The sequence below is a fragment of the Netta rufina genome, assembly GCF_964035555.1.
Source record: "Netta rufina genome assembly, chromosome: 3".
Lineage (NCBI taxonomy): Eukaryota > Metazoa > Chordata > Aves > Anseriformes > Anatidae > Netta > Netta rufina.
Window position 1 is genome coordinate 13,505,848 of NC_140125.1, and position 254,476 is coordinate 13,760,323.

Here is a 254,476-nt window from a genome sequence, read left to right on the forward strand (position 1 = left end):
CCAGCCCCCAGAGCCCCGTCTCTGCCCTACAAACAGCGCTGAGCTGAGGGACCTGGCCGCTCTGCATGCCTCCCCACAGCCCTTCCAGCCTCAGAGAGCTTGAGCTACATGTTTTTAATCCTAAAAGAGGCTTGGCCGACAAGACTGCTCTGTTGGAAGCACCCACAGGCAGCTGGGGTCTCGGCTGCCAGGCAGGGACTGCAGGTGACAGACACCCCCTCCAATCCTAAAGACATCTCACAGCAAGACACAAGCACTCAGAGACCTACCAGCATGTTGCTGCCGCTGTCCTCCTGGTATCAGTGTCTTTCTGGACACGGGATCACTGTAGGGCTGCTGCAGCTCCTGGCCTCGCAGCACTCTTTGTCCCTGCAGATCCACGGGAGGGCTGGAGGGACGATGGCTCAAGGAGGCATTTCCCTGCTCACCAGCACCCACTCTGAGGCCTTCTGTGTTTTTCTGCAAGTTAAATCCCCCGAGGAGGGTGGCAAAATCCAGTCGGTCACTGGATGCTGCTGTGGTGTTGTGGTCTCCCCTCGCCCCCCAGCTGCCACCCCATAGCCACAACTCACCTGGTGCTGGGGACAAGGAAGGCGTGTGACAGACCTCAGCCTGGGGATGGAGGACACAGAGGGACCTCTGGCTGGAAATCCTGCAGGAGATAGGGCTTCTTCTCGCTGGCCACCCTCTTCCAGCACCCGTTTGCTCATCTCAAGGCCAAGGGGGCCGGGGGACACCTCTGCACCCAGCGCGGGGGCTGCTGATGGGTGGTGGGGCGGTGATGGGGAGAACTCCTCCTGTCCTCCAGGGCTGGCTGGTGGGGTCCCTGCCCTTCTCCTGGCAGGATCCAAACCCAGAGCTGCTGCTGGAGGTGAGTCCACCCTGGAGACAGCCTCTGCTTGTGAAGGAAGAGGATCCCTGGGGGAGAAATTGCCAGATCCTAAGTCCGCAGGGACGTGGTCAGGGTGGGAGAGGGCTGGTGTGGGGAATTTCCTTATTTCCAGGGGAGAAATACCCATCAGCTTCGCATGCTGGAGGCTGGTATTTCCCAGGTCAGGTTGAGTTGTGGACAAACCCTCAAAACTGCTTTGGCTTCTCTCAGGTGGCAGCTGCGAGCTGTCCCTCCTCACAGCATCATACGGGGTACTCAGGCTTGGCACCAGGCCCTTCGCAAGGCCACCAGCACCACCCCTTGCTGCTCCATGGCTTTTGTCCTCCTCCTGGCTCTTATTCTCCTCCAAACCAGCTGCACCCAGCCCCTGGTACGTGGTGATACCAACAGTGTCTTGACTTTCCCTTCTACCAGGGGACAGAGCCCGTGAGTGAGCAGCCATGTCGAGGTGAGCAGTGTGTGTTGGTTTAATGGTGGGCTGCAGAAAAGGCTCTGCTCCCTGCAAGGCTCTGAGCAGAGGAGTTTCCAAAGGCACACTTGAAAATCTGACGTCTCCACTCGTGGCAGGACCCTGCTCTGCAGCGGGGCTCCCACACTGATCCTCCTCGCAGGGCCTTGTGCCTGCTGGTGGCTCAGGCCCCGGCACGTGAGATTTTGTTTCCAGGAGTGGGATCTCTGTGCCTCTGAGCCCATCAGGGCTTCCTGCAGGGCCTCTTCCCCGTGGGGACACGTCGTGCAGCACCGCAGTCACACCAGAGCTCTCGGTGCGATCTGTGCTCGCCAAGCCCAGCACCTCCCTGGGGTCTTCAGCCCGTCCAGGCTCAAAAACACCACCTGGTTTGGGAAGCTCTGGAGATAGAGTTCTGGGAATTGAAGCACCGCTGGAGGGAGATCTGCCTTTCTCATCCTGGAAGGTGAAATACTTCCCTTTGAACCGTGCGTCCCTGCAGTTTGGCATGTACCTCTTCAGCAGCACGACACGGACAGCCTGAGCAAAGGTGGCGAAAACGTGCGTCTCCTTCTTCCAGCAGGCATAAACCACGCTGTTCTCCACCAGTGAGGAAACTCCTTCGAAGAGGATCTTGTCCTCATTTTTGTTACAACTTTCCTTAGTGGTAAAGCCCTGGATGTAAATTACGATATGCTTCCTGGAGCCTGCCCAGATGGTCCAGTTGCACCAGAAGTTGATCGGAGAATCGCTGCAATATGCGGGAGGAGAAAACTCCCCGTGGGCATCCCTCAGGACCCTGTGGCAGCTTCTCATAGATGCGTATGCCTTCACCCACGGAAACTCTGCCCCTGCAAGACAAAAAGGGACAACCTCGAGTTGTCCTCCATCCCCACCTCCCAGAGAGTTACTAGCCCTTACTTCCACCCCGGAGAAGGGAAAAAGGAGAGCAGGAGCTTGGGGATGAATGCTCAGACAGCCACAGAGCCCACAGGCAGTGCCGTCCTGAAGGCATCTTCACCCCCTTTCACTTCAAGGCTTCAGCCAAGCAAAAAGCCCTCACAGGCTCAGTAGGATGAGCAATGCTAACATCCCACTACAGCTAACTTAGCCCTCAAAATGGGGAAGGTTTTCCCTCGGGTAGCCAGAAACACAGCATTTTCCAAAAAAATACTACATCCAAGCTAGAAGAGCCACTAGGTTTGCCCTGCAGGAGCAGGGTTCAGATTTGGATTGAGCTCCTGCTATGTGCTTTAATTGCCCCCCAACAGCAACTTGCTACAGCACAGTGCTCCTGCCCAGGGGTCCTGCAGTTTGAAACACAGGTATAAGAGTTAAATCTTACCTGGCTTCGCATCCTGATGCTCCAGGCAGGATCCACATGCCTATGAAAAAAACACTCTTACTGCACACCCAGCTGCCAGCACCCACACTGGTGCAGCCCAAGGCAGGTAGCCAAGAAGCAGCGAGCCCACCCAGAGCCCCCACCACCTCCCTTCTCCCTGCAGCAACAAGCGATGCCTGCTCCCCACCTCCAACATCAGCAGCATTACCCAGTTCATGCTTTCAGGCCATGATCAACACAATAACAGCCCCAAAAGAGGGTCAGGGCATCCCCCCATCACTCACCCCCGGGGCAGCACCAGCACCCCCGCATGGGGGACTCGGCAGCCTCCTGGGTGCTGGTCCCCATGCCAAGGGCACCAGGGCAAGGAGCACCAGGAGGGGCAAAAGCTTCATAGCAGAAGGTTCACACCATTAAAACAAGAACCCCAAAAAACCCTAAAACACTTCTTCCTCCCTAAGACAACCCAGGAGACTTCCCCCAGGCACAGCAAATGCTGCAGCCCCTCTCTGATATATGCACTCGTAGTGCCTGGCCACCCGCCTGACTGCAATTAGCTCGTCAGGGACAAGCCAGCTGTCCCTCGTTAGAGGTCGGCCTCACAGCTTTCCTCCTTCCCTCCGTGTTTTGAGAGCAGGCACCTTCCTTTTGTAGGGTGTTGGAAACCGGAGTCAAGGCACTGATGTTGCTTGTGGTGTGACCTCGAAGCAGAGCCCAGCTTGCTTCGTGTCTCCGCAATAATAATAATAATAAGGGATTAAAGTACTGGGGGGAGAGCACCCTGGTGTAAAACCCTCTCCATTCCATTTTAACCAGCTTTGGCTGGAGTCTGTGATTTCCCAACACTCAGTGAAACAAGGGAAAGTGCCTCAAAACACGAGGCTCCTCTCGCTGTCTGTGCGGAGTGAGGCAGAAAGCAAACAGCCCAGGTGATGATGTGCAAATTACGGGATGCTTCGAGTTCTTTCAGCTGCCGTAGCCTAGCTTGTCATTAGGGGCAACGCAAAGAAGGCAATTAGGCTGTCTGATGTACAGCTTTGACAACATAGCCTTTAAAATGTCAGTCATAATTTAGTACCAGAAAAAAAAAATAAAAAAAAAATCCTTTCTTCTTCTAAGTTGTCACATCTTGGCAGGCTGGTGTAGGCTTTCTCCCACGGTGGTGTGTTTGCATTTACAGCATCCCAAATGTCCCCAGAGCCCTGCTGGGTCCCGCTGCAGCCTCCCCGTACTGGCCTGGGCGTCTTGCACCAGGCTTTAGCCCCTGGGGAGACGTCCTGAAGGGGCTGAACGGGATCGTGGGGCTCCGTTTGTTGTCAATTTGCTGGTACATAAATATTTGGGTAATTTTAGAGGGCTAGGGGTTGTTTTTTTTTGTGTGTGGTAGGCATTTCTGTATGGGCTTCCTCCTGCTTGCAGCTCTCCTACGTACATCTACCCTGCTGTCATTTATAAAGTGGCGTAATCCTGCCGAGTTTAGGAGAAATTGATTTACCTTCTGCCTCCCCCTAGCGATTGCATTTGGGCACGAAGGGAGAGGGAAAGTCAAGCTCGACAGAACTTCTCTAATCCTCTTTATAAAACCAAAGTAAGCAAACGCATTGTGTGCGTTTCTTTCCTGTGATTCCCGTCCCTCTTGCACACCAAAAGTAACAGGAAGAAAAGAGGTAAAGAAGGAAAAGAAGCTGGGGCTTCCCTCAGCTCTCTCCCCAGAAATAACTGGAAGGTCTGGAGAAAAAGAAAAAGAAAAACAAAACAAACAAACAAACAAAAAGTGAGGTGGATGGGCGCTAAAAGCCCAGCTCTGAGGGTCAGTGGAGCGATGCTGATGGGAGAAATGTCAACGCTGCCCACAGGGTCCAGCTGTGAAGACAAAGATGAAGGCAAAAACAAAGATGAAAGAAGAAGAAAAGAAGAATAAAAAAGGAGGAATAGGGAAGAGAAAAAAAGGACAAATAATAATAAGAAGGAAAGGAGGGGGAGGAAGAAGAAGGAAGAAAAGGATGAGAAGGATGGAAAGAAGGAGAAGAAAAAGAGAAAAAAGGAGAAGAAAGAAGATAGAAAAGGAGAAGAAATGAGAAGGAAAAGGGGGAGAAAAATAGGAAAAGAAAGAAGAAGGAAAAGGAGGAGAAGTCTAGGGAAGAAAGGGAGGAAAGAATATGGAAAATAAGAGAGAAAAGAAGACGGCAGAGCAGTGACTGCTGTGCCCATGCCGGGGCTGTGCCCGACGGGGCCCCTCCAGCCCTCTGGGCTCTCCCGATGCCGTGCCAGGACCGGGTCCCACAAGGCAGGGCATGGGGCAGCCACGGGGCAGCCCCGGGTCAAAGCCACCAGAGCCCTTGGGTTTTCCTGAAGGAAAAGGTTGAGGTTTCCTGAAGGAGCCACCGCTGGCTCATGGGGATATTGGGGAGCTGCCCACGTGGGAGCAGGTCGCGGTGGTGTGCTGCTTCTGCCCGGGCTCATTTCAAAGGAGCTGAAAATAAATGAAGCCAGCCCAGTAGATGAGAGGAATACATATTTGCAGAAATGTTTTTCAGCAAAATATTTTTAAAATTTAGAAATGTGTGCATCTTATATGCATGACGCACGTGGCGCTGCTTCCTTCTCACCCGGGTGATTTTTTAGTTGCTTAACCCAGCATCGCTCGGTGTTGCCTGCTGGTGCATTCTTGAAAACAAAAGGATGTATCCAGCTGCCAGCAGCTCACAAGACTGGTTCTCCACCAGATTTATACATACACAAGCTCGCAGTGATACACAGGGCATCAGACTCCGAGGGAAATCCCAAAAGCTGGAGACAACAGAGCGCTGCATGGTGCGGGTGCCAAAAATCACAAGGAGCCCCGCTGGGAGCCGCCGCGGAGGCTGCCCGGCACAAAGGGGCCGGAGGGAGGAAGCACACTGCTGCCTCGATAAGGGACCCCCTGCCACGGCCGTGACCAAAAAAAGCAACAACAAAAAAAAGTCAGAATTGGGGAGGATTGACGGGGAGCGGGAGGTGGCCCTGAGGTGGCTGGCAGAGGAGCTGGAGATGCTGAAGGTGAGGGCACCCGGGGCTGGGAGGCGCAGAAGCAAGGCAGCCGTCCCTTGCCTCCCCAGCAGGTCGCCAGCCACCTCCCCCAGTTTTGGCTAAAAAATAAGCAACAACAACAGTCTGAAACAGGGAAGAAATGAAAAAGGTGATGGGTGTCTTGAGAGCAGTGCTATCCCTGTGCTCCTGCCCTGCGAGCGCTAATTGCGCCGCCCGGGAGCAGCCGGTGGTTGTTTTTCTGCTGGTAATTGCTCGTGGGGGCCACGTCCTCCCCAGGCAGCCCCAGAGGTTTTGCTCGCAGCCGTTTGCCCCGGGGAGAAGCAGAAACACCGCAGGAGATGTTGGCAACGACCGAAGTGCGCCCCGTTTCCTCTTCTGCAACCGCGTTTCGAGAGCTGGTAACGAAAACCAGCATCGGCCGCCCCGCTGCGGGTGCGGGGAATTTGCCGGTAAGACACAGCCTTGCATTTCTGCATCGGTGTCACCCACCCGGGAAAGACCCAGCACCCCGGGGGATTTCCCCAGCCTGGCAAAAAAAAATAGCTACATCGATCCCTCTGCCCTAAAACAGCCCGATCTGCACCCAGAAAGGCGGTGGTGTGATGCTGGTGCATCGCGGAGCAAATCGGTCCGTCGGCTCCCACCCAAAACTTTTAGGGTGGCTGCCGCAAGGTGCAGGTGGTGAGAAGCACAATTTTGGGGCAGCTGTCTCTCCTCCCCGTATACAAGCACCAGGCAGCGCTGTGTGTGCAGCCATAGGGTGACCCAAAACCTCTCCCCTTGTCCGCCGTGTCGGGTCAGTATGGGAAAGAAGTGGGCCAAAAATCCCAACCTCGCCATGTCCAGTTGATTCTAAAAAAATATAAATACATAAAAAGCTGAAACATAAAACTCCCTTTCCCAAAAAAAAGATAAAGAAAAAAGAAAAATAGGAGCCATAAACAGGTATCGGGGGCTCTGCGCGTGGGTTTGCTCCAGTTTCCAGGTGCTGCCAGAGCTGAAAAGGAAGAAATGGGTGATCTGAGGGGGACGTCGGAGCCAGGAAGTGGTTTAAGAACAAGCATGATGGTGAGGATTGAGAACGTCACCCCTTTTTCCTTTAATGTCTCTAGCTGCGTGTGACGCTGGAGGAAACCATCATTCCCCATACAGGGCTTGTGCTCCCTGCCCTGTCGGAAGGTTTTGACATCAAGAAGGGAAGGGAAGCCTTAAAACTCAAGCAACAAAAGACTAGCCAGGCCAACTGGAAAACCAGGACCAACCCTAGCTCTCGAAGGCTGCAGGAGATGCTGCCCTGTCCTCTGTACACCTGCACGTCAGCTCCTCGACAGCCTGGGCAAAGGTCATGGACCTTCAAAGCTTTGGGGAAAAAAAATAAAAAGACAACTCTCAGCTAAAACCCTAAAATTTACTAGCGTGCTAGCACCATTGGCTGGAAGGGAGGGGTTTAGGGATTGTTGTTTATTGAAATATCACTGGGACTTGATGTCAGCCCACAGGCTCGTAGGAAATTGCAGTGAGTGGGAGATGTTGAACCCTCTCCTCTTTAGGAGGCTGAGTTTGCAGGATCCGGCCATCAGGGAAGGCTCAGCAGGGTCGTGGCCGACCTTCAATGCTGGTGTGGGCAGTGCGAGATGTCCGGGGTCACCAAATCCTCCAGGGTTACGGGGGTAAAGAGCAAAGGGCTTGGGATCTGCCGCTCTCACTGCAACCTCCTGCCCTTTCTGGCTTCTTAATAATGACATCTCTTCCTGCTGGAAAGCAGGGAGCCAGGCCAAGGAGCAGCACCAGAAGGAAGTTGGGAGAGTCAAAGCATCACTGATGTAGACTCAATTTATCAGATTAACAGACGTGGGGGCGATGAGCACGTCCACCACCGAGTGACCCCAGCCTCCTCCCTTTCTCCACCATGTTCGTCTTGGTCACCCGCAGAACCAGATTGGCTCTTGCCTGAAAAGCTCGAGTTTTTAGGACCAGCATTTGGGGGAGTTTCATCAAAATGAAGACAACAAAGTCTGGGTAAATCACACTGCCTACGTGCGATGGCTTGTTGTGAAAATGATGGAAATAATTATCTTCTGTGCGGTTGTTACAGCGTTGGTGTTCCTGCACGTTAGCTACGCTGCCGGTAATTGCCAGGAATTTTGTATATTAAGAGAGCAAAGATTTTGGGGCTGGCTCCTGACAAAACTACTGAAGGTGAACAAAGGAACCAGCAGCAGGCCGGCCCCCGGGTCCATCTGGTCATGCTCACAGATGACCAAGGAAAAGCAAGGACAAGACAAGCACATAAGGTGCTCCCCCACGAGCCCAGGCAAATTTTAATATCCAAAAGACCCAAGACGAGGAGCTGCACAGATCCATCCAGGTGTAAAACCCCACTGTGTGTTGTGTCCCTGACTGCTACCAGTTCCTTGGAAGACCCCCTTCTTGCTTTTCCAGGCAATTTTTCCAGGCCCCCCTCGGTCATTTCTTCCCAAATCCATCACAGCTGCTCCTAAGACAGAGCCTGTTCAATGTGATCTATTTTGGAAACTTTTGCTGATTCTTCCTTATTTTTTTTTAGAGGAGAAAGCCCAAATCATGTGCAGTATTGAAGATATAAATAACTTGTTGATTTGAGGTGTCACGTAGATGTACCCTACCCCTTTCCTCGTCACCTTCAATGTGTGATTGGCTTTGTCCTCTACCCACAGCAGCCTCAAGATCTCGCTACGGAGCACAGCCAGGTTTCGTGACCTTTTCCCCTGCTGTGTCACCATCCACACATCCTCCTTCAAATCTACCTCCCACGTCCCTCTGCCTCCTGCAGACCTCCTCAACTGCCCACGTCACCACGCTCAGAACTGCATCTCACGACCAAGCTCACCCTCTTCTCCAGACCACTACAAGTATGCCAGAATCCCTTAAGTCCCCTAAGATACTGCCCCGCATTCACCCGCCTCGGTCTGAAGAAGGTAAGTGAGGACAGCCCAAACACCAGGGCTAATTTCTGTAACAGAACATTTGGCTTTTCTCAAAAATTTATTTATTTATTTATTTTCCTCCATGTGTGCCTGAGTGTTCAGGAACAAAAGCTGTTCATCGATTTTTTACATGTATTTACATAGCACCAGCACCCTGGCTCCGAGTTTCAGAGGTTATCCTTTTTCCCCAAAAAAAATGTCAGCCCAGAAGGACGCGATGCAGCTGGTAAGAGCACTGGGATCTTTGACTCTTCATCCTGTTCTTTAAACACCAGACTGTTTTCCCTCCAAAGATGTGTTTATAAAGATTTTCAAATCTTAACATGAACAAAAATTCCCCGGAGTCCAGGCTGGCGTCGCAACACGCTATATATCATTATAAAAGACAAATTCCAGACACTGGGATATTCAGAGCAGACCAGAAATAAAAGGGAAGAAACAAAGGGGGAATTTGAAGCAGAGTAGGTGGAAGGGATTTTTAATACACTGTGTAAGAGGTACTCGTGCATTCAAGCAAACACTAAAGCTGAGCCCTTAAAGGATAACTCTACCAGGTTAGGCTAGCAGGCACTTTGGGAAGGCTGTAAAAAGGATGGGATATAAAGGACGGGATATAAAGATCTTCTCTAGCAAACCTCCCACCTGGCAAACAGCTTCAGGACTCCCTGAGCAGAAAGCCACACTAGCACAGCAGCCTCTGTCCCTGCCTGACCTCTTCTCTACTTTTGCCCTCAGAAACCCACATCTCAGGTGTGTCCTGCCCCGTTTGGGATGAGGCACAACATCACGGCGCTGATTCCAACCAGGGCTTCCTCAGCAGCTTCCTCTGCTTCTCGGTGCAGGAGGCACGGGGACAGGGAGGGTTGTCCAAGAAAAAATTAACAGGGAGTTTATTTCATCAAGTGCCCTTATTCTTTGGAGGCATGGAAGGCAAAGGGCTGAATCATAAAGGTGGGGAATGAGGAACTCTTCTAGTTATTAACTACCATTAAAAATTTCAGTGCAAAACTCACCTGTGTAATTAGGCCAGTATTAATTACCCCAAGTGAATGATTCAGATCTCTATGTTAAACACTGGCTACGTACAACAAACACCCTAAAAGAGGGGAAATCCAAACCCGACCACCTGAGAACAAGCAAAAATAAACCAGGGGAAAGGCTGTTAGCTTTGTAACCTCCCAAGGGAAAGCAGAGCCAGGAGGCCCACGCTATCTCCCACCCTAAAACATGCACAGATTGGGGAAAAAGCACACATGCACGTGAGAGGACCCTCACGTGCCCCTTGCAGGCGGTTCCAGCAGGATAAAAAAGCAGGATGAAGGATCAGACATCATCCCGGAGCTACGACGCTGGGTCTGTGCCAGTTCTTCCTCTCGAGACGCGAGCACGTGTTTCACTTCTTCAGCGGGGAAATTTTCTAGCAGGCAGCTGCAGCTGCAATCCGCAGCATTGCTCAGGCAACGCTCAAGAGCTAGGCCTGGAAAATATGACAAAGAACGCAGTTTTGGTACAGCAAACAGTAGGAAATCAGTTCCAAAGGCAGAATGAAGATGAATGTTTTGAAAGTGTTTGAGACGCCTCAACTAGAGGTCCAAAGACAGTAACTCCTTAACACCCCTCTCGGGGCTCTCGCTTTCTGGCAGATCTGAAACCGGTTTTCTCACACTTAAAAAAAGATATTCTTTCACTTGTAGCTAAGGTGGTTTCTTTTGCTCCCCTGTGAAGAACAAAGAGCAGAATAAATGGATAATCAGCATCAGATAAGGACTGCCGGCCTACCACATGAAGGTAAAAGCTCGGTTCAATGCACCGCAATCACAGAACTGTAGGGTTGGAAGGGACCTCGAAAGATCATTGGGTCCAACCCCCTGCCAAAGCAGGTTCCTCAGAGCAGGCTGCCCAGGTAGGTGTCCAGACAGGCCTTGAATATCTCCAGAGGAGACTCCACAACCTCCCTGGGCAGCCTGCCCCAGTGCTCTGTCTCCCTCACCGTGAAGAAATTCTTTCACAGGTTGGTGCGGAGCTTCCTGGGCTCCATTTTGTGGCCGCTGCCCCTTGTCCTGTCCCCACAAACCACTGAAAAGAGGTTGGCCAAATCCCTCTGTCTCCCACACCTCAGGTATTTATAAACATTGATAAGATCCATTTTTTTTAACATGTAACAGGGAAAAGGGAAGGTTTTGTTACTGAAATACCACACAGACATTGGGTTCGAATTATATCACCTATGGCCGTAAGAGAGCAAGAAACAAGTTCCTACTGCTCAAGTCAACCCTTCAAGCTTTCAGGCATCGCTGACTGGATTTGATCAGGAAGGGGGTTGGAAATCACATCCACTCCGAATTGCGAGGGAGGGAGGAGACAGCTGAGTAATGATCTCATTCTTGGAGTGCCAGATACCGAGTTTCCATGCAGCACCTAATTACGTCGCAGAGCACTTTGCCAGAGCATGCAGAGAAGTTTTAAAAAAAAAAAGAATGAGACGAATTCCTGGAACACAGCTTTGTTGCTGGTCACCAGCCGCTGTGGTGCAGAGCAAGGCAGGGTTAAAGCCCTCCGAGCCACCAGAGTTTGTGTTTTTGCGTGCCCACAGCACTTCAAGCATGTGCTGTTGGACCCATCGGGACCTGGCAGACCACCCCAGCCTTGGTTTGGCCAAACACAGCTTTCCCTAGCGCGTGAACAAGTTGGAACAACCCAGGTTAAGTTTCTGCAGAGCTGGTGACAGCTCTAACAAGAGCAGATCCTCAGACCCATCGCGATGAGGAACCTGCATGGAAGGGCACCAGCAAACCAAGATCACGCAGCTCCTCGCTCCTGAAACTCATCCAATTTCGAGATATTTTAAAGCTTTGCTTATGTGTGACCTCTGTGATAGCAATATTCATCATTATCCTCATCTAAACATCATTAATATTTTTACCAAGCAACCAGGATTGTATCAAAGCCATGTAAGGAGGGATTTCAGAAAAATAATTCACTGGCCTCCCTGACATTTGTTTGCAGTGGTCAGCAGCGAGTAAGGTGATGAATATTTTTATTTTTTCCACTCAGGTCTCTTGGGCAACCGCCAGATCTACTTCTAAAGCAGAAGCCTGTTTCCTCGCATACCAGAAGGACTGAAGGGAAACAAAAGCAGACCAACTCCTTTGTTTTCACATCTTCAAAAACATTCCCTCACACTTCACACTGTGCATAACAATGAGCCCATCTTAGCAACAGGCTATTTGTTCCTTCAGCTTCGCTTGCTATTTTCTACCCCGTTTCTTACCTGCAAGTTTTTGCAATATCTCCACTCTGGCTTTTCGCCTTCTCCCCCCAGTCATTTGTATGCCTGAATACAGAACAATAGTAAATGCAAACACAGTGATGCAGATTTTAGATAAAGAAGAAAGAGGCAAAAGTACACAAACATGTTTTTATTTTCTTCAGTAGTATTATTGAAGTGTAGTATTTCAAGCTGCAGTGCAATTTTGGTCTAAAAGTGGGTATTTTCATCTCACCTCTATGCACAAGGTGAGTTTTCAGTTTTGTTTTCTGTAAAAAGTTCATATACGTTGGCCTCCCTACTTGGCTGAGTAGTTATATACACTGACAATAAACTCCACACCTTCTCAACTATATCACAACAGCTCACAATTTAGTGTTATGGGACGCCAGGGGGAGAAAGGCAAAAAATATTATGGAACCTTTAAGAAACTGAGTGACCCTGCAACTAAGAAAACAGGAAAGAAGTGACTTGAATAATGACATTTTATTCTTGAAGTTTTAACTCAGATTTATTGCTCCGATAGAAGGCTTGCATTCTTAGCAAGAAGTCACAGGTTTTATGGAAGGGTTTCAAATGCTCATCATATGTGTATTATATATGCCATACCAGCCAGAATGTGTGCATGGTGTCCCCCAAAAAGAAAAGGTTCAGATCTTCACAATATAGTTGTCATTTCTGAAGCGAGCATGGGCAGAAGTATCAGTGGTGGTAGGAATGGAGAAGGAATCAAAGATAACACATTTCAGCCACAAGAGGAAACACGTAAATGAATGAATCATGTACAACCCCCTCACACAGCAAAAAACAGCATTCTGTCAAGATTTAGCCTGAGGGATAGCAAAGGGACACAAAAATAAGCTGCAACAAATACCAAACCGCAGTGCTTGGCTTTAAAGGCTAACTTCAAAATCAGAAAGTTTACAGCTTGGTTTGCAACACCGCACTTCTTGCCTCATTTACTCCACTGTTTGGAACTGTTTGAATTAGGCTATGATAGAAGCCAGTGATTTTAAAATAGCAATTCCCAGAGAACATTGTTCAAATTCTTTCTTCCATCCTAGGGGTCTGTCACTGGACATGAATCCACAGAATCACCAAGCACTGAGACTGCTCAGCTGGAGGAAGTCAGAATCCATCCACTAGAGGAAAAAACTCTGGTGAATCCAGTGAATTTCTTCTGTAGCTTAGTAAACCCTGGGGTTTTCAAAGACAAACTAAAATAGGCCTGTAAGTGTTTTGAAAGGGCTGCAGCAAACTCCCTGAGGTGCCCCATAGCCACCCCTCAGCAGAGTCATCACTACTTTGAGAAGACTGGGCCACTACAAACACGATACTGCTGTGATTAGACTTTTAACAAAGACCTGGTTTGAGCACAACAAAAGAAAAAAGAAAAAAAAAAGACTTGCTCAGTACTTCATCACACTTGGAAATTTTGCTTAAGTGTCTTAGTTGATGGCACATGGTTTATAATGCAATGTGCAGCGACAGGAAAACAAGACATCAAAGTGTTCTTGAAAGGTTAAAGTCAGAGAGCATCTCTCTGCAACCCTGTCTTCATCTGCGCTCCCTTCCTGAGAACACTACTAGCAGATGTCTCTTTTTGCACAGCACGGGGCTTGTTGGCCAACACGGCTTCCAGAGCTGAGCTTGTTTCCCTAAGTTAGCACTCCCACTCCTGTTCTCACCTCCATCCAGCAACCAACTGGGCAACGGCTTTAAAAAGTTTTGGGAAGAGTTTGAAGAGAATGTAGAGAATGGTGCTTTGTGCTCATGCCGACTGGCATTCTTTTCAGGTCTTCTCCACGCAGGGTCTGTGAAAGGGATGCATTAAGCAGCTCTCCCTGCCCCATTTGCTTACTAAGTTGGTTTTGTGATTATTCTGTGAAAAGGAAACAGTTCGGCATAGGCATGAACTCATTAGGATTGGTGCCCTCAGGCAAACGCAGTTACACTGGAAATCTTATGCACATGAGACATAATGAGCTGGAAGGGAAGAGGCCAGGTCTCAGGGAGTAAACTGTTTACTGCAAGCTAGGTCAGCACAACAGCAGCACGAGGTAAGAGCTGGAGCGCTCATTACCATGAAAAATAAGTAAAGAAATAAATAAAATTACCTGCTTGAATCTATGGTGACAGATCTTTGCTGAATTGCATTCCTAACGCAACAGCTCTATTAAGTTCTGTTCTGCATCCCTCCGGTGGTCTTCAGCCAAAACTCTTTCCAAGTTTGGCTTTCGGCACTTCTAACCGTACACTGGAAAAGAGAAAGGATTTTCAAGAATTCTCTTATCAATCCAGTCAAGTGCAACATTTCACTCAAGATTGCATAAAAATAAAAAAATAAAAACATAATGGGGGTGCAGGGTGGAATCCAAGTATAAGGGCAAACATTCTCCCCAAGGTCCAAAGACCTGCAGAAAACTTATTTGAAAAAAAAAAAAAAAAAAAAAAAAGAAAAAGGGACTCGTACCTCTAGAAGATAAACACTGCAGTTTGTGTATTAATTACAGCTCGCTCACCTTCCTCATCCAGAGGCCTGTTACAACCTCCTCCTGGCTGCATTGGGAAGTAAAGGCCTGAGCCTTCGCACAAACAAGCTGCTGGATTCTAGTGGCTCATCCTGATGCAACATCAGTTAATCACAGGAGCAATTCATTTCCCCTGCTGTGTTCCGGTAGGAGACTTCATCCACATTTAACCATCTCTAAAAACCTCTCATTTCAGTTTTCAAATACCGCTATTCCAGTTATTATCATCGCAATCAAATTTCCTTGCACCTTTATATTAAGACTTTCCTCCTAAGCTAAATAAAGATAAAAAAAGATACATATCCCTATCTCTACACTTCCCAGATCTCTTCTCACTAACACCTATGACTCGTTTGGAGTTACGATGTAATACTCCACCAGAAATCATCAGTTCTTACTATTTTCTCAACTTTAAGTTACTTCATAGGAAACCAGTACATATTTAAGAAAATTAATCCCAGCTCACTTTTCTTTTTGAAGTATGCTCCAAAACCTGGAGCATACTTCAAACACTCCTCCCCCCCAGATAAAATCCAGCATCCCAACACTCTGCTTTTCAGTAACTTTCCATCTTCCATTCCCAGGTGTCCCTGAATTTGTCCCTGAATCCCCCCCTTCCAGTGATACACCCTAGCAGACACCCCCTTTTCTTTTTGGTTGCAGCCCATTTCCTTACCTTTGTTCTTACTCCATTTACCCTGGACTCCAGTTCTTTGTCAGGACAATTCCTTCCCCCATGGGAGCAGACTGGCAGCCCAAGAGGGTTGTGCAGGCATCGGCTTCTCCACGCCCAGGGTAAACACGGGCAGTGAGCCCGGTTCCCTCCCCACTGCTTTTATTTACCTATTTGCTCACTGGGTCCACCTGCTCGGCCTTCTCCTCCCCTCCCTTTTCCCTTCCCGTGTCACTCAGAAGGCAGGCAGACGCTTTCTCTCAGTGCTTCCCTTGGCAAGTATTGCTCAGCCTGGTTTTTCTTCTTCTCAGCTGTCCCCTGTGCAAGAGGGCTTTTTCATTCATCTCACGGTTACGGAACAGTATGAAGTAAACACTGTTGACACCCCACAAATCCCACCCATTTTGCTAACAAGTTAGTATCACAGGTACACTCCACCCCATCTTACTCATAGCATCCAACTCTGGAGCTCTTATCCTGTCCCTTACTTTACACAACCTGCTCTTCGATTTTTCCCTGGAATTCATCCCCACATTTGTTGCTTACCCTCTTCTTTCTCTCTACAACTACTGCCCTCCTTTTCTTCTCTCCAGTCCACGAAGACTCTTAACATCCTGACTTGCATTCTCCATCACCTGAGTAACTTCTCTTTCCCTTGGCCCAAAATCCTGACAAAAATCACACTGGTATTTAGAAAGAAACTGAACTTACACATACTTAGCACGGGTAGGAAGAGTAGGAATTAACACATGCACAGTAAAATCTGCAGCTTTCAGAAAGGTGCAATTCCTCAAGAGTGACAAGGAACTGGGGCCAAACCTCATGGCACAATACCAGAGCACGGTCCGTCTGTCTGTCCCGAGGTTGGCAGTGAGTACCTACAGAAGGGAGAGGTGCAAGACCAGAAAAACTTACCCCTCAACCAGGCAACAGGAAAATCCCACATCAAGATACAGGAAGGAGCAGGAAAACACGTCAAGAAACCTGAAGAGCTACAGTTAGAGTTATTTTGAACAGAAACTACACTGTAAGCCATCCAAGGTACTCCTTGGCTCCTTTCACTGGAGGAATAGCATTGCCATAAGGGCATCGATGATTTTTTTTACGTAACATTTTTCCTAGGGCATCTGATTTTTCCTTACCCTTGCAAGAGCTGCCATCCCTTTCAGCATCCAACAAATCCATTGGTAAGTGCAGCAACATTTTCTTGATAACACCCAAGTGTTAAAGCTGCTGAATTAAGCCTCTTAACTCCCAAAACGTGTTACTGAATGCCGCAGAGTGTGATTGCACTAGGCCAACACTGCATCTCAAATGAAGCACCACAAGAAATATTTAAATCACATTTTATTTTTCAAATTCAAAAATAACAATTAGCTTTATTTAACATGTTACACATCTCACAGGTTTAAAATATCATGCTCTATTTAAATATCTGAGTGACAACACTATACAAATAAAATGTTACACAAAATATATTTAAGAAAATGTTTTGGTCTTCCATCTGAACAATAAATAGACAGGCACTTCTACATATACAAAGGAAGCAATCACTATTTAGAATAGCTCTTATAAGCAAGATGTGGAAATACAGAAGAAAATCTGAGCTTTGAGAACATGTTTAACTCTAGATGAGACATCATGCAACTTCAAAGTTTGTTTCAAAATCCAAACCTCTCAGGAACCGCACAATCCTAGACTCGCTACTGCTTTACAGGAGATCCAGACCGTGCTCTCACAAGCAATGTGCAATTTCAGTTATTTTTATCAAATCAGCTACCCGATCACTTTTAGTGCCAAAACAGAAATCAAGGACTGACCAGCGTAGCTTTTCACATAAATACCGTGAGTTACAAGTCAGCTTTACCTTACGGGTAAAGCTCAGGGTGGGCAGCAGCTGCGTTGTACCTACTGCCCAGCCCCAAACAAAATCTGTTCTGCCTTTCCCTTATATGTTCAGCTCTTTTATGGGGTGTTTGGAACCACAATACGCTCTTGCCATGTTAAAAAAAAAAGACAAAACACCAAAAAAACACATCTAATAAAAGGGTAAATCCTTCAGACACAGGCACACTTTGCACAAAAGGAGAAAATACTGCTTGGGGTGCATAAAGACTGAAAACTGTAAGTTAAAAAATTAAGTCTCGTGTTTCATACTTAAAGCAAAAACTACATTCCTCCAATTTGTGAGTTGTTAATTTACAGTGGTTTCCACACAGCCCCGCACAAACGCTACTCAAGAAAAAAAAATTGTCTTCCACCATCACAATTAATGAAAGATGCTCCATAGTATGCAATCACTGCTTCCAATACAGGTACCGATCACTGACAGCAAGCCACATCTTTCAAGTCCTTTTTAAAATTTAGATAGATACTGAGACATAATGACCACCAGGACAGTGGAAAAAATCAGGACCAAGTCTTGGTGCCATCCCCTCCAATTTTAGTATTACTGTCACTTTCAAAAGTATAGGAAGGAATTTCCAGAGAAAATTTTAAAAGAACTGTTAAACAGAGCTTCAATGGTTCACCAAGAAAGTCAGACCCAAACTTGGAAAGTTATTTGTATTTAAGACACTTTTGCACATTACTTTAGCAATTTAAGTGTGGATCTTGCAAGCGTGTCCAGATCTTAATCATTTCTTGAGGTTTTCTACTATGCACTAACATTAAGTTTGTGTAGGAACATATGTTATTTCTGTATTTCTCTTCAATGTCAAATGTTTTGAAACCTTTGTGTTTTTCTGGAGCCAGCCCAAGCTTCTGAAGGCACATTCCAGTATAAACGTCATCAATAGGATAGAGGAGTACCTGGTCGGACGCATTATTCAGTCTTAATGCCAGATCACCAGAGTACAGAAACCCACCGCCTCCTGCATATGGAGGATACGAACCTTCATAAACACTTTCTGGGATGTAGTACTTCAATTTCTTTTCCCTGTGAGGTCCAGCATCTTTGATCACATCACCTATGAACAAGTCTTTGGCTTTGTCCTTTGATAAGCTCTTCAAGTAATCCAGGATCTGATGGGTATTCACAAAAACATCGTCATCGCCCTTAAAAATAAATTGGACATCTGCGCAGCTGCTGCTGACCCACTTGAGAAACAGCACCTCTTTCAGAGTTAAATTGAAGAAAGTGTCTCTGTAGTTCCAGAGCAGAATGTCTTGGTGGGTTTCACTCTCAAATTTTATCATGTCTGAAAGGTCAGGAAAGTTATCCTCTGGTGGGGTCTGCCCAAGGAGGAAGACCCTTTTGACTGTTATATCTCCTGATTCTATTTCCTTGCCCCAGGATTCCCTAATTGCTTGCCTTCTATCAAAGTGTGGTATAAGTGACTTAATAGCCAGCAGCAGGAAAGGTTTATGTTTGCACTTGTTTGGTTGATCCATTAGTAATGAGTAATTTCTACATCTCAAATAAAGCAGGAAGTCTTTGAATCTGTCTGGCAAGTTTGCAAAGTCACTAACCTCTGAAGTCACCCACGGGTCAGGATCACAGGAACTGAGAACGCTCGCGTTAGAAATTAAGTTCTCTTCCACAGTCATATTGGAAAGCAAAGTCAGGATCGGGTTGTACAGCAGTTCGAGTTTCTGTTGCTGCTTGTTCCAATAAGCTTTGTGAGGAGTGTATTTCCTCCAGAATTTGCTGCGCGGTATAATAACACGGCCTTTGGCATTCTTCTCTTGGCTGCCGCTTTTGGAGACTTCCACAATGACATAGATAAAAATGTTTACCATCATCAGAATTCCCAGCAGCTTTAATCTTCTGCGTCCAACACTCATTTCTCATATCTGGAAAGAGAAACAACAGATTTCTAGCTTTCTTACTAACAAGTTCCTGATTTCATAAAAACGCAAGCCACTTTCAGAAGAAGAACAAGCGAGGTGGCAGCCCGAAAACAGAGGTCACCTACACACAACAGAAGCAAAACCAAAACCAAAACCTCATCTACCTCTAATACAAGCACACCTGCAGCTAGTCAGGGTTTGGGGTTGCATAGGACAACAAAATGCTGGTAGGAATGTAAAGCTTCCAGTTCCCACTTTAGGAATTTTACATGGCATTTTACAGTGTCTAGATTAGCAAGCACACTTTGATCCTCATTAAAGTCTCCTTGAATTTTTTGACTGTACAGTAATTAGAATTTGAGCCCTCAGCTTGGCAAAGGCAGGCAGAGAAGCTTTTTTTTTTTTTTTTGCAAGCAAGGTGAGCTTAAGGGTACGCAATGAATTGCAGTACAATAAGGTCAGTTATTTTTAAAATAAGCTCCAAGCTTTTATACTCGTATTTTTATACCTTCCAACTACAGAATAGGCAGAGCTGAATTTTATAGCAGACAGTTTGTTTCTAGCTATTTCACTTGGCTGTTCCTTGGGAGAGTGGCCGACAGAACTGACCGGCTGCATTGCTGCTATTCACTTCTCTGCAGGCAAAAGATAAGATGAATTTTGACTTTTTTCTTCAACTGGAAAAGCAAGTGAATGGCAGCAGGAAATGAAGTGCAGTTATTTCTAGGAAAGAAAATCAACTGAAGAGAAATTAAAAAAGCAGAGGTTTCTGATATATGTAAGACCAGGAATAATAGCAAGTATTGTCGCAAAAGCTATATGGAAATCCATCTCCATTTCTTACTGAGACCGCAAATGGATCAACCCCTCTCTCTTCCACATTGTCAGAACGAAAGGTGTACTGCGAAGCAACCATGTTCCTCTGCAGTAACACTCATCCAGCTGTTTACCAGCCCAGAGGGCTACAGAGCCAATGTACAAACTACACAAAAACTCAACAAACCATTCTAAATTAGGACGTCAGACTAGAAAGTAACTCGGGATGAATAAGAGTCGGATTACATTTCAGATACATACGGAACCGTTGAAGCAGTTTTCATTTGCCTGAAGTACAATTACAGCCAGACCAAAAAAAAAAATAAAGAACACAAGTCCAGTTATAAATGCTAGCTAAGAAGGCAGAGCACTAGCAGTCAGGAAGGTATACTTGATTAACAGTGCAAAGTGTGCTTCTCTTCACCTTTTACATATTTCCACATCACCAGAGACCTAGGCTATGGTGACCCTTGGTCTCTCCTGGTTTTAAGTCTTCTACTCCTCAGCAATCCAAGTACAACTTTTAGTTAGACAGCAGCAGGTAAATCAGTGATCCTTTTTTCTTTCACCACTGAATTGTCACTAAATCCAAAGGGAGAGTAGTACTGAATACTAAAAAAAAAAAAAAAAAAAAAACCTCCTAGAAAGCAAGAACTGTCCAGAGCAAAATTCCTATTCTTCCTTCATTTGATTTCCTGTAGCATCTGCATATTGATCTTCAGATATGCTCTTGGGGGCTAACATTAACTACCTTCTTTAACGTCCTGCTCTCAGCCAGTTGTGAAGCCTGCAGTTCAAAGCTTAATTTTCTTCCATACCTCGAAGACACAAACAAATGATGGCACTGACCATAAACACGAGCCAAACAGCTGAACAGTCAGAAAGCAGTGGCAGCCTCCACTAAAACCAGAGACCATCATCTACTATATATCTCCTCTTCTCATTCAGTACACACGCATACTGGAGAAGCAGCTGCCTGCATTTTGTACCACTCCATGCAGCTCAGTGTCCCTATCAGTGCTCATTTACCTTGTCCTTAGGTGTTTCTATAGCACCCTCACTAGAAAAAAAGTGACGCGGTACTTTACCTGTGATCCCTGTACTCCAGGGACACCAGGGTGAGAAGCTCCCCCAGAAATAGCAAACACACACAGGACTGTCAAGAGCTCAGTCAGAGCCTGATTTTCCAGAATATGTAGCGCTGTGCAGCTGATCTGGTCACAGCCCCGGCTACTAAGTTCCACGCGTTCGACACTTTTGCAATTCATCTTCTGGATGCTTGAGCTGAGAGTGTTCAGAACACCACTTGCAGAGTATTTCAGCGATGTAATAAAACCTTTCACATCAACGTCTTTGGAGTAAGCATTCAGATTATGTAACTACAAGATCTTCTTTCACTTTCCTTCTTTCACTTGTAGCCCTGCAGCAAACAGAACGTGGATCCTACACAGAAAAATCTCCATTAGACAGACTTGGTTGTATGCTTCATCAGAAAAAACACCAGTCTAGCAAGATCAGCGTGGCTCCATCAAATAACACACTGTAAGTGCTGCCAGTCCCACGTATCAGCGCACTTCCAGTATCAGTCTCATTTTGTAAAAGTTATCAAATAATGCTGATTAATATTTCTGAGAAGACAGGTAACATTCGGTATCAATACAAGAAAGACTTAAGTTACGTAAGACTTGATCTCAACAATTTTGCGTAACAGCATTCTCTTCTGTAATTAAAAACTGTCTACACAAGGCTTTTATCAATGCATTAAAGTAATATACATACTATGAACACTAAGCCAAGAATAAAGGCTACCCACAAAAAAGGGACTAGAAGTGCTTTGTTAAAAAGGTGATCTTCTAAAGAAAGAAAAACAACACCAAAGAGGGGTTGTGTTAGACACTTGCTCATAGTGTCAGATTGACTTCTCAAATTGAAAGCAACAAAATGAACAGAAATCAGAACAACTATTTCTATAAAGATGGAATCTCAAAGTCCATCCTTTTTATCCAAAGTCCGCTAGTACTCACTTCCATCATGACATCTCAAGACATAAGTGATAAGGAACGCCCAGTAGACAATTTCTAGGGAACGGCATTTATCACAAAGTTTTATTACAATCCTCATCATAATGGGAGAGGTTATTTTTTATTGTATTGCTGTCGGTCCTTTTTATTTTTCAGCCCATGTCTCAAGGCAGTTCTCTGTTCCTCATCTGCTTTGCTGATGCTGCAGTGGCTGCCTGAAGCGGCAGTGCAGGGGAGGTGGTGTGCTCTGGGCAGCCTGCTAAGGAGCAGCATCGTGGAGCACAGGACAGCGCCCATTTCCGACTTCTGGCTTCGCGGCAGCCATCTGGACAGATCACAAGATATTTTCCTATTCCAGTAATAGCTTCTATCACCATTTGTATTACAAAATTTCCAGCTGCCTTTCCTTTGACTGATGAGAATGGGAGATCTGTTAGGGAAGCCAAAAAACTAGAAGGGATTCAGTTCATACTTAAATCCATCCAACAAAACTGATGTAAGAACTCATTGAAGAACCAAGAAGAGCAGTACAAAGCAACACTACTTGAAAAATTCCTGCTGCTTTTTGTTTTAAAAAATAGGAAACACTACGGCACATAGCTCACTAACAAAAAAAGTAAAATGAGCACATACATCAGTAAAGCAAATCACAGTACAGAACCTCAGGAACAAAAACCCTACAAAACCTTGTCCCACCTTTGGCTAGGAAGGTGAAAGCCACCTACTTTCAAGGGTGATCTGAAACGTGGGTTTTCACTGTCCGCTTCCCACTTCTCAGCTACAGCGATCTGCAGACAGCTGTAGCAATCAGCTCAAGTTTGTACAACTCCCCACATTTCTGCTTATGCAACTTCCAGCAGCACAGCTGTGTGTCACTGCCACTGCACACAAAGTCCATTTGTTCACCGCCCTTAGAAAGCAACCATGTGACAAGAAAAAGAGGTTAACATTAACCATACTTGGGATGAACCAAGGGCCCGCTACAAAGACAGTATTTGGGGAGATTTATTCTGCATAAATGGGGGGGGGAGGATTTGCCTTCTTCAGCTCTACTCCACTGCAGTCAAGCTAACGTACCGAGAGAAGGAAATTTGCAGAGCCAAAGGGGAGCACTGGGATCAAGAGGTGGATGAAAAAGTGGAAGCTGGGAAGAAAGCAGCACCACTGTGGGCCAGGCAGTGATCCACACACCCAGGAATTACACAAGATGCTCTTTCCTGGAGGCAAGCATTCTGACAAACGGGGTCACCATACCCCGTGACAAAAGGGCTAAGTCTGGAGGAAGCCACACTTCAGGTCAAAACAGGACTATCAAAGTGCACGCTACGGCCCCATGTGATTCATCAGTTTGACAGTCTCGCACTGGACTTCAGATCCTACCGATGAGTTCTGATCAGCCCTCGCACAGCACCCTGTAATGACCTCATGCAGTTAGCATGTGGAACACATGACAAAGATAGTTTTAAACCCCGATAGCAAGACATTGCTACGCACAAAAACAAGCCAAGACCTCTGCTGAGGTTTAGCTGTAGGAAACAAACAAAAAAAAAGGTATGAGGAAAAGAGGCTGGTGTTGCCAAAACAATCATCTCTAGGATAGAGACAATGAAGCCCAATGGGCTCAGAGGGTGCACTAACTGGTCCTAACTAACACACACCTGGGTGCAACCCCGTATCATCCAAATTCTGAAGACTTGGAACTCGCTTCCACATCCAGATGTTGTCCTACTTCAAGGCAGGACAGGAAGGTGCTCCGTTGGGAATGCCATCATAACCAAGGACATGGCCACATGAAACCAAGCAGCCAAGGGGAACATTTTGACAGCTGACCCTAACAAATTTACCAGTGAAGCAAGCAACTATAAAAAGTTTTCATCAGAAGTCAGACCAAGTGTGTACCTAACTTGGTTCATTCTGCATACACTCAACAAAACACCCAATGACTGTTAAAAATAACATGTAAGTAGCTAATCCTCTGGTAGCTGAGATACCATACATCAGTTCCAGGAACACCACTTTCAGAATGAATAGAACTTTCTTTTATTACAAGTTTCTTAGTAGCAACCCTTATATTGAAGAGCCGGATGTTCAAACACAAAATACTGACCCTGTTTGTTGATCATTACTGATGCTTAAGTTGCTGAGCAGCGCAGCCTCCGAAGACGTCCCACTGCTGTACACTGAAGCTTCCTTGGCAGCTCTCTACAGACTGCATTGTCAGTCTCTGTACAGAAATGAGCACCCACCCCAAGCTCCCCCTTGCAATGATGTTAAGAGCATAATTGCACCAGGACATAGAAGAACAGGCATTCAGAAGGGAGCTACAGGAGTGAAAGCAATCCCATGCACCTTAATATCGACGGAAATGTGAAAGTCGTCTTCTTGTTCTGAAGAAGCAAAGCCCACAATAAATTATGCAAGTGGACAGACTGCTGGTGACTTCAATTTTAACCCCTAGAAGTATTACTGTTATTATTGAAAGCGGGCTCCATTATCTCTTTCAAATAAAGAGCTAAGTTTCATTAAACACACCATAATGCCAAACAACACTGCGCAGCAAGCAGCTCCAAGTCAGCAGGTAGGTTCACACAGCACAACCTTGAACCACGCAAGGACATTGGCTTGCTTTCAAGAGGCAACATAGTCTGTTGTGCAGTGATCTGCACTCAGCTCCACGACACAGCACAGGAATACCCACAAACTCTTCCAGCAAGATGAAGAAATTGCAGTGTTCCTGTTTATTACATGAGAAAGGAAAAGTTCTGGGGAGCGTAAGACACCAGCCATTTTCAATTGAACATTGTAGTTCCATTTAAAAAAAATGTAGTAGTTTTTCTAGACATATTGAACATCAATTTGACTCCAAGACCAGTTGTCTGCTATTAAAACATTCTTCCTTGATGCTTTTACTTACAAGTGGTATTTATTGATCTCAAGTCTTGACACGAACGCTCAACAGCCACAGAAGCAAGCTGTGACTATCAGCGAGCCATCTCGACAGCAGTGTATCACCCAGGTTTGCAGCTCAGCAAACCACCCAAAGCAGAACCACCTTAAATCAGCTTGAATATTTAGCACAGACAATTAACAACTCCCCCAGGAAAGGAAGCCCAGAACAGCAAGATACGGACTACCTCCGGCAGTGTCAACACCTTCCCACACTGCACAACATTCCTGCATTGGCAACGAGCTCCTAGATGAAATCAAACCTCGGCTCGCTCATGTTGACTCCAGAGAGAAAACCGATGAGCGTAACCTGCCTGCCTCTACCCTCACCTCTCGCAGCAGTGCCAGGCTGTGGATCCAGGCGCAGCTGAAACAACCAGACCACCTGAGGCCTCCTTCAGGTGGAGGCTCCCTCCTCCTCTGTGTCTCCAAGAGCTCAGGCCCAATCCCTCCCTTGCAGCAGCTCCACCAGGCCCCTCGGTAGATGAGTTCACAGCACTAACCCTGCAGAAAACGAAGTGAGAGAAATAGCAGGTGTGCTTGCTAACTAAAACGGCTCACAGGAAGGTTTGATAAGCATCAGAGCAACTCAGTATGCTTTCACTGTAGAGGAAAAAAAAAAAGGGAGCAGAGAGATTCCCCCTCCTCTTTGGCAGGGATGACTGACAACACACCAGTAATGCCTTGGTCCTAGATCTGTAATCCTTGCCATCCTTTAACGAGAGGCTAGCTAGCATCGTACCAGCAACACTACGTGCCCTGGTGCAAGCAGCCGTATAATGCCAGTCTTTGAGCAGATCATGCAGAGACAGGGTAAAACATCTAATTTTTTCTTCTTTGAGTCTGACAGAAGCCATGACCTTTACCTGTAAATACCTGTATTATCTACCGAGGGCTGGAGTTTCGCTGTATTTCCTAAGTGGGCTGAGTAACTTGCATGCAGTATTTGACTGCCATACCCAAGCATTAAAAGTCCATTTGCTTACCGAGGCTGACAAAAGAGATTAATCCTTGCTACCTGCAGGCACTACACCTACTGCTCTACCGGTTCAGCATCAGGCTGTAAGGAATTTGTTAAAACAAAGCTGAAATTCAATTATCTAAAACCCCTCCATCTTTCTGAAAGCTCTTTGCAGAGATGAGCTGTAACTGGGGCTATGCAGACTTAGATCTCAACATGTGGCTTCATTTTGAAGCCTTATAGCCTTTGTAGTAGGTGTGCACACAGTAACTCCTCGTAGTGCTAGCAACAGTGCACCCAATAGCAGCACTGCTGCTCTGAAGATAATGATAATAAAACACTCCATTTAATTAAACACATCACAAGCTATGCACAGTCTCTCTACCCACTTGGGAGAGGCATCTGTCCCTTAATACCTCGGTTCTACTCAGCGAGCCAAAAGCAGTCTTGGAGAGACCAACAACAGCCTGAGAACATACAGAAGAGGTTAAGATCCCTGAACTGTTACACAAGAAATCTGCGCTCCGTCCAACTTTAAGAACTTGAACACTATTTGTTTTTCTAACTACACACAATCGTATCACTTTTTCCTCTCAGAACTTCACACAGGCACACATTTACACAATGGTAATTAAGAACATCTTAAGAACTGGCATGTATTCAACAGATACCGGTATTCTGCTTCTGGAGAAGCACGCTGCAGGGGCTACTGCTGAGTAACGCTCCATGTTTTGTGTTCTTCCAACGCCACAGTCAGTCTGAAGCAACGTTCCAGCTTGGGGAAGTGTGCTGGGTCTGGCTGGGATGGGCTGCTGCAAGGCAAGTTAACTCCAGCCCAGACAGACCCAGCAGAAGTTACCAAAACACCACGTTACACGCGAAAAGAAATTCAGAGCAGTTGGTTTTACTTTCATCAATTGCAACACACTTTGAACCGTCTTTCAGCACGTTATTTAGTTTTTCGAGAAGGTCAGTCCTCCCACATTTCAGCACCAAGAGTCACCAGCACAACATGGGTATGGAATTTCACAATCCACGTAACTAAAAAGGCCACGGAAGGATGTGCCTGTAATTTCCCTAAACACAGCTCAAGGCATGAAGAACTGTAAATAGTCTGAGTAAAAGCCAATCTAACTTCACATACTGCTTCCATTCTGCTCCCCGCTAGTTATCTTCAGCACAGTTCCAACATTTTCCTCGAAAAGAAAGAAAGGACACAACGCACTAGGACAGTGAGGCATTTCTCTAGTAACACTCACCTGGTTTGCTGCAGCAAGGTACTTGAGTACTTTTTGAGCCAGGAACTGCATGCGAACCACATTTAATTGATGTTAGCGAAGCTAATCTCACTTTTTCCACTCACTCTTTGAACCCATTTATATCTTCAACCTTTGTGAACTTTACTGGCAATTAATTCCTCAGTTCTTCATACAGCAAGAACTTGGAATGACTTGATTTTGAATTACCAGACAAACGGGGACTCTGTGCAAGTATAATAGAGAGAATTTTTTCCACTATTCCCCCTGTCCGCTCTATAGCTGGCACGGCAAACATAAATTTTCATCTGCCTTCAGTTTCTTCTTTGCCAAGGTGAAAAGTTCTAGTCGTCTTCTTTCTACCAATCTTTTGCACTGCTGTGTATCCTTGTCATTCTTCCTCCCTGCTTCTGCTAAGTCATTTTGGATATGACAACAAAGAAAGCATTTACTAATTGAAGCTCACAAGTAAGAGACTTCACAAACACTTTTTAGAGCCATATCAATGGTGCTTAGTAAAGGCTCAAGCCAGATATTATAGGCAGCCTTGCTAAACACCGTAAGGGAAGAGAATTACTTGAAAAAACAGCCACAAAATTAAAAAAAATAATAACTTTCCCACACACATCAGAGCACATTCTCACTAGCTTAGGAAGCTTTTTCATTTATGGCAGGTAGGGTGATGCTGAATTGATGAAAGACTTCAGATTTTGTTCTTTTTGCTTTCCAGGAAAGACATCATTGTCTTGTGATCTACATGAAGTTACATCATCTCAATTCAGTTTCTAGCACCCACAAGTTATTGGTATTTATTATTTATTTTGGCTGTCAGGTAAAAAGTTGAAGTGGACCTGAAGCCTTAATATTAATAACCATACCCTATGATATGAGGGAATGACACATGCTGTGCACAGAATCAGTTTAATCAGCCTTGTGCTACACTTCAGATAATGTTAGTAAGGGAACTCCCTTCCTAGAAGGACTCTCCTTCCCTCTTTTCTGAGACAGACTGATGAAAACAAGGAGTGAAGTCTTCATGAACACAGAAATTCATCTGAAACTGCCAGGATTGTTAGGTGCTTGCCTGTTTTCTAATGAGGCACGCATTTTTGTGCTCCTCTGCTGCTCAGCTCACTCTCTGCCACAAAAGTGCTGCCTCCTTGTTAATCACTGCTTTCCACAGTGCTAACCCCCACGCTGCCAGCTCACAAAAGAACTTGACAGTAACTATGACAATAAACTTGGACCCCCTCCAGCCCAACCACAGGGTTATCTTACCAGTTGCAAACTTAACTGGCACACTACCTTTTCAAGTCCGAAACTGGTTTAGAAGAATTCAAGCTTCAGTTCCCTCATCCTTCGTTAAAAAAAAAAAATAAATAAATAATAATAATCTCCAAACCTCAAGCTTCAGAGCTACCCTAGGCATAGGGACAAAGCTCTCCACTGTCCCCCCTCTTCTGATATTGCTTTTAAATAAGACCTCTTATCTTCACAAATAGTTTTCAACAAGTTCTAAATTGCACGTCCTACAAAGAAACCTTCTCCTGCAGCAGCAGCAGCACTGGAGGCTTCAGGAAATAACTCCACTGTTCATTCTCAATTCATTTGGCAGGTTACGTTTGCAATCACAGGGGAAAAAAGCTTGGATCTATCTTCTAAAAATAAGCTGAACAAACATATGTCTGCAAACAGATGGGTGAAAATCCCTCATTTCCAACTGACTTGCTAAAAAATGGGAAGAGAAATAAACTGTTGCAACTTCCCCACACAAAGATCTCACTCCATGTGGCAAGCATTTAATCCTGTATCCTACAGATATGCTTTTTTATTTTTTCCTTTAGTGGTTGATAAACTTAAGGAAGACAAACCAGTCTTGTACTATTCAGTCCAATGGTGATTTAACAAGCTTGGAAAGAAGCCTTTAGGATACTGTAATGTTGCACCCACAAGGCCCGTTTTTTCAGGCATCCAAGCTAGGCCCACATACTTTTTGCAACAATTCAAACTTCAAATTCAAACCATCAGCCAAGGAAAAACTACAGCAAAAAGCAAGTATCTTTCTGAGCTCTGACTGACTTTACTGGGCACTAATACCACATTCTGTACCTGAACAGCTACCTTCCCCTTTGTTCTTATAGCAGCTACTGGATTATGAAGGTGACATTCCAAGAAGTCTCTCTGCATTATGTCTTGTATTACATTTCCTGCGGTGGATCAAATGCAGCAATAAAGGAATAGCCTCAAACAGTACGTAAAGTGGAAATTAACACCACCCTTAAATTTACAACTTCATAATTAAGATTATTTTATAAAATATATGAAGGTTATTATACAACTTGCGGATAAATACAAGAGAATCTAACTTTAAAGTCATGATTTATAGAATTTTAAAAGCACCAGTACATAAAACACATGGCATTTTCTCTAAATACCACCTAGAATTGTTAATCACAGCCCAGTTTTGTGACCCTCAGCTTGTTTACAGAATTGATCATATAATTTGAACTACAGATTAGACAGAAGCTTTTTTCCCCACACAGGCTGATAGTGCCTACAATCTAGCACTGTGTACATACACCGAAAATGGCTTTATTACCTTAGCCTTGCCATTTTGTTCATTTCAAGTATTCCACGCAGCTACTTGCCAAAAATGTGCGATGACGAGAGCAGGAAGGCACGAGGATGATAAAGTCATCACGTGCCCCATGAGCTACTGTTCTGAAAGGAAAGAACAACGCAAGACTCCACTTGCAGCCCCTCAAACCTCATCCAAGTCACAACCACAAGCAAGCAGGGAGAGCGTGTCCCAACAAAGCACCTCTACCCCACAAGCCAGACGGGACCACGTTCCATCATCAGGTCTCACCCAGACAACAAACCACCCGAGCGAAGACTCAGTCTGCATGAGATAAGAGCGCCGGCATGCACGCTCTGTCTGTCACTGAATCGGGTCGTCATTGAAGCCAAGTCCCCCAGCAGCAGCAGAGACAGACCCTGCAGCTGCCTCAGGGGATCTATGAGCACTACCAATACTGACGTGTCTCAGACTACCACTTCCTAAATTCAGCAGGTTTCTTCTCCGCCAGGTCTCACTTCTCGAAGCCATCATCAGATAACACAGCATTTAAAGACCTAGCGTAACAGCTTTGAGCGAAGACAAAACTCAAGAAGTTAACTTGTCAGTAGTTGCTACCAAAAGGTGGGGAAATCCCTACTACACTACAATTTGTAAAAGCGTACTGAGAATCCCAAACTCCCTACCATCCGACTCAACTGCTGTCCCAAGACTACCGGTGTCAGCTTCTGACTGTGGTAAAAAGACTGAACTGTTTTTTCATTACTGCTAAAGTCCTGTTACCAAAACCGCAAAGTTTGAAGGACTAAGTTATACTGTAAGCATGTTTTCTGTCACCATTCTGAGTAGCTCCAGCTGCTTCTTTCTAGCACCACAAGCAGGTCAGAAGTTACCAGGTGGTCAGCTTTCAGGTACACCACTCAAACAGCACCTAAAACAGAAGTTAACTTCATATTCCTGCTTAGAAGTATTGCAGCAACATCCACAAACTCTGGATCAAGTTTTCTTTGTAAGGTAGTTCAGGACTACAATGAAAACATTTAAAATTTCTTGAAGGACAGTTTTTGTGAAATTCCTGTCTGACAGAATCCTTACAGGGATCCCTACACCACAACATCTCCACTACATCACTCTGAACACGTCCAACCCTGTATCAAAACCACCAGTCACAATACATTTAACTGTGAAGGGATCTACTTCTTACTCCTTTTTAAATTAGAAAGTCTATTACCAATAAAATCACTCAGAGAAGCCCCAACCAGTCAATATTTGAGAATATTACAGACATCCCTTCAAAAAAAAAAAAAGTCTGGTTTTAGTTTAAAGATGATATTTAAAGATCATGTACCTGCTGAATTCAGTGCAAGTTAAAATTGCGTTTAATGCAATCAAAATTAAATCCTTGAATCAGCTGAATGATCGATTCATACTAGAATTGATTCCAATGTCCCTGTAGGAGATGAAGGTACATGCAAGGAAAACCTTCTGCTCATATTTAAAAATCTTCCGTAAACTCAGGCTTAGCTTATATTCCACTTTTTCTATTGGTATAAACTATTAGTTTGGGCATACAACAGGGATTAAAAAAAGCAGTAAATCTCCACAGGTATACCACAGCTACATAAGGCAATTAAACCTACAGCTGTGTCTCTAAATCAGCGCACTGGTGCATCGTGCCAGCGTTACCATTCCATACTAGCATATACAGCCACACTAAATACCTGCGCAGGTTTTCTTAACCATGCATCCAAAGTACAGCGACAAAAAAAGGGGGGAGGGAGTTGCTGTTCAGGAGTAAAAACAGTGGGGTTTTTATTAATTGACGTTTCACACTGCCAGCCCTGGGGAAGGTCTCAATTTACTATGAAAATACTCAAGCTTAATACCTCAGTATTTGAGGGCCCACAGCAGGGAGAGCGACCTGTTTTTCCCAGGCCGGTACACAAAAATCACATGCCGTTCTAAGGTCAGCTCAAGCTTTAGAGTTATGCCGTCGTGACGTTTGTTAGGAATAACCCAGAGCTGTCTGCTTCTGATTTATGAACTTCAGTTTTTAAAATACCTTTGAGTATTTTCATCTTGGATGAACAGTAAATCTTACAAAATCCAGAGAAGAGGTTAAATTGGATGGCAACAGAAGTACTCCTCAGAAGAAAATTATCATTTATCACTTCAATTTCAAGTGGGGTATAGTTCCATGGCAGTTTAAAGCAGTGTCAGTCAAGGCCGACGTATTTCTGTTATTTATTCCTTCCACTATAAACTGCATGGTTCCATCCCACCTTTGCACAGAACTGTCTGGGGTAAGCCAGTTCCAGGAGCTGAAAAGGCCAACGAAGAACTTAGCAATAAAGCAGCAATTGCTTTTCAGCCAGGCCCACTCGCCACCGTGCCACATGCAGTAACAGCACAGGAGAAGAGGGAAGACCCTCCCAGCCCACAGCCAATCCTATTTTTTATCTACATAAGCTTTCAGGGAACAGCATGTTGCTGCTGCTGTCTGCAGACCTTCACCAGCCAGGCAAGCACCAGCCCTGGCCCACCAGAAGCCACCAGCCTTTGGGCTGGCTCAGCCACACCAGGGCCCGACAGGGCTTGAGTCTCTGGCACTTTTTGTAACGCCATCAGTTGGTTCGCTCTTCAGCTAGCACAGCCACCACTGCTTGTCCTGTGGTCTGGTACCTGTTACAGGGATAACTCAACTTGAGCAGCATCTTCCCATAATGACTGGAAAGCTATGGAAGGGGATAACGAGCCACCTTCCTCCCACAGTCAGCACAGGGATTGCTGCTGGTCCTGGTACGAGAGAACAAAGGGGTAACGCAGTGCAAACCTGACTGCTGCTTTCAGTGAACAATTGAAAATAAAGTCTGTTGGACTAGCTGTTTTACTTCATACTTTTATGCTGTATTAGTAAAAATAAATAAATAAATATGTATTTCATCTACCCGTTGAAGAGGCAAATAACCATAATATCCACAAACAAGCCAATTCATCTCGTCAATCTCCACGAGCTCTATCTTACAACCAGTAATTAGTGCTGCCTTAACCATATTCCAACAACCTTCACATCCGCATACACAGCGTTCGCTATTTAATCAACTAACAAACCCATCCCTTAAGCGCTGTATTTCAGGTCATCGAAAACCTTACTCCTACATTATCTTCTTGCCAGTGTTAGACTGTCAGACAGAAGCCACACTAATAAAAAAAGCAAGAAAGCTATAAATGGCTATGTCATTTTCAGCTACTGCCCCCAGACCATTTCACTTCTCCTTAAGAGAAAGAGACTGTTTCAATTCACTTTCCACAAGTTGCTGCGTTTGGGGCCAGCAGCTGGGTGAGGAGACAGGCAGCCGTAACAATAAGCTCCCCAGCCACCTCAGGTCACGTACCCCAGCCAAAGCAAACACTACGCAGTTCCTCAATCCAGTGTCAGTTCAAACCGAATTCATAATGCAAATATAATGGTCAGAATTTCTGGATCTGCCTCTCAATTTACTGTACTGAACTAAATTAATGTTAAAGAATGCAAATACATGGAAGGTTTTTTTCTTTGCCTTTCTTTGGTTTAGGATTGAAGTGTAAATACCAGAAACACAAAAAAAGGTTTTCATCTTTCTGATTCATTCAACATTGAAAAAAAAAAAAAAAGAAAAAAAAAACAGTGGAGTTGTGAAGTGGGGAAGTTTTCCTCCTTCACACTTGTAAAAGGAGAAATACTAATCTCACTCTAGCGTATCAAGTTTAAGGAAAAGGGAACAAAGTTTTCCCACACTTTTAGGCAGCTGAGGATGCATACAATACCTCGAGGCTTCTGCAAAAAGGCCTTTAAGCGGGTTAAGCAATTAACTCCTGTTCTTTTAATTCCCACTGATACCAGTAGCAGGTAAGCACCTAACCTGATTAGAGGCTTCTAAATCCAAGCAGGAATTTGTTCTGTACCTGGTGCCTGCATACCAATACGAAACTATCCACTGCAGTTGAGAGCAGTTTGAGTAATCAACTTCAAGCTGTTTTGTAAGCCTTATTTTTACTCAAAAGCAAATCAACAGTTGGCATTAATGTTCTCTATCCCAAGGACAGCCTTCCATAACCACTCTAACATTTAAATGTATGCCTAAAAAAAAAAATCATCACCCAAGTAAGGTGAAACACCACTAAATCCGTGGGACAATCTGACATTCAGCAAGCTGCACTCCTTAAACCAGATCAAGAAATCCCAGCCTTTCCCAGATCTGCATAGCTCCCTGTATTACATTACGCATAACCCCGAAGACAAGCAAACAGAAAGGTTATTTCTCAACCCCACCGGTTCCTCAATTCAGTTCACCACACAGCTGCACAAACAGCTATGCCAGCACAACAACAGGAGCGCTGCTCTTGCCGCCGCTATGCCTCCCAAAAACCATCGGCTGCCTCAGAGGCCTCACCTCCACCCGCAGCCAGGCCGGTCTCACGGCTTTCCTCCCCCAGAGGGGGAAAGCTCATTCTCCCTGCGGCTGCGAGGCCGCCGAGCTGGCCCAGAGCAGCTGAAGAAGGATGCCATCAGCAGGAAACCCGGCAGACTCGGGCTGAGTGGCAGCCTGGGGCAGGAAGCCTTGGTGGGGTGTGTAGCTTTCAACTGCTCATGCACGTTTCCTACAAACCTGCACATCCTCTGGTGCTTCGTCACCAACGAGAGCTCATCTTCCATGGAAATAGATTGAAGTGAGTCATCCGCCCCAAAAAATGCAGATTTCTTGCTCGTTTGATTTAGATAGCTGGCTTGTGATTTGTGTCATTTGTCAGTCTGCTCGCAGAATAACCCTTCTGTGAGCTTAACATGAAGCAGCTGTTAGATTTCAGAAGTTATTTACAAAGATGAACAAAACTAGCTCAAAGTTTATGTTTTTCAGCACTTGCTATTGTGTCTGAAACAACGAAACTCTCTTAACCAACTGCTGATGAAATCAGTTCATCAATTCTCCCTTTAAAAATCTCAGCACCACACCCATCACACACTGGGATTCGTTTCTTTACTTAAATGCTAACTGCCTCTCCTGAAACACCAATTCAATGACTCTCTCAGTTAATCGCAAGGCACTGTAATGGTCCAGTCTTTTCCTTCTGTTTTACATGACCTGCAGACTTGCTGAGGACTGCATACTCAGCTTTTACACCCAAAAGCGCCCAGTGAAATCAGTGAAAAAGAAATGCAGGATCAAGCTCAGCGTGCCTGTCAGTTCTTCCTGTGTTAAAAGAAAAACGTGCTGCTGTCTGACCAGATCCGAGGTATCTGTTCTTCAGCTTTCACTTAGCAACGTGCTTGCTTTGTGCTAAAGTCATGGGAAGAGCCTGTGTTTTACTATTGCAACTTCATCTTCTCTAGGTTATTTTTGCTGTCTTTAAGCCCATAGGAATTGCACAAGACAACTGTAAAGTTGCGGCGGACCGATAAAAACATCTAAAGATACACTCACGAGGTCACACCATTACATAACAGGCAGATTAAATTACTAATTTTTAACTGCACTCACAGCAACAAATTCTTCTGTCTGAAGCGCTTGTCTGAATATAGCCTACGACAGTAGAAACAAATACTAATCCCGTGCTCTCTCATGCTCAAAACCATAATGACCACACCTTCTTCCTAAATTAACTGTTAACACTGTTAACTGAAATGTTATTTTAGAAACAACTACTAGCAATTAAAATCAGATACATACCTGAAAAAAATGTTAAAGTTGCAATCTGAAAAGCACCTGGGTATCTACTTGCTTCAAAATTAGTTACGCACTTCTACTATACAGCAAAAGAAAATGTGATAAATATACATACTAGGAAAAGATCTTCAACCAGCAACACAGAAGAGAAACAGTTCCAAGCTTTTGGAAGCTGATCAACTCTAGCAGCCTTCCAGAAATACGAAAAGGGAACTTGTTAAAAGCTTCATTTTATTCAAATACTTGTTTTTCCCCTCCCCATACTCCGTGCTTGCTACGAAGACACAGTGATAAAACTAAATAAAAGAGATTATTAAAACCTCGTTGCCACAATGAGCATATTCCTGAATTTTTGGGATTTTTTTTTTTGGCCTATTCTTGGCAAGTTTTAGAAGTATACACTTCAAAAAGCTTTAAGTGTATGACAAGTCTAGAAGAAGCCTACCAGGCTCTACCATTTAGAGCACAAACACTTCATCTGAATAAAAAAGATAAGAAACAAATGTGATTTTTCCAGCAGGAGACACGGCCAAATCCAGTGAAATACCGACCTGGAATGTCATTCCTTGATGCACTTCAACAGAGCTGCTCACGCGCTTTCTACCAAACCCCAGAAGCGTGTCAGCGAGCCCCACTACAAAACCAGCTGCACCAGGTGGCAGTAAAATGATAATTATTGAGGATCTAGGCCTTGGCAGTCAGAGTAGAGGAGCCTTTAAGTCAGGGCAATCCAGCCGTTTTCCCCCCATACACAGCGTAACTTACTCATGCAAAGAATGACATCTATTTGTCAGCATGGAATACAAAAACACCTTATCTGCTTCTCATTTTTCAAAGCCTTTTAGAGGAATCACTCCTTTGATACCAATGCACTGACTCCCTCGGCAGCATCCTCATTATCCCGAAGCATTTTTAAAAAAAATTAGGAGGAGCCTGCAGGTAATAATAACCAAATTTTTGATTACCAGCGACATCCAGTTCATTAGGAACGATGTCTAGGGAGACTGGTGAGCTGTACCTATTACCAGACGGGGCACAAGAGGGTTAGCTAGCACTCCCAGTCACCAAATGCATGACCTTCAAAACAAGTTCCTTCAGCAGTGTTACCTTGCGGCTGTACCTCCTTTTCCTCCATTTTCTTCTTCTATTTATAGTACACGGGGACCAGAAACAAAAATCCAAGCAAAACCAGTTTTCACATGATAAAATTACTCAAAACAAGTTCTAACTATTGATCGCTTTATGCAATGTTTGTTGCCTCCTTCCATCAGAAGGACAGCATTGCAACATTGCAGGGAGAAAAGCACATGTTCGGAGAGAGCAGCTAAATCTGGATTTCCATTAAGCAAAGAGATTTTGATTCCAACCAGTGCTGCTATATTATCAAGTATTAAAAGATATAGAGGGGATATTTTGTTACTTCACAAAGAGTCTGTTCTCTTTTCAAGTTGCACACTGCCCCCATTTAAACAACTGAAAATGATACCTGGGAAAGCTGAACTGGAAAAGCTGATGCTCCGTTTCGTTCCCTCTGCGCACCCGGCAATAATTCAGCGCTAATTCAGCTCCTCCGGGGGTTTCAACAGGCATTAGGCTGGGTCACTGAGGTGACGAGGCGGCTGGTCCCATGCGCCAGCCCCTGGGTTTGTCACCTCAACGAAGCAGCGACCGAACCGACGGCACCACGCACCTGCGTGTCATCTCCCCCCGCCCCACCCCACCCGCACACACCCCTCCGTGACAGCATCCAAACCTGACGCAAAAGCAGAACTGCAGGAACACGAAACCGTTTTAAGCAACTCCAAGAGAGAAGTAAAACCGAGCCTGTCCCTCGTTAGGACAGGAGGAATAATTAACCAGAAATTTCCTCAAAGGAGAGCACTATAATCATGCTTCCTCTAAAACTTTCAGACTATATATTTGCATGTAATTTTATGCATGCATTCTTCCGCATCCCGAGTAAACTATTCTGTGCCAGAAGTTAAAAAAAAAAAAAAAAAAAAAAAAAAAGATAGTTGAATCATGTAAACTCTTGATTTGCGTAGTTAAACTAAACAGGACTGTTTAATAATCAACTCTTGACAGCACAGAGCATTTGGGGAGGTCAGACTAAAGGGTTACTCAAGTAACTTTCACCACAAATTTTTGCAGGATGACTAACGAATTGTGAGCTGCAGTTTGGCCACAATCGCAGTGAGTAACCTGAAGTCCCCTCCTGACAGGGTACAGTATGTCTCCTTAAGTTTCAAAGAACCGAAAAGCATCATCACATGAAGCAACAACATACATTTTTCGCAGCCAACTCGAGCTAAAAACCCGGCATTTACCCTCTTTTCCCTATCCAGAGGGGTTGACCCCAAGCCCAAACGTTAGCGCTTCGAAATCCGCCACCTCCTCAGCACCGGGGCCGCGGCCAAAACGAAGCTTAATGATTAACCTCCTGGGGCACAGCCTGCCGCCGAGGTGTCCCCTACCCCTAAGAGGAGCTGCTGTGACCCCTCGTCCTCTCCTCCAAGCCCGGCAGGGACTGCAGCAGCAGCCGGCACTGCGGTAACTCAACGCCTCGGTTGTTTTTTTGTTGTTTTTTTCTTTCACCTCAAGGTTTCTTGCTGCGGGAGCTCCGGGCTTCAGCATCTCCTCTCCTAGACCGAAAGGAAGAGAAAAAGGCAAAGGGACGAGGCACGGCCGGTGCCCGGAGCCCGCCGCGCTGCTCCGACCTCCCCCATGCCAGGAGGCTGCGCGGCCGCCTCCTCGCCGGGCTGCTGCAACATGTGCCCCTGTGCGCCCCGGGGGGGTGGCGAAGAGGAGAGGAGAGGAGCCGCCGTGGCCGCGTGCTTTAACCCCACCCTCAGCGCCTGCCACCTCCCCCAAGGAAAAAAAAAATTTAAAAAAAAAGGTAAAATTAAAAAAAATTCCTAAATAAATACACACGGCTCCACCCGCCCTCCCCTCCACACACACACACACCGTCAGCCTCCACACAAACAAGCACGGGGGCGGGGAGGTGAACGCCAAATATATATATATATATATATATATATATATATATATATATTTTTTTTTTTTTTTAATTTTGTTTTCTCGCCCCCCTCGCACCCACCTCGCCCGGCTGCTGCCGCGGGGCTCCGCCGGGGCTGCGCCTGCCGCCACCTCCACCATTGCTTCCCCCGGCTCCCCCGCAGGCTGGGCTCCCGCCGCCGGCTCGAGAGGGGCCGGGAACGGGAGAAAAAAGAGGTGAAAAAACAACAACAACAAAAAAAAAAAAAGCCCCGAAAAGCGAATTTTAAAGGGGGGGGGGGAGGCGCTTGGGGGCTCTGAGGCAGAGCCGCGCGCGTTCCCGCCCGTCCGCGGCGCGCGCCGCGCACCAACCGCCGCCGCGCGAGCCCCCTCACGCGCCGAGGGGCGTGGCCAAGCGCCAAAGGCCCCGCCCCTCCCCTCACTAAGCCCCGCCCTCCCAGGCCGGCGCCGCAGCGGATTGGTCGGGGAGGGCGAGGGGCGCGCCGTGGGGCTGGGTGGGGCGCGTGGGGGGGGGGCGCTGAGCCCACTCCTCTCCCTCTCCCCCCTCCCTCCCCTCCCGCCCTGGTTGGTTTTGTGGTTGGCGGAGCTCAGCGCCCGCCGCTGCTGTGCGGGCGGGTAGAGGGAGGAGGGTTGGCGGCGCCCCCTCGTTGGGTCCTTCCCGAGCCTCCCCGCTACCGCTCTGCCGCTCGCCCCGACTGCCCCTCGGCTTGCAGGGGGCTCGGCAGCCCCCTTCAGGGAAGATCCATCCCCTCACGGAGTCCAGCACAGCTGCCCAGTGCCGCCGCCATGGCGCCCGCCCGCCTCGTTCTCCACCCCCCCCGACGCCATGATCCCCCTCGACGCCTTTCTGATAAACAATTATAATAATAAAAAAGAAACGAGACGGGAAAATCAATGTCCCCCGGTGCCCCCAAACCATAAAGACATCAGCCCTGTAAGCACAGGAGGGAGGTGCCGCCAGCTCCCCCCACCACAGGTTGGTGCCCACCCCAGGCACCATTTTGAGGTGAACGCGTTTCTGCCTCACAAAGGCAGGTTTCACTTCCCCCCCTCCTTCATACAGCAATAAAAACCCCTTTTCTGAGGTAGAAACCTACTCTTCTGAGGTAGAAGCCTACTCTGAAGAATTTCTCTGAGCGGCCACCTCTACAGTCAAGGGCTGCTGATTCTGGCTACAAAACATCGTTGTGACAATATTTATTCCTTCCTTCTTTTTTCCACACAGCATCAAGCAGAAAACAACAACCCTGAACCTCACTGGAAAGTGCTGTCACACATCACATTTTGCAATATGTTTCTCCTTTTTTTTTTTTAAACAAGAAGGCAGTTGGCTCAGTTTTAGGTGATGGTCCACAAAGCTTCTGTCAGATTTCAGGTGGAGGAAGAAAGGGGCCGATTTAGGTTATCAGTGCTTGCTTCAGTAATGAAGGTTCTGAGTGTTTCAAATTTTGGAAATTTGCCCTGTAGAGCTGATACTAATCATGCATGACTCACTCACTCATTAGTAACCCTCTTTTTCTGTTGTTGTTGCTTGCTTACTTGCAAAGTTGATGAGACTACAAATCCTAGCCGAGCAGCCCTATTTAAACAGGCTAGAGAAATCTCTGAGCCCCAGGATGCTCACTGAAATAAAACATTAAAATGAAGGCTGTTACAACAAGGAGCACAGTCTTCAGTCTTGTCATGGCCAGATCAACAGCAACTAGCAGACCGACTTACAGTTCCCTGGGACTGTGATCCTCTCATCTTTTTGTCCTATACAGGAAGAAAATGAACACATGCCATTTTTGTTGCTCTGTTAAGCACCTGCATTGTCAAACCAGTTGAAGGAGAGACCCAACCAAAGCAAGCAGTCATTTAAAAATTGCCTTCATTGCAAAGCAGGAATCTCCACAAAATTACACATTCATGCTCTTCCATTTTACAGCGCTCTTTTTCACCAAAACTGGGTAGCTGATGTGCACAGCCATAGACACAACTGGCTTGGTAAGCAACATGAGTATCCACAGCACATACCCAGCTCCCCATACGCCATGTCATGAAGCGTTGGAGGCCATAAAAGACCTGCAGCAAGTTTCCTGAAGCAGTCCTAAGGCTACTCCAAAATCTTATTCAGGAGTAAGAAAGGGCCGTTCCCGTCCATGACACATTCAGAGGGACAATGCATATTTCATTCCTCTTCAAATATGTATATATGTACTTCATGTTTCACTAAAATTGTCCTGACTATCAAAGTAGAAAGATTACAGAAGAGGGATGAATTACCCTAAACTGGCAAGCATTTTTGTTCATTAACTAATACAAGGCTTGAAAGGAGAATTAAGTGTCTGGCAGCTAGGCTCCACTGTAAAGGAGATTTCATAACACTATACTTCAAGATCAATTAAAAAAAAAAAAAAAAAGGAAAACAAAAGTGAAATAGAAGTGTGCTGTCTGGGGGAAAGACACTTCTCCCTCCTCCCGGTCCCACACCCACAGCCGTGCCTGCTCCTCTGCAATCGTGCCGACTCAACTGGTCATGGGGCTGCGTTGTGAAACCTTAAGGAGGAGGAAGGGTGTTTTAATCCAAGCGCATTCCCTGATTCAATTCACATCACCACTGAGCAAAGTGCATCGTCAGACTGCTGCCTAAATGCCATATCTCTGCTGTGCTTGGGGCAGCTGTACCCTAAAAACTTCGGTGGGGAGTAAGGCAGGAGCTTGATTCACAGCTCCACTCCCCTGAGTGTAGGTAGTTTGACCTTCCCTGTAACTGCACATCATGTAGGGCAAAGCATTAAATTTGGGGAGGTTTCTTACCTGTTGCTGGCAATTAACCAGTCCCACCAGGAGTAAGAGCAAGTGCAATGCCGGGCTGCAGGGCTCCAACCTAAATCTCCTCTGCCAGTCATCAGGTTTAATGAAGTCTCCTTATCACAAAACAATCCCTCTGAGCAATTCTCCCCTACATCCTCCCTTCAGGCTTCACCCCCCTGCCCCAAGTGCTCTTGCTGGGGCCAGGACACGTCCCCGTATGTCCCTCACCCCACTGGAGTGTAAGGCAAGGTGAGCACTATGGCTACCGCACGCTGGTGCCATCAGAAGACACAAATCCACCTGATGCCCTGCCATCCCGTGTCATGACCCGATACAAACTCAGACATGAATTAATGGGAACCAGTTCCTAACAGCACCGAGACACGCTGTTCCCAGGCTCACTGTTGTTGTTGCTTTAAACAAACCATAGGCAGCTTGGCAGGGCCTGCCGGGGAAGAGGATTTTATATCCAGTTGTTGAGACGGGTAGCGGAGTGGCAGCGTGATGAGTAACCTTATAAAATACACTTTTTAAAGCATTGGTGATGGAGTAGACACTAATGACACCCGCCAGTGTAACTGTTGGGGAGCACGGTCCCCGGGCCACCTCCAGCATTCATGGTAGGATGGAGCAAGACGTGATGGACTGCTTGAAACACAATCCCAGCACAATCTCTCCTGGATGGCTGCTTGTGCCTGGGTGAAAATAAGGAAGCCCTGAAAAAAAATTGATATTAAAATAGTTCTGAGGTTTACTTCATGAGAAAGGAAGCAGAATTTTCATGTTTCAGGTCTGTAAAGTTGAGGTTTCTTACAAGCACCGTAGTAAATTGCTGTGTTTTGTTTCTCCTGAGGAAGAGAGCAAATGCTTTTGATTGCAGGTGTTGTGAGAGGCATGCACATGCTTCAGTCCGAAATTGGCATAGCTTTTTGCCTACATATCAAAAATCTCACCTTCACACACCATCACAATGCAAATTATTAGATATGGTGAATCGCAGAGCATCAAACTGTTCTCACGGGGTGGCTACCAGTGAAGTTGTACGTCCAGGGCACTGGTGTTGGCTCACTCGGTGACACGAATCCTTACTGCCGGAGTTCTTCCACAAGACATGTGAGATGCACAACAACCAGAAAATAAGTCTTTTAAAAGGATTCAACTCTCACTTTTGATCAAATTCAAAATATTTTCTGTTTTTGTTCTGTTCTGTTTTGTTTTCCAGGCTATTTATTCATCGCTTTGAGAGCAGTTGGGTGCACTGTAGTAAAAAGTTATCTTTTGGTGCTACTGTCTTTACAGCTGAGCTATGTACATTGGCTTTTCTCTAGTATTTGCTTGTTAATTAATAACTGGTTCATTGCCAGGAGCAAAAGAGAAGTAGGAATGAGTCCCAGCTTATAAAATCTTTAAGGTTATCTTGCTCTTCCTGTTTTGCAACAGCAAAGTAAGAGCAAGAAACATCAGATGCAGCCAAGCTGCAAGCGAGCACGGCTGCGAGTGCTGCGATGTGGGGCTGAGGCCCTCAAGCTGTTCCCTCGAGGTACCTGCAGCCGCTCTTGTGAACATGGTCCCTGCCTCCTCCCAGGACCTGTTTCATCAGAAACACTTACTAGTCCTTCCCACAGTTATGGATGTGTTGTCCCAGACCCCCTGCACCACATCCCATAATGTTAATGACTTCTGTTAGCACCACCGCCCTGGCTTCATAGCCAAAAACACTGCTAGCCGCAGGCAGGCATGTGCTGAAACACTTTGCAATGTCCCTCTTGGAAATACCTCGTGCTCTGGGTTCAAATGCTCCTGTAAGGCCAGTGTGGCTGGCATTAATGTTCTGTGATGGACCAAAGCCTGCCCATGACAGGAATCTATCTGATTTCTGTGGACTGAGTGGAGCAGCTAGAGAAATCCATCTGGAAAGCGTGGGACAAACCTCAGTGTGCCTCTGTGACCAAGAGGGTTAAAGACACAAGATAAGAGGTTAAGATTTCAATAACAACAGGAGCCTGAGGATCACTCCCTTGCATGCATGCGCTTCAGTGGCAGTCCTGATTTTCAAATGCTGGAGATAAGAAGGAAATACAAATGCAAAGGCAACATGTAATTGGAGCTGGAGCATCTCAGCTCTTCCAGGAACCAGCCTGTTTTCCCACTCAGATGGCTCGAGCCTGGAATTCAGCCAAGCAAAAAGCCTCTCCCAGGGCAGGCAAAGTTTACCAGCACGGTTTGTCAGCGACACAAACACAACTTTTCAGTGGTCTCCTCACACTGCAGTTTTCCCCCTCTTCCCCTACCAAGCCTCTCGTGCAAAACAGCACAGCAAGAGCAAGCCCCGCAGAGCTGTTTTGCTCCCGTTCCCTTTGCTTTCATGCCTCGGTGAGATGAGGGCGACGAGGATAGCATATTCAGCTCGGGCAAAACCGCTCGAGTTGAAGGGATCTGCACATCCATCTGTGTTTCCTGGAGCACCATGGTGTTTATTTATTTATTTATTTATTATTTTTCTGGAGCATTGCAGCTTGCTCTTGCAGGCAAACTGGGCAGGATAGCAGTGGTGGAAGGGAACTTGTCCCTGCTGCATTGTGTACTGCCACTTGTGAGCCATGGGCAGAGCTGTGTCATGCTCTCATTGATTCACGTTTGCCAAGAATAATTACTCCCTGAGCTGCTGGATTAAAGTGAATGCTCCAGAAGGGCATACCTGCCTTTTCTAGACAAAGGCTGCAGTAACCTATAGTGTTTTCCTCCCTTTCCTTGCAGATCAGAGGCACAGCAGTGCAGGCAATGGGATGGAGAAGAATCCACTTGAAATTCAGCTTCTGTATGAGCAGAAACTGGGCAATAATTATTTTGCAAACAGAAACAAAAACACACCCGCTATGCACATAACATCTTTTTTTTCAGTCCTGGAAGAGTTAACATCTTATGTCTCTCCTTGCCTCAGTTCAGAGGCATCCCACAGGGTTTTGCAGCAAGACCCAAGGAGCTGCAAAACCGAAATCTGCCAGGCAGCAGAGGCTGCAGCCAAGTCTCTTCAAAGGTGAGAAAACAGTTTACACTTAGGAAAAAAAAAAAATGTACTGGGCCAGCTTCAGCTGAACCTCTTCCATTTTGCTTTTTTTCTAATTTTTTTTTTTGAGGATGTAGTTTTAAGCACCAGCAAAATGCCAGCCATGGGACAACAGCCAGTCCTCACATGCAAGTATGATTTTTAAAGGATCTTGACTTCAGGCGTCTCCTCGATGAGGCCGTGCTGTTTGATTTCCCTCGGACTCTTGTAGCTTGGGGAACACGACTCCGATTAAAGCCAGTCTTCTCGCTGGAAGGATGCTGACATCCACGCTGGCTGTTGTCCGGGCAGCAGGAAGGCATGTCAGCAAGCAGGGGAAGCTGAGCCACCGCCGCTGCGTGCAGGAGGTTTTGCAAGACACTCCCAAAGGTTTGGCAAAGAGCTTGCAGCCACAATGGGAGCGACGTTCTGCTCAGCCCACGGGCGTGCAGGGCACAGCGGGTGTTTCACCACCGGCCTTGGGGCTGGCACATCCCCAGCGAGACAAACTGGGCTGCTCTGAAGCTCCTTGGAGGCACTCATTGGGCTTGATCCCAAGGGAAATGCTGCAGGCTCACTGCAGCAAGTACCCCCGAGGTGCAGGATGAGACCCCCAGCACCCCTCAGAGGGGCTCCCCGCACCCACAGCAGGACAAGGCGAGAGCACACGAGGAGCAGGGGTGTCTGGCTGTGTCAGACCAAGTCCCCTCGCCACCTTTGGTGAGGATGGGTCATAGAAATACCACAAAAATGTGAAAATGCTTTTCTTCTGTAGCAATATGTACACACACCAGAATTATATCAAAGAAGGAGGCCAGAAAGCTCTTACCTTGTTGTTGTAGGGCCTGCAGATAAACTTCAGAAATAAATAGTAATAAAAGAGGGAAAGGGAAATGGAATAACCCACATAGCTCATTTTAATAGCCAGCCTCATAGCTACAGGTTACTAAAAAATGAGCTGGAAGGGAGATATGCTTAGGGACTGAGACCAGCAACATAATCAGAGTAAATAATGGTTTTTCGTCATGCTGCTCCGTGGAGAAATCCCTCTGCCACAGCTGTGTATAAATAAACAAAACTTCAGAAACCAGCACACAGCACAGGCGAGATCTGGCCTCGTAAATTAGGAAACCACTGCCCCACGAACGAAATCACTGCAGGTTTTTGCGCTTGATCCTGCATGCATTTAACCTTCCCCATGTAAATAGTCCTCCGAAGTTAATGGAGTTGTGCTAATTTGCAATGGCTGGGGATTAAGCCAGCGGGTTTAAGCATTTCTGCCAGCTCAGATTGCAGCACGCTGGGGTAACCGGGCTGCGGGACACCTTGGAGATGTTCCTGCTTGGGCAAAAACCCACCCGTGGCCATCACATGGCTTGTCTGCGGGCAGAGAAATCCCACTCCAGCCCCGCAGAGGAGGGTGCAGACATTTTGTCAGCTGCCACGATGTAAAGCTCGTTTCTTGCATTTTCTCATTTCTCATTTTCTCGCAGGGGACGCGCCAATCTCGTCCAGAGACCATTTCATTACCATCATGCTGCTCGCGAGCATCTTCATTTAAATCGCATTATAGATGCGCCGAGGCACAATGATCTACCCGCAGCCTAAACAGAGTGAAAAAAACATCCTTGGGCTGCAAGAGGCCAGAACACGCACTAATTGAAATGTATAAACTTACATAACTTTATTTATAAAAAGGAGCCCAATTGTCAAAGGCCCTCAGAGAGCTGGAGCATGGGAATGTTTGTTCTCCCCGCAAAGAAAAATTAATTATGTAAGTTTATAAATTCCAGTTGCTTTGCTCGCTCCGTCTCCTGATGTGCCCAAGGACTACTTGAAAGGAATTTATGGTTCCCAGCCGCTGCTCCTCGATGGTGTTTTTTATCTTTGTACTCATGCACACCGCTGCCCTGCAGGATCTTGCGGCGGGGGGAGTGAGCTGTGCACACCGTGCTCCTCGGCTCTAAAAAAAAAAAGCAGATTGGCAGGATTGGCAGAAACAAATTTATTTTAGGGAATGTCGGGCTTTCCACGTCACCGTGTGCTTTGGGGAGGGCGGTGGGGTGGCTGCTGTGTTTGGGGGTGCAGGCAGAGGCCTGAGGTGGCTGCAGTCAGACCCATGCCATCACAGCTTTGCTTAATTTCTTCTTTTGCTGCCAGGGACACAGATGCTGTGAAGACCCTCTGAAGACCCTCACGCACGGCTGTCTGTGCTGTGGGGCAGCCAGCAACCCAGCACGGGGACAAACACCCCCCACCGAGCACCTCGACCCAGCAGGGGAAACACTTTTATCACAGAGGACCTCGCTTATCGCATGCTCTGCGTGGTTCAATTTGCAAGGCAGGAAGAGTGCCACTCATTACTAAAATGCATTATTTTGTATAATTTCCTGGTAATGCTGGGATTGGCCAGAGCTGCCAGCTGGCTGGAAAGCATAGGAAATATGGCAGGGAAATTACATAGCATCAAACCCGAATGAGGAATGCTTCCTCCGGGGCTCTGCTTGGATGCACTGTGGCTTTGGGTTTTATGCTGTGATTGCTGCTTTTCCCCCATCCTTATTTTCAAAACTTCACTCCTCAAGGATCCAAGATGCTCACCAGTACCACAAAATGCCATTTGTTCAATGACCTTTATGTATTCTCCAGTACCATCTCATTGTGACAGCAGGTGGCTGAGTGCTGGAGTTCCACCATGGCTGGCCACTAAGTGAACTAAAGCTCCAAGTCACCTGTGCTCTGAAGAGGTTAGAAACCAGAAACTCTTTGGAGAAACACCTGGTATCAATGTACTCTGGCTGTGTGACAGCACAGCACTGTGGTGGTTTTGCCCTCAGAGGCAGCCCCAGTCATGCCCTGATTGCTCTGATAAAGCTAATGGCCACCTGCAACATGCCCCGGGGGCAAAAGCCCCAGGCAGGCACTCCTGACGTGCTTTTGAACCTGTTTTCCTGCAATTTCTTGCATTTCAGCCTTGCTACCTCTGAAAGCAAGGAGGAAGGGTGAGGAATGTGGGGTTCTGACCCTGGGGAAAGCCTCCTCCAGGACTTGGTCTCTGCAGAGGATGAGGGCATGAGCTGGCTTTCCCCCTGTTTGCGGATCACCCTTCAGCACCCACAAATCCCAACCCTTTCCTTTGAGCAGCCAGTTGTCATTTGCGGCTCAGTTCCTCAATTCTCATTTCTTAATGGGTTTCCCCCCCCCTCAGGCTGCCAACACAGCGAGGAAGTTGCATGGGCTCCTTCAACCCCGTTATGTCTTGGGGGGCACCAGCCTTTTCTACCCATTTTGTGCAGGGACAACAAGCTCAGGCAACACCCCAAATTAACCCAATCCAAGCAGGAGCGGCGTGGTGACCTTCAGGAGCTTTATTTTGGTACAGAGAAGGGAGAAAATGTTGATGAAGATGGCTGCTTGTGCTCCCAGGGAGCCCAGGCCAGGACCTGCCAGAGGACAAGGACAGCGCTGACACAAAATGCCCAAGTCTGCATGGGGCAAAGGCCATGGTTCAAATTAAAAGCAGTCTTTCTTTTAAGTTTACAGACTGGTTTAAGAAATTTAAGTGAAAATCACTTGATTTTGCCTTCTTTCTGCCTAGCTGAAGGAATGCCCCCCGCATGCTGAGGTACAGCAGCGGTGAAATGGGGCCGGGAGGCCTGTGAGCCATTCCCAAAGGCTCCCTCTGTATCCTCCCCACCTTCTCCTACAACCCAGCTTATTCTTTTCATTTGAAAACCCTGCTTGGCCACCGTGGGCTCAAAGTGGGGATGAACCACGGCATGAAGTCCCGTGCCACATCTCTACCTCCCAACACAACAAGGAGGAAGGCCGTGGGTTGCAGTCTGGCCTTCCCCGCTTCCCCGGCCGGGCTGTCGCCTGCAATGCTGCCTTCTTAAAAAGGCACTCTCTGTACCCAGCACTGCCTGAGTAAACTTCTTGTAAATACTTGGAATAAATGAATAAACTGTTCAAATTCCCCAGAACAGCAAGGAAACATTTCCACGATCGACACGGAGCAAGCGTGAGTCATCACGTAAAGCTTCTCGGAGACTTACACGTCCAAAAACATCCAGTAAACAATTCGGGAAATCTACTAAGATGGTAAGTGATTTATTTTATTAATAGATAACAAAGAATATAGGAGATGGTGTACAGAAAAGTAAATCTATCAAAATATCAACCAGTTTATCAAGATAAAGCACGACGAAAGGTCATGGACTGCAGCGGCAGCCTTCATAAGAAATACAATAAAAACACAAATGTAAATTGTGGTGTTTGCACTTGTGAAAAGATCTGTAAGAAGGAGAAAGAAAAATAGAGAAATGGTGAATAAAAAAAAATGAGACAAAAATACCCCAAACAATGGGAAAGGAAATCCACGTGAATGTAATGCGTCTGCTGTTTCACATGGCCCAAAGCTTTATGAAACGCAGTGGTTGCTTGGCTTGGATTTGGAAAAATGCGCCGTGCTTAAATTATTTTTTTTCAAATATAGATATACCTAGAAAAACACTCTATGAATTAAGCAATTCTGGGAATACGTGGACCAGGAAAGAAAAAAATTGCACCGAGAGGGATCTTTTTGCAAACAGAGCGAACACAAGCCTTGCCAATCGCCTAACGCATGATTTAAGGCGACAGCATGGGCAGGCATTTTAGGGAGCCCCAGCTCATAAACCAGCGGCAACTTGGAGGGATTCCCAGAAAACAAGAAGTCACTGAATGAATAAATTGCAGGGCGTTTCGGCGACGCATAAGGCGACCTCAGCTGAAGGTTGCGACAACGTGGGGCTGCCGTTCGTGAGTTTTCGGCCACGGTTGGGATGAGATGCACCTCTGGAGCCACATGCATGGTGCTGGAGCTGCAGCCTCAGCCCCATCCCACTCTGGCTTGCCACTGGTTAAATCCACCACGATTTTGGGGAACCACCGGCTGGGTGAGGAGGAAAGTGCTGGCAGAAGTGGGACTGGAGGAAGCTGGTGAAAACCCTCGCAACATCCCGGCTCACCCAGGCGGTGCCGCAGCTCCCGTGCCTTCCTGGATGCTCCCCGCCCTGTCTCAGCCCCATCTGTATTTGTCAGCCTGAATATCCGGGCTCTGATCGAAACCAAGCCTGCCCCAGCCCAGGGCCATGTGGAAGTCCCACTTGTTCCTGGTTTCCAGTCGCTAGTAAACCAGGAAGGATGAAAATTTGGCAGATTGCATGGCTGGGGAAAGCCAACCTGAACTGATTTCATGGCCAAAAGAGAGAGTGAAGCGGAAGATTTCCTGGTTAAATTCATCCAGAGCTTTGTCTGGTTGGAGACCTCTATCCCCGGCCATTGAGCAAGCCGTGGCAGGGCCGGGACAGTGGTCACAGGGCAGGAAACAGGAGTGGTGGCTTAGGGCACGCTGCCACCTGGCCGCTCCCCTGCAGGGAGGAAGAAGAGGAAGAGCTGCCCAGCCACGAATTTGGGTGATTGTGGTTTACACCTGGACAAGTAATGCCCATGAATCCCAACAAAAAAACAAGGCGACTTGGCTCCTTCACTCAAGGATGCGAGCACAGCGACATTTGAGGTGTCTTCTCCTCCACCAAGTCCAGCCGAAAGTGGCCCATAGGTTCAAAACCCCACAGCGTGGAGCAGGTGGATGGACACGCACCTAACCCATGCCGGCAGGAAGGCACGGTCCTGCTCAACATGGAAATCTGTTCTCCTCACCCAGCCTAGGGATGCACAGCATCCTCTTTCCCTGCCCATGTCAAACCTCATGAAGCAGAAATGATTTTGCTGCCCAGTGACACTCCTGTGCCCTTACGAAGGGCTAGGCAGAGCGTGGTTCCCAAAATATTAGGCTGCTTTTTTTTTTTTTTTTTCAGCTTTGCGTGATAGTTCGCAAAGACACACCAAGAAAATCAGGAGGATTAGATGTTTAGGGGAAGGAGGACTGGGAAGAGAGAAGCAGCAACCACAACCAACACACTCCTTTTTAACGTCTCACCTCTACTAGGAAAGTACCCAATTATTTCTTAAATGACCCGACTTTATTATTTTTTGCCTCAGCCTCCTTGTCTGGTTAGCCATTTCACATATTTATTATTCTGTGCATGAAATAATACTTCCTGACATCTGTTCCCAGTTTGTTTCTCTTTAATTTCCATTTATAGCACATTTTCCTATCCTCTGACCATGTTAAAATAAAACAATAAGTATGTTTGACATGGTGCAAGTTACTCAAGATCACGATCCTTCCCTGACCTTGATTTTTTTTTATTTTTTTTACTTCTTTTCACATGCACTAAAACGCAGAAGAACATTTAAATGAACTTTGCTGAAGAGGCAAGTGGCAAGCTGACGGCATCAGCAAGCACTCAGCACTTCACAGCCCTGCTGGCAGCTGGTTACCAGTGGGCTGGGGATGGGGCTCGGTGCTCCCAGCCCCTTCCACTCTGCCAAGGATCAGCTGCGGCTAAATTTGGAGAGCGAGGAGCTGGGGCTGTGTGGTCCCTTTGCAAAACAGAGGAGAGAACCAGGTGGCCCTAAGAGTCAGTGGGATGAGCATGGGAAAGGAGATGTTAATGCCACGAGACAAACTGGCCTGGTTGATGCTTTACCTTCTGACCAGGCAGACGGGAAAAGGGGACGCCTTCTTGCCCTGAAGAGAGAGAGCCCGCTTCCAGAAACAACCTGGCAACTCCACAAGCAACAAACCCACAAGAAGCAGTGCGGAGTCCTTCAGTAATTGCACAAGAGTATTTGATGTCGTCATCTCTGTCTTGGTACAAGCAGTCAACATCATTTTAGCTCGGAAGGTTGCTTATAAAGCTAAGATGAAATGGAAAGAATCAGCGTAGCCGCCAACCAAATGTATAAGCGTGCCTTCCTGCTAGGAACAAAAGCAGCAAGCCAGTGCCGTGCTCCAGCTGCTCCATCACCATTTTACGGACTCTCAGGCAATTCTCCCGTAGGAACCATCATGTTCCAGGCAGCTCCTCCACGTCATCCTGCACTGATAAGCTGGTAGTTACGGTAATTAATCCCATTGTGGCAAAGTGGACAAGATCACAGCCCTGAACTGAAACCTTTGAGACTGAAAACATTTCAGCTCACTCCTCCCTGGCTGGAAAAGAGGTCACTGGATCAGGCTTTTGGAAAACCAGTGTCACCTCCTGCCACCCAAGAGATGTTCCCAGGATTGTCCCCGGCTCTCTGTGGCACAGGGCAGGTGTGTGTCAATGGGTCAGCAAGGTAGGCCACCTCATGCACTTGGGAGCAGTTTAATCCTCAGCAGCACAGAGGCTCCTGATTACTTAAATGTGCGTTTGCACCTCCCTTTCCTGAACTCTCTGGTTCATCTGCTCTCCTGGGCTTTGAGTTCCACCTGGCAGAGTTTGGGTGGGCATATTTGTCCTACAGTGCCCATGGTTTGGAAGGATAAACTTGAGCTCCCCCACATCTGCCTGTTCCTTCTGCTCACTTCTCCCCTGCCACAACCATCCTATTTACCTTTGCTGTCCATCCACCTGGTATTTACAGCACCCGGAAGACTCAGAAAATGATTGAGGGAGAAAAAAATAAGGAAAAGCTGCTGAAAACTCAAGGGCTTGATTATGCAAAGTTTTATGCAAACAACACTACTGCTGCCTTGGAGAACAGGCCTGGAGGAAGGGTCAGAGAAGTCTCCACAGCATAACTTAGCCCATGCTTGGTTTTGAATGTGTTGTATGGTTATAACTAGGACTTACATATTTTATTTGTATAAACAGGCATTATGAAAAAGTACCAAGGTCGTTTGACTTCTGAGTTGCAATTCTCTTTATTTGCTGTAAGAGTCAAGTGGTCTGAGTCAAGGCAGTCATGCTCTCCTCTATTTCCGAGAGTTTCTTCAGCATCTGGCTCACCTTGGCCTCATCGAACTCCAGGCAGAGAAACTCGGATTCCTACGAAACAAAATTGAAAGAACAGCAGTTGACAACGACGATCGTTTTTCAGGCATACAAAGGAGGAGAGATATCACCAGGAAACCAGAACGCGTTACGTCCCCTGGATCTCCTTTTTGCCTGGTACCACGTCAGTACCTGCAGCACGCCCAGGGATTTGCCACCAATCACCCACCTACCAAGCCTGTACACGCTGGCAAGCCAGCCAGCTGCTGCCAAAGAGGACACACAAAGGGCCAAGAAAATAAATAATATGTGTTATAAAAGTTCTAATCATACAGGACTTATTAATAAACACCAATGTGAACCAGCCTCCTGAGGTCTCCAGTCCCATAGTCTTACCCACTGGCGTGTCTATGGTCACAAAGTACTTCCTATGGGGATTCTGGCTGACAAAAAGGGCATCCCCAGGTCTCATATGGTTTTGAGCACACTGAACTCTGTCAGTTTTTCAAAATATGTCTTTTCCTATAATTATCACCTGCCAAAAATACTGCAACCTCATCCTTTACATTCACAGCATAAATAGCTCATACGCAAGGACAAAGTCATTGGAGAAATGCAAATGAAAACCATCAGTTTTTTCCCACTGAATTTCTTGCTAACCAAATTTTACAAGTGTTTTTCCCCAGACATGGGGAATAGTTTTACCTTTTACCTTCTGTTACCCTCACAGGGATTCTTGGGTCGTTCCGGTTTTTGTAAGAATCAGACCAGAAAGTGATGTGTAAACCAAAAGGTGGACGGAGGAACCAAAGGGGATTATTTTGTGTACGATAACCACAAAAGGCACTGCCAGAAGAAGGCGAACAGGAAAGAAATGAGATGACAGATGTTAATGATTATGAAGTCAAGCACGTGGCAGTCCATAAAAAGGCTGTGCCAGGGTTTCTGCCCTGACGTGAGTCACAGGGGGAACTACCGCAGTTCAATGTAGAAATCAAAACATCGATTTAAACTTTGAAACTGGAGGCACAAAGCTGCACACTTACCCCCACATTCCACGTACTTTAAGAAAGGAAACCTGGCAAAATAAAAGCATCATGCACTTTAAACTTTAGTCACCAAATGCTGCTGTTCAGGCACTGGAAAGTCACTTCACAGAGCTACACTGGGTAAGTCTGTCTTCATGAAACGTTTGTCTTCTCTGCCAACTACCAACAGACCAAAGTGCAGAGACCCCATTATATATTTAGTATATACTTGTATTTTACCAAGTACTTCTGATTAGTGAAGGTTTCATAGAATTAGGAGAACTTGCTTTATGCCACTTCGTTCAATCAGAATTCAGAAACAGTCACATGTCTGAGTAGGCATCAGGCAGAATATACAAAGGACTGCTAGGAAAGACCTTTGACTGAGTAAGCTCATAAAGAGCATGCTGTTGGAAACTACCACAGCAGGTTGTTGTTGGTTTTTTTTTTTATTATTTTTAATTATTAGCCTCTATAAAGTAGTCAGAAAACAGCAGTAGGCATTCAGGATCAACAGCAACACAGATAGGAAGCCCAGGACTTGGATGTTTTTCTTGTCCTTGACAATGGTTATCAACACATCTTATGGAAAGTATCTTGGCATTACAGCCCGCATGTAAAATACCCTGAATACTTCTACAAGGCATAATTACAGCCGGTCAGCGTGCACAAAAGAATGTCTGGTGAGGCATTAGATGGCTTAACTCCATTTGGCAGTGGGCTTTCCTGTAGATTCCTCTCTGATTAAGAGTTATTAAAAACATTGGTTGCATCTGCCTGAGGAAGATGTGTTTGCAAGCTTAGGAGATTGCAAAAGAATGCCTAAACAAACCCCAGAAACATCTCCATATACATTCCTTTATTAGGAAGCACTGGAAAAGGCAAATCTCAAGCAGGCAGCCAGTTAACAACCTGAGCCTTTCAGAACCACGGTGCTGAAACCAGACAACGTACCCTTGCTGGAGTGAGTCGTTCCCCCTGAAATGAATAGACCAGGGCAGCGTCAGCCCAACCGCACAGCTTTTGGTGCAAAGGCAGCAGATCGGGACTGCAGAGCCGATGCCTCTTCAGCTTCCTCTGCAAAATCTCCCCAGCTTTAACATCCTTGTTTTCAGACAGGAAAACAATTTTGAGCTCGCTTTCACAGAAGAGCTACTGCAGAAGCAGAAGCTTTTCTTGCCAGCCTAAAACACTCTGAGCATCAGTAACACGTTACGAGTCTTGTTTCATAGACAACATCTGAAAACAGCTCTTCTCTCCACAACCTGACTTCGTCTTTCCCAACACATGTGCCACAGCCACGGGATAATTTCTGTCTTGACCTTTCTGGCAACGACTGGCGGCGCCACGCTTCGCAGCCCCGGGTCATAGTCCTCAACAGGATGAACTCCAGGGCCAAACTCCTGCTGGCATCTGTGGCTTTCTGGCTACAACTGTGCACCCCAAGTCACGCGTGCTGCTGGTCATGATCGGATTTCCCCAGGGCAAGGTCTGACTATGCAGCTTTTAAGATCTGCAGAAGATGATTTTACAGCTTAATCACAAGGTGAATGTGAGCAAACAGGAGAGGACCGAAGCTCCCAGCTCTGGTGGGGGTGTTTTTGGCCTAAGGTAGTCTTTTTCCTCTTCAGGTTTTGTCAGTGAAAAGGATTGTAAATTGAGCAGAAGGACACTCTTGCCAAAACTTTCCTTTGTGGATGGGACAATAGTTGAGTAATTACCACGTTCTCACGTGGGCCAACCTGGAACACGAAGGAGGGGGTGATAAATCAGGTTGCTCAGAGCTGGGTTTTAGTTTCACGTAATGCTCAGCTAGTTTATATCCTCCACAAAGTTCCAAAGATAAAGAAAAAAGAGGAATAAAAAAGGAAGACTGAGCTCTGAAATCCAAAACTGATCACTCCCTGTAGCTGTTTTCTAAGAGCAGGACATATCTGGTATCCTCAGCAAGAAACAAGGCATCCTTTTGGATATTTCTTAGTGCTATAAATTTTTTTCAGCCCATTCGGATGCCTCGCAATTAAGCAAAACCAAACCAGAACGAGTCATTCATTAAAAACAAACCCAGAAGCTAACAAACAGGAACATCACCAGACTACCAAACACTCGCTGACTGCTTATCCGAAGCCACCAAGCACGCGATGACAGCGCCGTGAGCCCCTCCGCTGGAGGGGGACCTGCTGTGGTCGATGCTTCATACTTGAAGCATGAAGTGGCGGTGCCTGGAAGCTCTGCACACTCGTCTGCAGGACAGAAACCTGGACTTTGCTGAGCCCTTCCTGGAGGTGGATGAGGTCTTTAGGGACGGAGTGTGTCCGTGCATGAGTAGGGCTGTCAGAGCACATGTGTGTGCAATGGAAACAGCACAAACAGCCCTGTTTCAGGCTGGAAAGCCAGGCTCAAAGCACACAGAGAACCGCACTGCCCTTCCACCTCCAAACTGAGCCTCTCGGAAAGCAGTGGGACCGGGCAGCCACTTCCCACACCCGTCTTGGTTTTCTCCGCACACGCTTTCCCATCCTCCTCCCATTTCCCTCCCAAGCCCGGGCTACAAAAAGGAGCTGCAAAACAAACATCCAAGAAATACACACTCCCCCCAGCCATGAATCAGTTCTTCCATCTTCCAAGTATGCTTGTTTTTTGTTGTTTTTTTGGTTTTATTTCCCCCCCAATAACAACAGGGAGCTGAAAAAATATTTATACGAGAGACTGTCTTTATAAACATCAGTGCTCTTGCTATCTACTAGAAAAATACTAGGAGAAGGACAGCTTTCTCTATCTCAGGAACTACAGTTTAAAAAAAAAGTGGTTTTAGAAAACCAATTCTCACACATCCAAAACTTAAAATAGTTTTCAGTTGTTCTCTATAGCATGGCTTTGACCAGCTACTTTAAAAGGTTCCCAGTGACCTCGACACTTCTGGTGTTTTAAGTTCTGGCAAGAGATTTGCTTTGGATGCTGAGACATCTCGACTGCTGCTTGTCCCACGTAGCGGGGGAATGTCCCAGTGAGGAAGCAGCAGTGAGGAAGTCGAGCACAAGGAGTCTCAAGGGAGACGCTGGCCCTGGTGCAATCGGCGGGGCACAGATGGTGCCACGCTTCACACTCGCTGGCCCAAGGACAGGGAAGGTTGCTGCTCACCAATATTTGCTGACCCAGGTGGAAAGAGCTTGGACAAAGCCCTGACAGAGGTGAGGAGAGCCCCCTGCCAAGCTGTAGGGGCCAGAAAATTGCTCAGTAACCGAACAAAGACTCCAAGATGGTGATGGCAGCCGTAACAACCCAAACCCAAGCAGGTTCAGGGGACCAGGGACCATGTTCCTCTGCTGACGGCTGCCAGGAGAGCAACTTCATGGTTAGTGCAAGGGGAGAAGGAGCCAGCTCCATGGAGCTCTCTATGGCCTTCAGGGAACCAAGAGAGAGAGAGAAATGCAGGGTTTGTTTGGTTAGCTTCTATTTCACATTAAAAAGCCTAATTTTCAGACAAAGTGCTGCGTGCCCATCCTCCCCACCACGAATTTCAGACACGATGATTTCATTTCATATTTTGCATAAGACTAGAATTTTTAGATGTGGCTGCCCTCTGTGTAAGTAAAAACCAAACCAGTAGTGTCACCAGGATCCGAACTTGCCTTCAAACATTTCAAACATCCAGGTACCTCCTGTTGTGATTAAAAGCCCGCATTCATTTTTGGCCTTCCTAATTTTCTTTTGCCTGCAACGGCATTAAGTGGTTTTAGAAAGGACTAGCTGATAAAACAGTTTTACATTCAAGTAATGCGTTCCCTTGCTAGCAAGGAAATGTTATTTTTATTAACAGTTTGTGATACTGTGATAAGCAAAGTGCTTCACTTAAGGAGGCTTTTTCTTAATTAAAAGAACCGTCTAAGCCAGAATTCCAATATCATTTATTATCCAAAGTGGTAGAATTCAGAAGTGTTGCCTTATTTTGGGCTGCAGCCCAACCATTCTATGATAGGTGATTAAAACTGAAAATAATTTATTTCTCCACTTAATCAGATGTGCAAAGGACCGAATCAAAGAAATTTCTGACACAATGTTTCCTATAGAAATTAATCTTTCTGCTTTCTAAAGACCTCTTCAATCCTCAAGGCTAAGCAACTGATAACAAATTCTTTTACATGTCCCTTTTCCTTCCAGATCACTGAATATTCTGCAGCCGAGCAAATCTCCTGCCTCTTCTGTTCACCAGGAAAAATACCAAGTATACCTTACGTAAGTAATTAAGTGGATCGCTGGTAAATAAAGATGCTGAAGCCATGACCGTCAGACTTCAATATAACTTTGCTGCAACAGAGAATGACAACCTGCCTTCAGAGGCTTTCACACTTCGTTACATAAGGCATAAGAAATGCGAGGATATGTAAAGCCACATACATTATAAGCTACCCAACCATTTTCCATCAAACAGAATTATCTCTGTACGCCCAGCTAAAAAAAAAAAATACCTTGAGATTTATTCCTAGTGCACCAAAGCATCCCTGGGCTTTGCTTCCAGCAACACACAGCAGGATTGGGGTTAAATCAGAGATGTTTTAACACCAGATGAATATCACGCAATTTACAGTACAAGCAAATTAGGCTGCAAACAGAAAAGCCAGCTGGGGGTACATAAAACAAAACGTTTTGTGGAGCACTGAGGAACTGGTCAGTGCGTGTGATGTGGGAGCGAGCAGGGCAGCGGGCGTGCGAGGAGCACAGCACACTTGCCTCTTCCAGCAACAGCCACGGGCAGAAACTAAACTTATGTGGCTTCCAAGGCAAGAGTTACATGGCAAAGACAAAATACTGCTCTCAGAGTAAATCTACAGCCTATCAATTTTATTTTTGTCATTTCACAAACAAGTATTAAAATGCTGCTTATCTGAAGTAAGAGGAAATGCACGCACGTGCTAAAGATATAACCTGCCTCAGCAGCGGGTGTTAGGATGAGAAGAAATCTATTGATCTATTAAAAATGTCAACTCTCCTGCTTCCTCAAAATTTGCTAATTATATTGAAACATTTTTCATAAAACACCGCAGATATTACCCTGTAAGTAACATCCCAAATTGTAAGTATATCATGATTTCAGTAGGAAAATAAATGCATAAATATTGGACAACCACCTAATAAGCTAACTCCTTATACCCCGCTGCCCTTCCAGATGAAACTGAAGGACTGCACACTCAGCATGAGCTTGCACATACATTAAAAACATAAATTTTCTGAACACCTCGCCGCAGCGTTACTGGCTAAGAAAGCATCCCTCCCTCCTCCTGCTCGGGGCTGATGGCTCACAGAAAGCCGTAATGCCTTTTGGGGACAAGCCAGGCTTTCCAAAGGGTCAGAAACGATGCTCCCTGCGGGTGTGCTTGGCACGCAGAGAGGACAAGAGATCCCTAAGAGCATTTTATAGAGAGGTTTTGTTGGCTTCAGTTAATCAGCACTTCTCCCGTGAGCTGCGGAGCCTCACAGCCCAGATGGGAGCAGCTTAAAGCTAGGAGTGATGATGATACAGCCCAGTTCTCCCTTCCTATAACCAAAATGGCACATTCCTGGTTACCCCATTCCTATTTCTTAATCACTAATGAACTGTAGGTGGAAAGAAAGTATCTGGAAATGGCCAGTGAGCAAACCAAAAGAATGTGCAGAGAGGTAGCACTGACCTGAAAGCAGTAATTGCACCTAAAACCCAACAGGTGAGGAAATTACAGGACGGTCCAAGTCTCTGAGACCTCCTTTAAGCATCACTCAGCATGCCCCTGCTGGGCCAGCTCCCCTGCCACCACCAGACAGCATTAATTTGTGATTGCCATCGTGGAATTGCTTCTCTGACATGGACAGAAATAGCAAGATACAACCCCCGTGGTTCAGATGGACCCATTTTAAGGAAGAAATGCAGATCTCAAAATAAAATAAAATAAAATGACTTGTCCCAGCACTACTGGGAAGCCCTCAAGTTCTGGATTCAATTTGTTTTTTTATGTTTTGTTTTAGACGCTGTACTGTCCCACCATCCCTATTCCATGAAGACACCTGTGGAGCTGCTGCCTGAGTGCCGAAACACAAACCAAGCTACACCTGACCCTCCTGCAGGCTTTTGGGGAGCCACATCCCTCCCCACACGGCTCCAGATTTGCTTCCCTGAGGAGTGGTTGCTGATGCCAACCCCAGCAGGAGTGGGGGAAGAGGGAGACAAAAATGACCTGCATAATTCACGCTAAAAAAAAAAACACATAAAAGATAATGAGTTACCATGACAATGTTCTGGAAAGCATAAAGAGATGACCCCAAGAGAAGAAAAATATTGGATTTGAGCTTATTTTTCCTTCTGTAAGAATCAGAGTGACAGGCGTGTTGAGCTGGGTGATTCATCCTAAGAAGAAATGTATCGTCAGATGTTTATGAGAGTGGTTTACTCTCACTGCTTAGATTCTCACGTTAGGAACACTTAACAAATAATAACAAAAAAATCAACAAAAACTGGGCTGCTAGAACACAAGGTAGCCTGATCAAGTTGAAATTGCATCGAATCTGCTAAAAGACTGCATCAATCGTGATCCCACTGCAAACTTTGGAAGTGACTTTTAGATTCATTAATGTTCTGCAAGGCACGCTGGGGCTAATGACAGCAAGTTCAGCTAATTCCAGAGAAATTGGAATGGATGGCAATCCATTGATTTCATATAACCATGCTTCAGACAATGCTAAATTCATTACTTTTAATTAAATTTAGCTGCTTTTGCAACAAACGTATAGTCATGGCCTTTGAAAACACTAGGGTAAAGAGCAATTCATTTCCATAATACTGCATAAAATAAAGCAGAAATATTTGTTACTGAAAGGGCATTCTAATTCCTCTGTATTATTTTGGTATTACGTGAACCAGGAATCTCTTAAGCTAATGATTATTACATCAACACAGAAAAAAAGAGTCTACCCTCCTGCAGATCTTTCCTTAATTCTTTTAATGTAACATCAAGCCTGTAATAGCACAGATTAATCAGAAAGGATTGCAGAAATTGAAATAATCTCAGGAGCATAAGATTAGTTCTCTGATACTGCACAGCAAATGTAATGTCATTGCTTTTATGTTATCAACCTACTGGAAACATTCCGTTTGGTATTTTAAACTTTAAATGAAAGACGATTATTTATGGATGCGGAGACACACAGCCCTTAACCCGCTTGTGCTTGTGCCTTTTGGAAGCAGAGCTTTCCTATCAGAAAACACCAGGAAAGAAGAAAAGTTAACAGTGCAAGTAAATAGAAGGAAGCACACACTGAAGTTCTTCCATATTTCACATCATAAAGTTATTTTTTTAAAAAGAGATTAATACTTTTATGCAAGGTATATATACTTCATAAATGGCTATACTGTTTTCAAATGGCTGATACTGTGTCCTAGTCTATACTGTATTTTATCTGTAAGCCTTCTAACTTCCTCTTTTTTTCCTTTTTTCTTAAAAAAAAAAAAAAACACAAAGCACACTTTGCATGGTGCCTGCTTTCTTTTCTGAATGGTTTGAACCTCCTGTAATCCCCACATCCCACTCACAGAGCAGCATCCTGTCCTTGGTGCCCTCCCTACATGAACTCTTCCAAGGGCTACCCAATGCAAGCTTCCACCTAAAAATACCGTGCCACAGTGCATAAATGCAGAGTTTGACAATGAACGAACTGTGTCTAGCACAGTTAATTATCCTGCATTTGTCATCAGTGATCTTGTGTTTTGCCTCATTACTAAAGGAGGGCTCAGACCCAGCCACTGCCTTCTAGATGTTGCTAGGACACTGCTCGTTCATTATTGATGGAGATGAGCTGAAGCACCCCGTGGTTTTGGAGAAAACACCACGAATGCCTTTCGTAAGAGAGCAGCACCGCCGCCTCGACACGTTCAGATGGCCTGAGTGCTGAGCCAGTTCACACGGACACTGGCTGGGGGGAAAAAAGGAAAGGACACAGAAATCACTGTCCTGCTGGTGCTAATATAACTTGGAAAAAACAAACAAACAAACAAACATATCCATTTATGCTGACAAAATGCAAATTTATTTCTCATTTGTAGATGACTATTTGCAAGATTATACCTGCAACTTTTTCTGCGGGCATATCTGATCACTAGTTACTTGCTAAGCTTGCCTACCTGGTTCCTCTGTTACCCTTTTACAACACGTTCAAGTAGTTGAGAAAATGACTGCGTGGATTGCCTTTCCAAACCTGCTGAGGTCACTGGTTGTCACAGGAGAGGAACAGGATGGAAAAACCCTTCGGCAGTCCCTGGCTGACCAGCACAACACACCTGAACGTACACAGTGCACAAACCATTCGGGCCTCCTCTCTGCTTACAGTTCAAGTAACTAACTATAAAACTGTGAATTTGTGAAAACAGGGAATTCCCAGTCATTTCTTCAACTCCGTAGTCAACCTTCATAAATTTGATTAAAACACATGAAAAATAACTGCTTGAAGACAGCCTGGTCTATTCTCCTGAGTCCCAGCTGCTGATGTTGAGAAACAACACCGAGGTTGCAAAATCCATCGTCCCCATGCCAGGAAAGCCATAGCCCTGCTCCTCCTTCATGCACTGAGCAGAAACTCTGCTCTCTATGAACAATTCAACAGCGGGCTTGGTGTGCTGCTGCTGGGGTGTTCCACATGTACGAGTCATTTCACCCTGGCAACCTTTTTGTGAGCCTGGAAGCTGCATCAGTTTCATTTCAGCAGATGGTCTTTAAGGTCCTTTCCGATCCAAACCATTCGATGACTCTGTGATTTCTATGAAATACTGACCTTATCAGCTGGTCAAAGCTGAAGGCTGCTAAGCACAGGGCTAGGAAATGCCAGCTAGAGGCACTGCCATCGTGTTGCCTTCTCGAGACAGGAATGGAGTCATAGCAAGAGAACAAAAAGCGTTAAGCTCTAACTCCTGGTGCAGAAATGAAAAGTGAGACATTTCTGTATCTAAACCACACTACGAACACCATTTGGACAGAGAAAACACACCAAGACCACTCTCGTTTTGCTGAATCCCAGCATCTTTGAAAGTAAAGCTGAACTCAAGAGCTCTTTTAAACCCTGCAACAGTGAGCACAGGATGGTTAATCTTTAACAGGGCATTTTTCTCCTGCAGCTTGGCTGGCATGACATAAATAAGTGTAACAGCACGCAACACAAATCACTGCACCTTAGTCCACTGACACTTCCTTGGTAATGTTGGTATACAACCCTGGGAGGGTCCCTGGCCAAGTTATTATGCAGAAGAAAATGTTAACGAAGAGTCAAAATCACCAGCTGAGAACCACATTTCCCTTCTAAATCTTCTTTGCACAAATTTTGTTCCCACTAGGCAAGTTTAAAAGACCTCTGAAGAGAAGACTTGCAGAGTACTTAGGGAGAATTTATTTAGGGGTTTTGGTCAATATTTGGAAGTCACTGGTCTAATCCCCCTTTGGGAGATGGTACATGAAAGCTTTATGGGGAATTCCATTAATTCTGTAACAAACGTGGTTGCCAGTCCTTAATCATCTGAAAAGCATAAATTAGGCTGCAAACTGTTCTAGTTTTACATTATTTTTACTCCTTTAGAAAAGAGCTTTTTGGGATCCTATGCAATCTAGCGTCTGTCATAGGATGAAATCTTAGGGAAAACAGAGAGTGAATTTTTATGCTTAACATTGGTATTTATTTTTCTCCACATGAATACCCTAGAGCAAGCTTATGGGTACCTGAAAGCACTTAGGAGATTTTAAAAGAAAAATCAATATAGTAACACCTGTACATTTCACCAAACTGTACAGAGAAGTGTTAAAGACAGCACTAAAAATAAAGCCTTATTAAATTCCCTTTGTATCACCGCTGCATTTGAATCAATACATGTATTTAAAAACTACAGAAACGCTCTATTTTTGGCAGAGTATCAGGTTCTTGTCTTACTTCTCAGTCACATTTCCCTCCAGCTCATCCCAGCTCCGGTAGTCCTTCCACTGCTGGTGCTCACAAGGGTACCAAAGAACAGAGAGCTCCATCGTCATTTATTTGAGCTCTGCTGTGTCAGCTCTTTTCCAACGATGACTCTCCTGGAAGCACTGCTGCAAGGTTATGTACTTTCCTTGGAAAGTCCCAGGTAGGGGAACTTCGGGGTTAAATGACCTTCCTCACTTACGGTCATTGCCCTTTCGTGCTGAGCTGTATTTTCATAGTTCTATCTTGTTCGACAGCTGTGCGTGTTTTCTCGTACTGTATTTTTGTTGTTTGGCTATTATGCCTGCTCACAGAACTGAAATAGCCACCCACAGTTTTCTCTGTACATGGTTAGGCTCCAAATACCTCTCTAAGCCTTAGTCTTGTCTCACTTAATTGTAGCTGAAGAGTATGGCATTAGTTTCAGGAAGAGAGAGTCCTACTCAAAGGATCTCTCACTTTCACCTTAAATCCAGCTTCTCCAGTTCTCAGAGCTGGAAGTCACACTCCTTATGTTTTAACCTCACTATTATCCGATACAGGAGTCATTCAGCATCACAACAGACTTTCCTTTTCAGAATCAAATTTCAGCTGCTTTGTGGTGTTATCTACCCTTTCCTTAAGCATATCACAAAGTATGGTGTTGGAACATCAAACCCTTTGTGACTCTGGGGAGTATTTTTGTTATGGGGTATTGCCACGACGGGAGTTTCCAAACTGTGCACTTATCTAACTCTTATTTACACAAGGAAATTTCTGTACTTTTAGCTCTTTATTTAGTGTCAATTTAGCATCAACCCCGTTCCTCTCAGTTACTGCAATATTCATTGGCAGGAACATAGGAATGAACTGTGGGGTTAAGGGTAACTTTTATAACAACTACATGCACACAATTTATGTAATCTGCATTTAAAAATAATCAGATAATCAAAGAACACAGTCAAAACCTGAGCAATGAATAGCTGACCTTTAAAGGATCGTGTGACTTTGGATCCAGGCATATTCTGCATAGTTAATTACTTGGTTAGCATCCCCCAAACCTGATCTCTCTTGCTCTCTCTGAGCTTTTTACTGTTTATCTGTTATATAAAGGCCTCAAGTGCCCATTAACGTCCTGCCTAAAAGTATTACACTGAATATAAAAGCTGAGTGGAAATTAATACCCTACGACAGCTCAAGCGGCCGTATTTTCCATGACACCAGGAGATGCTGGCTCCCTTTGATGTCAATGGCTACAAGACCTTGGCTTTTCAGCTCCCATTTGTCTTCAGCAGATGACAGCTGGGTTCAGTCAAAGAAGAGACAGGAGAGTAAAATGACTCTGAAACAACATTTTGGAATCAGGCGTATTTAAAACCTTTCCTGATCCTTTCTGAACCACGCAGGCTTGCACTGAGGCCTACAAGGCAGCAGGTGAGAGAAGCACAGAGCACGTTGCTGAAATACCTGTAAATGCACAACGGTGTTGATTTTGGTTGTTGCAAGTCTCACAAGTGGTTAATAAAGGCCGTGCAAAGCCTTTGTTTTCTGAACAGCAAGAAGCAATGCCCTCCACAAGTCCCACCTACAGCTCTGTGCCCGTACCTGCGCCCTGAGATCAGCGTGACCCGGCTCAAACAAACCCACCCGTGTCCACAAAATGGTGCTTTTCAGAAAGACAGCGATTCTTTCAAGGACATCTCTTTATCCGCATCCATCCTGGCTGTGTTTATAGCAACGTGGGCATTAATTTCCTCCAGGGTACTTTACCACCTAGAGGGGGAAGAGCACGGAGAGCAGCAACACAGAGACTCGCAGACGCACGCAGCAGCTCCACAGCCTCACAAAAACACAGAGCCTCTGCCAGGGGCACGCTGGTGAGTCACGAGAATCCCAAATTGCACACGAATGTGCCACTAAATGGAGAGTTAAAAGTAACTTTAATTAGGGCAGCAGGGCTCGCGTGGAAACACAAAACCAGAGGCTTGAAAATAGGCTTGCAGTTCAGTTAGGTTTTCTGCGAGTTTTTTTTAGAAATATTCATCAGGACAATAAGTTTGGGCCAAAAAGGCTCCCCCCTCCCCCATTTTTAGGAAATTTATCTACACCCTTTCCAGTGATCTGTAAATAGAATTTATGGGGACAAGGACTTCTCGGTTACATTGCCACTGCAAGCATGAAATCCCAGTGGGACCAAAATAACTATATTTGCTTCTTTTTAGTAATTTGAATATATAACTTATAAGGGGGAAAGAAGCCAACGTTTAACAAGAATCGGCTTATTTCCTTTCTGAAAGCCAAGTTTTTCTCCTTATTTCTTTCAGAATGCAAACTGTTCTGTTCTGATTCACCAGGAGAAACCCCCTGTGAAAAGGAGGGCAGCCAGGTATTCACAGCCCAAGCTGGTTTGCAGCCCCTCCAACACCACCACTGCTCCAGAGCACTGGGACAGGCATTGCACTCGGATTTATCACCACAACAGCAGCTTCTGCTGAGCGTGGTGCAGAGCCCACTAAAGATAGTGGGGATCTCTGCACTGACCTTGGGATCAAATGCACCGAAATACCAGCATTATGTGCAGGCAAGGAGATACCGAAAGAATATAGCTGGAAAAAAAAAAAAAAAAAAGCTTTTCTTTGCTTTTTTCTTTTACACACAGAAGATGTGCTTGCTAATATTTGCTGCGTGACACGTAACTCCCTGCTTTCCCTGTGTAAGAGGAAAAGCAAAGGCTCACAATGAGAGCCGAGGCTGTAGATCCAAAGAGCTCAGCGTGGGAGGACACTTGTGCCTGTGCAGAATCCCACTGAAGTCAAGCGGCCCCAGGCTCTGCCCACGCAGCTCCCTTTGCCACAGCTAATATTACAACTGTGTTTTATTAAAGCTGCCATTTCCAAATCCATCTCTAGAAGTGAATACAGGCAGGGCTAAAATACGAAACCTGCCTTGCAGTCGATGCACGGCACACGGCTGCATCTGCCTGAAAGTTTAACCAGAACAGATCAGGGCACCGGTCCTTAACATGTTCACAGAAACAACCTTGCCATGAAGGCTGTTTTAATGCATAGCACTTCAGAGCCTTCTTGACAGACATCATGTCGAACCAGAGCTTTTTTTAGAAACAGAAAAGATGCAAAGGAAAGTTATCTAATTTTGGTTGACCTCTCATTCTCAACTCAAGGACAAGTAGTACTGAAGTAGAAGTCATTTCCATAACTGAATTGCAGAGCAGTTATTTAACAATTAATGTGTGATCCACTCAGCATATGGGAACCAAATATAAAAATAAGCATGTGAGAATTGGAGATTCTTCTGCACAAAAAAAGGCTACAGCTCCTCCATGACAGATATTTAATTGGCTACTTCTTTCTTTCTTCCTTTCCGGTGACCAAGGGAAGGAGAGGGCTATGAAATATAAAAGAACTTAACCAGTTCTCCAGAAGAAAATGGAGATGAAGTGAATGACTCATTGAGCTTTCTGTGCCTTTGAAGCAGAGCAGAATTCTCTCTTTTCCTTTTCTTTTCTTTTTTTTTTTTTTCTTTTTAATCCACAGCAGCCACCTCACTTTTTCAGTCTGCACGCACAGTTTGGACACCAGCACTTAGCAGAGGGGGCTCTGCCTTACACATCTCTCACTGGCAGAAAATCCATCACGCTGCAGCCTCGTGCTCCTGCGTCAACAAAGCCCCCGATCTGTAAGCGGTCCTCCTGGGCAGGTGTAAGGTCAGGGGACTTTGCTTTAGGACTGCAAGGAATAGGATGTGCCTCACATCCTCCCCATTTCTGTGAGAGCAATAAGACAAAATTCGAAGTCATCCCTTCCGTAAGGAAGCAGGAAGAGGAGGAGGACGTGCAACACCAAGCCTGGTGCCTGTTTTTAGACAGCTGCACAGAAGCGGATATATAACAGAATTTGTGAGTGGGCCCATGTCCTTAAATGTGTTTCCTTCTTTCAAACTTTGAAACATTAAAACCTTTATAGTCCTTACAAGCCTGTGGGCTTGTGCTGATAGCTGGTCTTTCTGCTTTAGTCCTGACCAAAAGACACTAACAGAGGCAGGGATTCTGCAGACCATCAGTGCACCATAGCAACAAAAATGCTTATCCCTGGTTTAAGTATCTTGCCTTTTTATTGTATTTCGCAGTCCCTGTTTACTGCCCTATTCAAGGGCTGGGTGGTAGTAAAGACCATATGGCAAGATCTGGATGGTGTTGGGGGGCAAAAAGGGCAAAAATGGTCACAAGAACAGGGAACATCTGCCTTGCATCCCCGCCACAGGATTTTCACGTTGCTCTTCTCCCTAGTCTATGCCTATTACATCTTCCTGTGTCTGTTACATCTTTTGTCAAGGTTAGGAGACATGAGCCAGCACAGCTTTTGCAGCAGCAGTAAATAATTAAATTTCCAGCTTTATTTCCTCCCAGCCCTTTTGCCTGCTATCACGGGGCTCCCTTTTATCTGTGCCGCTGCTGAATGCTGAGCAGGGATGCTGGCTGGCCCTTCAACGCTCACACCCTGGCTGTCCCATCCTTTGCAAGCTCACACACGGCCTGGAGAGGCTTACAAAACCCAAATGCCTCCTTCTCAGGGGCACCACTGCCTTCCCTCTGGAGATTTAAGAACTTATCTCAGCGGTATTAATTAGCGAAGCTGGGTTCGGCTTGTGTTAGCTGTTGTTTGCGTGCACCACAAAAACCATAGTGATTAATTTCCCGGAGCCTGCCAAACCGTTTTCGGGAAGAAGGCAGGAGTGTGTACCAGCACTGCTGCAGACGAAGAGAGAGGTGCATTGGCAGGGCTGCGCGGTGAACGCTGGAACGAGCCTGCCTGCATTATGCTTGACGCAAAGCCAAAAACAGTGCTTCATTTTCAGGACTAAATTTGCTCATAAATATGACAAACGGCTGAAAAGCTCTAAGAGAGTATGTATGTAGTGGCACATCGGGCTTCTTGCATTAATTCTGCTCTACTGTAGGCTTGGTAATGTGCCACTGGCCACCATAGAAATGCGCCGTAATTTTCGTGGATAAAAAGATTTCCCTGAGATCAAGCATGCTGGGAAGCAGCTTTACATTTGGAACTGCCTTCATCCCCGCAGGTCCAATTAACAGTTTTTGAAAGAAAACTTTGCTACAGTGGTATTTTCTAAAATATCAGCCTTAGGAAAAGGATGTCCTTGCTATAATGAGCTGCTAACATAAACAGGAGACCAAAATGGCATTTTTTCCCTTCTTCGATTGATTCCCCGATAAACAAGCTCTTGATCAGAACTCAGCAATCCCATTTAATGGGCCTGTGCTATTCTGTATGCACCTGCTTAACAAAGGGCTGCAATTACGCGCTGATAAAATACCTTAGCTTGATATTACAGACCTCAGCTCCTCACTTCAAACGGCTGTGGTGGCGGCAATCATTTTTTGTTTGGTTTTGTTGCTGTTGAGGCAGCACAACGGGGGCAGGAGGACACGGGGCACCACAAGCATCTGCTGTGCTGTGTCCCACAGGTAACCTGTCCGTGCTCTTGGGATTGGCAGGGGACAGGCAACAGAAGAGAAGTTCACCACCAGACCCCAGAAGAGAAGTTAACAACTAGAGCCAGCTCTGATGCTTGGAAGAGTTAGGGGGCACCACTAAATCCTAAATCCTGCATGGGATAAACCAAAAACTAGCTTCCACTATGACTTTTAACCCAGCCCATCAGTCACACAAAGAATGGAACAAGCGGGTCTTTGGAGCATATCAACCCAGGACAATGCATCTCTGCCAAAAAAGACATCCCAGGGATGCTCTCCAACAGAAACTCTTCTGACAGGCAGTCAAATGGTGTGCTACTGTGAAAGGTTTGATACCGATTTTAGCACGCTACCAAATTTTGAACAATAAAAAGGTTACAGACAACCTTACACTTGACTTTTTCTTTTGTAACCTCTTTGGGTTATCACATACATTGCAAAAGATGGATGGAAGCATGGACAAGCTGTTCAATGGTTTTCTTTGAATTTCTCTTGGGCCGGTATACTGATTCAGCAACCTCGGTATGTAGAAAACATTGCCTCACCGGATCTGAGGAAACTCTAATACAGCAGTTTTGGGTATCATTTAGAAAACAACAACTCCCCAGACAAAAACAAACAAACAAAAAAAGAAAACAAACAAACAACAACAACAACAAAAAAACACGGTTCAGAGATAGGTGAACTCTTTGGGAGGAGTAATAGCAAAGCGTCTAAAAAAGCTGACAAAGGTCTGCCTAACCTTCCTTGCCTCTGCCAAGGAGCACTGTCCTTCACTGGACTGGGGCTTCTGCATCCCTGACTTTTATGAATTTCACTGTGACATCAGGCAGTCCTGGGCAACTTTTTGTCAGTACTGACCTTACAAAAGACTTGAACACTGCTGATGTTGAAATCAGACAAACCTGGGAGATGCCCACAGAGACAACACCTGACAGCGACCACCACTCACCCTCCACTTCACCAAGCACATTGGACGCCAAATTTCTCCTGAATACAGCTCCAATATATCCTCCCTTGTCATGGCTTACTGCCTCTTCTGGACTCAGATGGCTAGTCCGTATTTTGGGGTGTCTTAAGAGCAAAAGCTGACAAAGACTAAGAAACGTGTGTGTGTGTGCATACACACTTTGTGTATATATGCCCACAGATTTTTGTCCGTATGGACACCGAGTTTTGTTCAGGTAGATGTGGTAGGGCATCAAATACCAAGAAGACATTTCCTTGCCATCAGTTCCAAGTTTCTATACAACACTATCTGCAAAACTAAACAAAACAAAACAAACAAACGAACAAAAAAACACAAACAGCTCTCTTCTGTTTCAGTCACATAACAACCCCCACGTCAAAGGTGCTGGTTGCGACGCGATAACCTTTCCTCTGCATCAATCCACTTAACATAGAAGAGAGAAAATCATGAGAGGAATGGCGACATGCCACTTTCCAGAGCACACTTCCCTCCCTACCGCCCACACTTCAGTTATTGCATTGTCTAGTCCTGTCCAAGGAGGCTATTTTGCCTAAGACTTGCCAGTGGAGAACATAATGTGTTAGAAAACAGCTCCTGGACTTCAAGAGGACAGAGCTGAAGCATGTCCTGAGATCAGGCTACAGGCAAAAAAAAACTTCTAAAATAAAAGTATCACCTTAATTTACAAGCTGGGCCCTAGTTACAAGACATTCTTGTCTGATCTTGACTGATCTGCAGTCAGTGTGGACACAGGGCAAATAAAGATGATCGTATTTAGAGGCTGGGAGAGCAGAAGGGGTTTAAATAGCACCTAAAAGCACCATCACCTCTGCTCCAGTTACAGCACCAGGAAATGAGTGCCCATGACAGGACGAGAAGCTGAGGGCTGGCTACACTTCTTCTATTTTAATCACAACACCAACACACCGATAGACTCAGGGACTCCAAAAGGACATGTACAGAGTAAACAGAAAAGAGGAATATTTCAGCAGAGCACAAGCCCCATCTCCTCCTAAATCCCACGTCCTGTCGCAGCGTCCACCACCCCGCACCAAATCCGAGCTCCCAGAGGCAGCGTCCATCCACTTGCTCCAGCCGAGGAGCTGAGTCCTGACATAATGTTTAAAAGGCACATCATGGGGATGCATAATTTGGAAGGAGGGGTTAGGAGCTTGCATGTGTTCACTCAGGGCACATATTGCCTCATGGTATGGAAAGCAGGGCCTGGGAGATGTGTTCACACCGCTCATTGAGGCCTGCTCTGCTAGCAGGAGACCCAGCGGTGAATCTTGAGCAACTTCATGGATGCATCTGGAGTTCAGGCAGGGCAAGGCCCTGCTGGGCTTCCCCTTGAGGGAAAAACAAAGCAGGGATGAGAACGAGCCTGCCTGCTCAGAGCTTAAGAAAAGCAGCGAGGGATTTCCCTTACTCAAAACCTCTCCTGCATATTAACAAAGCAAACTGCGCTCCTTCCTCCCTCGATGGTTCTCCAGGGCTGCTGCTGAAGAGCACATGAGGTGAAATCTCCAATACCTCTCCAAGAAAGCCAAAGTCTTCCTGACAAGGCACTAATTGTGGCGTGCCCACTACAGAAGAGCCTGAAATCCACGGAGCTGTACATGCAGTGCAGTTTATCACCTCCCGTAGAGGAGCTGGGAAGGAGGCAGTAGGGTCACTGCCCATCTCTTTTTCATGGGACTGGATAAAAAAAGCTCATTTTCCATCTGGGCCAGTCCTTCAGTCCAACTCCTTTTTTATTACTTGTTTTTGGTTGCCTGGGACAGTGTGTCTTAAAACGGCTATTAATAGGAAATTATAGGCAAATACAACATCTCTGCTTATCCCTACAGTAAGTGATGAATTCTTCGTGAGCAAAATGACGTGGACTTTTAAAAATTGTGGGGAAGTATTTTTAACTGTTGCTAAACTTATGGTGAGTCATTAATGACCTGGGGACCAGAAGACTGTACTTTCTGAAGTTGCTTATTATTCACGAAAACAATTAGTCAAAATTAAAAACGAAGCCCTAGAGCTTCCAGGAACTGGATACTGTTCCTTGAATCATTCATGAACAGGATGAAGACAATAAAGGCCATCTGGACCAACCCCTCACCCTTCGTAATGGGCATAATAACTGGAGACATTTTCATCAGCACAGGACAATAAAAATGTAGATTCCCTTCAGAAGCTTTGGATGCAGGGGAGGGAGGGAAGGAAACACTGAAAACCAATTCCTATTCACTGACCTGACTGAGTTAAAGCCCAAGCTACATGATTTAAACAAAACAAAACAAAACAAAACAAACAAACAAAACAAACAAACAAAAAACGAAATAACAAACCAATGAAACAAGCAAGAAAACAAGAGGAGACTTCAGTATCTAAAAATAATAGCCTGAGAAGAATGCTTACACTGGAAAACCAAGGAAATAAGTTCTAATAAAAAGACCTAGTGTTTAAAACCCAGATTAGACTTTTTCCAGACAACACATTTAAAAGCTAGTGTATTACAAGAAATAGAACTGAGGCCATTTCTTGTCATTAAATAATAAAACAAGATACTTCTCTCCATCTCTAACCCTTTTATCTGACTATAATGAGGAGCCAGCACTTGATGTTCTGATCTCTACAGGCTCACCCACTAAAATACAACTACTGCAGGAGGAAAAAGACCCTGGTACCTAGGTCTTAAGTGCCAGGAGCACTCTCTGAAGATTTTCTGTCTCGGAATAACTGCCTCCAAAACAACAAATGGACATTGCTTGCTGAGATTTACTGCTATTAGGTGAAATGACCAGAAAAACATCTCTTTTTTTTTTTTTTTTTTTTTTTTTTTTCAGGTAAAAGCTCTAATCGCTCTCCTCATTATTTTCAGCTACAAAGGGTAAAACAGAGTTTGGTGTTTCAGTTTAGGGAAAAACAAAACAAAAAAAAAACACAAAACACTACTATGTGTTTGGAGTTTCCTTTACATCATCACCCCCTCATTCCCTCGCTGACCTGAGACGTTCTGCTGCAGACGCAGACGTGCACCATCAGCTGCCAGCTCCAAAACAGAGCCAGCAACAAGCACAGTGTCTCATGCAGCTCTGAATTTACTTATGAAAAGAAACATTTTGGTTCATTTCTCAAAGGAGGGTTGGGGAATCTGGTCTGTGGAGCCTACAGTGTACTTTTCCTTAAACATACATCTTGAGCTTAGTCTGTGATCTACTTTTTCCTTCAGTCACAGATTCTCTTCCTGATATTGCTTGTCTTTTATGCCTCAGTGCAGGCATTTTGGGACTCTTCACTGCCAGCAGGAAACACAATTTCAAGCCATACAAGTGGGAAAAGAAGCATCCTCTACAGAGCTGAGTTTCACATCTCTTCTTTGGAAAAGACAGCATCAGTGAAAAAAAAACCATTTTCACATGGTACATTCAATTGATATTTGAAACACCAACCTTGATAGCTTCTTTACATTGAGGTCATGACTGCACAATTGCTGACATTTTCTAACAGCAAGCAACAGCTCTAATGCCAGTGTTAAAAGCGCAGAAACATTATAAATATATAATGAAGCATTAGAAGAGCTGCTTGCTGTTCCTTCTGTTGACTTAAACATCACACTTCATTTTGCAATCTAGAATTGAGTGTAAGTAAGTAGCTGGCTGAAGATTAAATCTAACATTTCGGGTCACAAAAACAGCTTGGAAAGAGGTGAAATGAAGGAAAAGAGCAGTTACTGGCTTCAGCCTTCATTTTGCTGCTCTGCCTCACTTCATTTGTTCCCACACCCCAGTCTGTTCCTGACACCCCTGCTCAAGTGGCTGATCTGCTTAAACCTATGGATTTGTGTTTCTTTCCCATTCCTCCTCCCGTGGTTTCAGCAGGCCCATTGTTCTTACCCAAACCCAGGCCTGCAGTCCACAGGCTCTCTCCCTCCATCTCAAACCCTTCCTGGGCCACACATAAGGAGAGCAGCTTCCCTTTTCCACAGAGGTGCAATATCTTTGCCCGTCTCTACCTCACGTTGTCGATACCCCAAACTTCCTTCCAATAGGTTTTCGGATTCGTGCATCATCCACCTACACAGAAGTTGTAAGCAAAATGACAAGTGGTATTCATTGTTTACAACGCCCTTTACTCAGGACAGCCTTTGGAACATGTTTTGAACTGGATCAGGTTTGAGACTTCTTCCCATTTCCTCCCCAGAAAAGTCTCCAGGGGGTTGTTCTCCCACCCAGCTCTCAGCTGTGCAAAGCTTGCTCTGAAATCCTCATAAAACAAGGAAGGCATCTGTACTATTATATCACAACACAGCCTTTGCTCCTACCACGATGACTATGTGATCACAGCAAAGAGAGCTGAGAGAAAAGCCTAATGGAAAAGAGTCACATTTATAGTGGTGGGAAAAAGAAAAGAAAAAGAAAAGAAAAAAAAAAGAAAAAAAAAAAAAAAGAGTTGTTTCTTCCTCTTAATCCTCCCTTGTTGTTTTCCATTAGCAGTTTGATAGAGAAGAGTAACATTTTTGGCACGCCTAATGCAATGGATTTTATCCCAGAATCCTTTAAGCATTTGCAATGGATGAGAGAAAGCTAACTACAAAAACTGATCTCACACTCTCACTTTGGAGCCACCTGCATGTGAAACCTCCCAAGTGCCCAACAGCTCCAGCAAAATGCTTTGGGCTGCACAACTCCAAGAAGATGATCCTACACTACAGGCACCATCCCAACAGCCTACACCCAATGGGATCATGGCACTTCTATTCCTAATTCTGCTGTTTATCATTTTGGTCCTTTATCCATGGATTGAGCAGCTCTAGGTGCATAACAGGAGGCTGACACCTCCCACATGCAAAATTGGGGCATTTAAAAGAAGAGGTGTTTAAAAAGTGGTCCTCCAGCTAGCAGCAGATCTGTTGCTTAGTATTTATACCCAAACATCTTGGAAAAGGCACCTTTTCAGCCACACATGCTAACGTTAATGATTAATGTGCTTCTATACGGAGACAAGAAGAGGAGCAGGTGTAGCAAAAAGATAACAGTAGTAGGAAAAGGGCTGTTAGGGAGCTAAAGAGTAAAGGTCAACCAACGGAGAAATAAGGATCCATCCTGATAGCTAGAATCATAAGTGTTGGAAAAGACCTCCAAGATCTTCTGGTCCAACCAACACCCTACCGATGTCACCCACCAAACCATGTCCCTAGCAAATTTATTGTCTCACAATGAAGGAAGGACAACAGTCTTTGCTGCAAATATGGAAACGTTTCCTGTTGGGAGAGAAGAGAGCCTCACAAAGCCTTTACCACTCCCGTTACGCAACTAACATCAGGCCCTACAGACAGAACTACATAATACACATGAAAGACTTGTGGCTGAGGAAGTCAAAATTAGGGTGTATTTTCTCCCTCTTCCTTTTTGTGAGCAAGCAGACATGACAGGGCAGCTAAATGAGCCATCTGAGACTTAATTTCCATGAAGCACAACTTAGGATGGAAAAGAGAAAATCAAAGCAGCCTTTAAACGAAGTTACCCATCTCGGAAATACTCCTCAATACCATAGTCTGATTTTGAAAGTTTGTCATGTGAGTGGCTTAAAAAAAACAGAAATGTGACCAGAACTTTCAGCAGTTTTGCTCCTCACGTGGGACTCACATGACTCCTCACTCCTCCTCACATGGCTCCTCACGACTCCTGGCTGGGAAGAGGAGGGCTCCTTCCTGATGACCCGCTCCGAGGAAGGGCTATGGTGTTCACAAGCACAAGGACAGAGAAAATGAGGGTCATCCTCATCTGCTTCTTTGAAGATTCCTCTCGATTAACACAAAATAGCCTTAAAATTGCACTGACGGGTGCCTGCAGCTCTTTGGAAGAGCACAGACAAGAAGCACGGATATAGCACCCCAGTAATAGGACGAGAGCAGTAAGGCATGGGCGTATTTTGACTGGGCAATAAAGGACTGGTTTTATCACCAGAAATTGATATCCTGCACTATTCATATGGACTGAAGAAGACAGTAAATGCCCCTAACTTGATAACGTGAACACAGCAATCCTTTGGGAACTACCACAACAAGGAAATTCACACAAAACTTTGGCTTTAATGCCTGAGCCAGTCCGGTTATTTGGGAGATGCCAGTTCACAGGGCAAGCGCCCACCTTTAGAGTTTCAAATCCACAAATTTAGTAATCCACTAGCAGTCTGTCATCTTCCATTTAATTTCTAATGCCCTTACTGTTCTGGTCATGGATTATCCAGCTTTTGCTTTAAAAATGGTGTGCGCAGCATTAGACCCGTATTACATAAAGCCATAATACATGCAGCGTGAGAACAGTTTGGCTAAGAGCGCAAACCTGTTACATAAGCTTCAGAGGAAACTGGATTGTAAATGGATTTCGTCTTGATCAATCTGTCCTGAACTATAATCTAGCTCCCAAAAACGTTGCTGCACTTCCCTCCATGTAAGAGAAAATCGTGAATATGTTTGAGACTAGCTGGTGAGAAAATAGAAATGTTGTTTGCCATGAATGCTTACATTGGTGATGAATGAATGTTAGCATAAATGTTTTTGTGACTCTTCTTTTTCTCCCTGAGTGAGCTTCACATTAATTTTATATGTATTTACCATCCATTAATGATGACACCTATAAAACCAGATTGATTTCGATTACAAAAACCTCACAAAATCCAGAAGAGGCAGGGAAGAATCACACAAATTGATGGCCTCATCAGATGACAAAGACTGGGACCTGTTCCTAAGTCCTGGTTAGTGAGGGGTCACTGCAAGCTGACAATGGCAGCTGATGGACAAATTAAGGTGTGGATTAATTTTCATAGCTGCTAAACAGGCTTTGTGCATGAAAATGTGGCAATAGGTGAAGGGATGTGAAAGACCCACGGTTAAGGGCAAGGAATCTTTCTGATCCTTAGATATATGGACGAAAAATTGCATCTGGGAATTGCCAGCTTCAGAAAATGAAGTCCTGGCAGCAAGCAATCCCACCCCTCCTCCCAGCCAAATCAAGGAAAAAGCAAAGAACAGCTTTCTGAAGCTCTTTGCACCAGGGGAAGGCAATCACCCATGAAAAGGAAAAACAACAGGCAAAACTGAAAAAACAGGGCTGGCTCCCTATCTGCAAACCCAAACATTGTTCCAGGAGCCTCCAGAAGCCTGAAGAAATTTTAAGTCCCTTTCACTCATATTTGATTTTTGTTTCTTTTTAGGCATGCCTAGCAGGGGCATCAGACTTTGTGAAGGAAGCTTCTGGTCTTACAAAGAGATTTCTCCTGTTTTTCAGTTTTTACGGTGCATGCTTTAGAAATTAGACCTTTAACCTGAGCGGAGTTTCCAAATGAATTAAAAGCAGAAAAAAAATAATATAAAGTCCAAACCTGAGATTACAAACTTCTACTATTACTTTCAGCAATCTTGATTAATGTGAGACTTGTATATTCTCTGTAGAGTAAGCAAGTGCCAGTGCAATGTCTTACGGTGTGAAGTGCCTTGTTCGAACAGACCTTACTCCCATTTGAAGGTTTCATTACCAACAATTTTTTGAAGCTATGAAAGCTTATTTTTCCTCAAGCCTTGAAGTACCTGCAAGGACTTTTTTCTTTTTTTTTTTTTTTTTTTCCCCTCAAAAAGCAGTACACTTACTACTTGTACATCTCAGAAATTATTCTAGCAGGTTAAAGGCTGATGGAGCATGGCACTCAATATCCTAATCAATGCAGCACTCAATGAGCTAGTTTTCAAGATCTTGCCAGTCATCTCACCTCTGAACCATTATGGCTGAGAATCTCAGTTAAATGGGTTAAGTGCATAAGGGAAGAGAAGAGAAACCCATAGTTTAATTTGATGACAGCACTTGGGCTGCAACTTGGGCTTGGTCCCTTCTTGACCACAGCTGAGTACTTCGTTCTTCTGTACATACGACATTAGCGTAGCATCACCTGGAGGCTTCAGCATTTCTTTCATATATCCCTGTTTATTGGCACCTGTCTAAATGCTTGTTCTTAAAATTTAGGAAATTGAGGTCTCTGGAATCTGCTAATGAAAGGTTTATTACATTTAATTGATGGTGACTTTGCATCTGGATTGGGTTTATTGCTATTTTAAACACATACCTACTGCATTATTAGGAAATTATATAAACCGATCAATATTCCGTAACATAAAAAGCAAAGTTATTTTGGGTAATCAGTGAAAAAAAGGCACAATGCATCTCCCCAACCTTTTCAGTTTTGCTCCCTTGGTGCATAACACCTTTGCTTTGGTAGCTTCCCTCAGTATCTACGTCCTGCATCTTGTCACAACTATGATCCTCAAAAAAGCACAGGCAGAATAATTAAACACAAATTTCAAGTTACAAAACAAAGTTGATCACATTAGCTGGTAAAACAATCCATATTCCTGTCTGAGCAAGCTTCAAAACACCTCTGTTAACTCGTGCCTCAGATAAGCTCTAAAAATAGCTTGCCCTTAAGAGAGTTTTGACCAAAACAAATAACCCAGTTTAATAAGCATCACTCCCCTCATTATCCTCAAAGCGTTCTGCCTGCCGAAGGAATTAGGAACAAAAATAGCAGTTTTATCTCTCTCAAAGCCACCGAACTTACAGGGTCCTAACAGAGTTTCAGCTTGGAGGAGTGCACCCACCAGCCTGAGCTATTTGGCTTTAGAAAAGAAAACCAGGAAATGGTTAGTGAGCTCCTCTAGCACCTTTAAGGGTAGGATGTATTACAGTCAACAGAAGAGAGAACAATTCCACAAGTTCAACCTCAGCTCCTGTTTATGGATTTTCAAGTGTTTACACTTTCCTCAAAGCACAGGACTACAGACATCACCCGTGAAGCTAGCAACTGAACTTGGTGAATAACCTCCAGAACAAACCCAAAATTGCAAGTACTGTAAATAACAGATGGCTGTGAAAAATACAGAACGAACACATGAGAAGACCGTACCTTTCAATGAGACTTTTCATTAAAACATCCACACTTAACTACCTGTGTTTCTCCCAAGTATTGTTAAATGTCCGTATAAAGTTCCATGTTTCAAAAATCTTCTCTGCCACTATCAGGATATTTACTGGTAACAAAACCTGATGTTTTATTCATGCCAAATATACCACCGAAACATTTGTTGCACATGTTTTTTTCCTACAGAGCTGGTGTCATTGTCAGACCTGAGCATCTTATAGATATCCCACCCCCAAAATCCTGGATATCAACCTCAATTCAGAGATAAGCAGAGTACTGTGTCCATCTGCCATGCTATTTTAAAATATCATGTTTATTGACAAAACTTCAAATCCAAGTGCCTGGACTTGCTTACTTTGGCCCCAAAAACTACTGCTTGTACTGGATGACATGCGAACAAGAAAGACTCTTTTTGTGTAGCTGTAGTTAAAGAACAGCCCTCACTAAATCCCTGTGCGCACCCCTGGAAAGGTGCTTGCTAGTACTTTTCCATACTTGGTATATTTATCGCTTTGAAAGATATGCAAACCTCGTGCATTTCTACCTAATACACTGTCAGAAATAGAAATTATTAACAGCAGATTGTTAACAGGATTTCTGGCAGTATTTATAAACTATCTCTGCAAGTGAGGGATGAGTCTTCCAACTCCTCCAGAAAGACACAATATCTGAAGATAGAGAATTATAGAAAGAGAAGAAATGCTTTTAATTAAAATGATGCAAAACGAAGTGCAAGTGGTTACATGCATATGGTTAAAGTACTCACAGGAGCACTGGGAAGCCAGCTGGACAAACACTGTCAGTGTCTCCCTCCTTAAAGACAGAAGACACCCCCAGGAAACAAAAAACATGGTTAGAAAATCAAAGAAAGGTCCCAAAACATACTCAAAACCCCTCCTAGAAAACAAAGCCTATTGCTCCATGACACATATCTAATCAAAGCGGGCATGTGTGGGTGCTTGCTGCCAGTGGGGTCTGGCTGGGGAACGGCAGCCCTCGTGCAGGGGACTCGAGCCAGCCCCGTGCTGCACTGGGAGGTCATTGTGCAAGCTGTCCAGGGCTTGGAAAAAAATATCACGAGCTAAAAATAACCCATAATCTTTATTTTTAATGCTCGCCACTAGCTTCAGTGGTGCAAACTTTCCTAAACAGTTTGCGGATGCATTTTTGAAGCAGATAATGAAATTCTGGGACGTTCTGATTTTTCCTTCTCAACACTAGTGTGAAAACCTAAACATACACAAACCACTGGATATGGCGTGAGAGAGTATATCTGACCTCAAGTTGTTTTTTTGCTGTTTATAATGCACAGAAACAACCCCCACCCTGGGACAGTGATGGAAACAGCTTTCTAAGGGTCTGTGAGTGTTAACAGGCAGTGCAAGAAAACGGGTGGGAGACTTAAGCCCAGCAGAACCAGAGGGAAGAGCATCACTGAATGACACGCTGCAATCTTGTCAAGGATGACATCTAAATGAAAAGGCAATGCCTGGTGCCCAGGTGAGTTTGCAATTCTCTGCATCTCACCAGAAACTGCTCGTAAATCAAAGGGCTGCGTGACTTCAAAGCAGAACACCTAATTGCTAATAGAACCCCTGCCACGCCATTTTTGAGATAATGGCATGAAAAACAATGTTTTAGGATTTAGGATTGGTTAGGTGGTATCTGATTAGGATTGGGGTGCTATTTGGTGTTGTCATCTCCACCTGAAGAAATGGGAAGGACAACTCCACCCGCACATAACCAGGAGCTGAGCAAATCTCCTTGCACCTCCCTGCAACCCAAGCCAGGGAGTCTCAGAAAACCTCATCGCAGCAGACAGACATTAATTGTTCAAGAAGAAGGAAAGCCTTGGCAAAACAAGCCCTCTCTCTGGGCAAACACACCCCGTCCCAAACCATTTTCCAAGAAGCAATTTGTAAAGCAGAACAGGCACTCTGAGAGTTAACTCAGCGAGCGGTTGCTGGAAATAGCCCTGACCAGATACCAGCCTAGTCCTGAATGCGAAATGTTGAAAACCAAGTGTCCACAACTGCTGCCCAGCTGGCAGGAGTGGATTGCTCGCAACGCTTGAGCCCTCTGCACTTCACCAGACAAAAACGTCTTTCTTGGGAGATGTGACTTCACAATCGGGCGCTGTAACAAGGACTTCGATTCAATGCCAAGAGAACAATAGAAGACCCAATCCTTCCCACGTGAGCGAGCTGAATGCTTTATTTATTCAGGTCACCGTAAGGCAAACTAAGTTTTAGAGATCGAGCCTGCGTTTTTCATGTATCAAGGCCAAAAAGGACTAAATTTAAATACCACAAATAAAGGAGACACTGTTCCAGTCCTTCAGCAGATCCTCCTCACCGCTACGCCTCCTTCACGAGGCACCTGGCAAGCCAACGTGAGAGCAGCTGAGCTTCGGAGCAAAAACACCTCCTTCCCTGCTGTAAGGAACCGAGAGGAGAGAGTGCCATCTGACCCACCACTGCACAAATGCTGCAACAAAAGGGGAAAACTCTTATTTTCCCTCCCAGGCTTTGCGCACGCATGCACACCCATGTCTTCTGAAATGAATGCCTACCAGTGACCCTGCCAAACCCAGCGTAACCACATGTAAAAAAACACATTACAAAAAAAAAAAAAAAAAAAGAAAAGAAAAGCCATTTTGCAGAGTTGATTTATAAATGCTTTACTCTGGGCATTCAACTAACATTACTCAACTGCAAAAGCAATGATAAATTACTGCATGTGCAACAGTAGGCAGAATATCAAATGACAGAAATAACGCTGTCTCCTTCATTGCTTGTTGTTTTTCTTCCGTTTTCATTTAAAATGCACTTTGGAGATAAGCACAAAAAGATTCCTTTTCCCAGGTCAGATGCAATGAACTTGTCCTGAAAGAATTTAACCTTACTTGCTTGTGATTCCCCAGAAACACTACAAAAAACACAAAGCTTTCTGCACGGTGGGGAGAGCAGAAACAAAAAATGAAGCTTTAAAAGCCAACCACCGGGGATGCCACCAGCGAACTGTAATTGTCCCCCTGTCCCAGTGCCAGACGTGAAGAATTTGCTTTGCTCATCCTCACATGGCTCTGCTGTTCAGCTATCGCCCATTACCTCACCACCTTTTTCTGTTTGGGGTTTTTCTTTGGCTATGCAAATACCCGCACAGCACGACAACGCAGATAATTGGATTTTTTTTGGAAGGCAAAGTTAAATTCAAGGCTACAGCTTCTCTCTGAACACCTGGGTAGAGGGCTGAAAACAAAGCTGTGGCGGTGGGAGCTGGACGTCAGCACAGGTTTTCCTGGCAGCAATCTTCCCAGCATGGTTGGCAGCACTGAAATGCGAAAATGTGAAAAGTCTTTAAAAACTGGTATCGTTTGCAGGGCAGCATTTGACAAAGCAGCTCCTTAAACTGAAAGCCCCAATACGAAACCTAGCAAGACTTGTTCCCTTACCAACATATTAGCTGCTACGTGGTTTGCATATTTTGCATGCATTTTTGTATATTTTGGATTACAAATCACCCCATGATCAAGTGCATGACACACATTCTCTGATTTGCTATTAAGGTAAAATATACTTCTGTAAAGTTACCGAGTTCTGATAGCCTTGACTAAAATCTTCCTCTTTTTGACTGACACATCTCCGAACAAAACCAAAATTAAAGAGACCTAATTGTTTTTGCAGAAGCACTCACATCTCTGGTAGCAGGTTTAGAAAACTACTTGCAGACGCACAGAAACATTTTGTTGGCAACAGCAGATCAATTTTTGTGTGAAGGTTTTGTTTCGTATGGACCATTAGAGGAACAAATTCTTCAGCCAACTCTTATTTTTTTTTTTTTTTTATAAACAGAAAAGCATCTTATCTTTCCATTATTTCTCTTGCTATAAATGTGCAACCTTCATCATAAAATTGGGCTCATCTTGAATTTCCATCTTGTTTTAAAAACTGTCTGAGCAATCAAATATAAAAGCCAAACCAAAGGAAAGAAACAGGACTCCTCCAACACCACAGGGTAACAACCAGCAAACTCTCAGCTTTTAAGGATGATGTTACAAACACAGCTACTACAATACCAGTGAGATGACACAAGACAAAAAAACACCTCACTAAAAATTCCTTTCATAGCACACACTTCCTTTCAACCCCCTTCTTACCGCAAGTTAAAGAAAAGACTATATATAAACCTACCAGAAAGGAGCAGGAAAATGCTGCCACTTGAAGCCCAAGTGTGTACGTGTTTGGGGAGAGTCAGGGTTGAGCAGAAGCAAGATAGGAAAAGATGACAAACGGTCATCGTCTCCAAGGACAGACAGCAAAGGTATGTGTCAGTATCACAAAAACTTCTCTTTACTGCATCCTTTGAACTTGGAAGGTGGCTTTCTGAGATGCCAGGTGAAGAACCAGCAGTATTTTACAAATATTTGGAGAATGAATGCCTCTGAGGAGTATTCACGTCATGTTCCAGTTGCTGAGGCGCTTACGGTAAGCAACCAGACTTTGTCAGGCTACATTTTCCCCCTGAATCCACCCTGAGTCATGCCCTGGAGAAGCCTCTCCCTCCACTGATGACACAAGGAACCTACTGAGACGAAACTCAACCCACACAGGTCAGAAGCAATTTTGGTTGCCAAAGACCACGTAGGAAATGAATCGTCCCAGCTGTCACCTTGCACTTTATGGAGGAATTTGATAAGATTATTTTTTTTGAGGTTGTTTTCTTCACTGTTCCGATCACATGGCCCATTAGGCCTTGGTCCATCAGGCCAAGGGTATCTCTGTCACCCAGGACACAAGTCCCATGAACCCATTCCCATTATGAACAACCTATAAGGAACATCCAGAAGGTCTGCAAGTGTATCAGGATCCATAAAAGCAAGAAAAAAAAAATTGTCCTTCAGGTGGGAGGAAAAAAACTAAAAGCCAAGCATTTCCATTGATTTCACTGTAACCCGTGTTTTTAGACAGTATCACAAGCCTTTGGGTAACAGAAAAAGAGGTGTAATGTGACTAGGGAAAAGGAGCATTGCCAAGTCAGAACTGAAGTCTTCTTGAAGCAAACGTATTGGGGTAACACTTCTAAAATTCCTGCTACAACACCTCTGCACAACTGATACTGCCAGATTTCACCTACGTCTCCTCAGCGAATTACAACCCATTGGCAAAAATGGACCTGCAACCCATCAGCTAGAGCTATCACCCTACTCTTTTAGAAAAAGCAAGGGCAGTCTTAAAGATAGAGCTTTGGGTGAACAAAAAAAAACAAACACAAGGGCTTTGCTCCAGGAAGCTTGACCCAGGTAGGCATGGCAAGCTCTGGCAGAGCTCAATGGGAAGGTGACTCAGAAAAGCTGCCAACATCTAGATACTGCTCTGCGTGAGGCTATTTCGCCATGATGTCAGCAGCTATTTTGTCATTTGAAATGCTTAGTTCTTCATATTGTAATCAGTACAGTGATTTCACTGAATCCAACACAACAGAGGGCTGAACTCTACAGGTCTTTCTCCAACGGCACTGGAGAAAAGTGTTTTGGATGACGGCACACTGTATCTTCCATGTGTTGCTCTATTCAGGCCGTTCTTTGTATTTCTGGCAGCTGGTTTATTATTATTTTTATATCACTCTTAAGTTATAAATCTGATTATTGCTAATATTATTTAGCTTCACTCTTTTAAGCTCCTCATAAGGCCACAGCAAAACAGGGTCCTTTCTGATGAAATTCAGTAGAATTACCTTCATCAAACCCATGGTGACATGCCTGTGGCCTTCTTTTTGAAGGAAAAAAAAAAACACAACTATTTTGAATCTTAAATCCTGAGATTAGAAACAAGTAACCTCCCTCAAAATCAATAAAAGATCCTTTTTACTTTAGATACTGAGGATTAGCCTTTGTCATGCCAACATGACGAGCTATTTAGATACTGCAGAATCTTATTTTCTGTGTTTTGATGTTTATATTCTTAGAGTTCTCCCAGAAGAAAGCTATCCCACTCAACAGATTTTCTTTTGTGGTTTGGTGGTTTTATCTTTTTTTTTTTTTTAATCCCAACTTCCTGGTATGCAGTTAGTTTTTAGAGCTTCTTGCCACTTGGTCCTTATGTGACCCATGAAACAGAAGGGAAAAAAAAAAGAAAGAACAGAACTATGGTATGCTTCTGCAGTTCAGGTTTTCATTAACTCATTTGTTGAGTTTACCAAACTTAATAACCCCCAAAATAAATTCTTAGCTTATTTTACTTGTTGAAAACAAATTACGCTTCAGGCCAGGAAGAACTAGTAATTACAGAACTGCTGGTTTAGAGAGAGGATGAGCCATCCGAATCACGTACCTGCTGAATCAGGACCATCATGGCCAGCTTGTAAACAATACCAGTTGGAGCAAGTTTCCAGCAGAGCCTCCTTGAGTTACGCAAGATAGCCAGACAGAGGTCTTTTCCCCCTTTCCAGCAAACCCTGAAGAAATACAACGCAGCTCTCCCTCCTCCAGCCCCCAGAGCCTCGTACAAGCAGTTGTATGCAATGCATTTTTCTGTGTTTCAGGAATTTCTGTTTTGTTTTTTAGAACCAAACCACTAAGAATTGCTTCCTGAATGACTGAGAAACTCATGAAGATGGGACAATACTGTGTACTTTTTACTGTCTTTTCCAACCTTAATGATTCAATGATTTTGTATTTCTACTTTCAGAGTAGAAGTACAAAAGTGTTCCTTATCAGTAACCATTTGAAAATAATTTCTAAAAGGCAGGATCCCTTTCTATTTCAGTGAGCAATGGTTTTACACAGACAGATTCCTATGCCTGTTAAAAGTCGTCCTCCTTCAAGCTAAAGCAGGAAAAATATAACAAGCACTGATAAGCACTAAGCAAATCATTAAAGATGGATTTCTTCTAAGATAAATAGCATGACAACGCAGTGGGAATTATACACTTCTGTTGTTTAATCATCTTGGAATTGATGCAATCTAACACTTAAAAAAAAAATTATTTGACAAGTACGTGCAGGCAGTGTGACAGGGTTTGAGATCACCATGGTACCTGACTGCAAGGCTGCTGCAATGACAATGACAGCAATCCAGAGAGCTGGAGGTGTTTCGAACAAGACAGGCTCTGAAGAGGTTTCCTTTTAAATTCCAGTTTCCTTGGCTGGAAAAAGAAAGGGGAGGCAAGTGCCTGAAGGATTGTCTTCCTTTGCAAGAGGAGAGATCTTGCCACTGGGGGAAAGAAATATAGTTATTTCCATTATTTCAATTAGCACTCAGAAAACCTCATAAAGTTGGGTTCATAGTCTATGGGAACGAGACAATTGCAGGGTGATGCAACTTACACCAGTAATTTGCCACTCTAAGAACGGCATGTACTTTCCCCTTCCCACTCCCTCGTGTGCTTTTTGTTTTGCTTTGCTTTTTAAAAACATTCCCTGACCTCCAAATTATTAGAAAGGGAGAGCATCGCACACAGGTTTAAACCACCTGCAACAGAAAAAATCAAATACGCTAGAGGAAAAAAAAAATCTTTGCAGATTCACAGAAACACCACACGACAGTATCTTTGTAAGGTTAGGACTGGAGCTGGCTGTTCGCAAGCATGCCATATGGGACTAAATTCCCTCTCTCTTCCACATCTAAAAAGAAATGAAGGATTTCCATTTCCTTGTACACCTATGAGGAGGGAGACAAACAAAAAGAGAGGAGAGCTTTTTAACAGGGAAGAGGTGCTACGACAAATCTCCCTGCAAAATGTAATTATCATAAGCAACTGCTGAGAGCCACATTGCCTCCATCTCCATCACCAAAACGGAAACAACCCAACCAGACCCCATCCTATGCCACAAACTACTCCCCACATCAAAGTTACTAACTGCATCTGATGGTTTTGATACGAAACAAATACAAACAAACAAAGGTGAACGCTGATAGCTTTGGCATTCACGCGTGTCAAACACACCTCTGCCTTTATTTCTAGTGGCTTGGATTTCCATTGAAATTGCTAGATTTCCCTAGCCTTGCAGGAAGGTCAGAAGAAATGCTCCCTGGTTATCTCTGGCTATTTCCTCGTCCACCCTGCAAATCTGCCTGGGTGCCAGCAGCTGATAACTTGTTCCTGGCAAACCCACGTGCAGCGAGTCACAGCCTTGAGTGTGACCAGTGACCGATCATTTCCATGCAGGTTTCCAGAAAACCAGAAAAGTTCTCATGCCAATGAGCAGGTATGGTTCTGAGGGGGTGAGTTACAAAAGCAACCAGCACATCATAGTGCCATGTTCTCAGGTCAGAGTGAAAAATTCAGAGGTGAGAAGGTAGACAAAACAAAATGAAGGGCAGGAAAATCCAGAAGGGCCTGTTACAGCCAGGCTTTTATGCAAATAGAGGACTGCACTTGAAACAAAATAGTCTGAATTTATTACAGGGGCATTCCATTAATTTTGCAAAGCGTAACATTTTCCTCCCATGAGCACACAGATCTAACCCTGCCGTGCAGCACTTGCTGCGCATGAAGGCAGCATTTTGGCAATGTAGCACCCCTAATTGTAGAAGACGTACCTTTTCTGTTTGGGTTATTAAGCTATCACTTCAATATCCAAATACACGTCCTCCACGGACCTGAGAAGTCCTCCTGCTTATCCAGAAGTACAGATTGTATCGGTGATGTGCTTCGCTTTGATCCAGAAAGGCCAAATCTTCTCCTCACCACCCAACTTTCCACTTGGTTTGCCTCATTAGCACCAGCCAAGTCTAAAGTCTCAACAGCAAGCTTGAGAGGGAAAGATGTGCTTGAGCAGGGGAGAAAGAAACGACAGACAAACCATGTCTTCATACTATTAAGTGTAAGAGATTTGAACATTTTTGGTTTCAGCACAAAAAGTCGTGTTCCGTCCGCTCTGCTGACCCAACCCTTGTCTCTGTCAAAAATATCATCAAGTGTCAACAGGATGCTGAGCAGGCGCTTCACATGAACAATGCTCGTACTGTGAATTATGTTAACCACCGGGGAAAGGAAAAAATAAAATCTATTTCAGTGTGCAACATACAGAGCTAGTCTTCTCCAAGTAAATGGGCCCGTTTGTTCATATGTTGATCTTCAGTCCTCAGAATTTATCTTCCAATAAGTCATTTTTATTAACTAGAATTAGAGGGCAAAAGAGGAAGACTTTTGTACAGGCTATAAACAGATGACAGATGAAGTACAGAGGGAGAAAAAAAAAAAGATATTATGATGCATCGGTTAGCTAACATTTAATGAGATGCCCAAAGACTTCATCCAACGAATGCACAATTGATTCTCTTGGTAAACCTATTAAAAACCCCTTAATGGCATCCTGTTTGAAGCTGAGATTGCCACATGATCCATTAGTCCGAGGGGAGAAAAAACATCATAAAGAAAAAACCAGCATCCTCACATGCTTTACGGCCACATGTCAGAGCCTCAGCGTGCAGCACCATTTGTACATGTTGGAGTACAATTTTAACAGTGTTTTGCATACCTTTGTGGAAGCAATTTTACTACAGCTTGCTTGCAGTGCAAACATGCTCACTTATATGCTGCCCTCTGCCCAATCCCAGCACTATTGCTCATCAAACCTCTGGAGTAACAAGCCTGGGTTCTGCTCGTGTCTTCCTCAACGCTGATTCTCAGTATAAGCATCACTATAAACAAAATTATACGGCTCAGATATGTAAACGTACCCAATAAAGCTCATTGTTTAGAGTATACTGGAGTATGTGGGTGCCAAGAAATTCCTATAGGCTCCAGCCTTGTTTTTAAAGCTCTCCTTTGGTAGTGCACTTCACTCCACTAAATCAGCAGAAAAAAAAAAAACACAGACAAGAGGTTTCATGCAGTTTCAAAGGAAGACTTCATATACTGCTTTAAAATAAGTAATAACAAGAAAATGCACACACACAGCAAGAACACGCTGCTTCCCTTGGCCTCTGCAATAATGCAGAGACCCCACAAGTGGAGACAGCTTGCACGCTCACGCCTTCTTCGGGAGAGTCCCCATCCTGCCAGGTGGAGCACGGGCAGCTTTGACCTGGGACCTGCTGGGCTCTGCAACTCTGACAAAGCAAAAGATAATAAAAAAAGTATCTTTCAGAAAAGCAGCAGTGTGTCCTTGCAGCTAATCCTGCGTGCCACACCTTGACCAACCTTCAGCAGCTGTTCCAAACACAGCTACCTTTCTATCCTACTGAAAACAACACACACCTCCTTGTACAAACACAGTCCGAGGCCAATTGTCTTATAACATGCTTCCAGCCTCGCTTCCCAGCCTGGCAAAATACTCATTTCAGCCAAGAAAAAAAGTGGCAGCACCTACCCCACGTGGACTGTAGCTGGGCAGCCTCTGGTTTCAGCAAGCACTGGTATATTACAGGCACCTCACTGAACTACTGTAATTTAGACTTCTCTCTGTGTTTACCTACTCCTCTGTTTAAGCTGTAGATTTACTTCACCGACGAGACAGGACCCAATATAATCACGATTACATTTCACTGTATATAAAGTGTCATTGCTCAGCCCTTCCTCATTTGGGAAAAAAAAATGATGTTAGGGAAAGGATGAAGCACTCACAAAGAGCACAAGTCTCTAAGGCAAACCACTCGAGATAAAAGTGGCATTTTACTTGTGCTCTAACAACAGGGAAGGAAGAGCAAAGCACTAAAAGCCAGGTTTTTGACAGGGATGCATTAACGTGCTCCTCTAGACCTCCATCCCGGATGTTTGGCTGAAAGAAACCCAGGAATATTTTCTCCAGTGGCTCATGAATATCACAAATGTTCTGCCTTTATTTGCATGGCACCATTAAGTAAACTTGTTTGCCCAGAGGTTCTTGTGTACATACAAGAAATCCAAGCGAGGATTTTCTGCATGCACCCTTAAGAAAACCCTCTTTTTTAAAGAGGGTCAACTATATTCGAGGAACGCAAGCACTGCAAACCAAAATTTTTAAAATACAGAAGATGCTGGAACTGGAGTTGCCAGGCAACCTCAGATAACCTCCTGCCCTTCTGCATACACAACGCAGGCTGTCACTGTGGGATCCAACCCTATTTTTTTCCACCAAACCACAGCGTTCGGCGATGAATCGGGGCTGTGTGGCGAGGCAGGCTCTGATCTGCGGCACGGCCAGGCTCGTTCAGTGCAGGAGCTGGAAGGTGCACAGCAGAGCTGATGGGAAACTGCAGCAGGAGAAAAAAGGGTCTTGTGCTACCCATCTCTGGCTATGCTATCCAGGCTGAGGGGCCTGCAAACTGAGGCTGAGCGTTTCTCATTTCTCAAACAGGGCGCCAAAATTAGTGGAAATCCTTCTATTTATGTTTTCTGCATCTCTGAAATGGGAACTGTAACACCATCCTAACTGGTAAGTATTTATGAGGGTTTTATGACAGTCAGATGGTTTGTATAACCTCCGCAGTAATAAATATTAAAATAAACCATGAAGAAATTTGCATTCAAAGCACACTGGAAAAGAATGCTCAATAAATAAGTGGGAATGAATGAAGACGACAAACTGCTTAACAGCACCCTTTCAACAAGCCCCTTATTATTCCGGGCAGTGAATGAAACAGAGACCGTGGGGGAGAGAAAACAAACACACAGCCAGAGCCAAGCCAAGGGAGTAAAAGGAGTGTGCAGAGGAACCACATCCAAGCCGGGCACACCAGATAGGGAAGGCAGTGAGATGACAAAGGACGAGCCCTGCTGACAGCTCCCTGCCTGAAGGACAAAGCCCGACGGTGCAGCACACGGGGGGCTGCTGGAAAGCACATCCCCTTCAGATGGGAGACACCAGTCATGCTGACCGGGAGCACCGTAAGCACTGGAAGTCGCACCCAAGCCCGTGGTTGAGAGCTGAATTCTTTGGCCCAGTTTGCATGTAAGCAGCACTCAGCCTCTGTCCTGCAGCTCTGCGTGCTGCCCTGAGAGCGAGGTGTGGGTTGGGATCTCCCCGGGGTGCTAGGAGAGCTGGTGGAGAGCTCTGCACATTGCTCTGCAAGCACATGGTTGCAAGAAATGCACAAAAAAGGGAAAAACCTGTGGTCACATCCTGGTTCTAGGGCACAGCATCACGCTTCTGCTCTCAAGCCGGTGTGGACGGCAGCCACTCATGCAGCAAAAGCTACCACCAAAAAACATCTAACTCACCTTTAGCTGAAAAAGCCCTCTTCCAAAACTGCCTGGCTAACAGAAGTGGTGCCCAAAGCCTCCTCTCTCCCCACTGGAGACAGCAGCTTTAGGTCCTTGCAAGTGATCTGTTTGTCCGCCGTGGTTCAGAGCCTTGCTCTTAGCTGGGGGAATTGTCTTCCTCCTGTTTACTCTTCCCTGGCGTCCCCTAAACTCGATTCAACGTGTTTGCAGAGGAAAGTGTTACGACCCAAAGCAGCTAGGTCACAAACAATATTCAGATAATTATGGCATTTCGGAGCTCTTGGATCACTGCTTATCAGCGCCAGACCTGTCACAGGTTGTGTCTGGCATGCTTAAACTTGTAAATGCCTCTGCTCTGAAACTCAATGCTTGTTTAATGCAGCTTTTAAAAAGTCACATGTTTAAAGAGGTTTTATTTGTCCTTTCACTTACATCTCGCATTCATCTTACCCTGAGAGTTGCAATTTAACCCAGGCAGGTCGCTGTCACCCAGCAGCCAGCACTGCTCCAGCTGACAGAGTTCGATGACATCCACTCGAGTACTTTTCCCCCAGTGTAAAGGGAGGAGCTGCCTCTCTCCTCTGGTCCTGTTTCCTAGAAAACAAGGGCTGAGCCAGCAGCTTGCCCAGCTGCTCCGAGCTGAACAAAGCAGCAAGTTTGTTTTTTGTTTTTTTTTTTACCCACACTGTTCATCCAGAGGGTTGCTGTCAAGCCACCATTTAATCATGATTCATTTCAGAGCCTAGGTGGGATCTACCTCGCCAAACTTCAGGCCCACAGACCTGAAGACCACAGCGAGAAGAAAAAAAAAAAAAGGCATTTTAGTACACATGGACGTCTACTGGATTCAATCATTATCTTTTCTCCTATTGTGGAAAGAGACAATAAGAGAAACGATACCAGAAGACGCTGGTGCCAGTGCCTGTATCCCAAGTAAGAGACAGCACATGAACCAACAGATCTTCTTCAAGTCCTCACAGCAGCAGATACCACAAAAGCCAGTTCTGCCAAGTGTCACGTTTGTTCTCATTATATAATCAAGATATTTGTAGGCAGACACAGGTTCCAGTGTAATTAAGTTTGATCAGGCTCGAGCTTTTCCCAGGCAGTCGTACTTGATAGCAGCCTCTAAGCACCGCGCTGATATTTATTGGGAAACGCAAGCGCTCCATTTCCATAAAAGCAGGCAGCTTAAAGTTAGCTGTAGATAATTCAAAATGACTGCTTAGAGCAGAAATGTAATTTTCTGAAAGGGGTTATTGGTTTGAAAATGATGCGTTGCACTCATGATCTGTCATGCCTCATTACTTCAGACCAAATAAGTCGGGCTGGCATAACTCGATCCATTAGAGGCTCCTCAATGCTGACTTCTTTTAAGATGCTGCCTTCCAGGCTGAACCCTTAAAAAAAAAAGTCATTATCAAACTAATTTTCTCAAGTCCCGTGGCATATTTACAGGTTAAATGGGAAGATTATTATTTTTTTTTAATAATAGCACTTAAAGCACAGCTCCACTTTTGAGAGTGATTCAATAGAAATGGAATCAATTTGACTCGAAGTTTACTGCCTGTAAGCATTCAAATATCACTTCACAGGCTGAAAGAAACAGTTATTAGAGCAGCCCTGCATATTCAATGAAGGTTCAGAAGCTGTCAGAGGATTTATTTTAATTCCAGCAGTAATTTGCCAGTATCTCATTTGGTTAGGCCAGCGCAAACTAAATGGAGGGAGAGAGGATCACTGCTTTGCATTGGTGGAGCCAAGCCATGTCTGAACGCGAGGAAACTTTGCTCTTTCCATTTGGATCTGCCCATCTAACTCCACCTATTGTTTAGCTACTTAAATTACAATGCCACGATCTTCAGTAACTTTCCCTTGGTGCAGTTTATTGCAATTAAATTGTCAGGAATGTGACCACTGATACGAGAAGGACGAGAATTCAGATCCTTTGGTTGAGCACGGTCAGGGTAAAAAAGCAATTCTGTCACTAAAAGGAGGTTTTAGACAATCATTGTGGCTTAAGAGAACTTTTTACTTTTAAAAGTGGGACTATATATCCAGCATTTATTAACCAAATTAAGCAAATGACATTTAAATTATGCTTTCATTGTCTTATTAACATATTAATGAATACACATCAGTGAGTTGAACTAAAAATATATCCAAGATTTGCATGTCTGATTATCTTTGTGGAGTTTTGCAACTCACAATTTGAAAGGAGGGCAGAAAAAAAGTTGTGTCAACGTCTCTGCAAAATTACAGCTTACAGAGCCTTCCTAATCAAAGGGTTCTTTAGTATCTTTTATAAGTTAAAATGAGCATCTCTTTCTGATTGAAGAGGACTTGTTCTTGGAATTATGCTCAAAGCAGTCATTTCCAGAACTTTTGAAGCAGTAAAGAAGAATATTTTAACCCAAAGCAGCCCCAGTGAGCTCCTCCCAACCGTTTTCTTTCAGGGAAGTGCAGGCAGACTCGTGCTTTAGCACGCTGCCCCAGTAGTATTCTCGAAACAAGCAAAAAAGGAGAAAAAAATGAACAGAGGCACACAAGGGAACACGGAAAGCTATTTTGATGATGAAATTGTTGGGAGCAACCAGCTTGTAACCACTGTATGAAAAAAATATATGTTTGTTAAAGCTGTGACTGCTGAGTTAAGAGTTGCACAGCTATTTAGCTCTACTCCTTGCTGCTTCTACGCTTTAGGATTATGGCACAACTCAGCACACTCTGTGGATCAGCTCACCATACTTCCCCCCAGCACTGGAGGAAATAACTGGAGAATATAATTGGACAGTAATAAATAGGATTGAAATACTTAATGACCATTGTGAATGTAATGAAGTGAGAAATATCCTAGAAACAAAGTAAACTAATGCTGTTATCTGAAATATCACAATTCCATTGCTATTGCAATCCCACCAGGTTTCCACCTCTAGGTACCATTTCAGATCATTTCCAACTCCGACACCTTTTCCACATTTCTTCAGATCAAATCTGTAATACCAAACACGCCCGTTGGCCATGTCTCTCATTTTCTATAAGACACCTGCATTCTTTGAAGAAAGGCTGGCACTACTGGAAGGTGTCCTTTGTGGTCAAAGCAAGCTGATGTACTTTTCATGTTCAAGAGAATGCTAGCAAGTATTTAAAATAGTTGATCCTTTGAACACATGAGTTTAAAAGAACTTTTTTTTAAAAGATGGCAGAGTTCTCAATTTCTTCTGCTCAGTTGTGCTCTTACCGTGACCTCTCAGCAAATTGATGCTCACTAAAAATAGTTTTAGGGAAAAAATAAAAGAACGGGGAGGGGACAAAATATTTTAATTTGAGCTGGACTCACTCAACTGTTTCACTTTCAACTCTGTAAATGCGTAACTAGTGGGGTAACACAATGGTGAGAACAGGTAACAAGGTCAAGGAATACCAAGTCCATGACACTGCAAGAAAAAACTAACTCAAAAGTACCTGAGGTTGGCATGTGTTTTCCAGTGGTAGCTCTCTTTACTTGCTTCCTTTTGGTCAGTGTTATTAGCAAGGTGAAGCAGAAGCCAGAGTACTCAGGTACACAAAGACAAATCCATTTAATACGCACACAGAAATGAGGTAAGTGAATTTGCAAATGCAGACAAAGTACTGGAGCTTCTTCAGTGCAGACTCCCACCAGTCATCTGCTAAAAAACCTGACCTATACAACGTGGAAGTCGGTGTCTGCAAAAAGAGCCTTGCTTCCTGCAGCTTGAATCCACTCCCTTGGGAAGGGGCAAAAGCCTCTCCCAAAGTTCATTTTTTATTTTTTCCTGGCATCTAGGATAACCTAGGCATCGCCGTTAGCATTATGCACAGATAGCAGTAACAACATCTGCAGAAGAAATGAGAATTTGCTTTTATAGAGACACGGCACTAATTTTCCAGGCATTTCACGTGTTGATTAACTACATTTTTGTATGGGGAGCCCCCAATACTGCAGCATCAATGCTCAGTTACTGATTGGCAAGGACAGCTTCGTATACCAACAATTTCCAGCAGCTGCAACTCAAATCCTTCAGTTAGCAATTTTATAATGGGAATGATAAGGAAAAAAAAAAAAAAAAAGAAAATAGCAGTGATGTTTATCTTTTTTTTTTCTCCTCCATTTCTAACTAGGACAAGACAGATGACTAGAGGCACTAAAGGGACAGAAAGCCACAGCTTGTGAGAAATTAGAAGATAAATATCTCCTCAACAAAAAGATTGTGCTGTGAGAACTGCCTACGAATCGCATTCTCCTGCCGCCCATGCCTTATGCTGCCTCGTTTATTAATAGAAGGCCTCGCCACGTGGCGATTCAAATTGTGAGTAAAGGTGAAAAAGCAAAGCTGCTGGCAGATAACATACAAGCTGCTCAGAAGAAATGACACAGGCTCTCTCTTCCCTCAAAAAACTAAAGCATTCAGAGAAGCTCAGCAAGTTTAATTGTACAGTTCGGAGTGATTTTGCTTTGCTGTTGTGCACTTCTTTCTTTTTGTTGGATTAATTCTTGCACAGCCAAAGCTGGACTCCAGGTTTTTTTTTTAAAGAGTGTACGTGCATGTGTATAAACAGAATAAAAATAATTCAAAGGATTAAGCAGCAAAGCAGGGTATGAATTACAAGTATTTCACCCCAATTACGTGCCAGCTTTCCAATTTTCTATCTTCCGATACTTTCTCCTGCAGCAGCTCTTCCTAATTAAAGTAAATGAAGAACTTGTTCTTATTTACATCTCCGTACACTAACGTTCAGGGATCTCAAGAGAGACCATGACAAACCTGGAAGGATCTCCAAAGAGCTTTTCAGCAGCAATGTGGCATACTGTCAAGAGTGGGAAAGCTGGCCAACTGGCAAAAACAACAATTTTAAATGTACTTGGCCAGGCTAGGCCTGTAAAAACAAGACGCTTTGTCAGCCAATGCAATGGGCACTTACGTTCATAACAACTCCTTTTTTTGCTGAGTTTTCTAAGAACAAATCACTTGGTGATGTTGACATCCGAGTGCTCTGAAGAGTGCAGATGGCCAGCAACACTGAACACAACACGCTAAGACACAAAGAAGCCTGTTGCTTTGCCGTATAAGGGCCATCCAGGAAAAAAAAAAATCCAGCCCCCTTTCTTTATTTCCTTTTCTTTTTTTTTATTTTTTTATTTTCTGGTGTGTGTCAAGGAAAACTTTTGACTTTGATTAAGAACAAGCTAGTGGAGATCACAAATTTTGGTCCTTCGACCATGTTTCCCTTCAAAAAAGAAGCTGCATCACAGGACATGTTCACCCCAAAACTGCTTGTTCTACAAAACCCAAAGGTGGTTTTTTTTTGTTGTTCAACCCAAAGCTGCTTGTTCTATAAAAGGTGGGCAGTGCCAAACCTAATTACTGACCTCCACATAGCCACCCCTGGTTCCTCTTAAAACAGCAAATGATCTCTCTGGACCACAACAGGTGATGGACACCATTTTTGCACTGTAAGCTGCTTTTTAGTAAGCCAAGAATCAATGGCACTGGCCAAGCATTGGTCATGCAGCCACGTGGTGCCAGTCTGCATGCTGCATTTTGTGCTTTAACTTGTGTATTTGCAATCAGTCTCTGTTCATCTCTGTGTTCTGTAGCGAAGGAAGGGGTATTGCAGGGACAGAGGAGACGCCTGCTATTACTTACATGACAGCAGTGGTCCAAGATTCGTGCTTAAGCTGCTCTGCCAACCTGCCTCAAACCAAACAAGACATTTGGTGATGGGGGGATGCAATTTATGGTCTCTGAATTAATGCAAAGCACTGAGGAAACACCAAGGAAGCTCACAGCCATCCACTGTGCTCATTACTGACACAGGAACCCTTGTTGTGTGCATGAAGTACAAAAGCAACAGAAACACTAGCTCAAACTTTCATGTGAGGTTCAGAGAACAGAGAAGGAACCAAAACGCATACAGAGACTGAATTAAAGAGCACTAAACCTTCTGTTTCAACCCAAAGACTCAGGAAGGTTGTAGCATAGGTTCCAACTGCATGTCTGACTCCAGTGACTTTATCCAATTTCACAGTTACGTTATTTTGGCAATCACAGACTCCAAAACACTAGTTGGCAGCGTTTTCTAGAAGTCCACAGCCCTGCCTTCTGCTCAGAGCAGGACTTTCATAACCGTATGACCCCATGAGCCTTGGTTGAGTCCTGAAGATCTCAAAGCATCCAATGCCATAAGGTAACCTACACTAGCCCTGCAGGAACAGCAAATAAAAGGTTGCAAGGTCACAGCAATGCTTTTGGTACAGAGCAAAATTGAGAGTCAAGGGCTGTAAGATGAGGGCACGGTGCCAAAGGAGGGAGACCTACCTGGTCTGGCAGAACCTAGCTGGCAGACAGACAGGGTGAGGATTTTCAGAAAAGCCATGAGCAGATGGGGAGAGAACAGGGAGGATGAAAGCAAGGCAAGTCCTTCTCACTAAACATAAACATTTAGCACCAATTCCACAAGAAGGTGTAGCTGAGTGATAAAATGAGTTTGCTGAAAACATTTTTCAACAGCCACGTCTACTGAATCCAGCTGCCCCCTTCCCAGACTCATCATACTTCGTATTCCAAGGTAAAGCACTTCAAGGTTGAAAGGCAATAAATATGCGTCATTACTGTAACACCTATCTTCATACAGGTAACCTTCAATTAATCCAGAATATCCTAAACTTGGCTGCTGTCAACAATATTTATGTCTCACTTAAATGGTTTTATTTAAGTCCCTCAGCAAATCCAGTTCCAGAGTAAGAACAGCTGACGAGCAATGTATGTGAGTGGGCACACGTGTATACACAGCACAAATAAATAAGGATCAAAACTGTAAGCACCACTAATTGTAAAATATATCAAGAGTTACTCGATGTTAGGAACATTGCTTGCTTCACATAGGATGAACAGATGAGGTACACCCCAAAATACAGTCAAATATATACAGTATAAAAGCCGGACAGCTATTTAACTACTACCTCAATTTCATTCTTATTTCTCATTCACCAAATTTCACTTTGCTTTCAGGAGAAGGTGACAAAAATCGGACTGATGAAGCAAAGGACCACAGAGGGTACCCCGCAGAGGATTAAGAAATAACCGAGTTCAGTAAGCCAACTGTGCTCCAGTTTTCTCCGTGCCAGGTGACCCATTGCCCTTTATGGTTTTTATTTGCTTTTTGCCGTACGGCGTTATGTAACTGTTCCCTCCAGCCCCTGCATTCCCAAGGTGAACAACAGCTCGAGTGATTACATTCGTCCTGGTCGCAAAGGTGTTGTGTTTTTGTTGTTGTTTTTTTTTTTTTTTTTTTTTTTTTTCCACCAACTTCTACTTACCGGATTTCGTGGTTTTTAATCATATAAAAATATCGAGCCCGGTGCGGTTCAAGTGATCGATTCAGACTCTGCACTTCCCCACTTCTGGCAGGAACAAGGCTCCAATAACATTAACCACTACAGAGATTAAAACAGGCTAAGACTGGAAAGGAGAAATGGTTTGGTGGCTGCTCTTCCTTCCCCTCTTTGTGGGCCACACACACTGCCCTTGTTTCGCAGCGAGGGTATCTAGAGCTGCGTTTTTATCTCAGCACGCATCTCTTCTGGTGTCCTACAAAAGGCGATCTGTCTTCTCAGAACACATCCTACACAGAAAGGACTGCAAGTCCACCACCTGAAGTTATTTCCAGCAGCAGCTACAAAGCAGCCTGACCTGGAGTGCTTCCACCTCGTGTCCAGGGACAAAAAGCCAGCGCAGACACCATCCCTCCTTCCCCACAGCATGGGTTTACTCATGACTTCTTCCTAATCTGATCTTGCTTCAGCAGAAAAAGCTATTGCTGGAGATAAGCGCAGCCTGAGCAAACCAAGTCTTTCACAGACTCTTGCTTAAAAAAACATGCTTAACGCCAGCAGATCCTCAGCGGCATTCAGTCTGTAATCCTGGCAAGGTAATGAGATTTGGAGAAGCTAAATCCTAAGATTTTTATTACACTGTGAAAGCATGTTCAACTTTAATATTGGTGAATGTGTATGAATTCAGCTTACCACTTGTTTATAGCACAGTTGATGCAAATTTTCATCTCAACTTCTACAGAATACACGCAAGTAGCAAGTCAGAAACAGCTCTGCTGTCCCAAAAATGTTGTTTGGGACCTACCTCATTCTTTTCCCAAACAGCACAAGAAGTCTTCATAGTCATACAAACTAAAAGTTGATCAAATTTCAGTTTCAGAGCATAATTTTTCACCTTCAAAAATCTACCAGCATTTCATCTCCCACATAACAGCAATAGATAATGACAACTGTCTATGGTCATTTGAATTCTCTACTTCTCTGAATTATTAAGGTTTGGACCCAGCCATTAGCAGAGAGCAGAGTTGATATACCTCAGATAAATCCTGAGTCAGTTATTTTTTCAGCATCTGCTAAGTTCTCGCACTGGCAAAGGATTAGTTCATCTGAGTCCTTTAATCAGAAAGCATTTATCTCATTGGTGAGAACGGGAAATGACATTGAAAATATTAATAGATTTCCTATTTAAGAAAATCTGTTATTAATGTTGGCCTGTTCTTTTAAAACACGCTTGTTTTATAATGGGAAACTTCATACTTCAGAGAAACGGTATGGGATCAGAGACTGCTCTTTGCCCTTCAGTTTGCAAGAAATTGTTCCAATTTCATAGCATGCTGTGGTTGTACAGTCATACTCACCAGCAGTATTCATGCATACCATTAGCTAAGTTTCATGACACCTCGGTCAGATAGATACAACTGTTTTAAAATCAGGAAAGAGAAGAGATATACAATGCTTTGGGGGAAAAAAAAATGTAAATCTTCATGTTGTCGTTGATACAAGATATTGATGGAAAAAACCTCTAATCCGTAATCCTGATGCTATTTCCTCAAGTCTTTCTGGGAAGAATCCTGCAGCATAATACCAAGCTTGATGTCAAAGTAGCACAGAAAATGCTATTTGCTTATAAAATGTGCTTGACTTCCTAGAAAACTCCAGTAACAGTAATACTATGTGGACCACCAGTAATTCCAGCACTGAAAAGAAAGAAATGTGAGAATACCCACTCTGTGAATAAGTCCAACTGTAAAAGCCAAGCGCAATAATCACGCTAATCTATCACTTGGTCACTCTCAGATATGAAACTGCAAAATATATACTGTTGCAAGGAAGTCAAATTTAATTCTTTCGTCCAGCCCTTTAAAGCTCAGAAAGGAGAGAATGGAAAAATCATGACCTCCTTAAAAATCTGTCTCTCAGAGTCTTCACGCTGACCAGGTCTATTGCTTGTGACAATACAGCACTCCAATGCACTGTTTGCTTGCAGCATTTCTGCCCTCAGCTGTGCTGTCTTCAGCATTACCTAAAGCTTTCTGTCTCTTTTGAGAATCAGAAAACATTCACGCTGCTCTCCGGTTTTCTGTATAGCATATGACTGTCAGAGAGGCATCAGCAGAGCAGCTCCAGCATTTCTGGTCCAAGCAGTCTGCTTCAGTGCCAGTCTGCTTAGCCAGAGGGCCTAAATGACAGGTATATGCGATGAGTGACAATTGCTGGGTAAAATATTCCTATTGCTATTGATTTCCAATTGTACATGGCCAACAACAAGGACTGCCAACAAATCAGAGCAGAATACCAGTGGGAAGAAAACAGTCCCAAGGGCACATCTAACACGACAAAGTCCGTAAAACAGATTTAAATACACCTTAATACCAAGCCAAAGTGAAAAACCAAACCTTTTTTTTTTTTTTTTTTTCTCCTATCAATGACAAGGTCAGATATAAATCTGTGACTTGAAAGGGAGCAACTGAAACTGAAATCACTGTAGGAACCTGATGTGGTGCGGCAGCCAAGGTGCAATGTACGGAGCAGCACTAATCCAGCAGGGCAGGAAGGATGCGAGAAGGGCAGCTCTACTGCTCACCTCCCCATCTCTCCCAGCAGATTTGTGTCCGGTTGAAATTTCATACAGAAACGCTCAGAGGGAGAACAGGATCGAAAGGACGTAAAGAAGGGGGCAGGGAGCTACAGAAGTGTTGTTTTTTTTAATAAAAAAAAAAATAGTCATCAGAGATAGGTACAGAGATACAGATGGCTAAAACCATTTTGCAAAAATCAGATGGGCTGTGATGGAAAGAAATGACTGGCAGTGATGGGTACCAAATATCACGAAGTGATAAAGGAAAATGCAGGCTAAAGTGCAACTATTTAAGGATTTCTTTTAGTCGGATTGTTAAAGAAAAGGAGCTTTCAAAGTAGAGCATTCATCACAGCGAGCACATTCATCTCCTTTTAACCAGGACATATACAGAATATATAACCAATATAAAGGAGACTTTAAATGTCACTCTAAAATCTTCACCAAAGAAGGCTTCAAACTGCAAGCTACACATCAAAAAAAACTCCCCAAATTTTGGAGCACCGGTATTACTGAATGTTTCTCACCAGATGTGTCTTTAAGTGCACTAACGGTTCAGTTTTCTTCTAAAGAATGGTAAAAGTTAATTCATATGAGCTACAAACTGAAAAAATCTCTGTTCCACCAGAAAACATACACAAGATTTGACATCCTTAATGTAAACTTAGTCTATTTATGAACCAGTCACTTAAAACTGCCCCTTTCTAGCCATATTAGGTCTTACATATACATTCTTTCTTTCCATTGCAGAAGAGTTGACTGATTAAAGTTCAGAGGTGGCAAGTAGAAAGCAAGGTTACTTATTGAAGCAGGAGGAGCAGACGCTCCCCAGAGTGTCAGTCCAAACAGAGGCACCAAGAAGAATTAGAGTGACTTTAAAGTCTGGAAAGGTATATTTTATACCGAACACTTCTTTGCTTCTGTTGAAACATATGAAATATTAATGCCAATTCACTACACATCAATGCACTTGTATACTCCCCTGTTATCAAGTGTCCAAATGAAAACTGTCTATTCAGAATACTGTTCTCCTGAATTATCAGCCAGCTTTCTTCTACAAATCCAAGAGATCTTCAAATTTTATTTATGACTGACAGTTTTTACCTTTCAGAAAAGACGTTCTCTCTGTCAAGTTTCAGAAAGGCAGCAGCGTATGTATTTTTGATGTGCTACGAAACTTGGTATTTAGAACAGATATGCTAACGATCAGGAGTATGTAAAAAGGCTATAAAACGTGACAAAGAGTTTCAAATCTGGGGGCTGGATCCAGCATGCAAGAACAACCTGTTCACCCTATAGTAGTGGTCTCCACCTCCATCCTCCCAGGAGTCCCAGGCACACATGGGAAGAGGCTGAGAGCTGGATGAACCGACCTCGCAAACCACTTGCTGCTATTTTCAGTCCTGAGGGTCCCCCAACTGCCCTGTCTCAGCCCATCATGCGACAGTGCAGCCTGCTGAAAGGTCTTCATCAGAAAATCTGTTTAACCCTAAGCTAAAGGTTATGCAAAACAACAGCTCCTTAAAAAAAAATTAAAATAAAGAAATGACTCACATGGTGATAACCCTAATTATTCCACGGTTATTTCTGTAAGTACCAGTCTCTAATACCCTTATTTGCACCAAATGTCAGGCTTACTGACAGCTCGCTACTGCCCTGTCTTCAGCCAAGGAGGTAAAAGTTACATCCATTGGTTGTTCAAAAAAACACATTCACACAACTGCTTTTCCTGGTACGTTTGAAATACGAAACCACACTGCTAAAATAGTTCTTTCTGGTTTTGTCATAGGGCTTTTTGTTACGAGAAACAACAAGGTCTCAGAAGCATCTATTCTTGCTTCATCTTCACATCCCCTTTCTCTGCACAGAGTGGAAGAATTACAAATGTACTTGCTGTTTGATGTTAGTGTAATAAGGCATTACTGGGGGAAACAGTCTCAAAACACGAGTCACTACCTACATAATTCATTTAAGAAATACAACCGTGGTTCTGAGTTTAGGTGGTATCTTTTTGTTTTGGTTTGGTTCTTTGTTTTTAAATATACATGGGTATTTTTCACACTTGCTCACTAATGTACTCACATAACCTTTTTGTCCCCCCTTTTTGATTTGTTACTAATGGAATATAATTGTTTCTCAAGATGCTGAGCAGAAAACTCCACTTTTCTTGAGGCTGGGAAAAAACTAAAAATGTACACCTTTACTGTGTTGTTGGTCACTGCAGAGACACATTGGGGGAAGGTGGAGGTGGATCATCACTTAAGAAGGGTAAGCTTTCAAAGACAGAGGAAAGAGAACTAAAAAAGTACTTTCGACTACATATACCACCTCAGCAGGATCCCAGTTTACTTGTGCTTTCATTCTGGCCTCGGTAGAGCCACACAGTTCCAGTTAAGTCATTGAGTCTGCATGGGGATACTGCACATGCCTGATACAGGTACTGCTTTGCTATAAGCTATCAAAATATTACAGAATCAAAGGAAACTTAATCAGTGTTAACTATTAATATCAAAACCCCACATTATGCTCATAGTATGGCATGCAGTACCTACAGTTATGAGATTAATTATTATGATTTGCTAACACATTGAAGAGAAAGAATATACCAAAATTTGAACATGGGAAGCCATGCCTTTAGTTGCATGGTCACACTGAATTTAAAAAGAAATGCAGGGTTCAGCACTGATAGAGCGCTCTCTCTTTCAGGCATTTAAGACCAGACTGCATAATGCAACCAGTAATAAAGATTTACTTGTAAGATAAAAATAGGTACTATATAAAATAAAGGGGAGTTTTTCCCCCCATTTGTCCTAAAATGCAAAGAACGCTTGATCACTTATGATGTGAACTTTTTTTTCTCTGCTCTTTTTCAGTTTCTACTTTGCAGATATTACCCAATTTTGTTATTTGATTAGTTAAAAAAAAAAAGAAAACAAAACAAAAAAAAAAAACCTTGCAATGCATGGAATAAAAATATAATTTTAAAATAATTGCTAGTATGGCTAATTTTATGTGAGATTTCAATGTTTTCAGATTTTCCAAGCTTGAAGTACAGAGCTGTCAGCACACACATAAGCAAAAATTGCATTAATCACACAGAATATATCTCTGCGTCCAAGGAGGGACCACAAGTTCAAGTACATTAAGGTTAAAAAAAAAAGTACTGATTTGATTTGGATGCAGTAAATTCAGCAATGTGAAATGTCTCAACGCATACTTATCTAAATCAGGTTTACATAATTTACAAAATAAAGCTTACCTGACCATTTTTTCCCAGTTCCATTTCTACTATTGCAACTGGAGTGTTTATCTGATCAATGTGTCTTGACTGTGACTTCAGATCCACTCTCCAGTTCATGTTTTTCAAGACGTTATCCCAACGGCTTTGATTTACCAGGCTCTCGTGGATCTTTACTCGGTGGTTCTTCCAAAATTTTGCGAGGACTGCAGCTTGATCAGTTGTGATGCCACCTTGCTTTTTGGTTTGGGCAGTGAGAAAAGCCTCCAGCTGATTCAAATCCATGTCTGCTGAAGCAATTGACTGCAGGGAAAAATGGAAGAGAAAAAGGGAAAAGCTTGCTCAAAAGTACTGTTTAAAACTCTAAGCTGAACAGTCCACCAAAAGGTTGTATCTTTAAGGTTTTGCAAATATCAGATTTTAGAGGGATAGTGCAAACAAAACTCAGTTATGGAAATAACCTGACAATTTCTAATACAACTCATTTTGACTACACTACTTATCTCACACTTCTGCCCCAGGACAGCTATGGTAATGCATCTCTAACAGTAGGGATGAAGCTGGGAATGCCTTTGGGAATGCAGCACAGGATAGCAAGGAAGCTTTTCACTGTCAGCTTGGCCCTTTTCCCCATTATGTCCCAGACATACCAACTGGTTTGTACTGGGTAGCTGGGTCAGGCATCCAGTACGATACTGCTGTCCTGATGGTCTGTCGTACAGGAAAGCAATTGTAAAAATGTAATTGTATCAACTGTAACTGTAAAAATCTCAAGGTGTTAAAAAATGCAGCTGCAGCTTCTTCTGAAGCATCGGTGGACTCTGCCACAGTAAATGCCGTGTGTTTTGCAAAGGGTCTGCAAGGGGTGAAGCAACAGAAACGATTCTTCCAAAACCCATTTTATTTAATAGACATCCACGTTTTCCACTGATCTTTCCAAAACCGGTAATCCTACAGCCTTAAATTTGCATCGCCTAACTGGGAACGTTCACTAAATGCATCTGAAGGGAGGAGAAGACAGGATGTGAAGGGAGGAAACTGTCACTAAGTTTCCCCGTTGTAATTTCAAGCAGATGCTTCTGTTTCATCCTCACCCAAAATGGATGCGACTCATCCATGCCACCTCCAAGAACATGGGAATGCAGAGAGCAGCAAGGCGATATAAGGCTAAAATCCTTGGGATTTGTACCCATTTTCCTTGACACTGTATTCCTACTACTGCACACCACACGTTACCAGTGCCAAACATAGAAGAAACAAAGCCCTCAGGTCTGAAATGTCCCCTGGTTTAACACCTTCACCACTTTCCGAGACAAAACGTAATACATCTGTGCCTTTTAAAACCGCTGCTCAAGAGGAGGCCTAGCGCTCATCCGCAAATGGCGCTGAGGGAAGCGGCCATCTTGCTCCCAAAGCCTCGGACTCCCTGCAGATCAATGCGAGATCTGCTGCTTCTCCCCACTGATGGTCTACATTTGTCAGCAAAGTGCAAAGCACACAGACTTAGTCACATGAAGAGTGGCCTGAAATACAACAGCAAATTAAAAAAAAACCCACACAAGAACTAGTCCTGGACAAAGAGTTTGCAGGTCGTGCAAGTGACGGAGAACAGAGGCAGGAGATTTCCTGCGTCAAAGCAAGTGAGGCCAACAACCACCTCCACAAATACACCACATCCTTCTTAACCTGAGTTTTTTCTAGAGAAAATATAAACTAAAACCAGAAAGAACTGCCCCCACCCTCCAAAAAACAACATGCAGCTTGTGATCTACAACAGAATCCAGCCTTTTATCATCCGGCGCTAAGAGCTCTCTCCTGAAACTTTTGTACTATTTTGTTTAGGAGGGGAGATCTGCCTTCCCTAAGTCTCATGATGGATTGGCTGCCATCTGTTACATGATTAAGAAAATAAATGGCAATCCATACTAGAAGTAACTGCTCTGCTGTATCAGGATTCCAGCTTAATCGGAGCTCTGGTAATTTATTTTAAGACGTGAGATGTCTAGGGTACCACTGTCTTTTTCAATTCATGGTATCTGTGCATTGATTGCTTTTCATCATGAAGATATTTACCTGGAGGCACATTCAACTCTAATTATCTTGTAAGTGAAAAAAAGCACTTTTACTTTCTGTTTTAAAAGAACTGTTTATTTAGACTCACATTCCTTTCATACACACAGGTCTTTCATGAAGAGGACCATCTTCCACAGCAGCCATATCAGTGAATTTGTGTGAGGACCTGTTCATGTGTTCTCCGACACCTACCACCTTTCACCATTTTGTGCAGGTTTACGTGAATGGAAGAAGAAACAGGGTGACCTACCAACCCCAAGCCCCATCACCTTGTGTACACAGAGTCAAGACCAAGATGAGATTTGGAGTTTCCCCTCAGTTTAGCTGTGCAAAAAATCGTTTCCTGTTTTATTCTTACACCGAAGCCAAGGACATAAAGTGCGTCCTCTGCACTTTATAAGAAGCAAAAGGTGTAATAAATTAAATGTGATTCCAGTGAAGATTCACATGTGGATCAAATAACCAGGTAACCCTTTTCTATTATTGATTTTTATAAGTTTCAAATGTTTCACATATGTAATTGGTGGTTTGGTTTTTAATCTCATCCCCTTCACAACTCTTTTTGTAAGACACAACAAGATTTCTGGCAATAATTTGCTAAGCTCATAGAAAACAAAGGTCCTTATTGTGCTTGACACATGATATAAATCTGACTTTGAAGTGTAGCTGAAAGAGGAAGCTTACAACCAAACTTGCAATTTTAAGCATGAAGAAGATAACAAATATTACTAGGGCTTCTACAGGACAATTAAGCTCGCCTGTTTGGCAAAGATCATCAGACCAGTGGTTAAGATTCTCTATGAGTTACACTTAAAACCTGTGTGAGTTCATGCAGCACAAGCACCTGATATAGCTTGCTAACAAAAGGCTATCACACAAAACAGAGGAAGGAAAACCATGTGTCACAATTAGCAACCATTTACATCTCTTTCTCTTGCAGATAAGGGTGCACATTAAGATGCAATACGCATCACTTAATATTGTGGATGTACATAACTAGAAACCAGAAGGCAACAACCATACTGAATTTTGGTGGAACAAACATTATATAGCATGTGTTTTAAAAAACACACTGATATAGTCCATCATTCATACTAGAATCTCTCTTAGCTTGTAAATAAGAATACTATCTTAAAGTTACTTTAAAAATATAAGTGAAAATAATACAAATTTTAACAGGAAGAGAATGCAAACCATCAACTTTGTGCATATAACCGCACAAAGATATTACTGAAGACATTTTCTTTGAAATTCACAAGAAAACCCATCAGCGATAAAGGTCTTCAAGCAACTAAACAACAGCAACTCATTGTAATATTCTTCATCCGAGCTTGGAAACATTTAATTCTGGCACAGGAAGCCAGATAGAAGTTAAAAAGAATGAAAGAACAGTTAAGGGCTTCACTGATCTTCCATCTCTTTTCTTGTACAGACACTTGTACAATTTAAACAAGCACAGTTGTCCTCCTATGAGTGCTCATATGAACGTTGGCTGTTCATTCTGAATTCTGGACTTCAAGCTCAAGGAAATGTCTTAATTTAAGTTGGCTAAAAATTATAGTTCTAGTTATATTCTGGACAGCATTACAATTTTTTTCCATTATTTTTAACAACGCTCCTGTGTAATAACACTCAGAATGAGAAATTACAGTGATTATTATTGCTATTTCTAAGGATTAATTGAAAAGTTAAAAAAATGAGTGGTTCTTCTATGTTTATAACTAACAGCAGATAAAATGCATCTGATTATAGGCCTCCTTCTCATGCTTTTTAAAAACTGGGAGCTTAGGATGAGTGTTGAGCACCACCATGACAGTGAGCAGCTGTAGTCCAGCTCCCACTGCAGCAACAAGATCCCACTGCCAGAATAAACAACAGATACACCTTGGTACCATTACTGAAAACTCCTCAGGACTCAGAGGTGTTGAAATCTGCTCTATCCACCCACTCCCACAGCTGAATCACTTTCAGCATTTATTCAAGAGGTATACAGACAGACCTTGAAGCGCAGGATCCACTGCAACACCGTGAGTCACTCCCTACCATCAGTGAGACATGTTAGGGTATTTCTAAGCTTTCAGATCTTGAGCTAAGTATGTGGTACGTGGAGATCCTGCCTTCTTCTCCACCTAGTCTCTTCTACACTGCTCCATAAGCATACTTTTGCAATTTAACATTGTGGCCCACTTTTTTTCTTTACAGACTATCCCAATCACATATCAAGAAGCGTTGTGTTAGAAGCGTGACACCAAGGGTAGATTTGTATTGGCTATCACAGATGATTTATTACTTCAAGACAAATCTTCAGCTATCAAAGATTCCATTTACATTACTACAACTACTCATTCAAGTGACTAAGGCACCATGAAGTCTATTTTAAAAACTAGAGCCTGTAAGAGACCTTTTTTAGACATCAAAAGCTTCCTCACATTATATGCTCTGAGATTTGTAAAAACATGCACTTTTTCCTGGGAAGCACGGCTTATGCACATCAGACAATGAGCAACCCATGACAGCTTTACTTTCCAGAGACTGGGTAGGTGTTTTTAAGCAACAAAAAACAGATGTGGTCACAGACTTTTGCTTGTATTCATCTTCAGTTGATACCCATTATCTCTTTGAATATAATTCAGCCTATAAAAACATGACTTCAAATACTATTTCCTTAATGGAACAATATTTGGTAATCTGGGGAGTTTTGTATTTGCTTAATTAGATCCATTAGACATGTGCTTTGGTACACAGAAAAGGAAAACAGACTTAAAATCATTCTCTCTTCTGAGAAATAGAGCCTGACAAGCATGCAATACTAGTGAGAATCAACAATTGGCAAAATCCACTGGGAAAAAGAACACACTTCATTTCCAGAAATAAAACATGACTTGTCAACGGTAATGCAAGAGCTCCAGGAACTGGCCATGACGGTGTACAGGCATTTTCTCATCCGTCCAAGGGAGTTAGGCAGCTTCTAGGGCCAACGATAGCTTCAGGCAGGAGGTTAAGTACGTACTAACCAGCAGCTCTCCCAAGTGCTGCTGATGTATCCAGTCCTGTAATAAAACGGCTATTCCCACAGACGTTCCCCAGAAATTAATGCAGTAGACTTTCCCACGTTTCTTAAGATGATAGAGGTTTTGGACTAGTTGGTAGGCTGTCCCTCACAAACACTGCGTGTCAGAGTCTGTGAGCTCTCCTGAGAACTGGAATTAAGACAAAATTAGATGCAACAGCCTGCATTGGAAACGGCGACCCATCTTTTGAAAAAAAAAAAAAAAAATAACAGAACTAGAGGTCTGTCCACCTCACCAAACTCATCATTCAGAAATCACAAGTGACTCTAACAATCCATTTAATCAAAGTACAAAGATTTTAATTAAAATCTTTAAGTCTTCATCCATGGGATTTCTTTCATTCAAGTTCCATACTGCACCCAGTATTACTTCAGTTTGCTTTGTATTGAGCTGTAATACAGTCAAAGTGAATATTAAACCATTTGCTTACAGAAAAGAACTGACAATCATCAGGAGCATAATGTATTTTGTTTGTACACCCACTGTTTAATTTTTTCCTAGCGGGTAACAGAACTTGTGCAACATCTCCTTCTTATTCTAACCCATAAAGCCTTTTGATTCATTGCCCAGGAGACACTAACCAAGTCAATGGATATCCAGTGGACATGTAAGTATTTTTAAGGTTGGGTTTCCCTGACTTTTATTTAGCTGTCTTGTTGGTTGGCACTCACAACACAGTAACAAGAAAATTATTAAAGTGATACTGCAGATGGGGAAAACAAGCATGTGCTTGCGATGAAGTGTCAGGCCAAGTACATCCTTCCTGCATTTCTAATCTTATTTAGCTTATTTCACACAGACTTATCAAGTGTGCACATGGAAGATAAAACCGTTCTGAATGGATCATTTGCATGCTCCCCCAGTTTCTTCTCCAAGGTTCCCACCAAGCAGAAACCCCCAAACCCAATATCTTATTTTTTGCATACAAATTCACAAACCCCAATGTTCTCTGGTAAAATTCCTTTCTCATTTGAACACGAAACTCAGTAACAATTGGATAGCATATACATAGCTATTTTTGCCTTCGCTTACAGCTAATGCCAAAGAGACCTCAGTACTGGTTTTTAAAACCTTCTGAAGTTACCACAACATTTTTTCCCCATCCTGTCCCTACCATTAGTCTGTACATCTGCTAGAACTTATTTGCAGGAGGTGTCTTTTTTTTTTTTTTTTTTTTTTTTTTTGTGGTATGAAGGTTCGTTTGATGACAAAAGGAGGATGAAACGTTGATTAAAAAAAGGCAGTCACCACACGAAGTGCAACCTGAGCCATGCTCCTGTGGTCAGAGAGAACTTCCTGCAAACCTACAGCGCTGGGCTCAAAACAGCATCCCACCCCAACCCAAAAATCATCTCTGGCAGAAGGGAAACTGAAAATCATAGGGATTGCTCGGTCTGCGCCTACTTAAAGATTCTGCCTGTGCTTACAGAACAAGAATAAAAATGAAAAAATACAACAAAACAAGCCCACCCACTAATAACATTAGTCTTATCTAGATCTCTAAATAATGCCTGCATACTCAGATTATGAACGGATTATAAAAGCTTGGATTTTAAGCAGTAAGCATAAAGAAGAAGCACCACCCCCTTCCTGAGTAATAGTTTCCAAATTACTTGCATTATTTAAAATAGAAAGAGGAAGAAATGTGTAAGAGAAAAAAAGGCAACGGAAATCACTTCTCAGAGAGCAGACAAGCACTGGACAGGTTGAAGAGAGGTAACAGGGAACTGAAAAAATAAGGAAATGTTCTACTAATAGCAGATACACATACATCTACTAGGGTCATAAAGGACAATAAAGAATATGAATCAACTGTCCATCTTGGCCTTTACTCAATTGAATTACAGTAAGCAAAAAAAAAAAAAAAAAAAAAAGTATTTTTAAATGAACTTTGCTACCATTTTTCTCCCGACTTGAGTCAAATTCTTTGCTATGGTTTGGAAAGCATTTTGCCACATGGGGCGGAGGCAGAGAAATGTCACATTTCCAGTAGTTCTTCAACACAAACTAGCCATGCTATGGACAAGTTTGACAGGTTCAGCCTTTTTCAAACAAATATGCATACACATGTGCTCCCTGAGCTATGCTTCAGCAAGGCCAAGTTGCCTTCTTTAAGAATGTATAAACCTCTGCAGGTTACATTATTCAGCACAAAACAGTCCATTCTTCAGTCCTCCTAAAAGAGCAATATTCAGAAACAAGAATGTTCAACAAATGGAAGCCATTCGATGCAGTATTGCTAAAGGAAGAGAGGGAAATAAAAGAGAAACCCAGATAGGGCAGAATAAATACCAGATGGTAAATACAAAGAAATTAATGGGCAAGAGCAAAAGGCGGAAAATAGACGGACGGACAGATAGAGAGACAGCCCCAGAGTTGGTGGCATGACCAATTCTGAAGACACCACGTGATGGACATTTTTTCTCCTCCTTTTTCCTCTTAAAATAAATGAGAACTGTGTTTATCAGGTTTCTACAATCATTCTGGGAAAATTACTTGCTGTCGTGGACTATTGCTTCATGTTTAATCTCATTTCACTTAGGAGGGTTAAAAATAGAAGTTGGATCAGCTCATATTTTGAGGGCAAACGGAAAAAAAAAAGCCATAGCCTTGCCCTGCACGCAGTAATGGGGCAGGCATTAGCAGAGCTTATCGCAGTACTTTGCAGGCAGTGTTCTCGTAAGTAAAATCAGGGTCTGGGAACGAACAGCTGGAAAGCCTGTCCCTGCCTTAGCTCCTAACCCCGCAGACACATCTCATAGCAGCAAAGCGACGAGCGCGTAGAGGAGACGAGTTCACAGACTGCACAGTTTCCAGGGAAGCAGGCAAGAGTGCTTTGCCATCTGGTCACTCGTCAGGTATTTTGACACCTCGTGTTACGTGCTGACAGGCCCGACAGGTGAGAGGTGAGCTTCCAGTCCCCGGAGAGCAGGCGGCAGGTCTTCCTCTTGGCACGTACAACATGCTCGTTCCTCCTGTCAGCTCAGAGAAATGCAAAACACGTTCCCCAAAACCAGGAGCAGCCTTTGTAGTAGTTAACAGCTGAACCTTTATGAGGGCAAGGGGGCAGCAGGTCAACCTGTGCATTGTAAGAGTCACAACTTTTCTGTACGGGTCCCACTCCCCCTGTGGTGCTGGAAAACACCACCGGAGCCTGGGAGCAAAGCGCAGGCTGGGACGCTCAGCAGAAACCTTTCCTTGCTTTCCCATAAAGATTTAAATACCATTTGCTGTAACAAAAATGCTCCTAGAACTAAATCTCATAAATGTTTTGGAAAAAAAGAAAAAAAAGTTCAAGACTAAATACTCATCTTAAAGCGTTTTCCAGTGGAATCGCATTAAATCTTTATGACTGTAACTACCCCAGAGGGAGTTCTCCACTTCAATCACATTAGGATCAAGTCATCTATCAGTAGAGCAAGCCAAGTAATCAGGTTTTCCAGCAAATCTGTAGGAACAACTCTCCTCTTCTTTGCCTCCACAGCCCGCTTGCGTTGCTCTCACGAGCTGGACACGCACGGCTGCAGTTTGCTAGGCTCGCAGACACACAGCCTGTCAAAACTTGGTGCGTAACAAAATCCAGCTTTAGGCTTCACCATCACAGGCCTCAGTGACAAAAACTTCAGCCCTAAAATGCCCCAAGGCAGCGCCATCTCTGCCATCAAAAAGCATCAGTTCACTTTTCCCATGGCTTTTCTAGCCCCATCTGACCAAAAGCCATACCCGTGTTTGATAAGCCCCTTGCCGTTTGACCACATGGGCTAGACAATTTCTCTAGCACTCACTTCCCGTTACAAGACTGATAAAAGATTTAAATGATGTGTAATGAAATGAAACGAATAATGAGCAATGAGCAACCACCACCCTCCTAGCTGCAGCCAGATCCCTCACTGTCCCTTGGTCACGCAGGAGACTCGATGCCAGGGTCACACACAGAGGCACGCATGTGGTCGCTTGTCAGGAGCCAGCAGGCACATCCAGTGACCGATGGGGGAAGAGCCTTTCTGCACCAGCTGCACGTGCCTTCTGGCTCCATACAGCTCTCAAGAGGGTTGAAAGGCAATATAACAACCCCTCGTCTCTAGGGCCCACCAGGAGAGCAAACCACAGACGTGCACTGCAAACGCTGGGGGTGCAGATGCGAAAGCAGGTGGTGTAAAAGAGGGGGGGAGATCTCAAACAACAGGGTCTAACCTCAAAGCCCAAGGATTACGGGCTCGCACATCACAGAAACCCAAAACTCAAAAACTTGAGCAAGTCCCCAACAAGAATCAGAGCTGCAGCTTGTAACCTCCATTGGAGGTCCTGCTGGGCGAAGAGCTCAACGTGAGCCGTCAACGTGGGCTTGCAGCCCAGAAAGCCAACCACATCTTGGGCTGGGCAAGGGAGGGGATTGTCCTAAATGTCCTGTTTCTTCTTCTGTAGAAAAAGGGGGTCGTACATGTTTTGTATGCTTAAAAAAGGTTTAATAAAAAACACAGAAGAAATCCTAACTGCTACAGATTTGTAAATATTTGTACCATCTTCGATAATGTAAAACCAAAGGGTATTTATATAACCAGCATGGTAGAACAGCTGATCAATTACACTCCAACCAGAACTGGCAAAAGGAGCATGAATGAATCACGCATCAGACGCGACAGTCTTGAGTCAACCAAGTCACATGCGAACGTCAGACAGCAAAAAAGTGCCTGCTGCTCCCTTAAGATGCCTGCGTGCATCTTAAGAAGATGTTTCTCCATCCTGACATGATGGTTTTTAGAGAACTGCAGAGCAGGAAAAGAAAAGACTACCCACCGGGATGAGGTAGGAATCGCTTGGCAGAGATCCAGACACATCCCGACATGAAAAAAATCTCACCTTATTTGGAAAAATAGAGAATTTCACTCAAACTATATTTGTATTGCAATTTTCACTGTTAGAAGAGAGAGAAAAAAAAAAACAATCGTTCCAGAATATATTACCATACCAAATGAGAGAACTACAGAAACGTTTCTTAAAACAACGAAAAAGAAACCCCAATTTTAAGTCCAAAAAAAAAAGTGTTTGGCCAGGCTGGGTATAATTTCACATTTGCTCTACGCAGTGTGTTTTATGATTCCTTTCACCAAGATTCGGCTGCAGTCTGTTTTTATTTACGTGAAGTCACACATCAAACAGCGTTGTTAACAGGTAAATGTGGAAGATGCCAAAGAAGGAGGAGGAAAAAAACATGTTCCGAGATCACTGTCACCTTTCCAAGCGAAACACGCTGTCCTGAAGCAGAGCTGGTAAACAGACACTGAACTCCACGGGGAGCTGAGGAGGAGGGAGGAACAGATTTGCTGTACAGCTGCAGAAGTACCCAATTTTCTAAGAGATCGAGTACTCCTAATCAAATCTTGGGCCGTCAGCTCTACGCAGGTGCTGGTGCACTGCAAACAAAGCGAAGGGCAAATCTCACTTCGTGCAAAGGGTCCGGTTTGAAAGCATTGGCTGTCTAAATGTGTAAGATGATTTGCTTTCCTTTTACGTAACTACTGGTAATCAAACAACGTGATAGAAAGCCTGCTGTCCTTAACCTTCAGGTGTTCTGAATGCGTAACAAAAGTGCCTCAGAACGCGAAACCAGTTTGGTTTTCCCAATAATGAATACTCCTAATCCTGTGCCACGGAGGTCTTGCAACTTCCAGACAGATCAGGCTTAGTCCACGTATTTATTAAATGCATTTTAGAAGTTACTGCGTAGAAGTGTCCATCATTATGGATAAATACAAAATAAAAAAAGCACAATATTAAAGGTTTTTTCCTTTGAGGACATCACTCACTTCATCTTGCCCTAAAGACACAGCACCTCTAGGGATGAATTTGAGAGCCTCCTCAGTAAGCTGTAAGCAATCCTTCTACCCAAGGAGAGCCCCCAGGGAGCTGTGCAGGTTGCTCAAGATGGAGCTCAAGTCCTTGGAGGGTCTCACCTGGCAACTTCTGCCCCATGGGGCTCAATGGCTAAAAACAAAAGACATCACATAACAATCATGGTTCCTGGTATTATTATTTTTTTATATAAACTATTGCAAATACCAACATCCTCTGAGCACACTGAAGAGTTCAAGGCTCCACCACACTCAGTCACCACACTGGGAAAAAAACTCCAAGTACAAGTTGTAAAATGGAGTAATTCCAGCAAGTCCCACAGAACTTTCACCACGATTTGAGTTACTGATATTGAAAGATTTTTTATTTTTTTAAGTTGATCTAAGCAATTGGGTACTGCACTTAACACAGTAGAAAAACTCTTACACATCACACCCATACCATGGTGACTACACATTACCAGGAATGGAAAACTTCAACTGCTTAGCAAGTAAAGAGATGATGTAAGTGTCGCCTGAATTTCTTTTAATACTGTGAACTTCTGTGGCTCAAGTCAATGCCACAGTATGGTGCTGGCTATCCAACTCAGGAACAGCTCTTTCTGCTGCTCTCTGCTTGTTCTGAACTTCCTGTGAAACATGGACGTGCATATGTTAGCAGAGATGATGGTCACTCCAAGATCAAATAGTCTCTTTCTCTAGTAAGATCAATCATTACTCACGGTTGAAAAGTATGTATATATGAAAAAAAGAAGTCTTTTCTGCTCAGCTGTGCTGCATCTTGACACTGGCAAGGTTGGAAGAAGAATTTTTCCTCCACTGCCAACTTTAGGGCACTCCTGGAGCAAGAAAATATTTATTCTCCTTCACAACAGTAGTAATAAGCACTATTTTAAAAGTATCTGATCACAAAGAATACAATTTCAGTGCAGTCTTGGGTAGAATAAAAAAGAAGGGTTTATTACTAGAAACATATCGTACTTAAAGTGGAAAGAAAGGTTAAAACTGGACTAAAAAGAGAAAATTTGAACAGTTGAACTGTGTTGGCCCAAACCTCCATCAAACCCAGGATCCTTTCTGATGCTGGGCATCTCGGAAGGAGTGTAAGGAAATGATAAGCAAGGACAATTTCCCTGGTAAGCACTCCCAGCTTCCACATATTCACAGCCTGTGGACTTTGTGAGCTACACATCATACCCAATGCTCTTGACAGAAAGCAGCTTTCCCCTCTTGATCCCACTGCTGATGGGGAGGACGCTGCTGCTTGCTCCCCGCCTGCAGCTAAGCTTTAGGCTCCAGGCAAGAAGCCAGCAGTTCCTGAAGCTTCAAAGTCAGAATGCAAAACAAATAATGCTCCTAGGTGAAGTTCTCATCACTCTGTCCAAGGTGAAATTAATGTAAATGACAAAAACAACCAAATCACTAGCTTGCTCTGGATGGTCTTCTAGTTTCTCAGTCTTTCATAGAAAACAGAGCAGGCAAGACTCACATGTAAGCACAGCCTTCACTTTTCCTTTTAGTTCTTCTTCAGGCATCAAACAGAAGGAAAATGAGAGACAACTCAAGTTCCCACCTCTTCACAGGCCGCATTTAAAGCGGAAAGACAATTAATACTAGTCCAGGAAACCACCAGAACTGAGGCAGAAGGTGGCAGTGACTTCATCATCCTCTTCAGCATTTCCCCCAAGACTTTTGGGAATAGGAAATGGAGAATGAGTGTTACTGAAATAAAGGCACGAAACCACAGCTGAAGCCTAATGGGGTCTTTTCCCCTTTTCGCATATACTCCACATGGCACGTGTTAGACAAATACTAATTAGGAATAGTGGAAGCATTTAATTTGTAGCAATGAACTTGAGAAATCAAGAGCTAACTCCACAGTTTTCAGTCAGACTAGACTCTTCTGAAGGTCAATGGAAAGACTGCAACAACCAGATGGGACTCATGAATTCCAGCACAACCAAAATACTTTATTCCCTGTGCACGTGTATGGGCCCAAGCAAGTGCACACGTGTACATATTACCACGATAAACTCACCTGTGGGGTTTCTTTCTTTCTTTTTTTTTTTTTCTTTTTTTTTTTTTTTTAAGGAAAACTGTTATTGATGACCAAACTACTACTTACTTGCAAAAATCCTACAGATATGACAAAAACTACATATTTGGATGGGAAAAGGGAAATGAACGGGACACAAAACATGCTAACCACCAGAGAACCCAGCTTTCTCACCAGTATGCTGCTCTGGAAGCCAATTGGCAGTCACCAGATTTTCAGCAGGGCATTATTAAGCTAAAACATAACGCACCGTCATCATAAGCATCAAGAGCTGGCACCTACCTGTCTGCTCTAAACATGAGACTGTGGCCACCACCTCCACAGCCGGGACAGAGCACGTGGATCTCTAGAGATAAAATCAGAAAGTACCCACACCAGAACCGAGGAAAAACCGAAAGAGGCTTGCTTCTAATTTGAGCAATACAGAGCTTACCACATCAATGACGCAAGTTTGCCTACTTCTTTTAATTTACCACTTGTCTATAGATAAGGAGATAAATAAACGATGTGATGCAAAAGGTCAAGTAAACCTTTAAACATAAAGTAAGCCCTTTTTAATTAAATGGCACGGTTACAGTATATCAGCACTTTACAGCCTCAAATGAAATGAGTCTATGACCGCTCTCATTAGAAAGTGATCTTTCATCTCTGTCTCACACCTGAGTTAGAGAAAATACTCCTGATTAAATAAACTGTATTAGAGCCCTTCTGTTTCTGCCTGCCTTCAGGAGGTGTGCTTGTTAATGCCCAGCAGCAGGAGTGCTAAAATGTTTGCAGTTTGCAGGTGCAGATGAGAATCCTCGCTCAGGCCACGTTGTTCAAAGGACAGCCCAATTGGTAGGAAACTGCTCACGCTGCAAGAATCCCTCACCTTCATATCCCGTAGCTCCCAGCAAAAACACTGCCTCCTGAACACCTCTTCAGTAATTAAAATAGTAACGAAAACAGAATACGAAAGGCTTGAACTTCATACAAACACTGAGCTCTGCAATTGGAGAAACTGAAAAAAGAATAAGAAATAAAGAAATGCAGAGTGATGAAAGCGTATTGTTCTTATTAACATACAAGCAATAAACCGCTGCTCGAGGCAGTGAAGCACGGAGCCTACAGCTACTTGAAATGTCCTTCAGCCACGTACAATCCTGCAGCTGCCTCTCCAGCCCATTCTCTTGAAGAACTTTTCCCCTCCGGTGAGTGTTATTCCAGAGCTGCCAGCCCCACCAGCCCCTACTCGAACTGACCTCATATACACGTACCGAGATCTAACATAATTAAGCATGGAAGCACTTTTACCATGAACGTTTTGAACGTTTTTATCACTACAATATAGCAGACGGTTTTTCAAGTGAACACGCAATTTTCTACCCTCCTAAGATGATGTTGAAATAAGACCAAAAAAAGGAACAATAACTGTAGGCATGTAAAGGAACAGAAAATGCACGCCCTGACACCAGACCCCACAGAGGTGGCAGCTGGGCAACGTAATAGCCGTGTTTCACTGGATTAAAAAACAACTGGGGTTGTTGTTCAGCTGTCCCAGGCAAACATCAATTTAGATAATGATCATTTTTCTCGTGCACGTCCCATTTTAACCCAGCAGACATGCCCACCCTCCCGCATAAAACTCTGCACAGAGTTATTGTTAGCATATCTCTGCCTAGCCCAATAAAATTACTCAAAATTAGCACATTGGTGGAAATGAGAGGTTTCACACCATGTAGGATGCAGATTTGGGCAGAAAGCATCTGATATGGACACAGTACTTGCTGATACCCTCTTACAGGCTAACTTGTTGACTTTTACCCATATTGAGAAGAATGAACCTATCTAACTGGCACTCATTTTCAGTGAATAGACACAGGAATAACTCCAGGCATCAGAGAGCAAGTAATCTTTCCTGGTAACTCTTCCCAAATGATTTCACCTCAGCCTTTGGATTGAGGCCGCTCTGCCTCTGAGAAGCTTGGGCTTCCAAGGCAATCGTGAAGCGTTCAATAAGGAGCCCAGGACAAACCCACACACGTGAAGAATCACAAGGTAGCTGAGAGAAGGAAGAACAGCAGCTCTGTCCCCATGCCAGAAAATGCAAGAAGTTTGGGTTTTCCCCCATCAATGGCTGTCAGCAGAAACACTGAAGAAAAGGCCTCTACCCTCCCCTGAAGGAGACACGAAGGCCTCCATCCTCCTCCAGCTTTCTGCTCGGACTTCTCCCATAAAGGCAGACTGCTTTCACCAAGATCAATCATCTCTTCCCTCCCAAGCAGCAGCATTAACACTTTGGGACCCCTTCTCCAGGTGACAACAGCAGTTTGGTCAGGACAGGACCACAGTTGGGTGACAGCCTTTAGGGACACGGTGCACCAAAGGCAGCAACCAGCCCTCAAAGCACCCACAGCTCCCTGGTGCTCGTCCCCAGAGTTTTGTGCTCTGAGCAATTTCATCTGCTGGTGGCACTGAGGTTTTCCCCCCTAAGTCTTTAGATCGGATTTTGATCAAAAGGTTTCTTCCCTGACAGGCAGCCTCCAAAGGCACAATGACTGATAGCCACCAGCAGCAACGGGGCATCTTACAGGCTTCTGGATGGGAATTAAATAAGCTGTGAAGGCAAGCAGAGCCAAACGACAACAGTACCATCAGTTTCCTGGCTTAAACAGCAGGGAAATAAAATACCACTGTTGATAGAACAGCTGGTAGGAATAGCAGTGTGATTTCTAGTGGAAATGATAGGAAGATGGCTAAGAAATGCTATCCTGTGTGATGTTTTGGGTGCATTTCCCGTGCTGGATATCAAATGCTCAGTTCTCCCACAGTACTTATGTACATCCTGATTAATATTTTACCAGCGACATACTGCTGTATTCATTACAGATGGTAACACCCTCACTATTTGCAAAAAATAAATCAAATATAATATTTATACGCCGCGTGATGAATTTTCGTTGTCATTTAGCCAACGTACAGCTTGTTCTGAAGCAGAAGTGAGCCGGGACGCTTCCAGCACATTCGGTAAATTCAAGAGCCTGTCGCCACCAAAAGGAAAAAAGTGGAATTACTCTAGATGTAAACTACTATTTTTTTTTTTTTAAACCACAGGAACTAACTCAGCAAATAAATTTACATGAGGAGGAGACAAATTTAGTATTTTGATCAGGACAAAGAAGTCTTTGAAACCCAAAAATGCTTGGGGCGAGAATTTGCAGGAGCAGGTCTCCCCCCATTCCTCAAAGCTTTGTAAATGTATGGGATTGGGGCTGGGAAATATGCAAGCAGAAAGTAGAAAGTAATTGACATGATACAGTTCTCCAGGGTCAGCCTTCCCAGAGCTTTGTTCTACTTTCTAGGAAATTCCACAAGAAATGAGATGTAAAAAAAAGTAAAGGTCAATAGAGATAAATTTAATAAAGAAACGTTGTTTCTCTATAAAATAAGTCTGGGACCTTAGAAAGAGGCCAGATTATTCAAGCACATTCTGCAGAAAAACACACACAGATCTACGGGGAGGAAATGGAACAGCCAGAAGAAGTGGACTGTCAAGACAAATTTTATAAATAAAATAAAGCAAAGTAAAATAAAATAAAACATAAGACTACACAAAGACCAGGAAAAAATAAGTCCTATTGCTGCAGTACATGGGATACACTTTTGTGGACTCTATTCATTTGCACACATTTCACAGGTGCCCTGCTTTTCATGTGCTTGAGAAGTTACCATGCTTTGTATACACAGAACGCAGGAGGGTACAGTGAAGTCCTTCACTTTATTTATATAAACTCTAACAGAAATAAGTGGCTGATTTATGCACGGACTGATTCAGAGTAATGATTTATGATTACTACTTAGAGGACACAAAGTACTACAGCAGTTAAATAGTCACAAGGCCAATGAATCTCTCTGCTTCTAACAATGAACTGACAGCTTGAGTATACGTCAGGAAAAAAACAAAAACAAGCGAGGGGAGTGAAGTACTGTTTATCCCATCCAGATTAGGTGCTTACAATCCCTACAGAGACAACAGAAGACAATAAAACACATCTTATCTTTTCCATATTGACCACATAAGAACCTGGGCTCTTAAACAAGATATCTGAAAACAAACAGCACGGCTACTGCCCAGCACAATATATTTGGTGTGATTAGGTGTTATTATCAATGGAGACACAAAAAGTTACGTCTTGTTCTAAATTTCAGGTGCAGATCACTGCTACACATGGGAATTGTCTGCACGAGCAAGTTCTCTGACTCTCTGCTCCTGTTCTGCTGTTTGTTCCCCCTGCCTTATCCAAAGAAAGAAGAGAAAGATATACATTAAAAAAAAAAAAAAGGAAAAAACACAAGTATTGATGTTAATACTTTAATCACGCACGTTTTTCACAATAAATTAGATATAAGGATTGGAATAGATTTACTCAGCCATTGACAAGGAAGGGACAACACATCTTCAGGCAGAGCTTGCTCCTCCAGGTACTGGGGAGACACTAGCATTCAAGACGTGTGTCCTAAGAGTAAGATGTTACACATATAGGAACACTTCTCAAGTCCACACAATTTGAGAAGCTGACACGACACACACACTTAAATTCATAGAGACACTAAAAGTATTCCAGGCAATTCCCTGAAGAATGCAAGTACAGGTTTTGTGGTTCTCGGCTGCTGAAGATTTAGTTCAGCAACTTGTAGGGCCAAGGCAACTTGACCCTCAAGTCTCCCCCTGCCACGTTGTTCAAACAACAGGGAACGTCTCACTCTGTATTTATTCTCTGTGTGATGGCTTCAGATGAGACAGTCAACACCACAGGCAGAGATTTGTAAGCTAGCTCTGAGAACTGAAAAGGAAGCATCACAAATAATACCTAGGACAACGGGCAGACAAAAGCTCAAACCTTGGTACTTCCAAAGCATAACTTCTACCTCGCCACACTGACAGAAGCATGAGAGATACGGCCCTCTAAACAACCTAAAAGCCAAGGGATTTTTTCAGGATCTCTGTGGTTCAGCATCCTGAAGTATCCACAGGACTTTGATGTTACTTCCTTTAAGTGCCCCACTAGATATAACGACACCAAAATCCATGCATACTCATCCTGAAGTTGTGCCTGAACAAAGCATTGCTTATTGCTTAGCTTAAAGCTTCAACTTTGAAGTGCACCAATCTGTACAAAATCTGACTATTTCCCAGGAATTTCACCCGTAAGGAGATGAGCAGAGTTCTGGGCATAAAGGCAAGCAGACAAACACCTGATAACAGCGAGATGCTACCTTGAATTGGAAGGTTTGACCTCAAAGACCACAGGTGTTACCAGTTCTGGTTCTTAAAGCAGCACCTGGGGAACATGAAATCCTTCCCCCAGCAGACTGCCAGGCTCCTGACCTGTATGCTGGTGTTACAACAATGAAAAAACATCTCACAATTTTTTTAATCATGTTTTCTGGGGCCTGAATTAACATCATGTAAAGAACAACTCAACTGTGCTTGAATAAGACCTGGCTTTGAAAGGGAAAATATGAACACCCACAGACACAACCAGAAAGTCTTAAGTCCTGCAAGAATCAGAGTTTCGGATTCAGGTGGCAATATTCATGTCAGCATTTTCAGGGTATCAGCTGAATTTGATCATTAAAGAAACTATGGACTCTACATAAAAGCAGAAAGTAAGTGCTAGCATCCTCATCAAATTCCAAATCTATCAACTATGTTTGCAAAGTTTCTCTAGCTATTTCCTCTGAATGTGGCACTGGTTTTTCTTCTGGCCTCAAATACATCATTTTGGCTGAGCAGCTGTCACACTCCAGTCATGGCTAAGGAGCTACATGTTTCTGTAAAAACAGTGCATGCACAGAGTTTGGAGAACATTCCTATGAAGTTAGCATTTATCTGAAGTTACTACATTATAGAACTGCATTGAAATGAGTAGAAAAAAATACTACTTGTATTTGCTGGTCATCTGTCACAGGTAATCAAAAGCACCTCAAGAAAACACCTAACAATCTATGAAGAACAGGTGGGTCAAAAATAAGAAGGGTCACATCTGAAAATAGCCACCAGAACAGAGGACAGCGAGTAACAGTAAAATCTGGCTTACACAGATTTAGAGGAAACCAATTTCAAAAATAAACCATATGAGTGAATCAGAAATTCTAATCTAGAAAATCCAGAGAAAAAGGTTGAAATATTAGCCAAAATACACAGTATGGAAAGAAAAAACATACAAAGTATTCACCTATTTTTTTAAAGAACACGGTAAAGCAGAAAGTTCAGTTCATGGCTTTCTGTTTTGTCTCCCGCTGGTCCTGTGGCTGCCGAGTAGGACTCGAAACATCCTGGCTTTAAGCCAAGGAATCAGGACATGACACTTCCGAGGCATGAGTAATGCCAGTCACCATCACCCCCTAAGAGGGAACAGAGTACAGACGGTGGGTCTGAGGAACTCCAGTTTGCTGCCCACTGTACAAACTGACATTGATTTTGTTTTTCTTCAGTGAACTGACGAAAGAACTCACCTCACACCCTGCTTCCCCTCACTCGCTACTCCTGGCTATGCAGACCAAGCTGCTTCCTTCATTCACCTCTGACACTCAACTGATCTTTTCATGAGACAATTCAGACTCAGGAGCTACAGTCTTTCTCTTCCTCTTTTTGAGTTATTCAGCAACCTGACAGAGAAGTCCAGAAAGCACTGCAGTTGTCAGAAGAGGCAATGGATATGGCCAAAAGGGGATAAGAAAACCACCTTTTGAATCATAGAATGGTTTGGGGTGGATTTTGGCAACAACACACTGCTCAATTGGCATAGTGCATCTCGCAGGATAGCGGGCAGATCTGACTGCTGTGGCTACCAAGGCAAATGTCTTCAGGTGTGAACAACAGTAAAGAAATTACAAATCAAAGTGGTACGTTTCACATACACGGTTCCTTACCTTGTGGACAAACAGGGGGTGCTGCTGCTAACGGTGCTATGAGCACAGTGCAATTATGAAAGATTAAGCTGGAGCTGATGACTGCTGCCCTGTGGTCAGGAATTAGAGCAGCACCTGCTGTGCTAACGTGTGTTAGTGCTAAGATACCACCCCCTGATACAAAGTTAGGGATGGAGAAACAACAAAAAGATGTTTTACAGTTGTTTATCTTTTGAGCAGAAAACATGCTTTTGACCTTGTAAGAAATAAAAATATAGAGCGAAATAAAAATATAAAGAGAAATAAAAATATAGAGAGAAATAAAGCCGGTATCTTCTATTTTTTTTTGACATCTTCCTGCCATACAAAATGATCCAAGGTAATTCCAAGTATTTCTTAGAGAGCTGTAACTTAACATATAGGGTTGTTAAGGAGAGATGAATGATCTTTAGTAAAAGAAGGAGCATAAGGTAACAGCAGGTACTGATAGAGGACAAAGCAGATGCTGCAGCTTTATTTAAGATGCCAAGGAAGCTTTTAGAAAGAAAACCCGCACAATATAAGAAGCTGGCTGCTACATAGTGGGATGCGGGCGTTACACACCCAAAACCAGACCCAATCTCCCGCTCCTCCTCACGGGAACCCCCCGACCAGCCCCGTGCCGAGCCGTGGGGACCCCCCGAGCCCCCAGCCCCCGGGGGTACCTGCAGGAGGCCGCCCATCTTGGCTCGCAGGGCCGCGAACTCCTCGGGGGCCGCCTCGGGGTAGAGCTGCCCGCGGAGCAGCTCGGCCGTCAGCGCCGCGTTGCCGTGGTAGGCGGCCTGCGCGATGCCGCTGAGCAGGGCACCCAGTGCTTTACAGCCCTCCGAGCCCGCTCCCAGTGCCTGGCACTGGTGGGACTGGTGCGACTGGGGCTGCTCGGCCATGTTGGAGGGGCGGCCCCAGCGCCTCGGCCCGCCCCGCCGCCGGCTCTCGGCTGGCGCCTGGCGGCCGGGGCTCCGGGTGGTGGCCGCTGCTGGCAGCTCGGGGTGGGAAGCTGAGGCTCTCACCTTCCTGGCAGGGTGAAAGCGAGCTCTGTGGGTGAGGAGGAGCTCGTGGTTTCGTCAGGAGGAGCTCAGGGTGTCGGGGTTGGAGCCGGCACGGAGCCGTGCCCGAGGTAGCAAAGTGGTGGGTGATGTTCCTCCTCACGGGTGGGTGAGGGATCGTGTGCTCCAGCCATCCCATAGTAAGCATCAAGCACCAACCAAATCCGCACCTCGAAACGCAGCAGCTCTACAAGAACTTTATTTATCACAAATGTTTAGGCACACGCTGCCAGGCAATCGTACATTTGACTGACCAACACAAGTAGTGACGCACACCAGCATGGATCCTTCACTGTCATCCCTTCGCTATTACACATTCACAAACGTAACTATAACATTCGCTATTATCACCACTATTTTTCCACGCCCTGACAATGCAATGTTTCAAAGTTATCCATGAATTAAAAAAAAAAAAAAACATCCCCCAGAAGACACAACCTTAGAGGAATGACCCGATGCAGTGCAATAAATCTCTGCATCTTGAACTGTACTTCTGTTAAAATGTTCCATTTTTACTAAATATTCAGGTATTTTAAGGAAACTTCCATACAATGTGCTTTGTATCCCTTTGTTGTAAGACACAAGGTAAACCACAAAATGTGGGGACAGTTCAGGAAGAGGTACTAATAAAAATCAAGTGTTTTCGCTGTGCACCACTCTATACAAGTTCAAATATAAAAAATATTAAAACGCTTTGTATGTACAGGCATATACAGTCAGTAAAGAGCCTACATGCTCTCAAAGGAGATGCCTATAGCAAATGGTCTTCTGTTAATACAGCGGCATCATATAGCACCTGATTTCAAATATTTAAGCCCTTCATTGTTGTACTTTTATGACATACAAGAAATATCACGTGTTGCTCTAAAATATAAAATATAAATTATGATTGATACAGTCTGTTCTGCTCCATACTTTATTCTGTATCTTTCTGAAAGCACGGAACTGGCAAAGAACGCAGACCAGGTGCCTGTATCTGAGTGGGATTGCTGTATACCTCTTGAAGCTGGAGGAACAGGAAAAGTCACCAGGATGTGCATCTATTATTTTCTTTCAGTTTCTCTGTTGATTTGGAGAACTGTTAACACGCTCACTTTCTCCAGTGGAGCTGGAAACACAGGAGATGCCATTTGTTCCAATCACTAGAAATTAGTACTGTAGTAAGAGGAATGTATCTCCGTTTTTAATTTGGCTACAGACTCGTCAATGCACAGCTAACCATTCCCAGACTCAAAACACTCTTCTGGTGAGAATATTTGCTCCTATTTAAAAATAAAGTAAATATGAGCAGAGGGGAAGGGGCAGGGGGAAGTAATAACCCTTCAATGGCCTGTCTGTATCACGATGGAAAATGAGATAATGTTTCCTCTTACTCCGCCTTAAATTTCTAGAGATTCTGCTCCTCGATGATATTCTGTCTCCTGCTGCAAGCTGAAATGTGTCATTAAGTCCTAATAAGCAACGATGCTTTATTGACTGAGGTTGAGGTACAAATTTGCTCTTAAAATTGCTTTTTCTTCTCATATCTGTTCAGTTCATTGCACGAAGATGGCAAAACAGCTGGAGAAGTGTCTACTTCTGACTTCAAAACCAGTATGAAAGTATTCAAAATGCACATGGCAGCAACCAGTGACCTGTGTCTTTAAGAATATTTTTTATTTGATTTTGTAAACAACCTTAATTTTAAACAAATTAAAAATACATTGAAAATTCTCTATTTATATACACAGTACATGTTCAAACTTCACTTCATTGTGTTACCATGGTTTAAGCAGAAAAACAGGTTTCTATCCAAAGCCCAGTTGAATTACAACCATCCTCTGCAGTACAGCAAACCATCGTGCCCAGACACGGTCCTTTCAGCAATACTTCATTTGTTATTTATCACCTGAACCGTTTTTCGGCCGTAGTGGTAATAGCTGTACGCAGATGTTACCGTCGTGAACGCTGTGATGCACCTTTGGGAGAAAGAGTTCCTGTAAGTCGGGTGAGTCCGCGTTATGACAGTAAATGTTAACACTTGTTTTAAAGAAGGGAAGAGACAATGATCTGCTTCAGTTTGTAGCCTGCAGAATTTTTACCAGCATGGGAAGTGACTGATGTGAAAAACCATCGCTTGGCTGCACAAAAGGGGAGCATGCAGATAATAGGAAATACTTGAACTTCTTATTTCAACAAGCACCAAAGCTAAAGCTCAAGTTTTGGATTCGGCCTCTTTTTTTCCCTTCCCGGGCATTAGGAATTTCTAAATGAGCAGTGCTCCTCTCTGTCAAAGGCTGGCACTGTTCACTTGTGAGTCACTGTTACAGTCCTGCCCCTCGCTGCCACTGCCAGGCTCGCTGACATCACTGTTGGAGCATTCCTACAGCATCCTGGTAAGTTACACCTCACATTTCTTCATTACTCACTGTACAGGAACTCTCTCAAGAGTCCCAGAGAAATAGCACGGAAAGCGTCTTTCACAGAGGCAGTTTTGGGTTCGGCTTTCCAACGGGATGAAAAACACACTTGACTGTTAAGATAAAGGTTCCTAGCTCCTTAAAAGCTTTGAGGCTGTTTTTCTGTTTTGTTTGCTTTTTAAAAAAGGCAAGTAATGCTGGATCTTTCACTACTTTAAACCAAGTTACGAAGTAACGCAGCCATCTGCAGTTCTGCCTCTTTGTTCCAGACTCTTGCCTAAGAGCTGAGGATAAATAATGCCACAATTAATTGTTCAGGTCTGCAATGACAGTGACGGGAAAGGCCATTATTTAAAGAAGTACACTCCCGGTGGCCTGTTTTCATTTCATCTCTCCCTTTTCTCCCCTTCCTCTCTATAGCCCAGGAGGAATCATTGACTTCTTCAGGTACTTTATTTAAAGAGGCTTCAGAAACCAAGATTTCAGGATAGCAGGTAGAGCATAAAATAGAAGAAAATATCTCCTGTCTGTTTTTACTGTTATCAAGATTGTTTCTCTAGGGACGCTAATGGCACGAACATACACAGAACACATACAGCTTTTCTTCTCACTCTTCTTTTATACTAATCTGAACATACACTTTGCCTATGTACACCGTGTCTACTCTCAGGACTTGTTTCTTAGCTGTTATTCCTAGATCTTACCTAGTCTCAGAATAAGTGCCAATAAATATATAGCTGCTGTGTCAGTTAAGAATAAACGTGCAAAAATTCAGCCATAGGGGGTCTATGACATCATTTGGGCACAGTTTTTTTGTTCCACACAATTAGATTAACCTCAATTACCAGTTTCGTAAGGAGTACGTTAAATTATCTGGAAAAAGAACGAAGAGACGAGTTACCATAATGTCTGCAGGTAGATGCTGTCCACATAATCGAAAACAGGAGCTGCTAAAGACGCTGCCACCAGAAGTAGCTGAACAGCTGTATTCATCTGATAAAAGCAAAATTAGAAATGTGACCAAAATGAAGAGCACTCTCCAAGGAATACCACTATACACTTTTAATACTTGTTTAAGTCAAAGTCTATATACTACTACTTAAAAAGTACCAGAAAAAAATATTTTAAAACTTCTTTTAACAAACTATCTTACACATTTGAAGTTGCCTCCAAATTAGTTGGCACCACACTGAAACTGCACTCAGCAGCAGCAGGAAACAGCTCTCTCCCTCCAAACTACAGCTCGCCACAGCTACGGAGAAATTTATCTTTTCTAATGAGTTATTACTCTTACCTTGCTAATGAATGTTGGTTTTAGTTGGGCTGTAGCATAACAGGGATTAAAATACCTGCTGAGTGTTCTCTGTTAGGAGAGAAAAGGGGAAAAAAGGCAATTCTAGCAGATTCAGTTTGATACACCTCTTAAGCTATCAACCCATGTTTTGAGCAACCATCAAGAGGGAAAAATCTATTGGTTACAACTTGTTAATGCTTACTCATTTTATATACACGTAAAGTATGTTAAAATAAGATTCAATCACAGTAAAAAATGATTACATGCTCATAGAATTTTGTTTAACGCTACAAACTTACTGGTGGAGAGAGAGTTTTGTATCGCACGTAAAAAACAGCAGCGATGAGTGCTACATCCCTCAGAATGATCATGGAAGTCAGTGAAACTGAAAAACCAAGCCAACAGGATCTAGTGAAAAATCACGTCCACGACTAAGAACAAAATGAAACAAAAAAAGCACAACACATGAAGCAAGAAGAAATAGCCACCTTCAACTTCTAAACAACTTCTAGGTACGACTGAAGATTTTTAATGTGACTTCTGAAAGGGTCTCATGTGAAGTCTTAAATCAATCCGTCCTGAGAAATCTTTTGATATACCTGCTGATTACTATTGCTTTGAAGAAATTACACTTGAAAACAGCAGCAATGCTTTTTGATGTGTAGATCTGGGCGGGGGGCAGAGGTGTGTTTTTTGTTCAAGTATGTAACAGCAGCAAATAACAAAGTACAACTAACTGGCAAAACTAAAGTTTTGAGCAATACAGAGTTTTCCTTCCAGAAACAGAAGAAATATTATCACACATAGGATTAACTTCTGTACCTAACACAGCATTGGCAAGTAATGGTATTTTCTCACCTGGGATAAGATTTGCACAAGTTAGGCTTACGTAGAGCACGCTGATGAGAATTTTATCTGCCAGAGGATCAAGAGCACTTCCCAAGGCTGATTTCTGATTAGCCCAATTTCGTGCAATAAATCCATCCAACTAGGAAAAACACAATTCAATATTTTTGTATTAAAGAGCTAAGAATACAACAGCTTTTATGTGCTTCTGTTACAGAAAGATTTCCTGAATGGCATGACACAGGACAGCTAGTTTAAGTTTGATGAGATATGACACCTGTTAGCTGATACTTGTATCACTTTTTTTTCCCCCCCATGTTGCATTCCAGATTCTGGAAGCCTTCAAAGATATTCAGTTCTCATTATTTCAAAGAAAAATGAAGAAGATGTTTTAAAGTGCACATCTCAACAGACCTCTGGGTGCATGAGCACTGGCTGGACAGTTCCCACATGGGGATGGGAAGGAACCCACCCGGCTAACCCCACTGCTCCACCAGCACCAAGGTACAGGAGCTCACCACAGTGTCACAAAGGACACGTACAGCATTTCTAGAAAACGATGAGCATAAAAACGTGTCTGTTCCTATAATTTACTCATTCCTATTCTATTCTCTCAATTCCAACGTACGTCGATGGGGTCACCACATCCCAGGCTATCCCCAAAGCATTTCCAAACCAATGCAAACGTACCAAATCCGTTACGCCAGCCAAAACGAAGACACCGAGTGCAACGTTGAAATTTTCTTCAACGATCAAATAGCCCAAGACCGGCGCCAGACCCATCCTCGCCATTGACAGTATGTTTGGGATCGTCCATGGGTTTTCATACTGCAAAGCAAGCAAGGAGAAACTTCAGGCCAGGAAGGCAGATTCTCGTTTAGCACGTAATGACAGCAGTCAAGGTAAACAGGGGGCTGAGGCGGGGAAGCCCTGCAGATGTTGGCAGTGAGCTGCCATTTGGGCAGGGCGCAAAGCACCTGAGCGGTAAACATTAACCAAGGCTTTGGTTTGGCAAATAGGGCACCACGAGAGAAGACACAACTGAGAGAAAACCTCCCCTGACAGATTTCCTTGACAGGTTCCCCTGACAGAAAGACCCTACCCAACAGCAGATTCCCTGACAGAAGATTTCCCTGACAGAAAGACCCCTCCCCAACGTAAGATTCCCTGACAGAAATACTCCCCCTGACAGAAAGACCTCCCTGACAGAAGATTTCTCTGAGATTTTCCTGACAGAAAGAGCCCCTCTGACAGAAGATTTCCCTGACAGAAAGACCCCACCCCAACATACGATTCCCCTGACAGAAATACTCTGACAGAAGATCCCCTGACAGAAAGACCCCCTCCAACAGATTTCCCTGACAGAAATACTCCCCCTGACAGAAGATCCTCTGACAGAAAGACCTCCCTTGACAGGTTTCCCTGACAGAAAGACCCCCCAGCAGAAGAGTCCCATGACAAAAATACTCTCCCTGACAGAAAGACCACCCTGACAGAAGATCCCCTGACAGAAAGACCCCTCCCCAACATAAGATTCCCCTGACAGAAATACTCCCCCTGACAGAAGAGTTCCCTGACAGATTTCCTTGAGATTTCCCTGACAGAAAGACCCCCTCTGACAGAAGATTCCCCTAACAGAAACACTCCCCGACAGAAGACCCCCGACAGATTTCCCTGACAGAAAGACCCCCTTGACAGAAGATTCCCATGACAGAAATACTCCCCTTGAGAGAAGATCCCCCCCTGACAGAAAGACCTCCCCTGACAGATTTCCTTGACAGGTTTCCCTGACAGAAAGACCCCCCCGACAGAAGACTCCCCTGACAGAAACACTCTGACAGAAGATTTCCCTGACAGAAACACTCCCCGACAGAAGATCCCGACAGAACGACCCCCCCGACAGATTCCCCTGACAGAACGACCCCGCTGCCACTCCCCCCCCCCCCCACGCACCAGCTCAGCGCAGCGCCCCGCCGCGCTCCTCTCCCGGCACGGCTCCTGCGGCGCGGGGCCCCCGCTGCCGGCCCTGGGGTGGCCGAGGCGGCTCCAGAGGGCGGCGGCGGCGGCGGGGAAGGGCGGCGGGGGGAGAGGCGGCGGCGGCGGCGGCCGCTGGCGATGGCGGAGGAGCCGCGGGGGCTGCCCCAGGCCGCCCCCCCCCATGAGGCAGAACCCGCCGCCGGCACCACCATGGCGCCGCCCCCCAGCCCCGGGCGGGCTCCCTAAAGCCCTGGCCCCTCCGCCGCCACCTCCACCACCGGTGCCACCGCCGCCGCCGCCGTCTCCCGGTCGCCTCCTCCCCGCGGTGCGGAGGAGCCCCCAGAGCCCCCTGCCGAGCCAAGCGGCGGCCAGCATGGTGCGAGGCGCCCGCTACCCGCGCTGCGGCCCTGCCCGCCCGACCCAGCGGCCTCCCGCCGCCGCCATGGGCCCGGGGACAGGGGGCGGGCGGGCGGGCGGCGCCGTGCGGCCGCGCACCGGGACGACGAGGAGGAGGAGGAGGAGGAGGAGGAGGAGGAGGAGGAGGAGGAGGAGGAGGAGGAGAAAAGGGGAGGAAGGCCGGGGTTTGGCGGCGTTTTGCGGCCGCCCCCGCCGCTTTACGGCAAGCAGGGAGCCGCCCTACCTGAGGGAGGGAGGGGGCGGCCATGAGGGGCGAGCCCCGCTGCAGCCCCCCGGGGTTTTTGGGGGGGTTATGGGGAGAGGTGCTCGGTGCGGGCTCGGAGGGCTCTCAGCCGGGTTTGCTTTGGCTCGAAGGTAATGAAGGAGAGTTTGCTTTGTTAGCTCTTGTGAGGTGCTTGGCCCTGCCACCCTTCCCTACATAGAAGGGTTTTAACTCGTTGCTGAGCTCGGTTCAGCACCAATTGAGGCAGGACCCCCTGTGCTCACCCACTTTGATTACCTATAACGCTCAAGGAACTCGTAAAAGAACTGAAAACCCTAAACCAGCAACCTGTCACAGTAAGCTGCTAACCTCTTTTTGCCCCCAGGGTGAAAGGCAGTTGAGAAATGCAGTTTACTTGATCTGTGACCTCGATAACGCCCAGCTTCTGGCACACTAAGGGGGAGGCACCCCTCAGTGGAAAAGGGGAGTGAAGGTAGATAATGGGGAACTAGACCTGTGAACACCTTCCAGATGTGGAGATGACATGAAATGGCCACGCTGCCATGCAGAGGGACCCCAGCAGGCTGGAGCTGGGCTGGCAGAATACTGATGAAGCTGAGCAAAGAAATAAAGTCCTGCACCTGGGAGGGAACAAGCCCAGGCAGCAGTACAGGCTGGGGCTGACCACCTGGAAGCACCTCAGCAGAGAAGGATCCAAGGGGATACCAAGCTCACCCTGAGCCAACAAAGCAGCAAGGGCTGGGTTAAGCAGGGGGACTGGAGCAGGGAGAGGTAAAAATCTTCCTTACATCGAGGTGTGGGCTCCCTTGTCTGAGAGGGATGGACAGGAGAGAGTCCCTGGAAAGATGATGAAAGGACTGGAGCTTATGTGATAATACGGGGACAGAGGACTGGGACTGCTGAGCCTGGAAAAGAAGGTTATGGGGGAGAATCTGAGCGCGTATCAATAGCAGATTGAGGGAACAAAGAAGAGGGAGTCAAACTTCTCAATAGTGCTGAAAGACAGGACAAGTGGAACTTCAGAGAACAAGGCTAGGTAAGGCAGAACCCTGCCTCTGAAATCCCCATTTGGTGTTTTGTCTCTCATGCCCCCCTGCCCTAGGTTGTTTTGTACAAAATTTAAGAAAAGTCACTTACTGGAAAAGGTGAAATTGTGAAGACTACTTTCTTATACATCTTTATGTATTTAAACATCTTAGAAATAGGAGGGGAGAAAACAGAAGCATCAGCAACACATTGTTTGAGCTGTGGGTAAGCATTAAAAAAAAAATTAAGAATCTGCCCTTTTATTGGAGTAGACCATAATCCTGATTTCATAATTGTACAGAGCACTTCGTGGAACAGAGTTAAACACATACAACATGTAACATGAATGCGTTATGAAATAACTTTTAATACCCACACCCCTGTTCACTGTTACTATATCTCTTGAATAAATAACTCAATAAATTTTAACAAATTTATCAATGTATAAGTTTAATGAAAAAATAAAAATTCAATTCCTGTTTTTACACATTAAATACTGTAAGGAGACCTTAAATTAGACTTGCACTGCAAATAAAATCTCAAAGACCAATAAATACAGACTTACAAATCAGAAAACCAAATCAGTTTCAATAAGGTATCACCTTTTACTGTTATAAAGCTGCACTGGCTCAACATGATGGTTCCCAAATTTTGGGAAACTTTTCTACATATTAAATTCCTCAGACGACCTACAGTGCTAAAAACACAACTGACATTGTTCTCTCATGAAAGATTGCTTTTTTAAAACCTGTGGGTAGAACATCACTAAGTTTAGAAGCAACATTTGTTACTGTGATCATCTGGGCTAGCAGACCTACACCTACAGGGTGAGTCCGGCAGCAGTATCACACCACAGTTTGTCCCACAACAGCTTCAGGCAAGCCTGCTGGCATTACCAGTTCGCAAACAAGAATCTTGCACCTGAGGTAAGCAACGCTGCATCAGCTTCTGTGGCAGGCTGCAATTCAGGATGCTTTATTGCTGTGTCCACCAGCCCATTCCAGATACTTTGGTTGTGTCTCAAAGTTCAGAGACCCAGTGTCTCTCTTCACATAGTCTGAAGCTGATAAACTCTCAAGCCTTTTTTCAAAAGATAACCCTGATCATTTAGGGATTGAATAAAGCTTTCAAAATCAAATACCTGGAGGAAAAAGACAAAGAAATATCAGACTGAAAGTATTACATTTTATCTGGTACAAAGCAACATCAACAATTTAAAAGAATTGCAGTATTTACACATTACTTAGTGAACTATGCAGAGTAATGTATGTATTTATCCAAGTTCTGAAACAAACGGAAAATACAAGTACAATTTCTACAGTTCTCATTGATTTCGAAGTATTTATTCCATATCTAGAACACTGAATGGACAAAAAAATATTGTAGGAAGGCAAAATTAGAATTAATTCAATTAGCTACAAGTAACTAGTTGCTAAATGAATGTTCTTTTGAGAGGAGTGGGCAATAACGCATCCTGAGGGCAGTAACATTCTGTCAGACGGGAATCACACCAAATATCCTATGTACAGCCCACATGTGGACAAGTTTGGAACTGAAGTCATCTTCCCCAGCAGACCAGGGTAGGTTGACCACGTAAGAGAAGAACAGCATTACTGGCCACAGTAAGTTCCATACAAAGAAATTCCTGGTCGCTACTTCTCACTTTAACACTCCAATTTCAAAACTTCTACATTGGCATTTAAAGCTTTTGACCATGAAACAAGAAGTAGAAATAACTATCAATATTTTTGTTTAGCTGAAGCCTCCCTCACAAGTACAGCATATAAACCTGTTACAGGATAAATACGTCTCTGGCCACATGTCCTATATGATGTTCCTACCAAGTTACAGCATTCGGATGCTTGAAGCAGAACCAAAAACCCAGAGGGCGCATCTGGGCCAGTGAAGGCCAAGCAGAAACCTCACTGCTCACAAATAGAACAGACACCACAACGGCCTAAATAAATAAATACACAATAAATAATTTTGGCTGCTCTTTTTGAAGAGATGCTTGATTTCCATACTTACTCGTATCTGTAGCTCCTTAGCAACCTGCCGAAGCTGTTGCAATTCAAAGAGGTTGTTGTAAGTTCTTTCCGCAATGCTGTTGAGGGCAGAAATAAATCTCTTTGCTTGGGACCGATTGCTCATCCCAGACCCGTGCTGGGAACGTTCAAAGTCCAGTTTCCCAAACTCATCCGAGTAGGTTCCCAGCATGCTAAAATAAACATATGAATGGGAAGTAAGAATAAAAATGCATGAAGTTCCTTCCTGAAACATAACTGCTTGAGATGCTTTTATTCCTAGGGGATGACTTCCTATCTAGGGAACGTAGATTAAGCATCTGCCCAAATCACTTTTAAACTTAAGTTGTTCAACAGCAACAATAGGCAGTGAGCACAGGAGACAAAAATTTCTGGCAGCACCTCATCTCTAAGTTACTGTGCACTGATATTCCTGACTGCTTTGGTGACACAGCTCAGAAGTTGAAGTGATAGCATTCAACTTTGGGCTGCTGTCGATTTTTAAACAAGTGTTAACAACTCTGAATGTTAATACCATAGGCCTAAATTTGGTAAAGTCTTCTCTTCACCGTGTTTGCCTGTCAGTATTAAAAAAAAAAGTCTTCGAATAACACCAAGATGCTTTATTTTTAAAGCACCATGTATTACCTGTATTTCATTATTTCTATTACATCTTCAGCATCTTCCTTGGTACATTTCTCCCTTAATTCCAGCCTTGATCGTGCCTTAAAACAAAAACAACACAGAAAGGTATATTTAAGGTACTAAACCTGATGTGAGGAAAGGCTACAGCCCTGCCCCATGCACACAATGATACAACAAGCACAAGATTTGGAAGCACAGAGATGAAGCCTGAGCCTACAGGATTAAGATGACAAGCCCTCTACTTTTTACAGCATTTCAACGTCACGTCCTTCAAACACACATTATCACCAGGTTAGAGTTCATTTGCTTTTTAATAGCGCATTCCTGGGAAGCAGCATAATATGCCTTAATAACATTGTGTTAGTGTTATGGAAAGCAGGAACACTCTGAGTTCAAGATGGGCAGCAGCTTGTCCCTGCCTGCACCTACTTGCTCTCCTTTTAGGAGAGCATGATAGGTTTTATTTCTACCCCCTTAAGGGTGCTCTACCTCTTAAGAGGCTTTAAACAACAGTAGCTCTTAAGCATTTGTAAGTCTCTTATATCTTAAAAAAAAAAGCTGTGAGAAAATACGGGATATCAGTATCACTTTAGGAATAATCTTTTTGCTTTCAACCCTTAAGTACCACAGCTTGAGTTTACCTCAGTAAGTCGAATCAGTGACTCCAGCTGCCTCGTGGTGATTGGCGTGCTGTCTGCTCCTTGGTTCTGCTTCCGAAGCTCAAGGTAGAATTCCTGGAGGACCTGAGCAGCTTCTGGAGACAGCTTTGGGTGAACGTACTGCCGAGCGTATCCGACGTACTTCCTCAGCAGCTGATGTGGAATGGCATCGAAGTTTTCTCCTGGTGAGATCTAACCCAATTACAAACAGAAGTCTTAGATTTTTGGATTTTCTGTCAGAATCCTATAACATACAAGTTTTAACATAAAAATTTCATCATCTAGGCTTTATCTGATGAAATCTTCATGAAGCTCTGAACATGGTGCCACATGTGAGCTGTGTTCTTTTAAAGTCCCTACACCGTGTTAAGACAATGCCATTTCAGAACAAGGAGCAGCAGCTATTAATTTCCACTTGTTAGTGTCAAAGGTCACCTAGATATGTCAAGAATTCTCTCAGAAAGGGAAAATACAATTTCCCAATTGTTACAGTATACACCTCTATAGAAGTATAAGCCTTCACATTTCCCAGAGTGCAAGGGTTTAGCTCCCAGAGGGGTTTATTTCTCGGAGACCTGGCATTTAGCAATATCAGCCCTGAAACTAACCACTGAAATTTAGTAATAAAATATCAGTTCTTCCCAAATTCCTCAATCTATCTCAGTCTGCAGATGTCCAAGTACTTGTCCAAGCACTTACACTGCTTTACTGAGATTCAGTATTTCACAGCATGTAATGTAAAATTATTACACCCAATCTAGTTCTGTAGCTCCTTACTGAAATCTAATACAGCAAATTCGATTTCACACAGAATACCTTCCCTCTACCCCAAATAAGAACAAACAGAAGGAAAAAAGCAACTCAGCTGTTAAACTCTTTCCATGTGAATTGGCACAATTTTGGCAACTCCAGCATGGCAGATAATGGCAGCTACAATAAATAAATAGCTACTTGCAGAAACTGGTGGCTGGGGCCTTAATACTTCTTGAATTCAGAGCCAGTTGTGATGAGAAGAATGGGAGTAGGAGACGGAAGACAGCAGGTTGAGGTTGCCAGGTCCCACTGTAAGGAGCGTCACAGAAACAGGCACTGCAACCGTCACAGGACAAGTCCTACCTTAAGCCTTTCAAGCAGTGGCCGATCGGAAACAACTTCAAGAACAGAGCGATCCTGCAGGCTGGCACGACTCACAACGGCGCTGCTGCACGCTGCCTGCTTTCCAGCTCGGATAGCCATCACGTGCTCGGACAGCAAGTGATCGTGATCTTCATTTGGGGTGTCCAGCAAAATGAAAACCAAATCAAATCTTGACAGCAAAGCACTCCCCATTCTAAAGTAAAGACAAGAAAACCACACAATCCTTGTATTAATGTTGAAAAACAACAGCAACCCTGCTCTGCTTCAAAAATATTTAGAGAATTGTGTCCTTTTCATTCAGGACAAAGCAAAACAGCAATTTCTCTACTAAAACAACACGAAAACTTATTACAACAAGCTTGTGTTCAAGCTCCAGGAAACTAGAGGTCAATTAAACCCAACTGCAAGACTGCCTGAAGCACCTGCTCCCGAATTTGGATTATATAAGCAGCATTTCAAAAAGTGCTCACTTTAAGTTCTCAGACACCGTTTTGGCTTTGTTATAATGCCCTCCAACGGGGTTTGCTGCAGCAATGATAGATGTCCTGGCTGGCAAGCTGCAAACAATGCCAGCTTTGGCAAGGCTGATACTTTGCTGTTCCATGGCTTCCAGCAGAGCCTGGTGTTGGCTTCCCATCTTATCAAACTCATCTATTCCACAAATACCTGGAAACAAAACAGGACAAAGGCTTATTAGGAAACACGTTAACTAAGGGACAAGTGGATGCCACAATCCAGTGCAACATCAGAACTCCACTCAGAGTCTGGGTACTGCAGGAGATCTTGGTCCAAGCCTCCATTTCAGCAAGGTCTGTTTCCATTCCAAGCTGCTGCAGCTGAATCATTACAAAGCTGGCTTGGCATGCAGAGACAGTGTCTTGGCTACTCATTAAGATGCCAAAACAAGCAGTTTGTAAAAGCAGAAATAAATGGCCAACTTCATAAGCAAGCTATTTTTCAAAAACAGTAAGACTCCAGTAGCTGCCCTTAAGTCAGAGATTTCTCACGAAGGAAATCCTAGTTCTTCACCACGTGAAATGACACTGGTATGCAGATTGCAGAACTGAAGTTTTATACACATCCTAAGCCCTAAGAAATCAGGAACCACTTCTGGAGAAGTCACTGGAGAAGCTCAGAACTTCCCAGATTGGGAAAGCCACTACCATACTTCAGATTTACATCTTTAATGCAAGCACTGTAGTTAACAACCTCTGACCCAGCAACACCTCCCACCACCATATTTGTTCATATGAAACCTACAGCATTACAAGTATTACCTTGATCTCCGAGCACTAAAGCACCAGCTTCCAAGGCAAAATCTCCCGAAGCACCATCTCTAGACAGTGTGACAGTCAGGCCAGAGCTGGTGGAAGTATTACCACAAACATACACACCTCGAGGAGCAACGTTACACACTGCCTGGAATAAAGAAAAAACACTTTTTTTCTCATAAGCCTTACTCTAGAGAAACAGTACAAAGCAAAACCAAATCTGTTTCTTTCCATTTAACATAGCCCAACTGTAAAGCTGTAACTCCTTGCAACCCAAAGGACACGTTTCTGCACAATTTTTGTCGCAATATTTGTACTTAACCACACCTACTGTGTTATCAGAACTACTTGGACTTGGGGCTCAACACCTGCACCCAAAGTGTGTGGAAATGCTTGGGAACATCCAATCCATCACAGAATTGCAGATACAGTTTCTGTATTTTCAGGCTCCAGGGCTTATTTAGGCTAACATCTTATCTGGCTGGCCAACAGAAGCTGCTTCGGGGGGGGGAAGCATCGTTTGTTCCACAACTACAGGTTGAAGGAGAGGCCTCGTCTCTGCCATGCCCCTAGTATCCAGAAAACAGCTTGAGCTTTGAAAGGACTGGCAAAAGACAGGCATGTTGCGGTTAAGTTTGTTTAGAAAGCAGTTATCATAAGAGATTTTTACTGGGAAAATTAACTTTGTTTACTTGTTTTATTCAGAAGATAACACCCAAAGCATATTTGCTCAGTACCAGGTAAGTGACAGGCACTGACAACTGAATTAAAAAACAAACAGAAGACAAGAACAAAACCAACAAAACCCACCACAAACTGGTTCCTACACAGCTCTGTTTTTGTCCTTGTGTGTTTTTTTTCCTGTGGCAGTGATGATAGAAAGGAGGTTTGTCTCAGGGTCTTGTCTGAGGAATATGCTAATGGCATTACTTAGTATTATGCAGGGGAAAAAAGCCACAAAGTCATTTATTATATACCAGATATCCCAATTCAGTGAAAAAAAAAATGATTTATCAGGACGCTTGCACATACAGCTGTCACTTTGGTCAAATTACTTCAAGGCACATCTTAACACGACACATTCATGTTTAAAAAAATCCGAGTCTCTTTAATGAGATAGAGAATACTGCAAGTCTAGGAAAACTCTGCCCCCCTTTTGCTTCACAGTAACCACAGGCAAAGACGTGGAACTTTAAAACCATTCAGTTTAAGATACATTCTGCTGTTAACTGGCTTTGCAGTCATGCAAAAAAAATGCCCACCAGGACTGAGATGCAAACGTAGGAACAGGTCCCTTCCCTGAAGAGCAGAAATCTGGGCCAGCCACACAGAAATAGGTTAAGAGGAGGGAAATAAGCCTCACGGGAAATGAATAGCATGGTGGTTCTAAAAATGCCCTTGTTTTATACGACAGTGGGATAGCTACATGAATAAAGCAAGACACCTCATCAAGAAGAGAAGTTGGTGAAAGGAGCTAACAAGAGCAGGACAGCAACAACACAAAGTACTTTAAAGTCTACAGGCTTGACCAAGTATCTCTGCTTTGAAAATGTTTTAACAGGACGATTCTCTGGAAAGAATGGACTGCAGGGAAGCCATTTGGGTGCTATACGCTACACCTGAGGCATGCTGTATGAAGAGACATCTCCAGCCACGCCAAGAAACCTTTTGGTCTTCGTGCAGCTACCCTACAATGCTCACAAGAAGGTAGCAAGGAGTTACTGAAAAATACAATCATACAGTAGTAAGAAATCAACTCATACTTGCAACATTTGACTTTTTCCTAATCCTGGATCTCCAACCACCAGAACATGCGGATCTCCTCGAACTGGGATTCTGTTCTTGTCATCAACAAACTTCTGACATCCTCCAAACAATGCCAGGGCCAAGCCTGCCTTTACAATCTGTGGCAGTACACACCAACATAGTCAGTATTCGGTCATTGTGATCAGTACTGACAGGTCCCCAGAACTGCTTGTAGTAACCCCTCTCTTCTGGATGGCTGAGCTTAAATCCCAGAAGAAAGTTGCAAAAGTATAAGGCTGCCACCTCCCTGTTAGTTCACGCACTAGAACACCACTGAAAAGTCACCCATAAATACAGCCCCTGCCCCTTCCCTCCACCCCCGAGAAACTTTACAAATCCTGTAGAAGTTTACTGTGGCATAAACATTTCAGCCTGAAGTTGCAAAGCAGAGCTGGCAAACTGCTTACCTCATGGCCATAGATGGCAGGACAAAGGGAGCTGAAAAACAAAGCATACTGTGACATACAGAACAGAGATCTCACGTTACTACTAAATAATCACTCGTTCTCTCTCTCGTCCCAGAACACTTTTCTAAGTCCAACGTTTTTGCTTAGTTGTTGAATTCTTAGAATCAGTTTAAATGTAAAAACAGTACCATATTTCTCAAAATTTTTAGATAACCAGATATACTTGAAGCAACATGAAAAGCCTTTTGAGTTTGCACAACTGCAAAGGACCGTTTTCCCAGCGGTCACTGCACTGTTGTGATTTTTATCAAATAACTACCTACAAGCCTCCTTCTAAAGATTCTGCAGTTTTGTGTTCTTTGATTCCACTGGCAGGACCTGAGGGACAGCCCAGCTAGAGAAGCACTTCTCCATCTGAACTGAGGGTCTTTCACACCCAGTAACCACTGCCACACAACTTACTTCACAATGAGCCTGAAGAGGTTTTGTTCAGCTTGGATTTCTTGAACAGCATAGAGGTCCTTAAGCGAAAACTCCATGAATGATCTCTGAAAAGTCTCATCATCAAAGTTCTTTATTTTTTGTCCTTTAGTGTTGCTGACAGAATTCGCCTCAATGTACAACAGGAACACACACTTGTCATTCTTATTTTTAGAAGCTGTTAGAAAGATTGATAGACAATGAGGAAGAAGTTTTGCATTTTTAATGCTGATGTTATTTACAAACGGCACAGGGCAATTCAGAAATATTTAGCAGACATATCTACAGCCTCTGTTTTGCATATTTAAGTAGCTGGACACCTGCTTTTTTTTTTTTTTTTTTTTTTTTTCCAGAGAATGGTAACTGAGCAGTGAACGCAGGCTCACAGTAAATCCCAACTGCAGTTCCCTGCAGAATGTTCATTCTATTACAGCTATGCACAACATGCTTCTTCATTTTTGGGGAAAACAACAATTCTAAGATTTCTCTAGGGATATCTATACTGAAAAAGGTAATATGCCTTCACAGTTGTATGATGGCTTTTCTGTAACTTGAAGGAGGCATTGAAGCAAAAAGATTAAACAAATGATGAGCCTCGATGAGACTTCAGGAAATAAGGATGCCCCCCTGCCATGTGAGCAGTTCAGAGAAGGCTTCACTATCAGCTGACCCACCATAAAACACCACATGTCAGGACTGGAACTTGAAGACTATAGTTAAATATAGACCAGTGGGTTGCAAAAGGCAAACTCCCTCTATCAGTGGACATTTGAGACAGCGCTCCCCTTGAGCAGTGAGGCAGATTGCCTTTTCAAAATGACACCTTGGTACGAAACTTTGGGAACTTCTTAAATACACTTAACGCTTTTACAACTTTGAGAGCTCAAATGAAAGAGGACGGCTGTTCATCCTGTTGGGAAATCACTAGAAAAAAAAATAAAAACCACAAAAAAGTATTCTGAGATGTGTCTTTTACCTTCCTCAGTGCTCGACACCTTGACTATCCCTGTAATTGTGACCACATCTCCTGGCACGCAGCTGTCCACCAGGTCTTGAACCAGTTCACATTCAATTGTGCGAGGGATTCGGCCTGCTTCTCGCTGATCATCTGACATGAGCTCCTGCACCCTGCAATACAGGTGGTAAGCACTCATTTCACGCGTTACGTTACGTGGTAACACCACACGTTACCGATTCTGGCATAGAGAGAATGGCATACACTGAGAAGGGAGGCACCAGAAATGTCCTGATCAACACTGAAACAGCGGTGCTGAACTTGAGAAACAGGCTTTTTCAACTCAGACTTGAGCAAAAGGGCATATAACATACCTACAACCCCAAAAGACAGTTACAACGTACTCCTGAAATACTAATTGATGTGGACTTCAGATTTTCTAGCACTGGTGTGTTCATGTAGAAATATGTACGGTATGTGAAATAAGATGGACTTTATTTACAAAGTTAGGAGGTCAGACATGATAGCTCCAATGCTTAATTGGCATTTTAACCCTAGAAAATGCCACGAAGTTCCTCAGACCACAGCAAGAACAGCAGCACGCTCTGTGTAGTTGCAAAAGGCCAGCAGCTAACAAGTTCTTTAAAAGGTTCAGATTTTGATTCTGCACAGAGTCCTGAAAATTTTCCTAGAAGCTTAGCATAAAGCTTCTCTTAAGCTGTGATGAACAGCACCCTCTACAGCTACTCACAAGAATGTCAGTATTGTTTTTAATGAGTTCTAAATCACTTACTAAGCAAAGTTCTTCAAAAAATACACTTGGATGACATTTGGCGTTATAAGACTTGACACTGAGCACATGAGCTTACAGAATCTGAACACAACCAGAGGAAAGCAGTAAGAGTTCTGTTTCTGCTCAGGTAAGCTTAGTGCTTACCTGCAGTAAGCTAACAGGATGAGCAAAACACAGAGCAAATTCTCCTGAATGTGTATTATGGGACAAGAGCAGCATGGTCACAGTACAGCAGAAGCAAGGAAACAAAAAGAAACATTCAGTTCATTCAAGTCAAGTGTCACAGCTGACGAATAATTTAACAGGGCTTTCCTAACTGACTTTCAGTTCATTAAAAGGAATTATTAAATATTAGATGTAACTAAAAATAATGTAGAAAGTCTACAAAGAGCACAGATGTAATATTTCTCAAAGAACTCACATTAGGAGGAATTCCCAAGAAACTATCACATTGTTCAGGGTTCATATACAAAGTACACTATTTCTCTGATAAAACAACTGCTTTGTAACAATCTTTGAAGAGTGCTTACTGCAAAAAGAGTAAGGAGATTAAAATGACACAATGTAACATAAAATGAGCTATCCTGTTGCTTTTTGACTACTGTGTTTGTTAACACAGAGGAGGGAAGAGATGCTTACTTCACAGACTGCCAGTCCACTGTTGTGGTTAAAGGAGAGCTTCTGTCAGGCGTGAATGACCGGCCACGGCACTCAGGTACAAGGCACTGTAAAAAAATTAATTCTAATTCATTCTTAGTCGTTGTTTTTTTTTTTTAATAGCAGTTTTAAGCTACCTTTTTATTTTTCAAAAAAAAAAAAAAGCAAGACAACAATATTGATTATCACAATTTAAGGAAAAAAAAATCATTAAAGTAATGCTACAGACTAACACATAATTAACAAAGAGCTATCAAGCACAGACAGCTGATCCTTGCCTCAGTTGTTAGAGCAAACACAGGTAATTTGTACGATCCCCTGATTCATGGGAGTTTCTCCAAACTGCTTTTGTTTCAGTAGTATACACTTTTTTCAAGGTTATGCACTAATTCATAGCTGGATGGTAAGTTTTTCCGGTTTTATTTTTAAATGTGTCACATTTTTAGGCTAGCTTTAAATATTAGAACTAATTCCCCTTTCACCACTCTTCTCATCCTTCAGCGCCCACTGGCATTGCCATTTTTCAAATCCCCACAGAAATGCAAGAGGGAGAAAGTATGAGCTTGGGCAATTTTAACTTACCTTTGTCGGAAGCGTGTATTTTCCATCAGGCAGAGGAACACTCTGAACATCTCCACACGTGCCACATACGAAGGCGAGCTTCGTGCACAGTGGCTTGATGTTGCTGACACGCACAACGGTACCCCGCAAGGCGATGTACTTCCCATAGCAGTTGGCCCGGACGTTTTTCAGCTGAGTTAGTGGGTCGTAGTTGTACACCCTACACAGAAGTTAGCATTTGAATCCCTACCAGCACTTTGAATCCCTGCCAGCTGTACATTTTGTTTGTACAGTGACACCTGGAAACAACCAAGACTACCAAAATCACAGAAAATACTTAATAATAATCATGTATAACTGCCTTTGAATTATTCCCAGTTAAGAGCAGGGTTTAGACTTGTGAAAAAAGAATCAAAGATTCATGTCTGTGTTCCAAAAGATGCCTTTTTCATCTACAGGTTTTCCGAAACACAGTTCAGTACCTAATTAAAAGGGTGCAGTTTTATAGCAACAAAGCTTAAGAATATATCATAGTCTGTCAAACTCCCCAATTAATTTGACCTGCTGTGTTAAAACCTGCTGGAACCAGCAGAGAAAAAATAAATCAAACTCAAATAGAGCTAATACCCCCAGTCTGCCTCAGAATCCCGAGGTCTGAGACTATTTTCTGAAGAGGAAAGTGTTTCATTAGGAAAGCAATGGAAGTCACATTTTCACAGTGATAACAGCAATTAAGATTCTTGGATGTATATGCTTTTTCAAAAATTAGTGTAATTTCAGTTCCTTCATTTCAAGTTAAAGGTTAAATAATTAGAAACATTCTGGAAGCTTCCTATCAGTAACCCTTTAATAGATGTAAGCTAAAATGAAAGAACAAATCTTCCTCTACCACTGTCAAAATACAGGGAATAATAAATATTGCCCACTGTAGTTTAGGTATACACCAAATCAACTCCTTTTTGAAGGCAAGCCTTTTACTACCAAAAGGCTAGATTCTTTTGAATCCTTTCCTAATTTCTCTAGTAAACAGCAGAAATATAACTATACCGCTGTTTTTAATGAACACGTGTTTCACAGAATAGTTGCTCTACTTGTAAATTACTTCTGTGTATAAACTGTTTCTTCAGCTTATAAGCAGGCTTCTTTTTGCCTTTGCTTTCACCAGGACAGCTTAGCTTCTGTCATTGCAAAGATAAAAAGGTAGACTGTTCTTCTGGAAATATCTTCACAGGGTCAAGTCTCTCTATTAAATAAGCCTTTAGCACCATGCATGGACATTGACGATCACTACAGAAGAGGCAAAAGTCTCTTCCTGAAAACAAAACACTCACCACCTATTACCTGGCATGAATGAGAGGCACATTTATTACAGCTTCTCCCTCAAGCGGCAATCCTTCCTGCACCTGCAGCTCCGCAGCATGCCTTTCAAGGTCCTTTGTTAGCACCTAGACAGAAGAGGAAGGCAGGCACAAACTTCATATTCCATGCAACACGGGTTCAACCGGCTACCATTTGGTTACTGTCAGACCCACTGAAGTCTGAAGAGCTCTCTGCTGTCCAGCAGCCCCCACTAAACAACGATTCCCTGCTTCTGAACAGCTCTAAAATTCATTTTAAAAGGAATTTAAGATTGTATTTATTGAATTATAAAGTGAGTGTTTACAATAGTCTTCAATCCTGGTCAATGCATGGAGTCTTGTTTGACAAGAACAAAAGCACCTGAGAATTTGCCTTTCAACAAGCAGTGAAATACTCCTTTAGGAGACATTGAAAAGAGCCAAAAATTCTTCCACCAGCTCACCACTCACCCATCAGGCACGGCTCTTCCGTGTGAGGTCAGATAAATAGCACAAGTAACTCACAGCCCATTGATAAAAACAGGAATTAGAAGTCACTGACATAACTGTTAGAACTACCTTTAGTTTTAGCCAACTGCTTTGACTATGACTAAGCAAAATACACTAAAACCAACGAATTTTCAAAACAGGATTTTGTAGACCATACAGAAATGGCGTAGAGAGGGAAGTTATTGAGTTTTGATTGAACAAAAGATTTCTGTAAGACAGAAAAAAATATAGAAATTTGTTTTTATATTGTAATTGCCTTAAAATCCCAAAGATTCTTTTCATTATGAGGGGCGTGCTCACAGATTAGAACTTCACATTTACCTGGTGAATTGCTAGACCCATACACTGCAATGTTTTCTGAGGCATATCCCGTAACTCAGCAGATACGTTTGGTATTGATTTAGTTAACTCTTTATCTTCTATCAGGTCCTTATAATCCACTAGGATACTTCCTTTTCTTTCTATTTCATCCTGCAAAACATTTAAAATTATCATATACACTTCAAAATATAAACACAATACATCCAAATCATGCCATAAACGTTTCACATCTGTGATGTAGATTATCTTTGATAGAGAAAATAAAATTATCTGACATCACTACATCAACAATGTATATAAACAGACATATTTTACCTTATCATAAAGGTCAATGCGTTGCATGAAAAATTTTTCAAAGGCTTGAGTCTTCAGGACAAAAGGAGACTTGTCAGCATAAGCTAATCAGAAACATGCTATGTTAATGATTGACAGAAAGAATTATTTCAATTTCACAAAATACATAAAAATGCAATTTTTGTTCTGTTCTCTTTCTGTATTCCAGAACTGAGGAAGATGACTGATCTCTACAGTCCCACAGTAACATCCTGTTACAAGGTATGTTATAAAAGAGCTGTCTCTAGGATGACCGAGGTCAACCACACAGGGGCAGGAAAAGCTCCACAGAGACACAGATTCCAGCCTTTGACAGACTGCACGCTAGAATATACCTAACTGAGCAACTTAAGAAAGATCCTATTTTACACTACTTAAGATTTCTTTCCAGTGTTTGAAGTCCAGAGATTACAGCGTGCTACAAGACTAAAACCTGTGTCACATGAATGTGACACAAATGTTTTCTCTTCCACTTATCCCCTCTACTTATAACCCACTCTAGAGAAAACAGAATAGGATATTTGCTATACATAATTTTGGTCTAAAAATACCTTCAGAAAAGTAAAGCTTCCAGCCCTTATATGGAATAAACTGGTCCAATGTTGACTGAACTAGTCGAGATGTTACTGAAAGAGATGGAAATTGGGATTAGAGCAATGTGGACACTAAAACTTGGCAAATTTTATTGTCAGTGATTCTTTAAAGCAGCAGAAGGCAAGCAGTGCCATTGCCCAGCACACAAGCGGGCCACAAGAGGTTGCCCAGAAAACAGGGAGGAGCCAGCTCACCAGCTTGGGGCATTCTCTTGCACTCTGCCTTTTGTCCTCCTCGTCCTCGCCATCCTCCTCGCCATCCTCCTCTCCACCCACCTCTCCATCCGCCTCGCCACCCCTGGAAGCCTCTCCCCCGGGCAGCCCCCCTTCCCCTGACATCCGCACTCATTTTTCTGTAGGGGCATCAGCTCGGGGCAGTAGCAATGGGCAGAAAATTTACGAATTATTGCTACTGGGGACGAGAGCCTGGGGGGAGATCCTCCAAGCCTTGGGGTCCCCCTCCAAAACACAGGGGGACCCCCTCAAGCCTTGGGGTCCCTCCACAGGCCTTAACGCCCCACTTATAGGACCTGGGGTCCCCCTTCCAAGCCTTGGGGCACCCTCCCAAGCCCTGAGGAACCTACTCAAGATTTGGGCCCCCCGTTAGAGGCCTTGGGGCCTCCTCCAGGCCTTAAGACCCCACTTATAGGATTTGTGGTCCCCCTCCCAGCCCCGGGATCCCCCTTCCAAGCCTCTGGGTCCCCCCCCAAGCCCTGAGGGACCTGCTCAAGGTTTGAAGTCCCCACTCCAGACCTTCGGGTCCCCCTTGTCAGATTGGGGATCCCCCTCCCAGCCCCGGAGGCCCCCTTCCGAGCCCTGAGGGACCTGCTCAAGGTTTGAGGTCCCCGCTCTAGCCCTTGCGACCCCCGTTCGAGGCCCTGGGGCCCCCCCCCAAGGCCTTGGGGTCCCACTTGCAGGACTTGGCACCCCCCTCCCAGCCCGGGGTCCCCTTTTCAAGTCTTAGGGTTCCCCTCCGAGCCCCAGGAGGATCCTGGGGAACACTTTAAGCCCCGGGGGGTCCCTCCCGCGGCCTGTCCCCCTCAGCCCTCACAGAGCAACCCCCCGCCGCCTCCGCTCCCCTCAGGAACCCGCCCGCTTTGGCGCCCAACCGCCACTTCCGGCCGTGCCGCCAATCCCCGCGGAGCGCGCGGCGGCCCCGCCCCCTCGCCGCCGCGTTGCCATGGAGCCGTGAGGGCAAGCGGCGGCGCGCATGCGCTCTGGCGCGGCGGAAGGCGGCTCGGAGGGGCGCTTCCGGTGCGGGCAGCGGGCGGGAGGAGGAGGAGGCGGAGGCGGTGATGGCGGCGGGGCCCGGGCCGCGCATCTGTGAGGGGGAGTGCGCCGTGCTGAAGCGCGGGGACGTCTTCAAGGCGGTGGCCGTGCTGCGGAGGAGGTGAGGGGCCTGAGGCGGGCTGGGCGAGGCTTAAATTCCCGTCAGGAGAGAAATAAAAGTGATTTCAGTAAATATCGCTGATAAAACCCTTTTTTGCCTAACGTGTATAACCCAGCTTTATGTGTTTGTAGGTTATATGTGTATAACCCTAGATTTTATATGTTTTGATTTTATTCCTTGCCACGTTGAGGCTTCATCGCGTCAAAATCACGCTGTGTAAATTATGTTCTATACGCTTAGGCTTTACCGGTCCTTTTCAGGTGTCTCTTGAACTGAAAACATATAATTATGAAAAATATGCTTGGTTTAAGTTCTCTGTTCCCTTTCCATCCATTATCAGTGTAACGTAATTTTATAGTTATTACCACTTGGCATTGATCTTCTTGTGCTTGTCCTGGTTTCCTCAAGCACCCAGGTAAAAGCAGCACGTGTGAAGTTCCTTATTCTGTTGTGGGTTTTAAGGTCCTGTCACGCGGTCTCTTGGACGTGGTCAAAATGCTGCTTTTAATGCTATCAACTCTTTTCTCGTTTCAGGAAAATTATTTTTGAGAAGCAGTGGTTCTACCTGGACAATGCCATCGGACACGTTTACGGGACTACGTTTGAAGTAACGAGTGGAGGAAACCTGCAGCCAAGGCAAGAGGTGGAAGAAACTACCACAGGTATTACGGAGCCTTGGTTGATGCTTGGAAGAACGAGCACTAATTATGTTTTCTCCAATAAGACCAAAGATGATGGAAAAGCTTTCTGTTAATCGTTTGTTAACATATCTTACTTATATTCTGTGTCACAAGTGCATGGGTTTGCCGTGATCCGCTGTTCCACTAGTCCTGTAACAAATCAACTTTTTAATATGGGAGAAAACTGGAACCTTGATTTGGGTGAATATCTATATATAAATATGCTGAGGTGTATTTTACGTATTACATTTAATGGATTGCTTACACGATACATTGCAAGACCACAAAGCATGTGGGATTAATGCTGAGTCTGCTTTCTGTGAAACTAAAATCATTTGTTTCTCCGACTTAAAAGTATTTAGAGCTAGATTTTACAAATCTATATCCTTTTCCTTTAGACACAAAAGAAGCAGGTACAGATAATCGTAACATAGTTGACGATGGAAAGTCTCAAAAACTGACTCATGATGACATAAAGGCTTTGAAGGACAAGGGTATTAAAGGACAGGTAAAAATAAGGTTTTGGTGTCATTTCTGTGCTACCTTGATGGTTATATTTTAGTTTACGGAACAGGCTATTCTTTTAATGGTGCAGAAACTTCAGTGCTTTTTCTTTGTTCTTCTGCTCAAGTCATGTTTTCCCTAAAGATCTGTTTTTACAAAACGCGAGGGCTGTTTTCAGAGAAAACTTCATGTAAGGTTGGCAACTTTGTCGATAGAGAGGCAAGAATGACTTTGTGCTGTATCACAAGTCATAACAGACATAAAAGGAGTATTAGTCATTAAGGAAACCTAATATACGTAATCACCTTTTAATTTGGTTTCTTCATAAGATTCAAAATGTTATTTCTGTATTGCAGACGTGTTCAAATTTCACAATAATGAAACTGCTAAAGGTGTAGTGAAGGATCGTGGAACCCTTAACTAATAACACTGCGTAACAAGCACGCTAACAGTGTGCTTCTAGGTGCTACCTACCAGTGATGCGCGTCTTTTATCTGCACCTTAAAAGCTAAGAATATTCCCAAGAGAGCAGTCCCAGTAGAAAAGGCATTGGTTTTTACCCCACACTTAACTGGCAAAAAGTGAGGCCTTGTAACATGTTAAGAAACCCCTGCAGTAAGTGCTGTTCTGCACACATTATCAGTCGGAATTCTCTCTCATCTTTGGTTTACCCTTCTTAGTAAAGATAAGAAATTGCTCATGCTTACATCAAGTTCATCTCTTTGCATCTTGCTGTGTGCTGCTGCTGTTCGAAGCAGCTGTTCTGCTTTTGCCTGCTTAATAATGGATGGGTCCGGGGAGTCTAGAATGGTATTTCCTCTGTTTACGTGGTTGTGCTGCTCTTGGCAATCTCTCTTTGATAAGAATGTACTAATCAGTCTGATAGCTTGGACATTTTCTGTCAGTTCTCATTATCTGTGGCAAAAGATCACTCTTCTCTTTGTCCTCAGCATGTCTGTGCCATTCGTCTGCCATACTGTTAATTAAGGTTATTAAAATAGCCTGCTTTGGTAATTAACGGGAGCTGAACATTCATTTCATGTGATATTATCACTGTGAATGTCTGGTCACATTTGAATTCGTGTTTGTGAATGGCATGTGTTTGTGATGCAGGCTGAGTTGCAAGGTGGTTTGAATTAAAGCAGCCTCAGTGTTAGTGGGGTTTCATTGCCCATCACATTCCCAAATTCTTCCCAGGTCCTGAGGGATAGGTGTACAGTGTGAGGCTGCAGGCATCAACTCGTAGTTATTCCTGGGGTATTGCAGAGTGCCACGTCTTCCCTTTGGCTTCTTGTGCTTGCCCTACAGAAATATTCTCCAGTTTCCTCACTAAATTTTACTGGAAATAAGTAGACACTGCATTTAACTCTTCTAAGAATAAGGCAAAGAAGGAATGACGTGCTGATCCACACCATTAATAATACATCCTAAATGCCTGAAGGACTTTAAGAGATGATGGCTTGAAAAAGAGCAAGTGAGAAGTACTGGCACCAGTCTATTTGGAGCAAGTTTTTAAGGTGCAATGGGAGGTGCAACATCCACGTGCAGCTTTTGTTCTTGTATCGCAGGCATGTGGACAAAAGAATGATAGATTTTATCTTACTTTATTCTCTTGGAGGTCTTAATGCTCACTCCAGCTGGAACCTGAAAGCGTGAGGAACAGGAATTATATTGGCAAAGGGAGGAGATTAGAACAAGGAGATTGGGAAAATAAGACAAGAATTTTGGGAAAACTGGAAGCCAGAGCTTCATTTCTGGCCATACAAGGCTGCCCTCTCTCCAGAGTTAGTTCTGGCACTCAGCAGAGTCCTTCCCCCAGTATGCCCTGTTTTCAGGATCAGCGTTTTCATTTTTGCCACTTTTACACTAGCATCATGTAGTTACACTTCTGTCTCTAAGTGTTCTGTGTGGTTCGATTCCTGCACGTAGTCAGGGCAGTGCCTCCCTTTCTGTGTTGATTAGAAGAATTGTACCCTGCCATTAATGTCAGTAGAACTTAATGATACACATGCCTACACTGCAATAAAATATTTTCTGTGTTTGTTTAAAGCAATACTATATGTGAAATGAATAAGAAATACATACCAGCCGTAGTAAATATAAACTGTCTTTTCTAAGGAAATTGTTCAGCAGTTAATAGAGAACAGTACAACATTCCGAGACAAAACAGAATTTGCTCAAGATAAATACATAAAGAAGAAGAAAAAAAAGTAAGTGAATTTTAAAATCTGGAAAATATTTAGTACTTTAATTTGTTGACTCAAAGTAAGACTATTACTGCGTGTTTCTTACAGATACGAGGCAGTTATTACAATCGTAAAACCATCCACTCGCATTCTTTCAACAATGTATTACGCAAGGGAACCTGGAAAAATTAAGTAAGTTTTCATTTTGTTTCTCTTCTCAAGCGATGAAAATATTTTAATATTTTTAAAAACATTTGTATTATACCAGAGTATATAATACCACTTAATTAATTATTATTATTAACATATAAGACCACTTAATAACACCTATTTTCATTAATGGGAAAAACAGTTAATGAAAACACTATAAATTAATGAAAAATAATGTGATAGAGAAAATTAATCAATATTCTCCTGTAGTGAAGAAGAAAAAAACGTTGCATGCAGTGTTAGTTTCTTCCATTTCCCTTCCACCACCATTTTGCTTATTACCTCTGTTGAGTAATTAGCCACTTTGGCAGCACTTTACACTTTCAGAGGGCTCTTATCTCCTGTTGGTCAGTGGCATATTGTCTCTGTTTTCTGGCTTAGCAGTCAAAAAAAAAAAGCACCCTACCCAAAACAGGGATTTTAATATTTAACATTTAAAGAATCAAATCTTCTTCATTCAGAAACCTCTAGAATTTAAAAACACGTGGATAGCATTAGAGGAGAGCGGGCGAAGATCTACTTGCATTTATTTTTTACCTACCTGAATTACATAACTTGTTCCAGACATTAAGATGGACAGAATTATGGCTTTTTAAGTAGGAAAAGTTGACCTAAAATGTTCAGACTAAAATAAAGAGCAATTTTTCCAAGACTTCTCAAACCTTTTTTCTTCTTTCCCCAACCTCCTGCATTTGACTTCATTTATCTGTTAGGAATAGCTGTAAGTTCCTTGGCCATCACTGAGGCTCTTCAGTGTAGGTGTTCTGCAGTAAGTGTAGGTTTTGGTCTGGGATTGCAGGCAGTGTGTACTGCTGCAGAATAGTTGAAGATCATAGACTCATGGAGTTGGGTTGGAAGGGACCTTAAAAATCATACTGCCCTGCCCTGGGCAGGGACAGCTCCCACCAAGCCAGGCTACCCAAAGCCTCATCCAGCCTGGCCTTGAACGCCTCCAAGGATGGGGCACCCCAGCTTCTCCAGGCAGCCTGTGCCAAATGCTTTACACAAGTGCAAGTAGATGACATCTGTTGCTCTTCACTTATCCACCAGCGCTGTAACTCTGTTAAGACTGTTTTTCTAACTCTAAGAGAACTGAGTTGCTATTTCTTAAAGCTTTTTTTTTTGTTGTTTTCTAGCCATTTGCGTTACGACACACTAGCCCAGATGCTGACTTTAGGAAACATCCGTGCTGGCAACAAAATGATTGTAATGGAAACATGTGCGGGCCTTGTGCTGGGCGCTGTGATGGAGAGAATGGGAGGTGAGTCATACAGCAGCTTTAGCAACATACAAAATGAGGGCTTATGTGAAACTTAAGAAATACATTTGATCTTGATACTTTTAAAAGGCACTACTATATAATCATTTCTCAGTTTTCAAAATCTGCTTGGACTGTCTCCAGCATTCAAACACCTAATTTTATTTCCATTGGAGGGAGTTGTGTTTTGCGTATTTCAGGTGCATTTACTATTTGCTATTTTTAAAAATATGAAATTTGGAGTCTGCTGTATGTAGATCTATTTTAGTGTCTGTCTTGAGTTAGCATAAAGATGTTCAGAAAAGGCTACAAGGAGCTTGTATGCAGATTGTTCTCAAGGACTTGGGAAGAGAGGAAAGAATGGCAGAACAGGGGAGTGGTAACACTGGAATCCAGACAGCCCACAGCACTGCAAGTGTTGTCACTCATCTAGCTCACTGTGCTAGACATTTAGCACCAGCATAACGTGTATTTTAAAAGCAATATATGACATTTTCTTCTAGGAGAAGTTTGACTTGCATTTATTTCTCAAACTCAGTTAACTAGTTTCATCTTAAATCATTCAAAGATACTAGACAGAGGTGACAGTTATATTCCAGAAGCCTGGAAAGGTAGGAAGTGTGATGTAGTGTTGTGCACCCAGATGTCTGTTGGCTGAAAAGCACGCAGGCAGTTATACTATAAATTGTTTTCATTTCAGGAAATTTTGTGCATAGGATTAATTTCTGAAGTAAATTAACTAAGTTGTAATTACATTACAACTACTGAAAAGTTCTTGTTGCAATGTTTACTGTTTAAATTAGCTTTTACTTTTTAACAAAACCACTCAATAGTTATAAGAAAGAAATACTACAGAAAACTTGTCTTTTTAATTCTAAACTAAATCAGTTTCTCTAATGATTTGTCACTGCTCACATATTCTGTGAGGATTCTAAATATGTTTAATACACGCGCAGTCTTTGACTTATCTTGTCCTTTAAATTTGCAGTAACTGTTGTCCTTCCAATAAACATTTCCACCTTGAGATGTGTATAAATTTGATGGTTAGATCAATATAAGACAATTTGCTTACCTGTTTTTAAATGTGTGGTCATTGATCCCAGAAGTTCTGACTCTCTAGTAATGATGTTTTTGATCCTTTGGCTTTCATAGGCTATGGATCCATTATTCAGATGTATCCAGGAGGGGGACCTGTTAGAGCTGCCACCAGTTGTTTTGGATTTCCAAAACATTTTTTCAATAATCTTCATGAATTTCCTCTCAGCAAAGTGGACAGTCTTCTCTCTGGGACATTTTCTACAGAGATGCTACCTTCAGAATTTGAAGATAATGCACTAGTGGAAGAAGAAAGCAATGGATTGATTGATGAGAAGCAGGCTTCTATACAGGAAACAGAAGAGGAATCTATTACTGCCACAGCTATGGAGATCAACCAGACAGAAGAGCAAGAAACAATGGACATTAATGCTGAAGATGTAGAATTTAAAGATAACAAAGAAAAAGATAATAAAGAAAATGTAAGAATGTTTACTATGGCTATTTGAGTTTTACAATGTTCATATAATTTGTCTGATTTCAGACATGCTGAAACATTAGCTTACTGAGGTGTTAAAATAGACTTTTGAAAGTTGCCTTACGTTGAGCTATCTAAGGTGCACGAAACGAAAATTCAGCCCATGATGTAGCAAGTACCATTTTAAAGTGCAAAATATTTGTTTCATTGTTCAAAGGTTCGGGAAAAACAAAGAAAACAGTGGGAGAGAAGGAAAAAGCTAATAGAAGCTGCTGCTCTCTTGAGAGAGAAGAACGCGGATGGGTAAGTGTTTGTAGTTGGAAAGGTGTTCTGGGTGAAAACACCTACAGAAAATAATTGCCTTTGAAATGAATAAAAGCTTAGTTTTAAAAATACCCTATTTTTTTCTTAGTATTTAGTAGCTAGCAGTCAACCGAGATGTGGCTTGGGTCTTGTTTGGGTCTTACTGGTTGAGATTTTTTTCTGTCTTTTAATGGATTTGAGTTTTCCTCAAAACTCAATTCGGTGTTGTGCTTGGGTACATTTTAATACACATTTACTTGTTGTGTGTAAATGCTTGCATATGTATTTTTTGTTTTTATTATGAAAAGTTTTAACTAGTGCTCTATGTATTTTATTGTGTCATCTAGTATGGGTAGATGGTAGAATTAAGGTTTTCTGTGGAGGTGCAGAGACAAGTCACTCTGTGTTCTCTAAAGAAATACAATTGTAAAGGACATTTGCAAGAAGTACTGCGCGTCAGGTGGCCAGCAGCAGCACCCTGATGATGCCTGCACATGGCCATTAAACTGCCTGCATGGTGGCAGTGTTCTGTTGTGTTTTTACCACTCTACCCTGCACTTACCATAATAATTAATCTCTGTGCGGACTGACAAGGCAAAAATTAATATTTGATGCTACCTGATTCTTCCTGCAGTGTAGAATAGTATATTCAGCTGTTGATTTTGAGTTCAAGGACACCTAATGAGTCTTTTGTCTCTTGCTCATTTGTTTTCAATCACTGGCATATTTCTTCTTTGTCCTTTGTAAAGAATGAACACTGTAACAAAATACATACTTGAAGTGAGTGCTTCCTCTAGGAAGTCTTCAGCATGAGGGGGGGAAAAGAGAAGCTTACGGATGCCTGCAGGCAGTGTCCCAGATGGCTCAGTCAGGAGCACCTTTCTTTAGTCATCTGCCATTTATAGGCCACCATTTGTTTAGGTCAGCAGCCACAGGGTACGTGCTGCAAAGGCAGGAGAAATTGGCACAGAATAAAGAAGTGCTTCAAACTCACCGCTTGGGTGGCAGGTGAGTAAAAGCAGGCCAGGAAGCCAGGATTCTGTTTTGTGTTGCAAGAAAGGGGAAAAGGATAGGTAAAAGCTGTTTAAAATCATAGGCAGGGAGAAAGATTAACACATTGTCAGAGTAAAGAGAATGGTAGTCAGGTGAAGATGAACACCAGCTTTAGGATTGTTTCTTGAGGCCCTGACTTCAATAATATTTACTACTCAAGGCTGAAGATACACTTGATAAAATTTATATTTCTTCTCTGCTGTCCTTGTACTAGACTATTTGTTCAACTCCACCGATGACAGATGAAGTCTGTTGTAGGTCTTTGAAGGGGAAAAAGGAAGACATTCATTATGGGTGTTATTTCAGTTTAATTTTAAAGGAGTAGGCAGTGATGGACCGTTACGTTTTTCTGATACTATGAAAGTGGAAATTGGTTTACAGACACTCCACGTGTTCAGAATTAGACCACACACCTTCTCTGTACCCTTCCCTGTCCTTTCTCCACCTCCTCCTTCCCCCCATCTCTCACTCATTATATTAATTTTGAGACTGGCCAGACTACCTGCTGACAGCAATATGTGCTGCCATATGAGACCATAATTTGATTTTTTCACATTCTCCCTCATCTCTCACTTACCTGCCTCTTGTCTGGCAGAGTTCCTTTCAGTGTCAGCGCAGTACTCTAACCCTTCTGGAATATGGTTTGGAGTCTTTTTTCTTTATAGTTCCCTCAGATAATTACTGAGCACAAATTTTTTGAAATTTGGATTTAAGGAAAACCTGTAGCCTGAAAAAGCTCTGTCCAGCAGAAAGTCAAAATGTAAACAAGTGTAAACATAATTGTCTCACTTTGTTTTTTAAAAAAAATTGAACATCAACTTTTCCTAGGCAAGTTTGACAGTGTATTCAATGCTGAGAGCAGCTGTTGATTGACAGGTCTTATATACATGTATATAAACACACACTCCAGTTTCATTAAGCTATTCTTTCTGCACAATTACAAATTACTAACTACTTGAATCCTAACGATTTCCTGACCACCTGAACCTTTCTAGTTTTGCAGTGATTTTTTTCATTAAAATTCTGGGTATCTGTACGGAATCTCAAGCACCTATAAATACAAGTTAGGCTATGATATTAAAACTACGATAAAGAATACAATACAAAGGCTTTAAGTTGGCAAGGACAAATTCTTTTTAAACAGTGTTTAGTCATGCCCATTAAGGAATCATTTTCTCTTGAATAATAACATCATAAAAAACACATTTTAATAAGATGACCCAGGTTAAAGAAACATGACTGAGGTTACTTTCTAAGGAACAACTCGCAATCACAAAACTTAACTTCTGTTTTGACAGTGGTCTCAGTAGAAAAAGGAGCATTCAAGTTTTGGGGGTTATAAGAATTATTGTGAAGTTCAAAACAGCTCAACTGAGTGCTTCTGCAGTGTATTTAATATGACATTTTAGAAAACAAGCTTTTTAATCCTCTTAATTATGCAAGCAGGAAATCATGATTTGTTTTTATATTTGGGGAGTAGTTAGAGCCATGAAAACATGCTGATTAGCAACATTTGAGCTGTAATTGATGCTCAGAGCTAAGTAGGAGAAAATGTCACTTGATGAATAGTTTTCGAAGCAGAAGACTAATGTGCGTGAAATTTCTCTTACAGCTTAATTGTAGCCAGCAAGTTTCATCCCACTCCTTTATTACTTTCTTTATTGGAGTTTGTTGCTCCTTCAAGGCCTTTTGTTGTCTACTGCCAGTATAAAGAGGTAAATCCAGTACGTTACTCCAACTGTTATTACTTTAAGTCTGAGACTGTTTTGCTGTATAACCTATCATCTTTTTTCTTAAGCCCTTATTAGAGTGTTACACAAAACTGAGAGAAAGAGGCGGTGTTATTAACCTAAAATTGTCTGAAACCTGGCTACGAAACTACCAGGTAAGGATTACAGTAAGTGGCTGTCAAAACTGCATGAATTCAGGGAAGCAAAACAACCTAATGAAAATGTTTTTTTGGATTGACTGAAATTATGTACAAGCTCATGCATTTGTTTACCTGAGAGTAGTGAGAAAATGCTGTGGAGAATTTTAATGTGTAAATCTATTGTAGTATACAAGAGATGTAGCAAAATATGACAACTGCTTATTAATTTCCAGCTGGTTTGATAGCTTAAAAGATTTCTGTAGTGTAGGAATAGTGATGGCTTTCAAAGTCAGTGGCTTCACACAACACAGTTCCTGGAACTGGAGTAACCAGAAGTTTCAGGTCTAGGAACAACTCCCTTGTCAATTCAACAAACTTTGATTGAGATGTTTATAATGTGGAGTTCCCTTCAAAGTAGGAACATAAAGATTGTAGTGGCGGAACTGGAAATTACTTTATTAGCGAATGCTGGTATGTTAGACCACTTGTGGTATCTTGCAAAGTACGTGAGATCTGAACACATGAATGAGACTTTCAGGTGCCTCATGCCTTGAATTTGTAATTCTCCTGGAAACACTATGACAAAGTAGTCAGCAATACAGTAGCCTGTATTCCTAGGTGTTTCTGTAACTGGCTTCTGATATACAGATACTTTGCCCTTCCAAACAAACGCACTTTTCAAATGTCTGTGTGTTACAGAGGCTGGGAAAAAACCCTTCATCTAATACTGTAAGCTTAAATTACACAATTTGATGTGCACGTATAAGCATGACGCTTCACAGATGTTTATTTTTGGTTTTGTTTTGTTCTGTCTTAAAGGTCTTACCAGATCGAAGCCATCCAAAACTGACAATGAGCGGAGGTGGAGGGTACCTTCTGTCTGGTATAACTGTTGTGCTGGATAAGGGCAAATCTGATTCCAGTCATTTAGAAGCACTGAAGATGGAAGAGCCATCATCTAAAAGATGCAAAGTTCAAGACCTTCAGTGTTAACATTTGAAGAATTGATTTGTTTTTTAGATCTCAGGAGATACATGGTTAGTAAAATAACAAATACACTTTCTGTGCTCTTGACAGCATAGGAACAGTACCTGTCATACATCTGTCAGCAAAAAGCAGAATTGTGCAGTAGGGAGAATCGCCTCTCTCTTTACCAGTTTACATGATCAGAATGAAAAGAAAAACCCATGGAAGCAAACCTGTGTCCAACACCACACCAAAAGCACTCTAACTTCGAAAAGACCTTCTGCTGATCAGGATGAGAAGTTGACATGGAGATAGGACAAAGCATCGGTGAAAGCACTCTTTTTGTTTGTAGCCAAAAGTGGATGTGATTAAAAACGTTTTGTCCGAATCAGCCCTAAATAATTTAGCTTCCATTTTCCCAGAACAGCACCAGGGTAAATGTTCTACATAGTGATCTCCTCGTTCTTTGGATACTGAAACCTGCAATGTTCAGTAGTCTAAGAAAGTGGAATAAATGGCAAAAATCATACGTTTTTCTTTCCAAAGGAAAAATAGAAAGAGAATACCAGAACTTTACAGCATGACTCCATGTGTCCTGAAATAAATATGGGAGAAAGTGTATGTTCATAAATTAAATACCAAATATTTAAACAGTGTCTCTGTTAGTATTGTCTGTCATTTTCCTGAGAGGAGTTATGTTTTTAAGATACGACAGTTTTGAAAACTGCTCTATGTATATTTATTTTACCATTCTGTTCTTCCATGATGTGTAGCTTTTTTATTTTTTTAACTTTGCATTTAACATTTAATTAAACTACAGGATGTATTTCCTAATGAGATTTCTTTTTCTTAATTTCCCCTCCTTTAGGAAATCAGGTGGAGGCTTTAGGAGAAGAATACCCTTGCAGGTTGCATTCTGTTAAACCCCTAGGTGGGAGCCAGCAGGACTGGGCTTCCTGTCTTGAACCTTATTCCTCGATCAAAATCTGGAGCTTTGAGTTGAAGTGCTTAGACTTCATGAAGCTATGATATTCTACATATTAATAAGAATAATGCTCTTTTAGGGCACTGATGTGCAGAAATAGATCTGAAACCTGTGTTTTGCCCCTCTTACCTTTCACTACAATTTAAATATTGTAAATCATGCATAAGGAATAGAAATCTCATGCATGGCTTTTACTAGTGGAGTTTTTTAAAAAATGCTGAATTTCTCAACTTCTTTCAAGAATTAATAGATTAGTGGAAAGGTGTGGGAGCAGTTTTCCATTACTTTGTGTAATGGAAATTTGTGTAATTACTTCTGCATGTGCATACTGAAGGTAAACGGACTTTCAATGCAAAACAGCCATTATGTGAAGAAATTCTGAGACAACCTAGCATAGAGCAGTGCCTAGAAGCCTGAAAGCCAGTCAAAGGCAAGAAAAATATGAAATCAGCATAAACCAGGAGGTAAATAGTAAAAAAAAAAAATAAAAAAAAAAATAAAATCATCTTTTGGTACAGTTCTCTTACCTGTAAGGCAGACCTAGGTACTTTTCTGCCACTTCCATGGAGCTGGTCGGTACTCAGATGTCATATTTATAGAACCACAGTACTTAGACAGTAAAAAGGTTAAGCAACCAACGTATGTTTTAAATACTTGTTATCATGTATAACGTGATAAAAATAATAAGCTGAGGAAAGTTCTGTTGGATGTTTTATTTGTATAATAAAAAAAGTTTTGAAAAGCAAACAGTATTTTTTTTCAGGTGTTACAATACTTTAGATCAAAGCCCAGCTGACTGCATTTGATGTTAACAGCAGCACTCTTTAAATATTGAATGCTGTCCCACGTTTTTTAAATGTCATAATGCTTGCAGTAATGAAAAATACTAAGAAAGGAAGTGTCAAACAACTCATGTAAAACATTTCATATTACTGAAGCTTCAAATTGATTAAACATGGCCCCATATATGCCATGGGGAAGAGCAAATCTTGATCTAATAAGTCCCAGTAAGTTACAATGCCATCCTAAAAACTATTGAAAATAAATAATGTAATGAAGAACATTTCTAAGAGAAAAGACAATGTACAGGAAGGAAGGTAAAGCTTGCATACCTATAGATAAGTCTCCACACAGCACAGCTCAGGAACATCGTAGTTGCTAGAGACTTGAGGCAGAACATTGAAAAGCTTTCATCTCCAGAGGTATAGAAAATAACAAACCACTACACTTTAAGGTTAGTCAACGCTGTGTAGATAAAGAACAGGTAAGGATTGTGGCTGATGTGTAGATAAAGAATAGATTGAGGCAGTGGCTATTAAACCAAAGAGGGCTTCCTGAAGGCAAACCACAGAGTTCTCCAGCAGCTATCCGCTTAGCAAGATAGAGACTGGGGTTTGGACAGTCTGCCAAGGCTGACCTCTGTTATTCTTAGGCTTATTTGCTGTACAAACAGCCATCAGTGAGGTGGCATGGTGTGTTGCTGCTGTGGTGCATGTACTCAGTTGTGGTTACATTCCCCTTAGCTCAACTAGGTGGTTGTTGTTTTTTAAATACACAAAAACCACCACGAACTTGCCTACAGCTTAAAAATGGGCCACTTCCACAAGAAAAATGCAGCTGTAGTCTCTGGAAATGAGGGTATTCTGTTTACCTGCCTGCATTTCTGGCTCCTGAAGTACTCACCAAAGCTTGAACTCTGCACAGTGATGATGATAAAGGAGATCCAGGTGTTGTTTACACCTCAGAGGACCCTCAGCCTTCCTCTAATAGTTGACAGTGTCTGGCCTCAAAAAAATAATAATCGTAATAAAATCACAACTGAAATTCTCAAGCCAAAGCTTCTATAACACACTAAGGATGTTTGGCAGGGCAAGAACCTGGTTTGGTAAAGGTATTGCTGTGCAAGATTTGGGAGCTGTTTTTATCTCCATCTTTACTCACAGAACAAAACATACAACTGCTTTCTCCTAATGAATTTACTGAAAATGTAAGCAAATGAAAAGAAGTAGCTACCAAGCTTTCCATCGCTGTGCTTTACTAGAACTACACAACCAGATTCACCAGATTCAATTCAGATTTCCAAAGGGTCCATGCGCCAGGAGCCAGAAGACATTATTTTCAGAAGCCAAAACCACTTAGTTCGGCTTCATTTGATTTGGAACAAAATTACGCACCTTATATACCACTACTTGTTTAAAGCTGTACCATTGAGCTTCAAAGCCAACAGCGTACAGTATTCCTTTCAAAAATGCAAATTAATGTAAATGGTATTGGAGTCCTGCTTAAAAAAAATGATCTAGTGTCACTCATCAGAGTCCTGAGGAGGCAATGCAAATGTGGAGCTAAAAATGGAACAGGCGCAAGCAGCCAGAAGAGCTACTTGGCTCTCGGTGCTTGTGGTGTCAGCCCCACAGAGGAACGGGAGCAGAACAGAGAAAGATGACAGCTAAAAGGGCTGGCACAAAGCTCTTGGAATCCATTGAACAATACCTGGGCTTAACACAGCCTCTTTCAGGGCATAGGTTTTTAAGCAAAACATTGCTGATTCATGAATGCGTATTTCCATAAGATGAGCCTTTAAAAAAAATAATCGTTGTTAGGATTACATACTTGAACAATTTTAGAAAGCTTTCCATGCTACAACTAAAGCTATTTGCTTCTGGTTATTCAGATACTCCCAGACATGCCTTCTCTTGCACCACCTCAAAAAAAACCTACCATGTTGGAATAATTATTGTATGGTATTATAAATTTTTCAAGCGAATCTCGGACTTTGAAAACAAGCAAGTATTCCTGCAGCTGGGGCACGTTCTAACCTTCCTTACTGTTGCTAGATAAGCCCAGTGAAATCACAGTCCTACTGAAGTCAAAATTCTGTCCACTTCTGTGAGCCAGGGTTTGGTCTTTGTATACTTCAACCAAACACAATGAAACACTGGAGTGCTCTCACCAAAATCCCTAGGCATTATACATGCTCTGACAGCTCATGGATCAGCATCTCACTGAATATTTTCACTTCATACTGCCTTACAGTTAAATTGAGAGTATATTTGTGTTTTAATGAACAGGTGGATTAAATGTGTTAAGCTGGGATGAGAGATGCCGCACATAATGTGGCTCAGCTGAATTCTTGGTATAGCACCTCCTGTGTTGGTGCTACACAAGCAGCTGATACAAAGACACTGTCACAGCAGAAAGACTGCAGAAAAAAAAAACACATTTGGAGAAGTTGAATTAAATTGAACCCCAGATATTTGGAGTAATTGAAACTAATCATGGGATTGTTTCTTTTTACTGCTTCATAATGTCACAAGATTACCAACTGGTTCCTTCCACAGGCCGCTTATTATTCTCCATAAGGCATCGTACTGTTTATTACACAGAACCCATCCTGCCCTCAGCTCACTAGCTGCTGAGAAACTTGCTTTTTGCAAAATTAGCACTGCTCTAATGTAGCACAGAGGCTCGGCAACATTGTCACCACTACCTGCTTTTGTCTGCACTAGACAAAAAGAATGGCAGCAAAGCACATTCACTGGGCGATTAAATTTATGGAACTACTTCATCTGAATGAATGGCAAAAAACAGTTGACTACATAATGCAAGGATTCCAGAGCACCATGTACTTTCCAAATTAACAATCAGCTATTTGGTGTTGCAACCTCCTTGCTTCTTTAATGATTAATTTCCAGAACTAAGTAATTCACAGCGCATTTCTGAGTTACTAAAGCAAATTAACCATTAATATCTTTCTTACCTTTTATGCTCCTCCTAAGTGGCAGGTAAAAGGCACAGACAGGCTCCTTGCAACTTTAAAAAAAATAATGGTGAACGAGTCAACATATTGTGCACAAACCACTCATCTGATACAGCTTACTTTGAAATAACCCAATCATTCAAATAAGCAAGGAGAAAGTTTGCTCCAAGATCAATGTTTTTTATTATTTCAAACTCAGACATATATTTCTGAAGAACACTAACACAATTATTTTCACAAGCATATTAAAAATATCTGCCTCGCATGAAAGGTTATAATATTAAAATTCATGCTATTCAGATTTCAATAGCATAATAGCAAATTAAAGACATTTTCAGCTGTATAAATCACTACACTATAGTGGACAGTAAATAGTATTTCCTGTTTTTAGGGCAAACAACAATCCAGTGGCCGTGAATTTACCACAAAATACAGGTATTGTGAGTGAAGCTACACCTAGCTTTGAAACACCAAAGCAGATCATCTTCAGCCTCTTCTGTTGTCATTCAACGTCTCCGCTATTTTCTGCATCTCCAAATCCATAGCGGCCAGGTTTTCCAGTTCTTTTTCCTGTGAAAACATAAAGGGCATTTTACACTTCAATTAATTCAGGGACATCTGCTACTTTTTGGTCCCTGGGCAGCTTCTGGGGTGGGGAAGTGAACAGCAGTGAAACGCATACTTCAGAGGTTTGTGCAACATCCTGCTTTTATCAGAATTAGCGTTAGAGAAAGGATCAAAATACTCATTCTGAGAGCTGGACAGCTTGATCTTTTTAGCTATAGAACAGCATTAGCTCGTAGTGACTTCCTGCTGTCTCACAGTTGCTGCTCCTAGCAGCATGAATTCGTTTCTGCCCAGGTGAAGGTCCCTTAGGAGACCACAACCTTTTGCTCACAGCGCTTCTGGCTCATGACGCACAGCAAGCGCAGTGTGCAGTCAAAGGAACTCTTCCAGGCTGCCAGATGCTAAGGGAAAAAGTTACGCGGTCAATGCTTGTTTATTATGCTAACTCACGAACGCTGTTACACCTCTAGATAAATTCCAATCAAACCTCCACCACTCCCGGTCCAGCTTAGCTTTGTGCAGCAGAAACAGTAAGATATAAGACAATCACCTAGTTGATGGCTGCAGACTCAGTTTTCCTGAACACTGAAGCAGAACAGGGGGTCCAACAAGAAAAGGATCCTCGTACAGGGGGACTGCATGCACAAATCAAGCATGTGAGTGCTAGCCCGGTTCTGCTCTAAAATGAGGGCATCAAGTTACTGGGTAGCTGAATCTCTTCCAATGCACAACTTACTTTCCACGTGCATGATTTAACAACCCATCAGACCAGCTGGTGCTTGCTAATTATTACCTCTCTGCTCCCGCTGGAATGAGCATCTTTGGTTTATTAATCTGTAACACCCTAGAGGGAGAGGTAAAGCCCAAAGAGAAAGAATTTCCTCCATCTCCCTGTCCTGCAGCAGGATGCACCTCCTCTTCAGTTTATAAACCATGCCCTGGGGTAGGCTCCACTAAATTCATTCAAAGACAGCAAAATTTTTAAATCATTGTAGATCTGTCTTTTAACATGATTTAATTGTCATTTTTTTTGTTTTGTTTTTTGTTTTTTTGTTTTTTCAGTCACAGTTTACCAGCTGTCTCAGGAATGGATTCAGAAATGTGCACATAAAATTTATTTCCCCTGGCTCTTCAGAGGAACACCTGTACACATACCTCCTCTTCTGTCAGAGGCCTCTGGCTCAGAGCTCCTTTGTCATTCCTGACTGTGTGACGTTTTTTCATGTCTTCGCCAGAGCTGTACAACTCTGGGAACTCAGCTGATTTCTTCCTGTAGTTCAGGAGCTGTGCAAGTTGATCCATCTTGTTGTATTGCCTTTTCGTATCGTATCTGTTCATTTTGCCAAGGTTCCTCTTCTCGGAGCGTCCGTGGTTCAGAGAGCTTAGAAGCTGCCTTTTGTCCCACCAGTCATAGTCAGTGTAATCAGGGAAAAGGTTCTTCTCGTTCAGGGCGGGCCTGCTCTCCTCTTTGCTCTCCAGCAGCCGCTCTCCTGCGCTGTTCCTTTTCTCAAAGTGCCGGCTCTTCCACCACAGCAGTGGGTATAAGGAGCTGTAGGATGCTGCGGTTCTCTTGTTCTCTGCAGGGAGACGGCTTCTGTACTCTTCCCCCTCGCTGTATCTTCCTTCCTCCACATTCTCCTCTTCATTTTCCAGCTGATCACTGCTGTAATGCCTCTTTTCTACTTCCTCCTCCTCTTCCTCCTCCTCACTGTTGCCAGGGTAGCGCTGCTGCTCTCCGCTGTCCTCAGTGCTGTAGTGTGTTCTGGCCTGCCCTCTGCGCTCCTGAGCGTACGCCTTCTGGAGCTCTTCATCTTCGTTGTCCCACAAGCGGTACCTTCCTCCAGCACGATGCTGCCTCTCCTTGCTGCCACCGCTGTGATACCTGTCTGGCTCTTCCTCACTGTCACCTCCACGATACGTCCTGCCCTCAGAATGGTGTCTCCTTGCCTCATGAGATCCGTCATGGTGCCTCTTCTCCTCGTGCCATTTCTCCTCGCTTTCTTCGCCGTGGTGACGCCTCTTACTTTCTTCTTCACTGCTCTCTTCACTCTGCTGCCACCTCTCTCTGTACTCTGCGCTTCCCTGGCCTGCATGCCTCTTCTCCTCTACCTCTTCAGACCCGTGCCTCCCACGGTAACCACTCTTCTCCTCATGCTGCTGCTCAGGTTCTTCACGGTGGTGTTTCTGATGGTGGTTCCTTTTGTCCCAGAGAAGGGCCTCCTCTGCATTCGATTCCTCAGCTAGTTCCTCTTTCTCACCACCGTGGCCTCTCTTCTCTTCGGAGGAGTCATCCATTCCGTGCTTCCCGTGGGAATGTTTTGGTTTGTAAGGTTGCTTTTCCTCCTCTGCTTCTTCACTCTCATCGGATTCTTCACGCTCTTGCTGACGGGAGAAATCACGTACCTTAGACTCATGGTGATATTTTTCACTTCTTTCTTCCTCTGCCTCTCCCTCTTCACCTTCGTGAATTCTTTTGTAAGGGCTCTGCATTCCCTCCTCTGAATGCAAGTGGCCCATGGGGCGCTGGTCATTCCCCTCGGGGAACTCCTCTGTGCCCATGCCTGCAGAGTTGGCCTTCTTGTTGACAACAGCACGGTTTACCTCTCCGTCATGATGCTTGCTCTCTTTGCTTTCTTCTTCACTGTGGTAGCTGTTCTCCTCCTCTCTTCTGATTTCCTGATAGTGTTTCTTTTCTTCTGTATGAAGTCTCTCTTCATTAACGGGTATGTGGTGTCCCTCCTCCTCTTCCTTGCTCTTACCTTCCTCGGGAAGGGTTTTCCCTTCATCACTTCCTTTCATGTGCTTTCTAGAGTCATCTTCTACCTGACTTTGTTCCTTCTCCACACTCCCAGCAAGATGTTTTTCCATCTCTTCTGGGTCTTTCAAATGCCTTGCTTCAAGTTGTTTGTCTTCACTTCTCTCTCTGTCAATTTTACCACCTACAAACACAAAAGCAGCCTAATGAAGTAATCTCACTCTCCATTGATGTGATGTCATCTTAAATATGTAACTGGCTTCCAGAACTGATATAGACACAACTAATTTTTTCACTTCTGCTTTCCAAATTCGTTATTTTCATAAATTTTGTATGTTTGCCTGGAAAAGCATTAAGTATCATTTAATTAGGTATTTTCTAAATTCCATTAAAGTGTCCAGAAACATCTTTCCTCTTTGGCTTTTTTTGTTTAGTCGTGATAGCATTTTTAGCACTGATTAAATTAACTTTTATTCCCATTAAAACTCAATGGGATCTGGAATTGTGTTAAGTTTTTTGAATGTCTGCCCTTAGCCACAATATAAGTTCACTGACAGAAAGGACAGCCACCTATTTCAAGCTACTCAGGAATATTTGAGGAATTGTAAAATTATGCTTTTAGCAAATATAAAACTTTCTAAGTTGATTGCACAAAAATGAAAGAAACCTGTTAGTTTGCAATAGTTACATTTAATCCAATCATGTAGCTTCCACTATTTTCAAAATCCTAAATGAAAGGCTGACTGACCACATCGGTAACGGTACATTTCTGTGAAGGTATTTCTGCTTCACTTGTGCCTGACTAACAGCAGAAATAGGTCACAAATCCTAGAATTTTTCAAACAGCTTCACAGATTTAAAAATAGCTTGCTCATTCTGAAAAGCTTCTCGTTATCTGATATTCTTGGAGAAGAGCTGCCTAATGGCTAAAATATGATTCTTACTCTCTCCAGCCAGCAAGTGGATTTTTGTTTACCAGATGATGACAAATAGACAGGTTGATCTGAAACTAACACCATCATGAACAAAGCTTGATGCCCGATGGCATTTAGCATCAACTAGGAATTTTGGGCTGTGTTAGATGCCAATAGATGTATTCCTAAAGCTTGAAAACCACCTCCTTCTGATGACTGCGTAAGGGCCACACGTTATTTCCTCTATAAACAAGCAGCAGACAGATGGGTTTCATTATTGCTTCTTGCTGGCAGGTAAGCTGAAGAGCCTTTTTATTGTTCTGTAATCAAATAAATATATACCGGGCAGAAAAGAAATATGTGCATTTTGCCATTTGGCACCATGTCAGACTTAACCACACTTCACTACAGACTGAAATCGAGCATGCAAACAGCCTTGTACCTCAACGTCAAGGCAGCTGTAGGCATGAGCTCATCAGAAATGAGGACTCCCAGAGGGAGTTTTCAGCATGCGTTTCCAGACCTCTGGAATCAGCACGACAAACTTGTTTCTGGGCTGCTTACAGACTGAGTGAGAGTCCCTCTCCTGAACCGGGCACAGATTCTGCTGCCACTGGATGCAGGAGCCTTGCTGATGTAAGAGGAGGTGAGCTGAAGCCTGTTTGGACATGCTGGGATGCATTCAGCACCTGCTCCAAACCTGGCCGTGTTTGTTGACCTCCCAGGTTAGATGGGAGCTTGTCTGCATCTCTCAGACTCTGCAGGTGGCTGAAGCGGAGAGCCACACGTTAGCCAAGAACCCCTGAATCGCTGGCAGTTTTAAGGTAGGACTGCTTGCTCTTTGAACCAGACAGACTAAACTGAAAGAAATAGGAATTCTGACACTGAAATTAGGAGGCACTAGACTGACATGGGCTGAAGTAACAGTTTACTAGCTCCGACCCAAGAGAGAATCTATCTGAAAGTTGATTTTCTCAAAGTTACCAACAAAAGGGCCTAATGGTGAAACCTGTACTTTTTGAGAATATTTCTAACTCGCTCATGTCACTCCAGGCTAGTCTTAGAAATAAAAATGAATCACTCAATGGCCGTTGCAGGATCAGCTTCAAGACTCAGGGAGGGAAAATAACGAATCTATCCTGAAAATGGGAATATATGTTTATAAAATTAAGAGCTGTATCTACCAAATGGCTTTCACAATAAGGTTGTACTTACTCTTTTTGAGGATTTCTTTACATTCAGGATTGATTGGTGGTGCATTTAGCTTAGAGAGAGCATTGGACAGAACTTCCACTATGCACCGTGTTACCTAGAAGAAACAAAATTGGAAAAAAAAAAATCTCATGGTAAAAATGGAAATCCTGCTTCTGGCCCAGTCAACTCAGAGTTAGAGTTCATGGCTAGCAGTTACGGGTTCTGGGCAACCCCCAGCTCTAGCAGAACTGTGCATTTGGGTAAGAGGTGCTCAGCTCCTCACTCCCATAGCAGTAAGAGAACAGTCATTGACTCTTTTTGTTCTCCTCTTTTGTTTGCACAGGTAACGGGCTCCTTTCATATGTTTTTAAATATTAAACATCCTATTCAGTACAAAGGAGAATCAAACAACATGTGGCAACCCAAAAAAAATTACCACCACCACAATACACCCAAAATATGAGGAACATCCTGTACCACCTGCCCAACCGAGGATCAAGCAAAGGTATTGCTTGGTCTGTGAATAAGCCAAAAAATGCCTCTATAAGTAAGTGACTTGCTCCACAAAGTACTTCAGGAGCTTACTCTAGGAATTTCAAGTATTCTTTCACGTGTGTGTGCTTTAAACCACTGCTTCTTTTAGTATTTAGCGTTCAACCAGAAGCAGAGGATGTCGTTTTAGGGAAGTGGTACAACCACCTCTAATCCTAACCGCTCACCAAAAGAGCTCACCTACACAAGTAGAAGTACTACACTGGAAAAAAAAAAAAAAAAATCACATATTTAGCAACTGCAGATGTTCCCCACTAGTTCAGTTTTCCTCAAATTTGCCTCCTCTCTTTCTACAGTCTGATTATATGTACTATCCCGTAGTATTTCAGATCATTTTTCAGGCAGCTGCAAAACGCAGAGTTTCTGACACAAGAAGCCAGCTTCCATTTTCATCAAATGCACTGATGTGCATGTAGTTGTCTTCTGACAGCTAAGGGGACTCTGTGTTCCACATCACTGATGATCTCTTAGGAGTTTACCCTTAGGAAAATAAAAAAAGCATTATCTTGGGAGTTTAAAAACACAACAGGAGCCAGAACACTGGAGAGCATGTGACTGATATTGTCTGAGATTTGCTTTGACGTATAGCTACTCACCATTTCCTCCATATGGTCTTTTTCCACTGGAACTGTGCTGACACCTGGAAGAAAAATAAATTATTGCAGACTCATTAATCCTAGCAGCCCCATAAACATCACTGACAAGACCTCAGTCAAATTTGTCTGATGAGGCTGCTTGAGTTTGGGGTTGGTAGGATAAGAAAACCAGGTGCATTTTGCATTATATCTTTTCCTCCTCAGAACGGAAAAGCACTGAAAAGCTTCAACCCAGCTCAAGAGACATGTTGACATTTCCAGCACAAAAATAATACACACCAAAAAAAGAACAGAAAGCAACACTCAAATTCTAAGAATGGAACTTGACAGCGATCTGGGTCTTGTAGGTACATGTAGATGTACCTGTTTGGCGGTGAAAGAAGAAGAAACAAACAAGGTCTGTTTTCACTCCGAGAACTCTTTCACCTCCCACAAGAGGCTCAAGTGCCCCACGACCACTTCCCCAGCAGGAGACCACTTCAGAGGTGAAAACCAACTACTGTCCTGACCCCACAGAGAAATCCTGTCTCACCTGGAGAGGAGGGAGCTGCTGGAGGGAGGACGGAGCCAGAAGGGATAGGGATTTTCCATTCTCAAAGAGGTCCAATATCAGCCCAAGAAATGAGCAAAAAGTCAAATCACAGTGGAAAAAACAATTCTAGAAGAAAGTGGTACAACTCCTCTCTATCATGAGGATACCTCGTGGCACCAGCTCTACTGCTGGTCCAAGGTCTTTGCTTTTGGAAAGAATCTGCTGCACATGAAACCTTCATGATGCTTTATTTTTGCCATCACTGCTGCATTGTGTCCCCAGCTGGTTAAGGAACTCAGCTTCTGAGCATTAATACACCTCCTCAATTCTCACCCACCCCGAAATTTGCAGAAGTGAAGTCTGCCAGTCACACAGGAACACATCAAAGCAAGGGTTATTGTACCGCTGCTTCACAGCCTTACTACTCTGAACAGAGTCACCATGCATAAATGTAGAGTTTGTGGGCAGTTCTGAAGTTCTTACAGAGGTCAGGATAGTCTTAAATTCAAAGGTCGCCTTCTCTACAATACGGCTTGGGTGGGACAGCACGAGATCTTCTGTAGCAGATGAACACAAAGATTATGGAGACCATGGAAGCCAATTTGCCTTACAGCATCAGGAAAACTGATACTGTCCCCTGGAAGTTTCCTGCAAAGCAGTGGAGTGCATAACCTTAGACTACGGAAAGCAACAAAACCTCTCTTCTTTTCCATCCGCAGAGGAAGCAGACATCTCCTTGAGCACTGGCTCCATGTGTAGTATCTGAACACTAATAACTCTCTTGATATTCCCACTGCCTTCTATTTTTGCTCCCTCAAACACAAACGTAGGAGTGTGCTCCTCCAGCGCTCTACTCTCTTCTGCGTAGACAAGTGCAGAGCAGGGAACCCGCAGCAGGGCAGCACAGAAAGGATTCCCCTAAAATAGCACTAGGTGCCTACCAAGCCGCCTCCCCAGAACGCCTGGTGGTGCATGAGGGGGATGGTGCTATGCAGAGCCAACACTCTCCCACCATTAGCAGCAATCAGTGCTGAACGCGACAGGCTTTGGGTTACTTTATTTACTAACCTAGTTATGCAAATAACTACCACGCTACGCAGTGCTGACGCCGTTGCAGTCCAACCTGCCTGCAACTGAGCACGAAGAGTAAGGATGTACGCGCGTGCGGGGGCAGGAGACTGGCAGCAAAGCCCCTTCTACTAAAACAAAAAAGAAAAAGGTGTCATACACTAAAAAGACGTTCTCCCAATCCCGTAAGGGCTAGAAACGCTGCTCTTATGGCAAGCAGAGGGGATGACCTGCTGCACTGCCTCTCCCTGACACAGCTCATCCTGTCATCCAGCCCATGAGACATCAGGACAGGCACAAGGACAAACACCTGACTGTGTCCTTTGGAGCAGTCGTGCATCCAGCGAGGTGCATCCAGTTGGCATGGCAAAGCTGAACACACAACCTTCTGAGCGTCTTTCACTATTCGAGATGCCACCTTCAGGTTGCCTCTCCAGTGCTGCCTCAGTGGTGTGGGAGTACAAAGCCAGGCTGTGCTGACTGCCTTCGCCCTCTCATTCCAAAGCTCTCGTCTCTCCAAGAGAGAGACAGACAGATTTACACGTAGATTTAACAAGCACTTGCTTAGTGGTCGTTAATGATGAGAGCTGATATGCACAGACAAAGAGGAAGCATCTGGCTATCATAACATCAGAAGAAACAGACAATATTGGACATATGTCAACTTAGCCTGCCGGAGGAACAAATTGAGTATCCAATCTATCCCAGAGCCTGGAATAACGCACTGAGGCGGTTGCTGTGCCAGAGCTGAGATGGGAAGCCCGTGGCGAGCCAGCATCCTCACCTTACGCCTGCGCCAGCTGGCAAGAGCTCCCTCAGAGCCTCCTGCCAGCTGCTGCTGGCCGGCCAGCACCTCTTGGTGTCCTGCAGCTCTGCCATCCCCTCCATGTGCTCAGGGTGATCTGCAGGGCAAAGCCATCACCCCAACACAGCCGGCGGCAGAGCACCCACCCGCAGAGCTGGTGGGCAAGCAGGGATGCAGCAGATGGTACCACTGCAGGGTTTCACAGCAGAAATAGTCAGGGCATATGCCCAGAAGGAAAACCTTGCCCTGTCCCTACTGAAGAACCAGACCACAGACCCACAAAGGAAAAGACAACCCTGGGTGTGCTATTCCCTCGGGACCCAAATCTGCCCAGGCGGTTCAAGTCAGCCCATTTCATTTTATTCACTACAGAGAATAAGAAACGAAGACTTTGTACAACTTTAAAATAGCAACACAGGACAAATTCATGTGGCTTTTGCTTGCATCTCCAAGACTGGGACAGACCTTTTGGTGGTCCCTGTTTAGATCCTCCAGGTAAAAATTTTTCATTAATGCCAATGACCCAGTGTAGTGTCCCTGGTCCTCCAAATTTCAGCTAAAACCTTTCCTAGGGAAAATCATAAACTCTGGCATATTGATTTGAAGAAGGAGCACCAGAAAGTTCCCCAAGTTATCATTTCACTGATTCCCAGCTCCAAACTCCTTAGTTCATTGATCCTGGATGACATTTGACTGGGCAAGACAGCCAAAAGGGACATAAAGAAGTATCTCTCCACCCTGATGCCATAAAACATGAAAAAATATTAGGTAAGAAGTTCCCATTGGGACTGTGGATTAAGTCTGGCAAGCTTCTGTGATCTGGGATCTCTTGCCATCTCCCTCTCTCCCCTGAGATTATTTATTACTATAAAGACCCTTGAGGGTCTGCTGTGACTTGGACGTGTTTTTGCACAAGTCCCAACAGGCTTTCCACCCTAAGACTACAATACACATACAGCTGAACTATTCAATGCAAAATTACGCCGACTTTCACCAAATGATGAATTATGCATAGAAGGCTATAAAGCCAAGCGATTGCCTCATCCTACTGCCTCCAATTTTAATTTCTCAGTTTAGTTTTAATACTTCTGCTGTACACCAACATCAAAATTGCTAATTAAAGCTGGAGACCTGCTCCTTTAAAATCCTCTCCCAGTACAGCACCTAGCCGGGAGAAACCTAGCGATACCGTGTGAATAAAAGTCTGTGGAAGGAAACAGCCTGGGTGTACCGGGGGAGAACAAAAAACAAACGGAGACCAGCCGTGTCCTCACAGCGTGAGAAGGAAAAGGTTCGTTTCTCCACAGTAGTGACTACAAGGGCTCTGTGGGGGATCCCTGACGGTGCTGAGGAGAATGGGGACAGGTGAACGCTCGGTGACGGGGAGCACCCTGCGTGCTTTCCCCTCTTCGGTGCTACCACCCAAGCCTTCCTCACACCCAAAGGGGAAAGTTTCCTCTTTGGGGACCCGTGACATTTGCTGTTTCGCCTCACTAGCCCCCTGCCTCAGGGGTGCTGGCCCAAGGGGTGCCCCCTGAGCCACGGCCAGCCTGCCGTGACGCAAGATGGACGTCACACCGCCACGGATGGCGTCACCCCAGAAGGGAGGAAGGGGAGCGGGGGTGGAATGGCCAAGAAAGCACCGTTATTCTCCCCAGAATAACGCCGGAATAAAAATAATAAAAATAATAAAAATTTAATAAAATATATTTAAAAACATTTTTAAAAAATAAAGAAAAATTGGGATAAAAATTAACGAGCCACCCGACCGGCGGCGGGGCTCTCGACCCGCCTCGCCCTCGCCTCACGGCGGGTCCCTGAGGGCGCCCAACGGCCCCACCCGCCGCCCTCCCCTCAGGCGCCGGCCGCGCCCGCGCTCCCCCCCGCCTCATCCCCGCTCACCTGCCAGGGCGGCGGCCCCCAGGAGGCCGAGCAGCGCCAGCGGCCCCATGGCTCCGCTCCCCTCCGCTCCGCTCCCCTCGGCTGGGCTTGGAGCGGCGGCTCCGCCGCTATTTAAAGGGGGGAGCGGGGGCGGAGGAGACGGGCGGGGGGCCCCGCCGGGAGCCTGCGTCACTGCGAGCCCCCGGGGCCGGCGGGGGAGGCGCCGCCGTTGCTGCCATCGCTGCTGCCCGTTGTCCTCCTCCCCACAGAGGGGCTGAGGGAGCCCCACAGGCAGCCCTCGGGGCCCCCAGTCCGGGGAAAAGAGCAATCTTCCTTGCCTCCCTGCTCAGAGGATGCAGCATCATGCCTAAGGCTTTCCCCTGTACTACTAGGATGCTGAACCTACAAGGCAGCAGGGTAGCGAGGAGGTGCAGTCATCTCCCCCCCCAACACCACCCATGTCCATAATTCAGCCCTGATCAAAGCCTTTTCGGGTGCTGCGGCGTCCTTTTTGTCCCTCCAAGTCGCTGCTCAGCGAGCCCGGAGCCGGAGAATTACTGGAAAGTGATCCCCGTGCTCCCGTCGTCTGAACTTGGCAGTGTTCCTCAAGAGTTTTTGCTGGGGAAATCACTGCTCCTAGCATCCATCTCCCTCACGCTGCTTCTGGTGGTGCTCCGGGGACCACGATCAAACCTACCGAAATGAAGTTTTACATCGTTTTCTCAAACAGCCCCAAAGTGTCCCGATCAGTCCTCGATGGGCTGGGGGGTGTAAATGACAAGCTGTGAGGAGTTCTCCGCAGAGCAAGTCTCAACACTCCCCGCTGCTCCTTGAGAGCCAGACAAAGGCATTATAAGACCAGGATTTGTTTTGTTTTTCCTTCCATTAACTCTTAGAGGGCCACCTCCGATTTATTTGTACTCTTTATTGCTCTTTTTTGCCTGTACTCAGTGTTAAGCAGGTGGCCCTCTAATTGCCAGCAATCATGGAAGACAAAGAATCTACACATGAAAATGGCAGGTCCCTCTATAAATGATTTATTATCTCGTATATTAGCAATGCCAGGCTGCTATAAGTGTATCTTTCAAGGACACAGAGCACCAGTGAACTCGTATGCAGCTTCATCTATGCACAAAGGAAGCCAAGAAATGGCTGCATTTTAAGCTTGTTTCAAAAGACAGCCTTCAGCTCTGGGAGGTAGTGCCAGATACCTCCTTCACCTTGCATTCCCATCACAATTTCTGCAAAATAACAGAACCTGGCCACCCTGAAAAGCAAAATAACGCTGCAATACCTTCCATGCTTCCTCATCCTCACCCTACTTCGTGCTGTTCCTGTACAACCATCAGATGACCCATATCAACAGGCAGATACTTCTTTGGACATCACTAGCCTTGACTAGGAAGCTGTGAGCTCAATTCAGAGGACTGTGAAGAGTTTCACCAGCTCCAAGGCTCCCATCATGTCCCCACTTCCCTGAGGATTCACCTCAACCTCCTCATCTGCTCATGACAAAGAATTTCAGGTGAAATATTTGCCATTTAAGCATTCTCCGCTTCCCCAGGCACATAAATAGTACTTATTGTGGACATGACGATCAAAACGGGCAAGCAATACACAGGCACTGAATAAAAATAGCCAGCTATTTTAGTACCTACAAGGTATTCACAATAAGTACCTGTTTCACGCAAGTCCTGTTGATAGTACAACAACCACTACAGAAACCTTCTTGCTGCAAAAGAGGCGTTTGAGATTAAAAAATCCTGCACCCCTGGCTCACGTGGCTTCTAATCCATCCCTGGTGCTGCAGCCACAATCACTGGAGCTTCACGGCTGTTTTCTCTATGCTGGTAGGTTTATTTATATTTGGACTCGCAGGATTTCTCTGAAACACTCCCTCACCTCAGCACTGCGTGGGCTGATCCTGAAGAAGTAACAAGTCCTATATTTGCGGTTGATAAGAAAAGACGTTAAAGCACTGCTGGGTCATGTTCTGCCATCAGTTACCCCAGGATCTACAGGGGGCAAATGTCAGTGCCTTCAGATTTGATTGGAGTTGAGGTTACAGGGAAATCACAGAAGATGATTGCAACAGGAGCACAGAGACTATAGGACAGAGTCCATCTAATTCCATCTCCTGTGCCCAGGGGTAGGATTTCAAAACACCATCCCACAAACATTTCTGCTAGTGCTGGACAACCACTGAGAATCCAAGCACCTTGCCCACAGTTAATTAACTCAGCTCGTATTTTCAAAATAAGGTCACCTCACGTGGACTTTTAAAGTCAGGTATCGGCTGGCATAAGCTTCCCCTCAGATCAGAGAAGAAAAAGTGACTACATTAAGTCAGGATTACAGCCAGCATATTTCACTCGATCAGTTGTGAATGGCACACCCCAACCTCCCTTCTCAGATGTGTCAGAACTTTCACTGCAATGATATACATGCCTCATAACGTTGTGACAATCCATCGCTCCATGAATAAACAATATTTATCCTGCTGGATTCTCTCAAATACAAATGCTTTAAAAATACATATTTTGGCTCATCCTAGAAGCTAGAACTTCGAAAGATGACAAGCGAATTTCCATGTCTGAGCTCCTTCTAAACGTAGAGGAGACTGCTTGGGGAATATGGGGATTGTTCTCCTCTAATTAGATGTGCTAGTGGGATTATCTTCATTCTCGGATGCCAATTAGTTTTCATGGAATGAAAATCCTGCAACCCGTTTCATGAACAAACTCATCTCTTTCATTCAGAGCGTACTAAGGGGATGGATCTGGTAAACAACACCAATCAAATCTGAAAAAGCCAGCGCCTCGAGGGACTTCAGCCATTCAGCTTCATTAATGGCAGTGAAAATCCTTTCAGAGGGCCACGTTTATGCAATGCCAATTGCAACGTAATTGGTAATGCTGAGCCTTCGCTGCCATTACGCATTACCATGTATGTATTTACCCATAACTGTTAGAGAGGCTTAGAGCTGGTGTAACATGTAGTTGAAACATGCCCCAGGAATTCAATTACCACCTTAGCTCTACGGCAAAGCAGGATCAGGTGCTCATCTCCCTGTTTGTACAGTAACAGGCTTCAGAGGAGATAAAATCCATCAGGCACATCCACCAGAGGGGGAACAGGCCAGTGCTCTGCTAGATCTCATCTGCACTCCGTCCAGAGAGGGGGCCTGGCAAGGCAGAAAGGATGACACTTCAGGGCTGCATATGCCTGTATACATACAAAAAAAATCTTTGCACGCCTCCAGCCACAGCCTCTGTGAGAGGTGGCAGACAGGCCCACACTCAGATCTCCTCCTTCCTACTGAGCAAAGACTATTTAGGCACTACGGCGATGCTGATGAATGGAGCTTGCTTGTCGAGCTGCTGGAGGATTGCTCCATCGCCCCAAACCTGACAGCACTCAAAAATTCACCCTCATAGCAGAACTGAGCCTCCAGGATGTAAATTACCAGAACGCACTAATGCATATATGAAAGCACGTAAGTCTATATTTACACACTGACCAGCTTCCAATTTAAATCTAAAATGCACATCTTCTACCACCCCATGTTCACCATAGGGTGAACATTCCCAACACTGCATGTGGCTTTAGTGCATGGATTTTGCCAAAGGTATCAAGGAGACACCCAGAAAATTGGGTTCTAGCTGAGAGACAGATGAGCTGTGAAGAGACCTGGTGTGATACAGATGTGTAATGTCTTTAGCGTCACCAGCTATATATTTTTCCCTTTTTATATTTATACAGTACCTCAACACAGTGGTTTTCTTTTTCATGCCATGTGCTCTTAAGCAGTACTGAAACAACTGCAGGAAATATCCACCAGGCTTTCGTCTCAAAGACTTTCTGCAAAGAAAATCTAAAGAACCTACAATTTAGTTCTGCTTTTAAACCAAGAGAACCTTAAACATTCAGGGTAACTCTTCTTGAATTTTAGCCTCTGAAAAGGGGTTTAAAACATGCCTATTATACATCACAGACGTTAAGGGATATTAAAATACATGCACAGACACTGCCTTGGTCTTGAAACGACACAGGTTTCTTGCCCTCCTACAAGAGGAAGGCTGAGTTTGCCTAATAGCAGCGCACCGCTGGGATTTTGAGTCACCGGTCTCTTTGTTTTATCCACGGTGCCACTTCTCACCTTGGTACAGATTCTTGATTTGCTGTCAGTGAGTGATGTAGTGGAGTGCCAGTCAAAACCTGCCACTCCAGATTAACTGATCATCAAGCTAAAATGCAGCTTTGAATCCACCGCAGCTCAAAAAGGCCTTAAATGATTACTCATGGCTTTATGAATTTGGCTGTGACTAAAGCTCCTCCAAGCCCCAGCTGTAATGAAATTGCCTTGTGACAACAGGAGCAACAACTGCAGCTCCAGCCACCTCCTCCCCTGCAAGGAGGGAGGTAACAGGAACCCAAAACCATCCCCACTGGCAAAGAGCCCCATATAGTGAGCAAGAGCACCCCTGAAAGCTGCCAGCACATCTCCCCAGCCTGCCTTTTGGATGTTTGGCATCGCTGCAGGACCCAAGCTTCCAGGCAGCTGATACCCAGAGAGCAGAGCCTTTGGGGCACCTCACTCTCCGGCCTGGGCATGCTGGAGCTTCACACCCCCCAAAAAAAACACCCCTATACAACCCTGCCAAAAAAAATCCACATTTTTTTTTAGGTATCCAATTAACCACGCTCGTAACCTCCTCGGTGAAGAAGTTTGGGGTCTGTGCAGCTCCTGTAAAACAGGCTGGAAATTTCTTTCTGCGACCCAAGTGCTGACTTAAGCCCTTGTATTTCGAGTGCTGCTCGTCATTAAGGAAAAATGACTTTTACAGTTGCCTTTGCACTGCAAATAATCTCATTTAGGCAATGAAACGGCCCCATTCAGTGTTTCTGCCTGCATTTTGTCAACTGCATATGTTCCATTTAATATTTACAGACTGGGGCACTAGTCTGGCTTACATACTAATTCTTTTTTTTTTTTTTTCTTCTTTTAATATTTATAGCTCTTAGACTCTCAGCGAGGGTTCTGTTTGGTAAGAATAATATTGTTCTGTGGTTGATAGCGCCATGGAAATTTCACAGAGGCAAATTTCAATTTTGTAAGATAAAAATATATAGATACCTGCAACAGACTGTTATGATTCCAAAAGAAACTTTTCATTGCTGACCGTGTATGTATTGGAAAAAAAATATCTTATTATGCCTTTACATGTAGCTCCAGACCAAAGGCACAGTGCTGAAACATGCAGTTTGTGACAACAACACACACACATAGCAAAAGGAGCTGCCAAAGAAATGTTCTATCACCTCTTCTTTTTCAATCACCACTGGTACAGAAACCCAGCTGCAAAAAGACCCTAGGAAAGAGGGAGCAAAGCCCACAAAATCCAAGAGGAGTCTTCGCTAAGATCTCTTCCCACTGGAAAATCCTTTTCTTCTTTGCACGCCGTGATTTTAAGTCTTTTAGGCTCTCTGTGTGAAACGCTGTGTGCTTATAAAAAAAGGCTTAAGAGGCTTAAGCTTAAAGGCAGTCTTGGGAGCTGAAAGTACCTGGCAGATACACTGTCAGTGTAAATTTTTCTAGTTCCAGTGACTTCAGAGACTGCCTTCAAATGACACCAGCTGAGAGCCAGGACCAGAGAGCACATCCCTGGCCTATCATTTTAGGCTTTGCTGTAGATGCACGAGTTTTCAGGCACTCCCTCCTGGGTAAGAAGATAACTACCTGTATTTGTGATGTAAGGACAATTTCCCAGAGGACACCAAATGATAGTTATAATTCCTCTGCAAAATACCACACCGACGAGGCAGGGCTTACTGGGGATGTGTCGTTCCTACACAGGGCTTCCCGCTCACTGGACACCACCACACCTTCTGCTCACCAGTTTTTTTCTTGTCTCCTCCATTACGACTCCAGGGACTTGAGATAATTCGCTCCGACAGTGAGGCAGGGGAAGTGGAGGAACTGCATTTCAGCACTGACCTGACATTTCACAAAGCACTGAAGACGGCAGCACGGCAGCTGGGAGAGCAATTCCTGCACCTCTGGAAAAGCAGCCCCCATAATCTGTAAAGTCAGTGGGAGCGAGCTGCTAGGAGCGAGGATGATTAGCAGGAAAAAGCCAAACATAGAGTAGCTCTGCAAGCCACACAGCAATCATTCCTCCTCACGGGAGGAGTGCTCCAGGCTCTGCTCCCAAAAAACACAGGCTTCCAAACGCAACCTAAACCTTCCCACCACCCCTGCTATAACCCAAACCCACCTTCTTAAGGATAATAAAACATTTCGCACAGCAGAGCTGCTGTTCTGCAAGGGACAGAATTAACAACGCAGGAATTCACTGATTTTGTGCTCTCTCCCCCTAGGGCTCCCAGATTGCTCTTACATCCCACCCACCGGCTCCAGTGCCCCGTGCCAACCTCTCATGGTACAGCCTGGAGCCATGCAAGGGCTGGCAGGCCAACAGGACATGTGCTGGGTGACTGGCTGGCAGGATGGACAGGGCTGATTTAGCTTTATTTTCCTCGGGAAGGCATTAATTTGGGTCTCTTTTCTCCCCACCTGCCAACACCACAAACTTAGGTCCTTCTCCTCAAGCACAGATGGGCGTTAAACTCCTGGCTTTGCCACCTCGGTACAAAGAAGCCGGGTGGCACCAGCACGCCAGCTCCAAGCACAGACATCGACCCCATGGCCTGACACCAGGGCTGCCACTTTGTTCTTCCCCCAAAAGGGAGATGATGTCTCCTGCTGTCTCACCTTCATGCTGCCAGGGATGGAGAGCCAACACAGATCCTGCCAGGGGATACGGAGAGAAAAAGCTTTTTTCAAGATTAAATGTCCTAGCAAGGTGGAAACCAGCAGCTGCCAAGAGCCATCCCGTTACCCAGGGGGAGGAACGTGGGAACCTGCCACCACGTCCTTCTCCACACCCAGCAGAGGTGACCTTGACCAGCTGGTGGCCTGGCTCCCACGTGAAGGGGGTGCTGCCAGCTCTCCTGCACCTTTGCTGCCACTTGTCTTGGGCTTTATCTGGTTCTCAGGTATTTCTCTTGAAAAAAATCCTGCATGGAACATTCTCCTTGGCACCACTGCTGCTGGGCTTGGTCCCAATATCACAGCCTCCAGTGATGCCCCAAAGCTTACCCAGCCCTTCTGCTGGCAGCTGGTGCTGGCCACGCTCAGACAAGAAGCCCTCGGGGGTGACTCACCCCAGCCTCTCCACGTGAAGGTGGAGCAGAAGGCATTTTAAACACGCTGGGGGCAAAAATAAAGTGCTGGCACCAGCCCCAATGAAAGGCCCAACATTCATTTGTAACCCTGGAGGGCGAAGGGGTGATACAAGCAGAGTAAGCAGGAAAAAGTGACCCTGAAAGAGACCTCTGCTACCCTGGACATGGGGAAGAGCAAGTCATAGCTCGCAGTCTCACCGGCTCGCACACAAGGCACATTGAGCATGCAAAGTGTCATCCTCTGGCTTTGGGAAGAGCCAGTTCCCATATGCCTCTTCCTCCGAGCAGACCCACACCAGGCGGGCATCTCAGGAGGGATATTTCAGCTGAAATGGGTCAGGCGTGGCAAATTTGCAAGCTCTAGAAATCAGGAGGACACCTCAGTTCAAAGCTGGGAGTGCCAGGAGCTGCCCAGCCAGCACGATGGTCCCATCCAGGCCGAGCTGCCCTGAGGACACCCCAAGACCACCCAAACACACAGGAAATTGGCCCGAAACAGCCAATTCCTCCACACTCAGGGCCTCAGCACTTCCATCACCCCCAGCCCAAACAGGGCAGCCGCGTGGCAGATCCTTATCACAACGTGCTATGCCCTGCAGGGCCTTACAAGCAGGGCTGGCTCGGCCTAATCGCATTAACAGCATCGCTTCTGCTCAGAGGACACGGCTGGCGAGGGCGCCTGCTGCCCCTGACTGTTCTCCAGCACAGAGCTGGATTTTTCAGCCTGATCTCTGGGAAGACTCCCTGCCTTCAGGATAGCTCTGAGCAGCAGTCTAAGCTCACACACCCCCAGAGAGTTCACCCTACAGGAAGATCCTCCTGGTGGGCCCCCCTTTGCAGAAGAGGTGCTGTTCACATGTCTTAAAGGCTGGGAGACTGCAAGCACCGCCAGCGCTGCAGCCTCTAAAGACCAGGGCCCCCAAGAGCCCATCCGGCTTGGTAGAGGCTTGGAGAAGCCACCCTCCCCGAAACGTTTGGAGTATTTTAAAAACTGGCACCTGGGGTACTTTTCTAGCACTGGTTTTAAAGTTCAGGAGTACCCGTGTGCAAACTGCTTTTTTGTCTTTGCTTTTTTACAAAACACGCTGGTGTTGTTACCGCTCCGCAGGTGTAAAATTGGTTTTTCCTCATTCCAGATGATTTTTCTCAATAATTCACACCCAGCAAGTTTACTCCTGAATGCCAGGCAGCCAGCATTAACAGTCAGGCAGTCAAAAACCCAGACGAGAGCCTCTCCCGTATACACACTTCTCATCGCTCCACACGGTACTTGCCTCTCACTACTCAACCTCCCGTTGCAACTCAACCTCTAATTGCTGTCTTTTTAGGGGAAATGTTGCTGGGCAAAGACGTGGGTGGAAATCCCATCCTCTTCCTCCTCCTTTGAAGCTCTCAGGTATCCAGAACAAGCTGCTGGGAATGCAGAGCAAACAGATTTGTGAAGGTCTCAGAGAAAACGGGTTACAGGGCACAGCACTGAAAGCAACCCTACCGCATCCCCACCTCAGTGCTTCTACTCACAGTCATTCCAGTTTCACTGGCTGGATTTAGCTGCTGATTCCAGCATCCATTTAGCAGCATCCCCTGCCTGTGCAGCACATCTCACCCAGAAATGGAGTCATTAGAGATAACGCTGGGTAGGGTTACCTGCCCTGAGGTTGGCTGCTGTCTCCCATTACGAGAACCAACCTCCTACTGCCCGTAAAACTTGGTCCAGCTGGAGCTGAGGTGAGATTTTCCATGCCAGGTGTTCGTTCGTTACGAGACTTTCCCTTCCAATTCACAGAACCTGCAAACAAATAGGCCTTTCACAAAAGCAATTTGAATAAAGGTTTGACCTTTCAGCCATGAGTTTTCTGGCTTCGGCTCGCTCCAGCTACTGTCTTAATCACATCTTTCTCATTTCATGCTCTGCACGCTATGTGCCAGTTTCTACTTTTAAGGAAGAAATGCTGGCAGCTGGCGTTGGCTAATCGATGTGTGGGGGAAAATAGTCATTAGGGAAAACCTACAGAACCGGGTATTTTTAAAACTGAACTTTGGTGTTGTGGGAAAACACATGCCCCACGCAGCGTCACCTACACTCAATAATGAAATAGATCCATCCCTGTAAGACGCATGCTGCCCGTTGTACGCCGATTTTAGAAACCATATGTCCCGAAATACCCACGCATACCAAAACACCTTAAACTTCTGGGGAAAGATCCTCTGATGGTGTAAACGGCCCCGGCTCCATTCACCGGCGGGGAGCTCCCTCGTTGATGCCCACTGAGGATGTGCTCCAGCGCCTGCCTGATGTCTCCTTGGCTGCTGCTGGGCTCCAGGATCGGGCAGGTCGCTGGTGTGAATCAGTGCCTCCCACAAGAAGCTGTGTGGGAGGGAAAATAAAAATTGTCAGAGTAGGCATCAGCGAGGCCATCGATACTGAGCATCCTGGAGGAGCTCCAGTGAAAAAAAAAGCAGGGAATGACTTCACAGCAGGAGGATTCGTCAAGGATGACAAAATAATTTGGATCAGGTGTTTATATAAGGCTGGTTGTGGGAACAGAGAGGCAACGGTCACTGGCTGCCGGGCTCGGACCAAAGATGAGTCCCAAGGTGGCTGCTGCGCAGGGGCAGGGGGAGCCGTGCCTGCAGCAGCGTGAGTCACCCCAGCGAGGGATGCTGGCCCCGTTCAGCCAGTAAAAACCCAAGCCAAGGCACAAGCACCCCTAAGGAGAGCCTGGGTGGGCTTTGGGTGGATCTTTATTTCAATTGCACATCTCACCTGAAGTTCCTGGGGGATTTTGCTCACGCACGACCTTGAAGGGTGCTGTGGATTGTCAGTGTTGTCACCTTCGCGAGTTCAGGCAGGGTCACTGCAGAACAGGAGGAGAGGAATGGGATTTGCACACGTGCGAGCTTTGTAACAGGCATCAAGGATTCCCGCCCTCCCACCTGCGCCAACTGCCAGAGCTGCAGCAGCGCGATTTAGGGAAAACCACGAAAATCCCCTCCTGCAGTTTGCCAGGAGGGCAGGGGGTGCTGACAGCACATTTGCTCTCGAGCAGGGGAAAATCAGCAACTCGGAGGGATGTTTCCTATTGCAAAAAACAGGGCAACTTGCAAGCAGTCCTGCCCAGAGCACGCACACAGCACAGACAACTGAGGGGGGAGTTTCAAGGAGAATATAACCTCAGGTGATTTTTTTTTATATATTTTTTTTGCCTGTGAGCTGTACCTTCAGTGCTTACGGTTAAGTCTGCTTTTGAAAGCCGAACCCAAGCAGCCCAGCTGCCTGCTGAGCTAATGGTAGTGGAGCACGTCTGAGCACAAAGAGGTCCAGCATCAACTGGTTCCTCGCCTGAAGGGGAAGCGGTTATTTCCTGCTGTAAATAATGCAGCAGAGGGAAAAAAGAAAGAGAAAACAATGGGGTAGGTCACAGAAACAAAGCGCACGGAGAGAAACCAACGGGGGCCACGGCACAGGTGACAACTTGTGCTTCACCAGGAGCCAAACCTAAGGGTGCTTCAAAACTGAGCCAAGTGCGAGCCAGGCAGAGGGGAAAGCAGCCTTCAAATGAAGTGACCCATTTCCCAGAGGTTGTTTCACAGCTTGGGAAGAGCTGCACAAAACATGGGATGTTTTGGTGAGGGTCAGCAAAAGCTGGACAGGATCACTGGGACCAGACAGGTCTAAGGGCAGTAACATCTGCATGGGAGCTCTCATCTTTTTCTAAATATGCGGATGGGGCAGGAGGAGGGTTAGATCATTTCAAAAGCATTGAGTTCTTGGATAAATACCGTGGGTTGATCCGTCTTTGACCCCAGAAGGGATGAAAAATACCCAGAGCCAAAGGCCCTTCTGTATGTAACTGCTACACCTGTCTGAACTTAAAAGAACTTCCACTTGTCTTCTAGGAAGGAGCCCCAAGCAATCACCTGGGATGCCAATCACCTTGGACACAGGAACCAGTCTTGTACTCCAGAGAAGAAACCAGATACAGTTAAGAAAAAAAAAATCCTCCCCTCCAGCAAGACCTGCATCAAATTTATCCCCTCCCAAGATGTTTATTCCTATGGGCTCCGCCTTTGCCCTTTCTTCCATCTCAGCGGGAGACCTGCCTCTATTTTTGGCAGCCTTACTGCCATCAGCTGCATGCCGTACCTGGCAGCGAGCGCTGCAGAGAGCTGCGGGTGCTCCTGGCTGGGAGAAGCACAAATTTGCCAAAAGGCTGCGTGTTTCAGCAGCACAGAGCTCACCACATCTCGGAGATGCCAGCTTTGTGGCTGTGAGTCACCATCCCAACACCTCAGCTGCATCCAGCCTGCTCTGCCTACGTCGCTCTTTAAAGCCAGGGAGTTTCATGCTCTCCTCTGCTGGTTCTCTACCTCCACGCTCTTCCAGCAACCGCCTGCTCTGCTTCGTCATCTTCTTTCCTAAAGGGATGAAGAGAAACACATCCTAGGATTCTTGCTGCACCAGAAGTTTCTGATAAGGGAGCTGGGAAGCTGAAGGCAGTGACTGAGCAGCCCCAAGAGCCGGGGGGAGCTGAAGCAGAAGCTCAACCCCTCTGGGGATGCCTCGTCCCCCTCTGGCACCCAGTGCCTAGGGAAGCAGCTCAGTGCCCCCATGGTGGGACCCCAGACGAACTCCCTGCACAGACACCCACCTCCCAAACTGAGATCGCCTCATTTTGTGGTTATTTAAATCCATCAGCAGCCAATAGCTCCTCCAGAAGAACTCTCCATATCCCTTGAACATTTCAGAGACCTCATTCAAAAAGCGGCAGCTCGTTTTTGTCCAGGCCCCAAGGGGAGCATCCCTCACAGCCCCAGAGAGTGGGGTCCAGATGGGTTCCTCGTATTTTTTATGACTGGGGAAGGCCACGTCTGGCTCGGGGCCTGACCCAGGGTCAGCTTTTCTCTGTTCCATCAAAACTGTTTTTTTTTTTTTTTTTTTTTGCAATATACCTGCTGGGCAGCAGCAGGGCTCTCCTAAATCACAGGAGCTTTGCATTTTGCTCTGAGCTTTCTCAGCAAAAACTGCGTGGGTTTGGACATATTTTTTTTTATTTCTTATTTTTAAAATTCTGAACAAGAAACCAGGTGGCTTCAGAGCTAATCCCAAACAGACCAATTCATCACCGAACCCAATCCAGCTACCGAAGGTGTTCAGACGCAGAAGGCTGACTTGAACTCCTCCAGCTCTCCTTCTGGGAGATGCTGGATCCCCTCACACGCCAGATCCTCTTCTTGATTCATTTTTTCCCCTAGCTCTAATAACCTGAGCAGCTGGGGGAGCAGCTCGAGGCCTGTTCCCATGTTTTGTGTGCCCCCTACCACACGTACAAGTAGGGCACCCCTTCCATAAAAGCGGCACCAGTTCCTTTGCCCAAACGTTGCCACTTTCTGCACAATCCTTCTTTTCACTCTGTGCTTTCTTGAACATGTCCACAGTGAAGAACGGGTGGCACTGCAAAAAAACACCCCTCAGTGGACAAGCCAGAGGGTGGAAAAGAAGCACAAAAGCTTGTCTTCCTGGCAGATGGAGGAAAGCAGCAAAGCAGCAGCTGAGCCAGGAGATGGGAGGCCTCAGAGAGAGACCTGAAGTGGCTGTGCGTGGGTTTGCTGCTCTGTTGCTGACTGACATCAGGCTCTTCGGGCTCGCAGAGACCTGCTTCGTTTTAAAGCGAAACCTCCTCCAGGGATCTCATTAGCACCATCACGGAAGACAGAAAGGAACTGGAGGCTGGTGGAGGGGTGATGCTGGGGAGGGAAACAGGCCAGAAGCACGGCCCAGCTGCATTCAGACAGGCAGGGGAAGGAGCCTGGCAGCACGGAGCCCTCGCCACCCTGTGCTGGGGCTGCCTCCTTCCCCTCCAGCAGGGCTGCTGCCCAAAAGCTCAGCCCGAGGCACCCACTCACCTGCTTCCTCCTGCTAAATCCCTCCTCCTCCTCCTCTCTTTGCTCTCACTCTTCCCAGGGCGTGCTCTCCTCCTCTTCCTCCTCTCTTCCACCACTGGCTGGACATCGTTTGTGCGAAGCAGCAGCTCTGGCCATGGTTTGTACTGCACCTACATAGGGCAAAGACAACAAGGGACCTGGGGCTGTGTCTGCAGCTGTAGGAGACCCGCCGGGGTTGTTACACAGCTCTGCAATGGCAAGGACGGGTGTGACAAGGATCCCTGTCCCGACAGCCCACCTTCCCTGCAAGGAGGGGTGAAGTACCCTGTGAAACAGCAGCTTCATGGATCCAGAACAGCGATCGTAGCACAGCTGTGCCAGAAGATCCCCTTCTAATCCACCTGAGAAAAGTCACAAAAGCAACACACGCAGAAAAAAAACAAATAACCCATAAAAACAAGAGGAAAAATTAAATCCAGCGAAGTTAATTCCATTCGACACCTTAGTTATAACTGCAAATCAGCTCAAGAAATTGAAACGTAGACTTAAGTTAAGCCCCCTCTGCTATTACTTAGCAGCTCTGATATTTATTATCACAGTCTCTTCCAGGCAGCCCCATAAATGCCCGTCAGGACCGTGCTTCTCTCAAGTGAATCCTGCTCAGAGCACCTGGCAAAGGGGAGAAAGGGGAGGGATGCATTCAGCTCCCCACGTCTTGAAGGCACTGAGATGTTTATCGAGGCAATGAGTAATGCCAACTGCTTGGCTTTCGGCAGGCTCAGAAATACATGCAGCAGGTTCCAGCACAGGTTGGTAAAAAATTAATTAGCAGCGAGTCAGAAAAGAAGCAATGGGTGTTATTCTCTGAGCAGCAGTCTTATTTAACTTAATAAAAGGGATTGAACTGTAAGATCCCAGTGAAACACCTCCTCGCGTTGTTTCTCCAGAAATGGAGACATCGGCTGCACAGAATTAATGACCAGGTATTCTAAACTGAGATGTGTTTAGGCTCCTAACGCCACAATTAGGTGTCTAGCAAGACTGTCAGACTCCCCTAAACATTTATCTTGCATCATTACCATTAAAAATCAATGGGATTTTGCAGCCTGCTTTCCCTAGCAAATTCAGCTCTGCTTCTTTAAGCACCTAAAACCAAAAAAAGTCATAAAACACAGTAATTTTATTCCAGATTTTAATGAAAACCTAACAATAATGGTCTTGAGAAGACAAAATTTTTACAGTTCTTTGCTCTGCAAGCTCTCCAAACAAGCTGAGAAGCAAAGCAAAAGCTACATCAAGGCAGCAGGCTTGGGCACCCCAACAAAGACTACTATAAAACTATCTTCTCCCATGTAAGTCTCTTTTGGAGCCTGAGACATCCTTCAAGAACAGAGCATTTACATGAATAACTGCAGATGGTGAAGCGTGGCTTTAATCACTGGTAACCAGTCCCCAGAGGCAGCAGAAACTCTGCTTGCTCCTGACCGACCGCTTCAAAGGGCTCCCACGTGCTGAGCAGAGGGGGCTGTGTGCCAGCAGCACCCTCCAGCAAGGGAGCCCAGACCCACACCCTTCACGTGGTTCTTCTCCTTGGGATTCATCCCCGTTTCCACGAGCACAAAGCAAAGAATGAGGCCTGCCAAATCCGTAGCGATGCATCACGCCCGGAGCTCTGTAAACTCCCCTGATGGCGCTGATGAAAACCAACTGCTGGGAATTAGTCCTTCAAGTCACCTCTTCGTGCAGGGCAAGCCACGGAGTCACCGCAAGCCCAGCTGGGAAACCAGCACGCTGGGCCAGCTCTTGCTGCAGCCAGAGATGATCTTGCCAACTAAAATCAGAGCAAGCAAGCTCTGGGTATGAGCAGCAGCAGAAAGCGTTGGAAGCAGCAAATCTCTGCTGCAACCAAGGAGTGCTGGCTGAGCCCTAAAGGACAGGAACCTCCCCTGTGGTTCAGACATCATACAGAACGTTTGCCCTCATCCATCAGCCACCAGGAAAGGAATCTCAAGGTCTAAAAAGATAACAGAGTGCTCTCGAGCACTGCACAGTGGTTTCCCCTCTGTGAAAGCTCGAGGGTCACACCCCGTGGCAGCAGAAAGCAGCAGGGGCTCGTGGGCAGGGAGAGAGCCCTACAGGAACAGCCGAGTGACCCACGGACTTGGGCGTGCTGAGGTGTGATTGCTGCTTCTCCTGGATACTCTGCATCTCGCAGCAGGCAGACACCAGCACAGCTGGCATCGCTTCTGCAGCTTCCTTACGAACACGTCTGCAGAGCCCCTGCTTACGGATCTATTTCGGGTTGCTCTTAAACCAGCTCATACAGATAGGGGGAAAAAAAAGCCACTCTGCTCAGCTGGTGCATCTGAAGTGTTAGAAAAATCTCTAAGGCGATAAAGCTTTGCTTTTTTTTTATCCCCTCCTGTAAAAAAATAACCTAACCTACTCTGTAGCTGTATTTCCTCTTTTTCAGTTACACTTAGCAGCACGTGGACGTCCTTCCACGCCTGTGCAGGGGCTGAATTTCAGCTGGGCTGCTGTTCAGCTGGGGCAGGGAGATTAGTTTAGAAGTTTAGGCCAGTTTAGAAGCCTGGTAGGTAGAAATGCTCCTGTCTGATCCTCCAGATGCAGATGCTACCCCCCTTCTCAGTAAAAAGCCAAGCTCTGGTGACAAACAAAGCAGCATCTTGATCACTTCTCATGCAGCACGTCGGGGCTGTGTTCTGTCCGGGTCTGTTTCAGGAGGAGCTGCAGGACATCGTCTGAGAGTCCAGGTGTTCTCTTAGTATCCTCCAACACGGCTTCTCCCTCAGCTGGCTTCGAAAAACAAGCCGTAGTGGGGTAGTTTGGAAAGATCTTACATCCGTCTCTGTTCAGGACCACCTGGGCCATCTGCAGGCACCGCAGTGCGTATTTGCTCCCGCCCCGGTCTGCGAGCTCCGAAACCTTCTGTGATAGGCATCGCGACGCAGCCTCACAGGTGGGATCAGCTCTGCCTGGCCCGTTTTTGCAATACGTTTCGTAGAAGCCATCGAGAGATTTCCTGATGCTTGCATCTTCTGTATTTTCATGTTCATACGTACTTGAGAGAGAAGCATCGTTCAGTTCGGTGTGCTCACACAGCCCAGCTTCTGGATAACATCTCACATTTCCCTTCTCAGAGCCTCCAGCAGGAACTGCAGAGGGTGGATTGCTTTCTCCTGCAAGCACAAGATCAATGAAACTCATTAGTCACCAGGTCATCCCTGTAGCAAAATCTTTTTTTGTCCCCCCTCACTGCAGTCTGGCAAACAAGCTCCGTGCAGGAGCGAGCGCTGCTTTAAGCGCGCTGTTCTGCCAGCGAGGCTCGCAGCACAGATTCACAGAGATTAATCTTGTATTTGGGCATCTCACAGGTGTCCCAGTTTTGTCCCTCTGCAGTGACTGAATCTACTCCACGGTACACGCCTCCAGGCTCCTCTCACTCACACTTCCAAAAAGAGGTGGAAATTGCTATCTGCTGCTGCCGGAGCCAGCAGCCGACCTACACTTAAAGCCCAGTTTGCAGCTGAAACAGTTCTGCCCGTTTCTCTTTCCTTCCTCCACCAGTCGGTCCACTCCTTCCCTTTCCGCAGTCCTCAATTTCATTGCTGCAGCACAACGTGCAGGCTTGTCCCCTGGTTTTTTAGCCAGACCGAAAGCCTCCGAGTCGGCATCGTTAAGGCGAGTGCACGGGGTTTGGGGAGGGGGCCTGCAAGAGGGAACCTCGTGCTGCCCCATAGAGCCCCACTTTCACTGCCCAGCTGCACTGCACCACTCCCCCCACATCCTGCAGGGATTTTTACAGGAAATCTTCATCTAAGAGCCAAGGACTTGCTCAGCCTTTCTCCTTTGCTCTGATTCTGTTTTGCTCCAGTGTAATGAAGGGGGCCCAATTAACGCACCAGCAGCACCAAGACACTTGACAAAGGCACAAGCAGGGTGAGCAGCAGGCCACAGACATCTTCTCCTACAAAAAGGAGGTACAAAAAGGGACCTGGAATCAGGCTCTGGTACCCAGGGAGCCCCTCTGACTGCAACCTCATCTCCCAGCCCGCCTCGCCAGCCCGTGTGCCAAGCACCTGAGTCACCGGCAGGAAAATTTTCCAGGGCTCAGCCAGAGGTTGCAGAGCTGTCACCTGCAAGTTGCATAAGCAGGACGCGGAGCATTGGCAGGCAGCTCGGCCTCTCCTCGTTCTGTAAAACACGAGGAACCTTCTTGCCAACTAGCAAGAAGGCACCCAATTATATTACGAGGTGAGTTTTCTTTCATTTACTGGTTTAAGTTTACATGTGTCTATTTTTCCCATCAAAGCCTTCTTAAAGCGAGACGAGAAGGCTTCGAAGCAGAGCTCCCAGAACTAACCCCATCAAGCTGCAGGGTCCAGAAAGAGCTTCTCACCTGGGACACACGTACAGCACAGGAGCATGTCATGATGCCCGTTCTTGAGGGTACCCTCAACCCTACAGGAAAGCCAGGATTCCCCGATAACACACAGCAGGGTTGCTTCAAAGCTTGCACCTCCCTGGCCAGCTCTCAGCAGGAAAAATGTCCTTCACAGACCATTTATCCTTCCATGGAGAGCTTTACAGCACAGCTGTCACGCGCCTCTGTGTTGGCTTGACCCAACACGTGCAGAAATTAATGGAGTTTCACCACCAGAGAACCTGGCCCCAATTATTTTTAGCAGTTTTTACTCATTTCTATTACCAAGCAGGTATTAAAAAAAATGAAAAAAAAAATGAAAACCCCAAACAAGTAATTACTCATGTCTTGATTTCACTCTCACATGATGGATAATCATCACTAGGGCCGTGTATTGTTCCATTTGCGCCCCCACTCCCCGCTAATTGAAGACCAGCATTTGCAGCTTATTAGCACGAGACCTGGGGGCCAATAACGGGATATTCTTTGTGTTTATAAAGCTGCTGATGAAATTTTAACGCCTCCATCTGGCACACGCGCATAACCCTGCCGCCCGAAGCACACAGCCAGATCCTGGTTTGGACCTGGGCCACTTCCACTGGTGTGACAGCCTCCTGGGGACCCTGAGCGTGTGGGTTCCCCTCCTGCCCCGTGCACAAAGGCCCGTCCTATTCTGAGGTCTGGGGGATTTATTGTGTAGCTGTGAGTACGAGAGCTAAACCAGAGTGTGTGGCAGCAGCAGTGTGATGAAAAGGGCAATTACAGCACTCGTTTCAGGGTCGGGATTGTTTGCTCCAGAGCTCTGGGATGACTCAGCCCTGGCACAGCTGCTCACAAAATGTAGCTCAAGCCCACCAAAGCCCATATCGACCCACCAAAGTGAACTCCAAGCCCATATCGACCCCAGAAGCGCCCTGGTGCTCTCAGGGGTTATATGGGACCAGAGCAGCCATGTCCAACAAAAGCAGCAAGCCTCATCTCCAAATGGAGAGGATTGTTGTGCTGCTGGGGCTGAGGTTTGGTTTGTTTTCCTCCAGAAGTTCAAAAGCCCTTGACCCCTTCCAGCAGTGTGATCAGCCACGTGCTGGGGCTAAGCTGGAACAAGGGCTGAACATCTCTGCCTGGCCTCTGCTGTGCCACCCTAAAAAAGTGCCAAGAAAACTAGGGTACTGGGAGGCACGGATCATTTCTTTGAACAGAACTAAATTAATGACACAAATCACCCTTGGGTTCACAGTGGTGACTGAGGTTCAACCAGACGTTGATGAGATGATGCCAGAGCAAATCCCTGCATTGTAAGGTCTGTGACAGGATTGTAAAGCAGAGTTAGGGATTATTTAGGTGCTCAGCTATGAGACGGTACTGAGAAAACACGTCTGGTTTCTTCTAGAGCCACCCTGTCTACTCTGAAGGCCAGAAGAGATGATCAACATTGGGTTGTTTGAACAAACCTCCATGAACAACAATTACTACAGAAAGGGGCAACGCAACAATGGAAAGGAAAAACACAGGAGAGGAGAGGGTTGGAGGAGAGACAAACTCCTTCTGTGGGTGGCACCGACCCAGAAGTCACCAATACTTGTCCAAGTCTCCCTGGGAGCAGACAGGGCTGAGCACCCTCCCTCCTGGCTCATCACCGTGGCAAGCTAATCGATGCTCCCAAAGAGGGAGACAGAAGACTTTGCAGCCCTCCTGTGGCAGTCCCCAAATCAGCTATTTCTTGCCCAGGATGCCCCACTTGCCCTGGTCGTTGTCCCTTTGCATGCTCCTTCTCCTCACGTGAGTCTTCTCCCCACCGAGACCTGCTGCAGCTCCAGCTGATGCAGTCCCTGCGTCCACGGGCAGGGATGAGTCACACGAGAGGGACACGAGTTGCCAGTTGCTTTGGTTGATTGTATCCATTAAAAAACAAACCAAAAAAAAAAAAAAAACATTCCACCCTGCTCTGGGAAGAAAGAAGAAACTTTGGGGAGGATGTAGCAGGAGCTCATTATTCCCCAGCCTCACACAACACCCTGGCTCGTTGGTTATCACACGCCAGAGTTGGTTATCACACATGCACTGCGAAGCCAGACATCTTGGGATCACACCTTACCTGCATCAACAAAAGCTCCATCGATTACAACAGCTAAACACCCATACGTGAGCTGACTGCATCCCTTTATGTGAACTGGAATCTATCCGCACCGTATTTTGTATCATTTCCATTACTGACATTTAAACTGGAAGAGCATCTGGAAGAAGAAAAATTACTACCAAGCCTAGGTCCTTGCTATTAGGTGCCGTACAAACACCTACCACCTGCCAGATCCTAAGCCTTTTGTGTACAGCGCTGAATAATGATGGTGGGGTTTACAGTTTCTCTGCCTTGCAGAAAACAGCTGTTTTCTACTTGCTTCCTTGCTTGGGAAGCCTTCCAGCACTTAAAGCCAAGGCGAAATGGAATTTTCGATGACATTATAATTCAAAAAGGCTGTTTTAAGCCGAGAAAATGTGCTCCTTGTGGGTATTTAAGTTGTGAACTGAAAGTGAAAACAAGAATATAATAAGCCCTGCTACCTTGCTGCCTCCCCGATGACACAAAGCAGCCTTCTCACGCCACAACAGGCAGCAGGCTATAGCTCAGAAGGCAATTACCTTTGAGACTCTGCTTTACCCAAGCAGCGATTTTGCTCGTCCACCAGCCCAGGGGAGAGGCACACGGTGTTGAGGAGCTGCCCAGGAGCTGCACAAACGCTGAGCAGACCTGGAGGAGGTGAGCGTGGGAGGGTAGGCGATGGGCAGCACGAAGGGAAAGCAGAGGCTGGAGGAATTTGGGGTACGGAGTAAAGGCAGCGATGGAGGAACGGCAGCAGATACAGCCCGGTACTGAGTCAGGCTCCCTGCCTTTTTCTCCTACCTGCTTGTGGAGTGAAAAGTTGGAGGGGTTGGAATTCGCGTGGGGTAAGACGTAAGCAGCTATTCTGGGGAAGCATCAACCTTTCTGCCCAGCTCCCCTAGGAACCTTACATTCAAGAAAAACAAAAAGCCTGGCAAATAGTAAAGCGCTTTTGAAACGCAATAAGCAGACGTAGCTCATCCCCCTAGACACTCTGCCAAATGTCACACTTGGTATTAAGCTCTGCCCTGCTCCGAGAGCTCGCGGGTTGATGCCTGTTGCGCTGTGCTCTGAAGGCAGCTGGAAAAACCCAGGTAAATGAAGTCTTCTGGAGGATGTGCTAGTTAAACACGCTGGATTTAATAAACACGGAGCTGGTCAGCTACAATACAAATGGCTGCAAATTAACAGCCCTTATTTTCTGAAGGCCAAGAGATGGGCACTGCTGTCATCTCACCAACCTGTTCCTAAGCAACCAAGCCCCACGGTGCAGGGCAGTGGGCACAGGCAGAAGCCATGGCAGCACCACAAATACCTCCATGTACGGCTGTGCCCTGCTAAGATCCTCGTGTGTTTATCCTCAGCTAGGCCCCAGAGCACCAGGCATCGGATGCAGCTGCCTGCGAAGAGGCTGCTTGATGTGTAAGAGCACACAGGAACACGTCTCAGTGCAACAACCACAGGTCTCACCGAAGAAATGGGCAGCAGCATGGCTGGGGTGTCTCAGCTTTTCTTTTCACGCGGCAAGCTCCTGCCTCGGAGCTCATCACCATTCTACAAATAGAAATCGCAAAGTTAAGAGCTTTTCATGTGAGATACTTAGAGGGGTTTAATTTCCATGATTCTGTAGCTAGTAAAAAAACAAAACAAGAAGCCTGAAACATCCTACTTGCCTCAAAGTGCAATGAAGAACAGCTTCGTAAGGTTAAAGACTACTCCTAACAGCCACCTTCTCTGGAACAGAAACAGTAAGAAGCACATTTATGTAGCTGAAAAAATTAACTGTCAATTAAAGTCATTATCCAGCAGATGAGGGCTTTGAGGGGCTTCATTTGAACTGCAGCTCTCTGCTGCTTTCCTATTACGTACACAGTCTCGGGAAATGACAGCCCGACTCACCTTGTCTACGGAACACTAATGGCACCGATTTCCAAGAAGAAACTCTGACAAGGCGTCTTAAGCTAATTGCTTAGTTTCCAATTAGGCGTTTCAAAGCGTGCTCGCAGGCAGACACAGCAGTGCCGTGCTAGCCAGCCTCTCCTGAACCACAGCAAAGCATCCCAACAGGCTTAGGGTCTTTGTCAGAGAAGATGCAATAGGAGCATCCCCAAACCAAACCTCCGCCTGCTCTGGAGGCAGAAAACTTTTATTACAAATATACTTTCCTTTAAAAAAATAAAAAATTAAAAATCAGCAACCTGCAGTGTCATTCTTTTCTACGTAAAAGGCCATAATTTAACCTCAGACCACATTTTCCTTTAAGCTCATTCTGCTTCAGAATAAAAGAACATGTGTGGTGCTTGAAACCAGTGAGAAAAATTCTGCTTGTCTGATTTTCATTGCTTAAGATTTGAAAAGAATTTTATGAAGGAAAACTGGCGTTTGAGCTTTATGGTTCCTGAAGGAGCTTTCTCACTTACTCACATCACACAGCTAAAGCGAATGGAGTTGTTTCCCTTCGTATTTATTTTTTTTCCTGCCTAAAGATTATAAATTCTGGTCTCGTCTCTTCTCTTTTTCCAGCTGACTCTAGAAGCCCTTCATGAACTGTTCGCTTTCTGACATAAGAATTTTTCAAAAAACCCTAATTAACTGAGAGGGAAGGGATTTTTATTCAGCCCCTGGGTTTAGTTACCAGCTAGCCAACTCCAGAATCAGGAGAGAGATTTGCTGTGCCCACCCACCTCCTTGGCTGAGAGGTGAGCAAGTCCCTGGGGAACCTGAGTCATCCGAGGAGATGTCTCACAGAGACAAAAAAAGGACGCATCAAAGACAACATTTTTCACAGTTCCAAGGTAAAAGATGAGGAAAATAATAAAGGGAAGATAGTGCACTTACATGTACTCTCTAGATGTTGCCATGCAGAACTGATGAAGCTGAGAGCTTAGATTAAAAGAGAAGTTGAATATTTATCTGGATGATCATAGGCAAGTCCAGCAAAAAAAAATTCTGGCAGAATTATTAAATCCCATTCTTTGGGGCTTTAGCAAATCCTCTGCTAGAGGCAAGAATGGGGCCCAACGGGCAGCATATTGTATATTGCAGACTCCCATTTTGGAGGATGGGGATGAAATGAAGAGAGGAAAACTACCTCTAATCCTGAAATATTCAGCAATGGCCACTGCCAATGACAGGAAGCAACTCCAGAGTACAAGTCTGACTGAGTAATGCAGTATCACTGCAGCTCTAAGAATTAAAAACAAAACCCAAAGCAATATCCCTCCCTGATATATTAAATTCTTCGTCTTTCATTCACAGTCACACGTTCTCAGCACTCGAGAGGAGCCAACAACGCTCAGCTGATGCCGTTGGCAAGAAGAGGAACAAGCAGACGGCTCTCGCTGGCGATCAATAGCTCAAGTTTCAACATCACTGGAAATAAAAATCTACCCTCTGCATCTCATTGCCAAGTGATATGCGTGACAGTTTGCCTAGAAAAAAAAAAAAAAAAAAAAAAAAAAAAAAACGAGAATACAATACTGTTCACACAGATAAAATAGAAGAGGGAGAACCTATCACTATGGTGTGTCTTCAGTGAGAAGGACAGAAGAGAAGACCGCATCGTTATAAAAATTCAGCAAGTTTGCCTTATTTACAAACCGTGTGAACTTGGAAAAGGAGACAGGGGTGGAAATTGTTCTGGGTACAGTGCCTTCCTGTGTCATTCTAACACTTCGAAGTCCAGTTCATTACAACGCTAGCACCCACAACCACACACATCATTCACATTGCAGAGATTCACACGTTTCAGCTCTGCTTCCAACCTGCTACACACAGCTCTGGACATAAGCTACTCGAGAATCCATTTTTTATATCCAAAAACGCAGTTTTTAGACCAAAACAATACCGCAGAGCAAGATATTTTCAATCGTTGCTCTTAAAATGTGGTTAAAATTATCCTATTTGTGCATATTTTTGAGAGTAAGAGATGGATTATCATATAATGCTACCATTACCCATCTTCACGGGAGGCCTTAGACCTGGAGGCCTGAATCCTGACACAGAAATGATGCCCAGGTACCACAGGGCACCTGAGAAATTGGTGCTGTGGGAAACAGAAAGACCTTTAAGGAACAGTGGCAATTGAAAACTGAGTCAAATAAGGCAGATGAAGGCAAAGCCCAACTTGAATGTAAGAGTATCCCCCCAACCTTTTTTTTAACCGTTTGTTCAGCTTTCTGCCAACTTATTTCGGTTCAGATCCCAAATCCATGGATTGATTGTCAGAAGTGCTGAGCACACAGATGATACAAATGTAAAAGAAACCAGAGAGACCTCGGCTGTTTTGAACACGGTTATGCCATCTCAACTTCAACACTACTAACTACAGCAGCAGACCACCGTACAGCAGAAAAACAGCCTTTGGGCTCTCAGATTTGAAGTCCTCACCTTTAGTCTTTGCCTAAGGCCAAACGAGTTCATGTGGGCATAGCAAAAGAGTTGTTTACAGACGGACTTATTCTCTCTAGGTGTGAAAGAAATAGAGTAATTCTCTCTAGGTGTGAAAGAAACAGACTGCATGTGCAGTCTGCCTCTCCTCAGGTCAAAGTTCTCTGCCTCCTGTCAGGACTGATTTTCACTAAGAACAGAGGAACATGGCAGAGGTGTAGGTTTCCTGAAGCTACTTACAGTAAGATGAGTTTTAAAACCATGTTTCTTCTCTTTGTTATGGTCCTGAAAATACGGTGTAAGTCAGGCAAAGCCCTTCTTTTAAAAGCAAACGTAGAAAAAAAGCACAAAGAAATCATCTTAAAAAGCAGGCAAATTGCACATACAAAGTCAAAGGAATCTACTCAAATTTTGGTGAAGGTTTGAATGTAGAGGGAGGCATTTTCCCAGCCTCTCCACAGGCCTGATGTAGCTGTGTGCATGGAGAAGGCTATGTACAGACGAAGCGAGCCCCAGAGCACCTTGGCAATGAAAGAGCAGAGCTACAGCTCTGTCCTCTCCCCAGCCCGGCCAGGTGGGATGTGGAACCACACAGCTCAGGGCTGGTTTTTCTTCCCTTGCCAGAGAAAGTTTGTGCATCACATATTGATCAAAAATTATTCAAAAAAAAAAAAAAAAAGACCACTCGAAAACAAGAACAGAAGGTTTTGTCAGTATGGAAGCAAGATAACCATCTCCATCTATGAGCTTTCCACAGGCTAATAAATGAAACATCCTCATATCGAAGAAAGCAGAGAATCAGATAGATCAAGCAGTCATCAAGGAAATTTTCAAGAGACAGAAAATGCAATTTCAGAGTACAATGAAAAGCAAGCAAGATATACAAGTTTAATAACTTGGAGGTATTTGTTCATCACTAGTCTGGGGCATTTTGGCTCGCCAGTTTGAAAGTACACTGAATAAACATTGGAGCCATCTAGTTCTCCTGCAATATTACAGGAAAGCAAGTAATGAGCAAAGAGACTGTTGGCCTGGAATGATGGGCACATTTACAGACCATTCACAAATGCTGGAGGCTTAAGAACCACAAGGGCTTCTTCTTAATTATCTGCATGGCGCTTGGGGAATCACTGAAAAGCTCTTCCATCAGCAGCAGCTCGATAGAAAATGAGGTTTTGAACAGAAGCGTTTTGCCATTTAATCAGTCGGCTTTCTGCAGGAATTGCTGTGCTGCTGCAAAGCCGAGCACCTGAAACCCGAAATTGGAAGTGGTTATCACATAAGAAATACATCAGGAGTGAATCTTCGGGCCCTTAATGAGCTGCCCTCACCTGTCAGACCTCACCTCTCAGGCAGTGTCGTAGCTGTGGGCATCCACGAGGCTCTGAATGGGTTGAAAAAACAGAGGGACAGTGCACAAGGGAGAAAGTCTTTAAAAACAGTATGACTTTAAAAAGGAAGAAAGGGAAAGAAGTCACTTAACAAAAAACTACAGCAGTTAACTCAACTATTTTCTTACCAGCCAGCCATGAGGAAGGCTTGGCATTTCCCTGCTCCAACTCAGCTTTGCCCTCTAAGACCAAACCATAAAAGCTTTCCATGGCTTCAGGTACGTTTGCATCCCTTTAGCTGGCTCCCCAGCCTAGCAGACCTGCTTTTTAAGTGAATTCCTTAGCCGGGAGCACTCACCTCTCCCAATTCTGCCCCAAACCAAGTATTTCACCTCCATTACTCCCGGACACAATTCTATGTAAACTACGAAAGTCAGAGAGACCCCAGGTCTTGTTTAAAAAGAAAGAAAAAGGGGGGAAACCCACATTTCCCACAGTACAGGGAGCACCGAGGCAAGAGCCTGATGCTGTGTGTTACCACTTGCTTGAACAGCTCCTCAGTAACACCTTCAACTACTGACGAACTGTGGTTACTGATAGTTACTGCAACCACACGCTGATTTTTTTCCACCATGCTTACAACACCGATGTGTAAGCAACACAAAGGGTGTCCAGGCACGTTAACATCTTGCGTTACTGCATGTAGTTAAAAAATATTGACACAATTACCTGTGAACAAGAAATTAATTCCTGCAAAACAACATGAATAAAAGGACAGATAAGCCAAAGCAAGGCAGGATAATTCATTTTATCCTTTAATAAAGATAACATTTTTCACTCACCTCGGACCATGGGCTTGCTTAGCTGAAAATAGCTACTTTATTCAAAAGAATCATACAAGTAACAAGGTAGGAAAAAAAATGAACTATGACCGTGTTTGCTTAGAATTTCTTCTCCGAACATGGGCTCAAAGGATTGCAGAAACAGACAAGATAAAGGGAAACACCAGGGAGTTCAGAATTTGTGGTGTATTGGTCCAAATCTCCAAATTGCCTGTTTTGTCATTTCAAATGTCACTTTAAACCAACCTTACTGGGGCATTCGGTAATTCCTAATGCTCTTCTGTCATCTAAATGAGGACTCGAGTCTCCACATGCAACAATTCCTCCCTCCGAAAGTGTATCAGAGGGGAGAAAAGATAAAAAAAAAAAAAAATAGAATTGATTAAAATAAACATGAGTAAAGCTGAACAAACAGGCAATCAACACATAAAAGCAGCTCTCCTGAGTGTTTTTGAGTCCAGGCAACCAGCGGCTGCAGTGCAGGTGTTAAATGCATAAAGATGCTGTTCCTAAAGACAACGCGCAGAGTAAGAACAACCCTGAGATCTGGGCATACGACCAGCTTTCTGCACCAGGAATCCCAAAACAGATTGTCCTTGGATAAGTGATAGAGATTGGTTTAGAAAGAACAAATTCCTTCAATATGATGGTCTTGCTCTAAGTTGTTCTCTTTTTTTTTGTTTAAATGAATATTTCTATCAAATGATAAAATTGAATATGTATGACACGTATGATATAAAGCAGATCCTTAACAGTGAAGGTAGATTCATTTTTTTTTAATAAAATTGCAAGTTTATCAGTTTTTTTTTGTTGTTGTTGTTTTTTTAATCTAGGCTGGAACTGTTTTCTGACAGTTGTGTTCTAATGTAAGCTAAAGGCTCCCGGTTCTTACTGGAGATTTGTTGGTGGGGTGGGATTTAACAGTCCAGATAAAAACTAAAAGAAAATCACAGATCTGTATGGTCAGATAAATTTTTACCCCCAACATTTATGATCAGCTTAAGAATCGTGTTTTAAATGCCCCAAATAAAGCATAATTCAAACAGATTGGGTTCTGTAATTGCAGTAAATACATCTGTTTTATTTATAAACAAAGCAGGGAATTCTGAGACAAAAGCTTTCAGCAAACATTTTCAACTCAAGTTTTGAAACTGGTCTTCAAAGGCTACCTAATGCTTGTTTTAGAGCAAGTGTGGGCAACTGGAGGAGACTAAGGATGTAACCAACAAATTTGCATTCTGCTACCTTGACAACCTGCTCCCTTAAACTCATTTTCTCAGTGATTTTCTCATAAGCCATCCCCATAGCCTGGGTGCCCCCATGCAGGAGGGCATTTCCACAGTGTATGGATGCTTCCATCCCTTAAAGGAGGTGTAGCTACAAGGAGGAAGCATGCCAGAAGATGCTCATATCCAAAAATGACTTGGATGTGGACCTTATTAATGTACAAACAAGGTGAGCAGGTGCATTTCCCATTAACAGAACTAAATAAGGAACAACTGTCAGAAAATAAAATTGATTTCTACAGGGTCCTCAGCTCCAAAGTTTTAGAAACTGTAAGATCATAGCCCTAACAACCCTTTTCTTCTTCTCTACAAACCTACTTTCCCCTTGCACATGGTTCCAGTTCCTCTTGGTCACATTCACTGCTGAAGGTTAATTGGGTCTTTTAAAACACCAGCAGGTACATCTAAAGCTTCCTGTAGCTGGAACAACGTTTAATGTGTTCAAGGCCTGGAAAAGGCTGGAGTCCTTGAGTGGGCAATTGAATCAGGATATGATGAAGGTCACTGAGAATTAAAATAAAACAAGTACCTGTCTGTCTGCACAAAGGCTCTGGTGTGCCCTCAGTGCCCCCCTCGCAGGAACTGATGCTCATTCTTTGCAATAAAAAAGAAGTCAGCCTGCTGTCACACAGACCTGAAAGAATCCAGAGGTGGAGATAAATAATGGTACGTTTCAGTGACAGCAGCACCTGTGACCGAATGCCAACACAAAGGCCCAAACAGAGCACAAAAAGGTAACGGTGAAGCCATCCTGACCAAGGCACACAGGGTTAACCATGGGGTGTGATCCTGGTCTTTTTTAAGCACAACTGCAACATCGCAGCCACGCAATACAGGGTGAGTTTAAAAGGTCTTGGTGCATGCTTCAAGGAGACTTTTGGGGCAGAAAGCAGGCTCACCACAACATCCATTCGTGCCCTCCATGGCATCTGTGACCCGGGGAGGAAGCCGGCTCTGCTGCTCTGAACCACGAGGGAAGCGGTGCTCTCCCTCCAGGTCCACCAGCAGCCACCCTGCACAAGTCATTTCAGCAAGGAGAGGGGGGATTTACCCCCCAGTAAACCACAGGGAGGTCCTGAGCCCTACCGATGGGCTTTGCAAAACACACTGTGGAGTGAGAAGGGTGTTGAAGGGCAGGGAATAGCCAAACCACAAGAAAACGCAAGAGAAATTAAATATCACTTATTTCTCCTCTCAAAGAGAAAGCCTTGCCCAGCTCAATGCACTTCCCCTTACAGGACTTCCCGTCCTGTCCCAGACCATGCATTCAAATAAAACTGGAAATGCATGCAAATAACAGCAGTCCGTGTGTTTCGACAGAAGCCCTGAGCTTTCTAAACGTAATTTACATGAAGGGAGACAAAAGGATTTTGTACTCTTTAGCCAAAAAACAGCCCAAGGTAAAAAAGGTGATTGAAAAGAAATCACATCCTGGCTGCAGGTAAATTATATTACAGACAGCTCGCTGGCCAACAGGAACGCTTTGGACCGTGATACACAGCAAAACAAATTTAATTACCCCTAACAATCAGAGAACCTGTAAGTTTACCTAAAAAAATAGGAGTTGAGCTTTTAATTGTTTTTCGCTGCAGACACAAACAAAAGAGGCTGATTAACTTACTGGGCTCAGGAGGTAATTATTTTGCAGCAGATGCATCTGTAAGAGCAATCCTGTGACAGCTCCAGATTTAATCTGCCTTTGTTTTATGAAGGCCATCTGCACAAATTATTTTTTCGCCTAGATTTCAGGTTTTGAGATGAACTCTGCTCAGCCAGAATGCAAAACTCAATTACAGCCCCGTATCAGGATCTTGTGATGCTGGAGGGGGAGGCTGCAGACCGAGCTGAATGGAAGCTCCCAAGCTGAAAACAATTTAATTTCCTTTAAAAGAAAAAAAAAAAGACCACATTCACCTTTTTTTTTAAATATTACAAAGATTAAAGAACAGATGAGCAGATTACTGAGCAAATATGAAAGAATATTTTTAAAGTTTTGGGTTTTAATTTTAACTGGAAACAAGCTAAGAGGTATTTCATTAAAATGCTGTCTCCCAGCTATTGTGCTGTTTCATTCTGCAATGTTACCCAAAGAGCAGAGCAGCCAGGTAGCAATATGCTGCTGTAAACCCACAGACTTGGAAAAAGCGCTTAGCAAGACGCCAGCATCTGCACAGCAACTTTTCCAAGGCTGCTTCCCAAGACCCCTGCAGGCTGCGGCACCGATACCCAACTCTCCACGTGCTCTGGGGCAGCAGGGGAGAGGAGGAGAGTGCAGTGTCATCGTGCAACGAGTGTGAATCAGAGGCACCAGCAGAACAGACCGCAGGCTGAAGAGCTGCAGCCGAGAAGGTGAGGAGAGGCAGAGGCCAGCATAAAATCAGGGCACAGCTCAAGGTGTTGGAGCTGCAAATTGGAGCCTCCAGAGCAGCGCCCCAAACGCCCTCCTGGGATCACCTGCCTCACCACGAGCTACTTAGCTGCAATCCAAGAAGCTGGCTCGCTGTCGTGCTCACGCTGTCTGGCAGAGCCTTTTCTTCCCCTTGGTTTTGCCACCACTCTGACCTTGACTGTGCCGAGATGTTCCTCCTCTCGGTGCATTCTTTGTGCTGCATTTCACCTAGGGCAAGGCTGGGAGGCAGGCAGCCTGCCAGCCCTCACCAGCACCCGTTTTACCATGGACCTCTGGAGTGGCTCAGGGTTGTCTGCCTGGCTTTGACACTGCTCCCCCCCCAGCCAAGACGCTTGCCGTACTCAACCCAAGATTTGACTACAAAGGAAAAAAGCAGAATTGCAAGCAGAGTCTCCATAAAAGCAGAGAAATCTCCGAGGCAAGGCTCCAGCTCTCCCCCAAGCACCTATACCCACACCTCCCTGCCTGGAGCATCGATAGAAAATCTCAGCAGGTTTGACTTATCCAAATTCATCCACAGAACGACTACATCATCCACATCAAGTCTTCTCCAATGGGTACTGGGATATAGGATTTGGGGAGGCATCCACAGACTAAGACACTGTGCAAAATGAAGCCACCAGCATTTGCTTCCACGCTCTCCTGTGCGTGCACGGCATGGCCCCCAGCCCCCAGAGTGCTCTTTGCATCAAGGTGCAGCTAACGTACGACAGATGGTTTACTGCATCTCCTTTGTCTTAGGGTGTTGTGGGTTTTTTTTGCCTTTAAGCAGGACTTAACGTGCACCAATGCCCATTTGGGACAGCGATATTTTTCACAGATTACACTGAGCTTCAGGGAATAATTCACATGAACGTTAGTGAAACCAGAGATGTTCCTGCAAACGCTCCCAGAGGGCAACAAAGATAGTTTTGTGCAAAGTATTATAAAAAAGGACAAAGTAAGGATTTAAATCAACATAGTCATACAGATGATGCCGTAACTGATGCAGAACTGAAGATATCAACCTCTTCTCTAATTTGTTAACAGCAGCAAGAAGAGGCAGAGACCATTATACTCACGTTTTACTGAGTTATTGGCAAACAGCTGTGGTTCTAGATACCATTTAAGGTCCATGAAGAGTTTGGCTCCTGCCTAATGAGTTATTTTCTGCAATAGCACACAGTAATGGTAACAACATACCCAGCAGGACCGAACAGCACCCAGATCCACAGTTATAGTCCAACCTTGAGAAGCAGCAGAAACCAAGGGTGCTCCTCAGCACACCATCTCCTTTCCCATTTTGGTTCCTTGCACTGTCACAGCCTTACTCCCGGAGCCGAGGCTTGCTGAAAGCAGAGGCAAACCCAAAATGCCCTTCCAGGTGCGTTTCTCCAGAACAACCAGACTCCAAGTAACGTGTTCTAGACAGGTGAGCATCTGGAATATTGTGTTAATGCATTCAGAATCCCAACCACACACACACTTTATGATCCCTACAGCAATTACTCTCACAGCATTTCTGAAAGGCACAGAGAGAAAGCCTGGCAGGTAACACACCTTTGGCAAGCTGTCCAAGTAGAGTTCCTGCACTGCTCACCCAAGTTCAAGTGCTTGTCTGGTCCCTGAAGATGATGGGCTCTGCTTTCTGCTCCGGTGCTTGCTCTTTTATCACAGGTGGAAACAATACCGGAGCTAATGCACAGGGAGTGTAACTCTAAAGCAAGAGCCATCAGGGACACTATTGTGTCCAGAAGTGAAATCCAAAGGAACACGTTTGCTCCTCCGAGAGGAGCACAACCAACCTGTTTTCAAGTTATCATCAAACAGCACCTTACAGAAGGAAAACCCCAGACGCATTACCCAATATAAGAGCTTTCAGAGCAGGCGTGAAGCTCGCTTACTGTCTCATGCAATAGTCAAGGGAGAGAAGCAGATTCCTGCAGCAAGCCAGCACCTTGCTGGCTGAGAAAAGCTAGGGAGGTCTATTTGAGAGGTGAAGGGAGGGCCCAGCTACTGCCTGGCAGGGTTTCAAGGAGCTTGAAAGATTCAGACTAAATCTGCTCACGGAGGCTGCTGAACCAAAGCAAGCTTCTTGTCTTCTCTCAGATTTGCCCAGCCCACGGCCTTGGGACCACTCCGGTCTTCCTAATATCTACTCCAAGACCACAGAAGGATTGAGATGAACGGGATCTTAAAGCACATGGAATTATAATATTTATAAGGAGGCCAAATTTCCCCCTAGCTCCAAGCAGTTCAGCTCTGTAACACTATGTTCTTTTCTGTGGCTCGGCTCTAAGGAGAATTTGTGTCTAAATCTGACCAGTGCATTCATTTAGTACCACTTTGGAAAGGCAAATTCTGGTTTTAGTGCACAGCTGAGACGAGATGAACTGGCAGCAAGGGCTCCTGATAGATCCTTTGAGAAGGATTTCTTTCTAAAACCATCTTGTTCATAAGAAATAGCCAGACTGGTTTGCCTTTTTGTTGTTTTTTGTGTACAATGAAGAGGGGGAAAACCATTGCTATGACCCCAGAAAGGCCAGATTGCAACACTACAACACAAATGCAGCCAGACACTGGCACAGTGGGTTGGTTCTATGCTACAGGGAGGACAATTTTGGCAAACTAAGAACATAATGAAGTGAGTTACTAGTTCGAAGTATTAAAGCCATCCATGTGATGGATTAAAGGTGGACTATTGCCTATATACCATAGGATTTTCTATCATCTCAGTCTATGACCAACTCTTCAGTGTGGTGGACAGAGAGAGAGCAGTTGACTAATCCATGATCAGTCAGGAAGGTTCATCTAGAAAGGTTTCACTGCCAGGTATTGTTAATGTGGAGAAGTCATCAAGAATTTAAGCAACTGAGTATTTCATTTGTGTGGGAAGAGCAGAGGCAAAAACAGCATTTTGTTTCTGTGTGAAGAAGCACATTTGCCAACAACGCGTGTTTGCCCTCTTTCCCCACGTGGCTTAACTCATCCGTGTGGGTACGAACTTCCCAGCTGTTAATTACAGAGCAGGGTGCTTCCATTCTGAATGTGAGATCCAACTTGCAGCCTCATTTTTGCTTTCATCCTCTGCGAAAGAACGATTCCTCCTTTTTAAGAGGAAAAAGAAAATGAAGAGTCAGAGCGGCCTGTTCAGAGCTAATAGCAAAGTAGGATAGCACAAAACCAGGTTCCTTTATATTCTGCTGGGCTGAGGAGTACCAATATTTCCTCACACTCAACCTAACTCAGGAATGAAACCCACTGGCGCAAACTCGGTGACTCAGCCACTCGAGCCAACCTCACTCCTGGAATGCTGCCACCGGCTCTGCGGATGATTCACACCCTCGCACATGCTATTAGACAAGTGCCTCATATAAAATAATAATTAGCCCCAATAACAAGCATCCTACCACACAGCACTGGTGCAGCCCAAACTGGATTTTCACGAACTATTTTATTTCGCATCTTCTGCTGCTTTCATTACGTTTTAATTAAAGCTGCATCAGGAGAAAAATTAACCTCGGAATAACCTCATTAGACATCCGGAGGAAAAGCAATGTAGAGCAACGTGAAATTCAGCAGGGACTGCAGATGGTGGATTTGTAAATCAGGCTGTGCTTCAATTCAGCACTTGAGCAGAAAGCTCACCTCTTCAAGAAATTACAACTGAACGAGAGGATGCCATGAAGTGGACCCCACTTGTGCCACACCATGACCAGGAGTGCAGATGACAGATTTCTCTGCAGTCTTTATGCAAAACATTTTTTTTAATTGCAAAACTCAGAACAAGTTAATACCATGGAGAGCACAAAAAGTCTTGGGGCTAGGCACTGGGTCAATGCATTATGGCCTGCTTCTCTACTCCAACAGTCCCTTTCCTTCAGCTTCCCTCCTGCTTCTGGGCAGGTTATCCCAGGAATTAATGGCACTGCTGAAGGCAAGAGTTGTACCCATTAAAACACTAGCATCAGCTTTGCCATCTGCACAATCAGAATCTCTCTTCCTCCTTTCTAAAGGGACAAGGAAGAAGTTATTTGCCAGGCAAGATCAGATCACAAATGTTTCTAGTTCAGGATGGCCCCTCCACATGTGCTGCGTGCTGGGTGGCAGCAGGGCGATGTGGTGATGGGGATACGTGCGTGGGACCTGGCACCTCCAGCCAGGCAGCGATTAGAACAGGCTGTGAAACGCCACGCTACGTATTCGATATCTCAGCAATGTGTGTGTCAGCAAGAACTATTTGACTTCGATCATTCTTATTACCCAAATCAGCGTATAACCCCCTTTTCTTAACATTAGCAAGCTCTGAGCCTCGATGATTTCCCGTAGCACTGAGTTTTGTCATCTAATCACCTGCCGGGTAAGAAAGTGCTGAAGATTGATTTTACTGTCTTTCCTTTTCCTCATCTTCTAAGCATGCAGATACTTCTCTAGATCATTACTATTCTCCGGACTTATTTTTTTCTTCCATACAAGTTTCGCGTAATTCTTTGAGATAGATTTATACATACCGAATGGATCACTAGGTCACTGCCAGAGCCTTGATTCATCTAGAAGATGTTAGTGTACCTGTTTTCCTGTACTTACTCTTTTCTGGTTCCTTTTGTCTTGTCTTTTTGAATTAAAGCCAAAAACTTTTCCTCTCAGGTATCAGCAGGCTGTTGTCCAAAGGTAGGACCTCCTATTTTCGTGGCAAACCCAGCTAACTTTTGGAATAAGATGATCTGTATAACGCAGGGAACGCTATTTTCCTAACAGTCAACCTGGAAAAATGAAACCTCCACTTACCTCTGCCCACCAACGAACACCAGAGCACAGCTACAAGTCCTTCAACGTGCTGAAAAGAACAGCGAGCAGCACATAGCACAAAATATTGTCGTTTGCTTGCCAGTGCTTATTACGGCAGTAAATAACCAGCTGCCTGCTACTCTTCACATATAACCTCAGTGTGGAGGCTCACTGTAAACACAGAAGCACTGCTCAGCCTGACAGCCTTCCATCTGTCTGCGGAGGAGATTTTATAGACGGATATATGTGCATGCGTAAGCTCACCGAGGAACTTAGCTACTGTGAAAATCCCCAGCAAGTGACACCACGGAAGGGGGCTGTGATGAAATGAAGGAAGCAATGGAGGCAGGAGGGCTCCAGGATAAAAATTCATGGCCTGTAACCCACACTGATGCTGAATCACAGGGCTACGCTGGTTTGTTTTAAAAAAAAAAAAATATTGTGGATGATGAAAGTGTGCTATATTTTGTACTCACAGTCTGCTCCTAAAGGGTTCTGAGTCACTATTTGGTGTGCTTTTATGCTGCAGTCTCGTCAGCTGCACACCAATGAGCTCAGTTAAGCAAAACAGAGAAACAGGCAAAAAAAAAAAAAAAAGAAAGCCTGGATTAAGTCACACACAACAAGTTTAAATCCAGTGCCAGACTGCCCACTTATGCCATTTATTTTTGTGATAGGTGCCTGAGCTGTGAGGCTTTAGGAGTATTCAGTTGGACCTGACCCACGTGGCGCAAGCTGCAGTAGACGCAAGGAGCCATTAAGAGCTGCACAAGAATTCAAGGGCAGAGACTAAACTACATGGAAGAGAGCAGGAAACAACTCTGCAGCAATCCCCAAAAACCTCTAGCTCATTTTTCTAGCATCCAGTCACACCGTATGCCTGAGAAAAGGTATGAATGATGGAGATGGGTGCAGCGAAAGTCTCCCATTGAAAAGGAGAAAGCCAGGCTGGGCAAAAAAAAAAAAAAACAAAGTAAAAACCTTGCTAATACAGTAACGAGGAGACAGCCTTCATTACTGTACAAGCTCAGTGCCCAGGCCATGCAGGTATTTCACGTAGGCTCATAACTTATCTCACCGACATTCAGACGAGCTCAAGAGACATCCGTGTTTGAGCACGTGGTGCTCTGGCACACGTTGCTTACATAAGCTGTCCCTGTAAATTGGAAATGAAAGAACATCCCTGATTATTTATTTATGCAGCTCCGGGAGGCTGTTTGCTATCTCAGCAGTAACCCTGACGGGTTACATAAAAGCAGGGGCAGAGCAGGAGGAACTCGTGCACAAACATGCTCAAACACGGGGCACAATGCAAACCACTGCCTTTCCACGGGGTGCAGTGGAAGGCAAAGCTTCTTAGCAGGAGCAGCGAGGCCGGGTGCAGGGTAGGTGAGAGGCAAAGGGAGACATCCCCCAAAGAGGCACACACTAGAGAAAATCAGAAATGAAAGGAACTGCCAGCAAAGCAGCAAGTTTAAGAGAACAAAAATGGAAACAGCTTTTTAAAAAGACTTGGGGAGTCCCATTTGTTATCTAAGCATATGACTGGAGTATTAAATCTCCCTCTAAAGCACAAATGCTGCTCACAGCTGGACCACAGGTGATGCGTCCCGAAGCATCTGAGAGTGTGCGCTGCATGAAGCTCAGAGACAACTGGAAGCCCTGCAGCATCCTTACCGGGGGCACAGCTGCATTTCAGGCTGATGCAGCTGCACTGCGCCCCCAAATGCCCAAACTAACCTGTGCCAGGCACACGAGAGGAATAAGCCTGCTGGCTGGGGATGGCTCCTGTTGTTTTCCAAGGCCATTTGCTCTTTCTGAGTGTTCTGTCCCAACCAGACACATCCTTCATGATTTAAATTGGGATTTTAAGCCGTTCTCGCAGAACTCGGCCACCCACACACGGAGCGATGCAGCTGACAAGCTGAGAGACCCAAGCACGCTCTGCAGACAGCAGGGAATGGTAACGCCGGCTTTACATAACGAGGTTATTGCAGCCACTTCGTCTTCTGCCATTTGCTGGCTGCTCAGCGCCGACACACACGTCTTGGGGCACTTCTGCAGGATCTGCACTGCAACAAGATCGTAACGCCGAGCTGCACAGAGCAGCTTTATTGTAAAATAAAGGATACAACATCTTAGGAGACCCACAAAAAAGACTAATGAAGATGAAAAGACCCCATGAAGTGTCACGGAAACAGGAACAGTCACACTCCCATAGAACTTCGTCCAGTTATTTCACTGGCCTGAGGATTCAAGGCATGCATTTTCATTTTTCTTCAATGAAAAGAAAAAAAACAAAACAGATTTGGTGGAAAGGTTTCGGTTGTACAGCAGCTCTTGTGCTCCAAAGTGATGGGAAACTTTCACATGTACACCAGCACGTTTCGTGGCTGCTGTCATTGTACTATGGCATCTCCTGCTGCTCCCACATACTTGGTTTTATTATTCTTGTTTAGATGTATACCAGCACGAAAAGCCCTGCCCAACTTTTACTGGGACAGAGATGTCCCAAGATGAGAGGCAGGGTGCTTGCTGGATCCAAACAACGTGCCAACACTAATCAGCTTCTGTGAAAAAGCAATGTGCTGCAATAAAATGGTGTTCCAAGGTGACAGGGAAAGAGGAAGTGCTGGCCAGCACCCACCAGTGCGTGAAATATTCCCTCCATCACTCCCATTGCTTCCCAGGCCTTCCCAACCAACAGGAACATCAGGATTGTTCCTAGAGCTTCTCGGCTTTGAAATAACAAAAAAGAATTAATCAAACCTAGAGACAGATTAAACAGCAAAACCCCTTTTCCATAGGATCTACCTCTCCTTCAACCTCACAGACACTTGAATCTCCTATTTCCCTTTCCTTTTCTATACTTTTTTTCACCTCATATCCCTTCTATTGACACTTCGGCATCCCTGCACAGAGCCACAATATTGCTGAAGGGATGGAGTCAGGCTAGGATGCAGATGAGGCTCTCTGCTAGAGGGCTTTCCATCCTAACCACAGGAAGAAATGGTTCTCCTTGCCTGTGCAAAGCTCCTCGCCTGAGTGAGCAGCAGGTGGTAAAAACAGTCCCTGGGCAAAATCAAGCAGATGAGGCAAAGCAAGGAATTTCTCTTGTAAAATTCAAGGGAATCTGATAAAAAGAGGAATTCCTTGCTCGTTTCAGATGGGAGCTCAGTGTAGGGAGGGCGGCCATCCCAAGCGGACCTTCATCTTACAGGGGACCATTAACTTCAGTCAATGCTTTTCTCCTTCCAGCAGCATCAGTCCGCTGCCAACATCTGACAGCCAGTTGCTCCAGGACAGATCCACCTCCACTGATGACTCCAAGGAACAGATCTAATGATTTTGGAAAAGCTGAGTAGAACTGCAAAAAAAACAAGTCTTCAACACAGAAAAATCTCTGTACTACACACTCAGCTAAAAACCTATTTACAGCACCCATTAAGGAGGAACCCAAAACAAGGATGAGCTTTTTGGCCACGTCAGCACTATATTCTAGAGCTTTGCATAGCCAGGAGCATCTGGCTGCCATCCCAGCCTGTTATCACCCTGGATCTTTGTCAATAAGAAATCTTCTGGTCTTCTTTTATTTGGAAGTTCTTCTGTGCCCCCACAATATCCAATGGCAGCACGGTGGTTACAAGTGACAGCTGCAAGGCCCAGGCTTTATACAGCCTAAACTTTGCTCACTCTTCTGTAAAAACCACACTTGGATGGTTTCTGCTCCTGACCTACAATTTTCCATCTCAAAGGAGTCCGCATTTGCACTTCAGAGGGTAGAAAATGAGTCATAAAGAACTGAACAAAGTCTCGTTCCCTGTCATTTGCGTCCAGGATTTAATTCCTTTTTTTTAAAGAGCTAAGGCTCAGTGAGCAGCCTGGGAAGATGAAATCGCATTGGCATACGTACGTACAAAATTGCCTCACAGCCACCTGAGTAACAATTGCCACAATGAAATTACTGCAGCTGGAATTGGATTAGGTCACAGCAACGGACAAACACAGATAGCTGCAACGAGAGAAATCAAAGCCCGGGATTGCAATGACAGTTTAGATCAAGATAAGGGAGAAAAGGCCCACAGGGAGTATTACACCACTGCCACGGAGCGAGGCGAGATGAAAAGAAGAGCCCCCAGTCCCCGAGGTGTGCAGACAGCTCTGTGTGCCTCTATCTGGCACTGACAGCACAGCTGGAGCTGCAGCAGGTCAGCCAGGTCCCCTCTCACACCACAGAACCAGTAAAAAATTAATGAGACCTAATATATGTCACACACACACGTATATATATACATATATATCTTCACATATGCCCTGCATGGCCTCTTTATGAATCAGATCATCCATAGTTAACAGCCAGGCTGCTGTCAGTGCAAGGGAAATCATCCATAGTCACTCGCCTCCAGTAGATGGAGCTTTAAGAAAGGCTACAAACACATTATAATCATGAAATGAGCTATGTTGTGACCTGAAAGCAGGTACAGCCCTCACGCAGCCTCCTTTCTGAAAGGCACACCACTAATGGCCTGCTGTCGTGGCATTTGATACAGATACAGGTTGCCCTCCTCCCTCGATATTCACTAAATCCCTGCGCTTGCTTCCGAAGCAGGAGCACATTTAATTTCCTGAACCTGGCTCGTAGGCCTGCCTGACCTTTGTAAATCACTAAAACACCATCTTCACATTTTCCTTTTGCCATTTCGAAGCCTAAGCCGGACCCTAGAGCCTCACAACCAGGAAAAACCAGAAAAGCACCTCGGAAAACACAAGGACTACAAGCACAGCAAACACCAAAGGCAGGTGCTGAGCAAACATCTCATTGAAACCTGTGCCAGCAGGGCTTTGGAAGCAAAGCCAATAAAAGCCATGAAGTTTCCCAAAATAAATACCCAGCAATAACACTTGACTTAGGATCAAGCTGAAGACGCAGCACACGGCAGAGGGGAAGGGGATGACATTTAGGGTTTCTTATCTTTAATTATAGGTGGACAGAGTAAATATTTCCATGCTGTTTTGATGACAGCAGGTTGATGGCAATGCGCACACGATGGAGGAATGCGGGGGGAAAACCACCGTGGTTTAGCACTGAATAGATACAGGAGTGAAAGCACAAAGGCACGGGATGTTACAAGGGAAGGAAAGAAGAGAGCAAAGCATGTGAGCAGACTGCAGTGAGCGAAAAGACCAGGAAAAGAGCAAAAAGACAACTCTGACCTACCTGCAGAGCTCCTGGACTTGTACTACAGCCAGTAAGAGACCTTTCAAGAGAAAGGTCTGTTTTTCAGATCACTGTAGTAACTCAGGCACAGCTCAGTGCCCTGCAAGGAAAGCCTTTCCTTCCTCTAACACGGCTCTCAAAGCAGGGAGGCAGTAAAACCACCAAGCAAAACGATGCACAAAGAACTAGGAGCAAGGACTCCAGCACCTTGATAGGCTGCTCTGAGCCATGTCACAGACATCACCCTGTGCACAGTTCTTGCCCCATGTCCCTAGAAGATCAAAGAAAAGCTGGAAAGGACACAGTAAGGGACAGACCAAAGATAGCTCAAGTCACAGGGTGGCTTTTCAGTGACATAAAAATCTGCTACACTGGGCTTCTTTAGCCTGGAAAGAATTCTACAGAGAAAGTGTAGGATGTCTGTAAGGCCACAAATGGTTTGGACAAGGAATCAGCAGCCATCAGTCACTGGTTCTGAACCTGTAGGAAGATTCAGGGGAGCCAAGGGAGTCAAAGACACACCGCCAGTGCTCCCCCACAGCCCCACTCCCACATGGTGAAGTGGTGTCCACAAAAAGTCAGACAAATTCCTTGAAGGCCCATTCATCAGGAGCTACTGACACAGTGATGTGTCTGTGGCTCCTAGATCAGGAGTCCTGGCGATCTACAGGCTTGCAGGGATGGGATCCCTTCTGCCTGCACTGCTACCTGCTGCTGAAGACAAGGAACAGCTCAAGGCATCTCCACTCTGACCACTCTCATACAATCGTGTCCAGTATTTTATGTCTTCAAGATGCTGCCTGTTCCATTGTGCATCAGCTCGAACTGACCAACCCGCTTAAATCCAAGGTTGACTTGTGTGAGGCCTGTTCAATCAGGCGGACACCTCACGTCTTCTCAGCAAGAGGGTTCAGAACTTGCACATGAGGATTTGGAAGCATTTAAGAGCAATTTCCACTAAGTGAATGGTGTCTGAAAAAAAGTACAATAACCCCACACACTTCTGCACACAGGAAAACAAAAGCATCACTAAACAAATATTTTAGTAACGTAAGGGATGCCGAAATGTGCATTCAGTACCTAAGCCTTGCCTTGTACAAACATTTGGCAGCTCAGCATCGGGGCTCTAAATCACGCAGTGCACCACAACCACCCCACATCATCTTTGTGACACGTGCTCTTTACATTTAAAATTGGAAAATAACCCGGAGTTACAGGCTACTTCAGAAACACAGCTTGTTCTCGATGGTGAATGGGACTAACGTACAACCTGACTCACGCCTTGCTGGTTCTGTTGGAGTACTTACTGTTCTCTGCACTTGTTTCACCTTCTCTGGCCAAACAAGCACCAAATGAACTTCCTTCAAAAGTTTAAGAGAACAATTCTCTGTACCTGGCTCGGGGAGGTGCACAGCCGGGCTGTTCTGTTATCCCAGAGGAAGGACAGAGCCTCCCCTGTGCTCTGCAGCACACATTTTAATGAAGTAAATACTAATGGTTTAGCAAAACCAGCTGATTTTCACAGAACATAGATGCAACCTGAGACACTGAAATCTGCAAGGCAAGTCACGTGCCCCAGTTTTTCTTCCCTTACTTATAAGGACAGTGCTTTAACTCTCCTTAAAATAGGATTAGTTTTCTTCTCCAGTCTGTGCGGAATAAAGCACCAGCTTTGTCCCATCCAGGATTTATTTTTGGCTGGATGCTTTATATAACAAGCCTGAAAAATTCATTTACAAAAGATGCAGAGACCTTCAGAGCGGTGCTGAGCACTTCGTTTTGTGTCATGCAGTTCCCCTGAATTCCTTTCATGTCACGTAGCATGAATTCTACTTTGCAGCTTCGTTAAATGCTCAGCAGAACCGTGCCACAGAGTTAACCCTTCAAAGCTCACTCAAGCTCCAGTTATCATACCTGTGGGCATGGCCACGACTTCAGAGGAGCTGGATAAATTCACATCAGCTGAGCACCTGCCCCCCAGGATCACCAGGTCTATGTAAAATTTAGGATCTGGAACTTCTCACCATTGTTTTCTATTGAAAAGCATGGATTTTTAAGAAAAAAATAAGATTTTGTTTATATTTGAGTGTACGTGGTTAGAAATCATAAATAAACAAGTACGTATTCTTGCTTGAACACGGGTGCTTCTTTGCTTTTGCTAAGCTAAACAAATCACCTACCTCGACAAATAAGTTGATGCTGACACCAGTATCAGGGATGAAAGAAGAGTGAGCTGCTAAAAACAGAACCTTTGGGAAGGCAAAGAAATGACAGCTGCATGCAAAAACCAGCATAACCACCAAGCTTTAAAGACTCCTCATTCTCCTAACAGACTCAGATCCTGGTATGGCTCTAATTGTAATAGACAGATGTAGGAAGGCTATTCCCAGACAAAAATATTTCACCTACTGGCAAAATAAGCCACATAATGCCAAGAATCATGCACTAAACAGTGAGCAACCAACACTCCTACCTTGGGAAAGGGTTAGCATCTTTTCTCAGGTGCAGGCAACTACCACAGGACTGAGCTCGCTACATGGCATACATCTGCACCAGGGGAAAACAAAACAAAAAGTCTTCAGCCCATCAGCTCCAAGCAGGCAAGGTTGGCAGCTCCGTAAATGAGTCACAGTGCTCACTAGAGGGCAGCAGGAAACAAAGCATAACCGGTGAAAATCCAGGAATTCTCAAAACAAGGGCCACAAGCTTCAGCCAGTCAAAAGCACAGGTCATCTACCTAGAAAAACACAATTATTTCTGAAGGTGCTGGGGCTCCCAGTTCAATTGGAAGCGCATTTGCAAGTGGAAAAACGTTATCTTCCTGCAGTCCAGGATGACTTTTCATACTAGCACAAACCCCCTTTGTACAGCACCCTCAGCTTCATCTTCACATCAAGCCAAAAAGCGAGATACTCTTTGGGCAGCTTCTATCTCATGGGTAAAGGGAAACTGGCAGAAGTTTCTCTATCTACGGCAGCCAGGAGTACAAGAAAAAGCCTTTTTTAATCACAGCTGTGGCTCCTTCTGAAAGTGATTCAGAAGATCACATATGTTTGGGATATAAAGAGCTAACACTGACCCCTTAAAATGAGACCTTATATAAAAGTCTTCAGTCTTCTGGCTGTCCTCAGCAAGGGCAGACAAAAAACCGTTCTGGAAATTCTGCTACTTTTGGAAATTACAGCCAAGCTGTCATTTCTATACCAAACAATGAATGAATACACCGAGTTCTGGGCTGAACTCTATCTCCAAGCACCCGTCAAGTGCCAGCCCTGAAAGGTTGCTGCTGACATGAAAAGTACAGCCTGCTCCTTTCATTTTCAGCTTCTACGTCAGCACTTGTGCACAACTCCCCTACAGAAAAAGCAGAAACCATGCCAGGCTTCTTCAGTAAACACAACCCAGCTCTGCGGAAGAGATTAAGCAACTCTTGACAGACAGGTAGACACAGTAAACAGAGGAGAGCATTTAAGGACACATCAGAACACATGCACTGACATTAATGTGACTCCTCGGTTGCTAATAAAAGACACCACCACTCACTGCAAAGCTAAACATGTAAATTCGGTGGGTATGCGCAGTGTTTTTTTCACAGAACTCACAATTGCCTACAGAGCTGAGAGCTGTGTTAGTCTGGAAACCTCTGCTTTGATTAACACGTGGTTGACTAAAAAATAAAACAGTCCAAAACCCATGATTGCTTTTATGTTTTAAACTGGGGTATCATCTTGATCAGGTCTGCTCGCCTCAGGATTTTAGCACAGTAGCAGCAGCAGTGCCACGGCTCAGACTCACCCGTTTCACCCAAGCCTTTCTGGATCCAGGCCATGGAGAAATGCTCCTCAGTTCCACGCTGTTTCCCCCATGCCCTCACCAGTAGTTAAGCACAGCCTGTGTTTGAAGGAAGCCTTGGAAAAACATCCATCAAAAGGAACATACAGCCCGGCTCCCCACAGGGGAAAAGCAATTAATACCCTAACATTACTTTTTCCAGAAGCCACCGCTCTGGAAAGGCTGTAACCCCACATGAAAGGCAGGGCACACTGCTGACTGCTCCGTCTTGCCATATTCCTGTGCTGCTGCCAGCAGGAGCAGCTGTCCCCCCCATCTCAGCCACGCAAATATTCTTGTGGCTGCCAGTTGTGGACGGATTCCCTGAGCTGCCTGCTCGTGGGGCTGCCTGAGTCGCAGTGCCAGCGCTAAGGATGGAGCAGGAGCAAGAAGCAGGGCTGCTTTGGGATCCTTGCTGTGTTTGAGAGCTCGCAGGAGCCTGGGGAAAATAATCAACATCTGGGCTCAAACACAAAGCAAACTGCAAGAACAGAAGTAGTGACTTTGGAGATGGTAACTAAAGGTTGGAAGCCTCTACTTGCATTTTTCTGAGAGCTAACCATTATTGAGAGCCTCTCCTATCACACACTGAATTATTTCTGTCTCCCTGCTCCCCCCAATTGCTTCAGCATCCCTCCTTCCTCTTCTACTGTCATCCTCCCCCTATTTTCTTCTTTCCTGTGACACCACATTTCCCTCCCATCTTTCCCTTCCCCTGGGTGACCCCCTCTACCCACCCATTCTCCTAAGGACGGATCTTTCTCACAAACTTTTCACGACAAAGAAAAAGAGACCGAAGGAGAAGCTGCAGGACACGCGAGGAGGATCATCCCTGCCCGCTCCAGCCAACAGCCACGCAGGCAGACTGATGCAGAATAGAAACACCATAAATAATGAATGGGATTTCTTTTTTTAATTATTTTCCAGCATAAGGGGGTGTATAAGAAAAAAGGAGGCAGACCAAAACTTCACCGATCCAATTTAATTTTCTCAGCTACATAAACACTTGAGCTCACAACACCAGTCGGCTAAAAGCACGCTTATCTGTTAGGAGAACACAGCCCTCGCTCCCACACTAATCCTGAAGCCATTCATCCATGGATATTAGGTATTCAGACTCAGATATTCAACAGTTTTTCCACAGGACCTCTCTGTTCTTGCCTCAGGATACCTGCTATCCTGAGGCTCTGTTTCCCTGACTAATGGGAACCACCTTCTGCTGTCAGAGGTGATGCAGGCTCTCCAGATTAATAACATCTACCACTAATGACTCAGGCACTAGGCATACCTCCGTGTTCACCTCCGACTCCCGGGGCTGGGATGGCACAATATTTTGGTCAGTCTCAGTCCGGCTCGTGGCAGCCATCAGATAACCCAGCTTGTGCTGTCACTCTGCTGCTCTGCTAAGGAAGCTGTCACATGCCCGGAAACCCAATGGCCTTTTGGAAGTGCTTTTGAATCAGAGGAAGATCCCCACCCCTAAAATACTCTTTCAAGTCTGATGAGAAGACCCATTACCCACACTGTCCAAGCCCCAGAAGAGTATTCTGATCACACAGCTTACAGGGCTGCAAGCTATAGCCAGAAGGGATCCCGATTTATTTTATGCCATGGAACAGTTTACAACATGAAAACAAATAAGCAAAGGAGCTCCCTTGCCCAAGACAGAACTTGCCTGTAAAAAAGTCTGCCAAAGGCAGATTGTTTTTAAAGGACTCCTGTTTTTTGCTGCTACGCTGACCAAACACAATGGATTAGAGAGCTAAGGTGGCATCAAAAAAGAGAGTTTCAGGGGGTGTGCGTAACAGTTCGACACATAAAAAAGAAAGGAATGGGAATGTTCAGAGCACCAGCTGGGTCTGATGTGACACTTGGTTACTTCACCACCAGGAGCATAAGGTCAGGAACCTTTCTACACTGCGCATCCCACAGTTACCACAATTGTGTTTGTGGTTTTTTTCCAGCTGTGAGGTGTCTCCAAAACAAGCGATGAAGGAGAAGGCTCCTAAGCCCACTCTGCCCTTCTCAGTACATCTGGAATCCCTGAAAATAGCAGGGGGTGTTGGAGACAGCAAGGGTGAAGGGCCTGGCATCGCAGCAAACCTCGGTACCAAGCTTTAGCAACATACTCCACACTGCCAACAACCCACCCAATGCTATCATTTGGGCTGCAGACTGCGTATCTTCATTTCCACAAAGGTCACCCCTGCTATGCCCCAGCCCAGCCTTAGGACAGAGGAGTGGCCATAACGTTCTTCTCTGCATCCCATTCATCAAAGCAATCACATCCAGGTGCCCCGAGACACACTAAAGGGTGTTTGAGCAATTAAGCTGCCCTACACGTTGTGGTAACTGTCTCACAGCTCCCAGAACTTCTTCATACCTGTGACACAGGGCTTGTGAAATCTGAACAGACAAAAGCCCTCCAGCCTGTCCCACCGTTACAGGAACTTCCCCATGCTCACGAGAGAGGAAGGAGGCTTGCTCAGGACATTCTTTGTAGTGGTGGTCAGCACACTTACTCACAAAAAAAAATGCAAAACCTGAAAGCAGACTTCATTATTCTTCTAATGAGATACGGATCATGGCTTCACCGTAAAAAAATTGCAATAGTAGCCTAAGACACGTGACTTCCTGGTCCGCAAAGGGAAACCAAGGAAGGATTGGTATCTAATATTTGCAGATTTTATCACAGGTTCTGGATGTCCCACAATTAAGAGGTGAAGACAACTGCGCTAGCAAGTAGTGAGGATTGACTGAGCTAGACTAGTTTGGCTGATCCCACTGCTGCCCTGTTTAGCATGCTAAATACCAGTATCCCCACTGTAAAAAGAAACAAACAACAGAAAAAAACCACCTCATGCATTTAATTCCAAGCAGAATTCTTGATTCTGCAAGGCCAAAAGAAGCTACCTGGTGCCTGAGGATGACAAGGCACCAAACTCTACTTTGACACTACTTAAAACTACCAAGTAATCAGAAATATTATCAGCCACGTTACACCTGCTCAGCCTGCAGATTTGCCTTGACAAACCATCTTCTCACATTATTTGCGATCAGATTCACCCACACAACATTAAACATAATTACCACACCCCTGCCATATATTTGTACTGGCTGGGCTGAGGGGTGTCTCCGGGCCACTGCATTTTGATTTAACACTTCTTGAGGTATATTGACACTGGTGAGGCTGAGGGATGTAGTAATCAGAACGTCACAGACATCAGTTGATCCCACATATGCCAATACTCCTGAGAACCTGGTGTAAAATGCTATTTCTGCAGAAATCAGCCCCCTCTGAATAAAGGAACTGCTGCCTCCCAGAGCTGAACTGAAGCAGCTCCTCACATTCGTGTCTTAGCACCAGCACACATTCTCTCTTGTATTATTCAAGCAACAGGCTACAAAGGCCATGTCTTGAGCTCATTAGTGGAAGATACGTGGTGAGCACACGAAGAGAAAAAGGGAAGAATTGGCGTTGATTAACAGTAATTTGAGATAGTATTTCCTCCTGATGCCTGTAGGATCGCTCTGTGGGCTTGTTCAAGTAACCCTCTTCCTCTGAGAGCACACAAAACGTGGATAAATGGTGTCATCAAAACAGCAGCAGCTGAGAGCATCCTCTGAACTGCTCTCCTATGTCTCATCAACCCACAATGTACATTGCATCTGTCAAGCTAGAACGGACTGTACTTCTGGTAAACCGTGTTTTAAGACAAGGCAGGTGCACCTGTGACTGACCACTGTTACTCACTCCAGTGACGTGCACAGATAATGCACTGGATAAGGAAAGACCACGTGAGAGGGTAGAAGCTGTTACCTGGGAGTGGAGAGGGAAAAGAATCCGGAGAACAAAAAGGCTCCTCACTGCTCTCAGTGCTGCTTGGAGGCTGGAAGATCTCTGCTAGGTCACAAACAGAGGGCAGGTCCAACATGCTGCTCTCCTCCGAGTGGAGGCTTGGTGATGGCTCTTTTCCTTCCATGGTCCCACTGCAGAGACATGGAGTTGATTGAGCAGTGTTTTTAGAGCATGAAAACCTGAGCAAAAGACAACCTGGCATTTCTGCACTGCTCTGTGAGATGAGAAAAGCTGTTTTATTGTATTGGTACTGAAGTTAAGAAAAGAGCAAGATTAAAACAAAACAAAAAAAAAAGCACAACCCTCAGCCCTACATTGGATAAGTAGGAGCCCACAACATATCTGGCTTTTTTAGAGGCTTTCCAGAAGTACAGATTCAGTCGCCAGCCCTAAAACAGCCTTACACCTGTAGCAACACCAAATAGGAATTGACCTAGCACCTGCTGCAAGGCCTCATGCCAGCAAGACTTCTCAGGCAGGAGCTTCACTGAAGCACATACAGTGAGAATGACAATGAGATTGAGTGAGATAAACGTGAGCTGAAATTTTGTTCTCCTCCCTCACTTAAGTAACAGATGATGCTTTTCACAGGGAAAAAAATGTGGACAGAACAAAAATGTTTCTCATTAGATGTGAATTTAGTTCCCAGCTCTTACAGAGACTGCAGGAGATTTTGCCCACATTCCTTCCATCATCTGTTTTGTCTACTTACACGTAGTACAAAAAAAAAAAAAAAGCAGATTGTGTCTCTGCACTGCCACCTCCACCAGCTGTATCCTTGTGCTATCTTGATAAAGAACAATAGGGCAGAGAAACCAGATCTAGTGGACAGGCAACAGATCAGGACCCTACAGACGCTCATTTATTTCCTTTTTTATAAGGAAGTATAGTGCTTTCTTAATTTTACCTCAGGGGTTTTATAACAGTAATAAATGCTACAGTCACAGGGGTGAAAGAAACCCCTAGAAGTAATTAGCATTGAAAAAAATAAGTGAATAACCCCATAAGGTTTTTATTTAATAAAAAATAAAAAATAAATAATTCCTCAGGTGCTTCTGTCCTGAAGAAACTTGTAGCTAAGACACACCTCTGACCTTTGCAGAATGCTGACCAACCTGCTAATGAGCAGAGTGAAGATGTTGGCTGTGATACTGGAACCCAGCTGCCTCGCATTGGAGGGACAAGCAAGGTCAGTGCATTCATGGAAACTTTCCACAGACAACAGAGTGGAAAATTAAAAACAAAACAAAGGACACAATCCTCCCCCCACAGTTTCTTTACAGACAAGGTTCTCCTCCGTTGATCTTCATGCCCCAAATCACTGATGATCTGTGCATAAGGAAAACAGAGATGAAGAAACGTGCCTCCAATTTATTTTCCTGTTTGGTGCTACTTTTTAAATACATAAACACTTTACAGAAGTCTAATTCAGTCCTTGGCCTGAAACAAACAAAACACCCACAACTCTATCCCTCGAAGGGCAAATGGGAGATTATAGCAAGAGGAGATGCTGGTGTAGTACCACAGCAGCCTGAGGCTGATGTTGATATGTGTGGGCTGCTGGGATCCTGGCCTTCCCTGCTAGCTGCCTCGGCCAGCCTCTTTCCTTGCACTGCCACAACAGGGCTAACAACATGGGCAACCATGTGATGATCAGGTCCAAACAGTTCTTCTCAATTAAAACTAATCACTCCCATCCCCCTGAAGTTCTCTCTTAGATCAGATCCCTCCATTTCTCCAACTTCAGAGTGTACTTTGACCGTGTAAAGAAATGTAGGCCAAGGTTGCAGTGGTTCTACTTCCAGAACTGATGGAGAGATTTGTTTGTGAAGACAAACAAGATCTCAGCTCAGCCCTGGGCCTTCAGATGCGTGAAGAGACACACTATTACCCCTGTGCCATACCTGGGAATAGCGCTGATGTTGGAGCAGTCACCTGGGGCAGATGCCAAGAGCAAAGAGCTTGTCACTGCTTCAGTATCCCCTCCTTCTTCGTGGTTTGTCAATCTCAGCTCGCTGGAATGAAACAAACAGCCTGGTTATATGCTTTGCATCAGCTGATCAGGCTGACTGGATGGTGTGACCTTTCAAAAGGCATATACCAGCTGAAGTCAACAGTCAGTCATCACACATACCTCTGTTTGTCAGGCCTGGCAGAGAGAAAGATATTTTCTAGGAATCAGAAATAGCATATCTAGTAATGCCCTTATGCCTTCAGACAGTGATGGAGACCTCCTGGAAAGGTGCAGGTACATGGTAGAAATAAAGCCAAGGTTTTCTTCACAAGAAGCTGCCAGATGGGCTGTTTACTCAAAACCAATAAAGAAGTAAAGCGAACTACTGCTGACACCCTTCCCTCCCACTTGTGGATGCACAGATTATTTCCCCACCAGGTTTATCTAGTACTGCTTCCACACCAACACGTGCTTACATCAAGCTTTTACCAGGAAGAGGGCAGCAAAATCCAGGGTGCAGATACAAGCCATGGGTCCAGGAGACCAAATCCTGTCCGCTCCCCTCTGCCATTACCTCAACACTTCAAGCAAGTGATTAGGACAAACATACTTCCAAGAAACTGGTGTTGCCTTCTGACCACCCTCAACCTGTGGCAGGAACTTCCCACACAAATGCTCTTTGTTGCTCCTGCACAAATATAGGAGGCAGATGGCATCCACAGGACATTATGGGCACGGTGGAAGGTGTGAGGCACTCGCATTACCAACTGCCATGTTCAGCTGATTTGGGGGGATGGAGGACAGGAGCCCTCTTGAAGCACCCTCCTCTATTTCCATCCAGAGATGCAGTATTTCAACAACTGCTCCAGCCTGACCAAAGCCCTGGGTGCTTTGCAGAGAAGGGAAACAGGAGCCACACAGGGCAAGCTGAAGGGAGCAAAGGGGTTGTGAAGGTCCCCATGAGCCTGAACCCCCACAGCCCCGACGGGGGGAGCTATGGCTGCTGAGGTGTCTATATCCATTCCCGCCAACCTTCCCCCCGCTACTGAGGAGAAAAGCGTGCTGCAGCACCCGACAGACAGCAAAACATGGCAATGGGGACGATAAGGGGAAATCCAACCCGCCCCGGGGCCGGGACTCACCCCCACCACGCCCGAACGCTGGGCAGGACGCGAGGGGGGCGGCCGCCATGTCGGCGCGAGGGGGAGGTGAAGCGGGCGGAGCCATCTTAGTTAAGGGCAGGCGGGGCTGCCAGCGGGCGGGCTCTTTGTGAGGGGGGGCGGGCAAAAAATAGATGAAAAATGGGTAGTTTTGATGTGGCCACAGTAATTAAAGTAGTTTGAGGTTTGATTTTCCTCAGAACATGCAGTTTTAATTTTGTTGTGAGGTTAACAAAGAGAGAGTTTCCCAAACCACACCACTGAGCTCCTGTGCGTGAGGTGGGAAGAGGAGCGTGGTGTCCTGTGGCAGCGCGATGCCAAACCATCTTGGTGCCTCAGCCCTCCTGCATGCTTCCCTGGCAGCCTCAGCCTTGCAGGAGAGACCTGAGAGGGCTGCCCGGCACGGGGGTGGTCCAACTGCTGCTTTGCAAAGCAGCTGGGCAACGTACAGGGGTCTAAGGTGCCCACTCAGCACCCGGTCATTTTACAGCCCTGTTGTGCAAGCCCCAGCCCAAGGCTTTCCTAGGAAAGAAAACGCCAGCCATCCCGGCACAGCACAGCCGGCGGAGGTCAGGGAGCAGCCCTGGCTGTTGTCTGAGGCCACAGGGTGGCCTGGCGGGCGGGAGCGCTGCCAGCCGAGAGCTGGCCGGGCTTCTTGGCAAGCCGACCACCACGGAGGCTGGGAAGGAGCTGGTGGCTTTTCCAAGAGCCTCTGGGCTGGTGGCAAAGTGGTGTGTTTAAAGGGAGGTCAATGAAAGGGGAAGGAAAAAAAAAAAAAATCAGAAGTCCTGTGGCTGCCAAAAAGGCCTCATTTTGCTCCCAGGTGAGCTGGCACAGGGGAAGGCCCCTGCAGGGACAGCCTGTGAGTCTGGTTTTTAGCGAGAGCAGCCAAGCCTGGGCTTTTGAGCTTAAGAAGAGATGCAAGCCTAGCCTCCTAGGTGGTAACTAAACCCAGGCGCTGCTCTGGTACCAGGCTGTCTTCCCACCCACTATCTATCCTGGAGAAGAGGAGGCTCAGGGGCGACCTTATCGCTCTCTATAGGTACCTCAAGGGAGGCTGTAGCGAGGTGGGGGTTGGCCTGTTCTCCCACGTGCCTGGTGACAGGACGAGGGGGAATGGGCTTAAGTTGAGCCAGGGGAGTTTTAGGTTAGATGTTAGGAAGAACTTCTTTACTGAAAGGGTTGTGAGGCATTGGAACAGGCTGCCCAGGGAAGTGGTGGAGTCACCATCCCTGGAAGTCTTCAAAAGACGTTTAGATGTAGAGCTTAGGGATATGGTTTAGTGGGGACTGCTAGCGTTAGGTCAGAGGTTGGACTCGATCTTGAGGTCTCTTCCAACCTAGAAATTCTGTGATTCTGTGATTCTATCACCCATCCCTCTGGGGAGCGGGGTGGCCCCTTTTTTAGGAGCTGGAAGGCAGCACCCCAGCACACCTGTGCAGGGAGCTGAGCACAGGAACACACAAAGTCAGCAGATCTGCATTATTTAGTTGTATAGCACATGCAGTGCATCCAGAAACCAGCCATCTCTGTGATATCTCCCCACTGCATCAAAAAGGCTCTGGCAGTGGGGAATTTGGTAGGTACTGTTGGGTCCCCAAAAAATCCAAAGAGCTCCAGAAAGCAGAAGTGACAAACAAGCCAAAATGCTTGTTTACAACATTCTCCAGACTACCGGTTTCTATTTGTCACATTAGGTGGAAATCTCTGACCTTACTTTCATTTCCTTCACAAAAAGAAAGGGGTCCTGTGCCCTCCTGATGGAGCAGTGCGCTCCCCTGGCACCCCATCATTGTAATCTACAGCCCTTACCTTTATTTCTTACGAACTGCATTATCAGCAAAAAGCTTACATTGGCTGACAGTGCTTAGAGCAAGCCTGCAAGTGCGTACTGTGCTCCTTCTTTTTATCGGTGTGTCAATGTTAACACATGATAAAACGATGCCAGCAGCCATGTCTGGAGCTGGTTAAAACGGAAGGTACATATGAGACAGGAAACTGAGAATTAAGCCTTGTGCTTGATATTTTGTCAAGATCAAACTACTGAGAGGCAAACATGACAAAAAGGAAACACATTTTTCTGACTATTGCAGCTCTGTTGCAATGGGAGTTTTCAGTGTTGACAGTTTCAAGGCCAGAGTCCTAAGCTGTACAATTTCATGTCATTGAAGCTAGTGTGTATCTACTGACTTACCACCTTAAAGACTTAATGAATAACAATGAAAAAAAAAACTACTTTCATAAACAGCAGACCTAGCATGTTTTTCAGTCCTTTCCTACTGTCACACCACAGAGGAACAACTCACTTCCTCCTTTCACAATTGCTAGAAATTAATTTAATACGTGAAAACAGAAGAACAGCTGAATAGCTTCTGTTCAGCAGGAAGTGCACAGGGCAGGAGGGACGCTAAGGAGACTCAAATGAGGTTGATTTTCTCCCTGTTGAATTAGGCAAAGCTTGTTCTGTGCTTTACTACAAATGAACAAACCAAAGTTCGTAGTTTGTGTTGTTAACCACTTGGAGGTCGCTTTCTCACAACAAATTAGGACCTTGTTCTCACAACTGAAAGCAAGAAAGAATATTGTCATTTAAATCTATTATCTGCATGCATTTTACTTCCCAGCTCTGTTGCTAAAACTGCTGGATGATCAGGCTGTGCTGGATTCCACTCTAAGGCCCTCTCAAGCCCTCCAGATGGTGTTTGGTTGGCCTTTGCTCTGGAAAAGCCTCTTGTGGCTACGCCACAAAAGGTCAGAGTAAGGCTGAAAGACGAGCTCTTCTCCACCCTCACCCCCTCCAAAAAAAAAGGATTAGACACCTGGTATTTAGTAATTTTCTTCATGATCGTCATCCCTTCACCTGTAGCTGTGTCCTTCATGTGCTCACTGTAGTACAGCTTTGGCTGCCCTAAAACTCATTGATTTATGCCGCTGTGTTAGCACGTCTGATAAAAGGATATTATCAGTCCCCACACAGATTTGCCTCACACAAGTTTCCAGGACCACATAAAAACACACTGCGTGTTTCATATTTTGCCACATCAAGGCAATCGTTGAAATCAGCAAGCCTCCCTGCACAGGGTCAGCTCCACTGGAACTGAAATGCTCCTCGTCATCAGCACTGACTCCAGTCAGTGATAACTGAGGGGCTAATGGCATTTGGTGTGGCAATTTCTGCCCTGTTCGGACTGAACTATCACAAAGCCCTTACTGCTGATTCAGGTTCCTGGTTAACACCGAGGTCATCGTATAAACTGTCCTACACGTCTTTCTCATGCATAGTCAAGTAGCCATCGATCTACCAAGTTCCCCCAGCCCCATAACCTGTACTCCGGTGACCATACTTCTCTTCGGGACAGGTTAAGGTTACTTCCAGCAAGCAGTCATCTGCATTGCAAAAAGTGGGTCAGCCAGGCATCTGAAAATCTCTCAGCCCGTGCTGGCCTTTTCTTCACTGGCTGTAAGACAAGAAAGCTTTTTTGCTTCCTGCTTCGGTAACAAGGAGCTTAAGCCTTTTGCTTGTTGCAATCAACACCCTAAGGTACAGGAAGTTTCAAAGACCAAATGTTATTTCTGCTCTACCACATGCCAGTAAATTGACTTTTTTTTTTTCCCCCCTCCTGGGGATCTGTTGCTATGGGTCTGCCAGCAGCATCTGACTTTTTAAGGTGCCACTTCTGAACTCAGCTTGAATTTGTGGTAGCCAGCTCATGGTTTCTTTGTGCCTTAATGTTGTCTCTTGGGATTTTATTACTTTGTGAGAAACTTGCTCTCCCTTGAGAGAGTAGTTTTCAGTGGTAAAGCTTGAAAATGTGAATGTTCAGCATGTTCCAGCAGAAGCAAGAGTGGAAAGGAAAACTTAAGAGTTAAGAGCACTTTGGGATGGCAGTGTTAGCCTGACAGGGCAGCTCAGAGCCTGAAGAGCTTTCACATGCATGAATCCTGTTTTGCTTCTGACACATTCCTGAAACCCTCTTCTACTGTATACATAGGAGGAAACGGGAGAAAGTATAAGAACAGCTTGGGTTTGCTGTGTGTGACTGCCCCAGCCCCTTTCTGTTCCGTCACAGAACCTACAAGACCTCTGCTCTGCTTTCCCAACACTCCTCCTTGCCACAACGGCCAATCTACCCTTCCTCATTCACCTCACTCTCATGAGAAACGTTTGTGTCTCTTTTTGTCTTCTGAGGCCTCTCATCCCACTGAGCTCTGGCAACTCTCAGACCTTCTGAGAACCGTTTCCTTCCAGTGCCTGCAAGTTCCTCTTTACAGCCAATACCAGCTGGGACCTCTGAACCAGCTGCTGCCCTGGCGTTTCATCCAAGTGACCCTTGCCAAAGCTCCCCGCTGCTTTCTGAGAAAAAGCAAAAGCATTCCTCTTCCTCCCCTAAAGCTTCCTCTGGTGCAGCCTTGTCGGGGATGTCTTCATCCTGCCACCACTTTGAAGCCATGTCACGGGAATCTGGTCTTGGTCCTCCCCGCTCAGAGGGAGCCTCCAGTACAAGCACATTCAGCTGCGTACTCCACCAACAGGTCCAAGAAACAGACATTGGGTCCAGAAACTAGGGAGCCAAACCTATTTCTTACAGCCCCATACCAAATCCTGCCTCTCTCCTTTTCTGGTGCTCTGAATCCTCTTTGAAGTAAAGCTTTTTAGGACGTGAACACTATTCTTCTTTTTCTGCTTAAACTTTCAGCACAGTAGATGCAGACGTAGGGCTCTGTGGGGCCTCTTTCCCTCCTGACAAAGAGCCTTTCTGCATCTCATCGACCATAAAAGAAAAGCACCACGTGAAGTGAGGTTAGACACGAAGCACACTGTAGCTAAGCTTTCATCATGGACCCAACTACAACTTGGGGCTGCAATAACTACTATTTATTTGCTTCTTCCAGCGTTCCCCCCTTGCAATATATGTCGATTTGAGTCCCGGCACCCACGCTCTTCCCATGCATTCCTGCTCCCCAGGGATTTTGCACATCCTAATGGCTCTGCTGGTGCCTGTGACACAGCTGCTGTCTGATGGCAGTCCCGTGCTTTGCAGCTGTGATGGAGGAACTACGTGGAAAGAGCAGAAACATTTGGAGTGACAGGCCAGGTCTTACCTAGACTCACCTCTCATTCTCCCTTAGGAGCAAAATATCCCTTTAAGAACTGGTGATCTGCTGTTTATCCCATTTCATTCTCAGCTCTATGAACTCAGTGATCTACAGTCTCTTCAGCTTCTCAGCCACCAAACAATCCACAGCAGTCAGCAACTGGACTCCTAATTCTTTGGCATGGAGTGTGTGTCTGAGTTTCCAGACCTTGTAATCCCTGGGATCTGCATGGAAATTGTTACAGATGGACCTACGTATGTCTATCCACACAGAAATATCCCCAAAGATTTGTCATATTCTCATGTTCTCATGCTTTTAGGTCTTTAGGGAATTTCCAAAGGATGCTTCCAGCCTGACTTGAAGTAAATAGTCCCAAGAGCGCAGGGAACAAAGCCTGGCTTCTCGCCTAAATTTTCCAGTGCCTGCTGAAGTAAGGAGGTCCAGCAAGAAATGTCAGCTGCAGTATTCGCAGCATTTCACTACAAGTCCTCCTGTGCTTAGGAGCTGAGCCACACCCACTGGCTTTCTGCGCTGCTGAAGTCTCTCCTCTGTCTAGTAACAGTTTTGTTACAGAAAGCACGTTAGCTCCGAGATCATTACCTGTCTATCAGATGTGATCGAAGAGTTCAAAAGTAACTTGAGAAAAGCACAACTGCATTGGCTTTCTTTCCCTTGGAAGCTATGCTAAAAATAAAGATAAAAGTTGTGTCTTTCATCTAAAGGGCTGCTGTCCTTCGAGTGGGGTTATGGGGAACAGAGAGAAACTGAAGGCCAGAGGGCATGCAGTGCTGGAAGGAAATCACCCTCTACTTACACAGTGTTGTCTGCCCCTATGGTTCTCTCTGGTGTATTGCTTCAGGGAGCTTCTAACTAGATTTTGCAGCTTTCTGCAAATTGCATTGCTTTAATTAACTGAGGTTCTCATTCACAAGGCACAGGATTGACAAAAGGCTTTGGTATTAATTTCACTTGTCAATTCTTAGAGAGCATCTTTATAGCTTAGGAGGGAAGCTGCAGTCTGATCCTGTTCAGTGCATCGTGATTTGAGATGACAGTCTTGTTACCTGTTCCATACATCATGAAAAACTGTGTTTGGTGGTGTTTTTTTTTTTGGATTAGTTACACTTTTTCCTGTAATTTTATGAGGTTACAGCTGCGAAGGTCCAGCCCTCCGCAAAGGTCCATTCAAAGCACGTCCACTTCTGGTGCCTGTACTCTGAGTCGCAGTGGAGGACTAAAATCAGGTCCTGCAGCAGTGCCCCTGCATGAAAGGGGCACTGCCAGACTCCAGCTCTCTGCAGGGGCATGCTGCTGATGGGAAGTGGCACGAAAATGCTCAGAGTGCTATCAGCTCTCCTCCAATACTCCCACTGGTCAGGGCAGGGCTCTCTCCATATTATTCAGAGCCTGAGCTGTGAAATGCTCACTGATTCCTTCTGACTTATCAGGGAGGCCTGGTGGTTATCTCACAAGGAAAGACAAGGCTTTTCTTCATTGCTACCTTTTTGCTTTAGGCTATTCAGCTGCCAAGTGGTTTTGTGCCCTCCTCTTCCAAGCTATGAACAGAGTAGAAGCACAATAGAAATTCTCCCCCCACCCAGAGATTGGGAGGGAAACAAAGCTAAACCTGACAAAGCAATATATTAACACATAAACCCATCTTCCCCTCAGTCTGTGGCAGCTTTCGGCCTGCTTGTTAGTTCACCTGAGCCACCCTGACCCTGTGTCACCAACACTGAGCACGTTATCATGCATCTACATGGCCACCTCGGAAGGGACACAGCTATCACGTTCACCTCCAGCCTCAACCCTCACAGCTCCTGAAGGCCCTGTTGGCACTGAAGGGTTTGAACCAACAGCATACGCTCCTCATAGAAAAAGAGATCAGATCCTTGTTGCTGGCTTTGTGCAATTATTTCTGGTGTCCTGCTAGTTGCATTTATTCTTGACCTCCAATTGATACAGAGAGGCCAACCTGGAACTGTTTGGAGGCACTTCAGCAGGAGCTGTGGTGACACATGAGGTTCCTGAGGCGGCACATGCCTACAGCAGCTCCTCACAGACCCCATTCTCCTCCTGCACCCAGCTAGCCCCTTGAAACATGGAGGTTTTCGCTTGCTTTTCCACTCCCAGTGCTGAGAAAGCTTGGGAGAAGAAAGAAGAAAGCTCTGGACACGGCCTGAGGCAGGAGAGCCCCATGAGGCCTCTGTCCTACTGGAGCTCAGTTTCGCTCAGTTCCTGAGTCAGCTGGAGAAGGCCTTGAACTCCTGGTGGGTGAAGCCAAAGCACCAAGCTCCTGGGTCAGCACTGGACTCACACTGCCTCAGGCTGTGTGTAAGAGCAGACAGAGGAGAGGCCCTGCCCTCTGGCCTAAGACTTATTTATTGCCTAAAAGCAAAGGTACAGAGCAGATAGAGCCCTGCTCTTTGTCCTTAGTCTCCAGACATAAGCTCCTTAACTGCTTTGCAGGAGAGCTCCCTCCCTAATCTCTGTTATTTTTAGATTAGCTATTTTGAAGGGAGTGCTAGATGCCCACTGTACACCTTCTCTGAGGGTTTTGTTTCTCAGTGCTGAACGCTCTGCTGCGCCTGTGGTTACACCACACTGGTTTGTTCTCTACTGGCTGGAGCACAGACAGGGTTAGGCGCGGGCAGGCACAGGAACGGAGACCTCTAATTAAGAAAAAGAAAAAAAAAAAAAAAAAAGGATAAAAATCAAAGCTGCAGTGACTCAGGCACTGGATCACTCCCTGGGAACAGAGCCAAGTCTCCGGGCAGAGAGCTCTCCTCTGGGTGATGGTGATGTGGAGTCCCAGCCTCTCGGTGCTTCTTAGACCAGGCCACAGCAGGTGGAATTTGGCACGTGCCTCGGGGCTAGGTTTTGCTGACATATTCTTGAACTTTTGACTGGATTCTCCCCCTGAAAAGCAAAGGAGTGTGGAGCATGCTACCCCTCTTGGAGCAATCTTGAAGGAAAAAAATGACAGAGCCATGAGCACAGCCTGAACGCTGAGCTGGCTGTGGCTGTCTGCTTTGATCGGGTCTTCGAAACCACGGCACGCCACAGCTCCTCTCCAGTGATGAACAGAGGGTTTGGGCTGTTTGTGCTTAGAGGTGTCTGAAACAGCTGGGAGGCAGGATACTTCAGCTACCTAAATGAAGAAAACCTCTTTGTGTTCGTGAAATACTGTCTTGGCTTGTTGCAAAACCCTATCAGGATTTTACTAGCGATTTCTCCTCCTCTCAGGGAGGATCCTAACCACGCAGGATCCCAAGTGCTCAGCTTCACACAAACCTCCCTTCTCAGGGGAGAAGACAGCATCCGCCTGCCTCTTCCACACCAAAATCCCACCTCGAGTCGCAGAGACCAAAATGGCTTTGCACTGCAGGACTTTTCTACCCCAACCCAGGGGATCAAAGGCAAATGTTTCCTACTCTAAAGGTGACTGAACTGATAAGAAATGCTGGAGTTTTGGAAAGTAGGCATTTTAGAGGAATGCTCCCTCTAAAAGTACAGTAGATTAACCTATACATATCAATTTCATATATATAAGGTGCATATATATTTTTTCAATCAGACAAAGGTGAGTTCAGCAGCTTTTTGCTGATCAGGTGAAGTGTGAAAAACAGTATACAAGAGGGCTCCTGATGCATGATCACAGCATCAATAATGAATCCCACTAAAAAAATACACTATTACCCAACTAGATCAAAAACAAAAAGAAAGCCATGGTCATGGTGCAGAAGCCCCAGCAAGTCCCATTCTTCTGACCCAGGCTACTCAGGGTCCAGCATAAAAAGGGCAGGTGCTGCCCGTTGCAATTTTTGCCACAATTCTGGAAGTCTGAAACCAAGATTTCACTCCAAATGGCAGTGCCAGTACAGCAAGTAAGCCAAGACACCTCTAATGTGTTTCTGAAGACTCGCAAGGAACAAATCAATAACTTAACGGACTGACGTAACTGCACTTAGGCCTCCAAATCACTGCTGAAGCTTGTATTTAAACCAAAAATAGTTTTTTCATATTTTTAATGCAGAAAGCAAGAGCTGAAATGGTTTCCCCACAGTATTCATTCTTACTCTGGTGCTGTGGTTTCTGTACAAGAGCTAATGTACCTTTCTTTCTCCATTATCCCACGGTGAGAAGTACTCATTTGCTTCTCCAGCTGGAGCTTTGATACACACATAACAGCATAAGTCACTCGGAGGTGGGAGAGATCAACCAGTTCCTACTTTGCCCACATGAAAGTCTGTGATTTTCTTTTCCATTGTCACAATATTTTTCATAAAGCAAGCCAGCACGTCTCTATACTACCTTAAGTGGCTGTGCCTGTGGCAGAACTGTGACAACCAAGACCACGCAAGGAGACGGGGGCAAGGCACCAGCGCTGGCTCTCCGCAGAGCTGTAATTTCCATGATTCACATCATTTAATAGCAACGCACCATCAGGGAAACCTGGAGCTGCTAAACGACAGCGATTTCCCACAGATAGGAAATAAAGCTTGTCATTTTAGAGCACAGCATGTTTCATTTTACAGAAACAAAGATAGCTACATGATTCTTGCAAGATAATTGCTCTGGCTGTACATACATCCTTCCTGCCTGCCTTCCTTCACTTTCCCCACTCCCTTCCAGTCCCCATCCACCATTTTTTGAGGAAGAGGGCAGCGTTTGCAAAGCAGGCTTTGGGTCCTTTAGAACATTCTCAATTTTCCTTTATAAAACCTCCTCGTCTCTTGGATAAATTAGGACAAGCATTTAGACACTCAGGGGAACAAAAGTGCAAAGCGAGAGGAACCTGAGAAAGATCTGGGGGAGGAATTTGACACAATGGAAGTACTGCTGCAGGTTTTTGGTTTTACATGAAAGGAATTCCACCTTCCACTTCTCTCAAAAACATCGTGTCTCATGATGCTTCCCTCCCACTCTTAAGCTCTGCGTTGCCGTTTGCTTAGCAGTTTCCTGGCACTAATACAAGTTTCCATAGCAAAGGGTGTTAAATGAGACTCTAATCACAAACTCAAGGAACTGATGAGGGCTGAAAGGCAACTAAAACAGACACGAAGCAATAGAAAAAAATGCAAAAATGTCTTTGGAATATCCCTGCTGGCAACTCTGCACTGGGAAATGGTGGGAAGAATATTCCCTTTAGAAATCCTGCCTAAGCAGAGCATCCAAAAGTCTCCCAACCACAGCTGAAAGTGCCAGACTAGATCTGAAGCCCAGAAGTGACTGGATCAGAACAGACGCTAGGGAGAGAGGCTCTGGCTGTCCTCTGTATCTACATAAATATCAAATCCATTGAAAGTCATGTGAAAAATTATGATAATGGGATCAGACTTAAAAATCTGTGGGACTTTCCCTGCAGAGCTTTAAGTGGAGCACTGAAACCATTGGCCATCAGCGCTCGAGCTGGCATTAGCTGGCATGATTCATGGGCTTCAGTATAAAGAAAGCTTCAGAAATGAATGAAAGCTTTATTTACAACCCTTAATGCCCCTTAAAAGGGCTTCTGTGTAAGAGACCCCCACCTTACTAGCAGGAGCACATCACTGAAAGCAAAGTTTAACCCTAATGGCAGCAGAAAGAAGAGACGCCCTCCACGGGGAGCTAACACAGTCATGTCTCCGTGTGCACCCAAGTAATTTTAACCTAGACTAAAGGTGGAGAAAAAAGAAATCTGACTTGTAAGGCAACAAAAAAGGCTTCAAAAAGTAGGAGGTCTAATGCTGCTTATGGGGTGGGATTCCCCCATTCCTGAGAGCTGCTCTAAAGTACATAAGGGTGCACGTACTTCACCCCCACCCCAAATGTATTGTGATACCAGGGCTGGTGCTGCTCTCTGTGCCATCCACGCTCGGCACAGAAGGGAAATGTGAGTCACAAGGAGTCCTGATGGGGATGGACTGTGCCAGTGGAAGAGCCCCTCCAGTTTCAAGCAAGGGTAGGGGCAGCATGGGGTGCTGGCAGGGGGCTGCACACTCACATTTATCTCCAGCATCAGGTCCAAGCCCAGGATTACTTGGGATTGCTGTGTTCATTGCTGCTCATCAGCCTTGAGTTCAACAGCAAAAGCCAAGCCTTTGGGAGAAGACTGAACTGTCACAGGCAGGGCAAACCCCTCTGCAGGGACCAGAGCAGAGCCAATTGTGCCAAAATGGCACAGACAGGTCCAAGGAGGCCACCTGATCTGCTCCTGAAGGCAGGTGGTGATGCCTGCTCCAGAGGATACACAGCTACAATGGGACAAGAACTGAGCAAAAGATGGACTTGCGCCACCCAAAAGCTGGTGCCAGCAGAACCCTTTGCACTGAAGGCTGTGAATTGATCCAACAGCTGCCCAAATTCCTCCTTCCCATCCAGGGTGCGATCTGCCAGACAAAAACTCACCATGCAGAGACTGCTCCTTGTTCCTGCAGTTGTTTTTGACAAGCACGAATACTCATCTCATTGATTCAAGGCTTCTTAAAGCTGGTGGTACATTTAGGTGCCTTTGAATCAGGTGAAGTGCAGTGGATTTTACATTAGCACTAATAGCAGCTACCCATCCAGTTCCCTTGTGTAACTACGAGATTGAGGATTCATCTGAATTTTCCCCTTGAAAACACTTTTTTATTGTGCAATCCCTTAAAATTACACTCAAATATGTCACAATAACATGTGCTGCTTCCACATGTCCAGTTCTGCAGTCATGGTTTCAAAGCACAGTTTAAATTAAGCTACAACCTCCCTCCCTACCCCACCCCCCCAAAAAAAAGAGGTTAAAATCCATATTGTTTACACGGTCTCTTGCCCAGGATGACTAACTCAAAAAAAAAAAAAAAATCTTTCAGGATGTACATGCTGTCTTATTTCAAATATAATTAAAGGCAGTCATTTTACGTCTCTGCCATGAAATAATTAACCATTGGTTCATTATGCTGAATGCCAAATAGACCAGCCATCTGTACTGATATTGTGTTACAACTGGTTTTGAAAAATGCATTTCAGTACAGCTTTGGGACAAAATTAAGCCCGAAATTAGGCCCTGCGTAACGTGTTGTGTACCTCCAGAAATGCAACACCTTCCCTGGAGGTAATACAACCTCTGAATGATCGCAATCGGTAGCCCCGCTCAGCACCAGAAGTTAATACGTTACATGTGAGCATAAACTTTAAGCCAGGACACATGCATAGGTATTGGACAGGCTTGGATGAGATACGGGCAGGGAAGGTAAAAGGCGTATCACTGGTTTTAATCAACATTTGAACTCGTGCATTAATCTTTTACCAGCACAGAACGTCAGGTTCACCAGCCGTGATGTTTTTTAGCTCTTTTCCTCCCCTGCACCCTGTGAGAGCATCAGAAGGGGGCAAATATCTCATTTGTCTGCTCTCATCTCCAGGGCAAACATACTGCGAGGGGTGTTTTCAGAGCACAGACCTGTCCTTGCAGCTGTCCCATGTCCAGAGAAAGGCCAGAGGGGTTGCTGCCTGGTGAAACAGCGAGTGAGCCCTCCGGGAGCAACTGGTGCCTGGTCTGGGCTCTTCCTTCCTCCACTCCCTTCCTCCCACAGCATGGGCTTGTCAGGCTTTGGAAATCCACAGGCCCCGTCCTACGTCTTCCTGCAGCACGTGCCAACGAGCAAGAACAGGATTTTATTTATTTATTTTCTAAAGCGTTGTCATCAGATGGGCATGAGACCTCTGGAAGCCTTTACTCCAACCTCCTGCTCCGAGGAGGGTGACTGCCAATGCTAAATGGGGTCAGCTGCAGCTTTGTCTAGCAGATTCTTGAAATGCCTCCAAGGATGGAGGTTCCCCAAGCTCTCTGGTGATCCGTCCCAGGGCTGCACACCTTCCCCGTGAGGAAGTTTTTTCCCCAGCACCCAATCTGAACCTCCCAAGGCACAATTTGTGTCTTTTGCTTCTTGTGACACCATCTCTGCCACCACGCCAGCGAGAAGAATTTGAATCCGAGCAGAGTTTGGCTCCGTCACCTTTTCAAATGTCCTTCAAGTGGCTGAAGTCTACTATTACATTGTTCTTCTGCCTCCTGGGCATGCCAGGGCTTTGTTGCTGGCACCAAGGATGGGACATTCTTCACTAAGGAAGTCACCAACAACATCCTGCTGGATGCTTGCGGGCACTTGGCGCCTTTCAGATGGAGTCACAGCATTTGCAAACAAGCCACGTAGCATCCGTGTGTGTGTGTGTGTGGACAGAGCCAAGTGATCGTGTGCCCTGGGTCGTGGTGCCAAGTGCAAGATCCTCTGCCAGGAATCTCTTAACAGCTGTCTATTCAGTTCCCCTGCATCCCTCATGCGCGGGGCAGGTGGAAGGTGGTATTTCTTTGAGCTAAGAAGTTTATTTCTCTGCGTTGAGCATCACCAGGTAAACAAAACAGTAGAAAGCCTATAATAAAGGCAAGGAGCATCACCGAAGTGTGTCTCTTTCAAGGTCCAGCGTAGCTCAGCTGTACTCAGGGGAGTCTTGTAGAAGCAGATGTCAAAGGAGACCCCTGTGGAGCTCAGCCCCAAGCAGCTTCACGGAGCAAAGGCCCAGAGTTTGGGTAGCGCTCATGGAAGAAGGAGGGAGAGCACTGCTCCCCATGCGGGTGTGGATACCACCACTCAGTGCTCCCTGGTTTTAGTGACAGAGCTCATGGGGTGCCCTTCCCAAGTGTAAAAAGGGTAAAAGGGTAACTTAGGGTGGGCAGCCTGCCTTCCCTGCTACCCAGGACTCACCATCCAAGTCTTTCAGACTCTTTGCGTGCCGTTGGTCCCTCATTCTGGACAAAATCCCAGCAGCATGAAGCTGAAGCCTTCCCACACCCAAGACTATTTACAAACATCTATTTCCCACCTGGGGTTGGGATGCATGTTAGTGAGAAGTCAGGTGCCAAGGGTATGTAATTCCTGCCTCCCAGGAGGGAGCCACCTCAGGCTTCCAGCAAAACCTCAGGCTGTGATTTGCAGAGAAAGAATTTCTTATGTCTTTTTGTGGAGTGACCTAGAAAAGGCTCTGAGGCTGCACTAGCGCAGCATCCAAAACATCGCTTATCTACGGAGTGACCTAAACAAGGATGTGATGCTCAGCTGCCCGATAATAGCTTGCTCCAGTGATTCAGGGACGTGCAGCGATTCAAACAGAGCAGCCCAGCCAGCGAGGCAACATTCACAAACCTCACGTTCAGGCTCTGACTCCCAACCACCTTGCAGAAGCTGTTTGTGAAAAGGAAGAGATTCTTTTAAGGCTGTGGTTAACCTGATACACTAATTTTAAAATTATGTCTCCCTGTTCCCTTCCGACTGCAGTAGTCCCAAGTGCACGTTGCCAGTCTTCCCTTCAGCTGAGAGGAAGCTGATGTAGTGCTGAGGAATGGGCAAAGGATGAGCTGGTTTGGCTCGGCACTGGTGTCACCTTGGTACAGTCATTTCACGTCCGTGTGCCTCAGATCCCTGCTTGTGAATCGGAGTGAACTAAAACCTCTTTTCTCCAACGGTGAATTTATTCCGCCTGTTCAGATAGCGAACTTTTCAAGACAGGGACAGTGCCAAGCAAAAGGCAGGCCATGAGCAATAATAAGGCAATAATCAACGTCCTGCATGCAATGGCATTGGTCTGCAGAAGTCATTAGGCAGCTATAAATAGTTGTGTGCCCAGGGTAAGAATCACAGACAGACCTGGTTCTCGGAGATGAGGAGAAATCTGCTTTTATATGAAGAATTTATGAATGATCAGTAAGCTAAGCTATCTTCCGCTTTCCAAGCAGAAAACGACTAAATAAATTCCTGAAGTGTCTTATTTTCAGCAGTCAGAAAATAAATGAACACAAAAGTTATTGCTAAGCACAGACGTGAACCCAGTGCCTGGTTTGAGCAAGAAGGGCTTTTTCCTCTTCTCTCTCCGATGTGTTTATGAAGATGGAAGTACGTTTGCCTTGGAAATGACTTCCTTATTTCTTGGGTGTTCACTCAGTTCTTCTAGGATGCTAATTTAAGTGCTGGTGGATCACATGGCAGGACTTTGCACTTACAGACAGCCTCATTAACTGACCGGTGATACAGACTCCCCGTGCTAAAAGGTCCATAACTGGTTGATGTCGCCTTCCCCCTGGTTTCCACTTAAGCAACACTTTAAACTAGGTCAGAGAATTAATTAACTTTTTCATGAGATCTCTCATCAGCACATCCTGCCTCCCATTGGCTAGTTAATTAAAATCAACACCAATATTCGGCTGCTACTTTGCAGAAAAGAAAAAATGCTAGTAATTACCCTTTTGGGGAATAAATTATTTACGACTTACTACACCTTAATGCTCACCTGCCCTGTTGTAGCTGGAAAATAAAAACCTTTCTGGCCTGCTTGGGTTTAATGACAGGATAAGAGGCACTAGGCACAAACTGCAGGAAGTTCCATCTGAATATAAGGAAAACTTCCTTGCTGTCAGGGTGTCAGAGTGCTGGCACAGGTTGTGGAGCCTCCTTCCCTGGTGATATTCAATACCTGCTTGGATGGGATCCCATGCAATGTGCTCTAGGTGACCCTGCTTGAGCAGGGGGTTGGACTAGATGATCTCCAAAGGTCCCTTCCCACCTCAGCCATTCTGTGACTGTGACTGGGCCATAGGAACGTGTGCCTTGGTTTCGCCCTTGGCTGCACTTCTGCTTGACAAATCTTTATTGAAAATCACCTCCTTAAAACTGTCTGGTTTCTTTCAGCTGTCTTGTTGGAAACAGACTCCCTGAGCACCTTTCAAGGACACAGCTGACCTTGGATAAGTTTGAGTTCAGGCTTGACCTGAGTGTTTTGGGTAAGAGAGGGTCCTTCTGTGTTCCCACAGGTGTGCTCATACTCACAAAGCACTCCGATGAGCTTGGGTTTGGGTTCATGGAGTAGTGCAGGAGACTCATTCTCCTTACTTGAAATGCCAACAGCATAGGCTCCTGGGTCAAAGCAAGCCAAGCAGATTTTCAGTGGAAGGCAACAAGCACTTCTGTTTATAATATCCTAAAGGAGACACCTAAATAGCACAGAATAACCCTTCTCTAGAAATGCTTTCTCTTCCCTTGACAAGAAAGGGAGGGTAAATGATGCTTGGCTGTAGACAGCTGTTATGTGCAGTGAAACAAGCCTCACCCCTCAGAGCATCCCCTTTACTCCCTCGGAAAAATGATGTCTGTCCCTAGGAGAAGCATGGTGTGATCATTCCCAGCCTGAAGCTCTTTTGCCTGTGAGGTATAAAATAATCTGCATGGCTTCAGGAAACTCTAGCTGACATTCCTCGTCAAGGAAACAGTTGTGGCTTCCCTGAATACATGGAAGGACGACATTTATAATTAGTGGCTTGAACTGTACTGACCTGGGACTGGCGGCTCCAGTTCCTCTCCTGAAGTTGCCAGCCAGGCTGCCACTCTTCCCTTGCTCTGCAAGATGAGAGGAAAATCAGCTGGTGGCTGTTGCCCAGGGACAGAGATACTGTGCTTTACACAGTCACCCACCAGGACAACAAAATCTACTTATAAATATATATGCCTTCGTTATATATGGTGGGGACACAAAATAAATCTTGCTGAGATTGCCTGTGGCCTTGGATTGGGCATCTGAACCCCTTCCACAGCTTTGAAAAAATCTAAGAAAATGAAAGATCTTATCACAACTTTAGATCTCACTGCCTGGAGCTGAATTCTGAAGTGCAGACAGACAACAAAAGCAAACAAAGGGTTTGGGATTTTTTTTTTCCTTGGATAAACTTTGGCCTCTTTCTTCAGCCTCAGTCTTTATCTACTCCCTTCCTCATTTCGTACATCTGACTGGAAACCAGGTCCTGTAACTACCTGTGCAAATAATCGAATTGTTTAGTTCAGCATGAGATGCTGAGCATTCCTCAGATGAAGGGGTCTCTTCCAAGTCTGCAGGCTTTCACCTGCTCTAGCTTTTTGTGATAGGAGTTTATGAGGGGGTTTAAGATATTCCCAGCTCATTTTTGTTATCTGACAGATGACATTTCAAACCTTTCTTGATCAGCTTGCAGGAACCCAGGGCATGGTTTCTTGTGAGGTCTGCTGGCCACCCACTGCAGGTGTGCCCCAGATGCTTATTGTTCACAGGTATTATCACACTGAGTTAACACCCACCAGACCTTGCCAGTGTTGACTTAGCAACTTCTATTCAGCAATACTTGGGCAAGAATTTGCTTCCTGTTTTGGGATAAGGCTGTGCCACTCAACGGGAAAAAAAGAAAAAAAAAGATTGAGAGAAAAAAGGCGATGCTGCTGATTAACTCATGACAAGCGTGCCAATAGAAAGTCACTTGTTTTTTAAATGTGACTGACTATTTCACACTTGGGATGTAGGAAGATGAACTGAAAAGATCAAACAAGATAACTGCCAAGGTAAACTTTGAAACGCTATGGGAAGCAGATAGGCTGAAATGGGGATTAAAAGGATAGATGCTGGCTATCAGTACAGTTTCTCTGCAGCTGAAGGAACTTGGCTGTGCTCCTGGCATTTGAAGGCATGCATTTTGTGCTGACAACATGCTTGAGTCCTGGAATCGAGCACCATATTCTTATTTCTCCAGGTGTGTCTGTTATTCACATGAATACACATTTATGCAGCAGTGTTTGAGGTCTGCCACTGACCACCACAAATCTGCAATAGAGTCTTATATTTTTGTGCTCACTAAGCCTGTCCCACAGGGAAGTGAAGTCCTAATGCTAACACTCCTCTTCTGTCTTCCTCCTCCTCCCCTCTACAAACAATTGCTGGCAGGTTTTTATGACAGTCTCTTAGATGGACGTATTTATAAACCATATCCTAAAAGAGCAATCCCCTAAGAAAATCTGCTGCACTGCCGCTACAAGCTAAACTCACTGCCTGGACAATTAGGTAGTGGCTGTAAGCCTCTGCCTGTGAGAAACAGTGGAGGCACCCAGCTGCTTGCCTGCCACATGGAGAAAACATGAGCAGGAGACATCACTGCCTACAATTCATATCCTGTTTGCTTTTCTTAAACCCACGGAGCAAAGTATTCAGGATACTTCTCTCCAGCACTGGCCCAGCACAGCTGGAGCTGCTGAGCCCAAGCACTAGACTCAAGTTCTGAGATGTCTAGGAGGGCTCTAGTGAGATTTGCTGAGGTTTCTGGAGTCTCAAAGCTGCCTAAGTTGCCATGTCAGCTTTCCTTTTACCTTTTAATATTTGTTTCTTTGTGAAGCAGGTTGTCTTGTTTATCTACATCCTTGCTCTGGAGGGGCAGGGGCAGCCAAGGGGTGTAACTGGTCTAACCAGAGGATGAAAAGAGCAAAACTACAATGAAAAGAGTGAAACTAGTCTGGAAGTCCTTAAAAGCATATTCCTTTATGGTGCAATCACAGTAAACAATATGATTGTTTTATACTAAGAGGTGGGGCACTTCTGTTTATCCTTAACGTGGTACTGGGTATCTGAGCTGTGACACAGCTCTGAGATCTAAAATGTTCTCAGCTTGTCTCTGGATGAAAGGCAGAATGCATTTCCCTGGTGAATCTGGCTTAATTTGTATTTCTTTACCTATCAAGCAGAATTATAACATGGAATCTGTGACAAGCAAGTAGGAAAATGCACATGCACCCTGGATGGAGAGACCACTCATAATCTTTCTTTAACTTGTCCAGGAAAACTGCTTCTTCTACTGGAAGAATATCCTATCAGTGCTCTCTGGTCTTCCCATATCAACCAGTCTTCATATCCCATGCTTCCTTTGCTATCCTTATCCAAGATAGTGTTGCTTTCATGTTAAATAACTTACAAGTGCAAAATATGCTGTGGCATTTTGTCTGGGAAAATAATCAAGCCCTGTCTATTCATTGCAACATGAATATGGCTAAAGACAGCTATAGGCAACTATAAGACAGCTTCCAGACTCTCATTAAACACTCAGCTCTCCTAAACTCTTCACCTGTTCCCCAACTTTAAGATTTTGTCTGCCTGCGTGCAAGACTTCATCACATCACAAGAAATAGAAGACGCAAAGATTAGGCACTTTAGATGGAAAAAACACAGTTACAAAACACTGATTATCCCAGGACTAGTTCTCTTAACACAACATTGCAAGGCAATGGCTCATATAAACAATGATAATTACTTCCTCTTGCGTTTTGAATAGTCAATTGCAATAAAAGCGATACTTTACTGCTCATAAACCAGTATGTGTTTATCTGTTTGCAAGCTATCAAACACCCCAATGGCAGAAAATAGTCAATATCTAAAAAGGAATGTGCTGTTTCCATTTTTTTGTACTAATCGTCAATAATGTGGCTTATGGTAGTATTAAATTTAAGAACAGCCATTTCTTACATCCTTCCTGGGAAGGACAGGCTCATTTAGCTCTGCCTGCTAAATGCCCACAGGTAGCCAATCCTTGTGGTCTCTGAACCATATTCCAAAATCAACTCCTGCCTTTGCCTGTGCTCTGCAGAATGGGTACTCCCTCCCCAAGTGACTGCACAAAAGCTCCACCCCACGCCTGCCCTGTGTCCTCGCTTCTTGAACACATCCCCTGCTGGCTCTGTGGGCACAGATGGAAATAACACCACTTCTCCGAGTTGATGAACCAGCTGAGTTTTCCTCTGTGCAGGGAAATCTCCACCAGCCATCCCTGAGCTCAGAGAATCGCAGAAACACAGGATGGCTGCTGTGGGTCTGGACTTCTGCAGCCCATCCTGGTCCAACCCCTGCTCAAGCAGGGCCACCCAGAGCTGTTTGCCCAGGACCACATCCAGCTACTGCCCAAGATAGATGAAGAATGGCTGCTTTAACCCATAAAATCGTTGGAGAGAGCCCATAATTTGGCACATTTCACCTCAGTTTGTTCTCTGTTCCCTTCCATGTCTTCCCTTGTCGAGCTACTCTCCTCTTGGATGGGGCTGGCTCCAGGTGACACGTGTGGCCACTTCCCCTGGGGGAAAGAGGAGAAAGAAACGGGTCAGCGTGATGTGGAGGCGGCAGAGCTGAAGGCTTTTCCCACTGTGTGCACGACTTACAAGGAACAGGAGGCCTTCGATTTTGCCTCTATAAAGTCGGAGCAGGTTGTGCCCGGTTCCTGCTATCCAGGCTTGTGCAGGAAGGCCTGCAGGCATTTAGGAGGCTCTGAGGCCGGTGATGGGGAGACACTGTCACCCTCGACGTTAATTTTGCAAACCCTGGTGTCAAACAAACATAGCCAGCTGATGCTTCAGGGCTTTACCTTGGCCTTATGCATGCGATGCGTGGCCAGGCCCGGTGAGCAGGTCTCTGAAGTGAGCCCCGCTGCCCGCATGGGACAGCAATGTACTGCTGGCACCAGCTGGTCACCAGCCCCCTGCAATACTGAGCAAATGAGTTAAAATTGCTGAAAATGGTTCAGAAGATGCTTTATAAGCCCCTCAATGCTTTATAAGCCCCATAAGGGCCCTTCGTTTCCACCAGGTGAGTTATTCACCAGTGGAAGGACTCCCCTGGAGAAGATGAGGGTGTCAGGCCTCACCCCAGCACCCCACCATGGAAAACCTGAGGAAACCAGACACAGGGCTCCATAATTTGGTGTCCCTTGTGTTGTCTCCTTTCCCCTTTCCCATACAGTGCCATTTCTGCTGGAGGTATTACACTGGGAGGGTGACTGCAGGTAAAACACCACCCGCATGGACAAACAGGGGCTACTGGGCAATGAGTGAGAGCGCTGTGGAAACTGCCACCACACCACTTAAAGTCATCAAAAGACTAAGAACATGCTAAATTTTAAGTGAACAAGCACTCGTGTTGTCCTTGCAGGCTTTGCTGAGCTGGCAGGAGCACAGGGCCCTTTTTGCCCCGTGACAGCTGTGGTGTCTCCACAGCATTCCCAACCCTTGTCCTCCAGGAAGGAGGCAACGTGAAAGTCATTCCCAGGCCTCAGAGGATGGGAGCACAGTACTAAAGCCCAAACTAAAGCATACTGAAGCCAAGAGATATCCACTGATTGATACAGATGCCGGGCCAGGCCTTTAGCAAATAACTAATTACTTCTCGAGTTGGGAATAGCTGAGTGGGGACTCATACACACACTCTCCAGTTAATAATTTATTCACACAAATAATCCTCCATCTTACAGGCAGTCTTACTGAAAGCAAGGATTACAATGCAATTAAGGACTGCAGGATGAAGTTCTGAGATAAGGTACGGAATAAACAACGTAAGATAGCACAGCCATTAATTACTGTTTAGAAATAGTCAGCTAATGAAGTCAGGGCGGCCATGAGTCACGATGTTTCACTGCTTCGCGAGCTTAGGAGCAAAACTGCTCTTGGTGCAAAGCCACGGTTTTAATTTTCAAGATTGCTATTGTCACAAAATCTGTGGCTGAGGTTGTAACCTGTCTGTGACTGGGCAAAAAAAGGGTGACAGCCTCAAGAAGCCCCAGGGTGTAAGGTTTTTGCAGGAGCTCAGTGTTACTCTGTGGAAGTCATTCTCACTGCTATCTTCTCCGTCAGTGCCTAATTTGTCTTTCTATTTTTAACATGACTTTTTTTTTTTTTTTTTTTTTGTTAAGCTTTCCAAGAAACTGGAAGTTTCCGTGACTAGGCTGTGTGTTTACATTCATCTGTCTTGTCCCTTCCTGCTTCCCAACGCACTTGGAATCTACCCACTGGTTTCAGACAATATTGACGGAGGGGAAAGGGCCTTGGGGATCTGCACTGGGAGCCTTGAAGAAGACACTGTATTAAAGGATTCAGGCAGCATGAACAGACCATGCCTGCCCTACCAGGCCTCATACCTAGGGCTTGAGCAGCCTGTAGGTTTGCATGAGCAGCTGCTGCAAGGGAACCTGCTGGAGGCCCTGTGTTGGACTACGCTGTGCACTGGTGGGTGTTCAGACAGAGGTAATAGTCCAGCCTGTCAGGAGAAGATGTATGGGTTCACTTGGTACACAAAGCGAAGGACACCATGGGATGGGAGGGTGGCAGACCACGGATGGGATTGGCACAGCATGCTGTAGGAAAATCCATCCAGAGTCTGTCTGATGTTGTGTGAAACCAGGGTTCCCAGCATCTCAGGGGGTGAAAGATTTACTCACCACCTGTTTTTATTCTGTCGTATTGAAACAGCTATTTCATTACATCATTTGTTGTTGGGTGTTTCCTACTGAGATCTGGAAAGAGCCCTGCACTGTCTCTCCCTCTCAGCCCTCGCAGTGCAGAACAGGATCTCGATGTCCTAGGACACGAGGTGCACAGCCAGGACAGGAGGGCAGCTCACGTGTCACTGCTGAAGGCAAGCCTGCAGCATGAAATTAATCTTTAAAACACACAAGTGGGAAAGAGATGCTGACAGTCAGCCTTTGGTAGCTCCATTGTCTGTAATATTTCATTTTAAAACACTTTTTTAAAAATTGTCCTTTAACTTGGTTAGTAAAGATAAAACATCTCTGAGCAGTGCAGACAACTTGTGCAATTGCATGACTTGGGAAAAAAAAAAAAAAAAAAGATATATTTGCTTTGTTTCTGTAATATTTTCCAAAATGCTTGCCTTACTGAAACAAAAGGCATTTTCTGAATATGCATTTTTTGAAAAAAAAAAAAAAAAAAAAAAGTCTGCTGTGTATTTGATACAGTTATTTCACAAAACAAATCATAGCCCTTTGTTTAGATTAGAAAATATTAAATGCCTGGAGCATGTTGCAAAACAAAGTAAACAAAAATAAACAGGAAATATGCAGCTGAGTAGCCATAACATGTTAAGGTCAGTTCCCCTTGTTTTGGCTCTCTACTGTATCCTTTCCCATTGTGCGTTTTTTCCAGGATTTCTGTTTTTTTTTCTCTCTCTCTCTTTTTTTTTTTTTTTTTTTTTCTTTCTTCTGACTGCTGCTTTTCCTCCCCTGCTTTAATTGAATCATTCATTCCCTTCTGCCTGTTAGAGAGCCTGAAGAAATAAACTTTTATCTCAGCTGGGCAGCTGGAGGTGATGATCCCTATGCACAAGTCACAAATTGTGTGTAATTTACTGGCTTTTCAATTACTTTAATTCAGCCTGACCCTTGGCTTGGTTCGGGATCGTTTGCAAAAGATCTGTGAGATAAAGGAATTAGAAAGCTAACATAACAATTCATTGAGGCAAGGCAGTTTAAGAATCATCCCGCCCTGTTCACAACCTTTGCAGTAGTTCAGTCCCTGGGTGGATGCGATGGGATTTTGGAAGTGCCTTTCAATGCCCAAACCCTAAAAGGGCTACACTCCTCCTTTCAATGTGGGTCTAAGAACCTCAGCAGATTTTGACCACGTGCATGCAGTACAAAACCTGGCCCACAAAGAGGAACCCACTGAAAGATCACATTTGCTTTTCTTGTTTGGCTCTTGACATCCTTTAACCTAAATAATTCCACTGTAAATAGGTGAACATTTAGTGTTCACAAAGTCTTTTGAGTGTCATATGATCCCTTAATGCAGTTTATGGTCTCAGTCCCCAAGATACTAAGACACTGGCTTGTTTTAATAATGTTTAAAGCTGGTTTGATGTTTAGTGGGTATAATTATTTGTGGAGCAACACTTAGAAGGGAAAGAACAGAGATAATTATAGCTGCTTCTCATCCTGGAAGAGAGCAAGGAAACAATATGAGGTTGCCATTAACAGTAAAATTGATCTTGTATGTGACCAGGAACTTGCTTTTACTCCTCACGCTAACACACTTACAAATGTGAAAGCTTAAAAATGTGAAAGCGTTTGTACAACAATGCAAACTGGCTGTAATTCAACATCAGCAGACTTTCAAGGTCCTCTAGAGTAATTCATGCAGCTTACGTGTTCAAGTGACTGAAGGTTGCATCTCAAAACAGTGCCTTGGGACTGAGGCTGTTTCCTCCAGTGGTGTCTAGTGGGAACGTGCTTTGTGCATTTTGTAGGGCACCAGCTTGGGTTCAGGATGGCCAAATTCAGCCTGGGACTGCAGCGCAGCTCTTCCTCGCTGGGATCCTTCCCCACAGGCAGTTTTAGCCATTATTCCTCTCGACTCCCCCTGGCAAGGTGAGGTCCTGAGAATAAGGGCTAAGAGAGCATGGAGGGCTGCTCCTTCAGCAGCTATTTTCCAGCGCCAGGTAGTTTCCCTGGGGCGTGAACTGAGCTTCGTGGCTGCAATCTCACTGCCATCACCAAAGCAGAGCCTTGCGCATTTTAGTTAATCGGTCCTCTGTCTGCACACCTCGGCCTCTTGTGGTCTCACCGCCGAGAGCAGCCAGGGAGATTTCCAGCCCTTGTCCGTGATTCTCAGAAAAGGGTGTTCACACCCAACCAACAAGCTCGCTCTTGAGATTTCACTGTCTCACACCAGCTGCAGCCTGGATTTCACAGCTTTTGTTTTACTCTTCCTGGTACTCTTTTGTTTGGCAAGAAAACCAGCCCATACCCCAACAGGTTTAGTACTATTTAAAGGACTACCTATCCTTTATGTGCCGGGGGTGACTCCCAGTATCTGCTGCTGCTACACAAAGGCTATGCATTCTTGAGCTGTCACTTTTATCACTGATCTTACATCTTCATTGTGGTTGCTCTTTTAAAGCTTTCACAAAGATGTGAATGGCGAGCTTGGGAGCAGCTTTATGGGAGCACCCACACTGGGGAGAACTGTCAGACACAGCTGGAGCAACAGCCCACTTGCAAGTCAGTCTGGGTTTGCAAAACAAGGGATGTTGTCATCTTTACAGCTACATACATTCAGATGTATCTGCAGAAGATGGGAGGTGGGAGTCGCTACTGCTTTCCAGTGAGTGTAGTAAGAGTGAGAATTGCTCCAAAGACTTTCTTGGTTTGTATCTTGTCGGCTTTGAAAGTCTTAATTCTGGACATTTTTAATGCTGTGCTTTTACAGAATGTCCTGCCAATGACTGAAACCTAAACATGTATTTCTGTCATGGATGGAGGGGGAACAAAAGCAGCAGAGGACAGGAAAAGCTAACTTTTGCCTGTGTTGAATTAGAGTTCCCCCCTTTACTTTCTTCATATAAGTACCTTCATTAAAGGCATAATCGAAGAAACATTCAGTCTGGAAGTAGAGCTCCAACAGACAACATGAAGTGGCACATTTCTGCCCCTGTTGGCCCCCTTGCCATTCACAGGGGCACTGGGAGCACCAGTATCCTTCACCCCCGAGGAGCTCGGAGCACCAGCACACTGCTGCCCAGCATTATCGCTAGCCCTGACCTGCAGAGTCCAAAGGAAACACTTGCATCACTGCTATTGTTACCTGGCAAAGCATAAAATTCAGTCACACATTTCATGTAAAACGCAAACACGACCTTTGAGAGCGGATTTTGAACCACAACAGAGTCATACGTGCCTGCTGTCACAGGAAACCACTCTCTCCTTGCATTAGGGCAGGTGTTCCTCCCTGTTCTTGAGATAAAACCAAAACAAGACAACTAGATAACTCATTATATACGCATTTTTATACACAAAAGTATCATATTAGTAATCACTTTTGGCCAGTTTAGATGTGGCACTTTGATGGTGTGATACTTCAGTTCTTCGTTTAAATGCTTCACCATAAAACTTAGGTGTTTCAAATGAACTATCAAAAAGCTTAGATCAAGAAGCAAATCATACTTAGGCACCTTAAAGACTACATTACAATGTCTTATTTTCAATCAAAACCTCATTTCTGCAACTTTGTATTAGCATGCGGGTTCTGAAGGGATCATTTTCTGTGGTATAATCTGACACCAGTTGTAGACAACGTTACATGAAAATGAACATCATTTGCAAATGACTGAATCTTCTGCAGGAGAAAGTGGGATATCTGTAATTATTCTTTTTCACGTCACGAATTTGATAATCATTAACAGTAACCACCTAAGGGTGCTGTTATTAAATGTGCTCCTGCACATCTACAGCAGCGTTCCTCCACTCCCTCCACACCTCCAAACCTTCTAGGTTTCGCTATTGCAGCCATTTAAAAGAAGTTTTAATTTTATTTTTTTTTTTATTATTTTCTTTCTTAATTCTTATCACTCACTTCTCTGATGTGTTTCTATGTCCCCCAGCTGCTAATTTGTCCACAGAGCAAGTGATATTACACAGTATTATGGCATATATTACATAGAAAATGCCATTGTACAACAGACACTTTTCTATTAATCCTTCCTCATCATTCTCCATGAGACTAGGAGGCTTTTGCCGTGCTGACAGCAGTTCTACTGTCTTTAATTTTTTATGCTTGCTTCATACCTTCCAGTCTCATAGCATCACTTATCTGCAGCGTCTGTAAATTGTCCAAATTCCACGCGATAATGATACAGCAATATTCTCAGTGACAGAGAAAAAGTCAGAAGTGCATTTTCAAGAATAAGTGATTCTCCAAAAGGATTTAAAAAAAAATAGCATCCTTTCTAACTGGGTACAGCATGCCTAATGCTGTGCATCAATTTGCATAATTTTACAAGCTTTTTTTTATTCACAATAACCCATCAGAGCCAGGACAACTGCAGAAAATCAAGTAGAGCATGATAAGGACTGCAACTCATCAAAATACACACAGCTTTCATCAGCTGCAAGCACTGGTGGCAGTGGAATTGCTAATGCAAACTGTGAAGAGAGGAGGGAGCACGTAGAAAGATTGTGAACGTCGAATCATAACTGCTTAGAGTGTGAAATTAAGCTGGATTTGTAGGTTGAATCTTTAATTCTAGCAGCTGAAGAAAATATTACATGGGCTACAGAAGTGGACAGAAAACCTCAGAGGCATTTCCCTAGTGCCTTTCAGTATAGGTTTGATAGTCACAGGAACAAAGACAGCAGCTTGCCAGACAGTGGTGGCTAAATTCTCCAAGTAACTCTTTAATTACTATAGTGGAAAGAGGGAGACGAGCTTTTCATTGCTCACACATGTGAATAGACAGCTTGTGTTTGCACACTTGAAGCAGATTCTGGAGCTATGTCTTTCTGGATCTCCTCGGGCCTTTTTGCAAATAGCAACTCAATTCATCTAAGGCTGTATGATATTAAACCGTGTTTCCTTTATTTTATCGCTATGCAAATAAGAAAAGCAGGCTACCAATCTTTTTTTTTTTTTTTGGACATATGCTTAAGAAAAGTTCTGTAAACTCATCTATGTGCTCTAATTACAGTTCAGTTTTATATTATCATAGGGAACAGCTGAGACTTGCCTGCTGTGACATGGCAGGCACATATGACCTTATCTGACCCAACCATATTGCAGCAGCTCCTCAAGGAGGGACAAAAAAAAATAAAATGTACGCAGGCAAACTTAATTAATTTTATTTTTTTTTTTTTCAGGTTAAGCCTAGACATAGCAATATTGCCCATTCCACCCTCTCCCTACTTGCTCTAATTTACACTGAGCACAAGCTTGTTATTCTTAATTAGTTGGTTTGGTTTGGTAAGGCTAAGAAGTAGTGCAGTGGTATTATTTATAGGAATAAAGTTACTGAAAATTATACATCAGTGAAAGGCTTCAGAACAAGGCAAGATAGGGATCGCACAAGCTGAGGCAAAGAGAGTAGATGACCTCAAACCTACTGATGCAATCATGGTAACATTAATTGTTCAGAGAGCTGAATCATAAAGCGAAAAAAATGTCTTCCCTTTGAAAAGCCTTATCGATTACAGAACAGAGAACATCATCTTGGATTTTGACAAACTCAAGTCACCATTAGAAAGAAAAGTAGTCCTTGTAAGTTGCCTGATAAATCCTGCTGTTTGGAATCAGCCAATCCTCTTAATGCACTAAAGAAATTCCTATTAGCATTCTTTCCAAATGAATAAGTATAAATTATTGAAGATAACTGAAGAAATAAAAAATGGTTTGGTTGAAAGAATGTCAGCTTCTAACTGAAACCAACCATGTAAGTTTACAAGGAGAGAAAAAACTAATTCTCTAAGCATTTAAACTGAGCGGATTGTATTAGTTTCTCATAACTTATCAAATAAAGAGGGAGATGTAGAATCTTTAATAAAATGAATACATTTTTCTTGAATACATTTGAGGCTTAAATTGCAATTTTTGGCCATATTAAACTATTGTGGGAAATGCAATAATAGTTTTGACTGGGTACAGGTGTGGGGTTTTTTTGAGTACATACTAGAGCTGAAATGGACCAAATGTTGCACCTCTAGTTATAACAAACTTTTAATGGTACAATTTTTTAGCATGATGCTGGCACCATATCAAAGGCCTACTTTTGAAAAATGTAACTCACCCAAGCATGCTTGAAAATATTCAATTTTCTCCCCCCTGCTTTGAAACAAATTACTTGAACTAATAAATATTAAAAATGGGCAAAAAAAAAAAAAAAAAAAAAAAACAGAAAACAAAAAACAAAAAAACAACAACAACAACAAAAAAAAACCTACACCAAGAAGGTAATTACTTTTCTAAATAGTATTTTCTCTATAGTTTCTTTCTTCAGGCCAATGTTGATTACAGCCATAGAAGTGATGGTTCCTAATTTTACTTAATTACCAAGGGTTTGTAACTACAGTAGTTCATATTCACATTTAACAAAAATCTCACTTTCCAACAAACACTTCACCAACCCTCTATCCTCCTCACCCAGATGAATTCCTCCTCTCCCTTTGGCTTTGGCACAAACTGCTTTCAGCCATCATTTCCATTTACTGCTAACCTCCCCCTGCCTTTTCTCATTTAAGCAAGGTAGTCCAATTTTGCAATAGTCACATGAAGACCTCCACAACTTGGAAATATTACACACTTTACTGGTAA

General features: G+C 44.6%; 7 protein-coding genes across 9 annotated transcripts; 1 reads left to right on the forward strand and 6 right to left on the reverse strand.

The window, feature by feature from the left end:
* Positions 1 to 16,483: 16,483 nt before the first annotated feature.
* B3GNT2 (UDP-GlcNAc:betaGal beta-1,3-N-acetylglucosaminyltransferase 2) lies at positions 16,484 to 38,521 on the reverse strand. 3 transcript variants are annotated; one of them, XM_084283610.1, is made up of 2 exons: positions 38,329 to 38,521; positions 16,484 to 18,948 (listed from the first exon to the last, which is right to left on the reverse strand). In XM_084283610.1, exon 2 carries the CDS (start codon positions 18,937 to 18,939, stop codon positions 17,746 to 17,748), a length of 1,194 nt encoding a protein of 397 aa, XP_084139736.1. In that variant the 5' UTR covers positions 18,940 to 18,948; positions 38,329 to 38,521; the 3' UTR covers positions 16,484 to 17,745. The 3 variants fall into 3 exon arrangements, with proteins under 3 accessions (XP_084139736.1, XP_084139738.1, XP_084139737.1); XM_084283612.1 differs by lacking the exon at positions 38,329 to 38,521 and adding an exon at positions 37,824 to 38,003; XM_084283611.1 differs by lacking the exon at positions 38,329 to 38,521 and adding an exon at positions 37,703 to 37,829.
* A 13,346-nt stretch (positions 38,522 to 51,867) lies between these two features.
* Positions 51,868 to 124,593, reverse strand: COMMD1 (copper metabolism domain containing 1). Its single transcript, XM_084283758.1, has 3 exons — positions 124,355 to 124,593; positions 103,726 to 104,007; positions 51,868 to 52,010 (listed from the first exon to the last, which is right to left on the reverse strand). The coding sequence occupies exons 1-3, from the start codon at positions 124,574 to 124,576 to the stop codon at positions 51,903 to 51,905; spliced, it is 612 nt and encodes a 203-aa protein (XP_084139884.1). The 5' UTR covers positions 124,577 to 124,593; the 3' UTR covers positions 51,868 to 51,902.
* A 1,772-nt stretch (positions 124,594 to 126,365) lies between these two features.
* Positions 126,366 to 131,771, reverse strand: CRLS1 (cardiolipin synthase 1). Its single transcript, XM_084285337.1, has 7 exons — positions 131,228 to 131,771; positions 129,965 to 130,102; positions 129,287 to 129,416; positions 128,728 to 128,813; positions 128,429 to 128,497; positions 128,036 to 128,127; positions 126,366 to 126,693 (listed from the first exon to the last, which is right to left on the reverse strand). Exons 1-7 carry the CDS (start codon positions 131,624 to 131,626, stop codon positions 126,606 to 126,608), a joined length of 1,002 nt encoding a protein of 333 aa, XP_084141463.1. The 5' UTR covers positions 131,627 to 131,771; the 3' UTR covers positions 126,366 to 126,605.
* Positions 131,772 to 133,965: 2,194 nt separating this feature from the next.
* On the reverse strand, positions 133,966 to 147,755 carry MCM8 (minichromosome maintenance 8 homologous recombination repair factor; the record flags this gene model as incomplete). Its single annotated transcript, XM_084285325.1, has 18 exons — positions 133,966 to 134,058; positions 134,946 to 135,135; positions 135,590 to 135,666; positions 136,228 to 136,437; positions 137,362 to 137,575; positions 137,853 to 138,048; positions 138,660 to 138,801; positions 140,417 to 140,557; positions 140,867 to 140,897; positions 141,329 to 141,524; positions 142,323 to 142,474; positions 143,734 to 143,819; positions 144,334 to 144,532; positions 145,654 to 145,757; positions 146,481 to 146,630; positions 146,796 to 146,878; positions 147,365 to 147,439; positions 147,602 to 147,755. The coding sequence occupies 18 exons, from the start codon at positions 147,753 to 147,755 to the stop codon at positions 133,966 to 133,968; spliced, it is 2,493 nt and encodes an 830-aa protein (XP_084141451.1).
* A 927-nt stretch (positions 147,756 to 148,682) lies between these two features.
* TRMT6 (tRNA methyltransferase 6 non-catalytic subunit) lies at positions 148,683 to 160,986 on the forward strand. The gene is made up of 11 exons (XM_084285336.1): positions 148,683 to 148,796; positions 149,331 to 149,458; positions 149,875 to 149,984; positions 152,099 to 152,190; positions 152,275 to 152,358; positions 153,513 to 153,637; positions 154,787 to 155,151; positions 155,365 to 155,450; positions 158,116 to 158,218; positions 158,302 to 158,388; positions 159,193 to 160,986. Exons 1-11 carry the CDS (start codon positions 148,702 to 148,704, stop codon positions 159,364 to 159,366), a joined length of 1,449 nt encoding a protein of 482 aa, XP_084141462.1. The 5' UTR covers positions 148,683 to 148,701; the 3' UTR covers positions 159,367 to 160,986.
* Positions 160,987 to 164,567: 3,581 nt separating this feature from the next.
* On the reverse strand, positions 164,568 to 175,015 carry CHGB (chromogranin B; the record flags this gene model as incomplete). The annotated part of the gene is made up of 5 exons (XM_084285334.1): positions 164,568 to 164,651; positions 165,804 to 167,587; positions 169,533 to 169,626; positions 170,660 to 170,703; positions 174,967 to 175,015. The coding sequence occupies 5 exons, from the start codon at positions 175,013 to 175,015 to the stop codon at positions 164,568 to 164,570; spliced, it is 2,055 nt and encodes a 684-aa protein (XP_084141460.1).
* A 15,213-nt stretch (positions 175,016 to 190,228) lies between these two features.
* SHLD1 (shieldin complex subunit 1) lies at positions 190,229 to 224,490 on the reverse strand. The gene is made up of 3 exons (XM_084285340.1): positions 224,459 to 224,490; positions 222,516 to 222,685; positions 190,229 to 191,279 (listed from the first exon to the last, which is right to left on the reverse strand). Exons 2-3 carry the CDS (start codon positions 222,676 to 222,678, stop codon positions 190,771 to 190,773), a joined length of 672 nt encoding a protein of 223 aa, XP_084141466.1. The 5' UTR covers positions 222,679 to 222,685; positions 224,459 to 224,490; the 3' UTR covers positions 190,229 to 190,770.
* Positions 224,491 to 254,476: the final 29,986 nt, after the last annotated feature.

Coding starts and splice junctions, on each gene's coding strand:
- CRLS1 (XM_084285337.1), bottom strand. CDS start 131,626: ATGCTGGCCGCCGCTTGGCTCGGCAGGGGGCTCTGGGGGCTCCTCCGC. Junction 129,417..129,964: donor TGGCTGGCGTAACGGATTTG/GTACGTTTGCAT, acceptor TGTTTTTCCTAG/TTGGATGGATTTATTGCACG. Junction 126,694..128,035: donor ATCTACCTGCAGACATTATG/GTAACTCGTCTC, acceptor TTTCTCCCAAAG/GTGCATCACAGCGTTCACGA.
- SHLD1 (XM_084285340.1), bottom strand. CDS start 222,678: ATGGAAGGAAAAGAGCCATCACCAAGCCTCCACTCGGAGGAGAGCAGC. Junction 191,280..222,515: donor TTTTCCCTCTCCACTCCCAG/GTAACAGCTTCT, acceptor TTGTGCTTGCAG/GAGAAAGCAATCCACCCTCT.
- COMMD1 (XM_084283758.1), bottom strand. CDS start 124,576: ATGGCCGAGCAGCCCCAGTCGCACCAGTCCCACCAGTGCCAGGCACTG. Junction 104,008..124,354: donor AGATGGGCGGCCTCCTGCAG/GTACCCCCGGGG, acceptor TTTTCCCTGCAG/TCAATTGCTTCAGCAGACAT. Junction 52,011..103,725: donor AACTGGGAAAAAATGGTCAG/GTAAGCTTTATT, acceptor TTTGTTTCGTAG/GAATCCGAGTTTCTCTGCCT.
- B3GNT2 (XM_084283610.1), bottom strand. CDS start 18,939: ATGAGTGTTGGACGCAGAAGATTAAAGCTGCTGGGAATTCTGATGATG.
- TRMT6 (XM_084285336.1), top strand. CDS start 148,702: ATGGCGGCGGGGCCCGGGCCGCGCATCTGTGAGGGGGAGTGCGCCGTG. Junction 148,797..149,330: donor GTGGCCGTGCTGCGGAGGAG/GTGAGGGGCCTG, acceptor TTCTCGTTTCAG/GAAAATTATTTTTGAGAAGC. Junction 155,451..158,115: donor AGAGAGAAGAACGCGGATGG/GTAAGTGTTTGT, acceptor TTTCTCTTACAG/CTTAATTGTAGCCAGCAAGT.